Source organism: Drosophila guanche, unplaced genomic scaffold (assembly GCF_900245975.1).
Source record: "Drosophila guanche unplaced genomic scaffold, DGUA_6, whole genome shotgun sequence".
In the NCBI taxonomy this organism is placed as follows: Eukaryota; Metazoa; Arthropoda; class Insecta; order Diptera; family Drosophilidae; genus Drosophila; species Drosophila guanche.
In genome coordinates, this window is record NW_022995748.1 from 3651127 (window position 1) to 3931729 (window position 280603).

General features: G+C 42.6%; 29 protein-coding genes and 1 long non-coding RNA gene across 64 annotated transcripts in view; 19 read left to right on the forward strand and 11 right to left on the reverse strand.

Annotated features, from left to right (window-relative positions):
* Positions 1-5176: 5176 nt before the first annotated feature.
* LOC117584445 (protein Wnt-4) lies at positions 5177-27299 on the forward strand. Of its 2 annotated transcripts, none has more exons than XM_034273361.1 (4): positions 5177-7105; positions 25855-26353; positions 26426-26653; positions 26724-27299. In XM_034273361.1, the coding sequence occupies exons 1-4, from the start codon at positions 6453-6455 to the stop codon at positions 26988-26990; spliced, it is 1647 nt and encodes a 548-aa protein (XP_034129252.1). In that variant the 5' UTR covers positions 5177-6452; the 3' UTR covers positions 26991-27299. The 2 variants fall into 2 exon arrangements, with proteins under 2 accessions (XP_034129252.1, XP_034129253.1); XM_034273362.1 differs by having other exon boundaries at positions 26748-27299.
* A 3191-nt stretch (positions 27300-30490) lies between these two features.
* LOC117584129 (flocculation protein FLO11) lies at positions 30491-32804 on the forward strand. Its single transcript, XM_034272882.1, has 3 exons — positions 30491-31811; positions 31866-31982; positions 32038-32804. The coding sequence occupies exons 1-3, from the start codon at positions 30491-30493 to the stop codon at positions 32733-32735; spliced, it is 2136 nt and encodes a 711-aa protein (XP_034128773.1). The 3' UTR covers positions 32736-32804.
* A 1136-nt stretch (positions 32805-33940) lies between these two features.
* LOC117583862 (sodium bicarbonate cotransporter 3) lies at positions 33941-58093 on the forward strand. 18 transcript variants are annotated; one of them, XM_034272495.1, is made up of 12 exons: positions 33941-34735; positions 46803-46906; positions 48086-48289; positions 49286-49756; positions 51111-51275; positions 52014-52251; positions 52321-53266; positions 53331-53833; positions 53900-54212; positions 54285-54527; positions 55929-56194; positions 56397-56928. In XM_034272495.1, exons 2-12 carry the CDS (start codon positions 46813-46815, stop codon positions 56575-56577), a joined length of 3624 nt encoding a protein of 1207 aa, XP_034128386.1. In that variant the 5' UTR covers positions 33941-34735; positions 46803-46812; the 3' UTR covers positions 56578-56928. The 18 variants fall into 18 exon arrangements, with proteins under 18 accessions (XP_034128386.1, XP_034128387.1, XP_034128383.1 ...); XM_034272496.1 differs by lacking the exons at positions 33941-34735; positions 56397-56928 and adding exons at positions 38891-38982; positions 57778-58093; XM_034272492.1 differs by lacking the exons at positions 33941-34735; positions 51111-51275 and adding exons at positions 38891-38982; positions 50013-50156.
* A 391-nt stretch (positions 58094-58484) lies between these two features.
* LOC117584362 (elongation factor G, mitochondrial) lies at positions 58485-61128 on the forward strand. The gene is made up of 3 exons (XM_034273200.1): positions 58485-58641; positions 58735-60755; positions 60819-61128. Exons 1-3 carry the CDS (start codon positions 58570-58572, stop codon positions 60961-60963), a joined length of 2238 nt encoding a protein of 745 aa, XP_034129091.1. The 5' UTR covers positions 58485-58569; the 3' UTR covers positions 60964-61128.
* Positions 61129-61468: 340 nt separating this feature from the next.
* LOC117583857 (TBP-related factor) lies at positions 61469-63646 on the forward strand. The gene is made up of 2 exons (XM_034272468.1): positions 61469-61863; positions 61932-63646. The coding sequence occupies exons 1-2, from the start codon at positions 61721-61723 to the stop codon at positions 62449-62451; spliced, it is 663 nt and encodes a 220-aa protein (XP_034128359.1). The 5' UTR covers positions 61469-61720; the 3' UTR covers positions 62452-63646.
* Positions 62896-71439, reverse strand: LOC117583856 (CD109 antigen). The gene is made up of 7 exons (XM_034272467.1): positions 71284-71439; positions 68550-69430; positions 64723-68485; positions 64465-64658; positions 64227-64401; positions 64055-64160; positions 62896-63998 (listed from the first exon to the last, which is right to left on the reverse strand). Exons 2-7 carry the CDS (start codon positions 69410-69412, stop codon positions 63787-63789), a joined length of 5313 nt encoding a protein of 1770 aa, XP_034128358.1. The 5' UTR covers positions 69413-69430; positions 71284-71439; the 3' UTR covers positions 62896-63786.
* Positions 71440-72356: 917 nt separating this feature from the next.
* LOC117584731 lies at positions 72357-77476 on the forward strand. 6 transcript variants are annotated; one of them, XR_004573869.1, is made up of 2 exons: positions 72357-75734; positions 77450-77476. It is a non-coding gene; the product is annotated as an uncharacterized LOC117584731 (long non-coding RNA). The 6 variants fall into 6 exon arrangements; XR_004573864.1 differs by lacking the exon at positions 77450-77476 and adding an exon at positions 77140-77326 and having other exon boundaries at positions 72357-72480; XR_004573865.1 differs by lacking the exon at positions 77450-77476 and adding an exon at positions 77140-77326 and having other exon boundaries at positions 72363-75734.
* A 91-nt stretch (positions 77477-77567) lies between these two features.
* LOC117584729 lies at positions 77568-102453 on the forward strand. 2 transcript variants are annotated; one of them, XM_034273799.1, is made up of 9 exons: positions 77568-77771; positions 93238-93489; positions 93565-94533; positions 97177-97285; positions 98379-98539; positions 98610-98717; positions 98799-98990; positions 99071-99203; positions 101992-102453. In XM_034273799.1, exons 1-9 carry the CDS (start codon positions 77699-77701, stop codon positions 102017-102019), a joined length of 2025 nt encoding a protein of 674 aa, XP_034129690.1. In that variant the 5' UTR covers positions 77568-77698; the 3' UTR covers positions 102020-102453. The 2 variants fall into 2 exon arrangements, with proteins under 2 accessions (XP_034129690.1, XP_034129691.1); XM_034273800.1 differs by lacking the exon at positions 101992-102453 and adding an exon at positions 101335-101510 and having other exon boundaries at positions 77569-77771.
* A 6371-nt stretch (positions 102454-108824) lies between these two features.
* LOC117583913 (protein MON2 homolog) lies at positions 108825-115897 on the reverse strand. 2 transcript variants are annotated; one of them, XM_034272591.1, is made up of 14 exons: positions 115583-115897; positions 115164-115295; positions 114532-115095; positions 113880-114469; positions 113390-113820; positions 112620-113329; positions 112224-112562; positions 111489-112148; positions 111351-111413; positions 111060-111259; positions 110829-110991; positions 109838-110763; positions 109696-109778; positions 108825-109629 (listed from the first exon to the last, which is right to left on the reverse strand). In XM_034272591.1, exons 1-14 carry the CDS (start codon positions 115697-115699, stop codon positions 109439-109441), a joined length of 5169 nt encoding a protein of 1722 aa, XP_034128482.1. In that variant the 5' UTR covers positions 115700-115897; the 3' UTR covers positions 108825-109438. The 2 variants fall into 2 exon arrangements, with proteins under 2 accessions (XP_034128482.1, XP_034128483.1); XM_034272592.1 differs by lacking the exon at positions 111351-111413 and having other exon boundaries at positions 115583-115896.
* A 593-nt stretch (positions 115898-116490) lies between these two features.
* On the forward strand, positions 116491-117902 carry LOC117584499 (centrosome-associated zinc finger protein CP190-like). 2 transcript variants are annotated; one of them, XM_034273430.1, is made up of 2 exons: positions 116491-116875; positions 116974-117902. In XM_034273430.1, the coding sequence occupies exons 1-2, from the start codon at positions 116551-116553 to the stop codon at positions 117873-117875; spliced, it is 1227 nt and encodes a 408-aa protein (XP_034129321.1). In that variant the 5' UTR covers positions 116491-116550; the 3' UTR covers positions 117876-117902. The 2 variants fall into 2 exon arrangements, with proteins under 2 accessions (XP_034129321.1, XP_034129322.1); XM_034273431.1 differs by having other exon boundaries at positions 116493-116875; positions 116980-117902.
* Positions 117881-120251, forward strand: LOC117584498 (beta-1,3-galactosyltransferase 5-like). The gene is made up of 3 exons (XM_034273429.1): positions 117881-118007; positions 118072-118297; positions 118358-120251. The coding sequence occupies exons 2-3, from the start codon at positions 118132-118134 to the stop codon at positions 119437-119439; spliced, it is 1248 nt and encodes a 415-aa protein (XP_034129320.1). The 5' UTR covers positions 117881-118007; positions 118072-118131; the 3' UTR covers positions 119440-120251.
* A 309-nt stretch (positions 120252-120560) lies between these two features.
* LOC117584245 lies at positions 120561-126810 on the forward strand. Its single transcript, XM_034273046.1, has 4 exons — positions 120561-121301; positions 124095-124668; positions 124741-125061; positions 125363-126810. The coding sequence occupies exons 2-4, from the start codon at positions 124209-124211 to the stop codon at positions 126424-126426; spliced, it is 1845 nt and encodes a 614-aa protein (XP_034128937.1). The 5' UTR covers positions 120561-121301; positions 124095-124208; the 3' UTR covers positions 126427-126810.
* Positions 126811-127379: 569 nt separating this feature from the next.
* Positions 127380-128325, forward strand: LOC117584315 (beta-1,3-galactosyltransferase 5-like). The gene has a single exon (XM_034273144.1). It carries the CDS (start codon positions 127401-127403, stop codon positions 128313-128315), a length of 915 nt encoding a protein of 304 aa, XP_034129035.1. The 5' UTR covers positions 127380-127400; the 3' UTR covers positions 128316-128325.
* A 671-nt stretch (positions 128326-128996) lies between these two features.
* LOC117584065 (beta-1,3-galactosyltransferase 5-like) lies at positions 128997-130102 on the forward strand. Its single transcript, XM_034272807.1, has one exon. It carries the CDS (start codon positions 129055-129057, stop codon positions 130051-130053), a length of 999 nt encoding a protein of 332 aa, XP_034128698.1. The 5' UTR covers positions 128997-129054; the 3' UTR covers positions 130054-130102.
* Positions 130103-132936: 2834 nt separating this feature from the next.
* Positions 132937-140476, forward strand: LOC117584353. Of its 2 annotated transcripts, XM_034273190.1 has the most exons (6): positions 132937-133046; positions 135853-137958; positions 138017-138312; positions 138389-139020; positions 139085-139726; positions 139760-140476. In XM_034273190.1, exons 2-6 carry the CDS (start codon positions 135898-135900, stop codon positions 139960-139962), a joined length of 3834 nt encoding a protein of 1277 aa, XP_034129081.1. In that variant the 5' UTR covers positions 132937-133046; positions 135853-135897; the 3' UTR covers positions 139963-140476. The 2 variants fall into 2 exon arrangements, with proteins under 2 accessions (XP_034129081.1, XP_034129080.1); XM_034273189.1 differs by having other exon boundaries at positions 139085-140476.
* A 787-nt stretch (positions 140477-141263) lies between these two features.
* LOC117584361 (radial spoke head 1 homolog) lies at positions 141264-142518 on the reverse strand. Its single transcript, XM_034273199.1, has 2 exons — positions 142380-142518; positions 141264-142320 (listed from the first exon to the last, which is right to left on the reverse strand). Exons 1-2 carry the CDS (start codon positions 142452-142454, stop codon positions 141361-141363), a joined length of 1035 nt encoding a protein of 344 aa, XP_034129090.1. The 5' UTR covers positions 142455-142518; the 3' UTR covers positions 141264-141360.
* Positions 142468-146868, reverse strand: LOC117584359 (UDP-N-acetylglucosamine--dolichyl-phosphate N-acetylglucosaminephosphotransferase). The gene is made up of 5 exons (XM_034273197.1): positions 146723-146868; positions 146522-146663; positions 146242-146455; positions 145944-146178; positions 142468-143126 (listed from the first exon to the last, which is right to left on the reverse strand). The coding sequence occupies exons 1-5, from the start codon at positions 146866-146868 to the stop codon at positions 142634-142636; spliced, it is 1230 nt and encodes a 409-aa protein (XP_034129088.1). The 3' UTR covers positions 142468-142633.
* Positions 143356-145441, forward strand: LOC117584358. The gene has a single exon (XM_034273196.1). The coding sequence runs from the start codon at positions 143485-143487 to the stop codon at positions 144973-144975; it is 1491 nt and encodes a 496-aa protein (XP_034129087.1). The 5' UTR covers positions 143356-143484; the 3' UTR covers positions 144976-145441.
* A 336-nt stretch (positions 146869-147204) lies between the features above and the next one.
* LOC117584357 (sorting nexin-29) lies at positions 147205-149041 on the reverse strand. The gene has a single exon (XM_034273194.1). It carries the CDS (start codon positions 148937-148939, stop codon positions 147374-147376), a length of 1566 nt encoding a protein of 521 aa, XP_034129085.1. The 5' UTR covers positions 148940-149041; the 3' UTR covers positions 147205-147373.
* Positions 149042-149539: 498 nt separating this feature from the next.
* LOC117584352 (polycomb protein Sfmbt) lies at positions 149540-164001 on the forward strand. 4 transcript variants are annotated; one of them, XM_034273185.1, is made up of 8 exons: positions 149540-149681; positions 150511-150773; positions 151154-152051; positions 152268-153626; positions 153683-153932; positions 154004-154536; positions 154607-155016; positions 155314-156495. In XM_034273185.1, exons 2-8 carry the CDS (start codon positions 150627-150629, stop codon positions 155647-155649), a joined length of 3933 nt encoding a protein of 1310 aa, XP_034129076.1. In that variant the 5' UTR covers positions 149540-149681; positions 150511-150626; the 3' UTR covers positions 155650-156495. The 4 variants fall into 4 exon arrangements, with proteins under 4 accessions (XP_034129076.1, XP_034129077.1, XP_034129079.1 ...); XM_034273186.1 differs by lacking the exon at positions 149540-149681 and having other exon boundaries at positions 150627-150773; positions 154607-154944; XM_034273187.1 differs by lacking the exons at positions 149540-149681; positions 151154-152051 and having other exon boundaries at positions 150635-150773.
* LOC117584355 (NAD-dependent histone deacetylase sirtuin-1) lies at positions 157558-161282 on the reverse strand. Its single transcript, XM_034273191.1, has 2 exons — positions 159457-161282; positions 157558-159386 (listed from the first exon to the last, which is right to left on the reverse strand). Exons 1-2 carry the CDS (start codon positions 160721-160723, stop codon positions 158047-158049), a joined length of 2607 nt encoding a protein of 868 aa, XP_034129082.1. The 5' UTR covers positions 160724-161282; the 3' UTR covers positions 157558-158046.
* LOC117584360 (dnaJ homolog subfamily A member 2) lies at positions 161688-163417 on the forward strand. The gene is made up of 3 exons (XM_034273198.1): positions 161688-161848; positions 161913-162356; positions 162419-163417. Exons 1-3 carry the CDS (start codon positions 161780-161782, stop codon positions 163082-163084), a joined length of 1179 nt encoding a protein of 392 aa, XP_034129089.1. The 5' UTR covers positions 161688-161779; the 3' UTR covers positions 163085-163417.
* LOC117584356 (RE1-silencing transcription factor) lies at positions 163435-165805 on the reverse strand. Of its 2 annotated transcripts, none has more exons than XM_034273193.1 (3): positions 165784-165805; positions 164168-165621; positions 163435-164113 (listed from the first exon to the last, which is right to left on the reverse strand). In XM_034273193.1, the coding sequence occupies exons 2-3, from the start codon at positions 165617-165619 to the stop codon at positions 163559-163561; spliced, it is 2007 nt and encodes a 668-aa protein (XP_034129084.1). In that variant the 5' UTR covers positions 165620-165621; positions 165784-165805; the 3' UTR covers positions 163435-163558. The 2 variants fall into 2 exon arrangements, with proteins under 2 accessions (XP_034129084.1, XP_034129083.1); XM_034273192.1 differs by lacking the exon at positions 165784-165805 and adding an exon at positions 165689-165783.
* Positions 165806-166111: 306 nt separating this feature from the next.
* On the reverse strand, positions 166112-167577 carry LOC117584164 (protein kinase shaggy). Its single transcript, XM_034272928.1, has 2 exons — positions 167401-167577; positions 166112-167335 (listed from the first exon to the last, which is right to left on the reverse strand). Exons 1-2 carry the CDS (start codon positions 167402-167404, stop codon positions 166155-166157), a joined length of 1185 nt encoding a protein of 394 aa, XP_034128819.1. The 5' UTR covers positions 167405-167577; the 3' UTR covers positions 166112-166154.
* A 12299-nt stretch (positions 167578-179876) lies between these two features.
* On the forward strand, positions 179877-180507 carry LOC117583950 (beta-1,3-galactosyltransferase 5-like). The gene is made up of 2 exons (XM_034272649.1): positions 179877-180381; positions 180437-180507. The coding sequence occupies exons 1-2, from the start codon at positions 179877-179879 to the stop codon at positions 180505-180507; spliced, it is 576 nt and encodes a 191-aa protein (XP_034128540.1).
* Positions 180508-184023: 3516 nt separating this feature from the next.
* On the forward strand, positions 184024-184952 carry LOC117584190. Its single transcript, XM_034272957.1, has 5 exons — positions 184024-184148; positions 184206-184407; positions 184459-184540; positions 184606-184719; positions 184770-184952. Exons 1-5 carry the CDS (start codon positions 184129-184131, stop codon positions 184916-184918), a joined length of 567 nt encoding a protein of 188 aa, XP_034128848.1. The 5' UTR covers positions 184024-184128; the 3' UTR covers positions 184919-184952.
* A 10117-nt stretch (positions 184953-195069) lies between these two features.
* On the reverse strand, positions 195070-198725 carry LOC117584394 (carnitine O-acetyltransferase). Its single transcript, XM_034273251.1, has 4 exons — positions 198579-198725; positions 196541-198520; positions 196039-196490; positions 195070-195982 (listed from the first exon to the last, which is right to left on the reverse strand). Exons 1-4 carry the CDS (start codon positions 198615-198617, stop codon positions 195136-195138), a joined length of 3318 nt encoding a protein of 1105 aa, XP_034129142.1. The 5' UTR covers positions 198618-198725; the 3' UTR covers positions 195070-195135.
* An 11601-nt stretch (positions 198726-210326) lies between these two features.
* On the reverse strand, positions 210327-211395 carry LOC117584395. Its single transcript, XM_034273252.1, has 5 exons — positions 211278-211395; positions 210981-211218; positions 210838-210925; positions 210687-210779; positions 210327-210632 (listed from the first exon to the last, which is right to left on the reverse strand). Exons 1-5 carry the CDS (start codon positions 211292-211294, stop codon positions 210421-210423), a joined length of 648 nt encoding a protein of 215 aa, XP_034129143.1. The 5' UTR covers positions 211295-211395; the 3' UTR covers positions 210327-210420.
* Positions 211396-222821: 11426 nt separating this feature from the next.
* Positions 222822-225186, reverse strand: LOC117584027 (tetratricopeptide repeat protein 30 homolog). The gene is made up of 5 exons (XM_034272764.1): positions 224989-225186; positions 224755-224933; positions 223699-224697; positions 223419-223629; positions 222822-223346 (listed from the first exon to the last, which is right to left on the reverse strand). The coding sequence occupies exons 1-5, from the start codon at positions 225046-225048 to the stop codon at positions 222831-222833; spliced, it is 1965 nt and encodes a 654-aa protein (XP_034128655.1). The 5' UTR covers positions 225049-225186; the 3' UTR covers positions 222822-222830.
* Positions 225187-279441: 54255 nt separating this feature from the next.
* The window catches only part of LOC117584728, a 44300-nt gene continuing 43138 nt past the window's right edge, over positions 279442-280603 (forward strand). The window contains exon 1 of one of the 4 annotated variants that reach the window (XM_034273794.1): positions 279442-279541. The gene's annotated coding sequence lies outside the window, so the exon portion shown is untranslated. Of the gene's footprint in view, positions 279542-279785 lie in introns of those variants that run through there. The other 3 variants (XM_034273795.1, XM_034273796.1, XM_034273797.1) reach the window with 3 other exon arrangements.

The following is a 280603-nucleotide window of genomic DNA, read 5'->3' on the forward strand; positions in this document are numbered from 1 at the left end:
CGCCTTCTAGTGTAAGATACTCCCAATTCGCCGCACTATGATTACGTCCATTAAACGACAGATGGCGCCATTTATTTGTAGGCATTCCTGGCATTCCTCGAGATTTAGCCTCGTAAATTCTAGTCGTGAATGTTGAACTTCACTAATTCTAAGATTTTATGTCCGGAACTCCAATGGAGCGTTGATCAAGTTGTCCTGGTGAACACTCCAGATGAATATTTCCAATTCAACAGTCAGCACTCAATAGCTTTAAACAACAATTTGAATTTAAGATAAAGCTCCTGGAATAGCTTTGGCTCTATTTCGAATAAAATCTTTATAAATAATGCCCACAATTGAAAATTGTATAGCTGCAACTCAGTGCAACTTTTGCTAAAGGTCTCGAGCTGCATGCCTGGCATTCATTCATTGGCTTGCACTTGATAATTGATTGTGTGTTTGTTCGGAAGTCTATAAAAATACGTGAATAATATAGCACAGCCCCATCACCTCGTTTTCGCAACCCAAATCGGAAACCAGCACGCGCCACGCCACTTCTTGAATGCTTTTGAATTGCCATTGGTTTGGGGCAACATGTTGCTGGGCTCCGTTTCGCTAGATTTTTTGTTTGTTTCGAGCGATTTTTCCCCCCCATTTGCATGCCAGCCACGCCACCCTTTTATCATGGCCCGCAGGCTCTTGACTTGTGCTAATTAACTGTAAGCAAAATACGCTTTAATTGAATTGAATACAAAAAATAAAGCAGCAAGCCGAAACGAAAAGAAACGAAAACTGAACAACATTTAAACCATATTACAAATTCCGTTGGTTTGCCGTGGCTCAGATGAGGCAAATGAGGCAAAAGCATCCAAAGCACTTTTTCTCTTTCCGCTTTTCGGTGTGCGCCACATTAAACACACTCGGGGTCTGCAGACCCCGTTGGAGAGATTGGGGTAAGACTAACCATTTGACAACATCATCGCCGAGTGCCAGTGCCCCTTTCCTTGGGGCGAGCTGATTAAATTGCTACTTACTTCAGACGATGAGGATGACGACGTTGTCGTAGCCATCGTTGTCGTCATCGCCATCGCCATCGTCGTCGCCGCTGCCGCTGCCGCTGCCGCCTTTGTTCCACCTTTTCAATAGCAAGCGGTATTGTACCCTGTGAATCGTTGGGTTTCAAAGGGTATGCTCTTTGAGAGGAAGTAGCTTTGATAAGTATGAAGTTGAGACTTAATGTGATGCAGATTATTGCTGTGTTATTCAATGATTATTAATGGTAAGGTGATGTTCCTTTTATCGTAAATTAAAATCCCCTTAGTCTCATCTTCTTTTAAGACACTTCCCCAGTTGTAGCAGGTATCTTATAGTCGCAATTTCCATCGTTACATTCCCACACACTCTTTATCCCCCTTCTCTTTATTTTTGGCAAATGTGTCTAGCTGCCGCCTTGCCTCTGCTGCTTGGTTACCTTAAGTGGCAGCAGCAGCAGCAGCAGGCTCGCTCTGCGTGTATCCTTAGGCTGAGAGTCCTTTTGCCGAGTACTCGAACCCGTAAGAGCGTAAAACTATTTATGGATATTTGTCGCATAAACATGTTGACCCGAAGGAATGGGAAAGCGGATTCTGTGCGTCCGCCTCTATGCCGGTATGGCTGTGTGTGATGAAAGCTTTAAGAAACAATTTTCTCGGCTCCATGTGGTCCATGGGGGACTACGATTTGTGCCTATAAATTGGGGACTTATCCTGTAAGGAGCTTAAAGAGGCTACCACCAACTTATCGCATGTTTAGCAGACTGAAGAAGTTTGAGAAGTTTTAGTTTCGTCTTGGCCCCTGTGCCCCACGCGAGAGATCGCTTTCAATTTTAATGATGATGGGTTTATTGTATGATTTCTTTTTTGCCTTTGTTTATGCTGCTGCCGCTCATAACTTGTCATAAATTTGACAGGCAGAGCACTCCATGCGGGTCCATTATGTACCATGTGCATATGGAGGAGCACTCGTACTCGTAATCCCAAATGCGGGGAACTCTTCCGACGATTCCCACATAGTTTTCGAATTGCAAATAATAATGACGCACTAATTGCAGCGAGTTAAAGAATTCTCCTCGTTTCCTTCAATTGAAGAACCATAAAAACCAAGCCGAAAAAAGAAGAAACCATCAGCCAGTAGTCAGTAGTCAGTAGCCAGTAGCCAGTAGCCGTGGTGGAAGTCGAAGATGTAAAAGTATATTTTATGACGAAGCAATTGGCTATGAAATTAATTTCAGGAGAGGACACGACTCCAACAGAAGCTGAGTGGCGGTGGGGGCAACAGAGGGGCAGCAGTTAGTCGCAGTTCCCTGACAGGAACTGAAATTAATGTCGCGTGCAGCAGCAAAATGAAAGGAAGCAGCAGCAGCAGCAACGACCCCAACCTGTGTGTGTGGCATGGTAGTGTCGTACCTGTGTGTCGGCTCGGCATTTGGTTCATTCCCTTGGCACAACTCTTTGAAGTGGAATATCTCTTTGAAGTACACTCATAATCATACACTCGCAATAACTGCACAGCCATCGGGTGGCGCCCCGTTCCCAATTAAAAAGTTTGAGAGCCCCCAAAGATCACTGACCAACAGCGGTGCCATCACTTGACTCCACATGATTGAGCGATCCAGGCCAACAACAATCGTTGGCAGACACCAAAAACAAGACGTCATTGGTGGCAGGTGTCTGTAAAAATGTTTAGACTTCTGACCAAAAGCTTGGCAAGTGTTTGATTTACGCCCGAGTGTTCGTTCCCAAGAGAAACACCAAAAGTTTGTTTTCCATAAACAACGAGTTATGTCTGAAGTAGATTCGAGAGAAATGAACATTTCTTTCGTTGCCCAGTTGGGAAAACACAGGAAATCGTCTGCACACAACAACAGTTTTCAAATGCAGTTTTAAAGGGCAGCGCAAACACAAAGTGGAGTTGCCACTTCAAAAGACTTTTTGGTATTTCGGCGACAATTAGCGGACAGCTTAAACGGACCCCAGTCATGCCATTGTCGCATTAGAAGGGGCTCTGGGAGTGGGCATTACCAGGGGGGAGGTCGTGGTCTCATAATGGTGGGGTTCTTGATTTGCACAAAATGTTTTGACATTGCAATTTTACGCTCCATTTAACACGGCCACTGAACTGCTTTGCACAGAAAACGAAAGGGAGAATGCATATTTGCAAGTCTAAAATGCATTTGGTGTATGAGTTTGAAGCGTTTTACAATACAAACTAAGAGGAAATTTCATGGGATATTTCCCATATACAAAATACAAAAATCTAAACGTTCAAGAAATTATTTATAAATCAGTCTGACAGATGCCAACTATCTCCACTTTAAATAAATAAGCAATTGTTTTTAAAAAATACAAATTAATCTGATAAGTAGAAAATCAAAGGACGCAGAGACACAAAGTTCTATATTTAGGTATAAGTTTGATGCAAAACAGAAAGAGCTACTTAAAGAATAATAATTAGAAGAACCACAAAATTCTTAGACAGGAAAATAATCAATCTTAAATCTCAAAAAATTGTTTGTACAACCAATAAACATACTAATGTTTTTCGCAGATAAACTTACACAAACCCTAAGGAGATAATTGTGTGACTCACGGCATAGATAAACCCCAAGGGATAAGAGTATCCAACGCACAGCCAATACATTATAGAATCCCAGATATCGAGTCGTGCATTGACAGCACTTCAACGGAGCAGATTAGCAGATCATGGCCAGAGTCGAATCATCGTCAGTCGTCAATCACTTCCCTATCAGCAGCTTAAGTAGTTCATTAGAAACCATTAGAATGGTGGAATGGGGGATGTTGGATCGAGAGATGCGCCCGAGGCTGAGGCTTCAGCTAGACGCCGTTTTTCCGCTCCACTCCTCCACTTAAAGTACCGCAATCAAAGGGCACTTGAACAACAATTCCTCACCTTCTTGCCCAGAGACACACACACGGGCCCATTGTCAAGCCAATAAAACTGGTCATCAGTCCGAAGAGCGGGGCACAAGTCTGCGTTCGTGTCCGTGTTCGTGTTCGTGTCCGTGTCGTTGTTGGTGTCCCATTCCCATCGGGCAGATACTTATCGGATCACCATGGTACACGGAGGGGGGCGCTTGTATTTCGGAGTGTAAGTGTAAGTAAAAGTAAATTAGATAAACGCCGAGAATGAACAATCATGCTTTATGTCGTTCGTTCGCTTGTTCGTTCCCTCTCTCTTTTGGGGGAGCGTTAAAATGAATCTTAATTGAACCGAAAAAGTCGACAACAACGTCAGAGAGAGAGAGAGAGAGAGAGGGGATGGTGGCATCAAAAGCACTTGCCGCCGCCTTCGATCGCATGAGGAAATATGCCTGGTCAGAGCTCAATGAAATTGACAAATGTTTGGACAAATAGACAAACCAAATGATGATTCTCTGGCCCAACCTCCGACCCCCAACCACCGACCATCAGGAATGTTGTTTTTGTAATTACCTTGTGCAAATATTGGATGCCGGACAGAGTGAGTGCTGTACGAGTATGTAAGGGTTTTGGGTCAAAAGTTGTGGCTGCAATTTTTGACTCAGTTAAGCAGCGTTCGCGAAGTGAGTGCCTTGCCCTTTCGAGAATGTGTTGACGCAGCGACCGCTGCTGCAGAGGGAGAGAGAGAACGGAGGCACAGCCAGAGAAGGTAAAAAGCAAACATCCCAGAGTTGAAGACAAGTGGAAAGGTGAGCACAAGGAGGAGAAAAGTGTGCATGAGATGCGTGAGAGAGAGAGAGAGAGAAAGAAAAACCTCGGCTACCCAAACAGGGTTTATCTGAAAATGTTAGCTAGCGCCCAGATAAACTTCCCAAAGAATGTGCAGCCAGAAATGCTCTGCATCTCTCCATAGTTCGAGACACTTTCATGGCAATTAGTTGCGGGGCAATTACAGCTGACAACTTGTCGTCATAATTAATGAAGTGTTGTCTATATATTGTGACGGCGATCAATTGGTGGCAGCGCCATAACTTGCAAGCAAGGGCTGCAAGCTTCCGCGGGCATATCCACTGGCACCCACTGGCTGTGCACGCATGCGCCAACCACGACCACGACGCTGTGCCTATCAGAACGGCCACAAAAAGCAGGCAACATCAGAACCAGCACCATCGGCAACGGCACCATCGGCAAACAGCAACGAATACTTCGGCACTGACGACGTTCCCCGATGATTCAGTCGAGTTTCGAGCGAGCTGATGGACGCACGTGTGCCGCGGTGGTTGAACAAGAAACTGAAACAGAAACAGAGACAAAAACTGAAAGCGAAATCGAAACTCCAGAAAACGAGTCCAGAATTCCGTGTGTAAAAGTGTGAAAAACTGTTTATATCCGGCAACCAGAAACTCAAACAAAGAGGAGTTTTGAATTGGGAAACACCCAAAGTGATTGAACCATTATCGTTGAGAGACCCAGGCGCGTCCTTGTCCACCAAGATCTTTCTGTGCGTGTATGGCTAGTGGCCGGCCGGCCGGCCCACAAGTGTAGATGCCAGGCGGTGTCTTTTTATGTGCATCGGAAAACCCTTAAGCTACTTAGATGGATGGATCGGTGTGAGGAGGCGGTGGCGACGACTGCGACGGCGTCGGTGGCGGTAACTGCAACCACGACGCTTCTTTTCAAACGGGTTTTCGATACGCCCGATCCGATCACTGGGCAGGGGCCAAATCGAACGCCTGCGTGTGGCGCGGCCTTTTGATGTTCCCTATTTGATCAGCGAATGAAGCAAGCAAGAGCCTCTGGCTAAACGTTTTCCAGAAAGCCAAAAACAAAAAAAACTAAACGAAACCACAAGGAAAACTCAGACACAAACGCACATCACAGCCACATTCACATCGCTTAAATAAATAAAACATCTTTTGCCGTTTGAAGTGCCAATGTGAAAATAATTCCAACGAGAATCAGTACAGAAAGGAGAGCTCCCAGCGTCGGCAAAGGAAACAAAAATGTAGGAGCGAGAAAAAAGAAACAAAACCAAGTGGAAATCAAACGAAAAGTATTACGAAGTCCAAAATAAGTTTATGAACAAAAGCAAAAACGAAAGCAAAATTCATTCAATTATCAAATACATAATCTCAATTATCAAACGCATTTCGGCATAGGGAAATCGAAAATATAAATATAAAAATAGAATTTTAAACAATTTTTATACCACAATTTTATTACCCAGTTTTCTATTACACGAACAACCGAACTAAATCCGAATATTGACTATAAAGGAATACACATTTAATGAGATAGTAATCTAGAATTTAGTAATTTATTAACTACACAACAAGAAAGTACTTACCACATAGCATTCACGACATCAATTAAACAAAATATCAAACGACAAACACGCCAAAAAGTAGACTATAGCAAACGCATTTAGCAAATCAACAATCACCAATAACAAAACAACAATACACACCAATAAAAATAGCAAACAAACCAGTGAAAATGCCATCAACAGCGAATATCTTTGTGGTGCTTATCCTCTGTCGCCTGGGCCTCTGCCAGGTGCGGAGTGAGGATCAGCTGCTCTTGGCCAATGGCAACCTGGACAGCAGCTCTAATCTGGGACAGCACAGCCAGCACCAGCACCAGCATCAGCATCAGCACCACCAGAGCAGTGGCTTGAACATGAACCACAACAGCACATTGCTGAACACCCTGATGGGTGGTGGTGGTGCTGCAGGTGGTGGCGGCCTGGGCGTAGGATCGGGCTCTGGCGGAGGTGCCCTGATCAATCAGTTGGGTGGACTAGCAGGCCTCGGCAGCAGTACATCGAGTGCTCCCTCCGTGGCGACAGGTGGCGGAGGCGGCGGAGGCGGCGGAGGTATTTCTCCCTGGCATGCAGGAGGAGCGCTACCAGGAGGAGTGCCAGCGCATGGAGGTGGTGGACACCCACATGGACATGCCCTGGCTGGACTGGCAAACCTTGGCATCATTGTGCCCGGAAGCAAAGGATTGCCCGCCAATCTGGGATACGGCGGAACAATGCTCAACGCAGGAGTGCCAGGTGGAGTGGGCGGCATTGGAGGCATGCTGGGAGGCGCTGGGATGATTGGAGTTGCCTCCAGCAACGGCATGGACATGCAGAGCCTGTACAAGTGAGTCAGAACACAGTTATTCCGCATCAGCATCTTAATTGAACAGAAACCTTATCAATTGATGAAGATCTTTCACTCAGCCATCAAATTGTTTTGTCCTACGACCATCCATGTGTGCAGAGCGAACATTTTATGGGCGTTCTGTTTTTTATGGCATACTCGTATTCTCCTCCCCAACTCGCAATTTTTCTGTTCAATTTGTAGAGCCTATGGGGCCCAATGGACAGAAATCAACGCACACAATTATTATCTTTGACTGCAATTATTAAAACTTGGCTACATGTTCCATTATTAACCCACGAACTGAACTTTGGTTTGCTTGAATCTCAAATGGCTCGACCTCGCTGAACTTTGATAACATAAAAATTAAGAAATTATTCGGTTCTGACCGTTGGTAATTAGGTGAGTTTAAGGGCGCTCTCTGAGGGCGTTTAGCAATTAAAATTATTACATGTAGATTGAAGCAAAATTTGAGCTTGATTAGAACTTGGAAGATTCTTGGGCAACATCTCATTTTATTTTTAGTAATTATTTAAGTGGCTTTCTCCAGATTTCTCCTCCATGAAATATAATATTTACATTTCAATTTCTATTCACAATCCCTACAAATTGTCCACTTATTGAGCTGTCATCATTCCGAAAACTCTTTTGGTGCTGAGCTTTTCTCTCGAATCTGACGAGATTTGATTTCATTTCCGGATATCTCTGCTCTGTTGCTATGGCTTTGGCTGCCAAGTCAAATAAATAAATATCACTCGAAATATGCAACAGTCGGCAGCAGACAGACAGAAAGACAATCGAATGGGCCACACTGTCCTCTTGCAGGCCTCTTGGACTTTTGCTAAAGTCTGCTGACAAATGCAACCTCCATCCAAACACAGACAATGGTCCGTAGCAGACTGTTGGGGTGGGGGGGTTAAACAATAAAGTAATATTATTTATATTTGTTTTTGTTGCTCAGTTGCTTTATTTTGCGGCTGTCAGCCAAAAAAGGAAGCCCGCTAATGGGAAGGCGGGGAGATGGCTGTAGAGACGGGTTTGGGGTATGACCATGGATTGCCGCTCGTCTGTGGTGCATGCAGCGGATTTGGTGGGGAGGTTGCCTGTTGTCAAAATGCTGCTAGCCGCCTTTTTTATGATTATTAGCAGATGGGAACAGCGTCAGACTGGGGGATAGACCGACAACTGCCTGTGGTGGCAGAGCGTAAATTTTACTTACACCTCACCATTAATTTGCGCACTGACATGGGGAACACCAGCACAGGGAGTTGAGTGCAGGCAGCAGTGACTACCGGTTATTATTTGTCATTACAAAACCACCCAACAGCATGTAACGAGGGGTTTGAATTGCTGTGGTGACGATGCTACCCTGGAATGAATTATTTTCACCAATTTCAGGAAACTTTGAAGCATCAAATTGTTATTAGAATGAACTTTCCACGAGGTTGATGTTGAATTAGAAGATACACTCATCTGGCTAGGGGCTCACACTTGATCTCAGCCATAATACCCCCTCCTAGAGTATCAAACTGGGTAGAACCCATATCCATAATATCCCCGCTGGAGCATTGTGTAGTGCGTTCCCATTTGCATTCTTTTTTTGTTACACAAAACTTCAGGAGTACTTCAGGTAGCAAGTGGGGGTAGAAAGTGTTTTTGCCTTTCCTTCTTTTTACTAGTGTAATTTATTTATTTCTTTGCTCCACGCCGCATGCATTGACCCAACGGGCTAGACAACAGAAATCGATAGACCAGGGGGCAACCATTAAAGAGCGCTACCATCTACCATGAACATCCATGAAGTCTATGTAGTTCCGTGTGATTGAGAGGGGAAAAGTGATTGGGGGACACAGCTGGGTTCAGTCAGTGTCCATTTGAGACCTGCTTGATTACAATTAATCGGCTTATTTGAGGAAGACATCGTCGTTTGCTTGCCATTTGCCTGCCTGCCTGATGGGATGCGTGAGTGTGGGTCTCAACTCGCTGTCTTTACATGCCCGATCCCCTGAAGTGGCTTGCGGCATACGGCACCTGCAGTGGCAGTGCAAAGTGCGATTTTATTGATTCGAAATGTCAGCACACATCGCAAAAGTCAAATCAAACACAACACTCAAATGTTACACAAGATCTGACGAAACATGTGAGGGCTTTGAAGATGGATGGCCATTTGCTGTGCCATATTTTTGGAGTTAATATAATTGCAGATTCGTGAGATCAATTTGTAGCGTTAATAATCCTAATGAATGCTACGGAAAGTGCAACAATTGAATGGTTTTTATGGCATGTGAAAAGCATCCATTATGCCTTTAACTTTGTACAAAGTTATCCCAAATGGCATTAACCAATTAACCCTTCAATCAAAGCTTGAATCAATGGCAGCCCCTTCTCCATTAAGACCACTACTTAGACACTTCAACACCTGTCAAAAAGCAAATCACATCAGTATTCAAATCCGAAAAACCCTTCAACGACATTAACAACTCAAATCTACCCGAACAAATCGCGGAGACTCGATCACTGGCAGGAGGACAGGCCTGACTGACGCCTGTTTATACAATCAATATGCACAAAATGCTGATTAGGGGATGTAATGAACATTTAATAATTGCCGTCAGGGGGCACTCGATAATGAAGTTACTCCAAGTTCCCTTTTTGAAAGGCAAGGCAGGGAGGGGAACTCTTTTCAGTCGCAATTAATCTCCGATGTCGGGGTTGCACTGGCGATTCAGTGAGTAATCTAAGAACCAGAAATCCCAAAATCAAGAGACGAGCCCAAAAATCAAATAGAAACACAAACCGTATAGACGATGATGGCTGTCGATGGAAGGGGGGAGCTGAGATTCACGGGGTTGGTTTCAATTTCAGCATTTTGACAGACCAGACCAGACCAGAGCCCAGACCAAACCCAAAAGCAAAAGCAAAAGCAAAAGGCAAATAATGTAATAATGTTTGACAGTCTCCCGGTAGCTGTCTCTCTATCTCCCCCTGTCCTTCTGTCCGTCTGTCCCACTCTATGACGTCTGTTGTTTTGTTTAACAGACATTTATGACATTATACGGCGCAAAATTATGTTGTTACAGGGTAACAGAAGCCAACCCCAGCAGGAACAGACCAAAAACCAGACCCCGAAACTCCCCTTTGTCCTGCCGTGATTTCATTCGCTTTACAAGCGGCAAATCTGTTTAATTGTGCATAAGACAACGATGTCCCTGGTTCCCCCTTCTCCCTGCCTGCTTCTCACAAAAGTTAAATATTTGTCAAGGAGTAATTAAAACTTACTTACCGTTTCCTTGGCCACCGCTGATTCCCTTCGAGATCCTTCGGCTTTCATGTTCTGCTCATAACTATGAGTGTAAGTTGCTCCATTGCTCCATTGTTGTTTGGATAAAAACTTTCTGGCTCTACGACATTGTCTATATCATCTCTCACTCTCTTGCGGTAGTGTCTGGAGATGGAGTTAAAGTTGATGTTGAAGTTCCTTCTGCAGCCCTGGCGGAAGCATAAAAATGTTAATTTCCACAACAGAAGAAAAGCTTTTGTCGCTGCTTTTGTTGGCCGCAAATTATGGTCGAGGGTCCAGGCCCAGTGGGCTTGCCTCTTGGCTTATTTGGGATCCTGAGAGGGTAGCAGCAGAATTGACGATAACGATTATGTGCAAAGTTTTGTTCTTTATTCTCTCCGCAAAATTAAAAATATCCAGGGAAAATCCTGGATCCCTTTAAACTGCAGTCGGCAACGCCATGTGGCACCAAACGCCCAAAATTTATTTGTCTCAATACGACGACAAGACGACACGAAGACAATGAAAACGTCGACAGTTCTGATGTTGGAATACAAATCAGAATCAGAATCCAAATCAGAGGCTGAGGAACAGCAGCTGGACGACTTCTGAACCTGCCGGCTGCCCCTTTGTGCAAAAATATAATGAAATTACAGGCACAAAGTTGTTCCCTTTCTTGTAATACTCGTACTCAGTGTGCTGGCATTTCCTAGATTTCATTTTTCATTGATGGTAATGTGTTGTAGGGGGTTTTTGAGGAAACTTGCGACTCACGTAATAACACTTAATGAAAGATATTCTCTGCACTCAAACTGATTCAATCTAGAGCTAATATTTCATCCCATTTCAATGGTAGTTGGTTAAAGATGCACACAAATGATTATTTTGGATATTAATTCCAAGATTCTTCCTCCTTGCCACAGCATCTTCCGCTCGAATCTGCCTTTTCGTACATTTCTCTTCTAGTGGCTTTCCTGCCAGCAATTTGCTGCCATTTGCCATTTGAACTTTTTAATTTTGTCGTTTTTGATGGCTGCGTTTTATGAGGCCGTTGTCTCTCAACTTGAATTTTGTTCTACATCTCCAACTCCTGCTGGGATTTCCGTTGCTGTGGTTTTTTGTCTCTTAATGATAAACTGGGGTTCAGTTTTCTTCGTTTTTCTGTATTTTATATTTTTTCCCCGAGTAAGTTTTCCCCCATTTTGGTAAATTCCTTTATGCCGAATGTCCTTTTGTTGAATTTGAATGGAGAGTCCGAGGAGCGGGGGAAAAGCTAAAGCTGCGCCATAAAAGTTTAAACAAAAAGCAGCTGGAAGACGGAAAACGGAGCACAAAGCAGAGGATCAGAGTCATAAATTGGCCCATGATGAAACCCAATAAAAATGCCAGCACAGAAAAGGCTGACGATGATGAACCACTGATGGGACGGAGAAGCGGAAAACTGCAGTACGTCTACAGGAGGGTTGCAGCCCCGAACCGAACAATGGAACTGATAGAGAGCCGCTGGAGGAGCGTTCCCATGACATAAAAATGCATTTTCATGTAATCGACGAAAAGTGCGTAAAAGGAAAACCCAAATGAGTTAAACAAATCGGGCGGCTCTCCGATGTTGAATGCCTCTGGGAAGCAATTCAAGCGTGAAGCCTAAAATCAAACAACAAAACAAATTTTTAAAGGTGTAAAAAGTAAGACAAACTCTGGCAGAGGATCCCAAGATGCAGCCACACAGATGCAGATGCTGAGATGCACAGATACACAGATACAGATGGAGTACGAGATGGCTGCCAAGTGCAAGATGCGGCTGCCACTTCTTCAATCTTTTTCTGCCTTTGCTTTTTTCTTGGAGTTTTGCCGTGTTTTGGTCGTGTGTCTAAAAGCGTGATGGCTTTTCGAGTTCCCTTTGATCTTATATGTATTCCTCTTCTCTATCTGTATCTCTAGCTATCTCTCTCTATCGCTCTCTCTCACTCTATCTCTCTTTGGGTCGTCCAAAGTTTTGTCTGTTTGGCAGCGCATTGAGGAAGTTGCATCAAAGACAAACAACACAAATTTCTCCACACACAACTCCCGCACACACACACCACACACACATCCCACATCTACTCTACGTTGAGACCTTGAAGTTTTGTGGACCTTGAGGCACGCACCACACACATCAAAGCGAGAGGGAGATCAAAGAGGGGCAGGCTAAGCGTTTGCCACACGCAGTTGGCGACTCAACTCGACTCGACTCCAAATTGCAGTCAAAGTCCCCCCATTCAGACAAATACTCGTACATCCTGCTTAAACGGTTTAACCCAGAAAATCTTGACGTTTTTATCTAACCCATTTTGGGATAGCTTCACTTTAAGATGGTGTTTGGCATCAATGCGTTTTATTCATGGATAAATATGTAAGTACAGATTTATGTACCATAAGATTTAATATTTATCTGTAAGGGCAAGGTAAATAATTGATTTCTTAACGATATCGAAGGGGTTCAAAGTATTTAAGTCTGCAGTTCACTTTGTATTCCCCATTTATTTATAGACATTTTTAAGGGTATATAACTCTCTGCCTTCTAGAGCCAGTCTTATCTTTCCGTATCGTATCTTGTCATTGTTCGATTGTCACCGAAAGATGTTGCTGGCAACATGACCATGCCCACCCTTGGCCGCCTTTCTCCCGCGGCAGAATGTTGCCTAGATGGCGGCAGCCCATGCAGTTTTTCCGTGGGGGGTCGGAGTCTGGAGGGGGAAGCCTGGTCTAAGCTTTGATGTTGCGCCTGTTGCGGTTGCTGTTGACATAAATGGAGTTTTGGATGGCTGCTGCGGATAGCTGGATGGCTGGATTGTTGGATTGCTGCCTGGGCCTAGGATCAGTTGGCTTTGACTCCGTTGGGTTGGCTTTGAGGGGAAGGCAGAGGCCGGTGGCTGGTGGCTGGTGGCCCGTTGTCACGGCTCGGCACTCACTTTGCGGTACTTTAAGAGGCCCGGCACATAATTTGCGCAAATTAGCGACAAGAGTCATGGCATGCCGTCAAACATCGTCGACGGGGCCTTTAAACCTAATTGATGCTTAGGCCGTGGCCTAATGGTTTTAAGTCAGTTCTCTTCACTTGGCTTTTATTTGCTTTCATCTCTCTCTCTCTCTCTCTCTATCTGAGCGGGGGCTGGGGACAGGCGGATGGTGGTGGTGCTTCAAAGGTGTGACCAAGATGCTGGCGATAATGCCGCACTTGTTGTCAAGTCCCCTCGTGCTCCTCCTCAAGCGTTACACTCGACTGCATGCAGTGGGGAGTAGGTGTTAATGTGCATTTCTTTTATACTCTACCGCATTGATACTCTGGGGCGTGGCACTATTCAGTGGCTCAGATCGATATAAATTGGCAATTTGACCCTGAAAAGGCAGACCGACAGCAAATGCGACAACACTGGCGGCGACACCAAAGTAGCTCTAAATATCTCAACAGCATCCCACAATCCATTCCCCCAACCAGTGTCAACCCAATCAGACGATGGAAAACAGTTATGGAAATGAGCAACTAAAGCTGTGTAAGAGCAGGAGTCCAAAGAAGCCGCCAATAATGACGACAACGACTGAGACATCGGCCAAAAAAAAACAACATGTTTGTTTGGTATTTTAATTCAATTTGTGCGTCGCGTCGAGTTGAGGGATAAAATGAATGGAAATGGATATGAGCGTGGCTTCTGTGGGAAAAGCAAAGGAAGTGTGCAATAGATGGGGTAGCAAAGGTTAATCTTGGAGCAGGAGATGTTTAGGGAATTAATGAGATTACATAAGAAAAGAAGACCGCGGCTTGAAGCTACTTTTAATTAACATCGATATGGAGACGCTACTGAAAATGTTGAGGATAAATAAGGGAATCCATACTAAACTACATTTTAAACTAATCAAACAATTTCTGCAACTGATATTTTCAGTATTTGTAATAAGAAGCTTCAAATGTTTTTATAAATGAACCCAAAATCCCACCCTCTGCACCCAGTCACCACTCACACCCCACAAGAAGTGCTCTCATTAGATGGTATCACTTTCCCTATCCACAAATCACTAAATCGCGCCACCCACTTGACATCTCAAGATTTTCGAGATCATTTCTAAGAACATAAATATACACTTGACAAAGCGCTGTGTGATCTCCACAGCGATGGGCTGCCTGCCACATACAGATCTTCTACCCCACACACTTGCAGCAGCCTCCCCCCTGAGTTTCACTTTGCACAAGCGAAATTCAAGAGCAAAACTATCTGTGGCAAGGGAGAGCAGAAGAGAGGATGGACCTTGGAGGCAAAGGCAAAGTCAAAGAAAATGCCACAGACCGAGTAGACCGAGTTTTTCCCCATGTTCCCCATTCGCTGATTGACAAATGCAGCGCGCTGTCGGGTGTCGGATAAAGAGAGAGAGGAGTGAGCGAGTGAGCAACAGAGCGATCCGATGGATCGGAGCGTTGATGGATGGACAGGAACACGGACGGGTCGTTTACCGTAAATGTCTGCGCCTACCCCCGCTACCCCATCACCCACCCCTCCCTTTCCATCGCAGGGAAAGCGAATCGTGGCCCAAATTAAATGAAATTAACACGCGTTTAATGTCAAGCAAGGGGAAACTCACCTGCCACCCGCATGGCGTACCATTTCCCTCCTTCTGCTCCCTCGATCCAGCCAATTGTTTGCTTAATGACGTTCATGTGTCTCTTTTGTCTATCTGTGTGTGTATCCACTGTAAGTGTGTGTGTGTGTCTTGTGTCATTTGTCGGCGAGTGGAGCGCGCACGCTCAGCTGTCATAAAACGATTTGATTAAAGCGATTTTGCCGCCGCCTTCGAGGCTCAGAGGAGTCTCGACTGCCAATCGGAGACCACAGCGAGATACAGGGAACAGGGGGGAAGTCGAACAGCTGGAATGGGTTCATGGTGCTGGGAACTTGGAGTTTGCATGCCCTCCCTACCGCTCTGACCGCCTGCGGATTCCCTCTGTTTTCCAATTAAAACGCAGTCGGAGGCAGCGTGCACCGTGCAGAGTCCTGTGTCGCCTCTAGCAATGCGCTAACATTTATTTTCGGAAATCGAAAAAAATACGAAAGGGGCACAAACGGAATCGGAGAAGGAGCATGGAGCATGGAGCCCCAGTAGGGAGCCAGACGTAGAGCACAGGAGCCAGAGTTCAGAGGAGAGGCACAGAAAGTGAGAGTTAGCTGTGGGAGATACAGAATATGGGAGGCCAACGAATTGGGAATGCACTTTTCCGGCAGTCTGTATCGAATAGTAAGCAAAGAATTGTAGCTGGAGGATCTCTTGAACCAATTCAAAGACTTCTAAGAAACTAGCTAAAAGATCTCCGTCTCCAACTAATTAGGTTGTAATTTCAATAGGATTAAGTAACACAGATTCAGATGAATTATTCCTACGAAAACATTCAGTGGCTCCACCCTTGGGGAAAGGGTATCCGTACCCGGTCGAAAAAAAGCAAAAAGTGAAAGTGGCAAAACGGCGGCGGCACAAATTCTTTGTAATTAGTATTAAAATGTTTTCCGCCACATTTTCACTTGATTCTCTGGCAGTGCGAGGCAGTGGCAGTGTATCGGGGCAGGGGCAGGGCACAGTCAGTAGTCAGGCAGGCAGTCAGTCAGGCCTCAGTGCTCATTCAGATGCAGATGCAGTCAAGCAGCCAGCCAGTTAGTCAGTTAGTCAGTCAGTCAATTTGTCTATGTGCCCTGAGGGCGCTTTACCCTGTATGCCAATGTATTCCTGTCTCTGGTATGGGATGTGGCATGGGTATGGGTCTGGTTCTGGTTCTGGTTCTGGGGCGGCCCTGCTGCCACTGCATCGCGCATGATTGAAGGCAACATGTGTTTCGGAAATTATGCAAAATTGCCTTCTGACTGTGTTTCTGGCCAGCAGCAAAAAGCAGCGGCAGATGCCAATGAATCGGACTGCATTGAAGGCTTTGCTTCCCCCTTCCCATCCCCATCCTGTTGCTGCTGTGGCTGCTCTTCCCATCCATTCATCGGCTTGTCAAACTCTGCCGCACTGTTGCATATTTCGCCTCTCATTATCATTTGCTTAGTGGCTGAGGCGCAGTTCATTTCAAAAACGATTAATAATGCTTAAGCGCATCTTGGCGTTGACAGGCCGCTGGCGGAAAATGCGACACAAAATAGCCAGAAAAGCAGGCAAATTGTGTGGTCACGCAGCAACAGTTTGTCCCCCCAAAAGCGCTCGAGGAACATTTTCGGTTTTCATCTGAAATTTTCCGGCTATGTTTGGCCATTTGTTTGGCTTACATTTGTGCCGAGTTCGAGTGGGAATGGGACAGGCCAGGTCAGGAAGTTGTCAACAGATTGGGCATGAAATTAGTTTTGATATTTGTTTAGCCATGTCTTTAGAAAATCTCTCGATGCAGTGCCCCCAAAGTGCGACAGAAGACTAAAAAACAGATGAAAGATGATCAATAATTTATTATTAACCAGATCATAATCGCTCGCTTGACTTCTTTGGCAATAGATCAGAGTCCCATCACTGTTTTCAAATGCATTTTGAATTTGTTTTGGAATCTCTGCATTTCCCTTGATTTGTGGCTGAAGTTTTGTATAATCCCATTGTTTATGCCATTAACTTTTGTGTGTAGTTTGTGTGGAATCAATATTCATTAACTGGAATGCTTCATATCCATGAAGTTCTGAGCTCTCACTCGATTAATTGGCCAATAATTTGATTTGTAAACTCTGCAAGCCAAACAATGCCAGCCACAAGATACATTAAGGGAACGATCTATGCATCTGTTGCCTCTGGCCTTTGGGTCTGCAGCCGTCTCTGTACCAACATGAACTTGTTCTATCACCTCCAGAGCAGCAGCAGCAGCAGCAGCAGCAATATGTATCGCAACGAGTATTACGAGTATTTGTATCTACAGCAAGTGAACTCTACTGATTGAATGCTTTTCTGGCAGCAGTTGATTTGTTTAGAAAATAAAGCACAGCACAGGCCTTTCTATGCCATGAATGTAAATGGCTATACTATATTGTGTGTACTTGTACATATGTATCTGTATCTATGCCTAGTTGCTGCTGGTTTGCTGCTGCTGCTGCTGCTGCTGCTGCTGCTGTTGGTTGTGGTATCTTTTTGTGTATATGGCGCCAACTTGGCCTCGTTTTTGTGGGGCGGGATTTTTCTTAATTAGCACTCAATGAACAACTTGAAGAGCTGAACAAAAAAGAGAGTACGTTTATGAGTTAGAATTGTTTATACGACTAGGATGTTCCCTGCAATTGGGAAGCTGTCTGAAAACCACACTAGAAAAATTGGGAAGTAGCTGGAAGTAGTACTGAAATTATTTATGTATTATAGCTGTAGAACTCATCCCACAGCCCAAAGCTTTTATCAGACAATTACTGGGTATTCAAACAGTCGATTCATAATCCCTCACTCTCTCTCACAAAATATACTCCACCTCCAAGGCCATTTATGAGCTGAGATGACTGTTGGCCATCGCGAGGGTTGCTTGTAAAAATCTTATGAGCTCTACGTGACCGTCCATTAATACATCATTGCGGCAATGTTAGCTACGGTGCTTTAGCTTTTCCGCCCCATACGGCTGCCAGTGTGTGTGTGTGTGTGGGGTTTCCTTCCGCAAATGAGGAAAATGAGTTGATGATGGTGTGTGGAAAGTGAAGTTCTCATCACAGTTCTGCCGCCTGTTCGGGGTGTGATATCAGGATCGCTCTTTTTTCCCTTTTTGGTGTCATAAAAACGCATTTTATGCGAAACGCATTTGAGTGGATCCCACAATTGACGGAGTCTGAGGCACTGGCTGTGGGTTTCTGGCTTTTGGGACAAAGACAACATGGGCTGTGAGTGGTGCGGGGGGTGTGGACTGTGGCCCGCCTCTTATCGGTTTATTCCCGTACGTTTCTCTTTTATGGGAAAGTAAATAAAATGTAAGCCGTAAGTCTCGCTCCCTCGCAAACTTTTAATGTTGATTGCGTTTCGCGTTGATGTTTAATTTTTATGCCAGTCTTTTATACATAGCTCTTCCCCAGTCTCCGTCCCATCCGCACATCTAAGCCAAAACGGAAAATTAATCATTAATAGCCAAGCTTAAACTTTGTTTCCCTGCTCGGTCGCCTTGGAGAAACACCAACAAAAAAAACTTGAAAAGAAAATTGCCAAGAAAATGAATTTAAATCTATTTGCCGCTGCTAAAATTTGATGGGAAAACTCTGCAGAATGAACAATTGCAGCCATTAAAATTAATTGACAAGCAAAAAATAATTAGAGGTAGGAAAGATAAGTCTGAGTTAATGTTATGACAATGCGGAAGCCAAAATCCATTTGAGTCTCTTCATTTTGGTAAGAATTGGAAGTCAATTTAAGTAATCGAATGGAAATGGCGCCCATAAATTAGTCAAAAACTCTTTCGAACAATTCTTTTCACATTCCAACGAAATGCCTGATAAATTTATACGCCCTCCCACCCAAAAGACAGGAAAAGCATGGCATCAATGGGCGTGGCAAAGACAACAGATCGCTGAAAAATACAGATGCTGAGATGCTGGCCGAGAAAATGAAAAGAAATGCAGACAAATTGCTGGAATGCCGTTGAAGCATACGCGGGAGCAAAATGCCAGAAACAGAAGCAACAGAGCCACAACATCATCTAATATTAGCTGGAAAATAGTTTGGCAATGTATTCCATAAGAAGAGGCACGGCCACGGGCACGAGCACGGCCAGCATGCAATGGGATGTTGCACGAACAGCAACAACAACAACAAGAAGCGGAAGCAGCCACAAAACTGAAAACTGAAAATCAGAAGCACTGCAAGATTGAGTGGCAGTGCATGGAGTTGAGTTTGATGGTTAGTGAAGCCAATTCCAGACAATGTGAGGCGGGATCGAAGATGATAAATGTCAAAAGGTACGAAGGTACATGTTGCTTTTGGGTGATTAATCGTGGAAAAAGGGGTTTGCCAATTGCTATATTAGAGTGAAGACTTTAATCGGAAACTATCCAAGAAGCCTTTCCTTTTCCCTTCCCAACATTGTCTAAATCCAAAAGTACCCAACATTAATACGATCCTCGATAAGCGGGTGCAACCAGAATATTTCCCATGACTATTCCTGTATCCAAGAACACACCCATGTTGTTGTGGCAGTGGCATGTGGCATAGTAGGCGTGTAAATTGGCGTGTCAAAAAACCAGTTGACTGCAAGCCTTTACAGCAGCCCAACCCTGAATATTATCAGCAATCTGTAGGCTCCTCTGGAGACATTGCTCTCAGCCTCAGTTTGCAGAATTTCTGTTGCAACAACTGCAAATCTATTAGAAGTTTATGCAAAGCAAATATTTGTATACAAAAATAAGGAAACTAATCAGAGGCTGCTGCTGATGCTGATGTTGCATTACAATTCAATTTTTATGCCACACAATGAAGCTGTCAAGTGCATGGGAAGCTGCATAGAACCTGCGGAAAGAACGGAGCTCAAGGAAATTATTGATGATGACGTAAACAGCGGGTGTCAGTGGCAGCTACAACGATTTCCATTGCAGCAACAACACTGTCCCAGCTGCAACACGCAGGTGGGGGCGTGGCAAAGGTAATGGCGTTAACTGCAGTCGGGCACGAAGCAGCCAGCAAGATGCCTCCGCTGGCGTGGCAAGGTGTGAAGTGTGGCCAGCTTCCGTCTAAATTTATATACATACAGATATGCGTGTCCGTGGCTGTGTGTTGGTGCGTGAGTGTGGCCCTATGTGAGGGTTGCAAGCGAAATGTGTCGTAAAGATTTTTATTGCATTTTTATGGCGCACACGCAGCATCAGCAACAGCAGCATTAGGAGTAGCAGCAGCAGCAGCAGCAACATCCTCCGCTGGAACCAGCAACATGGCATTTTTGGTTGGCTTCTGCTGCTTAATGATAAACTTTAACGTTGCTTTTGCATTTTCCGATTCCCTTGTTTGCCACAGAAATCATTTTTGAGTAAATAAACGGACAGACGGCTGCAACCACAGCAGCAGCAGCAGCAGCACAATGAGTAGGAACCTTCATAGGAGCAGCAGCAGCAGCATCATTTACAGCAATGTGAGCTAAGTAAGCCGTAAAAATGCTTTCAATATGAAAATATCCACAGCTACACAGAGAGAAAAGATAGGGGGTTTCTTGTGGATTTATTGGAGGGGAAATTCACAATCATCAATCAATAATCTCTGAAATCTCTTTCAAAATATGGAAACTTAACTTTATTTTTGCAAGTGCACATTCATAGAGCATTAGAGAATAAAGCAAGTGGCTTAGCGACCCTCGCCACCGCCTGGGTGGTCATAAATTGATTGCTTCTCTGCCTCTGCCTTTGCAGCTGCCTCTGCCACTGCCACTGCCACTGCCGTTGCTACTGCGCAGTTGTTGTTGCTGGCTCCATCTCCATTTCCATCCGATGATGTTGTTGCTTTTAATCATTTGCCACAAACTTTTATTAAAAATCCAAAAAGTAGCGACGTCATTTTATTGTCTACTTACTGCCCAAATCCAAAATCCCATGCACAAATTTTATGAGCCAACCCATAAAAATGCCTTTTACCGTTCTTCGTTTTCGTTTTCGGATTTATACCCTTGCTGGAGAGAGGGTGTTACTAATTTGGAGAGAGGAAGGAGCTACAATCTCATAAATTATAAAGCGAAACATTCTTGATCGGATGAAGAAGGAGATTCGGGTGAAGTGAAGAATTGCAATTCCTTCCGTTGAGATTTAGATTAATGAAAGAATTCCGTTGGAGTACGATAAGCTTTATCCAATCTGCAAGCGTATATACAATTCGGTTTGTTGACTTCTTCCTGCTTGAATTTTGTTTGTTGTTTCTTTTTTTTTGTTTTGGTGTTTCTGCCAAACTCTCATGGGGCACATTTGTTGTTGTTGCTACTGCTGCTGGTTTTGCCACTGCAAAACCCCACAGAGAGGGCAGCCGACAACGGGGGCGACAATGTTTACGGTTACAACTGTTTTTGCTGCTGCCTCCGCCGCTGCCGCTGCCGCTGCCTCTACCGCTGCTGCTTCTGTTGGATGATGCCAAAATTGATGACCATAATCTTCAGGGCGGCCACCAGAAACAGAAACTGCTGCGTGAAGGGGTCTGCTGCTGCCGTTGCCGCTTCTGTTGCCGCTGCTGAAGGGAAGGAGCACGGCAAAGGATGCGCTTTTTATGATGAAGCGACGTTGCAGCAGTGAGAAAACAACCACCGACTGTTGTTGCTGCCACCACCACCCACTTGGATATTGCTCCTCTCTCTATCCCCCCTTGCGCGGAACATTATTCATGAGGGGGCTGGGTGGGTGGCGGTGTTGGCGGAAGCCGGAGCGGAAGCATATTTTATGTTTTAACGCTGTCGAAATTGGGCAGCAACAACAGCATACAGCCCATACATCAGCATTTAGACTCCCCTCTCATCCCACATCCCTCATCCAGCGAGCAATTTATAGGAGGCGGCGGCAGCGGTGGTGTTGGGGGTGCGAGTGACTGGGGGGAGCGGACGTATGTCTTGTGGTTTTAACGCTTGCAATTTTGTTGTCGACTCTTTTTTTCGCCTGTCACAGCAATTGTTGCTGTTTTTACCGCTTTGGCGACGCTTTGGGCTGCTCCCCTCTGCTCTGCAGTTTTTACCGCTTATATTGCCGCTAACGCTGTTCATTCCCATGTTCCTCCCGCCGCTGCTTGTTTTTATCACCTCGCCTACTGCTTTACCGACGCTTGCAATTTAGCGACTTAAGCGCGTATTTACAGCGCATTGCGGAGTGTGTTTCGTGTCCCATAAAACAAATGAATAAATAAGCTGACAGGTGCAGTAAGAGCCGCAGAGAGACGGCGAGACAGACAGATATTCGGACAGACGCTGCAAATGACAAAAGGTGGACAAACTGGAGGGAAAGGAGACGACACTGTTAAGCTCTCTTAAGCCAAACAAATGGGAGCACATGAATTATCGAAGATGAGCGAAAGAGTTATGGAAGCAGCCGCAGGCAGAGTTAAAAATCGTATGCAAAGATTTACAAATGGAAACTGTGGTTCCGTTCCACTAAACATTTTGGCAATCAGATAAATATTACAGACAGATTGTGGAATAGTTTTATCTACTGTTCCTATACGTTTCTTTAGAAACAGCAAAATCTAATCAAAAAACATATTCCGGGAGACAACTGACATTAAAATCAAGAGATTTGAGTATTCTTAGAATATTCATGGGGCAAATCAACACACAAATGATCTCCACTATTAACGATTATTTGTATGTATTTATGTATGCGTATTTCGTATATACATATAGAGAGACTGCTCTGCTGCTTTCATGACAGCAAATTGCCCAAAGAGCAAAACGCCTCATTGCCCCCATTGTTTTCAGACAAGCGAGAAGCCCAGAGCCTTCTATTCCACTGCCTCCGCCTCTGCCTCATTTGGCTGCCATCAATTAAGGCAAATCGAGCGAGTCGCGTTTTGCTTAAGTTCATCAATTTCTCTCCCTCCAAAAGAGCCACAGATTTACACTCTACAAAGCTTGGGATCTTAAGATCCAAAGATTTTCCCTCCCAAGCATCTTGGCAGCCAAATATCCAACGATTTTCCCATTGCCTCTGTGGCCCAAGAGTCCGATTGGGTTTCAATATTCGCAAGGGGCACTTCTCCACGTACTTCTGCAGCGATCGCTTGACCAAATGCACTCGATTGGGGCGTCTTGGGGCTTTTCGTAAATTATGTGACAGCTACGCCAAAAGCAAACAAAACCAAACCAAAATAAACCAACCAACCAACAAACAAATAAACAATTAGTTGTGCCACCAGAGAAGAATGAAGAATGGGAACAGACATCTAGATGATTATGACGATGACGATGGGAGTCGAGTCGAGTCGAGTAGAGGCGAGAACTGGGTAGCCCAGGGCAGCCCAGAGAAATATCTAGAATGGGGAACATAAATGGAGACTGTGGCTGGATAGTAAGAGTTTTCATTTCTTTTATTAATAAGAAATTGTGAAAGTTGCTGCATTTATGTTTTGGCAATAAAATGCAAATGGTAAAAAGTGCCATAAAGAGGCCCAGAGTCGAGGCACTCGATATGCTTATGCTGCTCTCCTCCCGCTCTGCTCGGAACGATTTTATGCGCCGCCCCTGGAATGATTTCAATTTTCGTCTTTTCCTCTTTGTATTTTCGAACTTCTGTTGCACATTTACTATGCTGTTTGCTGCATGCAACAGCAGCAGCAGCTAAAAACTCGAAAGTCCATAAAATGCTTTTGCCGCACATCACAAAGGGATGGGATTTATGCATGTGTGTGTTCATAGGTATACGCTCACGTGTGTGTGTGTGCGTTGAATATTTTACGTTTCTGAAAATTTGATGAGTCTCCACAAATGCACAGGGAAAGCAGAGACCAGAGAGCGGAGCGGAGAGGGAGCAGCACTCAAAGCAACTTTATCGCACGAGGAAAATGTCCATCAACACTTCTTTGTTTTATGGCGCTCTCTTTCTGCTTGCTGTCTCTCTCCCACAAAATAGGACTGTCTCATTCGCTCATGTTTGCTGGCACACATCCGTCCATTCATCTGTCTGTCTGTCTGTCTATCAATTTGTTGTTTGGCCCAACAGCAACTCTTCACAATTTGTTTTGCTTTGTGGCCATTTTAATAGCTTTCCTTTACTTTGTTTCTTCAAGATACAAATCTATATATAGACTGTGTGCAGTATATTTAGCTGGCGGCTAAGATTTGTGAAATTAAAGTGCATACAGGCAAAAGAGACTCATGGAAAGACCCCAACCTGATGTCTGGCTAATTGTTTTAGTCATTTTCCATGCGTTGCCCCTGCTCTTGCCAATTGTCTCTTGTCCATTGCTGCCCTGTAAACGTTTTGTCAAAAGGATTAACTCCACCCCAACTACCTTTGAGAGCTTTGGGGCTGTTACGCAGGTCTCTCTGGGCATGTAATGCCCAATGTTTTCAATGGCTAAGGCGACACACGTTATCCAAACTTGAAATGGGCAAAAGACCAAGAGGTGGGAGGAGGTAGGGCCCTAATGCGCTTTGCACTGCACTTGCCGTAACGACATCGCATGTGATAACAATACAAAGCTTACACGACGACTTACACGAGATTAATGTTTTGCCATCGAAGAACTTGATACTGACCCAAGAGCCACAGAGCAATAGGCATTCGACGGAGCAGATCATTGGAACATTCGACACATGTCAAGTGCAGTCAAAAGACGTTTCTTTTGGAATATATTTAGGGAATTCCAGCCAAAGATATTCCCACACTCCATGCCAATGTCTGATCATCCATTTCCAGGGCCACCCATGTTTAGTCGGAAATCGTAATCCCCTGACTAGTTTTCCGTCAATCGACAAATGATAATTTAATCAAGTCCGAAACTACGTCAAATAACGAAATAAAACAGCGGGAGCTAAATAGATACAACAAACTGGCCTATCCAGCTCCCATCCATTCCGATCGGAGGTGGATCCAAACAAATGTTTGCAAAAGCAAACAACTTGTAAACATTTCAAACATTCAATTAATTAATTAATGGCTAAAATGTGGCAAATCGGAGGCAAATATTATTAGCAGACGTTTGAGTGGCGAAAGTTTAAATCAAAATCGGAGGGAACCAATCGGAGGCGATCCAGAGTGGCGCATGAGGGGAGATACTACTACTAAGAGGTGGATGTGGGGATTTAAGATACGAGACATAGAGCAAGAGATGGGAGGGAGGGGGGCCTCGAGGCGAAGACGGAGACGGAGACGGAAATAGTCGGAGGAGAGAGAAAGAAAGAGGGAGATATGTATGCTGAGCTCGTTACTCATACGCCAATTTACGATGCACTTAAACTTTATGAGAATTTAAGATTTCCTGCAAATCAGCAGAGGAGAGTGTGCGCACCAGAGGGGCAGTGGGGGGGCAGAGTGATAACCGAAGCTGGACAGGAAATGTGAGGTGCAGCCTCGCGTCGGCATTTCAACACATGAAAAGCGCCTCATAACAAGCTCTCAAATAAAATAGAAATAGATGGAAATGAACTGAAAACGAATTATTTCCACTGAAACGAAACCAAACCCAAGCCCAAACCAATTCAAATGAAAAGATTCGGTTATTCCCAGAAGACTGCCTTGCTGATAAGATTGTTGTAACTAAAAAATCAAATAAAAGAGCTTTGAGCGGGTTTTTTTATCTCGGAGTGGAAATTAAAAGCAAAATGAAGTAAAAGGGAAGAGAACTGAAAATGAAAATTAAGAGAAATGAAAAACATTTAATAATCGCGCTTAGAGAAATCGATATCGTTTTATCGAACTACACTCTATCAAGGGCTGGCTGGTATGAAACTGATATGTAGTTCGAATAATGACATAATGGGACGCCACTGAGCGGGACAGAGCACTTTATTTATTTGAAATCTTATTATTCATTATTAATATTATTATCTTTCTTCCAGCGAACACTTTATTTCGGAGCACACGGTAATGGCTGTCTTCACGTCCCAGGGACAAGTGGGTGGACCCTGTCGCTATATGCCTGCCACGAGGCGGCAGAATCATCAGTGCCGCAAGGAGACGGGTCTGCCAGGCACCCTGAGCGAGGCTCGTCGTTTGGCTACCACCCACTGCGAGGATCAGTTCCGCTACGATCGCTGGAACTGTTCCATTGAGACGCGCGGCAAGCGGAACATCTTCAAGAAGTTGTACAAGGAGACGGCGTTCGTGCATGCCCTGACAGCGGCTGCCATGACGCACTCGATAGCCAGGGCTTGTGCCGAAGGCAGGATGACCAAGTGCAGCTGTGGACCGCGCAAGCAGAACCGAGTGGACCAGGACTTTCAGTGGGGCGGCTGCAACGACAATTTGAAGCATGGCAAGCGGGTGACGCGCAGCTTCCTCGATTTGCGTGGCGGCGATGGAGACGAAGTCAGTGAGATATTGCGACATGACTCTGAGGTAAGCAACTGCAATGTCAACTGCAATCAGCTAATTTGGATGCATTTAAATGGATTATTTTAAACTCCAAAGGTTGGCATTGAAGCCGTCTCCTCGCTAATGAAGGACAAATGCAAATGCCATGGCGTCTCCGGCTCCTGTTCGATGAAGACCTGCTGGAAGAAGATGGCCGATTTCAATGCCACGGCCACGCTGCTGCGACAGAAGTACAACCAGGCCATACGCAAGGCTCCCAATCAGCGGACCAAGCGCCAGATGCCCTCAAGTCGCATGAAAAAAACCAAACAGCGACGCAAGAAAGTGAGTTCCGCTCCCCAAGGGGCAGATCGCTGCTCTCTTGTAGCTACAGCTCCAAGTATAACCCATGTAGCCCTCTTATATGTATTCGAAACAGCCACAACAATCACAATATACGACACTGTACTATCTGGAGACCTCGCCCACCTACTGCTCGGTCACCAAGGATCGCCAGTGTCTGCATCCCGAGAACTGTTCGAATCTGTGCTGCGGCAGGGGCTACACCACGCAGGTCTTCAAGCAGGTGGAAAAGTGTCGCTGCCGCTTCAACAATGGACGCTGCTGCCAGCTGATTTGCGACTATTGCCAGCGATATGAGGATAAATACTTTTGTAAATAGGCAACTCCTCTGACTCCTCCTCTTACTCTGTCTGTCTCTTTTGCTACCCTCCTCCCTCCTCTCTTTCTCCCCTCGCTATCTCTTCCCCTTTGTGCTTTTTGAAAATGTAATTTGTAAAGTTGATTTCCATCAATGCTTGTAATTTTTTTCCATTCCTTACTAAGCAAAACTCAACAAAAATATTCACGAAATGATAAGCAAAATGAACGAAAATGATATGTAAAACGCGTGTTAAAGCGCACCAAAAAGTAGGCTCCACACCACACACACACCCACACACACATGCCCATGCAAATACATACTCACATACATGCATACATACATCTATCTCTTATTATATATATGTAAAATCCCCAATATAGTAACAAAAAAAATGTAAAAGTTAGCTCTACCGCCGCAAAAGAAAATCTCAAAAAAATGGCAAAAATTTCATTTTAGCGAAAAGGAAAATCCAAAAAAAAAATAATACACACACACTGACACACAAAGAACAACAACAACAACAAAAAAACAATGGAGATGCTAACAAACAAACACACACACAGACACACACAAACACACACACACTGCAACAAAAACGAGAGATGAATAAACAAAAGGATTTGGTCACCAGATCAGATCATTTTAATAAGTATTTAAACATACAAAACAAACCAAAAAAAAATCACAAAAAATGAAATGAAATAAAAAGTTTCACATAAAAATAAAAACTAGGTCCAGTCTTATCAAAGACATTTTTTAAGTCACTTGCAACCTGGGGGTTAATCCTGATTCTGCTCTTACCACTGGAGGCCAGGGTTTGAACATCGCGCTTACTTTTGAACCGAATCGGTTGAATCGGTTACGGCTATCGAATACTAAGGCGATATCGATATATATCTACAAACTAGATGTTGCGGAAGCATGTTGCTAATTTGATAATTTCATACATGTTGCCAAGACCATGTGGCTAAGAAAGTTTCCAAGCAAAGTAGCGAATTTATAAACTTCGGGTTACATTTTTTGCCGTTTTTTGGTGGCGCAATTTAAATATTAATCATTGGAAATGTTTTCCATTGTTATCTATGTATGGGCATTAAGACGCAAGTATGATATCAACAGCAGGAGGCAATTCTATGAATCCGAACAGTTCTTTGAAATTCTTAAGTAAATATTCAGACATTATCAAAACATTAATTTAAACAAATGTGAGTCAGCAGTTCGATTTCGATTGGACGACGTCGGCCCAGAAACAGAGAAAAGAAAGATATGCACACACATTTCGGCAATTAACGTATTCCTGTCATAAAAAAATGTCGATACATCCATTATTTTTGAGCAGTCGAGTCAATGACAAAATGGCAAACTCTTATCAACTTTCGGAGGGTTACATTGATCGCAGATATCAGTGTCACCAGTGTGTGTACTTCGTCCCACCTGCGGCAGTTTCAACAGCCTCAACCTCGGCAGAACCGAGGGGGACCAAGTCCCATGCCCAAGAAACAACAGCCACAACAGCGGCCCACAGCGATAAGTGTTGTTAGATAACTGGTTTCCATCGATTTGCCAAATTGAATGCTCACGATGTCCACGCGACATTGCCTAACACGAGACGGAAGACCTCAGACCTCAGACGTCAGACCTAGAGCCCTCACCCCGAAGCCCAGGTGTCAGGTTAAATCCTCATCGAGCTCTAACCAGAACAGCATTTTCCCATAAATTAACTTGTATATGTCTCATTTCGTGTTCCATTATTTGCCTGGAAGTCTAGCCATCTGTCCCACAGCCTGCCTGCCGCTAAACCACTGTGACATTGATATGCTTCTGTCAACATGGTTCGTGTTGCGAGCCCAAAAACTGTTGCATGTTCAGCATGACAATAGCAAAAGGACAATCTCTTCAAGACTCATTTCAGGGTCGCTTGTCCTGCGGTTTCTATTTAATAATCATTTCAAAAACAATATTTGCTAAGTTTATTCGTTTTTTTGGTTGCCATTTGATTGGAAAACGTTTCGCCCAGAGGCAAATATTGATTGCCAAAGAGAGAGAGAGAGAGGAAATCGGAAAAGAAAGCGTTTTCCCTTCGCCCCAAGCGCTTACGTCGTTTTACGTAAAGCAGCTGAAAAATCTGTTGGAAACGAAAAATTACACACGAATTCCATTTGGTAATGACAAGTCGAGTCAAGAACTCAACACGCATTTCTCTTCCTCTAAGCTCTGACATGTGGGAATGTGACAGGAAACATCCGCAGACTTTTAACGTGAATATTAAAACAAGTGAAATATTTTGGATGTATCTTAATAAATGCACACATGATATGAAGTAGGAAAATAATATCTAAAAGATTGTCAGGGCATCAAAATGCGAAACTTAAGAACACAATTCAATTCGCGTTATATCATAACCTTTTCCCCTCACATATTTACGAAACAAAACAATCACGAACAATTCAAAATGTAACCTAATATGATTGTTCTAAGTCACAACAATAACCTAGTCACCAGATACTTACTTGGCCATAGTGTTTCTTATCCTCTTTCTTTGGTATTTTATATGCCATCCGAACAGTCACCGACTGCTTTTCAAATTGAACAGATGTTTCTCCTGGAATACCGCAAAAATAAACTGAAGCCTCAACCACAAAAATTCGGAGGGTATTAATTACTTAGTAAGAGACCCCCAAGGGGCCAAAAGATGTGCCCTCCCTCCGTAAACCTCCCCCTAAGTCTACTCCCACTTGGCTCCTCCCAACACGAATGCAATTAACGATAAAAGCAATTAACATAAAACGGAAACAAGTCAGATGAGATGTTGAATCAAATGGTAACATTCAAAAACAAATTAAATAAAAAGCGAACACAATACGAGAACGAGTGCAGAAAATAAAAGAGAGCAGCGACAGTTAAGTACCCTGTTAAGAGAAGCACATTAAAGTCCAACAATCCCAACACAGCCTTGTATCTCTAGCCATATATACCCTCTAAGAGATTATCACCTCTAGGGTAGGTTGCCCCTAGGCGCCAACAAAAAGGTAAAGCAAAACACACAAAAATAATGCCGATCTCAGCAGAAGTCACGTACTGAACGAAAGTGAAAACAGATCAGACAAGACAGAAATCCAGATGGAGAGCGCCAGCCCGGTTAGTTCTAATGAGAAAGCTGATCACAAAATAATGAACTCTTTACAGATGGTAGCGGAAAGGGCGAAGTGTGTTCGGGTGGGTGCTTACAGATGAGCCAGAACGATGTCTCAATTGGCAGAAAGAGAGAGCAAAAGCGTTCTGATACGTGTGCCGACGACCATTTGACTTTCGACACTAGAAAAATGGTCAACAAAAGCCAAATGTCGATCGAGTTGGGGCCACAGTTCCATGGAAACCATCGCGAGAAGCACTCCCACGACAATGATGAAGATGATGCTGCTATTGCTGTTGCTTTCTGGAACTTCGGTGTTAAGGTGAGTTGTCAAACATGAGTCCAATGTTGCAAAAACTAATGCAAATTGGAACCTAGCTCCCCCATGGACCAAGAAGATATGGAACTGCTGGAGATGATGCTCCGGGATGGAGATGGATACCCGAATAGTGGACGCATGCTAAGGGACATCTCCGTGCTACCAGCTTCATCGATTGGCTGCGATGAAAACGATTCCGAGGAAGACTTCAACATGTTCGGCGATGTCGAGGAGAGCGTAGAGTGTGATGACTTTCTGCCACCCTGTGAACCGGCAGTGGTGCAAGATTATTCCATTAATCATCCCTGCTTTCTGCGACTGATCCTGCTGCGGGCTCCACTCCTGAAGCACGATCCATGCGCCAACTTCACACTGGCACAAGAGATCCCAAAAACAACTGTGAAGCCAAAACCCAAGAAGAAATGCGATCCCAAGACAAAGGCTAAGAACGCCAGGACTCAGAGTGAGGTGAAAGCGATGCCCAACACTGACCAAAAAGAAGTGAAAGCAACGCCAAGTACTGAAAATAATGCAACAAAAGTGCTGGCCAACGCTGTCGAAAATACAACCACAAAAACAGATACAACTTCCACAACAATTTCGACTTCAACAACAGAGGCAACATCCACTGAGGCTAGCAGCACCACAAAGAAAAGAGTGACAAATCGAAAGAACAAAAAGCAAACCACTCCGAGAACCACAACTACAGCAGCCACAACTACAGTCGCAGCAACGACCACAGAGGAGGCGGCCACCACAACGGAGGAAACAACAACAGAGATCAGCACCACTACCGAAGCGGAAGAGGAAACGACAAGCACAACAGAGCAGCAGACAACGCCAACAACAACAACAACAACAACCACGACAACAACAACAACGACACCAGCACCCACCCGAAAAACCAGCAAAAAACCGAAAAAGAAAGCAGCCACACCGCGCACCACCAGAGCACTGCCACTAAACGAGGACCCCGGACTCAAGTCCGGAAAATATGGTGGCTATCCTACGGAGAAACCCACAACCACTACTCAAAGAACTAAAACTCAAAACCAAATGAACAAAATGAAAGGCAACCCATCAAAGACTATTAACATATCATTCAAAGCCAATGGCAAAGCGAGTGTTCCAGACACACCCAAAATCAAGATCGATGGCCAACCCAGCGAGGTCATCCACGTCGTTCTACCCAAAGATGTGGGTGAAATGAGGCTGGCGGCGGAAGAGACTTCAACAACCACAACATCCGAGCCGGAAACGACAACTGAAGAGAGTTGCGAAGACGAAATAGACACCACCAACGAAGTTGAAACTGAAACTGAAGCAGAAACAGAAACAGAAACAAAAGAAGAATATTTCCCAGAAACCGAAGAGGAAACAGAAGAAGGTTGTTGGTTCAGAATGTTGCAGTGGTTGGAGCTGAGTCTAAACTGCATTTCAGATCTATTTGTTTCAGCAACTGACATGGATGGCACCTCAACCACGGAGGAGCCCTGTGAAGACACCGATGATCAGGACACAAATCTCTGTCCGCAGTTTATGCCAGCCTACAGCAACTGTAAGTATGATCGAGAGAAAACGTTTCTTATCATAATTTTCCCATTGATTCACAGCAAACTCCAGGCCACCGACAGGCCCCCGTTCTCGGAAACCCGTCAAGAACTATGTGGAACCCATTCTGTACGAAGGTTCCTTTGCCAAACCGCGCCAGAGAATCGGATTAACGCAGCCCCAGCCACAGCGTCGCGACTACTTCGTGAGCAACAAGCAGATTGTGCCACGACCCAGGCCCAAGTACAGGCAGCGTCTGCCCCACTCGATCTACATGAATAACATTATAAGGGGTGTGGACTGCGTGGACGATGTGACTGCGAGTCCACCCTATCCACAGGTGGGCCCTTATCCACCGGCAAGTCCGTATCAGCAGGCACCCACCCAACCAGCTCAGGGGCAACGCAATTGGCCAGCGAGACGTCTGACAGGAGGATATGGCTCTGCCCAGAGGGCACCTAGCTATGGTGCGGGACCAGCGCCAGTTCAACGCAACCGTTCCTCTCCGCCACCAAGATATCAGGGATGCTCAGAGGAGGAGCAGCAGCAACAGCAGCATCAGCAGCAGCACCACAACAATGACAGGGAGAGCAATGAGGATCAGCATTACTTCGAGGAGGAGGCAGCCGCACTGATGCGGGCACCAAATCCCACTCCCAGCATAGATCCCTGCCAGGCGGAGCACGATCACCCACTCTACGGACAGCGTCTCCAGCAGACGGACCACGATTATCCGCAATCCAAGAATTTCTTTACTTAAATCATAGGCCCCAGGGCTGTAGTTTGTAAGCCACAACCAGCACCCAGTAACAAAGTTAACCACATAATAAACAAGTGCACCAAAACACAGACAAGAGACACATCAGTCAAGTTGGAGCGGACGGAGGGCTGTCCCATGGTAATTAGGGAACCTCTTTGATCCGCATGCAAATTGGACAAATGAGCTGGGGACGACGTCAGCAATTGAATTGCTTTATAAGCAGTGTGCCTCAGTTCAGGGCCGGGACGGGGCCAGCTATCAGTCTTCACAGCCGGAGCTCAACTAGGGGACAGAGGCACGCGCCCGTAATGAAAAACCCATGAGCAACCCAGGCAGGCCACCTGATGATGGCCATCGTAAGGGTGTAGCAAATGGGGATCCATGTTTGCCCTTCGCTCGCTCACACATGAGTGGAGTTTGATGAGAAGGCTTTTAATAACAATTCGAGTACAGCATCTGTATGGATGTGTATGGAAAGTGTACTTACAGAAGGTATTTAATCTATTTTTAGGCCATGGTAAATTTGAACAGTACACAGCTCACACATTCCCAATTCCCTGTAGGTGAACCGAACCCCAAAACATATGACTGCGGAATGTCTCTACCAAACCAAAAAAAAAGAAGACAAATAAATGCATTTGTTCCCTCACTTAAAAATCAAAAGAGCGCGTAGTAACCCAAAGGTGTTTCCCACCGGAGTGGGAGCGTGGTGCCAAAAAATAAAGCCGAAAACAAATTAGTTTGCCCCAAAGCCAACCCACTCTCTCACATCACTTACATCTCACTCTCTCTCTTGTTCTCTTGTTCTCTTTCTCTTTGATTTGAGGCTTCTGACATTGTAAATGTCACAGACAGGACAGCGCTGGGCGGCGGCGCCAAGAGAACGAGCGAGGAAGAGGCAGAGTGCAAAAGCGCCAAAATATACGGTAAAAACAGAGAGCCAAATCCATACCGAAAGAGAGCGAAAGCGTGCCTGTATGCGGTTGATGCGGGGGTGCGGGCAAGCCCAAGGCAGAGAATCTTGTAAGGTGTGGACACTCCAGTTAAGTTACTCTCTCGCGTGCTCTTCACGCTAATCTCTAATACGAAAAGAGGCCTGTGACCGACTTTTCCGTACCCCATTAGCCTACACTCGGTTGGGACGCATTCGCCCCGCTGGCTATCGCTGTACGACCGTGTACTGAATTGTAGGTTCTCCTTTCTCGTGTACGGACGTGTTTTCCTATTCTGTTCTTATCGTGCGCTGCGCTGCGCGGTGGCGGAGAGTCGAGGGAAAACTGCAAAAAGGGAAAACCTGCTACCGATGCGAAAAGGGAAAAACCTCAAATACGAAACCCAAGCCAATTAACCAAATCAATTTTTAAACAATCTCTCTCAACGGCGAAATAAGTGAGAATTAAGTTTTGTGTTTTAGCCCAAAAGTGCATTTAACTAGCCCCAAAGTATCCCTAAAACGAAAGAGTTCGCAACTCTGCATAATTTATATTTAGATAAAGTCAGTGTTTATACGATATAGCCCCAGTAGTTAATCAAAAATGTGCTTGTCGGCCGATGCTAATGAGTCGACGGGGGCTCAGGTAAATGAAGTTAACTGATTGAGCAAAGAAAAAGGTGTGAACACAGCCTCAACAAAAACGGACTCCTCACCCGCCACAGCGATACAAATCGATAAAGAATTTAAAAATAAATATTGTATCCCAACGACACCACGCTCTATTGTTGCGGCGTAATCATAGCGCGTAATCCATGCGATTCGGTATCAAAACACTGCCAAAGTAACCCCCGGAACCACCGATTAAGGGGCATCTACGGTCTATAGTCTGGGCAAAGACCAACCTCAAGATAACCGAAAGCGAAACGTTAACGAGCATTTAAGAGGCAGTACAGCCCCCAAGTAAGCAGTAACCAGCGCCAGTAACTGGGTCAGTAGGCAGGACCAGTGCCCCGATTCTCCATCGAGGGCTTCATTCTTGCATCCACCTTCTTTTCGCTTCAAAGCGGTAAGTAACTGAATCCTCCACTAAGTTTCGGGAATAAAACTGTACTAGAAATGCTCAGATACTCGCGGTTGCTGTCTTCATCCGAATTCTGATCAAAACAGGGTATTCGGTTCACGTTTTTTAACTATTATTATGATATGCCTGACCTAACCATCTTTGGCTTGGGGCCAGAATACTTAAATTAAGGCCAGTTGGTTGCTAAAGTGGCCCAGCCTCACAGTTGGCAATTGGCTGCTGTAATGTGGGTAAGGGCGGTGCCAAATATCTCCTGCCTTAATCCTCATGGTAGGGGTTGTAAGTGGAACATATTTATTAAGCGAAAAATAAGAAAAAAGGGTCAAAAGGTTCAATTAAAAAAAGGGGAGGCCACTTTCTTGGTACTAGTTATTAAAGTAGAATCAATGGAACCCACTTAATCAATTCTTGAATAATGTATTGCCCTACATTGGTTATCCTTGAGCTAAAGAAATCACCAACATGTTTTTTTCCCACATAAAAAATCAAAGTATTTGGAATATTTGCCACCACTCTTCTGACTAGCTGAATGTTTATTTAAGGCAATCGGCAGCCATTCGACTCACTTCAGCTTGTCCAAACAGAAACACCTCCGATATCATAATCGTATGGGTTTCCGTTTAAGCACTTTTTGCCTGGCCAACTAAGCAAACAGCTCACATGCAAAGTTTAATCGCTGGCATCGGGGAATGGCAGAAGCTAATGACCATTTGCAGGCCTCTCTACGAAATTCCTCTTCCTCAGCTGCTGACTATTCACACAACTATTTTACATAATAGACATGTGTGTGAGGTGGGGTGTATACCATAACAAAAGCGAACAAAACACAACACACAGTACATGTTCTAAGCGATTACAAACAAAATGTGTCACTGAGAGAAGGTCGGGATTGGGGAAGGCGCACAAAACCGTAAAATAAAAGTCAGCACCAAATGTCGTTACATAATCGATGGATGTTTTCACAGCGGAACCTATATCAAACGCCACCACGCCACATAAAGCCAATCGTGAAGGCAGGAACCGATTGAATCGCACCAAGAGGCTGCCATCTAATCCAATTCATTCCAGATGTAAGCAACCTTAAGCCGACGGATTCCTAGTTGAAGGTCTAAGGAGGTCGTCTTATAATTAGCCTAGATGGTAATGAATACCGAATCCTAACGCAAAGTGGGGCTGAGGGTAATTAAACTCCCGGCCCAGGTACGAGTATGTCAAGTGACAGCGTGTGTTCTTTTAAGTACTTATATCCTGCTGATGGCTAATGGAAATGGCTGCCATGAAATTTGAGTATGATTGTGGTAAAAGAAAAACCGAGCCATTGTCCACTTCGTATCTATCAAAGATGGAAAAATGTGCATCAAAGAACTTTTAGAGATTGTTGTACTACTTCCAAGTTTTAATGAATTTCTGTGTAACAACAACTCGTTAGGAAAGTTAGGGACACTGTGCAGAAAATTTCGTAGTAAAAATCAAGACAACCCTGTTACAACTTTGGGCTTTGACGTGCCACTAATTAGGTGGAAAGAACATTTAGGGGCAAGTTGGCAAATTAAGTAAATGTAATTGAAAAACTTTCACTTATTGGAAATTAAAAATGAACCAAAGTGTTGGTAATCTGGAGTACAAAAGAGTATTAAAGGCCATGGTTCTTTGTGTGTGCAAGGAAATTCTTTGGAAGTGTAATCAAATGTACATTATTTGTGATGTAATCGATATCAATGAAAATGTGGCATTCACTTGTGACAGGTACAACATTTCCCCATTGAAGGTTTTAGTGTGCCTCGTATTCAGCCATCAATCATTCGATAGCAATTTTTATTCCAGATATTTGTCTACATATGTATGTATGTATGTATGCCAGACACAGGTAATTTCAGCTGGCGATTCACATTATTTTTGCATTTGTTTTCCCCCAAATACGCTTTCATTCAATAGAAATTACGTATGGAAATCAGCATATTTCCAAGGAACAACTGGTTTGAAATCTGAGTAGAGAAATTCCATGCTTCAAACTTAGTAGGGAGAGACATGCTTGATTTTCTTCTACCTTTCCAAGCAATTCGATTCGTGTCTCAGGCATAAATCCTTGACTATATATAGACAGGGCCCGTCTTAATATCCTAGTGACGCCTGAGAGCTTCTTGAGAGTTGCGCGTCAATGCATGTGTGTCCCCGTGTGTATCCACATATATGACAAACCCGTCAAGCGACTAGATACTATGGCGCTCTGTTGTCATCCCATTTTGTGACACTTTCAACGCGACCTTACCCACAAAACGCAAAATACACAAGCCAACACGAGTCCCTCTCTAGACCATCTCAGACCCTCTCATATGACACTATTTAACCGCATCGCTGTCGTGGGGGGGGGGGGGGGGGGGCAGTGGCAAGGGGAGACATGCTGGCGTATGAGGGATGACTAGAAAAAAAATCAATACATGCCAACAACAACAACATTTTGCTTTCATTTGCAGCCAAATTGGAAATTTCATTTACACTTGACACAGGCACGGTCCGTCCGGCCTCTTTCGCCACCACCCACTACCCAGCGACACACATTTTCCCATCGCTACACATTTCCTCTTTCATGTCGTTTTGCTCACATACTCGTAAGCTGTATGCACGTGGTTAGTTCGAAAACTGTAACAGTTTTCCCCCCATATGCGTTTTGCGCGAATTTCCACCAAATTGAGGCCCAATTTCAAATGGTAAAAAGCCAAGGGGAAATAAAAGACTTTAATGTTTATAGAAATGGGATCAAGGATTGCAATATTAACTCAGAACTTAAATATTCCTTCTTTTTTTTGGGTATAACTTTAAAAGTTCTTTAAAAACCCGTTTTCCATCCAGGGGATAATCTAATCAAACTAATCTTTAATTTAGTTCCACTCAAGCCTAAGCGAACACATACTGGAATTTTTGTTGTAAGCCTTTTAAATCTATTACCCAAAAAAAAAAACAACTCTGAATTCCTACGTTTAGTCTAGATGTCTTAGAGTTCTTAGATGATATTCTTGCCCATGTGCTGAAGTAATGAAGTAAAGACTAGTAGTTTCTTTTAAATATGTCACATGTGTGTTGGATATGCAACATTTAAAGCTTTATTTTAACTCAAATGCATCCTAGATTATTGTTTGTCAAAGCTTAAGACTCGGACTGTTACCAAACCCCATTCAATGGCCATCTGTTTGCATTTATCTGGCACATTTCATTGAAGCAGACTGCAACCGCATTTAACCATCTGCAACTGGAACTCAATCAAGGTTTTCGCATTAGGGTAATTGAATTCAATATCAGAACTGCCATCTCTGGAAGGACAAGAACCGTTCAGAATTAATTGAATTTGCACTCTCGCAAAAAAACTTAAAATAAAATTTGCAGAGCTGCTGCCCTGCCCTTCCTGCACCGGAAAATCCTCACATATTAAGTTGGTTCTGTGCGACGAAAGCAAAATTTGAGCCGCTCCCCTTTTTTAATGCCGCTTAGCTACAGTTTCAGCAAAGAGTCCCTCCTGCTTCCGCCCCCTTCCGCTCTCATCAAACATGCAACGTGCTCATAATAGAATGATAACATGAAATGCCGCAAATTCCAATCGTGTTAAGCACCCGAGAATTTCAAAGAGAGACCAAAATAGAAGAGAACTTGCTCTTCATTTAGCAGCATGAGTGCAGTAGTTAAGAGAGAACCGAAGAGTGCACTCGAGATGCAGTTCCACACAGAACCACAGCCGAAAGAGAGAGAAACAGAGCTCCAAACTTTGTTGGGGCTTGCCGGCCGGATTAGTCTGCGGCGCGACTCAAACTGTAGAGGATATAAAGTACGGGGCAGCAGCTCAGAGAAAATACGTATACTCAGAAAATATATATCCCTTAAAACACATATCTAAAGAAATTGTATAAAGCCGAAAAGTTAATTGTGATTAATTTCGGGACAAATGGTAGTCGCCTGTAAACCTGCTTCAAACCGCTCTCAAAAGGCTTTCCTGCCTTGCCTTTGGTGTCATTAACCCGCCCGCCGTCAACATTTGTCTTTGTTAAGTCACCCACAACCAACACCCCAAAACAGAAACAAAGAAATTAGAGTGGATTTTTGGCAGCCAATACCATTTGCACAGCCCCGTTTCTTGGTGGAAAAATCTAGGATCCATCCAGAAGGATGCCGCAGCAGGCGCATCTGAAACACATACACGGACATGGCCGATTGCCCAGAGTGATAGCCACAGATAGCACCAGGTAAAGTGCACAACTTCCTGTTTTCAAATTATATTTTATATCAAGGAAATTGAATTGATATTCAAATACCAGGTGGAGGGGGCCAAAAGTGTGGGTACAGAAAACATTGGGGGATGGCAGCCCTTTGTTTGCTGGGGGATGATTGGTTTTTAGTGCCTAACAGTTGCTTCTTTGTCTTCTGAGTAAGAATAAAGGAGAAAGGAGTTTATACTTCTCTCTATTTGATATGGTTTATGGATCTTGTAAGCGGATTTGATGCCTAAAAGTTCTTCCTGTTTCAATATGTACGTGCTGCTGTTTTAACTCTTCTAACTTTTGTATAGCAAATATCCATGCAGTTTTTAGTTTTCCAATATTTATAAATCCCTTTCTCAACTCAAAAACACTTCCTCTTACGACTCAAAAGACCTCGCACAATGCAATGTGAAGACAAACTAATGGAGATGCCAAATTAAATCACAATACAAACCATAATCAAGTTTTATAAAGATGGTAATCTGTTGACGAATCAAGTATTGCTGTCCCCAATTAAGTGACAATGGGGAACGGGAATTCTACATCCAATTTCCAACTTCAATTCAAATTTCAATTCAGTTCCACACGCACATTGGCGAAGGTCCACACAATAACACAGAGTGGAGGAGGAGGGTCTATCTACTGTATCTAAAATGTATAGTCAACAAATTATGATTATGTCTGGTCTGGGTGTTATCTATGATGACTCATGGCAAAGGCTGAAGAACTTTGGGTATCTTTGGTATCATATCTATTCTTTTTGAGATGTGGTTTGCTTACTCTCTATTTTGTTTGCTGAGGTTGTGGCTGGAAATTGTTTCTGTATTGTCTGACTGGGTCAACAACATGTCAAGTGCATGTGGGAGATACATGTATGATGCGTGCTATAGTTCCTCCACGGGCCTGTCTTTGTGTTTATCTCTTCTTTGTCTGTTCGGGTGTTTGTTGTGATAAGCGATGTGTGGGTGGTGTTGGTGGGGGGAAAACGTTCGATATGCAAACAATATACATACAACAAGCAACAGAAAGAGAGGCAAGTTGAGAGGGTTACCAAACGAGAGAAAACCCCGACTCTGAGCAGGGAAAACCCAACTCTCTTAAGCTCCTGCAATTGTTCCGCTTGTTTCGCTCTTTTACCGCTCTTTTACCCTGGCTTCTCTGTTTTGCTTGCCTCATTCTCGCTTCATTGGGGGACATTGATCCCATTTACCCCGCTAGCAACCCCCTACCCCTCTTTGTTATATTTATGTGTCACTTCCGCGTGCAGCGGATGTCTCGAGCGCCACGCGCCATATCGCGCCCGGGGTAACATTTCACACCTGCACTGCCACCCCACGAACCTGCCGCAACCCGCTGTAACCTCTCCTTAGATATACTAAGTACAATTGTTTCTGTATATTCTGTAAATTTCTTTCACAAATATTCATCCATTGACACTCTGGTCCAACCAACTTTTTCCACACTGTAAGAGACTGGCCCTGAGAGACAATAAAAATGGAATCGGATGGCCAGAATGACATCAGCCCCAGCAGCTAGCAAACATTTTCACACGACTGCCGCCTGTCATGGAGGCGAGCACAATTCGGAGGAGCAAAGGAACCTAATGGGAATGGCACTGACAGCATAGAACTGACAGTGGTAGCTGTGATATGGGGCCGTGTGGGGATCCAGCAGGACTGTACGACTGTCTGTCTGTCTGCCCTGAGGAATTCATACACAACTCCTACCAGTGACCTTGATTTGTTGTTGAGGCATTTTTGTAAGGTCTAAGATGAGCTCATGGAAGGTCAGCTATGTGCAAAAAATTGTTTGAAAAATCCATAAAGAAAAAGGAAAGTAGGATGAAAAATGAAAGGAATTTTAGATGGCATTTCATGTGGAAGTTTCTTAATGATTACATAACTTTAAGTAAATAAAGTTTCAAATGATGAAGTGGGTAACTATTCCTTGAGTCCTTTTTTGTATATGCTCTCACAAATGTAAAGCTTTTCCTGAGATCCAAAAATAATCATAAGCCACAAAGCCGCACTCATCATGAACATGAAGAATATTCTGTCAATGGTGCATAGGTAAAAGCTTATCAAAATATACTTAGACCATCATAAACAAACCAGCGATACATGAGCGAACCTACTAGAGTCAATAGACCAACTATAACTAAATACCTATCATCATATCATGATTAATACATATTTAAAATCGCATTAGAGTGCTCATAAAAATCTGAGCGGAAAGGTGTCAAAGAAAATTCGCCAGGCCATAAACCGATCAAGTAAATAATCCCCAACCACAACCACCTGTCATGGGCCAGATATATACCAGCAATATATTTTACTCGTATGTGTAGCAAAGAATCTAGACTGCAAGTCTAAGTCTGATAAGGTTTGGCAATTAAAGAGCGAAGCGAAAGCTTATCGAGTGGCCACTCGAGTGGTTAAAGTGACGCGCTGACTGGCTGCGATCGTTGATAAGGATCGAGGTTTATCGACAAGAGTTACGTTTATTAAACAATTTAGTTGTCAGGGTGTTTCGAGTGGGCGCTAGATAAGCTCCAGACCCTGACAAAATAAGACCAAATCTTATTTGTGACACAATTTCCATGACGTGACTGCTGACAATGATTAATTCGGCGTTTCAAGTGCAACCAAAAGCTAAAGATTAGTTAAGTCTTTTGGTTTTCCGCACGCAGGTTGACGTCTATATAGAATATCGCAGGATCTTTATTGGAATGGCCTTGTCAATGGAACCCCACGTCAACTCCAGTAACCTCCATTCTGGATTCATTCAAATTTTTGTCAATGCGCTAATTGTTGTTAATTATTTAGGGACCACGAAAATAGATTTATTAATAATGAAATCTGATTCGACACAGACTTTTTTTTTAGAGTCTGAATCTGTTACCAACTAATCAAAAAATCCCCCTTCAATTAGAAATAAATCTCTCTCTCTCTCTCTCTCTGCTAATCTCTCGACGCCTCTCTCTCTCTCTGTGTCCCCCTGGTTGCTCCGGATAATTTTCTTGGCTTAAAACTCGAACCGTTTGGCTGTTACCGGTTCAAGCCGGTTGCGTTCGCCTTGCAGTCACAGTTGTCGTTGTTGCCACATCCACTAACAGTTTCAAACACAACAACATAAACATTAGCATTCACAAATTTAAATAAAATAATTTCTAGTTTCCAAGCACGCAAAACTTTTCATATCATTATTATTATTATTATTTCTATATTGTTTTCCAGTTTTGTTTTGATTTCAGTTTGTTGGAACAGCTGTTGACCAATGCAGAGCAACTCTTGTTGGTCATTGTATAAATTTGAATAATTAATTACAATGCTTAGCGAAGCGGCGGGCCCTCCAAGCAAACATTTGGCGACCAACGCAATTAAAAATGAGACCCAATGGCGTTGGCGTAGGTTTTGATGAAAAAAGGGAAAAACAAATTAAGGAAAATCTGTAGAAAAAAAGCTCAACCGAATTAACTGAAAAAGCACTCAAACGAAATGTTTTTTAAATGAAAAAAAAAATGTTTTTATGACATTTTAATTGAATTGAACCATTAAAGAACGTTTCAATAAATATATTTTGTTATTTATTGTAGAAGTGAAAACAAACACACTGCATTTTTGATTATACAATTAAATATAGCAGTTAGATTCATGAAAAAAACTATAAAGTGGAATAAAGAAATAAATACCCAGTCTTGTTTTTATCAGCAAGCGAAAGTTTTTCAGTTGTATTATAAATTATGAAGAATTATTTGCACAAAACGTAAAGATTGTGGAAAATAATAAACAAATCAAAGCTAAGTCCCAAGATACATTTTTAGCGGCAATAATAATAATCTAAGAAATCTATAAGAGAAACTATGGTAAATCTGTTAAAGTCGTTTGACTGGAAATAAAGGGAAATATACAGGGAAATAACAGGTACAAATACAATTTTATTAGTGGTTTTTATACGATACCCACTGCCCTACATTCAATTTTCAATTCAAGGGCTCCAACATTTTGAGAGATTTGATTATTTTCGTCATCGAGAAACAAACAAAACCAAGCGAATATAAACAAAATGATACGAGTCACAGAGAATAATTCCCACTCGCGTATACGAAATATATATACATATAGATATACGCATTTGTAGATAATAAAATGTTTATGGATATTCATTAGTCAACAAAACAAAAGAATAGACAAACCACTGCGAAAAGCTCTCGAAATCTGACAGAATTTATCATACGTAGATCCAAAGAATTTCTGTTGATTTGCCATAATAATAATAATAGTTAAGTACATGACGAAAACATGATGGCATAATTAATATACGACTGTGTGTGGCGGGGGGGCCAGTTGTCAACAGTTTCGTCAATCGACTGCTGCTATCAATGTGGGCATAAAACAACAACTAATCTCCCAATAAACCAGTAAAATGCTCTTTCACAGCACGAGCCCTTGATAGTAAAGGCGATAGGTAGCATAATAAATCCACTTTGAATCAAAAATAAACTAGTGATAAAGATGAGTTGAGATGCGAAATTGGCGTTTAAAAACACATTTCATAAGGAACTCTGTATTACGCATATCGCTCTTTCGATCGCTCTTGTCCAGCGGAGTTCGCACTTCGGCGCCCGGCTTACGCTATCTCGCACCCGTTCGCACACACCCCACTGCTATCACTCGTGCTTGTGTTGGCGCTCGTGCCGAAACGGCCCCCGTTTGCTGTCAACTTTGCTGTTGGCGCTTCAGGGAATATTAAGGTAAGGTGAGGCCGCTCTCACCAGTCAGCAAACAAAATATGCAAAGAGCTGCACGCACCCACCTTTTATAAATATACCTTGGCAGCGGTTAGCGCAGCAGCGCAAATCAGCGACGGGTTAAGTTAAGCGAGCGCAGTTGCTTCAGCTTAAAGATCGCCAAAGTTAGTTAGTCTGCATTCGCCTGGGCTCGTAGTCGGGTCGGAGGCTTCGCAACCGAAATATAATCCAAGTCAATAGAAACTTTACAAGATTAAAATCAACGCACACACAAAACGGAACAGCCCAACAAATTTTTTGTCGTTTATTGTACTACATACAACACATTTATTGCTCCCCAATATTCCGGCTATCGCAGAATTCGCTTGGCCCCCACGCTCTATTGATAATCGCGACGTGTGGTGTGTGAAATAATAGAGAAATATTCGAAGAACATATCGTAGTGAGTCCGTTTCGCGCACATTTCCCGTTGGTTCCGATCGTTGGCACCAGAGTGTGTGTGCTCCAGAAAGAAGGCTTGCCGATAAGACCTGAACTGCCGACAAGTAATGGCCAAGAACAATGAATACATCGAAATGTAAGTAATCGCAGTAATCCCTTGCGCAGAGTGATTCATGGAAATATCCACAAGACGGACACAAGAAAGTCCAAAGTTTGCGTTGAAACCAAGATCTACATCCCGTCTTATCTCTAAAGAATTCAAGTCAGCTGTAAAAATGTCTTTATTGTTCGATTATCATCCCTTTTCACAAGGGCAAGTGAATAAGAAGAAGAAGAGCTGACTTTGGCGCAGTTTTTAGTACCCTACCCCAAAATTAATTTTTTTATGTAATTCATGATTAAGAAGGGATGCTATTGATATCTGAATATGAATAATCACACCGAATAGATACAAGAAATTTCCACTGTGTGGTTATATTATCTGAAAAAGTGCTTTCATTACCCAAGAAACCCAAGACACGAATCCATAGAATAAACCTTTATACCCTCTGCCTCATTAAGGCAATTGAAATCATAAATCTAAAATAGGAAACAACAACTTTCCGAGTACTTCTGCGATAGTATCAGACAGCAGATATGCCATATGTATAATCTTCAAGTACTTCTTTGCCCAGACCGCCTTTAGCGACTTTCTTTGCCTAAACACCAACACCAACACCAAGGGCAACCAACGAGCGTTTAATTAAACAATGCCAAGTGCAAATTGTCTAGAAATTCGTTTCAGTGTGTTGTGTGTGTTTATATTGAAAGCCAAATTACGCTGCTTATTCTGAGTCATTGCTGATAAAGATATCAAAAGTAATGTGGCGACAGGTGGCTTACCACCTCTGGATGGACCCAGTTCTTACCGGCAAACGGCAGACAGTCTGGAGTGTTGAACTTTCTATCTGTCTGTGAATTCTCTCTGTCTGTTTGTCGGCTTATTTTATTTCTATATAATGCAGATTAAACATCTGACTGGCTGATAAGACCGAACGAGATGATAGTCTGTATAGAAATAAACCTTTATGCAATGCAAATTTTTCCATCACTTGTTTCTAATCTTTGAAATAACCAAAATCAGTTGAAAATATAAGTACATTCACGAAAGTGAAATGTGATTTTTTGACACAAAGCAGAGCTCTTAAGCACCCTAAAACCCTACTCCAAAAACCCACAAAGCCTTTCCATCAATGAAATAAATTTAGCCACCAGATAAAATATTATTTTGGAAACACTAAGACCCTAGATAAAGTGCCTGTAACTTACAGAAGCTTCACCTCAATTCCGGTTGCTCAATCGACATTGAAATTGATTCGAAATGTTAACAAGAAAATCCAAAAGAATTAATTTCTTTATAAAAATAGTTGCGGCTGCATATTAATGTATCAACCCAAACCTGGCAACAATGTAATCCCTTCCTAAATATAATTTAAATGAATTCCCCCCTGCCATCGTAAACACGCCCACCATTAGATCATTTATGGAAGATGGCACCTGAAACACATCGCACAAATTAAAGTGCAGCTTGCATTGCGAAAAGCAAAGACCAAATAAAAATTAAGAGTAAGCCCAAGTGAAAAGAGAGAACAACAATAAATGCTAATGAATTCATTAGTAAACTCTGTTGCTGGCCAAATACTCGTAAATATCCATATCCATATGGCAATTAAACAACTGAAGCACGTGTATTTTTGAAAATTATACAATCAAGCAGCCAGCAAGTCCCAATTCCCAATTCCCCATTGAGAGTTTGACGACGCCACCGCCTCAAGAGTAAAACAAAAATGCACTTCCAATAAAAGCGAAATGAGTGCCAATGGCTCGTAAAATATTATTCATCTGTTTGAATTGTGAAATGGATACGATGCGGGGAATTGAAATGCAACCAACGACAGACCGCCCGACAGGCAGAGTGATTCTAAAAAACTGTTTACCCATCGAATCGTTAGGGGGGTGCCACTCGCTGTGACAAGTGATTCCGAAGGGTGTTGGTGGTGTGCCAGAAGCTGTGACAATGACTATGGTAATGACAACACACTCGATGTCACTTGTTCTGCCCATAAATCGGATATGAGGCGTATCCTAAGAAGGTGTAGGTGGGTCACTGACGGAACAAAATTTGGGAATTACCTTGAGTCTGAAGGGATATATATTTTATCGGATAAATGCTTAGCAAGAATATTCATCTACCCACTAGTATAGGGTATCTACAAATCATCTAATGTAAACACCTCTAAGTACTATTTAATTTATGTCGATTTTGCATATTTGTACCAGTCCCACCACTCGTCTCAGTAGCGCTTTATAAAACGCATTTCAATTAGCCGTTTGACAAGCAACTATTTTCCTATGCAGCTCAGGATCCAGGCCTTTGCTAGAGGCTGCAGTAACAATGCCACTAATTAACAGACATTTTTGCCTGATAAGAGTGTCGTGCCATAATTAACAATAATTTGTATTTTCTTTTATACAATTCTGACACTTTTGCCGACCCTTTTCAATAGCCAAACACACAAGAATATATTCCTTAATAAAATGTGTTCTATATTTGTATGGTTTTTTCACTTTGCAGACCCTGGACCATGAACTCCTCGAGTGGTGACGATGAGGCGCCCAAGGACCCGCGTACCGGAGGCGAGGACTTTACGCAACAATTTACAGAGAACGATTTCGAGGGTAAGTTTCTTAAAAGTTTTTGGTTTTTAATTTGCCAAAACCTGACTCCACGTTTGATGGAAAGTCCATACCAAAAATCGATGGCGGACTAGTAAAACCAGCCACAAGTCAAACGTTGGACGTCAATCAAGGTGTTTTGGAACAAGAAATTTGCGTCGTGCTAATTGCAAGTTGACATTTTCGAACACGTCAAGAGTAAAGTGGATATGGACTAAATGATCTCTAAAGGAAATTAGAAATATGGTAGAAAGAGGCGGAACTGGATCTTGGATTCTAATAGGCAATGGAGGTTGTTTAAATGGGATGTTTTTTTTGTCGTGATTGAAGTACTAATTATGGAAGATGTCTGTCTAGACTTTGTTGGAAGATAAAGAATTCAGAAGCACAAGAAATTGGTCCTCTGATGTACATCATATCTCATTTTTAATTTCTGTATTGCTTGGAATTTAATAACCAAAACTCTATTATATTTAAACACATTTCATGTATGTCAATCCCCACTGTAGTCTGTCAGAAATTGCCTTGAAAAAAACTGCATTAAACAAGAAATCTGTTTAGTTTGTCTCTACAAAACGCCCACTAGTGCATCGTACGGGTAAACCTTATATGTAAGACCGCTGGTAGCGTGACTCGAAGATAACTGAAAAAGAATTTAGCTATAGCCGTACGATGTGCTCTGTATAATTAATTTAAATTTATGAAAAAACTACAAAGGCAAGACTACCAGATGATATCACAATTAGTAAACTGAGCAATGTCTATGGGCTAATAAATTGCTGTAAAAAGCCGAGGACAAAAATCAAGGGAAATAGGTAATAAACATAAATTTATTTGTAGTCTTTCTTAGTTTGGGATTCTGTCGATGAATCAACTGAATCCACTCGCACACGTAATGATCGTTGAAAAACACATGCCAGACGGTCCATGTATTTATGTGTATAGTAAATGTCTGGTCTTATCAGTAGATTAAACCCAAAAGTGAACTTTAAGCTTTGATTCTAATTGAGAGCGATGCGAGTCTTAAAATACGTTTCACAGAAATTGAAACAAACAAAAAGGGAAAACCGCAAAAAAAATAAAAGAAAATAAAACACTTTAAGCTAACAGAATTACGAAACTCGATTGCAATTAATAATAACAATTTTGAAAACCCACCTGTCTCCTCTTACTCTCACGCAGGACATCGCGCACACACCGTCTATGTGGGTGTCCATGTGCCAGGAGGCAGACGCCACTCCCAGCGCCGACGCAAGCATCATCACAGCGGCCCCGGAGGAGGTGGAGGCGGAGGCGGCGGTTCCGGCGGTGGCTCCGGCAGCATGGGAGGTGGCATCTCCAGCAAGGACAGCGGCAGCGAGAAGCAACAGGAAGTGGAGCGTCCAGGTAGAGTTTCAGAATTTGCTTTGCAGCCTCGGGTATACTGTGGCCATGGGGGAATGGAGTGGGCTGGTGTCCATGAACGCGTCGGTGAACGTGCCCATGTCCGTGTCCGTATCAGTGTGTGTGCATTGTGTGAATGGCAAATATAATTACGAAATGGTTGCTGAAGAATGACGGAAAGGAATGATGTGAACAACGAAATGGAATGACAACAAATGCCGCCAATCAGTTTTGCAGCAAGCTCTGAGAATTGTTGCAAATTACAGGAAACCCTAGCGAAGGCAGGAGGTACCTCTGTGGTACCTCTGTGAGGGTGGCACAAATTATAGCTCTACGCGCGAACATCTCATCACTGGGATAATGGAAATGACAGATGATTGGCTTTGGGATTGAATGTGTGAAGAAAGATGGGGAGCATAGATTTCCACCGACTGGCGACGAAATTTTAAAGACTTATACAATGTTGTGCAAAATTTCACAGCGAAACAAAGACTCTCGCTGAGTGTTCGCGAATGTTCCTTCATGCCGTGAAAAAATGTCTACCTTTGACTGCAACTCTAGGCCCCACAATTTCACACATTTCAAAACCTTTTGACCTTATAAATATTCACACAAACTTGTCGCAAGTAAACCTTCATGTGAGCATTCCTGTTGCCAAAGACCTCACGCAATCCTGACATGCAGCGCTTACGAGTAAAGGACATGAACCAAGCAGAGATGGAATGTACTAAACAGGACTTATGGACATGGGTCAGTGTGGCAATTCCCTTTACGGATCAGGGCAAAAATTATTACCCCAATTAGTTGCTGCTTCTGCGGCACACGCAGGCGGCAGGCAGACTAAGGTCAAGGATGATGAAGATAAAATTAATGACATACGGGGGAGGGACAATGGGCGGACACATACATAAATGTTTATTACTCGAATGAAGGTCTCTCGCTAATCTTGTACTCTTTTCTTCTGTGTCTCTCGTTGCTTGGTTGCAAATCCCTCAACAGTTACACCGCCCGCACAACGTGTGCAGTTCATACTCGGCGAGGATGTTGATGATGGGTCACATGTATCGCATCCTTTGTTCTCGGAAATGGGCATGCTGGTGAAGGAGGGCGACGAGATCGAGTGGAAGGAGACGGCGCGCTGGATCAAGTTCGAGGAGGATGTGGAGGAGGGCGGCAATCGGTGGTCCAAGCCCCACGTGGCCACGCTCTCCCTGCACTCGCTGTTCGAGTTGCGACGCCTGTTGGTCAATGGCACCGTCATGCTCGACATGGAGGCTCACAATCTTGAGGTAATGGCCGATCTGGTTTGCGACCAGATGGTCAGTGCCGGCACCCTGCCGCCCGGTGTCAAGGACAAGGTCAAGGATGCCCTGCTGCGTCGCCATCGGCATCAGCACGAGTATGCCAAGAAGACACGGCTACCCATCATTCGCTCTCTGGCCGATATGCGCAATCATTCGTCATCGAAAAGTGAGTATGCAGGGGGATAGATAGAGGAGTAGGTGCCCTCAGCAGGAATCATTAGGTTACTCTAAGCTCATCTCGTTCGTTTGGTGTTTACATTCAAATCATTCACACAAATCAACTCAGATATCATCTCGAGTCCATGAGTCTATGAGGTTCATTCTATTAAGTGTGTCCTAGAGCGCTACTAAAAGTTTTCACTCATCCGAACTAATACTAAAAAACCAACAACAATCATTATGTCGAACGGGGTCGAAAGCAGACCTGGGCAAGAGCAATAGCAATCCTCTGCACTCACTGCATGGCTCGTCGACTGGTCTGGATGGATGCCGTACGCCCCTCGTGACGACAGCCGTCTGTGTGTCGAGTAAGGATCAGCGTGGTTGTTATCTCGCTGTTCCCACAGGTATAGCCTTATAACTAGAAAAGAAAACTCCCCAACCCACCATCCAGCAATAACCCACTCAAACACTCAATTACCCGCTCTCTCGCGCTGTCTCTCTCTCTCAGTCTCTGTCTCTTGCCAATAATATTTTTCAGTTGCCTTGCACTAAACACCCAGAACCAAAGCTAAACTTAGGACCGTACTGGGAAGCTCCAACCCTTTTAGAGAGCACTTGGCACTCATTTCAAGCATCATTTCATACAGTAAATCGTTCATTTAGTTACATAAGTGAGTCGTGCGGGGGTTACCACTAGCACTACGAGAACCAGTGTTGTCCAACGTTAACCAAAACCACGCCACGTTCGTCTCCTGTTTAAATTCCAACCCAAAACAAAAAGCTGACGCCTCAACGCATCTGGGTTCCATTGGTGTCACCACCTGGTTCCATGCTGGGGCATCGCCTCAGCATCACCCATCCAAATCCAGGGGCCAAGGCCAGGGCCAGCAAGGACAATCACAAGCAATGCCAAGTAATAGCCGATTCTATAGCCTATCAAATGGTTTTTACTGTACCTACTACTCGTATGTCAAGAGCACGCTGCGTTTATCGATCATAATGTCTTGTCTCTCGAAACTCTATCAACTATTTTACTATGCTCCTTCAACTCCTTCAATCTTTAAACTTGAAACTTCAAACTTTGATCTTCACTTTACCTCCACTAGCAATCTTATATTCCCCACTAATTTTTAAAAGCTCTTCTTTAAGCCCTTATTCTACTCTGATGACTACAACCCATTTTTGTGCTGTCTATCTATACAAATTTGCTCAACCACACCGAATGGCTCCTAAGATTCAAATCGATTATATTTTATGATGATCCAAATTCCCATTCGAGACACTTAGATATCCTAGAGATTCTTCTACTTTGCAAATACTCCTAAAAAACCAAACAACAAAAACCCAACATTTTCCAGTGGAAGAGCAGTCCGGAAACACTTTAGGGGCCACCACGCCGATTTCTCTAGCGGCCAGTGAGCCGGGAGCGCCTGGCACCAATGGCAATGCGAGCCTTACCAACACTGGCGGCGGCTTGGGCCGTTTTCTAACAGTACCCGGAAAGCCCAGCACCAGAACGCTCGGTAAAAAACACAAAAGAAAATCACAAACATCAAAAAAACCAACTCAAGAACTGATGTTAATCGTTCGTGTTTGATTTTACGTGTCTGTTAATTGTTTGAAATGGTTTTGAAAATGGTTCTATAACGAATACAGCAACATAAATAATCCCTTCCTATACTCGTATATCTAATGTTCGTTTGGTATTAGTTTTTGTACATCTATAACCCTACCCACAGCAGCAGTCCCAACAAATAATTTGCATGAAGGTTTACTAGAAGAAGGAAATGGTTCTGTAGAAGATAATAACCGATGTTACATACACTCTGCACGCTTATCACCTAACCAATATATAATATATATATTTTGAATACTTATGCATGCTTTTAGCACCTTATAAATGTATGGATCTTTTTTTGAAATCTATTTGAACTTTCTTACAGCACCTTTTTTATGCGAATTTACTTATTGATCTTTAATCCAAAATATATCTTTTTGCACTTCTTTTTTCGTATGTTTTATTTGTTGTACTGTGCCCGTTTCTTAACGTGTTGAACGACATGTTGTTGTTGTTGTTATTATTATTGTAATACCTATCGACGCACGTACCCTGCACCAAAAAATAAATCAAACCGAACTCAACCACAACCGATTCTTGCACCCGTGTGAACCGTAAACCGTGTAAAATCCCCCGACTAATGCAGAGAAAAAATCTAATTCTAAAAACTTGCGACCCGCACAAAATCTCCCGGTGATCACAGAGGATATGGTGAAGAGTCCGAGCAGCCAGTCGATGGCACGTCCGAGCAGCGGCACGGAACTCAACGAGCAGCAGCACAAGGGCAACACACACTTTATGAGAAAGATCCCTCCGGGTGCGGAGGCCAGTAATATTCTGGTAGGCGAGGTGGACTTTCTGGAGCGAACACTCTCCTGTTTCATCCGCCTGAGCCAGGCAGCGCTCATGGGTGATCTGACAGAGGTGCCAGTGCCCACAAGGTAAGGGCATCATTGCTTTGAAATTGTAATAAAGAAATTCCTACAGCGATTCTTCTTTGCTACCCATAGATTCATCTTCATTTTGCTGGGACCGCCTGGCAGTCAGAGTAATTTCCATGAGATTGGACGTGCCATGGCTACCCTGATGTCGGATGAGATCTTCCACGAGGTTGCCTATCGGGCACGCAAGCGGGAGCATCTGCTGGCCGGCGTTGATGAGTTCCTCGATGCGGTCACCGTTTTGCCCCCTGGCGAGTGGGATCCCACCATTCGCATTGAGCCGCCGGCGGCCATACCCTCGCAGGACCCGCGCAAGCGACCACCAGAGCTGCCAAAGGAGGAGATCGACGAGGAGGAGGAAGAGGCGCGTCTAAGGGAAGAGTCGGGTCTCTCGCGGACAGGTCGTCTCTTTGGCGGTCTGATCAACGATGTGAAGCGGAAGGTTCCTTTTTACTGGAGCGACTTTCGCGATGCCTTCTCCATGCAGTGCGTGGCATCGTGGATTTTCCTGTACTTTGCCTGCCTCTCGCCTATTATTACGTTTGGAGGCCTGTTGTCGGAGGCAACGGGCAAGCATATGGCAGCGATGGAGAGTCTTGTGTCGGGGTTCGTCTGTGGCATGGGCTATGGCTTCTTTTCGGGTCAGCCGTTGACAATATTGGGTTCCACCGGTCCAGTACTGGTCTTTGAGTCAATTATCTATGAGTTTTGCACCAAAATGGATTGGGATTATATGACATTCCGGTTCTGGATCGGCATGTGGGTCGCCGGCATTTGTATCGTCCTGACCGCGATTGATGCCAGTGCCCTCGTCTGCTACATAACCCGCTTCACCGAGGAGAACTTTGCCACCCTGATTGCGTTCATCTTTATCTACAAGGCCATCGAGAATGTGGTTGTCATTGGTAAGAATTTCCCCGTGAATCAAGGCATATACGATTGTGTCTGCATACCGCCGCCGGGAAGCAACGCCAGTGTTGTGGAGTATGCCAAATACAACTGGGATTATTGTGAGGTAAGTTAACTTATATATGTACTCATACCTCACGCGTTCAATCTTTAACTCGCTTCTCCCTCAGCCGAACAATGGCACGCTGGTTGGCGGCGACTGTGGCACTCCACCCACCGAGAATGTCTTCCTCATGTCGGTGGTTCTGTGCACCGGCACCTTCATCATCTCCACCATACTGAAGGACTTTAAGAACGCCCTGTTCTTCCCCTCGGCTGTGCGCCAGTACATCAGTGACTTTTCTGTGCTGATTGCCATCTTTGCCATGACATTCTTTGACTACTCGTTGGGTGTGCCCACCCAGAAGCTGGAGGTGCCTGCAGAGCTGAAGCCCACGCTGGACTCAAGGGGTTGGCTCATACCACCATTTAGCGAGCGGAATCCCTGGTGGTCGACGATCATCGCCGTGTTCCCTGCTCTCCTGGGCACCATTCTGATCTTCATGGATCAGCAGATCACCGCCGTGATTGTCAATCGGAAGGAGAACAAATTGAAGAAGGGCTGCGGCTACCACTTGGATCTGTTTATTTTATCAATTCTTATTGCCATTTGCAGTGTGATGGGTCTGCCATGGTGAGATTTCTCTCTCTATATATTCGATTTATTCAATCAATGATCCCAAAACCTTTCTATCCGCAGGTTCGTGGCTGCCACTGTTTTGAGCATCAACCATGTAAATTCATTGAAACTGGAATCGGAGTGCTCGGCCCCTGGCGAGAAGCCACAGTTCCTGGGTGTTCGCGAGCAGCGTGTGACACACATCATGATCTTCCTGACGATCGGCGTTTCGGTGCTCCTGACACCGCTGCTCGGTAACATTCCCATGCCTGTGCTCTTCGGTGTGTTCCTTTATATGGGCGTGGCCTCGCTCAAGGGTCTGCAGTTCTTCGATCGCATATTGATCATGTTCATGCCAGCCAAATACCAGCCAGACTACATGTTCCTGCGACAGGTAAACCATGAGAATGAGATCGTACAAGCACACCACAAACCTTACTAAATAAATGATTATTTCCCTTGACAGGTGCCCATCAAGCGAGTCCATTTGTTCACCATCATACAGCTGGCCTGTCTGATCATACTCTGGCTGATCAAGTCCTTCTCGCAGACCTCCATACTCTTCCCCCTCATGCTGGTGGTGATGATCGGCATACGCAAGGCCCTCGATCTGGTCTTTACGCGACGAGAGCTGAAGATCCTCGACGATATTATGCCAGAGATGACGAAGCGAGCGGCCGCCGATGATCTGCATCAATTGGACGCTGAGGTGGGCTTTGTTCAGAAATATTTACCCTGTTTCGGCGGTGGTCGCGGCCGGCCCGAGACCAAGGCCGGTCTTGAAGGTGCCGGCGCTGGCAATGCCGTCGGCCTAGGCCTGATCAAGTGCAACAGCTCAAATGCAAATGAAAAGGAGTTCGAGGCACAGAGTAGTCTGCTCAAAAAGTAAAGCTCGCACCTGGCACTGGCACTGGCATTGGCACTTGCACAGTCCACAGTCACCTCCACGATCAGATCTGAGATCCATTTCATTTGCGTTTGCAGTTCAACATCGATCATCGATGGTGCCGATTTCCTTAAACTTAATTATTCTTAGCTATCATTCTTTTAAATTGCATTTTGTCGGTAATGAAACATTTCCACGACTATAACTATATCTCTATATATTACTTGTATATGCATAATACTCTATTCTACTCTGTTTTACACGTTTATTATTTGATCATGTTTTTAACAGTATTTTGTAAATGTTTCTCCTCTGCCCCTTCTATCCATTTCCTAATTTTAAATCTTGGCATGCAGCTACATTTATATTTTTGCATTTTGTTTTTTTTATATATATATTTTTCCTTCCAATTGGCAATCGGAATCGATCGCAACTGTAAATGCTAACCCCAAAACAAACAAAAAACAAGAGAAATTGTAGTATGTTGTCGTCTTTCGTAGTGCAATCAAATGTGTTATCTATCCGAAACTTACTCTAAATACTACTCCTACTCTATAAATATTTACTATACGTACACATAAAGGATAGATATTTATAAATGTAAATGAAATTCTAGCCATAAGCCATTATTAGTCATGTCATGCTGTGCGCAAAACGTTTACACTGTACAACAAGTACCTTAATGTATTAAATGGAAGCTGTTATGTTATTTTATAGTCATCGTCGGATCAAAAGTTCCCAGTAACTAACCGCAAACTGCCCCCAAAAACTAGCCAGGGATAAAAAGCAAAAAAAAAACCACAACCACACATATTTGTAGCGAAATTTATGTAAATTTTAATAGGCAAATAGAAAAAAAAACACACACACGCAAAAAAATAAAACGAAAATTTGGCATACAAGAAAATAGTACACACCCATTGGCTCGTAGATCGAACACGGATACACCCTACCTGTACAACACTCACCAGCAGAATGTTGGCTAACGTATAAAATCCACAGTTCCATTACCAGAACATTCTCATGAGCGGACGACAGTGTGTCCGTTCGCTTATGGGAAATATCTATCGTGGAACACAGACACAATACGTATATCACCCGTTCTCTCTTCACTCTTTCTCTGCCTACACCCAAGCTATTTCACTCTACCTATCTGCATCTCTCTTACTCTGTTTCTGTGAGTTCTTTTTGGACCCAAAAACTATGGAAATTTTATTATTGAAGGATAATCACCATCAGCATCAGCAACCGCCTGGGGCGGGTACTGCCACAGGAGCCAACTATAATGGCAATAATGCGGGTCCAACCACTATACACATTCCTCTCTCTGGCAGCAAGCCGGTATCGGGCAATGGAGCGGGCATGAATATACCCCAGGAGGCGGTGAATCGCACCACAGTCTGGCAGCAGATCAACAAGGACGGGAATGGCATCTCCGAGCAGCTCATCATACCGGTGACCGTCAAAGTTCGTCAGATCAATGGCAATCAGTAAGTGTTCCAGTAGAGAGTGCCTCCGCGCATCAGACACTCAGCCATTCAGACGCACACAATCATGAGCTGCTAGAACTCTTCTGATCGATCTTTTGTACATATAAATCTATCTTTCTGCTTCCCAATATCCCCCGCCTATCGACTATAATATCAATCATGCTCGTCTATACATTCCCCCCACATGCTACCCTCTCTTCAGTGCCTCAACAAATGCCGCCGCCCTGTCGCCACGCCTGTCGCCCATGCACGAGGCGGATGAGAACGAGGTCACCATCAATCCGACGAATCCACAGCAGATGAGCAACTGCAAGGAGGCGGCAGCCAAGCTCGAAGGATCTATGCTCGCCAGCCAGAATCCAGCCAACATAACACCCGTCTAAGATCGTCTAAGGAACACACAAATCCAATTTTTACCGAACAAATGCACAAAACATACACTCAAACACACATCTATTTTAGTAGTTCATCATAGATAAACCAGCATCATAATCTCTATAAAGAGTGGAAATATATTTTTCACTCTCAATTTATCCAACATCCAACAAGTAGTAGTAGTTTTTTCACCGGAAACATTTTGGTAAAGATTTTTAGCTGTACCCAGCAGGAGCAGGTTCGAGTTATACAAGTATTATTTATAAATATAATAGAGATAGAGTAGATAACCCAAAAAACATTCCAAGTATACACTTTTGAGGCGATTTTTTATAGAGACGATTGTCAATTCCAAAGAAGAAACTGATCGAACAGATCCCCAAGTCTTCGGTTCCTCCGAAGCAGAACCATTTTTCCTATATATGCTCTGTGCTCTTCTTTTGGCTGGATTTGTTCTGTGTTACGGAAGGGTTTAGGGGGAGTTTGATAAGCTGTGATTTGATGTGAATTTCGGGGGTAGGGGATTTTAGAAGAAGAAAGCCACTCATTTAACCAGGATGGAGAGAGAGAGAGAGCTGTTAATCATTGTATTATAATTTATGCCTTAACCTAAGATACCCACACACACGCACACACACACACACAAATATATTATGATATATAAAAATAAATATTGAATAAACATTAAAGTGGAAAAATACATCAATTACCAAGAGAAGCGAAAACCGAAACCCAATTTTGTATATTTGATTTTGATTACTTTTGGTATGCATCGTTCGTTTTTCTTTCAGTGTATTTTGTGCATAGTTGTGAGTGTTGCGTGTGGCACATAGTGTTCTATACTCTATCTCTGTGTATTACATACCATCCAGCACCAGACTCGAACTCTGCCTGTCTTCCATTCAATCAAAACGAATCAAGCATCAATCAGCCACATCTCAAGAACTATAAATGGAATCAGAGTTTGTGCAAATATCATTCATAAAAAATATCTTTCTTCTTTGATTCATACTTTCACAAACTCTATTTTCCCACATAAAACTTAAAAAAAAACTCATGGCCTGGCCTCATTTGCATTATGATTGATGTCTGTCTATGTAACTATGTAAATTGTATGTATGAATTCATTATATAGATACGCCAGTCTAGGTTACCCTTTATGTAATTACCGATAAGATCCTATTAACAATGGCATTTCATTATTGCAGAACACAAAATTTGATACGTCGAAGCAATTGTGGCGTGGATATCTTACACCAACAGAAACATCCGTTTGAGTCAATGATTTAATATGATTTTTTAGTGTCTAATTGTGCAATAGAAGTACAACAATTTTTGTGTGTCTAACTACTATCTGTCTATGTCTTATGTGTATGTTCTACCAACCATCCCGTAATGTGAAACTCGCAAGAGCGTTGGTTATTATTCTTGAAATTGCAACATATCAAGAGGCAAAGCAGAAACTGAATCTGATATACCTCCCTAAATCTATGCAATTTATTAAAATAAATGTGTAAAAATTAAGGTTGACTACATTTTATGGGAACAAGATTCGAATTGCAGAAAAAAATTGGATATTGGGATCGTTTGTTTTAGGTGGAAATAGGGTAAACAAATGCCCATACTATGCCTACCAGTTGACAAGCGACAAATTGTCAAATGCGTAACATTCCATCCCACACACGTAACGTTGTGTGCTATTTTTGTGGTTGACCAAGAAGAAAAAGTCGTTAAAACAAGCCAATCTTGTGGAGAATTGAATGATAAATTACATACAATTTTAGTTTTAGAGCAGAGACTCTTAACTAGCTAGTAATATCTAATATAACATAAAAATCGAGAAATATGATTTAAGAGTACGGTATATTTACGGTATATTTTTAAAATGAGCAGGTATATTATGGTATATATTCTGTGGGTCAGACGTCAGCTGTTTGGGGCTCACACTGAGCGCGTGTTTTTTACTTAAATTTGTATTTATCAATTAAAAACTAAGTAAAATGTCTTTGATTACGCGTGTACTGCAGGGTAATCTGCCGCTACGCATAAATGCACTGCAGACATTAAGTCGGGTAAGGCCTAAAGAGGGGAGACCTTCTCCAGCCCAGTCGGCATGTTATATAATTGTTGTAAGAATTCGCTCAAATTAACTTATTTTCCCACAGTGCGGCTACAGCTCGCATGCCAAGTTTTCTGAGCACCGGCCCATCGAGAAGATCCGCAACATAGGAATCTCCGCGCACATTGACAGCGGCAAGACGACGCTGACGGAGCGAATCCTCTTCTACACCGGTCGCATCGCTGAGATGCACGAGGTGCGCGGCAAGGACAATGTGGGCGCCACCATGGACAGCATGGAGCTGGAGCGACAGCGTGGCATCACCATCCAGTCGGCGGCAACCTACACCATGTGGAAGGATACGAATGTCAATATCATCGACACGCCCGGCCATGTGGACTTCACGGTGGAGGTGGAGCGTGCATTGCGAGTGCTTGATGGCGCTGTCCTCGTGCTCTGTGCCGTGGGTGGAGTTCAGAGCCAGACGCTGACCGTCAACAGGCAAATGAAGCGCTACAATGTTCCTTGCTTGGCATTCATCAATAAGCTGGATCGCCTGGGATCCAATCCCTATCGCGTGCTCTCCCAAATGCGGTCCAAAATGAACCACAATGCTGCCTTTATCCAACTGCCCATTGGTGTGGAGAGCCACTGCAAGGGTCTAGTGGATTTGGTACGAGAGCAGGCCATCTACTTTGAGGGAGAGAACGGAATGGACGTGAGGCTGGACGAGATTCCGCAGGATATGCGTGTGGAGAGCCAGGAGCGGCGACAGGAGCTCATTGAGCATCTGTCCAATGCGGACGAGACCTTTGGGGAGTTCTTCCTCGAGGAGAAACCCTTCACGGAGGCAGATCTCAGGGCTGCCTTGAGGAGGACCACCATCAATCGAACATTTACGCCCGTTCTTGTGGGAACAGCACTGAAAAACAAGGGCGTTCAGCCTCTGCTGGATGCCGTCATCGATTACCTGCCCAATCCTGGAGAAGTTGAGAATCTGGGCTTCATCGAGCAGGAGGGCAAGGATCCCGAGAAGATTGTCCTCAATCCAGCACGCGATGGCAAGGATCCATTTGTGGGTCTGGCCTTCAAGCTGGAGGCTGGACGCTTCGGTCAGTTGACGTACCTCCGCTGCTACCAGGGCGTGCTCCGCAAGGGCGACAACATCTTCAATGCCCGCACGAATAAGAAGGTGAGAATCGCCCGACTGGTGCGTCTGCACTCCAGCCAAATGGAGGATGTGAACGAGGTCTACGCTGGGGATATTTTTGCCCTGTTTGGAGTGGATTGCGCATCCGGTGATACCTTCACCACAAATCCGAAGAACAACCTGGCCATGGAGTCAATCTTTGTGCCAGAGCCAGTGGTTTCCATGGCCATCAAGCCAAACAACACAAAAGATCGGGATAACTTCTCGAAAGCCATTGCCAGATTCACCAAAGAGGACCCCACCTTCCACTTCTTCTTCGACAATGATGTCAAGGAAACGCTCGTGTCGGGAATGGGAGAACTTCACCTGGAGATCTATGCCCAGCGCATGGAGCGTGAGTATGGCTGTCCCGTGACGCTTGGCAAGCCGAAGGTGGCCTTCCGCGAAACCCTCGTGGGACCCTGCGAATTCGATTACCTGCACAAGAAGCAATCGGGAGGATCGGGTCAGTATGCCCGCATCATTGGCGTAATGGAGCCACTGCCGCCAAATCAGAACACGCTGCTGGAGTTTGTAGACGAGACGGTGGGCACCAATGTGCCCAAACAGTTTGTGCCTGGCGTGGAGAAGGGCTACCGTGAGATGGCCGAGCGAGGCATGCTCTCCGGACACAGATTGTCGGGCATTAAATTCCGCCTGCAGGACGGTGGCCATCACATTGTGGACTCCAGTGAGCTGGCGTTCATGCTGGCCGCCCACGGAGCCATTAAGGAGGTCTTCCAGAATGGCAATTGGCAAATTCTCGAGCCCATTATGATGGTGGAGGTGACAGCACCCGAGGAATTCCAGGGCGCCGTCATGGGGCAGCTGAGCAAGCGTCATGGCATCATCACGGGCACCGAGGGAACGGAAGGTTGGTTCACTGTCTACGCTGAGGTGCCTCTGAATGATATGTTTGGCTATGCCGGCGAATTGAGGTAAGTGGGAGCACCCTTAAGCCCACTTAAGAGTACACCTTTCTAATACATATCCTTCCACAGATCCAGCACACAAGGAAAAGGAGAGTTCACCATGGAGTACTCCCGATACTCCCCGTGCCTGCCCGATGTACAGGAACAGATTGTGCGACAATATCAAGAGACGCTAGGAGCGTCCCAACCTGACAAAAAGAAAAAGAAGAACTAACTCAGCGCTTAGCACTATTTAATGTCATATTTTTAAGAAGATAACAGTAGCATCTCCCTGATTGAGCCAGCTCCATCCTTAGTTAAATTTCTTTTCAGTTTTTACTGTGATAATCACTTCATGTACAGACTATTTTGTATATTAAAGTTGACTACAAAACTAAAACAAGAATCAGTTGCATCCAAAAAATGTAAAGTTCCACTTGCAAGCAAAATAAACCAGGTGGCGCTGCAGCCAAGAGGGAAACATCTACATCTCTTCTCACCAAAACACGCTCTTTTAGCTCGCCCCCTCCCCAAGAACGACACACTGTAGAGTCACGGCAGAGTGTGAATGAGAGAATGTGCAAAAAATAAAAAATAAAACTGGAACGGGGTGGGTAATTCGGTGAAAATACAGTATATTTTGAAAGTGCAGGGTATATTTTCGAGGGTCTGTCGGTATATTTTGTCGATAATCTCGCGGTCAAAACGTTTGTTAGGTAAACCTTATTTTTCTTAATAATCTAAGAGAAATGAGTACTTAAAACAAGCAAATCTTTTAGGAAACCTTTGAATTTATTCCAGAAAATTGTATGTTCAGTGTTGGGGATACTATTAAGCTGGGAGTCCGCTGCCGAATATCAAAATCGCGCAATATCAACTCAATCCCTACATTCTCATGTCAGACCAATCAGCTGTTCGTTGTGTCTGATTTTATCGTGTGAATTCTGCATTATTTGTTTGTTAAGTTAAATATTCAAGTTAAATTACTTGAAATGCAATTTATTTTTAAAATCGAAGACAAGGACCCTGTGCCGGCGGCTGCCAGCCATGTGATCAACCCGCACAGTTCATTGCAGCCTCAGCAGCCCGCTGTTCTTGTGGAGCCGAAGGATGCACAACATGAAATTAAGTTGCAGTTAGTCCCACGCCCAAACATTCCACTGACAGCGCGCTAACTTTTAGATTTCGTTACCCTAATGACAGAAACATTGTGGCCACGTTCTCCGTGAACTGCGAACTGGACCTCAAGACCATAAATTCCCGGACCCGAAACTCTGAATACTCGCCCAAGCGTTTCCGCGGCGTTATCATGCGCATGCACTCACCACGCTGCACGGCGCTCATCTTTCGCACAGGCAAAATCATATGCACAGGAGCCCGCAACGAGATGGACGCCGACATTGGTTCCCGCAAGTTTGCGCGCATTCTCCAGAAACTGGGCTTTCCGGTCAAGTTTATGGAGTATAAGCTGCAGAATATTGTGGCCACGGTGGACCTGCGCTTCCCCATACGCCTGGAGAACCTCAATCAAGTGCACGGCCAGTTTAGTTCCTACGAGCCCGAAATGTTTCCCGGCCTCATCTACCGCATGGTCAAGCCGCGAATTGTGCTGCTGATATTTGTCAATGGCAAGGTGGTCTTTACGGGTGCCAAGTCACGAAAGGATATCATGGACTGTCTAGACGCCATTTCGCCTATCCTGTTAAGCTTTCGGAAGACGTAAACGAAGCGTTCTGCTGGGGATTGGTTATTATTGCGGGTATTTTTAGATCATTTTTTATACGCCTTTTTATGAACAATGCCATTACTTAGATGTGTAGCTACTATGATTAACTTTCATAAGCAATATATGTACATACATATGTGCATTTTACATACATATATGCATGCATTTTCATTCCACAAAAAAATGTTACACATAAAAATGGTTTGTAAAATAGTTACGCAAGGTTTTAGGATTTTGTTTAAATTCGTTTTATTTAGTCCGATTTTAACGATGGAATCCAGGAGCTCGAACAGCATTTAAATTGTTTTGTACAAAACCAACTCATTTGTACTTTTGCATTTTAATAATTACCATAAAAACCCAACACACATAAAACCACTTGTATTACTTTCGTTTATTTTTCACATTTCTTTCATTACAAAGAAAACACTCAAAATTATGTACTTCATGGAGAGATTCGGTTCGTTTCTTATTGGTAAGGAGGAAGTAGGGACGGACTTTACACACGAACGAGGCTAGATATATTCTCATTCCGTTTACATGGCTATGTTGTCAAGAGAGTTATTACAATACAAACTATTTGTGGAGTGACTTACAGACTATGCAGATTCATAAGTTGCATAAATAAAATTGGACGGTTACGGTTCCTTCAACGTGCGACTCCGATACGCTTTCGTTTTAAAATTAATTCGAAAAATATGACGTAAGGATTATACATTATTATATACTATATAGATAGGTTTCAATTTCAATTCGATATGCATGCAAAAACATTTTTGTCTCATTACATTTTGCTAACACGATTTCTAAAATCTATTAAAGGCATCATTTTGTGAAAAGACACATACAAAATATTCGAACGCTTCTCATTCCGTTCTTCCAGCGGCACTTGAAGCCCGCTCTGTGGTAAGGCATTGATAATGGTTGTTCATTACATGGATGGTTCGAATATAGCTTATAAAATACGTTTTCTTTTGTTAGGTTTTAGGTGGCTACATTTTAGATGTGGGTTTAAGGGAGGTTCTGTGTCTGCTTTTGTAAAAAATCTTCTCTTTGTTCAGCGTTTAAACGTAAAATTACAAAATTAATTCATGAATTAACTGTGTGGCTTGGACTGCTTTTGTACATTCATTCGATTCTACAGCGGTCAGGGTCAAGTAAACAAAAACAAAAAATATCTAAACAAATAAAAACAAAAATGTAGACCAGCATTTTTGGGACGGAATGCAATTTCGTTTGGCAAAAAAATAAAAATAAAAACTAATTCTTTTAGCAATGCATTTTGTGGGGGGAATTGAGTTGTGCAGTGGGGATGGTTCCCTATGGGTTTCTCTATGTGAGCAAATGCATCATGTTCAGTACCAGATGCGTGCGACTTCTCAGCAGATAGATAAAGACGCTGAAGAACAGCAGCGACACAGACATGGAGGCACGCCAGCCCATGTTGTAGATGGAACAGTATGGGCATTGAGAGCTGCCGCATACCTCGCATATATTTAACAAATAGGTGGGCAAAGCATCGAAAATTGATTCATTGAAGCGTTCTAAAAGAGAAATAATTATTTTCTGACATTCTTTGGTTACTTCTAAAAGTACATACCTGGTGCATAATAGTCATAAACGCGAACAGGCAAATAACGCGACATATTGGCCACTGGATACCAGCGTTCTATGGTGAAGTTTACACAAATATCCTCCTGATCCAGCTGTTGGTAAAAGAAGCAATTAAGTTTTACAGTGAATTATTTCTTACAATCATTTATTGTACTTACAAAATCAAAATAGAAGATAATCTTCCGATCTAGATAGCGTGCACGTCTCAGATTTCTCACACGATTACTCAGTACATAGCTGTCCAGTTTCTGTTGCTGTATCCAATAGCCAGTGGGTATGGCCACATCCAATATAGCCATGCCCGATCGCTCCGATTCTTCAGTATTTATCCAGCTATAAAAGCAAAGAAAGGCAAGAATTAGTCATGTAATTATGTTGCTCTTGCGCTGAACATACTTCTGGCATGCAACATATGAAATATGCGACTGATTCCTGCCATGGAAAATGGCCTTGGTGTGCAGCCCAAATGCAGGCACTGGCGGTTTGGTCTGGAACTTTTCTATATCCACATTATATTGGACATGCATCTGCAAGATGGCATAACCAGCGCCCTTGGCTTGCACTTTAATGGTGCCCCAGGCATCAGGTATCTGTCAAGACAAACAAAAATCATTTAGAAATCATTTAACATAAAAAAAATGGTGTAATATTTACCTCGATGCTCTGTAGACGCGCCAGATTGGTGTCATCAATGTGCAGCGTTTGTGTCTTGCCACCCGTCGAGGAGGCTTCGATTTCCACACTAAGCGACGAGACTTCGCGTATCCTCGACCTGACTGTGTACTCCACCAGAGCCTTTAAGGCGGCACTTGTATCCTGTGTGGAATCCCAGCCACCATCATTCAATCGCTGCGAGTTCAACCAACGCACAATGGGATCCACAAAGAACTCGCGACGTGCCACATACACCAACAGAGCATAAGCAGTCGTTTCGATATTCAATGAATCATATTCGTATGGCAGTCGTGGCAGTGAGAACCATTTTTGATTTTCCAGTTTACGCGGCGGTTGTGGTATCTCTCGATTGCCCCAATACATAAACTCTCCTATGGTCCTGGCATGCTTGCGCAATATGCCAAAGACATGCTCCGCAATGGGTGAATTACACAACTGCAGAGCATACGCTGTGATGGCCACATCATACGGTTCGGGTGTCTCCTGCAGGAATTGCATATTTCGCTCAATCCAGGCCACAGCACGCTGAGTGGCCAAGGCCACCCGAGAGCCCAGAGTGCCGGACAGATCTTTGACAGTGGCCAAGGTGATGAGAACATGCGATGTCAGTGTAATGTTACGATTCCTCAAATGCGTATAGCTGGCAAAATTCGTGCGATTGATTTTGCGATCCGGCATCCAGGTGACCTCATAGAAGGCACCCTCTGGCGTCTGATGCTGCAGCAGCCAGCGCATATTCTTCTCAATGATCGTGGCATCGATCCAGATAAAGTTCTCCCACTCGTAGAAGCTGGCCTCCTGGAAGATACGCAGGCAATAGCTGGTCAGCCACACCGACGAGTCCGAGTTGTTCCAGTCCGAACGGAAGAGCGAAAAGCTGCCATCCTGCCGCATGAAACTCAACTGTCGCTGATAGCCAATATTCATGTGATAGAAGGCATTCTTCTCCAGCGTTTTATTCCTCTGATTGATCAGTCGCATGTACATAATCGTGTACAGATTGGCGGCAAAGCTGAAAGCATTTTGTTCGGCCGACTCCATGGGCAGGTACAGCAAGGAGCTGGCATTCACGGGCATTGTGGGAAATATGGGACCCACCACATCACCCACCACAGAGATTCGAGCGCGATTCGAACCGTAGACAAAGTAACGATCCACCTGGTAGGGTATCTCTGGTGTCTGTGTCACATTCACATGCATATACTCCAGCACATAGGCACGATTCGAGAGATCCAGCAGCACCGACTGATGACGATACTGTGGCAGGCCATCGGACTCCACATGCAGCCGCCTCGTGATGGTGTCCGTGCCCAGCAGGGTGGCCACATGCAGTGTGACATCCACATCTCCCAGTCGCTGTGGCACCACTGGCACATACACCACTGTCGTTCCTTGGGCATCCAAGTAAATGAAGAATTGATGCTCGCCGCCGCTGATACGCGGATTATACGACCTCACAATGCCATCCTCTTCGACGTGCACGAACTTATAGTCCGGACTGCCGTGCAGCACTACAGTAGCCTCAATGGGCGTGGTCATATAGTTGAAAACGGTCACGCGCACGCCCACTTGCTCGCCCTGCCTGCAGGTCTCTGGCATTTCCACATTGATGAAGAACGGCTGCACGCCCACATACTCGAGGGCCTTGTTGAGCATCCCAAAGCCCTTGGAGGGGCTCACACTGAACGCACTCACCATCCAGTAGGCCGGACGATCGGGCACTTCCACATTGAAGATGTAGCGACCATGTGGCCCAATGTTGACATCCCGCCACAGCCACACATTCTCATAGTGGCGCAGCACGCGATTGAAACGATATTTGCGATAATTGAGCAACTCCGTGTCATTCCTGGTGTGGCAGCCAATCTCGTCCGTGCCATCGTCACAGTCAAACAGCCCGTCGCATTGCTTCTCCAGCCGGTAGCAGCGTCCACTTAGGCACTCGCCATAGCCCAGGGTACGATTGCAAGTGTCCTGGCGTCGCGGCACATAGCCATCCGTGAAGACAATCAATCCACTGTACTCGAACGTGCGATTGGCATCAATGCCGAAGGAGGAGGCAGGGAAGTAAACCAGCTCATCGGGATTACCCTCATGCGAGTACCAAATGTGTTTGTATGTGCCATTTGTTTGCTCATCAAAGTTGGACATTTTGGTAATAATCTTGGCGTAGGTCAACTCATTGCCCGCCTGCATGGAGTAGAAGGCACTGTCAATGCCCGAGAGGCCCACATAGGAGCCGGGCTCACCAAAAATGGCCACCTCCACCTTCTCTCCAGTTCTGGCTTTGCGGTTATTGATATAAACGGTGAAATTATTCCTGGAAATGCCATTGACGGGGAAGGTAAGCGAATCCGCCACCACCTGTCCCTGCGGTGTGATTTTCCACACGACCATCGTGGCCATGGGCGCCATTTCAGCACTCAGCACCACGGCAATGGTCTTAATGCCCTCCGTGATGGTCTCTCGATCGTTGACAATGATCACACCCTTGGACATGATCAAGTAATTGAACTCTTCCAGATAGAAGTTGGTCCTGATGTGGAATATAATGTACTCGCCCACGACAGGCGCCTCTGTGCTGGTTGTGATCTTTATGTGCTGATTCCTCGGTGAATAGTGGGACACCAGCAGCAGCTCTGTCTGCACACGGTCGCCACGTGGGTCGATAAACACCGCCTGCAGTCGCATGTTCTGTATGCCATTCAGGAAATCCCTGCTCTGCGGACGGTCATCCAGATTCAAATCGTTGCGTATGTCCACTTTGACCTCCCAGACGCCATCGCTTTGCTGTGACATGGCCAGTCGCTGGGCGGGCCAGTCGCGGCGTCCACCGCTGCGACTCTCCACAAAGCCCGTGACCTCCATCAAGCCCTGTCGCAGGAGCAAAGGATCAATGGCCGAACCATCATGATATTCCACAGCCAAATATGTGGTAAACGGCATGGCAGGCTTAAAGACTTGCGGCGACTCGCCCAGGAATGCCACACGCAGACTTGAGTTGTAGACACGCGCCACGGAGTAACCGCTGATGGTCTCATCGTAGAATTTCTCACCCACGGTGGCGGTTATTAGGATCTCCATTTGTGAGAGATTCGGCACAAGCAGCTCCAGCTCTCGCAGAGGCCATTTAAAGTCAAAAGTGCCGTTGAAATAACGCAGAAAAGGCAACACTTTACGATAAGTGCTCGTCCAGGAATCGTACGACTCTTGGTACTCGGGTTTCTTTACCCAAAATGGCCATTCCTCTTCAAACTGATAGTGTCGCTCGACCACATATTGATTTCTGTAGAGTATATCCTGTCCGAGATCTGCGCCATCCTGCGATATCTGTGGCACATTGTACTGCACCTGAGGATTCTGATTGACATTGTTGTAGCGCCAGCGTTCGTTATAGCGATTCGCCTGTTCCAAGGGACTGCGGCCCAGGCGGAACTTTTCGTTCAAGACTTGATTGCTAAAGTAGCCAATCGGTCGTATGGTCGCCTTAAGCGTAAGATTGCCACGCACGGGCAGGCCACTGGTAAAATTGGCCATCACACGGCCATAAATGTATTGATCGGTAGTAAAGAAATACGCGGGCATCGTCACATTCACCTCAAAGCGGGTTTGATAGTACTCCTCGACAGTAAAATGACTTTCCTCCTGTTGGCCCTGTGCAATAACACGAATGGTCCACTCTCCAAATGTGGGCTGATCCGACAGCTTGTACTCCAGCGAAACAGAACCCAAATTCGATTGGCTACAAATAGAACAAAGAAAGAGATTAAGAGCGAACTGTGGGTTACTTGTGTGCTTTGCCTTACCGCGATAGCCAACGCTTTAGTATGTGCCTGTTTGGATCCAGCATATAAACATCCACAGGATTATCAAAGCCCTTCAGTTCGGTTGTAATCGGAATAGTCCTGAAGCGTATTGTTTCTCCCTGCATATAGAGCGGCTTGTCGGTCTGCACAAAGATGGTCATCGAACGCTGGGAAAAGTCCAAGCGTGTGTCATTGAGGAACGCCAATCCACCGAATACATTCTGATAGAAGCCCTCCACTCGCAGTCGATAGTTTCCCGTCACACTGGTTGGGGGTATCCGCATGAGCAGCGTTTCGGGCACACCCTCCTTCACATCCTTGGAATCTCCACTGATCTGTACGCCATCACAGGAGATACTCGCATGCACTGTGATGGGATATTGGGCCTGCAATATCGACACGGACACTTGGTAGATCAGGCCAGGGCGCACCATGCGCGATGCCACTATAAAGTAGGTGGGCTCTCGCGAGTGCAGCGACTCCAGGAAGGTGGCTTTCACATTGTACGAGGATTTGCCACGCGTCAGACTGGGCTCTTCGCTGTCAAGATAGCCGGAGCCACCACCCAGTCGCTTGCTGTATTCATCTTGATTTGTCAGATCATTGTAGCTGCCTCCTGCATCGCTTCGATAGGGAGGATTCGTCAAAGGGGGATTCACATTGTTGCCATACTGATTGGGTGTTAATCCGGGGGATCCAGAATATCCTGGACTATTGAAGTCCCCTGTGTTGCCACCCCACTGTGGCTGATTGCTGGGCAGTTGTGGTTGCTGTGGCTGCTGGTTGTAGTAGGTGTCGCTTTGACCCCCAGCCAGGACGACTGCTGCTGCTGTCAGCAGAACAGCTTGCAGGTGCCACATCATCGAGTATTGCCTGCTTGGCTGCTTGGAGTAAAAGTCAGTGAATGAATTAGTGAACGAACAAACTTGCATCTATCTATAATACACTATAAATAGGCGGAGGAGGCTGTGGCCTGTTTTGAGAGGTTGTCGGTTTACGGTTGGTTTACTCTCTCGGTGGCTGATTTCCGCGTGCTGTGAGCACACAGGGCATTGCATTAATGAGGGCGCCTGTTTGATATTATTAATAGATTCCCCTCACAGCCACACTCAACACTGATACGTGCTCTGGCAGGAGCAATGAACGTGTGGATTGGTGGGAGGGTATGGCGGGCGGGTAGCACTATTAAAACTATGTCAAATTTTAAGTAAAATGTCATTCAAGTTGGTGCTCGCAATTAGTCTTTTGAGGAATCGTCGGGCGGGTATTTGTGTGCCAGCGACAAAAAGATTGCTGACAACTTTTATTTTTTCTCCCCTGACCGAAACCATTCCATGTTCTTTAAATCCTCTCATAATTTATGTTGAGCCAGAAACGATTAGGAAAATTCAAAGTGGGATATCGAGAACATATCCACATACAATCTTAAGAGTTGTTTGTTCACATACAAAATTTAATTTATAATGCCCGCACTTTTGTTGGTTTTATTCGAGCTAGTTTAATTTTCGAAACAAACTCTGAAAATATTGAACGTTAAAATGAATCGGCTTTCACACTATAACTGTTTTAAAAGGTAGTGTCACACGGCCATAATGTATAAATTACTCATCCATAATTACGGTTATTTTTATGGCGTGGAAAATGGCCGCTCTAAATGTGGGCAGCCCGGACCCTATCCTGGCTTTATCACCACGCGATCAAAAATGAAAACGGATACTCGCAAATGCATTATTTCGTGGCAGGACCCTCCCTACAAGCCGCATAGGTAAAAAGTCAACACACACATTAAAGGCAAGGCAACCATACAAAACAAAAGAGACATAATAGTAGTAACAATAAGGCACCGGCTGGCCGCTTTCACACTTGACCCCCAGGCAAAGATAGCGAGAGGGAGAGGAGAAGGAATAAGTAGAAAGGGATCATTTCAAATGCAGTTGCCGGTACGGCAAGCGTAGTGGAACGGGCACCACACGCTACCTGACCAGACACACACACACACCTACCCAAACATACGCTCAATGTCAATGTGTTTGTGGTGCACTGAAGCAGCAGAAGTTACTGGCCTATGGGGGTACCGGGACCCGGAGCAAGTGAAAACAAATATCTAAACGAGAAAACCCAACTCGTAATAATTTCAACGGCCGACTGAGACGCTTGTAATCCACCCTTTGCTGGCCGCTGCAGACGCCTCAGCTAAATGCACACACAAGCAGACAGCATGCTCACATGCATACACGAATGGGTGTGCGTGTGTATGTCGTGTAGAAGTAGATGTGTAAAGTGGCATTAATTAGCGGAGAGAAGACCCATTCAAAACTTAATGTGTAAGAGGGCAAAAGAGCAATTGCAAATGTCAAAGGACCTAAAAGTGGCCAGGACAGGACCCGACAGCGCCAAGGAAATTTGAGTAGGCCTTCAGAAGAGACAGACGCGCGAAATCCAATTGGGCAGCAGGTGGCCGCCGCACTCTGGCGTATTCCCATTTTTTTCACAAATAACAATTGCAGTGCAAGCATTTTCACATCTCTCAAGGATTTGGGTTATTAGGAATTATTGGCTCAGAACAAACAATAGTCAAAAAGTTAAGTGCGTCTCTTGAAGACGTTTCTTCAATTTTTCGGTCAACGCCCATGTGCCAACACCAACAATAACAACGACAGGCGTTTGGATAAACCAAACAAAATGTTGGGCGGGTCACCATTAGAATTTGTTCAAATACAACACGATAACTCACCTCTATACAGAAATCAATTGTTTCACGATAGGCGGCAAACCAAACTCATTATATTTAACAACAAAATGAACTCAAAACTAACTTTTAAACTTAAATTTGAACTAAATTAAACAAAACCACAGAACGAACACACCCCGCAATGACAAACAGTTCCAGTGTGACCACGGATTTATCGATCAAATACACCGAATGACACTCAGGTCGAAATATACCATATAATTTCCAAGATATACCGATGCCTGCCCATGGTCGAAAATCATGTTCCTCGATTTCGATGTTCGCTTTAATGTTACTTGTTGGATAAGACCCTCAGCCCTCAAAATATAATTTTATCCGATTTATGAATTAATTTCCCACAAAATGCGCTAGTTTTAAGAACTTTCGTTTATTGAATTGTTTACAAAATAAGCTTCAAGCTAAAACGGCCAAGAAACAAAATAGCGTACAACTTAACGAAAGGGAAAATGGAATTGTACGTATAACTGCTTGTTGCTGGTCAAACTGAAGTATTAAAATGATTTAAGGAATACAAAATTACTTTATCTTAGAATGACAAGTTGTTAATATTCATTTACTTTCTATGTGTATAAATCCCGAAATAGCGATCTTGTAACTTATGCCAAGTCATTGGTTTTCATTTTTTCGGGAAGAGCACTCTTAACAAGCGTTTTCGGGCTCAAACTAGGTTCCATAGCATAATAGTTATTTTTTTCGTTGTGAATTTTAACACCGAAGACAAAGAACCAACGAAGCCCGTTGCTGGGCCATTGGCATGGCTGGCGGTCTCTCCAGCAGGTCCAACATCAGAGTATACTTTACTCAAGATGTAGTGTGGTTCCGGTAGATCATCTAAAGTCATTAAATTGTCCATAAAGGTCCTTCAAGCAGACGCCAAAAAAACAAATCAAATTTATCCTTCATCAGCTGATTTGTTTTTGATTTTTATCTGAGATGACAGAGATGACAAATAACTTTCGAGACGACAAATGCATGTCGACAAAATATCGCAGCAACATATCGATATGCCATTCTGGTATATTTCGGAAACACTTTTCGGTATTTTCTACCTAACCTAGCGCTGGCTACACCAGCGTATTAGTTGTATGTGTGCGTGTGTATTGTATGCGTGTGATGTAAGGTCATTCGCGTGAAAATATCAGCGAGGAAAAAATCGAATTTTTGTGTTTTGTGTGCTAGGTAATTTCCAAAAAGTGTGCAAAATCAAGAAGTTTAATCAAATGCCAGTGCATCAGCGGTGGATGTGTGTATATTAACAAGCGGTGAAGATGTGAAAAATTGTCAAGAAATCGAAGGTGCTTGGTTGCCCAACGCAAAAATTATGACGAAAAGCACCACAGTACTCCTCTCGTGCACACACACACATGTGCTTATTCGCATACTCTTGCATGGCAAGAGGGAGCTTGGAGAGCTAGAACCGAACCTAGAGTTGTCAACGCTGTGCAAAGAATTTCGTCATTGAGAAGAAGAGTGTGTGTGTGCATGTATGTGTGTGTTTTGTGCGTGCCTCGTTACAGTGTATGTGTGCGTGATTGCGTGCGTGTGTGTTGGTAGTTTGTTCTCTTTGGTAGTAAAACACAAAAGAAAAATCATCTCGACAGAAAAATGTGAAAAATGTACATAATTCCGTATCTCAAGTATGCAGCCAGTGCCCGCCCCCCTGCCCATACCCACCCCAAATCAAATTGAGATGAAACACCGCGCCACCGATTGAAAAACTATTACATAAATAGTGCAAAGTGTAAATGTTATTGAAGGCAAAAAAAAAGCGCCGCCGCGCACGCTGTCGTCATCGCCTAGTAAAAAAAGAGAAATAAAGAAAGAGAAGAAGAAAGGAGAAGAGGAAGAGCCGCCCCCACTAAGTACCGCTAGCCAGCCAGGCAGCGAGCGGCCGAAAGAAAACGCGTTACTTATTTTCGCGAAAAATACCAATTGCTTGTGCCTCCCAGTCTGCATACATATGTACATAAATATATGTATAAGTGATGTTTGATGTAAAAATCGATGAATTATTGACCATATAATGTGGAAAATAAACTAATAATATTTGCCATGCTTGTGCGGTGAATTGGTTGTGGGGAGAGGTAGGGGACAGTGAAAAGGAGCGGTGGAATAGTGCGGGTGGGTGCGCCTGTGTGAGTGACCTCGCGTACATGTGTCGCGTGCCTGCGCTGGTGTTGATGTGTGTGAGTGTGCGGTGGCAAGGAGTGTCATGCGTATATTTTACTGCCCCCCTGTTTCTACTACTTCCCCCCTGCTGACCCACTGGCTAAGCCTATCGACAACCACAGAGAAGCAGCAGAGGCAGTGCTCCATTTGCTCCAGCGAGTTTTATCTTGTTTTCTCCATTTTAATCATATGCGGGCCCAGAGGAGAGACAACGACAATCACGTCATCCAGCCTGCGCCATGACACACCAACATCAACATCCGCACAGTGAATAATAAAAGCTAAAGAAAGGCTTTGAACAGGTTTTGCCTACCATTGAGAAATTCTATTTTCTATCCGCGTAGTACGGAAAATGACATTGCCTATCTTTGGGTCCCAGCAAATATTACAAAATCATGAATTACATGTTTCACAAAAGCCTGGTTTTACTGTACTCAACATCAATGACCAAACAACACACACGCAAACAAACACACACACGTGTGCACTATAAAGTCATTTGAATGAACTTTTATTGGCCCAGTGCCTCAACGGCAGGGAGCCTGGCGGCAATGGGGGATTGGGATTGGGACTGGGAGGCCTTCCTCTTCTGTTGGCATGCGTGAATTTGATTGCTGTTTCGAACGCCATACATATACAGGCTTAGTATATGTAATTAAACCAATTAAATAAGTTTAATTCAGTTAAATTCTCACTTATTAATACTTGCTCAGGCTCCACATCCGACCGAGCTCTCCCTCCCACGTTCTATCTATCTGGCAAGGCAGAGCATCGTTTGCGTGTGTGTGTGTTAGTAGGCTGTGAGTGTGAGAAAGAGAGCAAATAAACTGAGTCATGGCTGACGATGACGTTATGCTGCTTAGCTGTGGTTAAAAGCAATTTGTCTCCAAAGTGTTTATGCTCTAAGTTTGCCAATAAAGAATGGCGAAAAAAGTTTCCTAGAAATGTGTTCAACACATATACCCAAGCACACTTCCATTCGATTGACCTCGAAGCAGCTGGAAAGCAAATCGATAGTATTGTTCGATCGATAACATGTCACGCCGCTTTCTCTTGCCCACTACCTTTGCCTCTGCGCTGTCTGTCTCTCCCTCTCTCTCTCTATCTCTTCTGTATTACGGCACACAGCTGATTACGCTGCCGCACATTTTTTAATTTTTCTCGCTAAAGTTGTAAAAATAAATCTAGTTGAAGACGACTTTATGTGTATTCTGGCTGTTCGTCTTTTGTTCCGATAGCCGTACGAAATTAGCAAAGTTCCCTGCTCAATAGGAAAACATGTATAAACCAAACAGAACTGCTTGAAACTGCTTGCAGGTCGAAGCACTGGTCAGTTGTGGTAGCGTACATAATTATTGTTTGTATAAAGTACTGCATTGAGGCATGCTTTATCTTAATGTGATATGATTCTTGTCACTGCCTTCTGCTGCTGCCCAGCACGTCGCCTTCGGACAAACAAAAACGTTTCAGCTGAGACTCTATCTTCTTCTGATTGTTTGTCCACCCGCTTTGCTGTAGTTTTCAGCCGCAATACGAAACTTAAGGCTAGAGATAACTGTGATCCAGGCTAGGCTGCCTGTCCTTATCAGTATCCGAAGACGTCATGCGGCGGAACAGCAAAATCTAACCGAAATGTTTTTACAACGATCCACACATCAATTTGCTTGCAATTACTGGAAGTATAAAGACAATTGAGTGGATGGTGTACTGTCCAAATGGTATTGCTTTTTGGATAAGGGTTTTCCTCTTTAGATTGCTTGACTATTTCTTAAGCGTAGCACTGAAACTCAGATAATTTCTCTAGAAGTCACTCAAAACAACCCCTTCAATGCTTACAAACTGCTTTTGTACACAAATTGTGGATCACCTGTGTAATGCAGGTTATTACTGTTATTTGCCTGGGTTTCGCCATTTTGTGTAACAATCCCTAATCGGGCCTGGTCAAGATAACGGTCCGCCCCAACTATTAAGATAAGGCTCTCAAGTACAATCCACTCACCAACATACACACTCGAACACAAACACACACATAGACATCGCTGTCGCAGCGGCCGATTTCGGACAGAAGCAGCAACGCGAGGAGGAGGCTACTCTCTCACGCCTGGTCATGTGCGGCATTCATTCCGTTGCTCCAATCCGTTGCGTTCGCTCGCTCGTTCCGTTCCGTTCCGTTCGTTCGCTAGTTCGTTCGTTCATCTCTGTTTCCCTTGTGTGTCCGCTGGCCATAGTTTTGGGCCGATTTTGTAGTGTAACTGTTTTGAAGAGTATGTTATGGTTTTTGGATTAAATACATACCAATCGACAATAAAATAAAGCCTCTAAATACCATAAAGTATAAAGAAATCGCCTTAACAACAACATAAAAGATTTTGAAGATAAATACAGCAAAATTATAAGAATTTCACTCGAAAATTCCAATATAGTTTACATAAAATAAAAAATCGAATTAAAAAACGAAAATCTTTCCTAAATATAAAAAAACTTGTACTTAAAACAGTTTCCTACCCAAAAAAGACCCCCTACCCAATCACTATTAACACAAAAACAAAAATATACAGAAAACCAGACATTTTCTCTAAATACCAAAGATTGCTTCTTAATAAAAAAAAAACAGAAAAAAGTGTTTCTAAAAAAAAACTACAAATTGTTGCGCTTCTTGAGTAAAAATCATAATTTTTGCTCTTTTTGTGTGGTCTCTCTCGCCTCTCTCTTGCACTGTCTCTCACTCTGTCCTGTTACGTTTTTGTGTCTAGCCAGAAAATAGTATTTTCGTCGTCAACGTTTTTCGGTTTTAGGTGCAAAAAAAAAAACAAAAGAAAAAACCAAACCGAACAAAAATCATTTGAAAATTCTTGGACTTGAGACAGATTCGTTCGGGTATACCTCGCCTCGTATTCGTACGTATGTACATATTTATGTGGAGAGGTGTGTGCTCGTGTATGCGTGCGGGGTGTGAGCTTTTCGTGGCCTGTGCGTGGAAATGGTTAATAAAGCTGAGAAGAAAAGTTAACATCAAATTAGCAAGCTGCAACGGCTCTTCCACCCGTTGCCGCCCACCATCACCCAAGTGTGTAGCCAGCACGTGTGCAGCACGACGTTGACAAAAGACAAACTAAATGCGGGGTGGGGCTGGGTAGAAGGAAGGAAAATAAAGAAATTGAAAAAACATACACACACAAAAACGCAAATATTATAAAATTATATACTTTGTTGAATGTTTAATGTTGTTCGTGCGGCTTTCGGTTTTTGGCTTTTCTGATACCCCGTTACACGAAGAGGAAATAGAAAATGGTATTATGTGGATAGATTTGCCAGAAATCATACATAAAATATGTTCATTTGCATAATTCGATAAGTTCCTCTAGAGTAGTGAGGGTATCCTATAGTCGGGAATGTTTCCTTTTTTGTTCGCTTTTCGGTTCTTGTCTCCTCCTTTGGCGCTGCGCCTGTCTTTGGCCGACTTGGCTGTCGTCGCATCCTTGAGTTGCGTTTATATCTGATTGCGCTGCCCCACGCAGTCCCTCCGCCTCTGCCCGCTTTGCGTGCTTTCATTTTCTTCTACTTTCCTTTATTTTTGTGAGAATTTATGTATTTTGAAAATGTTTTCCCTTCTCTTTCGCTCACTAATTTTTGTGTTTTGTTTCTTTTTCTTTTTTTTCTCGCAAAAAGCATAAAATTAAAACCGAACGAAGCACACAACAGAATAGAGGAATACGAAAAGTACAACTTCTTTCTATTTTATTTTGCGAAAATACATAGGCTTAACGAAATTAAGAAGAGCTGGAAGGAATAGCTGATTAAATAATTAAATAGGAAACAAAATTCGAGTTGAATTAGCAAAACACAAAAAGGAGACGAAAAACCAAAAAACAACAACAACAAGCAGCAAATCAATCGCATCAACTAAATATCAAATTAAAAATAATAGTATAAATATAAAAAACTAATTTATAAATTAATATCTACCATAATGATTTAGTAAGTTAAGATTAAAGTACAAAAAAAACCAACAACTACAAATGAATTAATTAATTAAAAAAGAAAATAAGTAATTTCACAAAAAAATAATAATCAATGCAAATGACAAAGAAATAACGAATAAAAAAAAATCCACAACAACAACACCCACACCAACAACTACAACAACAGTAGCAGCAGCAATTACAGCAACAACAAACACCAAGAAAATTCAACAACAAACAACAACCACAACGGATCAATACCAAAGATGGAGGCAAAATTCTTGGCTAGCGCTTTTTCATTCCTCTCGATATTTTTAGCGATTTATGCTCAATCACTTGGTAAGTACGACAACAACAACAATGGAAAACATACATACCCTTCCCCCTACCGTTGTAACCTATAAGTTGACCCTCTCAGAACCCCTACCTTTAGAAAACCCCTTAAAAGAAAAACATGGAAAATGTAGCTGTAATACCCCCCAGAAATTGCAAAACACAACACACAAGAGAACCCAAAACAAAACACAAGAAAAAAAAGAAAGCCAACAAGAGAAATAAATAAAAGCAGATTGTATGCGGTTATACCATATACGTAAACGTATATGTATAAGACACCCCCTTACCAGGCCCTGCCCCAACACCCTTTACGCCCCCTAATTGAGGGAGAGGTTGGCCCTTGCTACAGCCCCTTTCTCTACTCGTTCTCCCCCTTCTGAGTCTTTATTTTTTACCACCTAACCTAACACTCTATACAATAACAGAAAACGTACATTATCGAAATTAGTGATGGACAGGCGCTAGTTGCGTGACACGAATCGATTATTAATCGAAGGAATTTAAATAAAGATAAGGCGGCGATTTGAGAAGGGAGTTTTTACTTATTATTTATTTGTATTTTTAAGGTACTAAAAAACCTGCAAAAAAAAAGAGAGAGAGAGCTTGTGGTAGACTCAATCGAAGTGCGTTATAATTGAAAAAACATACTTGGGTACATCTCTAAGTAGAACCCACTCCATAAAAATATTGATTCATGTCTACCAGGGGCGAATTTTGGAGACTTTGGGCAGGCAGGCCTTACCAAATTGTTTGACTTTAAATAATTAAAACCTTACAATTTTATTTTTTGTCACTAAATTGAGGAAAGACTTGAAGGGAAAAAATGGTGCCTTTTATTCGGAAAATAATTTGTCCTTTGTTACCCCAGGGCCTTTGAACCCCCAGATCCGGCCCTGATGTTCACGATTTGATGATGGGTCCAAAAAGTCATTGAACCGTATTGATTAACTTGAGCAGTGCCTCGCTCTTGCAGTGATATCAATTAAATAATGAATGATAATATAACTTAAAATAAGTTAATAAATCGAATTATTTCTTTGGGAATAGAATCGGATTGTTCATAAATAATTTAAAGTATGGGTATAAATTGAGTTAATGCTCAAATGTTTGAATACTTTTTAAAGACACGGACCCACCTTTAGAAGAGAAGAGAACATAGTAGATGTACACTCACACAATTTTCCTTCAGCTTGGCTTTATGTTTTTCTCTTTTCATATTGTTAGCTCTCCCACCTTCTCTTCCCCACGTTCAACGACTGTTGTCCGAGGTCTCTTCTACCAATCTCTACACTCTTTTTGGCCCTTGGTCAAGCAAAAGGACGGAAGGGGCTGATTGGTGCTTCTTCGATATATTTTCGTTGTTGCCTTTTATAGTTTATATTGTTGGACTTGCAACCATTCCTCCACATTATATAGTTTTTCCATTTTTCTCATTCTCTCTCTTGCCCTTGTTCATTTGATTTTCAATTTTCCACACAATTGGTAAAGGAAAATGAAAGAAAAAGGAAAGAACAGAAGAGCAGTAGCAGCAGAAAAGACTAGTCTAAGGAGGAGAAGAACCCAGTATCAAGTTCATTTTGTTTTAAATTTTTGTTTAGCTTCTAGGCAATTTTACATGAGGTCCAATAATGGCTTTTAGCCCCCGGCCGATTTGTTTATATTAACTTCTCTATACCGAACCGATCGGAACCGAAACGAAACGATTTACCCCGCCGATACGACACGCCCGTCCATCGGGACTGCATTTTGTTTACATTCAGTTTTGGAATGGATCTTCCTCTACCTCGTACCTCGCTCCCAGCTCGGAGTCTATTCTATAATGCCACTGGGGCTCTATTCCCGACCATCTATTTATTATTCTATGCATACTATCCATTTACCTTAGCCATGCTATTTTATTCCATCTACATATATCTATATCTATGTCTATACGTACTGTCTGTCTTTCTGACCAAAAACCTACGTATGTTCATGAATTTTGATTTTCTTTCTTTTTTGTTTCCTTTTTTCGTGTACATTATTTAGCCCGTATGCCCCATGCCCCGTATGCAGCTATTTTCACATTCAAGGTGTATTAATTGAGTTTTTTTTTTGTGTTGCTTGTTTTTTTCTTTCTATCATATTCATGCTTTTATTCACATTTGATTGAGGGTATCCAAGATATGTACATATAGTATCTTCCAAATAAGAAACGTCAGGAATAAATAATTATATAAGTTTCTATGAATATTTATGTATCTTTATTTGGTTTTGTCTGATGAAGATTCATTGAATCAATCAATCATTCATGTAATTTACCCTTGGTGGTGTAGATCGAATATCAGTACTATTGAAAGCACATCAAACGTTTCGGGATTAATGTATCGATGTATTTTTCGCTTAAATAGTATTTATTTAACTGGTACACTGTCCTTTGCCTTCTACCTCATCAATATTATGACTAAACATTCGTTATTTTCGCACAATTATTCTCAATGATTTCTGAAATTCTTTGCGTAAATATACAATTTACAATGGGTTTGAAATAAAAAAGATATCCCACGAAATACATTAAAAAAATCATAGACCAGAGGGAGCTCTAATCTCCAAGCAAGATCGAAGAAGATAGAAGAAACATACGCGTGTGGGAGGGTACATTCATATGTTTGCACCTTATGAATCACTTTTGAAATGTTTGGGTTCGTGTCTGTGCAGGTAATGCCAATATAAAGTTCAGGCCAAAGCTACTTCAAAGCCAATTGTTCGGAAAGAACTGAGAAAAAACCACGTGTTGTCCAGGTGTTTATGTTGCCGAACGCGAAATGGTGCGCAGAGTCCAAAAATAATGTTGCTTCCAATTTCACAGTCCCTCTGGTTCGGTATGGTCTGTTTTTCTCTTGTCACATGTATTGTTTGAGTGTTGTCTCACTGAGCAGGTGAAATTTTTGCGATGGGCAAGTGTTTTTACAACTGGTACTCAAAGATAATAAGCGTGTTGTAGCAGCAGACAGTGAACATTTTGGGAAAGGAAAAAAATAAATATTTAATATATAAAGTATATTAATTAGGTCAAGGATATGATCACCAATTTTATAATTAAAATTAAATAAAAAATTATAATGTGTTTCAATGGAAATATTTCCAGAATGAACAAAAATCAAATTAAAGTCCACACTGTCGATGAGCACTGGAGCAATGCAGATCATGTTTCGATATACATATGTAGATTTTTATGTTAAAATATGTAGATATAGCTAATTACATATGAAGACCAGGCATCTTAGTGTCGCTACACGTTTGCCGCAACTCCAAATGTCACGAATGTTTTTTGTTGTTTCTCTTCTGTTCTCTGCCCTTGTTTGTTACTGTGTGTGGTATGGTGTGTACGTTCGGCTAACCAGTTTCATTTTGGCATGTTTATTTAATGACATTTTCATTACATTAATAAATGTCAAATATTTAAATTTTGGCTCACCCAAAAGAGAGCCAAAAAGAGGACAAGACGACAGGACGCGAAGCCAACGCAAACAAAATGCAAAGTAAAGTAAAGCGAAACCTGTGCTGTCGACACACTGTGGGACAAAGGCAGTTGGAAAAACGTGCTAAAGTAATTGTGTGTGTGTTCGTGTGGTAGCGGGTTCCGTCAAGTTGTATGATATGCGGCTGTATGTTTGTACATATCTTTACACCTGTACTGGGAGTACTCTTCAGGGCTAGCTCAATTCGTAGTAGTTTCATGTTTCTACATCGTGCATCACAAAACTCGAACCTGAGAGTCTCAGAAATAAAGTTCAAGGTAATCCTATAACGCCATTGAGAGGTGTTTTCCTTTCTGTTTGGATATGTTCCGGAGTCTTACACAAATTAAAAAAAATTAAAGAAGGACCCCAAGATTGCAGATGTCTGCTATAGACAGCTACATACAAATGTAGATTTGAACAATCCTTGATCTCAATTCCATATTACAGAGCAGCAGAGGAACCTTCACATAAGTTATTATCTTCAGAATTCCATTCTGTTTAAATGAACAAATACTTCTGACGGACATTTGTCTAGGCATACAATAAATCACCTCAACACACCCACCCACTAACTCAAGGGGATTACGTTTTAACTCCTTGAACTGTGTGCAGCTAAACTATAATTCAAAGTTGTTCTTGGTTGGAGAGATCACAGATTTTCCAATGGTTTGTTGTTGCATTTGGGTACAAAAACACATTATACATTGAAAACACAGAGATGTTCCTCCCCAGTTTGTCTTGGGGTGTCTGTCTGCATTTTGCATTGAATCTGAGAGATGATTTCTGTGTGTGAAATGTGGGGGGGATGGATGTTGTGTGTTTTGTGGTGTCTTTTCTGTGCCCGCCTCTCTCGTTTTGCGAGAAAACATTATTTTTATTAAGACAATAAACATGAAATGTAATTTCCCTTTCAATGTCGTCGTTGCATGGCGTTGGCGCTTGAGTTCTCTGTTTGATATGGGGTTTGGGGTACGGTTCAGGTTGGTTTTTATTCCTGAGAGAGGAGAGAGGAGGATGGACAGAGAGAAAGGCGTCGTCATATTGAATGAAAGAAAGGCTTCTGCTGCTGCTGCTACTGCTACTGCCTCTGCCGCTGCCAGTTTCATTTTTCTATAGTGTGGGGGAGGCGGGGCGTGGCATTGGCTTCCTTCTCCTTCGCGCCCTCCCGTTCTGATTGCACATTGTCTGGGGCCATTGCGATTCCAGCCGCAGCAGCAACAACACAACTCTTTGGTATTTTTTTATCTATCTCGCTCTCTCTCTCTCTCCCTCCCCTTTCAATTCCTGCGGCACATTTTGTTCTACTGTCCTTCTCTCATCTTCTCTTGTTATTCTTGTTGTTCTGCTTCTTCAATATAGAGGTTGCCTTGTGTTTTCGGTACGTACCAGATAATGGTTGGTTTAAACAGGGCCGTACGTACACCTGGGGTCAAAATGTTACAGTTTATGTACACATTTCAAAATGCACTCTGAACATTTGTACTACCACGATATGTACTAAACCAATTAAAATAACACCATCCATGACTGTCTAGAGAAATAAACCTTTCTTAATAACAAAGAAAACTGTGAATTTTAGCGACGTTGAACACGATTCTGAACACGTTTCTCGGTAAAATTGAATTGCCATTGAAATCTTTGGGATTTTCAGTTAAAAATTCGACAAAATCGACAAATCTTTCGCTTTGATTTGTAGATACATTTTGGGTGTATTGGTACATAAATCTTTATAGTTTTTCTATAACCACAACCAGTTTTTCTATTCATTTAGTTCGAGTCACGGAAAATGCATCAAATGTCCATATAAAAACTGCACTAAATTGTGACCCACAAACGGTTTTAGACACTAAATTTGGCACTAAAAGTTGTAGTATTGCACATTACAGCATTAATTTATAAAACATGTTGAGTGTAGACTAAGAGCAATTATTACAGCTACATTTGGTCAAGTTTCTTAGTTAGAGAATCTATCTATGAAGAGAGTCTAGGACTGGGTTTTTTGTTGTAAAATATACCTATGTATATATTTTTATATTTGCTTTGGACCAACATATTGTTTATATGCTCATATAAAACTTTATAAGTGTTTATGGTACTATTCTATTAACCGCCACTGTAAGAAGTCTGTGAATATGCGTTTGTGCACCTTTTACTGCGGTTGCATTGCCATTCCCATTTCATTCCATGCTAATTTACTGTACTCGGAATGAGTGGGAGGCGGGAGTGGGCAGGAAGGAGGCAGCAAGACAGCAAGAGCAAGAAGAACACAAATAAAAATATGGTATAGTACAGAAGGCATTTCAAAGCAAAAACAAAGTTGTATTTTAACGCTTTTATCTAGAATTTATCCGCACTGTTTCCCCTCCATTGCTACTCTGTTATTAGCGGGAACCTGATAAAAACCAACCACAGAGAGAGTTCACACATTCTAAAGACCATACGAGTAGATCTGTACGGTTGGTTGTCTCTTTATAGGTGCTTTTGAATATTTGCTTTGCCTTTGTTATACTGCAAAAGCATTTAATTTAAAAATAAATATAAATAAATATACTGGTGTTGTTGCTGTTTCTCTTAGAACAATAAAAATATACACACTCGTACATTTTACGTACTGTCTACATTTACATACAAACATACATATTTATTTTTATTGCTCTTGATGTCACTCTCTCGCACTCTCTTCTTTGCGGACGCACTCACACTGCGGGCAAAGAAGAGAGTGCTTCTTTCCGGGCGCTTTCTTCTCCTGGCTCCCTCTCTCTGAGGCTTCATCTCTCTTCTAGTTTCGCATCTCTCTTTGAATGTTTAATGTGAGTGTGTGTGTCATCTACGAGCGTGAAATGTCAAGTTGTCTCTTTCTGGTTGTTTATTTTTGTTTTTATTGTACCCTTAGCAGGGGGTATTACTATTTTGAAACATCCAAAATGGGTTCTTGATTCATGGAATACACAGGGGATATATCTCGCTACTAATCTTTAGCTTTTGTCTGTGCTTACAGATATTCTGTTTGCGTTTTGCATTCGGCGACAATCGTCTGGTGCCCACTGTGCAGTCAATGGCATTTATAAGTATCTATCTGTATAGTGTATTTATATTTTTGTTGTTGTATTTTTTTAAATGTCTGCCTGTCTGCCAGAAAGAAGCACTCCCACAGTTTTTGTGTGTGTTTGGCTTTTCATCGACAGCAAATGGCAGCAACAAAAAGCCATGCCAAAAAAGTCGCCAACGTCACCAAGTAAATGCCAGCCTGTTTCTCTGCCTCTGCCACTGTCTCCCCTCGGTATGCCATCGTCTGTTAACCCTTTGCTGGTTGGCCAAATCAATCAGCAGGCCAGCAGACCCCATGCGGCCCGTGGCCCCTGGCCAGACCAGAGACCCGGAGTGTTCTCTCATTTTACATTGCCTTGGTTCGTTTTGCTCAAATATTTTCATTCTGTCTGTCTGGGCAATGTTGTCGCCGTGCAGAAAGACCAGAGGAATTTTTCCATTGTGTCCGGAGGGGACGCAAATGTTAGGAAAATGTACGGATAGGCGAAATGCAGCAGGTACGGTCATGTGAATCTAAGACTTTTGCTACGATACTCGAACTTCGAAATTGTAGCTATCCATGGAACACGAATCCACCATCTGTTTGTTCAACTTATTAAGAAAATATCTGATTTTGGCCTACTCCTCGGCTTGCTATCCGTAGGACCCAGCTTCAACTTTTGCGAGGATACATCAAAAATATCCCAAAAATCAAAAATATTCTAAAGATCGTGAGCTTTTCTTTCTCTTAAACGCCTTTCATTCACTTCTATTTGATATATTGTAATATAATTCTTGGTTTTATTATTATATTACTGGTGTGCGGTGTTGGTGCCTGCCTTTGTTTTATGATTTCATATCGGTATTACGGTTCATACATATAAAAAACATTATTGATAAGTCGAATGCAAAGAGAGCCGAGAGCTGAGTTGTCTTATCGCTTCGTTTTTTTGTTGGAATTCGATACGGTTTGTGGACTCCAAGCAACAATTAAATAATGTCGTTTCAAAGTTCGAAAGTACAGATACAGTATACACACAGTGATGACTCAATATAGAGATCCGTTCGAGGACAAATTCCTAGTGAACTGCGTTAATTTTCGAAAAGAATTGAACACGAATCCATTATCAATCAACAGTAGCTTCCACATGGGCAGCATTCACTGTAGAAGTGTGTATTTTTTACAAGTACAATAAATACATAAATAAATTGGCAACCGCTGCACATACACATAGGCACGAGCTTTCCTTTTTCTTTGCATCAATTTGCGTTACGTTTCCAATTGTGCCAAAGCCAATAATAATTGACATAAATGGCGCAGACAGGGGATCCATCCCATAGAGGGGGAGATGGAATTGAAAGCAGGGCACAACCACATAAATGGAGAAATATTCAACAAAACCGCTGACACAGCCCCACAAATTTATTGATCAATTCTGACGGCTTCTCTCTGACGTACACGAAACACAATGATCGGTCAGGCACACAGTGGCTGATAAACTGTAGCCAAATCTGACAATTCCCTCCATTCTGACAAAGTTTGTAAGTATTCAGATCTGTTCTCATTATGCAATAAATTTCGTTTGTTCGTGCAATTTCTATATTCTATATTCAATCTGAGAGGCAGTTTCATCCTTTCATGTTAATCATTTGTCATTTATGTTTCTTTTAATTGTGTTCACTTGGTTTTTATATTATTTCTTGCTAGAAACTATGTTTTACGTTGCTCGTTTGACTCTCATTTACTTGAAAGCTGTTTTATTGACATTCCACTGACGTTTTATCATTCAAGAAAGCCGCTCGACTGGCTTTTTGCCACGCACTTGAAATGCAACTGCTTAAACTAAATTTTCCTAACACAAATCCCCAATTAGCTCTCTCAACAGTCATAATGGGAAATTTCACATCTAGAACGAGGTTCTATTCAGTTCCATCTATTGTGTTTCAGTGTGTTAACCGTTCCGGGTTTATTTTATTATTTTCTTTTCCATGGCCATTAGAAAACGGCCACTAGAGATTTTGAAATTAAATTTAGACCATGTTTATTTCGTTTAATTAGACACAACAACTGCAAGCAAATAAAATATTTATGTACCGACACAAGGCAAAAGGCAGGCACAGCCATAGACAAGTAGTACTATTCTATACAGCTATTCTATTCTGTTATTTCTACATAGTACTTGAAAACATTAAACAAGTGTTTTGTTAATATTTTTTGTTTGCTTTAAATACTTCAAATATGCATTGGTTTGGTACGAAATAAACGAAACGAAAGAAACAATTAAGAAGGCTAAACGTGAGCATTCAATTGGCTTTGGCACTTTGAAAACTTCATAAGCTCCAAATCGTAAAAACCTTTTAAAAGTCAATTATGAAAAATAGCCTAAATAAATAAAACAAAAAATTAAAATACAAAAGCATAAAGGTACTAAAAAGTAAATTAAGGAAGAATATTATGAAATATTTTCTAGTTTGTCCCACTTGTTTGACTTCTACAGCAATACAAAATGCAGCAGCATTTAAAATAAAATTAAAATAAAACAATCAATTGAATGATTTATCCAAAGTTAGAAAGAATTTCTTCCACGAATAAAAGATACCCTTACATATGTGCTCCACACAGAAAATTCTACAGCAACAAACAAAATAAAGTGATAAATAAATGGAAGCACAAAGAGCAGAAAATGTTAAGTACAAAATCAATTTTTCAAGTTCTGTTGCTACTCGTATGCCAACCATTTAATCCCATGTATCATCCATCTGTCTTGCTGTATCCCATTAAGGGTATTCCAGAATAAGCTGCTGTCACGTTTCGATGAATCATTAACTATCGATAGGTGCTGCGGGGCAGGCGGCATCGGCATCCCTGCCCCCAATTTAGTTGCTGTAAAAGTTTACTGTAACTGTTGTTGCTGCTGCTGCTATTTCCAGCTAGTTTCTTCCTTCCGCTGTCATCGCGTTTTGCCGCTACGCCTTCTTCCTGTGCGGCAACGGTGTCGGCGGACATGTTTATTTGTTTTGAGGTTAAACTGCACAAGTTTGTCAGAGAGATATGGGTATAGTGCTGCAAATGGTATTGGCAGTGTGTAGTGGGGATGCTGCCGAGGACACACACATGTGTGCACTATCATCGCACGGGTAGTTCAGAACAGAGCAACCAGCCCAGACCAGAGCGCGCCTCGTCATTTTCACATTCATTTTGGTTGCCTTTTGCTAATTTTAAAATAGACGAAACAATTTTTTATTTCAATTTACACCAACCCATACAGACACAAAATACAGCCAAACACGCAAGATCAGACGTACCAGACATGACTGAAAAAACAAACGTTTGGTAGCCGAAGATTTGTATACCCTTGCTAAAGTGATCTAGTGATCTGTTTTGACTTATTTTGGTTGTGTTTTACAAATAGTAAAACAATAAACAAAAAACATTAAAATCAATGAAAAGACAGGTAAAAGCAATTTACACTTTAAAAGCCTAGAAGGAGCCATAAATGTCGGTTTTGCCGGAAAGTATTGGTACATCCATATGTATATTTGTATGCATCATTGGCAGTGTCGCTTGGAGGTGCAATCTCTATAAAACAACTATTTAAAATCATAGTACCTTCTCCTGCCAACTGAAAATATATGTACATACATATGTACATATACATATATGTATGCATTAACATTTATGTACATATACCCGTACAAAAGCACAGACACGCGAGACACATGACTCGATGCCATCTCGCTCTGACGTCTCTTCTTCCGCTCTAGCAATCTGCTTTAGCCCCGTTCCTACCCCTGGGTGACCCTGCCTTTGTTCTGTTTGCGTTTCCTCGCGTAACTCAGGCTGCGTATTTAAATATTTATTTATAAATCTCGGGCTTTGATTATGATAAGGATGATAATGATAATCACAATAATGGATAGTTGGCGCATTTTAAAAATGTGACACATTGCCGCCCGCCCAATGAGTACCTATCAACTTGCTGGTGTTTGTTGTTGCTCTTATTTAAATTACTTTGTTTTGTTGGCATTCGGTAAATGTAGGTATGTACGAGTATGTGTTAATGTACCCGTATCTGTGTGTGTGTTTGCTTTCGTTGTTTGTCAAGTTTAGCGCTTCTTTGCATCTAATTGCCATTTCTCATGCAATTTACTTAATGAACTCTCTTTGTTTTTTTTGCTTTTGTTTCGTGCGTTTGGCCCGGCGTTCACTGACCCATCGACTCCGCTCGATACAATTCCATTCGATGCCTTCGATCCGGTCTGTCGATCGTTTGTTGTCTTCCAATTGAATCAATCAGTCAGTCACTTGAGCAAGCACATATTGAACATTTCTCAAAAAGAATTATTTCTACATATTGTGTAATTAGACAATTCCGTATCCGTTCAGTGCGGTGTAGGTAAAACATGAGATATATCATTTTTTAATTGCTTTGTTTATCCTATCTTATAATAAGTCAATTAAAGCTTAGTAAATAATTGTCGAAAGAAAAACAGAAAGGTTTCGAACGTTATTTTTTCAGATTTATATCTGTTTTGGAAAGATTTAATCATTCATATTTTTGCTTTGTCAAATATCCATGGAAGTTTTTGCAATCAGCATGACAAACAATAATTTAATTATTTATTGATTAGATATAATGAAGTACGAGTATCTGTGTATAACTACACTTTCCGTTTATATTTTCCACAAAGCGGTGGCAAAAATATAGTATTATCAGCATAAAAACAAAACAAATAGTAAAGAAATGTCATGGTTAAACAGCGTATTTGTAGCCCACTTTTGAGAGTGTACAAAAATCAAGTATACGGCTCTGAATTAACCACTTCAAATGGGTTGAAAATTTTCTTTCGGACATTTTTTAAATGATCATTGGTTTAATATTAATCGAAAAATAACAAAAATATTAAATATTAATTTCAAATATTAAATATGAAGTATTCGACCCGTTAGGCCCCGCTTTACCCTTTTTCTAATTGTCCATTACGAATCGGGGCAAAACTTTCGGAAGAAACTTTTGAAATCTGATTCCAATAAAGTTTGGAACATGATTTGTGCGGTTTTTCCAAAGAGTTTGCGCAGGCTGTTGCTGCCTCTTCAGTTCCTGTTCAACTGTGCTTTTTCACGTGCGCAGGGGAATACTTAATACAATCATACCAATACACAGATACACACCTACAAAAAACTCACAGTGCACACAGAGGTACACTCAACAATTTTAGCTTGATGTTAATTAAATTTTTTATTTTCGTTTTGAGATATATCCAGACTGTTTTTCACCCTCGCGTTGCCCCCTTTTAACGTTTGTTCATGTGTTGTACAATGTATAGTTCGCGCACTTTGGCGTTCGTTTTCGCGGCTTTTAGCAAATTCTCTGTGTTCATTTTTTTTAAATTGCTTTTGCCCACAGAAGCAACAGCAAAACAGCACTTTAAAGCAGATCAAAACGGCAACCGCAGAAATACTCTTCAAGCTCTAAGTAATTCTCTTTTACAGTATTCGCTTTTGCGTGTCGAGTTTGAATGTGTATACCGTCATGTGAGATGGTAGTAGTTGCGAAGAAAGAAGTGCTTAATTAGTTACAACTTTTTTGGAAATAGAGGAAAGAAGGAAAATGTTTTTCCAAGAACACTTGGCCATGTATAACTGTAGTTCCATCTGCCCGTGCATACCCTTCCACACAACTATATGCATAGTACCAGGTCTATGCACAAAGACACTTTCTAAGACATGCAAGTGCATGTACCTACAATTGTGGGCATGCCAATTTGTACGCACATAACGAAGCGGCTGGCACAGGCACATGCATACCAATACGGACAGAGACAGAGACAAATACCTATAACAATATGTCACAATTTGTGGGGATGGAGAGTGCCGAGCAGCTAGAGGTCTATAGACTACAGCCAGCCCCATAAATTTGATTAAATAAAGTTATAGTTTTTGCGCTTTTTGACGGTGCTTTCTTCCTTTTCTCTCTCTCTCTCTCTCTCTCTCTCTCTCTCTCTCTCTCTATCTCTATCTGTTCTTATGTGCAATCTGAGTGTCTGCAGCCTATGTGTCGTGCTGCTCGGTCTCTTGTGTTCTCTGGCTCGCCCCGCATTCATTCGCTCTGTTCGTTTTCTATTTGGCACAAGGAATGCGACAAAAACTATGTTAGATGAACAAGCAATAAACCATAAATTTCTTGTCAGCCTACAAGAACAAATAAAAAAGCACAACAACAACAACACACACACAAGCGGTTAAACGTTTAGGGCTTGCCTCTTGGACGGAAGAATCTGTAATCTGAGAGAGTAGAAGGGCCGAAAAGGCAAAGCGAAAACGAAAGAAGAGGCAAGGAAATACTAAGGTGTGTTTTATGCTTTGCCTAGGGCTGCCCAAAGTGTATAAATGTTTAGTATGTTCTTCACTTTTGGTAAAGTTTTGCTTAACGTTGCTGTAAACTACTGTGCCCACTGTACTTTTTGGGAAATACATACAAATTACTGCATCTTTTTAGGTAATAGTTGAGCATTTTATCTTTTTGAACGTAAGCTTAAAGAGACAGTTACAATTTGGACCATGTCGGAAGCCTTGGCACCTGTACGTGAGCCTGTCTGTGTGTGTGCGTGACAGTGTTGTATAAATTTGTAATATTTCTCAGCTGTGGCCCCGTTGTCGTCCGTCTACCGGCTTGCAATATGCTTCCCTTGGCTGACATTTCTCCCCTGAAGACTCTCTTCGCCGTCTCGTTTGCTCTGTAATGTTGGTGTGTGTGTGTGTTTGTGTGTGTGTGTGTGAGTGCTGTCCAAAGTGACAAAAGCATTTTCGGCGAGCATTGGGTGGCTAAATGCGAGATGGGTGCTTTCACTTGGCGGGGTAAATGCGGCACCGCGACTAGCGCATGTAACATTTATGGCATACCCTTGCTCAAAGAGTATTATGATTATTGTCTCGACTTTTGCAATCGTTTGAAGTAAACTGAAATCTGGAAAATTTATATCTATAAAACTTAACCAAAATGTATATTTTCTACAAGTGGAATTTTGTAGGGTATCAAAAGTATCAAACCCCTGGAGACCTGCACAATAAATTGTTGCTGTAGTTGCTTTCTGCAGATGTGTCTGGGTGTGTGTTTGTGAGTGCGGAAAAATCTACATTTCTTTGCGCTTAATTTTTCCACAGACAGAACAAAAGGCGTGTAGGCCAGGCAGGCTGGCTGGCAGACAGGCAGGGAGAAAGAAAAAGGCAGGAAAATGTCAGCAGATGGCGAAAAGAGACGTAAACATACTCGTAATTTAAATACAGTTATGTACAGTACGAGTGTATGCAAAGGCTGACTGACTGACTGACTGACGGATGTGTGTGTGGGCCTGAACGAAAGTGGGGAAAACGGAGGAACGGAGAAACGTGCGTTGACATGTTGGCGCGATAAGGATAAAGAAATTGTCCGTTTGGATGACTCGTTTAATCAGCAGATAAGATTGTGTGTTTATACTTTACGCGTTTTGTAATACATCCGCGCTAACACAACATCCGCTCTCTTTATATACTACAATTACAAAAATATTTATGGATATTTTAGTCCCTTTGTTATCAAAACATACAGTCGCACTCGACGATAACAATTCTGATGCCGAGCCGTGTTGCCAACAAAATCCAACAAGTTAATGGCACAAGGTTGCATCATGGCCAGGTCTTGGGGGTGGTAACGGGCGGGTTTATGCAGTTCAAACCGGTGCCATCATTGACGTCATTGTTGAGGGAGGGTTCTTGGCTTGGCTGACGATGCATTTCATACCAGACAGCCATTGACGTCATCGTTACGGTTATCTATGTAGAAAAACTTTTGATCAAAAGAAGAAATTGACATCTGTAGCGTCAGGGTGTAACCTAAACATGTTTTGAAACGTTATTGTTGATTTATTTCCTGCAAATGGTACAGACTGATGGATAAGTCCCTGAAAAAATGATGACTTTTGATGTCTTAGGGGAGAAAAATAATTAGAATCCATCCAACAGCATAAAGTTTATCCAAATTCAATTCGTTTCTATAATATTGCTATTATGTTTTGACAAACAAAGAGCGAACCTTCAGATGTACATTTCTCATATATATTTAAATGTGGAACAGCCATGACTCGACTACTAATCTATCTCTCCAGTTTCCAGACACAAAGCTTTCCCACTCTCTTTCTCTGTTTCAAAAGTTGTCTCTCAACTCTCTAAAACAACTCAAAATTGATTCTCCTCTCTACCACAACACAACAATTAAAATCTCTCTTTCTACCTGTCCCCCTTTCCCACCAAAAATATCGATTAAGTTTCGGTAAATCACTCAGAGTGTAGTCCAACCAATGCCCATTTATCGATACATAAATTAATGTTAATTTCCAGTATTTGAGAAAAAAAATTTTCTCGGTTATAATTCTATTTAAGATTTATTTATTTTTGTTTCGTTAGGTTTTTGTGTGTTTTTTCCTATGAAAATATGTACATGTGTAAGTGTGTGTTTTATTAGCCCCCCCCCCCCACAGCATAAGAATTTCGATCAAATAAATTCCACAACATTGATTGATATATACATTGTACTACATATATATTTTGCAACTTGGCGCTGAAATCAAATAATCGCTTGAAACTACAGGATCAACCAGCAATTAATTCCAACCATAAAAACAAAAGAAACCAATAGAAAGAAAAACCACCTAAATATAAGCCCACCATTAATCGTTAGCATACAGCTACTATCTGATTATATAGATTATATATGTATTCAATTATCTTTTAGATTTATTTTTGGGTTTCCACTTTTTTTTTTTATTTATTCTTATGGTTTTCTAAGTTTGGATCGAGTCAAATACTTGTAACCGATCTTGTCACTGATCTCTGTGTAATATTTCATCCGTGACCCCCCCCTTTAAAAATGCTGCTGCTGATTGTTTTCCCCATATTGGAGTAGCCAATGACCTTCTGGTGGACACCAGCGATGAGGGTGGAGCCTCCGCCAGCTCCGCGGAGTTGTTTGAGGTGACGCCAGCCATCTACTACGGCGATTCGAATGTGAATCTGGGCGAACCCTTCTCGATAACCTGCATCATACCGATCACGGAGAAGATCCATTGGCTCAAGAACGGGGAGCCCATAACGCGTCACAATCTGCGGCATGGACGGGACGAGCATGCCTACACTTTGGCGGAGAGCGCCATCGAGGGTGAGTATCTCCTAGCTCCGGGGGCGGAAATGCGGATACCGGTCTGACCCTGAACTTTCTTCGACCGACTTGAAGGTGAGAAGCACAAGATCGAGGCGCATCTGAGTGTGCGGCATGCACTGAAGGTGCACGAGGGACGGTACCAGTGCAATCATCGACATGGCAGCTACCACATGCTGCATGTACGCGGTGCAGCATCGCCCGGAGGTGGCGAGGCCACAGAGTCTGGCTATCAGACCATTGACGAACTGACGCCAAATTCGGCGGATGATATCTTCACAAGAACGTGGCTGGAGCAGCAGCAAACGGGAGTAGCAGTGACGCCCACTCATCATCAGCAGCAGCCGGAGCAGCATCAGCATCCGTACCAGCACAAGCAGCACAAGACGCATCCGTTCTATGGGAATACCAGCAGCGGCAGCTCACGGGGGGATCTGTACGCCCCAGGCCCGCCGCCCACTAGTCGGTACAACGATCTGACCACACTGCCCTGGCATCCATCCTCGACTGCGACGGGTGTCCATGGTCTGGGCAGTGGCGGCATTCATCGTGTGTATTCGGCCACGCCGCCCGATTTCCCGCCACCACGCCTTAACATGATGGAGCACACTGTGGCACCGCCAGAGCCACCCACCATTCTGTACAATCAGACGCTGCCGCATCATCGACAGCATCAGCCAATCACAGCTATTGCCACTGCCACGGCCACCGATTCGAGTGCCGGCTCCTACGGTTCCCCCTCATCCACGCTCCTGTCCACGGCGCACCATCACTCGCACCACCAGCAGCAGCTGCAGCAGCAGGCGCAGCATACGTTGAATGCCTTCCAGCTCCCGCTGCCGCCGCCAGTGCCGTATCCAGCTCAGAGTCCAGCAGCTCCGGTTCCAGTTCCAGCTCAAAATGAGAGATATCAGACATATGCGCCGCACTTTGTGCCACCAGCGGTGGGGGGCGGTGCAGCAACAGTAGCAACAACAGCAACAATCGCTTCGATGGGTGGTCAAATGAGGCAACAGCCCAAGACGGTCTTGCCTGTTAAATTGGGTGAGCCACACTCGCACACAACACTCACATAAACACACACACACACTAATACTCATTAAAAGTTGAACTTGTAATTTGTCCACATTTGTTGTTGTTGTTCGTTTGTTGTTATTTGGCTTTGCTCTCTCGCAAATCGTAAAAGAGTACGTCATACGCTGCAAAAACAAAAACGCTGCGTCGTCATTACCACAGTCAGTCTCTCACTCTCTTTGTATTTGTCACATTTTAAAAACTGCATTGACATCAGCTTACATGCAAGGTGTATTTATATTTGAGGTAGATCCAGGCACAGCCATAGCAGCGCGCCCACTGACACAGTCTCACCTCACATAAATAAACCTTGAGCTCATCAGCTTACGCATCGCTGCATATCTCCCACTCACCACTGCAATCACTCTCTCGCTCTCTCATTCGTTCGTTCTATCCCTCTTCTGTTACCCTCCCTCCATTGCATTAACCGCTAGTCTAATTTTTCGGTGTTGTTGGTTTTTATTAATCTGTTAATCGCTCGCCTAGCTGCTAGCTCGTTCGCTCTTGTTCTCCCTCTCGCTCTCTTTCTCTGTGGTTCACCCTGTTTGCTCTCCGGCTCCCACACACAAAACAACATCCACACCCACACATATGGTAACACCTTTAAGTTTAAGCTCCAGTTGATGTGTGTGTTTGCTTGAACCTTTTTCAACAATTGTTTTCTTTTTGTTTTTGCCAAATCGTCTTCTTCTTTTTGACTTTATTTCTTATCGCCTGAGTAGCTGTATCTCTCTCTCTCTCTCTCTATCTTTGTGTGTTTATACCCTTTCAGCAGAAATAAGTTTGTAACATAGGAAAGAAACCTTTTTCGCACTCCAACTGTAAAATATATTTTCATGTATTTTTGATACAGCCATGTTTGCCGTTCCGTCTGTCTGTTTTAAATACACTAGACTCTTTCTTATATATTTATGTTATAAATTCGGATCCCCAAAACATAGAAACACTTTTATTAAGAAGCTATGGCTTCATTTGTTTTTACATAACTGACTCAAAGTTGATTAATATCTTATTACCATAAAAGTCATATTATAGTGCAAATTATACAAATATAATTCCTTCAATTATATGTAAATTGTATGTAAATTACATATGTATGTAGCTAGGGTGTCAAAAGCTTCGACCTCCAAAGCCAAATTTATTTTGTCTTTGCTTTCTTCCTTTTTCTTTCATTATTTTCTTCTATATCTTTTTGTCCTTGTGCTTTAGTTGTTTACTTTGGTTGAACACACAGTTGGCAGGTGCACCAGCGTCGATTTCGATTTCGGTTTCAATTTGATTGGCAGCCCCCACTTTACAATGACGCATCATTTTACAATTGGCAACGTTTTGTGATTGGCCTTGGCTAGCTTATTTTTTACCGCCGATAAGAAAACTTAACAACCGATACAAAAAATACGAAATGTCGAAAGCAGTACGAGTAATGACACTTGGTTGAAACTTTTACTTGAAGGACATAGTAAGCTGCTTTCAATGTTGTGCTTATACTTCTATTTTGGTCTACAGCTTCAAAGAATAAGATGCTGCTTGTTTAATTAATCAATCTACTATTTGTAAAAGATAAATCTTTTACCTCTCTGCTGCTTTTCATTCTTGTAAATTGCTTTTCAATACAGCGGTTTCCTATCAGCTATCAGATAATTTTACTGGTTCTCAGACTATTACTCAGCTTTCTCGATAATTTATATTTAATCTACTTCCAGACAGCTTGAAAATATTATAATAAGCTAATTTTCAGTCAACAAACTTGTTAGAATTTCAACTAAATGTCATACACTTTTTTCATGTTGTTTCTATTGCTACTATTGATACCAACTCATTTTGTAGCTTAATCGTATATCGTATATCGATAAAATTATAAATCAATCAACTTTTGCTCTACTATTTTACATTGCAGCTAACTTTACCAATAAAAAAATTAATTAAAACGATACATAAAAAATAACGAAAAAACACCACAAGCAAATCAATCAATCAACATAAACGTAAATAATCGATAAAATAATCTCTCAATTCTCATCTGCAGCGTAAAAGTCAAATTTATTTGATTTCAGACCAAGTTTCAAAATAGTATCAATAAATATATACCTTTTCATATACTCGTACCATATGTTAAACAGAGAACCAAATAAATTCGATTTACACCCAAAAAATGTATGCTCTTTTATTTTATTTGATTACTTAGTTTTAGTTAAATAAATATATAATTTCTACATTTTTTTTGCCATCTCTCCCTAGTCTATTGTTTAGTCTTAGTGAATTGTGAATTAAGTTGCTAATTTTGTATTATTTCCATAAGCAAATATTTAGTAAAAATAAAACAACCAGAAACCTCCAGCTCTCATCTCTCAGAACCAACCTCAGAAATATCTTAACACCCAAAAAAAAAAAAAAAAACAGCCAGCTCCACCTCTCATACTTTAAGCTCGTTCCTCGATTTATTCCTATATATATATTATACATACAACAAAATATTATTAATAATATAAAATTCTTCATGTAATCGTTTTTCTTGTATTAGAATGCATTTAACTTTACGACGACGATGCCTTATAAACATGAAACTAATTTGTTTCTTTTATGTTTGTTCTATTTCTTGACCTTCTACCATAGATACGTTGGTGCCAAATTACGACAATGTCGAGCATCGAATGAAATTTTATGATATTAGAGGACCGCTGGTGCTCTCCTGCAAAACCGAATCAACAGACCCGCTTATATGGTAAGTCATCAAAAAATATAATTTACCACTACCCCCCAAAAAATGCCAGCGAAGGGATGGTACTGGCAGTGGAGGATGGAGAAGAGACTATGTCCCACATAGTTAGTAGTTATAAGAGCAATCATTTTTATACGGCACAGCTAAGCACTTTTGCTTAATTATGTTGGCCTGACTGACTAACTGACTCTTCTGGGCTGACTGCCTCACTGCCTGACTTGACTGACATAACCTGGTAACAACGTTCCGTTCCATTCCGTTCTGTCTGTGTGGTTGAGTGGTGGTTGAGGTTCGCTCTGCAGTGGAGGGAGGGCCCTAGGGGTGTGGTGCCTGTAAAGTGCCTTCCTGTCTGTGACTGTGACTGGTGGTTGGGGCTCTGGCTCTGGTGTAATGGTAATGACACTTTTGTTCATTCCAGAACCCCTTGTCTGGGGGCCAGGGCCAAAAACTTTGCGTGTGCCGCCTCGCTGCGGAATTAGTCTTTGAATAATTGGCAAAAAAACAGCACCAAGTTCCTCCTCAAGAAGGTTATTTCGCGCTCTATCCGATAACTATAGAATTCATTTAAATAAATGAGTTTTTTTGTTCTCAACAAAGAGGATAGTGTAGGAGAACTATTTAACAAACTTTTAAGGGGAAATAAAATAAAAAATCGCATAGTAAAAGCTCTTAGGTTTTTGCACTACAAATGGTTCCTTTGGGAATATCGCTTAAGATAGAAATGGTTGAGATTGTAATTATACACATTTTGGGAGGTCTAGGTAGATTTTCACTCTTGGGAACTTGCTGTCCGTAAAATGTCGACTTCTACGTACATAAAAAAATGTTGAAACCCACTTATGGGCGTGAATTAAATGGATCATCAATGTGAATTTTATTTACACAACAAATGTTTTGTTTCTGGGCATTTTTTGTTGATGCGCAGGGCTGGGGTCGGTTGATGAAAACCCAAACTAGGAAGCACAGGGAACAATTGAATGGACCGACTACAAATGGGAAAGAGCTACCCGTTCACTGTTCCCCAACAGTTCACATTATTCATATTCATATCCATATCTTATTTAAAAATAATTCCTGATTCCATTTCCCTTTATAGGAAAAAGAACCACACCAACGTGATGAACGTAGATGTGCTGAAGGGTCGCTTTAAGTTAATCAATGACGAGAAGAAGTTCATCATCGATAGAGCGGAAGCGCACGATGATGGCCTCTACAGTTGTGAGGTCAATGGGGAGTCCAGGGATATCAATGCTGTTGGTGAGTAGAACGATAGTCCCCCACAAATAAGACCAAACACTAACCAAACAATGAATATTGTAACCTGCAGCTCGCGTTGTTGTACGAGTGCCTTCAAATACAGCCGTTGTGGAGGGTGAAAAAATGTCAGTTACCTGCTCTGTCTTGGGTACTGCACCGCAATTGTCATGGACTTTTGGTAAGAAATTTTTGTTGGTTTTACTTCAATGATCTTTACGGAGAGTTTATTTGTATATTCTTTTTTTTTTTTGTGTGGCAGGCAATGTAACGCTAAAAAACAATACAGATCGCTTTGTACTGAAAGCTGAGAACAATATTGAGAACGCCATTCTGACAATGGACAATGTTACTTTGGATGATAGAGGCGAGTACAAATGCATTGGACGCAATGCGGCCAATGATTATGGAAACAGCACTGTTGCCAGCGACTTTACAACTGTGCGTGTTAAGGGTAAGTCAATATATCGTTTTATAAATAGATTTTGTTACCCAAAATGAATCTTTATTAAATTGTCACTGTTAATTTTGTAGGCAAATTTGCCGCCTTGTGGCCTTTCCTGGGCATCTGCGCTGAGGTGCTTATTCTCTGCTTGATCATTCTCATCTATGAGAAGCGACGCAACAAGAGTGAACTGGAGGAGAGTGATACTGATCCCCAAGAACAGTAAGTTTGCCAAATATCCAATCCGCCAATACAACAGCCACAACAGCCAACACCAACACACAAAAAACAACAACAAACAAAAGCAGACAACATCAACAACAAGAAACAACTGTCAAACCACAACAAAAAAAAGAACACCAAATATTATTAAACACAAACAAAACAAAATGCAGCAGAAAAGGGAAACAGAAAAGTTGAAATTTTTTTAGATATACTATAAATACTGCAAATTAAAGACGTTGAAGCTGCAGTCAATGCAGAACAGACAAAAAACATAACACCTTGAAATTACGGAGACACAGAAGCAACGTACTTATATAAATACATAATGACGGACGGGGACAGAGACAGAGACAGACCAACTGACAAACATATGGCACGGACACGGACACAGCGGCAGCAGCTACAACAATTAGTGAAATTTTCTTAGTTAACAATTTTTTTAATAACTACAAAAAACATTTAAAATGAAAAGTGAATGAAGAATAATTAAAGTTAACAAAAGAAGTTTAGATATGGAACTATGTATATGGATGGCATAATCTTTGCTAATTTTTTGTATTATACGATGGAAAAGTGAAAAGAGAAGAGAATGTGAACACAAAGCCTAAACCTAAACTGGTAGATCTTTATAATTTCTTCAATGTGTGCTAAGCGATAAGGGATATATGCCTGAGCAGCATATATTTTTTTGATGCGCCCTACAAACCTCTCTGACAAACACAAAACGGAAACGGAAACAGATTACACACACACAAACAAACAAACACAACACTCAAAACAAATACACACACCCGAAGAGATGGAAAAACAAATAAAACATATGTAGTTTTCTAGCTCTAAAATAAGATAATTACTCGTATAATTCATCATATAAATCGCCGCCGCCTTAAAGTTTTCTTTTTGCCTTTTTCCAATCGAAAAACAATTAATAATACAAAATAGTTTATATGTATGTTTTTCGCTGTGCTTGTTTCTGTTGCCCGAAAAAACACACACACACACATACCTTTTCTTCTTTTTTATATCAAAGTCCAGTCCATATTATAATGATTATTATATCGTGTAAAAGAATACAAACAAAAATGTTATCAACTTTTGTTTTTAAGTACTTATTGTTTAATTGTATACATTAAAAAAACAAAAACACACCACAAATTTCGAAATTTGGAGAGATACGAAACCAGATTTAATCGTTACTTATGTATATTATTAATGACTATATAAGCTTATTAATATCTCGGCAGTTAAACACACACACACACACTTAGCTTCACACCTTTTTGCATTGATTTTGAATAATAATTAGAATTATTTGTATATTGTACACACACACACACACAAAAGAAAAAATAAGAGTATTTTCCCTAAGCCCGAGTACACCCAGTCTCGCCTGTACCCCTCCTCCCTACCCCCGCACTTTACTAGTATGTTTAATTTCTCCTTTAGTTGTCGCCTCTGATTTTTGTTGATTTCTCGCTGTGTATACATTTTTGAATGACTCTAATTCTATTGTACGAGTATATCTAGTATCTGAACACTTGTGCTATTGTTTACCGACTATTATTACCTTATTCATTATAATTTTGTGCGTTTTGAGATTGATTTCAACTGAAATATAAAACAAACAAACAGACCAGAAAAAAATACAATTGTAAATTAAACAAAAAAAGGATTAAAAAAATAAAATAAAACAAAACAAAAAAAGAACAAAAACCAATCAATCTGCATTTTTAATTTTTTATTTATCAGTGAATAATTTTTATTTTTCCTTAGATCCTGAGTTTTTTGCACTGAAGCTTGCTGTGGGGAATACCCCTAATAATTGGATTTGTGTTACATTTTATCTGTCGGTGTATATATGTATAGTATATATTATTTTCTTAGAGATCCTGAGTTTTTTGCATTGCTTGCTCTGGAGTACATCCAAGGATTGGATTGTACTTACATATTTTTTGTTCTCTTTTGTTTTTTATTGGCTCCCTTTACGCTTGAATTGCTTTTGGTAACCACTGTGCGTGATTCGTCGTAGTCGATAATCATGGAAAGCTAATCAAACGTCTTCTCCATTCTTTTCTTATTTTTCCCATTAATATCCGTATAAATATAAACCGAAATTTCCTTTGGGTAGTTGATCAAATTCATTCTCTACTCGTAGTTTAACGAAAATTGAATTAAAAGAAAAGCTAACATAGGAGACAGCCTGCAGCTTGATTCGATCGATTAATTGGTTGACTGTACTCTGCAAATCATCATCACAACTAACCTTAAAGATCCTCGCTCCCCAATAATCAATCAAAAACCAAATACCAAAACCAAATTGCGATCAAATCACATCTTCAACCCGCCTTGACTAACCAAAATCTGATCCAAAATGTGCCCAGCGTCGTAACTAACATCAAGATCAACTACAACAACAACTCCAACAACAACAACAATCACAACAATAATTTATAATAATAGTTATGATTATAGCAATAGCAACAATAATAACAAAAACAACTGCAAGGCAACTGCAACCAGCAACCAGCAAACCAAGCTAGAAAACAAAACAAAAAGTAGCATAATGTTTGTACTAACTTGTATCAAATTCTGTATTATTTTAAATATTTTATTTTGGTGCATAGAATCTTTTATTGATTGATTGATTGATTGCCACTTTAATTCCCCACTCTCTCCTTTCTAATTTTTAATCTTTAATCCTTTTTTCAATTGAATTTCCAAGCAACCACAAACCAAACACAACGAAAACTAATTCAATCGATTTTGCAATTTGTTTCTATTGCAGGAAAAAGAAAAGGAGAAATTATGATTAAATTTCCTAAACAGAACATCATACAAAATAATAACAGACAAAACAAAAATGAAGATTTAAATATTGAGCATAAACCAATAACAGAGAGGAAAACCCCATGCATTACATAAAATTAAAATACATAAAACTAGCAAAAATGAGATAACAAATTGAAGGTTCAAGAACATACAAACATAAGTGGATAACAGTCAGTCACAAGAGCCTATACCTATGTCCCAACTCAGCCCATCTTTCATCTATCTATCTATTTCCTGTCCCCGTCCTGTAGTGTTCCCAGAAACTGCAAGAAACTTTTGTTTAGTGAAATTGTATTTTATTAAAGTATGAAAAAAATCAAACCATTAATATTAAACAAAACTAAAAAGGAAAAACTGAAATTAATATTAAAAATGGAAAGTGATAGCAGTTAAACGAACACTAAATGGAATATCTTACATAAATACAAATAATAATTTCTGGACTGTAGAAACCTAAAAGAAAACACAGGACCCCCCAACTTCACTCTATTCACTCCACACCACTCCAGACCCACTCAATCTCGCAAGTCATGCAAGAGAACGAAGAAAATAATATTGTACATAATCACAAAACTTGAATGTAAAATGGTAGAAACAAAAGGAAAGCAAAATAAGGGAATTCTACTGTGTCTACGTACCAACGGCCCTCTCTCTGTCTCTATCGCTTGCTCTCTCTCTCAGTATCCCAGCAAGGATCTTTTCTATTACTATGATTTCTTAGGTAGCTATATTTTGAGGTTAGGCTTTACTTGGGCCACGTGGCGATCGATACAGAAACAATAACAGATAAATGGCGGCGAATGGCTAGAGGAAGATCAGCCGCAGCAACAGCAGCAAAAGTAAATGGAAGAAAAATGGAACACTGTTAAATGAGAAGGCGATGTTAAAAAAAGAACTTTGTTTATTAAACTTAGTTAATATACATATATAAATGATGAACAAAATGAAGAATGAACTTTTTAAACAATTAAGTAGCGCGTTATGGGTATATTTTTAAAGGATTAATACCGGAAGTAGTTGACGGATGAAGAAGCGAGAACATTGTATATTGCATAATTTTAGAAGAACAAAAAACAAAAAAACAAATCTAAGATACATAAAGAAAGATGATGAAAAATCTGATGCGTACTGCCAAAACTTGTAAAGTTCAGTACTATTTGCTTAGCCTCATTTTTGGTAAACACTAAAAACTAGAAAAAAACCAAAATCAAAACTCTGTTAATTCATTTATGTTGTTGTTAATTTGGGTTGTTTAAATGTAATGTGAAGCATTGTGTGTAAAAACAAAATACGTGGGAAAACAACTATGTATTACCTAAAGCGGTCTTCAATTCACATCTTCAGCTCGTAATCATAAATAACATACATACATATACATACATATAATATGGAGATATAAACTCTAATATTAGTTTATGTTTCTGTATGTCCTTAATTCGTGTAATTTTTTTTTTTTTTGGGATCATTTTTCGCCGCCACCAAAGCTTTAAATATTTACATAGTAAACTGTGTTCTCAGTAAAAACCAAAAAACCACAAAATTATAAGAAAGATGAAAATTAATTAAATGAAAATTATGTTTAACGACACAAAGACATGAGGTCGGTACAAGATTTGTATAGTAAACTAAATAAAATAAATTGATTAAAACCAAACCGAGAGAAAACCCTGGAAAAAGTTCTTGTTATATGTACATATATAGTATATATAATTGCTATATAAAGCATATAAAGCACGTGTGTGTGTGGCATGTTCGATTTACTAGATTATACTATATACAAATACGATATAATAGCAGCAAAAGAAAGGAAAGAAAATGATGTGGGGTCAATAAATAGCCTAGAAAGAGGAGACTTTTTGGAAAACCGTCGATAGAAAATTCTCGTGCATAAGTTTTTTATTCATGTACAATTGTTGTACAGTTTTTGTGGCTTATTTGTGTATAACAAACTATTAGTGACAAAAGAACTACTACTACTTACTACTAAACTATCATCAAATGTTGATCTATATTTATGTATGTATGTACATTACAAACGGGAGCACTTATGATCTTATTTTCCTGCTATCCTTAAAATATTTTCATTTCAATTGGATTTTGTACTATTTCTTATTTTGACACACACACACACACACCGTATAAAGCGACATCCCTGAACAGAACCTCTTTGAACTGAAAAATGTAAACCCAACAAGAACAAGAACAACAGCTACGATACCTATTTACTGCTATATTGTATGACGTAATGTTACCCACAACACCGACAAAATGAATGAACAACCGACATCAACAACATAAATAATACATACGATACACGTACCACAAAGAGCGTAAAAACCCAACCAAGATCGAACTTCGAAACACTCAACTATTGCCTATATACATACTACTACCAAAAAACAAAAGGGAAACTATACATTACTTATATATACACTTATATACAAACAACTACATACGCAATATTGTATGTCTTTTTTTGTACAGAAAAACAAACGACAACAACATACGATATAACAAGAACTAAGCCTGACAAACAGATAAACATAAATCGTGTATACTTAACGAACCCTCTCTCAGTGTCCTTTCAAAGTGATTTCATTTGTTTTTAAACTATTGAGTTTTACCTAAAAAAGAAGAGAAAGAAACCCCCCCAACTAAATGCAGAATTACTTGGCACACACTTTTCCACTCTCACGCTATAAAATAAATTAAACCTCAGATCAAGTTCTAGTTAAGTTCTAATAACAAAAACAAATTCAAGAACGGTATGACAACATTATATATTATATATATATGAAAAATATGTGCAAAAATAATATTAACAATTGCAAGTAATTTTAATTAGTCGCATAAGCCAAATGTTGGACGGGAAAAAATTCGCCGAAACCGAAACAAAAAATTAAAAACTAAAAGAAAAGCTTGAGCATGGAACACACACATTTGTTTTCTCACCGAAGGCAAGCAAAATTGGTTAGATCCAAAGAAATCTAGTGAAACATATTTTTACATTTTGGGTATTTTATTTAAGCTTAATTTGCTTTTAATATTATTTTTTTAGTATTTTCCAAAGGAGATGCCTTGAGGTTAGAGCGGGATGAGGGAATGAGCTTTCAGGCTTTCGTTGCAACAACTGTCTCGGCCTCTGTCTGACTATGCATACGGTGCGCTTCGAAAATATTAAAACTGATAGTATACAACAATAAAAAATAAAGATATATATAGTGCATGAACAATTCTCAGTTATCCGACACTTGTTAAGGCATTTAAACAACTACATAGTTATGTCGAAGCTTCAACTCACCTACAGTTTCGAAACGCACTGTATGCCTGGCCAGAGAAAAGTCAAAACACACATTTCTCAACGATCCACACTTGGCAAGTCACACATTTTGTAGGAATTCCAATTCTAGGATAAGTTTCAGAAGAATGTTAATGGGGAATCCCCAGCCAGCCAGGCAGAGGGTTCTCTTCCACCCAATGAAAGCCCAAAAACCCGGTTCCAACGTTACCTTTATGTTCCTCAAAGACCCAGACGAATAGTGTAAAAAAATGAGAAACAAACAGTAGGAAAACAAGAAAAATTGCCTTAGGGTTTCAGTAGAAGTATATATAAAGAAAAAATAATAATGAAGTGTGTTAACTTTTATATATCATTTCCCTAATCGGCTGCAAGCAAAACGTGTGACTTTGCCTTATAGGGGGGTGGGAAGGGGGATAGATATGACATCAGCGAAATAATCTAGAAACCAGTAAAAACTACGGGTAACACACATTGAATCATACAAACCAAAAACAACTGAAAGACAGTAAAAAGTATTCTTTAATCCAAAACACACACACACACACGGGGTAGATAGAAATAAATGGAATTTTTTTTGGGGAAACTAATAAATGAAATAAATCAATTAAGTGCCATTCTCAACGACTCAAAATAATGTCTCGAAATTATCCCAAAGAAAATTCCATTTATTTCTGACTGCTTTTTTGTGTAGAAAATGTCTTCAACCGAAAAGCATGACACCAAAAACTGTTTCAAGCTAATCGATGGTATGTCTATGATTTTTAGCAATTTATATATATAAATTATGGTATATACATATGCATAGATAATGAGAATTACGGGAAACTAAAACTAAAACCGAAGAAAACAAACCAATCACAAACAAGTCAACAGGGCACAGCGCTTCTTAACTATATTATTGATTTCGAAATGCCGAAGAACTTTTTCTAAAAACCGAAAACAAACCAAAAAAAACATAACAAAAAACAAAACAAACAAACACAAACCAAGTGAAAAGTGAAAAAACCAACGCTAATCTTAACTATAACTAACTTTTTAAACTAATATTGAAATTGAACCCAACAAAGTGTTCATTAAACTAAAAGAAACCAAACAAAAAAGATGGCATATATGAGTATATATTATGTATGTACTTAAAGGTATACATTTAATAGAAACACAACAATTTTGTATGGCTATGGCAAAAGCAAAAGAAAACCAAAAAAAAAAAAAAACAAACAGAAGATGGTGAAGAAAAAACCCAACAATTTAGTTAAGTAATTAATGATAATGTAAAGAGTTTATTGAATAAATTGGGAGACATACCCCACAAGGGAAAAAAACCAAAAACTTTAAGGAAACTTTCATCAGATTTCTAACGAACTTTACGAATTTCCATGAAAGTAAGAAATTAACAACTCCTGAGCTATCTACTCTAAAGAATCTTCTCTACAACATAAACATGATACATTACTATATACTTAAAATATATAGTACATACATACATACATATATTGTATATGTAATGGATGTGAAGATTGCATAGGCAGACACTTGTTTTTAGCACTAAATGAAAAACTTTTGCGTTACTTTTGTTTGACAAAATACTAATTAAAGAAATTAAATTAATATACATACAAAAACATACTACTATATACATACATACTATATATACATACATTACATATATATACATACATATATATATATATATATAAATACATAAATAGAGTTTTAGATCGAAAAGCGAATGAAAGAAATCCCAAATACCGAAAACACGCAAAATCTCGTCTCATCTCATGGATGTGCTACACTAAATTAGTAACTAAAACTAAACTAAAAAACTAAAACTAAACTATTGTTAAACCATAACACACACACAGACATATAAAAACACATACATTATCTAAATAATTAACAAAAAGAAAAGAAGAGTATAAGCTAAATCAAAGTTGGAGAAGAGGAGCCGATCCGCAGGCAGTTAGAACTCAAGAAGTCCCCGAAAAAATGCAGATAGAAGAGGATGATGATGATGATGTTGATGATGATGATGATGATAAGGCAGCAGAGTCATGCAATCCACACGATCGTTAGTGCAGTATAATAATAAACAACAAATTGTATTATATCTAAGCCAGAAACAAAACAAAAAACAAAAAAAACAAGTTAAACAACCCGAACAACAAATGTTAATTACAAGCGCTAAAACAAATAAATAGAACGATGAAAATGATATGGCGGCTATTTATTAAAGTGATTTATAGGGCAGAGTTGAAAATCGACTTTCAGCTAATATAGATTATAAATAAATAAATGAAAACCGAAAAAAAACACAAACATATTTTAAAAGCAAGCGCTTAAATTGTACATTTTTACAAGGCAACTGTACATTAAGCGCCCACGGCATTAAGGAAAACCCAAAAACAAAAAACGAGTTGAAAAGCACATCAAACAAATAAAAGGTAAAAATTTAAAAAATTAAAAAAAAACCAAGAGAGCAACCCCAAAGTGTGCGGCTGGAGGAAAGAGCCCTTAACCACACACATAGGACGTTGCCCTAGCCAGAACGGAAATGAGTTTATTAAATATATACATTTAAAAATTCATAAACAAAACCAAAAACCACAAAAAAAATAAGAAAAACCAAAACCAAAATTCGTTGCATAATATTTAAAACGAAGGTAGTATTAAACTCGATTGCCTAATTCTAATATTAAAACAGAGAAAAAAAAGAAAACTATAAAAACATTAACATTAACAGTAATAATAATAATGAAAACAAGAACAACAACAAAAATGTTATTATACTTATTATACCGATTAAAATGAAAACAAAAAGCAGAAAACAAACAAAAAAAAATGAAACAAATTAAAATAAAAATTTTATTTAGATTAAATGATTGCTCTCTTTCGCTGATATTTCTCTAAAGATAGGTAGGTTCAAAGGCGGGATTCATTAAGTATTTACGATCGAAGGCCATTGGTCCCAATGCTTCGAGGTTTCGTGATTTTTTAGAGAAGACAACCAAAGATAACCTATTGTGGCACTTATTCTATGGACGACGTTCAGAATCAATCACAGTTTCAACTGTCTTGAATTGAACAAACCCTTGAACTGACTCGTCTCGAAGTTGTCGCTTTCCGTAATAAACTAAATCCAATGGAACTTAGGACCCGTTCCCAACAGTAGTTAGTAAAAAGAAATATTAGATTGGTCTGAGATAATTCGGTTTATGTTGGGCGAATTATCAGTTGAGCCGAAGCGCTACCGAAAAAAATCAAGTTTAAACAAACTCACCAAAGAAACACACGCGCAGACTCTTAATTCTTACCATATTTGACAGACGGCTGGCTAAATTGTTGCCATGTCCCAAAGAATGCGCAAAAGGCCCACAGTCAAGGTAAAAAGTGGAGCCCGTTGCTGATGAGATAAGAATGGTGTGTGTGCACAGGGGCATGAGTGGCAATAGCCGGTTATCTGACGTCATAAATAAACGTAGCCTTATCGGTTGGTAATAATTTTTGCTTTATTTAAAAACGTCACTACAAAGTTTGCCGGTTGCATCATGGTTAAATGGTTAATATTTGATTCAGATAACACGCAAGTCTGTACTTTAAAATGCGTCTACACAAATAGATAGTTGTGTGTGTATATAATATAATATTGTATGTAGATTGCTATAGCTAAAGTATAGTTCTTTGTCTTTGCGTCTCGAAAAAGGTACTAAAGGAATCTGCTGTTTATCTGCCCTTTGCCAAGCCGTGTTTATAGGGTATATTTTTGTATCTTGGTTAATTGGTTCGTCCCATCATCACCAAGTAAGGAGTTTTTCATATATAGTTCATAGCTCAACTACAAAATACTTTTACAAATATATATGCATACTCGTAAGATTTAAAGGTAAAGGTTTGTAAGTATTGAACATAGATGAGTAGAAGACGTACATACATCTATGCGAGGGGGGTTATGGTTAGGTTTAACATTTATAAATTATGCACAAAATAAATATATATATATTCAAACGCTTCGCACTTAAAAAACTAAAACAAAACATCGCAGAGCTGCTCCTAGGTTCCGGTTATCTATGTATCTCTAACTATCTATCTGTGCCTAGGCATACTTTCACTCTTGTCCATTCGATTGTATAGAATTATCGTTGGTGGTGGCACTGAAAAGACGCGGCGCCTGCAACAGATCTGTGTACTGCAGCAGGGCCTCGCGCAAAGATCGTGACACCTCGGGCGATGTGGTTGTGGTGCAGTCCACCAGATACGGATACAAGCCAATCAATTGATCCCAGGCAGGTTTGTTAACTGTGGGGATGAAAAATGGTTAGTTTAAGGCATGACTGATCTAACCGCTATCACTTTTGGACATACCCTTTGAGGCTGGTGCCTTCTTCATGGACACCACCAGCGTGGCAATGGCTTTGAGCACAAACGATATCTCCGACAGGCGGAATCTAAAAAGGAAAAATAAATATGAAATAATATTAAAGACGGGAGTGTGTTCATCTCTTACCTGGGCAAAGGGCACTTGCCGCTTTGGCGCTCATCGTCATTGAACCGTTTGAGCACTTCCTGGAAGCGATGTAGCAAGGCAGTTACCGCCAATCGTCCGGCAAAGTCCTTGCCGCCGGCTCCTGTGGCACCAGCTGGCAAAAGATTGGCATTAATGCGATTGTTATTGGTGGCATGATGATCCTCCAACAGCGAGAACTGCAGCAGGGTTTCGAAGCAGGTCTTGGCAAAGATCTCGCGTAGCTTCCAGTCCGATTCGTAGCAAATATTCGTGTCCGAGGCCGAGTGAATGGAGCCCTTGTTGAGCAGCACCACAATCTGCATAATGAACTGGTGCGGCATCTCGTGGGCATGTGGCAGCACCTCATCCCGCAGCAGCTCAATCACATGACAATCGATGGTCTCGTCTAGGACAATCTCCTCCAGGCCGCGATCCTCGATGGTGCACACGCTGGCGGGGAACAGAAATTTGTCAAGCGTATCGGCCAAATCATCCCAAAGGCTGGCAAAATGCTGCGGCTTGGCCCGGGCCACTTTCAGGCCCGTGTGGAGCACACTGATCAGACTCGAGATGGCCAGCTTCCAAGTGCTAGAGGACAGACACTTGTACTTCATGGCCAGCGGTGTGCGCACAGCGTTGACAATGTCGTGGAGAATCTGCTCTTGCACCACTGACTCCTCTGTGGCCGTCGTCTGGTACAGCTTCACACAAATACTGATGGACTTCTCACCAAAAGGTATGTAGTTCATGCTGACCACCTCCACAGAGGCATTGTTGGCATAGTTTCCCGACGCGGACTTGGCATACTTGTGCTCCACATTCTGTTGGAATGTGGGCGGGGCACAGGCAAACTTGCTGAATATCAACAGCTGGCGAAAAATGGCGGGTATGAGCTGACTTATATTCGACTCCGGCTTTGTTGCCTCCTACAAAACAAAGCAAGAGTGGGGAGTAGTAAAGATCTCTCACACAGTGGAAAATAGTCTATCACCTTTTGTATCAGCTCCATGCAATCGAGTATGCCATCATGCAGTGGCGTAAGCAGCGTATCGGACACAGTGGACATGATGTAGGGCACAGCATCTGTCTGGACGGGAATGCATACCGCATTGGTCAGCACCGTGCAGAATTTATCAAAGTCCGTGGAGCTGAATCTACATAAAGTTTCCAAATAAATTAGCATCAGCGAGCAATGACTTTAATTATAGTTTCTGCTGCTCACTTGGCTTGAATGTGATGAAAGATGGCGGGAAAGATTTGTATGAGGGCCGTCAGAAAAGCCTGACTGGGAATGTAAAAGTCCTCCTGGCTATCCTGGCTGCCATTGCTACCACCATTGCTGCTAGGCTGCTGCGGCTGTGCTTTCGTTGTGGACATTTTGGTGCTCTCCATTCCAATGCTGAGCCAAATGTTCCAGGCAATCTGCTCAGATACAGAAACGAAGGCAGCAAAAAGAGATGAAGTGAATTAATTAGAAGAAACCCAACTCTAAAAATAGAAACAGAAACCTTACAAAAAAGAGCTCCATGTGATTGACACGGAAATTGGAAAACTGCTTCTCGATACTTTTCAAATACTTAAGATAGGAACAAAAATAAAACATAAGAAAGGAAAGAGAATTAGCCGTAGCATCTCCCTACAATCTACTTACAGTCCAGATCTCTTCATCCTGCTCTTGCGCTGATTGTGGATCCTTTAGGGATGATCCTCCTCCTCGATCTGTTGTGGTATTGTGGTACATGATCTCCTGCAGAGATTTAAGTGCGGCCAGCGAGACCTCCCCATTCTTGCTCAACGCTGCATTCTGTATAAACTCGAGGATCAAGGACCAGGCACGCTCAAAGTCTCCTAGCATTTGGAGCAGCTCTCGTTTGGTGTTGAACACCCGACAGACGCCCGACAACGTCAGGACCTGCGTCTCGGCCCATTGCTTCTGAGCGGTGTTCCTCGAATGATGTATGAGAATATTGCCACTGGCATCCACCTTCTCATTGCTGGCCGAGCTGCTCAAGGCCCGGACGTTGTCGAGCAGGGGGAATAACACTTGCCAGACCAGGGCCTGCCAGGTCGGTGGATTCAACAGGCTGCCGTGGGCTGAGATGGTGGAGAAGAGTGTCTGGCCGGCCGATTTACGGACAGCCGGACGCAGATCTACGCACAACTCTCCCAATTTGGCATACAGACACATCCAGAGCTTATCGAATTGTGGCATCTTCACGGTGCCCGGAAATTCTGGCAATATGGCCACATCCTGCAGTTGTGTGGACATCAGTTTGTCCTGATTTTGATTAAAGAAATCCGAAATGTTCCACTGCAAAAAACAAACGAAAATTCCCATCAATTATAAAATCCATTTAAATATTTTATAAATTTTCCAATCAGAGACCATGAGACCAATCGCTGTGAGCGAGATATTCAGCTCCTGTGTTTGGGATCCAAATTTAGCCGCCGTGCTGATGCAGAGGGGCAGACAACGCCAGGGCATGACCGTGAGGAAGTCGGTGATGACCAGCTGTAGGCATTGGAAGGCGGTGCGTATCAATGGTTCGCCATGATGTTCGTTGACAGCGCCAATTATCTCAATGATGGCTGGCCAGCCAAAAGATAGTATCTCCCCGGCTGTGTTTAGTATCTGGAGAACACAATCCAACTGGCGTTGCCTCACATCAGCATGCAGGACAGTGGACAGCTCAGAGAGTGGACTCAGCAGCATCGTTTGTAGCTCCTATGGAAGATGGAAATTAATTGGTTAATTACTAATTTTTAATTTATTTGTCCAAACCATGTTCTCCTTGAGCGGCGTTTTGTGCTTGAATTGTAGAGCAGACTTCACTAGATAAGTGATGGCCTCCACACCCCACTCCCGCATGCGTATATGCCGATGCTGGCACACCTCCAGTAAATGATTGGTTAGCGGACGCCACAGCACATTGATTCGGGGCATATTCACGAGTCCCGTTTCCAGCAGCTTGGCCACCGCGAACAGCGATGGCTCTCGATTGGCATAGGCCAATTCCATGGCCTCGTGCGAGAGCTTGCACAAAGCATCGATCAGATGATGCAGCGCCACATCGTCCAGATACTGGCTGGACTCAAACAGCTGGCTCAGCATTTGTGACAGAACTGGGAGATCCGCCATTACGGCCGTTTGTATGCCAACATTTGCCTCAACGGCTGGCTTTGGCATGGCCTGGAGACTGCCGCCAGTTGAGGGTTTCAAGCCCAGTATCCAAACCAGATGCTGCAGCGTTTGCAGGACCATGTGCCACGATGTGCCCAGTATGCCGCCATTGTTGTGCGCCAAAAAGAGTATGGCACGCATGCACTGCAGATTCTTGTTGGTCAGCATTACGGGCGCCTGCATGACGCTGTGTGGCAGCGAGGCCGATGGCAACGGCGTGCCCACGGCCACAATCTGAGGCCGAAAGTCATCGGGCGTACAGTTGTTGAGGAACTGACTGCTCAGATCCTGGCTACCACTTCGAGTGTGACCTGCGAAAACCGAATAAAGAATTAACTTATGCTATGCCGAAAGGGATTCCGCGCACTTACATCTCACATCGCCGTCTGTTTGCGTGGCATTGGCAAATATGGACATGGCATAGTGGGGCGGAAACGAGGCTCTACACATGGCCATAATGAAGGCATCGCGTGGCTGCAACTGCTCCAGCATGCCACACAAAGCCGCATAGTTCTGCATGGCCTTTAATATATTTTCGGTGGTGGCCTCGTCCATCGATGTCTCCACCAAAGGTATGAAAGCGCTGAGCAGCCCGGACCAGCTGGAATTTACCAACTGCAGGCACAGCGGCTGGTGCTCCTCTTCCGTAATGATCGCCGTGTTGTGTGTGGGATGGAGCTCGGGTGTGCGCTGTATTACTCCACCAATCGAACGGGTCATGTCCAGGAGTATGGCATGTCCCACCGAGATGCCATAGCTGTCGGGTATATTGGGGGCATCCAGCTTATCCAGCATTTCCAAACTGCAAGAGAGAATAATCATAAGAAAATGTAATCTAGGACAGATCTCTTAACCACTTACTATACAGCCTTGGACACACCAGGGGCGTAGGTGGCGACGAGCGGCAGATAGGCTCCCCGAAACGAGAATCCACATTGATTATTGCCAGACAGAGTGGACAACGAGCTGGTGGGCTGCACTCCAAGCACTCCTCCATTCTGTTGGCCATTCAGCATAACAGACGCATTTATCAAAGAATATCGCACAAAGCTGCCCATGGCCGCAATCATATCATGTACAATGTTCGTGGCATGGTTCTTCAGGTCATACGACTTGCAGAAGAAGGCAATCAGCGAGGAGCGTGTGACCAGCTTGTGAATAACCTCCACAGCCAGGGCACGCTGCCAGGCTGGTTTGTCCGGATCCAGAAACTTGATTATCAGCGACAGAAAGATCTCGCATTCGGTCACCAATATGGTGTGGTATTTCTGTATCAGAATCGCCACCAGACGCAACAATCGCATGCTGATGGGAAAATAGGGTTTCTCTGCGGGCACAGGTGGGGTTCCATTGTTGGCTGCCGGCAGCTGGCGATGTTTGACATTTGGAGAGAAGAGTTTTATCACCAAGGCACAGACGCGCTCCTTGAGCAGCAAACGGAAATCGTTGCTCTGTGGGTGAAATTATAATTAATGGCATAAACTTAACAAATAATATTCTATAATGCACCCACCTCATGGAACACTGCACTAAAATTGGTGAGGACTGCCTCTAGCAGTTCTAGACCAAAGGTGCGCGTCATTTCGGTCATGCCGACCAGCCAATAGGGCTGCTCAGCATTCACCAGCTGCACCAGATCCTGAAACAGCAGAAATGCATCCGAGGCAAAGGTTTGCACATCTTGACCGGCTGCTGCGGCGCCGCCTTCCGCCTCCAAAGGGCTGTTGCTCGAACTGTTCGGCTGCTGCTGTTGCTGTTGCAGACTAGTCACTGAATCCTTCTCCAAGTAGACACGCTCAAACACAAGAGACACCAGCTGGCGTATGGTGGCCCCAGCAGTGTTGACTATTGTGGGATTCTTGGTGTAGTGCAGGCGAAAGCACAGCACCAAGGCCTTGGCCAGCGTATCGCCATGGACAACTGTGTTGGTCGTCAGCAGGAGGGTCACTGTCTGCAGCACCTTCACCTCCTCGATGTTGTTCTCCATGAGGGTCCACAGAGCGTTGGTTATGTAGAGCGCACCCTTTTGATCGACCACCTGCTGGGTAATCAGACGTTGCATCATGCCCAAACAGAACTGCAGCAAAAAGAACGATAAGATATGAGTATGGCATGAAGACATGGAGTCTGCTTTGAGTTACTTACCTTGATGATTTTCAAATCCTTGGTCTCGCAACCCTGCACCAGGGGATAGAGTATCTGGTTGACGGTGTAGTAGACAGAGTTTTGCTGACTGCTGCCAGCAGTGCAGAGCTTCGAAATAGCCTCCTCGCATGCCTGGGAGTTGGGAAAATTAATGGCCATGTTAAATTGTCACAAAATCAATTTTATTTGTTTTTGCTATCAATTTCATAATTGCGTAGCCCACACAGGCAGGTGCACGGACCACCCCCAGCCCAACAGCAAGGTATGGGGTGACACACTCAGTCAAAGCACACAAAACACACACACCCACACAGTTACTTAGCTAAATACATATGTGGCACGTTGCCGCAATTAGAAATGCGACCATGAATTGCGGCACACGTCAGCAGAGCAGCAGGACAGGACAGGACACGACTTACCTCTTTTATTTGAGGATACTTCTTCTTGGTTTCAAGTGAGAGCGTCTTGAAATCGGCCTGCAGCGCCTCCACAAACTTGTGCACATCTTGGCCCCCACCCCCGCCCACAAACGACATTGTTATTTGTTAGTTATATTCAGATTCAGCTCTTGCACAAAACAACACTTAATGCACTGCATGCATGCTGCATTTATGTACATTAATTGAAATAAACATCGACTGTAGAAAATACTTTATTCTTAGAAAACTACAAAAAGAAAGGTAACAAACACAATAAGCCGTGAAAATTCGTTTTGACAGCTGACGTACACAGTGGACAGTGTTAGTAAATGAGGTAATATGAAGATAGTATCATGAAGCAATTATATAAGGAGGTCCCATAGCCTGCGCGTCGGCTGCCTTCGTTCGTTTTGATCCCTGAGTTCAGTGCTTTTGCTTGTTGATGCGGAAGGTTGGGCGCGGACGAATATTTTCGAATATATTAACCCTTCCCGACGCAAAGTATGGTTTCTTTTAGAATTAAGAGCCTAAGAAAACAAACAATAATATATATTAAAAAGCAAATTTAACGAATACTTTCCAATAGTATATTATTAAAAATCAAAATGAAAAAAGAAAAGTTCAACTTATTTTCTTGCAATGGGCAATTTTAAACTCCTTGCCACCAAAGGGTTAATCAGCATACTACATTGTCGTTGCACTCACACTTACAACGCAGAGCCCTTTCAGTCGCACTAATTGGCAGCATTGTTAGGGGAGCAATTCTTAAGATGAGACCTCCTTATATAATTGCTTAATGGATGGTATGTGTGGAATAAGATGTGCATATGTATGTATGTTGGCCGATGGTTTTCAATCATCGATAGTATCGATGGCGGTATCCATTTTTTCCCAGCTCTACCGTGTTTGTTGTTATTGTTTATTATTTTTACAACTCTTCTTTACAGTTATACATTTACATTATAAAAATGAACATCATCATGTCCGAAAATACGCCAGCGAACAGACCCGCACAAAAGGGAAACTCAACTGCGAAGCTCGGTTCTCCGGCAATAGCAACAGCGACCACCCGGCAAGTCGCAGAAGCTTCGGGCTCAACAACGCATCAAAAGAAGCTGTATGTTTCATTCAAAACTGACAAATGTACTCCGTTGATAACTACGCAGCAGAAGAAGGGATCCCGACAAAGGTCGTCTGAATTTGTCGTCTCCGAATCCACATCCGCCCAAAAGCGTGGGAGTGACCGCCAGACGCAGGATACTCTTTCTTCGCAGGGAGCTGAGACTACCACTGGTGAGTATGCTAATTCACCTTCAATTTTATAATAAACATTCATTTAAAAGATAATAAATATAATATAATATAATATAATAATATAATTTAAATATAAGCAACAGGTCCCTGGCTGTGTCTGGAATGCAGTGTGAGCCTTCCATCGTATGGTGACTTCAGACTCCATCTAATTGAGAAGCACAAGATAACTACTGACCGCTGGGCGCTCTGCGAGGACTGTGGCTGGCGATCGGAGAGCAATCGCGCGTTGCATTTCCACAAATATACGGATCACCAGATCAACTCACTGCTCTACACTTTCCCTGAGTGCGACCTCTGTGATCGGAAATATTCGAGCATAGACGAGCTACAGGCTCACCTGACTGAGTGCCTTAGTGCTCACATTAGTGCCATTGAGGAGAGTGAACAGGATCCGGAGAACGATGGTAGCATTATCTACGACATCATTCTGGAGACTGACGACTACGAGGATGACGATATGCCACTGAAGCAGCCGCCCACGGCAAGACAAATCCAGCCGACTACCCAGACCCAGCTGGAGCGTGGCACAGCCAGCGATGGTGATGATGAGGCTGCATCCCGAACAGAAGATGGAAACCCAAGATCGTATTCCCCCACATCGACCGAGTACAATGAGGCAAGGGAGTGGATAGAAATAACTGTTAGTGGCATTCTAAAAGAAAGTGGCGACGAAGGCAAGTTTTTGCTATCTCGAGTTCATAAGAAAAACCTCACGCGATCACTGAGAAACAAATTGACCAAAATGATAGTCAACTACTTTCTGTCAAGAAAAATAAATATGACGCTTCAGCAGAGCTACGCCCTGGAGAGAGATGTGGTGCGGCTCTTTCCCGATGAGAAACTGGATCATTGGCGGAGCAACGGAAAAACTGCTGGAACATTATATAATAGTTTTCGATACAAACGACGAGTTAAACATGCAGCGGAGCTTCAAGAAGGGCAGAAGGAAACGCTGCAAGAAGACGAGAAACTCCCTTGAAGGAGTTGGATACGGAACTACAGAGGATGATCAAAGTTTCCTTTGACAGGTGACAGTTGAAGCTTACAAAACCTGGAATAAATTTAAAACATTTATTGTGCAGTGCAAGGCTTTGCCGTGACACTCTAGAAGGTAAGCGACAAATCCGAAAAGCACCGACAAGAATGGCTTTTTTAAATTAAATATTAAATTGCAGTTAATATCCTCGTTTAAACCGAAATACAAGAGAAGATTTTGGCGGTGCAGAACCCGAATCATGGGTAATCCGAACAGCAAAAGGATGACGTTCTTTATGGTCTTGAATGCTGTCATTATCATTAGCTTCATATACCTCTCTTTCTCGACGAAAGATATACTGCCCCAGAAACAGTTGCATTCGGTTGGAACCATTCCGATGAGCCGCAGGATCAAGCATAATAACAGTAAGCCTTAATTACAGCCCACCTTGGACATATTTTAATCGTAAAAATTCAACTTACTAGAACGGAATGGATTGATAAGAAAGGAAGGAAATTATCCTTCCTCAGAAACAAGCAAACAGCTGGAGGTGAAAAGAGCTAGTTTACTGCATAGCAATATTGAAGCCGCTCCATCTTTTTTGGCTTATTCCACTCAACAGCCAAAGTCGTCGAAGTCTCTAATGAAGAGCCAACAGAATACCATGCTAAGCTCCATTAATGGCAGTAGCAGCGTACTCGAAACATCAAGTGAGATCCCCGCATTACCTTTACTTATCCCGGTGCTTACAAGGACAGTTTATGAACCCGGCCATCTAAACGAAGAGCTTGATATTAAGAGGATATGTATGGACAGGGGGCTATTTCTGAGGTTGCTCGTTCTGATAACCTCAGCACAGGGCCACTTTATGGCGAGAATGTCCATCCGACAGACCTGGATGCACTATGCAAGCAGACGAGATGTGGGCATGGCCTTTGTCCTTGGCCGGACTACAAATGCGACCCTAAACGAGTCTATCAATCAGGAGAATTATATGTATGGCGATATGATACGTGGAAACTTCATAGACTCATACTTCAATCTCACTCTAAAGACGTTATCGATGCTTGAATGGGCAGACAAGCACTGTCCATTGGTGAAGTACATCCTCAAGACAGATGACGATATGTTCGTCAATGTTCCTAGACTTCTCGACTTCATAGATGGGCACAAGGATACACGTACGATCTATGGTCGCTTGGCCAGACGGTGGAAACCTGTCCGCAGTAGCAAGTCCAAGTATTTTGTTTCATACAAACTATATAGTGGCCTGCAGTATCCAACGTTTACCACCGGACCCGCCTACCTACTCACTGGAGACATTGTACCTGAGCTATATACGAAATCGCTTAACACGTTTTACATGCAACTGGAGGATGTCTTCATCACGGGCATTGTGTCCAAGAGCTTGGAGATTAAGAGGCTGCATGCCACAGAATTTCGCAACAGTCGCACCTCTTTTCTTCCGTGCAACATACGCAAAGCGATCAGCGTGCACATGATCAAGCCAAGCGAACAATACAATCTTTGGAAGAGCCTTTTGGACTCGAGTATCAAGTGTAAATAATTGTGTGTTGTCAAATGTTGAAAAAACTGAAACTTCAAACACTAACCAAATAGTATATATTTATATATTGTGACGACGCACAATTTTGTAGTATGTAAGTAGTTATAATTGGTAGATATATAAGTTCTATTATAAGGGAGAAATTATGAAGTAATCATTTAAGTTCGCGGCCCACAGTAGCCAACAGCAGCAGATCAGAGCAAAGAGAACGGCGACGCGAACCAACAGCAGCAGAGCCAAAGAGAACGGCGTGTGCCTTCCTCCGAAACGGGTGCTGTCTAGGTACTACCAGGGGCGCTCGCGTCGGAGCAGACAGGGGCGGCTACACTGCCAGAAGGCGCCTCCGCTAACCTCGGTGGTCGCCCACCGTTGGAGGCTCCGCTGGGCTGGTCGCAGGTCACTACCGCGCCACACCGCGGGCTCTCAAATGGCGCGTGCCTGTCTCCGAAACGGGTGTTGCCTAGGTACTACCAGGGGCGCTCGCGTCGGAGCAGACAAGGGCGGCTACACTGCCAGAAGGCGTCTCCACTAACCACTGGATGACCGGTGTCAATCAGGTTCCCTTTCCGCCCCATACGCCCACCTTTCCACACACAAGGCGTCTCTATTTCCGCAATCTCGGGTCCCGGCACTTTACAAATTTCTTTGTAAGGTGGCTCTGGAGAGGCTGAGCTACCTCAGGCTTCGAAAAGACTACCTTACAATATATATTTGGTATACTATTTGGTTAGTGCTTCAACTGAAGGAATTTGGTTTTTACTTACGTACGTCTACATTAAATACACATATATAATACATTCGTTTTAATTTAATTTAGTTGCAACGTTCATATCCAAAACGAAGAGGAACGGTGTGAGACGCGCCTTAAGCAGCGTCACAAATTTTATACAAGGAACTCAGTCAGTTTAGAAAGGGAGCTTATAATTATGTTATAAGTAAAGTATAACATAGAATTGATAGCTCTGAATTTAAAATATTAATTTTTACTACGGGTAGGCCATTGCGAAGAAATGAGGTCACTCTAGCCAAAATGATTCAAGATTTACGGTATATTTTGAAAAGGAGAAGGTATGTTATTGACGGTCGTGAGGTATATTTTAACGATTCATCCGCGGTCACACTGTTTGTGGGAGTAAATAGCGCCCCCTCCCGCGGAATAAGCTGAAAAAATTTGTTCACCCGTTGGTGGGTAGAATTTGTGCAAAGCCTCAAAAGTGTCATAAAACTGCAGTTTACAAGTTCGAAACGTGAATATAAATAAATCAAAGACTGCGGCCAGTCAAACCCATTAAAGAACACACACGGTCTGGGGTTTACCCAATGGTCTGGTCTGGGTAAAACCTTAATTAATGGTTATATATTTTATTTTGAAAACATGTTTCGCATGACTAATGAAACGGGTTGATGCTATAATAAAAGTTAGGGCCTCGAGAAAAAACTCAAAAAATAAGAAAAGTCAGACAAACGCCTCAAGGCTCGGAGATCTGGGCAGCAATGGTCAAGCGCACGCACACACACACACAAAAGGCTTTAGTGGTGGAACCTGCAAAAACAACAAAATGAGTAGCAGCAGCATTGTCGGCCTTAACTACAATTCATCATCGCTAATTGTCAACAAAAGCAAATTTATTAACGTTAAATAAACACTAAAAATAAACACCCAAACGCCAGGCAAGCAAGCAAGTAATTATGCTTGACCCTGGTCCAACAATAGACGCCATAGCCACAGCAACAACCACAACCGCAGTTCCATCTCCGTCTTCGATTTCAACGCCGCTCTTGCTGGCGGGAGTGTAAGCCTAAGTCTAAACCGCCCCCCTGCCTGAGCAGCGTCAGAAGCTGAATAACATAACATTTGGGAGGTAAGTCATATAGCGACGCAATGTGCGATGACGGTGCGTTGCTTGGATTGTTTCATTCATTGTTGTTTTATTAACATTACACATTTGTATGGTTGGGCAACAAAGCGAGCTTCGCTACCACCGATTGAGAGAGATTTCCACATTGGATTGTCCCTCACGCACACACACACATTACGACACGAGGTTTAGAGCAATTTTTCATTAACACATGAGATGTTGCCTGGACTGGATTGGGATACGTATGTTCCTGGTACTGGTACCAGACCGTTTTGATGCCACCTTGATTGATAGCAGGCCTCTCTGAAGATAGTTTTGAGGCCGCACCGAAAAACCCGTTTTGCTGCTGAACCTGCGATTATCTGCGGTTCATTGTACTTATTAGCAGTCGTCGAAGACACGGTACGGGGCCACGAAAATCCCAAATGGAGAGACCGATGGCTGACTGGGAACGGTTTATACCATTATGCCCGAGCAGCACTTCCGTTGCCCCACCGCTTCCTGCTGCTGCTGCTGATGCCCGCGAATTCAAATTAAAAACGAACCCGTCATATTTCACGGTACTTTCGGTAATTTCGAGCACAATTACAAATTGCTTACACATGTGTGAAGCAATTCTGTAGGGGGTCTATAGACTGCATTGCGCCCCGCTCCAAAAAAAAAGGGGAAGTCTGATAAGAGACCAGACCGCCCAGTGGCTGTGGCGATAAGTCTTTAAAGAATTTATGTGCTCAAAGTACTTGTACTCGTAGCAAAGTGCTTAAGCATGGACTAAATGCAAAGCACTTCTTGGTGATTCATCCATAAAATCTGAGATAAGGCTAGGGTACTTTCACTCTCGCCTACTGATGCTGACATGCTAATCACAGAGAGCGCCATCGCCTGCAACAACAATAGAATAATCTCCTACGTCACGTCACGTCACGCTGCGGTTTCCAATATACTAAATTTGTTTATTAGCTTTAACATTGTGTGTGGGTGTTGGTTTGGTGTGTGTCTTTCAAAGCGTCTCCACTGGTCTGTGATAAGCATGGGACTCGAAACGATATGAAGGCTGTAGAGTTAGACCCAAAAAAATTCCATGCGGTTCTTTTCGTTTCCAAGAGAGAGCGCGAGCGCGACCAAATACAGACTTTCCCTTTACCAGCAAACCCAAAAGCTAATCAATCGAGTGTGGCGTAGCTAATTGCTTGCCTCTCTGTTAATTAAATGGCTAAATATTTTCTGAAATGTTTGCAATTAAAACGTTTTATTTAGGATATTATCAAATGTAAGCTTATCTATCAGTTATTTCAGCACATAAAATGTGACATTTTTCGTTGTTTTTTGTTTGCCCACATGTAAACATATTTCTAATTGATTTGCTATCGTTCAAAGGTGTTTCGGGATCTTCCCAACAACAACAGAATCTTAAATATTTTATTGCACACCTTAAGGCTCTAAAAGATCTACAGTTAAAGATTATCTTAATTCATTGAGTATTTTTTTTTAATTTAAACAAATTCTAATAGTATTCCGATATAGTACAGATATGAATGCAAACCTAACCTTTCCCCTTAAATATTTTATAGATTAGATAAGCCATAAAAATCGCTGCTAATTGCTACCGTACCTATAGAGTATAGACTATCAAAAACAAAAACAAAATCTTAAGATAGTAAGCGCGGGCCCCAGCCAAATGACGCATTGGGATTTTCACGTTGCCTCTGCCACTTGAGAACGGTCAGTGGCAACACGAAAGTTCCTTAGAAAAAAAGGATTGAGTAGCCACTTTAGACGGTTTTATTGATTTCCTTAACATTGATAAGAGGAGGAGCCTACCGTTCCCGTCGCAACTGCTTGTAAAATTTTTATGGGTCGGTCTATAATTAGTTCGGAGTCCGTCCGCCGTAACTACTTATTAATATTACAAAAATGTACACGAGTATAAATATGGAAAAGGTCTATAGTGTAGACGGAGGCAATCTTATCACTCCGATGCTAACTGTTTTCATGCCAAGGCACAGAAAATTCAAGTGGTAGGCCAACTCTCTGACTGCTGGTCAAGAGTACACAGACTCTGTCTTCCCGAACCGTTGGCGTTTCTCTTCGGTGCCTGTCCAATGTTCGGCTTGCCCACGTTAAATCGGGTCAAGAATGCTGTTGACTTGTGTGAGCCGCATGCTAAGTGGGAGCCCAGAACCCAAAAACAGACATAGCCCAAGGCGGGCGATGTCGTGACAATTCTGGATGCTGCGTGTTCGAAGCACTTGCGGAATTCATAAGATACAAAATGTGGCCCATTCGTCATGCTGCACTTAAATGTAATGTTTCTTAAGGATACAATAGATGAGAACTAAAACTACTCATGACGCATGAGTTGTAGAGAAATCTCTAGGCAAAAAGGTGCAAGAATGTTTATCAACAATCTACCTAAAACTACTACTACTCCCTCATTCCATATACAAATATTTGCATTATTTCAACAATAATGAAAGATTTCAAATGGCCAAACTCGACTTTCAGATACCCGACACTGCAAAGAGCATGCAACCTAAGAAGGGGGGGGAACGAAAAAGTGTCCGATTCACAAATCAAATTAATTCTAAGAAAAAGCTCAAGTAGCTTCTATTGTAAATAAAGTTAACAAAGAAATGGTGTGTGGTAACACTTCCTTCGCAGAGCCACACGAAAACAAACATACCTTTAGTGCCCAAGAAGAGTGCCGGGTATCCGGCGGCGATGTAGGAACACTTAACGAATCAGCGGAATCAGTTGTTTACTTAAGTTCTTTTTTTTCTCTCAATCTCATTGCAGTCGCACCGCATACGTCGCGACGCTTGGACCCGCCCAAGCGCCAAGCGGATCGTTTTCGTAACCGGAATATACCCACGTAGAAAAATATATAACGAACCATAGGAGGTACGCACCATGGTGGCCGTGGGCAGTCTACACAACACGCGCATGCTGCGCTTCCTCTTAGTCCTAGTGGTTTTCATCCTCACCATTTTTATCTATGCCTCGTATTCGACGACGGCAACGTTGACACCACCGCGTGTCCGACCAGCAGCTTCACCGCCTCAGCAACTGGTGGGCGACAATCCGAACCAAATGTTAACCCCGAACAACACTGGAGAGTTCGGACTGGCCACGGGCGACGCTGTGCCCAAGGTCCAAAGCAGGCAGCAGCAGCAGCACACAGAAATTCATAAAAGGCACCCGCCACAGCATCGTCTGCCCACGATCGATGAGGATGCCCTGCTGGACGGAGGCTCTGCTGGTGCCAGCCCCAGCCAGGTTGGCGTTGGCGGTGCTGACCAGACGCCCAATGCCATTGCCGATGAGATGCTCGAGGAGCAGCAGTATGGCCAAAGTGTTGATGGTATCACTGGTGAGTCTGTTCGGTCTGTTCGGTCTGTTCCACTGCTAATTATGCTAATGATATAATCTTTAATTTCTTCAGGCAACATCAGCAGCAACAACAACATCAGCAATAGCAACGGCACCAGCGAGGCGTTGGTTGTCAAACAACCAGCCACTGGCCCTGGCTCCCCCGCCCAATCGCAACAGTCGCCCAGTCAGCAGCAGCAGCAGAAGCAACAGCAGCAGGCACGATCCGAAGCAGAGGTTCTCATACCCACTTCTAATTTGCAAAAGTTCATTGAGAATGCCGATAAGATATTGAAGAACATCACATCGAACAGCAGCAGCAGCAGCGGAGGCGGTGGCACCGGCAGCGGCAGTGGAGTTGCCGTACCAGCAAACGGAAATGACCAGCACATAGGTAGGGCTCCAGGATAGATAAAGTAGGGTCTAAGCACCAAATTATAATACAGAGGCATTAATGTTGATTTCAAAACGTCTGACGCTTAGTCCACTGAATGTCTGTTTAGTCCTCCTACGCTTATTAAAACGTATCGTGTTTCCTCCTGACAATCCCTAACAATGGCAATGTACACAAACAATGCAAATGTCTGTCGTTCGTTAACTGATACGTCAGTTGTCATTTGCGGGGGGAACTAATTAGAATATAACTCCCTTCCCTTGCTTATGTTAACTTTGCTAAACTTTCCATCTTTCCGTAGATAAGGCCAACCCACAACCGGAGGAGACACAAATCAATTTGTTGGATGGAAAGAACGAAGTCTTTGAGGGATACTCAGCTGATTCGGACAAACAGAAGCTAGTGCCCCCTTCTAATGCCAAGAAAAACCATGTGGAATCAGCGGTTCAGTCTGCCAGACCACCTGTACCAATTATACGCACCACAAAGGGTAGGAGCAGCGTTAAGGAGCAATCTACGCCGGTGGATCCCTCCAAAGGGGTGGCTACAGAGAAGCTCTACGAGTCCGGCCACATCGACGAGGAGATCGATGCCGATCACATTTGTCCGCACGCGGGAGAACCCATAAAGCTGCTTGTGCTCATCAGTTCTGCACAGTCGCACGAAGCGGCGAGAATGTCTATCAGACAGACTTGGATGCACTATGGAAGCAGGCGGGATGTAAGCATGGCCTTTGTTCTGGGCCGCGGCACCAATGAAACGATTAACAAGGCTCTCACCAAGGAGAACTATATCTATGGGGATCTGATACGCGGAAACTTTATAGACTCGTACAATAATCTAACACTGAAGACGATCTCCTCGTTGGAATGGGCGGACAAGCACTGCCACCGTGCCAAATACATTCTCAAGACAGATGACGATATGTTCATCAATGTGCCGAAGCTGCTGGCCTTCCTGGACAAGCACCAGGACAAGCGAACCATCTACGGCCGCCTGGCCAAGAAGTGGAAGCCCATACGTAATAAGAAATCAAAGTATTATGTATCGGTCGATCAGTTTGCGGCTGGTGTGTTTCCCTCCTTCACCACCGGACCCGCCTACGTTCTCACCGGTGACATTGTTCATGAGCTGTATGTCCGTTCGCTGAAGACAGTCTATCTGAAGCTGGAGGATGTCTTCACCACGGGCATTGTGGCCAAGAGCTTAGACATTAAGCGGGTGCAGGTGAACGAGTTCGTCAATCGCCGCATCTCGTTCAACCCGTGCAACATACGCAACGCGATCAGCGTGCACATGATCAAGTCGAACGAACAATTTGATCTGTGGAAGAAGCTGCTGGATCAGACAACCAAGTGTAAATAGTATTTTAAGTTTAGATTGTGAAGGGAGGGAGCAGATAGTTAGCAGAGGGAAAGTGAGTCTATATAAGATGATGATAGAGAATGAATGGATGTAGCAAAACGCAGCTATAGGGTTATTAGCATTACGTCTAGTTTCTAAGTCCTAGGAATATCACAAATATTTGTCATCGATCAATAGTATCTTTATCTGCATATAGTAACGTTACTCTTAAATGCATACCGACTGGAGACTGGGAGACCCGAGAACGAAGTGCGAAGAGATTACATTTTAAAGGTTTAGTAGTTTAATTTTAGCATTATGAATGCCATTATTTAAATGATAATTACTGAGCGATAACTGTGGTTATATCTTAACACTAAATACATGTATGTATATAAAAAAAAACATATTCCGTTTTCCTTCTACTTTTCCCCCTCTATTACCAACTGCTCGTCAGCACTTAATTAAATATTTGTCTTAGGTCGCTCGTGTACCGATTCTGCAACTGATTTGAGACATAGACAACCTATTTGGATCAACCATCAAGGCACCCAGACCTGGCATAATTAAAGAAATAGATAAAGCATCTGTACATATAAAACTGTGCTCAATTACAAATACACTTTGCGGCCTCTGTCTGCAACTGGCAACAGTCTTACTGAATATCAGATTCAGTACTTATCTATCATTTGATGGAACAAGCCGATAAAAAATGGGTGATCTGTGGACTACGCGCGTTTTTCGCTTTTTCATGGCTCTGCTCACAATTATTTTGTTGCTGAAAATATTTGGTTATTACTATCCAATAAGGGCAAGGGAAAAGTTCATTGGACTTCAAGGACAAACAAATTCATTAAATGATACTGATCTTATGGGTAAGTGCATACTCCTATGCAGATGATAGACCAGAGCCTTTGAGTTCCCATTTTTTTCTAGATAAAAAAATACAAATTCACTTGCTGGATTCTGGCAATCCAGCCAAAGGCCAAACGCTAATGGATAAAATAAGAAAGGCTTTAAAGGCAGCCGCAGAGAAATCGAATAGTTCATTCAATCAACAATTCAATAGAAATCACATCTCTAATGTAATACCCACAAAGTTGATGTACGAACCTGGACATATGCTCGACGAAATAGACGAAGATCGGATATGCCCCTACAAGGGGAAGGACATCAAAGTGCTGTTTCTAACCAATTCGGCACTCGGGAATGCTGAGGCGCGCATGGCCATCCGACAGACATGGGGACACTATGCCAGCCGTATCGACATTGGACACGCATTTGTGTTAGGTCAAGGTACAAACGAGACTCTCAACAAGGCCATCGATGAAGAGAATTACCTCTATGGAGATCTGATTCGTGGCAACTTTATCGATTCCTACAAAAACATTACACTTAAGGTAATCTCCTTGTTGGAATGGGCGGCTAGGCATTGCTCGCAGGCCGCCTACATATTCAAGACGGATGACGATGTGTTCATCAATGTGCCCAAGCTTCTGGAATTTCTGAGCACACACTCGGCTAAAAGGACTATGTATGGCCGACTGGCTCGGAACTTTAAACCCATTCGCAACAAGTTGTCAAAGTATTATGTGACCACCGATGAATATGCAGAGGATGTCTATCCAACATTTATACTGGGACCTGCCTACCTCTTCACTGGCGACATCCTGCACGAGCTGTATGAACACTCGCTGAACAGGCCATATCTGTGGCTGGAGGACATTGTCGTGACGGGTGTGGTGCCCGAAAGTTTGGGCATTAAGCGTGAGGACAGTTATTGCTTTGCTAATCTGGTCACCACATACAATCCGTGCGTCGTTAACTATCACGTCAGTCTGCATTCGATTAAGCCTATTCAACAATACGATATTTGGAACACCATGCAAAATAAGACTACCAAATGCTGACGCTGCTTAAAACAACAATAAAATAAGTAAATAAAATCAATATTCTTACTGAGAGTGGACATAATAAAATGTTTAACGTGTTTCCATTTACATTTGAACATTAATATAAAAATATTCGAATCTAAATATATCATTTCATTTTTAACTTTAATATGTTTCCAACAAATTTAATTATAAAATTATAAATACATATTTTATATTTACCGTAAATATTTATGAGCATTAAAAATACTTTTAATTACAACATTTAAATTAAAATCCAGATGAATTATATTTAGTTTCACTACGTTAGGGCGTGCTTCCTTTTCCGGAATGCTAGAGGAGCTATAATAGATCCAATACGTTCAGTGAGAAACCCTAATCTAAACACCAAAAGGATACAGTTTTGTTTGTTTTATAAAGGCAGTGAACCTTTATATTCATGCATACATCGCATACAGATCACTTCTGGTAAGCATGATGGAAATTCCCGAGCAAGTCACACGAAAAATGGAAATATTGCAGGACCAGCATACAAATCGATTTCACGCTTTGCATGAACCGTACGTGGGATGTGAGATTACATGTTAAACCATAAAGCAAAGATTTGCATAGTCTGTGGATATGGCTATGCACATTCTATTGGTAAACATTGCACTAACTGGAATCGAATATATTTCTCGCTAAAGTGAACTCCACTCATCTGTTTAATCTCCTTCCACCGCAAAAGTCGTTTGAGAACGAGGATATCAAGGCTAACATGCGGAACCAATCTAGAACATATCCAAGTAAAACCAAGAAGAAGATAACAACCCGGAAAAAGCTGAACACCACCGCACCCAGCACCATCAATGGCAGGAGCAGCGGCAACAAATCAAGTGCCCATTCAGCACTTATGTTTAAAGTTTATGAACCCGGACACATCAACCAAGAGATTGATAGCAAGAGGATATGCAAGGACGGCGGAGCACTTTTAAAGCTTCTCATTCTGATCACCTCAGCACAGAGCCACTTTATGGCGAGAATGTCCATCCGACAGACCTGGATGCACTATGCAAGCAGACGAGATGTGGGCATTGCCTTTGTCCTTGGCCGGACCACGAATGCGACCCTAAACGAGTCTATCAATCAGGAGAATTATATGTATGGCGATATGATACGTGGAAACTTCATAGACTCGTACTTCAATCTCACTCTAAAGACTTTATCGATGCTTGAATGGGCAGACAAGCACTGTCCACGGGTGAAGTACATCCTCAAGGCAGATGACGATATGTTCATCAATGTTCCTAAACTGCTCGAATTCATAGATGGGAAAAAGGACGCTCGAACCATCTACGGTCGCTTAGCCAGAAAATGGAAACCAATACGCAGTCAGAAATCGAAAAGTTTTGTGTCTCAACAACAATATGGGGGCGCCATTTATCCACCATTTACCACCGGCCCCGCCTACCTACTCACCGGGGACATTGTACATGAGCTATATGCGCACTCGCTCAGAACGTATTATTTTCCCCTGGAAGATGTCTTCATCACGGGCTTTGTGGCCAAGCGATTGATGATTAGGAGGGTGCATTCCGGCTACTTTCGCAATCGCCGCATCCCATTCAACCCGTGCAACATCCGCCACTCCATCAGCGTGCACATGATCAAGGAAAACGAACAATACGATCTTTGGAGGAAACTGATGGACTCGACTGTCAAGTGTAAATCAATTGCAAAATATCAAAATTTCACAAAACCATCTACTCGCATTTAGTCGATATTTAAAGTGTCGATTTGCGTATTGACGGGTACAGAGATCCGATAAATTGTTTGAAAGTTAACACAAATAACCGACTACACTAGGAGGTAACAAGTTTGTCATTCATTTAGATAAACTCAATAAAAGTACATGTGTTGCGTGCTTCTGTTTGTTCCAAGTTAAACAACATTTTCATACTGATAACACAGACCCAATTCTTTCCAGCCTATCAGATAACAGCAATAAAGTTGTTGTCACACAATTCAATTAATGAGCAATGTAGGGATCCACACTTCAGTAAACACAGTACATAGATAGAAATTACGAACCAAAAATAGGGGGTTTCAATTGCAAGAAAACATACCCGATATTCCGTAATAATTGCGAAATCTATGTAAACATCAAATATGTATAATAAGATATAAGCCACTTATGGTGGCTGCAATTTAACTATCAATGCTGGCCATTAAAGCAGACTGCTATCAGTCTGTGAGATGTTTTCTATGACATGCTAAGGTTAACTTAATATTAAGTTACATTTTGTTTATGGGTATTCGTTTGGCTTCAAAGCCCCTGTCGACATTGCATCAGCAGCCTTTAATTTCACGTTATCCAAGTAGCTTTACATAATTATTGGCTGACACGAATCCATTCTCATCTTTCTTCGGGGAGTTTGGGAATGGAAATTTCAGCTTCATATGCAAGTTGAATTCATCAGCAGTCAATTTCACTCTATCCCAGTGGCTTTACGTAATTGTTGGCCACGATAGGATGCATGTTGCTAGAATGCAATAACACGAATCCCTTCTCGTCTTTCTTCGGTGTGATTGGAAATGGATCGGGGGTTGTTGCGGGTCCAATAACTTACCGGCATGTCTAAGGCCATCAAAATCGTGTCGAGTACTATAATATATACATCTCTTAATCTATACTAAAATTTCTAGACACCTTGATGCTCAAACTCAAATACAACAATTCTGTTTATGCGTCCATGGATTTGCGATGAAGATATGAATTTATTTGAAAACAATTATATCATTGTCGTTATACAGTTTTACAATACAAAATGATTAACGCAAGAAAATATGTAGGTGCTCCTTTTTAAACGTTGAAAACACGTGGTTGGGTTTTAGCCTGGTTAAGGAGATGGTAAATGGATGCAGCAAGGCGCGACAATTATCAAGTTCCCAATACTGCATACGATGAAAAACGTTATTTCCATTGGCCAAAAATAAGTCAAATTTTCTTGAATTTAAATAATCTACCAAAGAGGACCACATATCAATAAATATAAAGCCCAAATTGTTAGACCAATCAATGCGTCCCAGATGATTGAGCAAGACAGTTTTCAGCATGTAACTTGATAGATGGAAAAAATCAGCGACATGAGCGTCACGCACTCCCTCCATAAGGGTTACAATTTTTTTGAAATTATTCAAATCTTTTGTTGCTTCACGTTTCGGAAGTTTCACGGAGAACATACTATAAAAGTGCGATCGTCACTGGCCCCGTATCCCTGCTTGCAAACTTGGGTAGACATTGGCGGAAAATTCAACGGCCACTGAGCTCAAGTAAACTCGAATGCTGGGACCAAATCAAACCATATGTTGCGATTCCTCCCGTTAGCTTCAATGGTGTGGGCACATCCGTAGCCCTTGGCAGTATACTTTACTTCATAGACTTCTCCAGTGTTGCCCTATCCAAGTAACTTCCTGAAAGGTTCAAATAATTACCCATTTGATCGGGGTTTTTTGCGGGTCCAATTACTTACCGGCAAGGCTAAGGCCATCAAAAGCAACGCGAAAATTAGAGTCCGCCAACTTTAGTTTCTTAATGACATGATTTTGGATTTCGACAGCATCCTTAGTGTAATTGGAGCGTTCGCCGTCAGAAATAAGCAATTGTTGCAATTTAACATCAAGTAATTGGTTAAAACTCATTATAAATTTCGAAGAAAGCAAGAAAGATTCGAGACAAATCGACTGATCGCACCAAGCTTTTTTAAACCGAAAGAACGATTGTTCCACGCCAACAGACGACATCCATGGTATCGATAAAATGCTGTTTAAAATAATAGGGGTATACAACTGTTCAAATTATTTTAAATAAAAGGAAACGAACTATTTTGTATGGGATATAAACATATCAAATTCGGCAACAAAGTTATAAATGTACCAAAACTTATACTTATAGGACGTTTATGCTGTTTGCGTTTCCCAACGATAACGGAATATATGCACTGACGCAGAACACGCGTTTACACTGGCAGACGCAGATACTGCATCACGAGAAGAGCTGTTTTAAATAAGGAGAAAATCAACTATATTTTGAGATATTATAATATGAACCCTATAATTTTGCCTATCATAGAATTCAGGAAATTTTATAATTCTCTGCTACCAATCAATGCAAAAACAAATCAATCTGTGTTGGTGAGCCATCTCAACAAAATTTGGCAGATTTTAGATACCGAGAATGCATCCAGATCGGTAAACATATAAAAAGGTTAAGAGCATGACAGTCATTGTTAATATTTTAAAGCAGCTGGAAGAATGCTTTTTAATAATAGGTATAGCAAATAGGGTACACAAGTGCCCATACTATTGGTTGGTCAGCAAAAGACGTAACATTCCATTTCCACCCACGAAGCTATAAATGCTATTTTTTGGTTGACCTTTTTAGTCTTTACCTTGTTTTACAAACAATCCAATAAAGATAGGTCATGAAAGTCTGCCGATCTTATGGAATGATGATTCGAGTAAAATTACAGTTTTAAAGCTGAGAGTCCTGACTTGCTGGTAATATTATACAGATTATCAAAGTCGAGGAAAATTATTTAAGATTTATGGTATATTTACAGTATATTTTGAAAATGGAAGGGTATATTTCGGTATATTCCCGAGGGTCTGTCGGTATATTTGATCGATAAGTCCGCGGTCACACTGATTATACAAGCGAACTAGTGGAATTAAAGCCAAATTACGCGAAAAAATGCTATAGGCACAGCGGTGAGTTGGCGAATTGATTATGTTAAGTGTTATGTGTCATTTAGCCAAGTAAAACATTGTGGTCAAATCACTATGTAGACGTGGACAGAAAATGTTTGCCGTGTGCAAGTTTCTGCATATACATATGTACGTATACATATGAATTCGTGCGAGTGTTTGTAAGAGTGTGTAGCATAAACGGCTGCTTTTGCTTTTGAGGGTGAAAGAAACAAAATCAAAGCATATATGTGTGTACGTATGCTCCATCTTCTGTCCGTTTGCCTCTTCTCCTACTTTTACCTACTTATTGGGGATGTCACTATTCCAGAAGTTTGATGGCAAAGTCCCAGCGCCCCCAAACGTTGCCCCTGGCAACATCTTGTTTTCTTGCAAACAGCGCACGCACACACTCGCACAAAAACAACGCACACACACATGAATACCAAGAAAACCACTTGAGATCAAGGTAAAGAAAAGGTAATAAGGTGTTGAATGAATTATGAATGGGGGCGGAAAGCTCGATTTTTGTAAATAATTCGTAATCCTGAAAGTAATCCTCAACAGACTGGGTGCACGCTCTGACCGCGTATACACAATTTGTATTTTTATTTATTTTTACTCGCTGTCTAAGTTCTGTCTCATTAGCGGCTTTTCAGACGTCAGCAGCAGGCGACAGTCGGAATGCAAAGGCAAAGTTATAAAGTGTGTGTGTGTTTGCATGTATGTTAATCTACAGTTAAATGCTTGCCATTTACAGTGCTTTGAGCTGAGCTTCGCGTCTATGATTGAGATTATGCAACTCTCTCTATGTCGCCCTGTGTTTTCTTCAATTCTTTTATGGGAAATTGCCCCGTCCAATAAAGCTTCTTCCAGCTATTCCCCTTTCTGTCGCTATAGCCTGGTATGGGGTTATCATCGATGGATTTACTTAATTGCACTGTCAGCTGATAAGCCCTGTTGCCTGTGTGTGTGTGTGTTGTTTTCCTACCCTTCAATATTTGCCTATTGGTATTTTCGCCCCAACTAATTTAATTATTGTTGTCTTTTATTCGTGGCACCTTTTTTCGCCACATTTTTCGCATGTGTTGGTGCTTATTTTGTTTTTTATTTTGGTGTTAAAGCTATTTTAGTATTATATTTTTTCTTTTGTTTTGGCCAAGCATTTTCAGGCAGTTTTTTCCGTTTTTTCTTCCAAAAAACTATAAGGCGGAAAGGGCGAATAGTTACTTGTGAAATTCACAACCATTTAAGCACCAAAATCTAAATACGTATCATGGAAACTCTCCAGACTTTAGCTCCCCGAATTACAGTTTCAAAAACTTCAATCCATGTAAGCACTGCAATAAAATACAATCAATAATGTTTGTGTTACTTTTCATGCAGTTTTGTTTGCAGTTGGGCACTTTTAACTGCAAGAGTTATCGCAAGCGCTTGCCATTTTATCATTAACTTGATATTGACTGTGAATTAGCCTCGAAAGTCTCCATGGAAAACAGGAACGATACGAAATTTGATTTATTCGAATTTCACATACATCCATCTTGATCACACTTTCGCGTCCAATATTATAAGCCATTGACTGCTGCAATCCACACACATACTGCCCTCTTATCAGCATTTTCCCAACGACTGGCTGGTTGGCTGGCTATTACAAATATATTTATACAATATTTGCACCGCACATTTGAGCGAATATCGTGTGCGGGGGTCAGTCACACGCGAACGACACAGAACGAGAGGAATGTTATTTAATAATTTCCCTTTATGGTTTTTCCGTCGTCTTTCGACCCGCTATTGAATAATCTGGGGAACGCCGCGGTCTTAATTGTTTTGTTGATGCAGGTTGAGGTTTTGGGTTGGCAATTTATAAACAAATCTTTGGCATTAAAAGGCATTTGTAGAGAAATGTTGATACAATAGTATCAAAAATACACTCTGATTCAAAGAGATATGAAAAGAATATTTATAAATATATTCATTTAAAAACATACTTTAAAAAGACTCTTATTGTTGTGATTGGAGATTTATTCTTTGACAATGAAAATATACATTTCATATTACAATTTCTCACAAATAAACGGACATTAATTCCCTTGAATAAAACCATTTGAAAAGAGCGTAATAATTCCACGAATGCGAAAGAGCTGTTGGTTGTAAGCTCGCTTGCTTTTCTGTGCCACCACATTTAAAGTAAGTCAGAGTCAAAGTTATATATTAAAACTCTTGCATTAAATGTGCCTTCTTTCTAGTTCTGGCATTAAATATGCCTGGTTCTGCCGCTATTTATAAAGGTTCATTCAAATACAAGCGTCTCAATTGCGTGTAGACAGAGAAATAAATAAATAAAGAGATGGCGGAGCAGTAGAACTTGGCTCTGCCCTGCTCCCACATTTGTCATGAGCATTATTACAATATATGTATGAACATATGTGCGCTATAATGCATTATTCAGAAAGAAAAGACTTCAAAAGGAGCTCTATATATGCACTAACTTTGTATTTAAATTTTACCTACATATTCCCTTCCTTCGTTTTCCATTTCCAAAAGTTGTGCGTCGCCATTTGGTCACGCAAGTTGCTTGGCCTGTCCTGGCCCTTCACTATTCTTCGTTGTCTATGCCCAAAACCAGAGCTATTCGTTCGTTCTATTTGTAATATTTACCTAACTCTATTGATTTTTGTTTCATTTTGTTTCCCTTAAATGGGCAGTGAGGAGTGAAGCAGCAAAGAAGTGTAGTGTGTAACTTTTTCGGGGATAATGACAAAATCAATTTTAACCAAAAAAGAAACGACAAAACAAGAAATAATTTGTGTTTCCCTCCCCGCAGGTGTACTATGCGACCATATAAATATCTAAGATTACATACGGAAAAATGGAAGCAATATCGAAGATTCCCCTGATATTGTTCGTTGTCGTTGTGGTTGCCGCTGCCTCCCAGCAGGAGTCTGGAACTGGGACTGGCAGCAGCAGTATCAGCAGCAGCAGCTGCCTCACTATCTACAGCAGCAATGCAGACGCGGCTGTAGCCCAGCAGCAACACCATCTGCAGCCACACCATACGCAGAGCAAGGCTAGGACACGGTCCTGGCAGGAGCACGAGTTCTCGCTATTGGGCTATAAATTCCATTTGCCATTCGTGGGGCATGCGGTGGACGCGGATCTAGATGATAGTGACAGTGATGGGGGTTTGTGGCTGGACGAGCTGGATGATGCCAATGAGTCCACAGAGGAGATTGAAGAGCACGTGCTGGGCTCCGGTTCCGACAGCGGCGTAGCTGTAGCCAATCTGTTGGCCGACAATGTGTTCAAGCTGAGGTGCCAGCATGTCGGTCTTGCGAGCGTCAATCGGGAGCTGTTGTCCAGAAGGAATGCCAACATCAACATCAACTATCAGCAGCTAATGCTTGACCATGTGCCTGCGGATGATCGGGTGCAGCTGCAACAGCTGCAGCTGCAGCAGTTCGAGAGCGTCAAAGAGTTGTCCTGGCTGGAGAGCGGACTACGCGATGATCCACTGAGGGAGCTGCTGCTCGTTAAGGGGCAGCCTCAACGTTTCAATCAGATGGAGCGTCTGGATCTCAGCGAGAATCGCTTGCAGTGCCTCCACTGGGCCGTGCCGCAGGCCATGCAACGCCTCAAAGTACTTAAGATGAGCGGAAACCTTCTGGACAACAACTGCAGTCTGATCAATCTGCAGCACATGGGCCATCTGCAGGAGCTGCATTTGGACAGGAATGGCTTCAAGTTGCTGCCGCAGCACTTCCTGGCCCAATTGAACGAGTTGCGGCTGCTCAATCTCAGCCAGAATCGTCTGGCTGAGCTGCCCCGCAACATATTCGAGGGTGGTGTGCAGTTGGAAAGGCTCTATTTGTCCAATAATCAGCTGAGCGTGCTACCGTTTCAGCTCTTCCAGACGGCACGTGACCTCCAAAAACTGGACCTCAGCGATAATCGCCTGCTCTCCTTTCCAGACAACTTCTTTGCACGAAACGGCCAACTGCGACAGCTGCATCTGCAACGTAATCAGCTGAAATCCCTGGGCAAGCACAGCCTATACAATCTAAGGGAGCTGCGCCAGCTAGATCTCTCACAGAACAACCTGGCCAGCATCGATCGCAAGGCGTTCGAGTCACTCGGCCAACTCCTGGCCCTCAACATCTCGGGCAACAACCTCACGACACTGTCCTCCATCATCTTCCAGCCGCTGCATGCCCTCAGGCAAATGGATCTCAGTCGGAACCAGTTCAAGCAGCTGCCCAGCGGTCTCTTCCAGAATCAGCGGGCACTGGCCCTGCTGCGTATCGATGAGACACCAATTGAGCATTTCACCAACTGGATATCCCGCACAGATGAATCCCTTGTGGATCCACAGATACTCCATCGCCTGCGTTATTTGTCGCTGCAGCAGAATCCCCAGCTTACGGATCTGCCCGAGACGCTGTTTGCCAATGCACGTAATCTGCGGGAACTGCTGCTGGCCGAGAACGGTCTGCGCCAGCTGCCAGCGCAGATGTCGGGCCTGTCGCGGCTGCAGCGTCTCAGCCTGCGTGGCAATCGTTTGATCTCCCTGCCAGAGGGCCTCAAGGAGCTCAGCCAGCTGCACTACCTCAATATACTTGGCAACGAGTATCAATGCGACTGCAGCATGTACTGGCTGACCGCCTGGCTAGCCAATTCCAGCACCAGCCTGCGCAGACTGCCCGCCATGCATCCCAGCCAGACGCCGCTAAACTCTTACGAGAGCATTGATGACCAGATCGATGCGCTGAAGTGTCAGTACGGCTATCCCGGGGACATGCTGCGTGTCCTCAGCAATCTAAACTGTACCGTGCCCGTAGCCGTGCAGTCTTCCGAGCCGAAGATGCATCTCCTGCTGACTACCGCCAAGTTGGAGTGCATGATAACGGGCAGCCCAGTGCCAGATATCATTTGGGTAGGCCCCTCTGCAATCCCTCCACTCGTTGCCAGTTACTCATACGTTTTTCTTGCAGCTGACGCCACGCAATAAGATATTGCGCCATCATGCCGATCCCGACAAGCGGCCCATAATCATTGACAGCAATGATGAGGAGGGCCGCCTGCCGCCCAGCGCCCAAGAGCTGGCTGCCCTGATGGACGAAAGCTACGTTCAGTCCATGAACTTTACGCGACAACAGAGCCTCTACGGACGCCATGTCGTGCTGATGGAGAACGGATCGCTGCTGGTGCACAATGTCTCGCGGGTGGACAGCGGCCTCTACACCTGCTATGCCTTCAATGTGATGGGCAAAGCCTCAGCGGGTATACGGTATGACTGTCAAGCCTTTTTGTATACTATTACCATCCATATATGTGCTAAATGACCCTTCTCTACCTTTACACAGCTTGTATATCGATCCGATAGTGTTCTATAGAGTGAAAATTGGCAGCCTGATATCGGGTGCTGCTTCCGCTGCCGCCTTTCTGCTGATCACGCTCATTGTGCAGGGTCTGAGGAGCTGCCTCTCTCGCTGGGGCATCTGTGAACGGTTTGGTTGCTGTGCCAATCGCAACAAGAAATCGCCGAAAGCGCGACAGATCTATGCAATGCTGGACAACATCGAGAGCTACAAGAGCCAGCAGCTGGAAAGACTGAGGGAGAATTATGCCCAGCAGGTGCATCGCATACGCGAGAACTGTGCGCAGCAGGTCGAATGGATATCGAGCAGCTACACCACTCAGGCGAAGCACATCAAGGAGTTTCGGGACATTGGCTCGAATCATTTGACGGCGTTAAAGGATCAGTACTACGATCAGGTGAAGAAGGTGCGCGACTATTCTACGGGACAGTTGAGCTGGGTGCGAGAGAACTATGTCTTCCAGCGTAACAAGATCCGAAAGTTCAGTGCGCACCAAGTGCTGCGTCTGCGTGAGGGCTACAAGTACCAGCAGCAAAGCCTAAACAAGGTGCTGGAGAATTTGCCCAGCTTTTACTTTGAGAATTGTCGCGGACGCTGTGAGGAAGATATAGCCGAGGGTAAGTTCTGATTCATAGCCATTAATTCTCTTGTTAATGCAACTTTCACTCTCTCTCCGTATAGATATAGACTGCTATTTCAAGAGCCAATTGGAGCTGGCTGGTTCTAGGGAGCTGAGTATACAGAAAATCAAATTACGCTTGGCCGCGAACAATGCCGCCAGCAGGGCATCAATTTATTACACACCACCGGACGATGATGATCTGCTGCGCTTGTCGCATTTAAATCTCCAGCACACACCGATTCACATCAACTATATTGATGAGAATCTCGACCAGCAGAAGCAGCTGGAGCATGACTTCAAAATGGATCCCCATCTGTTGTTGTTCGATGCGTCGCGTCTTTACCTGAACCCCGAGGGTGCCAGCAGCAGTGGCCAGGCAGCTGCTCTTGCTTTGGCTCAATGCAGCAGCATTGAGGACAACAATCAGGAACAGGAAGAGGAAATGCAGCCGCTGACACAGATCAACCGACTCGATCTGGCAGAGTCGAATGATGTCAAGAACTCCAAATCGTGTCCGGCCATCTATAAGGTGTCCAAGCAGCGGGATGGCAGCACTTTGCACGAGCTTCTGACCACGGACGGTGTGCCGCATCAGATGCTGCGCCTGAATCCAGTTGAAAGTACCTTGGCCGTGCAACCGAGAAAGGAGAAGCTGAACATTATACTGGACGAATGCGGCAAGGCCTCGCTGTGCACAGCCGAACCGCTGCAGAATCAGGAGGAACATCAGCAGCAGCAGCCGAAGACAAATGAAGGGCCCCACGGTATTGACACACCGCCATCGGTTTCCACTTGCGACTCCAATAGCCTAGCTGGCAGTTGCAGTGATGTTTGCCCATCGCCCAGCAAGCTGGACAATGACACGCGATTGCTTCCACCTTCATCATCAACATCATTAACTGCTTCTCCACTCCATGCAGTAGCTGCCGAAACATAGAGATTCTTTTTTTATAAATATTATTATTTGTATACCTAACAAACAAACAAACAAAACAAAGAAGAAGGAAGTATGAATAGAAACGACGATAAATGGATGCAACACAATATGCAAATGGAAGTTAATGTTAAATGATAAATGATATGATAAATGATTAATGGTAAATACTACTAAATACACGCATGTATGTATGTATGTACATTTGTAAGGCAGCAAACACAATAATTACGTTTAGAATTAATTAGCGAAACTTAATGAATTCAACATGCTGAACATTCAAAGGTCTTTCAAGCACACAGCGAGAACAAAAGTAAAAAGTAATAACAACAAAATCACATTAGCGATTAATATACCCTCAAACCAACCTACTTATATGCCTGAAATGAAAAAAAATGTTTGAAGCTACCTTTCGCAAGGTATTATCCTGAAATCTCATGTCAATAATACTTGAAAAGGAAGCCTCTACCCCCCGCCCCCCTTTTGTGATTTCATTCTACATTTACGAATACAAATACGAAGATGATTATCTATATACAGCATCCAATAAATCTATGAGCAGGAACGCAGGCGTATTTTAAATCTAAACCAACAAATTTTAATCAAATTCTAAACAACAACAAATTGTATCGGAAAAAAACAAATGATTTAAAAGAATAAAATGTTTAATATATAAAAATCAAATTTCCACATATATTGGGAAAACATTGGCCCAGAATTATGAGGAACTACCTGAAACTGAAAGTTTATACTAAGTTTAGGCAAAGACTAGGCCATTAATGAAATGTTGTTACTGGCTTGAATTCTCTTCTCACATTTGCAACGGCCTGGGGCATGTTTGTTCCATGTTTCGATCCGAGAAATCAATAACAATGTACTGTCTTAAGGCTTACAAAGCTTAGGTATGGCATATCTTGGTTTTTTCCTAGTCTTTGGTCTAATATTATCCTTAGCCCAGGAAGTAGTAGTAGTTGTAGTTGTAGGCTTTGAAAATAACATTAGTATTGTGTTGACTGTCAAGTTTTCATGCGTAAACATATGTTTGACGATAGAAATGAATACACAATTTTATTTACCCTAAAACAAAATCAAAGTTCTTGTTTATTTCGCAAACATGACAAGAGTTTCCAGATGCGCTCCTGTCACACTACTGGCAACGAATTTCGATAAATTCTCTAAGGAAAATCTTTCTCTACGTGTCAAGCTCCTGTACCCTGTGACTTTTAGAAAGCTTGCCGTCGAATTCCTTGGTTATTTTAACATTTTCAGCTTTTTGTACGTATTTATATTGAAAATAAACCAAATCACAGCCAAACCGAACTTTATATCTCTTGGCTCGAATTGAGAAGATTTATTACATTAAAACGAAAATATAAACAAAAACAGGAACGTTCGGCCCATTTAAGGGTCGAGGCACTCGGGCTGCTTGAGAATCTCGATGCAGCAGGGATTGGCATCGATTTTGCATGGCTCGCTTTCGGTTTCCACTTCGCTGACATCGTAGTCGCACTCGCAAGGGAAGCCCTCCATTTCGCACTCCTCGCCCTCAGCCTCCTCGCCCTCGCAATAGTAGCTACGCTCCTCCTCGCTGCGGATGCTCACAATGGTGGAAACCGAACAGACCGAAAGCTCAGAGTCAGAAATTGGCAATGGCACTGGTTCCTGGGGCAAGATGGAGTAATCGTATATGGCTATCTCTTGGGCAAACCACATAGACGGTTCCATAGGCAGGGCATGGCCCTCCTCATCTTCCTCCACGCCCTGCAGCTCGTCTTCGGCCAGATTCTCGTTGGAGCGATCGTTCTTAAAGTTGTAATGTGCGGGCAGAAAGAAGCCCAGCAGCATGTAGCGATTGTCGAAGCTGAACACAGCCGGCCCAATGGGATAAAGATTATCCCAAAGTCCGTGCAGAACTGTGCACTTGTCGTCGTTGCCAATGTGCAGCTCGAAGGGCCCCATGCGGATGTTTCCACTCCAGGTGGACTTCAAGCGCACCGACATGCAGCAGCTGTTCTTGTTGCCGTTGAAGCTATAAACGCCCACACCATGGCGCTGCCCCTTGTACCAGTCCCCCGAGTAGGTGTCCCCATTCACATAGTTGTAACGTCCCTTGCCATGCTTCAAATGCTTGCGCCAGTTGCCCTCGTAGACAGAGCCATCGGGATAGATGAAAATGCCACGGCCACAGCGTTTGCCGCAACGATACTGTCCGTAGTACCGAGATCCGTTCTTGAAGACATAGAGACCAATGCCGTGGCGGCGTCCATTGCGATAATTTCCATCATACTGATCGCCATTGGGCAAGATGGCCCAGCCACGTCCGTGACGTTGTCCAGCAGAATTCCGACCGCCTATATATAACTGGAATATAGTATAAATATATATATTCTGATAATTATATTGAAATTTCTTTAACTCACGCCTATGTTAGGTCCCTCATCCTCTTCTTCTGGAAAGGAGACATCCGATTCCTCTGACATGTCCGATACGCTCATGGTGTAGATTTGATTTCGTTGCTTCTTGTTTTATTTTACGAGAGATATACAGATTTACTTAACTTACTTTTTGGAAATATAATATAGTGTGTGGACAATAAATCAAATCTGTATCAGATCTGTTTTTGGTTGACTTGGGAAAGTCAAGGCTTACTACAAAAAATATCAATGTCGGAGAGCTACGTATTCTCATAGAAGTAATTGGCCAGTGGGTAGCGTATGACTAAGGCTATAAGCGTGCACAGCACCTGTAGGCCCATCAGCATTTGGGTGACCACTCGCTCGTGGACAGGTCCAAAAATGACGAGAACAAAATTGATCAGCGTCAAGTTGTTCGTTCGCACGACACCATCCGCTAGCTTGTGCCAGCTAATCAGACCCAACTTCCTTAGCACTGTCATCATTAGACGCCCCAGACTGTTCAGCTCCTCCAGTCGAAATTCAGTGGTGCTGATGTGGAGCAGATCCGTTTTGGCGTCGTACTTGGGCAGGCGGTGACGCGGGCAGGGCACAAAGTGAAACAGCTGCGGCGTCGAGTACAGAAAGTTGAGTATCTGCGGCAGAAAGAACAGCAAGAGCGTCTTGCTAAAGTGTCCCAAAATGCCAACAACGGCAAAAGTCATGCCGGCAAAGTAGCAATAAGTGTCACCAACGAACACTTGCGAGGGATATCTGCAAGAAGAGATATTTTCGAATTTAAATAACTGAATTTGCAGTTCATTTTTGGTCATTTAGAAATAAATTAAAGCTTATATTTAAATAGCCTTAAAATATCATGGAAAGCGTCTTGATAAATTGAATTTTTCACCGTTAAATGGCATGGCTTAGTCTTTGGAAAATATAGCCAGATTTAGTGTTAAAAGGCTAAGCTGACAGCACTTTCGAACAGCTGTGAGGGAGAGAACTTTTTCGACAGCTGTGCGGGGTAGTACAATTTTTTGGGTGTGTTTGGCCGAAAAAAAAACGCAAAGAAAGAACGCAATATTAGTGAATAAAATGAGCAGGAAAATCTATTAAAAACTCAACCGCTATGGTGAGGAGCACAATTTCGGTGTCGCAGACGCTAACATCTGCAACCGGCGGTATCGGCATTGGCCGTTTGGCCATAACCAAAAAACTGGTGCTCTGGTCCGTGCTGATACTGCAGATTGGCTTCATAGGCTGCATATGGCTGTTGCAGATGAACTACAGCAGCCAGGAACAGCAGCAAGGCCTGGAACAGAGCCACAACCGAGTGAATTTTGTCAAGAGCGGAGGGCAGACAGGTTCAGACAGGAGTCAAAGTCAAACTCTGGGCACCCACTGTCCACGACTGCACCAGAACGTAAACCGCTATGACAGGGACTTTTATCAAATGAAACCAGACAGACTGAATGATACACAAGTACAGGCGGACGACTACAATGTCCCTGCCTATGTGGAGATGGAAATGGAAACTGCGACCGCTCTGTGGTGCTATCGCGAGGGCACCATCAACGAGAGCAGCCAGCACATCAACGATGTGGACTATCTGATGGCACCGCCGCAGTGCAAGTGCGCCAGCGGCTGGCATGGTCGAGACTGTGGCCAGCCGGAGATCATTTGGCGTGCCCTGATGACGCACAGTCGGGCCAGCAAGCGGGGAGGCGGCACTGCGCCACTCCAGCTGACCGAAGCCAGTTCCAGTTCCCTGCATCGACTCTTCTACATGGTAGAGCTGGGTGCCTGGGAACACATCAGTCTGGAGCTCTTGGAACTGCAACTGAGGGCCCTTCTCGAGGTGGTGGACTACTTCCTCATCTACTATGTGAGCAACAGCAGCAAGGAGCGCAGCCTGGACAGCCTTCTGGGTGGCAAGGCGAGCTACGTTTTGTTCCGCTGCACAACGGCCGGCAACTGCAGCAGTTCTGTGGCCTATGCCCACTTTCGGCGGCAACTCTGGTCGCTCTGCAGTGTGCAGATGGAGGCAAAGGATTTGCTGCTCCATGGCGACAGTCAGACAGTGTATGCTCCGGCGGCTTTAAAGTTTCTCAAGTACTATGCAAAGGATGTGCTGCCGCTGAGATTTCGTTTAAAGTACAACGTGTACGGCTTCTATTGGCAGCATCCTAAGAGGACGCTGCTGAACGGTGTAATAAGTTCCTTGGGGCATCTGCGTGGCGCCCAACTAGATCCCCATCTGCTGCAGCGTCACGCCAGCAATACGCTGGGCGACCTCAATCATTATGGTGGCTGGAGCTGTGAGCTCTGCCTGCCACCTGAGCAGATTGTAATCCTGCTACAGCAGCAGCCGTCCCATAAGCTACCTGTGAAGCTGCCCAACGATACGCGAAATGCCCACATTGATGCCACCTACATTCAGAAACTGATGGCGAATGGCTACCACATAGATGGTGGCACACAGCTGCTGCGTTTGCGTCAGCAAAGCGAAAAGTATTATGCACCCGATGAGGCTCTCCTACACAGCAGCCAGTTCGGGCAGCTGCTAGTCAATCTATACGATGTGGATGTCTTCGAAGATCTCCAGGAGGAGGCAGACTAAATGGCGAAACGCTCGAGTCTGACTTGAACTAGATTTCTAAATATATATTTATATATGTGCCTGCTTTTGCCCCACATCAATGTCAATATCGATCTCATAATCATCATATCATATCATCAGCATTGCCCGCCCTTCTGTGTTTTTTGGCCAATCGCATTCAAAATTGATTCTCTTTCAGCAGACAGGACAGACAGACCCGCAAAATCTGTGATAACGAAACCAACAACTAAACCAAATGAATTTATCGAAAAAATGAAACTAAAACGAAGAACATTTTGCTGGATTTACAAATACTGAGTTGAACGGAATTTAGCATTATTTTTAAGAGATAGATAAAAACATGAATTGTAAAGCCAAGTGTTAAATTATCATGAATTTAACATATTTTTTAGGTTTCATTAAAATCTTAATTGAAGTTTGCGTTTAATTTTTAATAATAGTTAAACTTCTTTTTTAATTGGGTCCTTATTGGGTATCAAGAGGTATTCAATGTATTCATGTACATATACATATAATATATCTTTTCGATAGACACCTCCCGGTTTAAAAATGTTTAATTCATTTTTAGCAATAACAAAAATTTCATTTTTTGTGGTGTAAACTTTATAATCAGAACTAGGATATATTTTTAGTTTTCATAATAAACATTTTAAAATGTTTTGTATTTTTATAATACAAAATTAATTTTTTATTATGAAAATTACAAAAATAATTATGAAAATTAGAAAAATAATTTTTTTTTTTTAATTTCCAAAATAATTTTTATTCTAAAATTAAAAAAAAAATTTTTATGTTTTAAAAATTGACTCAAAATACATTTTATTGTACCCAAATTTGTTTAAATGCGAAATTTTCATTCAGAGCTCTACCATAATTATGTATGTACAATTTGTTAACTTGCCAGATCCATTCTCAGTATTTATAAAAAAATATATATAAATATAAAAAAATCAATTAAATAAACTTACTTGTTAAATTTCCATAGAGCCAGAGTGGTGGCCAGAAAGGGCAACATAAAGTAAATGGAGAAAATATGCGATTCTACCTGATGACCCAGCGCAAATTCAATCAAATTGAACACCAGTATGGAGGCGGCAATGATCAGGGACTGGCCCACCTCGAGTCCATTGATGCCTGCCAGAATATTGATGGCATTCGTACAGAATACAGCCAGCATGCCCATGAAAACATAGTAGAGTACACCTAAGTACAGAGAACAGAGATTAAGCAGACGGCAAACAGTTGGCTGGAGACAAATGCTACTACCTATATTCAATGATGTACCCACGAGGCCACGTGCAAAGTTGGGCATTATGACGGTGGTCGAATTGTAGTTGACATAGTAGACCATCAGCAGGGGCAATGTGGCAATGGTGGGCAGGAGCAGCTTGTGACGCCAGCGCAGATCCAAAACATCGTCGGCAAAGCCCAGAAAGATCATGCAGCAAATGGATAGCAGGGCGGCAATCAGTTCCACGAACTGTTTGGTTAGATAAGCACAGCTACAGAAAATAGGCACAACACAATTAATGAAAAAAATACGCACTTTATCGTGTGGAAAGGTGGCGGGTTTTCCGCCAGTCACAACATCTGTGGCCGCCGCCTCATCGAAAGCGAATGGTATGGGAATAAATAGAAATAGAGAGACCAGGAAAACGCATCCAATCAGCACGCCAAAGGACTCGGGTCTGCAAAGGGAAAACCATTAGATTCGATTCCAAGGCGATTCTCCTGCTGAGAGACTTACACCTGTGGCTTGTCCTTTTTACAGAGATCATTGCCGAAGAGATTGGCCTTGATGAACATCTCTCGGAATCGTGGTATCATTCGCACTGCCATGCAGTAGGCTGCCACGGATATGCCCGCATTTATAGCTATTGCTGTGCCCGACATGGTGATTGCCCTTGAATATTTGTAGATGGAACCTCCTCTCCGGCCACTAATTTAATTAGCGCGCGTGCAATTATTGCAGCTATGCAGTCACGAGATCAGCACGTTGACTAAGGTTGGAAAAAATCGAAAAACCGGGAATACTTCCTTTAAACACTATATCATTTTGCCGAAAAATTCAATTAGATGACGAAAGTACACGCAATTAGCCCAGGCGCGGGCTGATAACAACAAGCACAGCTGTTTCGACCAGTGATGGACAGACCATCATTCCCCATCGATAGTCGATTACTTAACAGCATTTGATGCGCCATCTGTTGTCGGTTACATGCATTTGAATTCCGTTATAAATATGTCTTTAATATCATTTGTTTACAGCACTTTGAACCAAAACTGCATTATTACACATATAAGTAAAGATCTCCTGCATAACAAAACAGCAATTATATAAGTGAATACTTGTTCTTTACGAGCTTCCTTGGTTGGTTGAGCCTTCTTCCTTCATCTGCTATCTATCCCTGAAGAAGGGAAAAGCTTTCTGCAGTTCCGCCTTTGATTTGCAAGCCTCCACCTGTGGCAATGTCTCCACCAGATTCAGCAAATAGATTTGCAACTGCTGCCGCCGTTCCTCCACAAACACCAGATTCATATTGCCAAAGTGCTTCTTGGGCGGAAATTCCACAGAGCTGACCACTGGATGGGTGCGCATCAGGGACTTGTGCAGCTTATTGAAATCGCTGTAGCGTCGAAACAGCGTCCAGTGCTCCAGCCGCTGACGCATCGTTATGTGGATCTCGTAGGTGTAGTGGGAGCCCGAGCGCTGGGTCTTGGTCAGCTTCACATGTGGAATGGTAATCAGGAAGTTGGAGCTAAACGATGAGGACGGATCAATGCCAGTCTCTTCAAACTGCCTGGTGAGGCGTCGCACCAGCTGTCGGTTCTGCAGTTTGAGCTCCTGCACTCGGGTCTCCAGCAGGGCACAGCGCTCGGTGAGGAGATTCATCTGCTCCTCCAGCGCCACTTGCTGCTGTGTGTTGGCTATGCAGGTGGCCGATGACGAGGACTTGCTCCACTGCGACGAAGTATCGCTGCGATCCTCAAACTCCGTATCGATGGCATTTTGATGGTTTGTGGGCTGGACGTCTGGCAAGGGTGTCTTGAGGAATTCCAGCTCTGGTTCTATCGGGTCATACGGTGCATCGGATCCCTCGTCGGCTGTCAGTTTGGACAACTCTTCCTCCACAGCATCTTTGGACATAAGCTGTTGCACCTCCAGTGATTCTCTGGGCGTGAGGGCACCCAAAAGATCTTCGGTGGAGCTGGCCCCCTCGATGGGACGCTCCACAGCATTGGCAGTACGTCTCTGTTTACGCGCAGCCACAGGTACAGGATTTGGGGCATATATTATGGGTTCCTCCTTGCCCGGAACGGCTGCCGTCAACCGTTTGGGCGCATTCAGCTCCGTTGTGTCCACTTGCAGGGCAAACAACACATCCTTGAGGGTTTCTAGAATCTCGGGCAGCTTCTTGGCAGCCTCTTCGTTGAGCAGCAGCGACCACGGTGTGTAGTAGCGGTGCAGCTGCTCCTCGTCGCTCAACCAGGTAAGTACGTGACTCTGCAGACGCTTCTCGTTGAGTGTAGAGCGGATGAAGGCCCGCCCACGTCCCGTTTTGGTCCATATCTGCTTCAGTTCCATGTAGCGTTGTCTCTCATGCTGCGTTAGGTGCGCTTGGCAAAAGTCCCAGAAAGTGGGGTCGTTGTTGTTAGTGCTGTTGCCGCCGCTACTCCCAATCACAATCTCCTGCATGTTCTGGATAAAGCTGGCAGCACTGAAGGTCACGCTGATGGACTGCCGAAGGCCATAGCTGAGGAGCTCCTCCAGGGCCTCACAGAACTCCTGCACCGATTCATCCCGTTCGGTGGCCAGTTCTTTGCCTCCATAATGCTGGGAGATTTGTTGCGCACTTTCTTGCAGTCGTCGGAAGATGTCCTCGCGTCGTTGTCCAAATGTGCTCCCGCTCAGATTGGTGCGCATGCTCGTCAGCGACTGATCCAAAGAAGCATTTTCAGGCATTGTTTTTCCAATATTTATTATTTAATTACTCATCGAATATATTTTTTCTTTTCATTGTTTTTGACAACAAACTAACTGCGCAGTGCTGGTGAATACTCCAGTCAAATGGTGTTTGCGCGCAGCCCTGGTAGTTTTGCGCGAAAAACATTACTAAAAATGCTATCGACTAGTGATTCAGTGCAGCCCTGGCAACTAATTGCTAGCTCTGCCTTGGCGTACAAAAACTAGGGCTGTCAAGTATTTGAAATATATCGTATTGGTGATATATTTTGCTTGAAAAATATATAAAATATATCACTGCAAAAATATTGATATATTTGATCTATTTTAAAGAAAACAGAAACCTTACATATGTTTTTAACATCTCTGATCCTTATTCCACTTTTCTGTTTTTTTTTTTTACTTTCCCTCTGTGCGTTACACTAATTCACTTTTGTGCACAAATACAATATACCCTATATGTTTATTTAGATCCTGTAGTTGGTATCCATACTTAAAATATCTAAAAAAATATCGCAAAAATATATGAATATATTGATATTTTGTTAAAAAATATCACGATATAAATATATTTTCATTTAACAAAAATATCGATATATTGATATTTTGATATATATTTGACAGCCCTAACAAAAACTCGCATAAATTCGTAATAAAACAATTTAAAATGCTTAAAACTGTCTTGCAACAAGTGGATACTGTATATAGACCCTAAAGCCAACGCGTTAATTGTGCTACAAATGTAAGTTTAACCATCGCACGGCTATTTTCGAGCTTTTTCTTTTGTGTTCTGTGTTCGTTGGTTGTCTGCGCGCACCGTGCGCTTCATTGACTTTTCGAGCGAGTGTGGGCCAATGTAAAAAGAATCTCACGAAATTCGTACATATTCTATACAAATTTGTGTTGTTTTTGGGGCTAGTAACAATTGCATTTGTTAAAAACTAATTTTAGTATGTCTGGCCAGGCAGCAGCGGAAGTCATTAATCACATTTCCATGCCGCCGCTCTGCCTGTTGTAGCGCCCTTTGCGCAGCAGCTGCGTGCGAAAAAAAAACGCAAGTAGAGAGAGAGAACAGGAAAAAGGCAAACAAACGGGGCTCAACGAGGAACAGGCGCCGCCGGATAAACTCCATATGGCTTTTGGGGCCTTGCAAAAGGAAGCTTTACTGTATATGTGTGTGTTTTTTGTGTTCGTGTACGATTGTTTTGTGCGTGTTTGTTTGGGGAGCTCCAACTAAAAAAAAAAAACAAAATATCTGCTGAGAATGTGTATCTTGGTACATATAATCTCAGACATGTGCTCTAAAGTCCTGCACTGTCATTGCAAATTAAAATTTTGTAGAACTGTGTGGCATCTATAAGATTCGTTAATCTACCGATCTGTCAACTTTCAATCCCATTGGGATAATTGCTTTGGCTTGATTATGCACAACTCCCAGAGAAAAAGGTTTATAATTAATTCCTGTGTACATACATACATACATAAAGGAAACCACTACTCCTTATTGAGTTTATTTAACTTTAAATAGTTCTGTTAATAATAATATATGTTTATAATCTCTCTCTTTTTAGCTGCTGTTCAGTAGAACACATTAAAAGATTTACACTCAAAACTAATTGAGAATCGTTAAATATAAATGTTTTGGCCTTATTGAATCCCTGGAAGAAAGAACTGAACAGCATCGTCTATGAATCCGACCGAGCTGCATATGATGTGGATGAGTAGTCAGTATAATGCCGCTAATATGACATTGGAGGATGCGACAGCACTATTGAATCATCCCACTGTTGGACTGCTGGAGGAGATGTCTGGCCATCATCATCAGCCAACTTTGGTGAGTAATAAAAGGTTAAATATTTAGAACCCATTCAGAGCCAATCTCTCAGTTCAAAGATTAGTAAATATAAAACAAAAACTATCTGTTGAGTATAAGATGAAGATTGGCTTATATTTGTTAGTCTTTGAAAACTGAAGACAAACCCAAATTCCGTAGGTTTTTAAATGGGGATTGGCCACAGAAACTCTCTTGTTTGCGTCTCAGTTTTTTGAAAGAATTGGAATTCGTTTACTTATTTCTTCTACTTTCTTTTCTATGATTTATGTATTCGGTTAACAATTTAACAAACAAAATCAACACAAAACACAAACCAAACGAATCAAACCCACCAACCAATGATCGATCCCCCTCCACACATGATATTAAAATAAATAAAGGAAATGAATCCCATGATGGGCCTGGTTGGGGGTGATTTCAATGGTCATACAGCCACACTGAGTGGCACCCTACCGCCTGGCACTCTGATAGCCACCAATACCAACAATCTGTATAGCTTCGCCCACTTGGGTGGCCTGCAGCATCAGTTGCTTCAACAGTCGGCGGCAGTGGCCGCCTTTCAGAATTATACCGAAGTGATGGACGCTGATGGTGCGACAGTTGGCATGACCACAGATCCACATGGCGAGCTCATGGCTGGAGTTGGTGTTGGCGGTGGTGGTGTGGGCGGCGATGCGTGCGATGATGAGGATCAGGTGTATGGCCACCAGATAGATGATGGCTATGATGATGGTGGCGCTGGCCTGGAGCCCAAGCAAGAGATAATCAACATCGATGACTTTGTGATGATGAATGAGGACAATAACTCGTACGATGGCACCGATTTTATGACCTCCTCGGACAAGGATATCTCCCAGTCCTCCTCCTCATGCATGACACATATGCAAGGCGGCGGCGGCGGTGGTGGCCTGGGTGTGGCTGGACCAGAGCACGACCTCCTAGTGCCTCTCGGTGATGGCCTGATGCATCATAAGCTGCTTGGAGCCACACTGGCCCCAGCCATGCCGCTCAGTGTAGGTCCTGGCAATGTTTTTGGCAACATAACGGTCAGCGCTGCCGAGCCACCCAGCAGCAAACAGATGAAGGGCTACAGAGGTGGCAACAGCACAAGCAGCGCCACTGTCACCACTGTGGCTTCGTCGGCCGCCGTGATGCGGGCCCAGCGAAAGACGCGCAAAATCGAGCCTGTGAACAGGCCAGGTCTTGTCCTGAAGACACCAATTGCCTACAAGGGCAACATAGACCCATCGGTGATACCAATACAGAAAGATGGCATGGGTAAGGTTTCTCTATCTGACATACATTTTGAACCTTAGTTTTTGTGTTCGCTTTCCGTTTTATCATTTCGTTTTTGTGTTTGCAAGAATTTGGGTTTGTATGCATACATATGGCAAAGGGTTAGAAATAATAAACAAATTCAACATATAAACATAAACGTTTGCCTGAAACAATTGTGAACAATGCATACTTACTTATTATCTTTTTTCTCCTCAGCTGTCTGCGAACGTTGCGGTGCCATTGGTGTAAAGCACACATTCTATACAAAATCTCGACGCTTCTGCAGCATGGCCTGTGCCCGTGGCGAGCTCTATTCATTGGTACTCAACAATAAAATGGAGACAACAGGAACGGGAGCCAACGCGGCACACAACAGCAACCAGTCGTCGAGCAGTTCCCCTTTGCCAGCAGTATCTGGCACTAGTCTGGATGTCGCCGAAGATGTCCTACTGTCCGCGGATCAGCAGCAGTCGGACATTGAGCTGGACCTGCAGGCGGCACACATAAAGAATGCAAATTATCGCTTCCGCATAACCGATCAATCAAAGATCACACAATTGAATAGTTTTGGCGAACCCATGGCATTGGGCGGCGATGCTGCTGCTCATAATGTACAGATGGCCGCCGATGAGACCATTGCGGCCTTGAATGGCGCCGCTGTGGGCGACGCAGCGGCCCCGGGTGGCGAGGCAAACGGCAGCAGCAACGACACAAACACAGCCAGCAATGCATATTTGAGTGCAGCGCCCACGCCGAAAGCTTTGCGTTTGTTCAAGGATGTCTATCCGCAGGATGACCTGCCACAGATACCCAAATATGAACGTCTGCCGGCGCCGTGTCCACAAATGGAGAAGATCCTCAGCATCAGGCGGCGAATGTACGATCCGACACACTCGTACGACTGGCTGCCTCGCCTCAACAAGGAGAACTTCAATGCGGCGCCTGTGACCTGCTTCCCGCATGCACCCGGCTGTGAGGTGTGGGATAATCTCGGTGTGGGCATGAAGGTGGAGGTGGAGAACACAGATTGCGATAACATAGAGATAATCCAGCCAGGACAGACGCCCACATCCTTTTGGGTGGCCACCATTCTGGAGATCAAGGGCTACAAAGCCCTGATGAGCTACGAGGGCTTCGATACGGACTCCCATGACTTTTGGGTGAATCTCTGCAATGCCGAGGTCCATTCGGTGGGCTGGTGTGCCACACGTGGCAAGCCCCTAATTCCCCCACGCACCATTGAGCACAAATACAAGGATTGGAAGGATTTCCTAGTGGGTCGTCTGTCTGGGGCCCGTACGCTGCCTTCGAATTTCTACAACAAAATCAACGACAGCCTTCAGTCGCGCTTTCGCCTAGGCCTGAATCTCGAATGCGTTGATAAGGATCGCATTTCCCAGGTGCGCCTGGCCACCGTCACCAAGATAGTGGGTAAACGTTTGTTCCTGCGCTATTTCGATACGGATGATGGCTTCTGGTGTCACGAGGACTCACCCATTATACACCCAGTGGGCTGGGCCACCACGGTGGGTCATAATTTGGCCGCACCACAGGACTATCTGGAGAGGATGTTGGGTATGAGAGAGATGTTTTTCAATTGTAATTTTCACTTAATGCCCCTCCCTTTATAGCCGGTCGTGAGGCCATGATTGAGGTGCACGAAGACGATGCAACTATCGAGTTATTCAAAATGAATTTCACCTTCGATGAGTACTTCTTGGATGGCAAAACCAATGGTTTTATCGAGGGCATGAAGCTGGAGGCAGTGGATCCCCTCAATCTCTCCTCCATTTGCCCGGCCACAGTGATGGCCGTGCTGAAATTTGGCTACATGATGATACGAATTGACTCGTATCAGCCGGATGAATCAGGGTCGGATTGGTGAGCCTTTCGTTAAACCAATAATGTGGAAAATTAAAGCAACTTTTCTTTGTTTATTTTGTCTGCTGCAGGTTCTGTTACCATGAGAAATCTCCATGCATTTTTCCTGCTGGTTTCTGCAGTGCAAACAACATTCAAGTGACCCCGCCAAACGGCTACGATTCGCGAACCTTTACCTGGGAGACTTATCTGCGAAATACTGGGGCCGTGGCCGCCAATCAGCATTTGTTCCATCGTGTGGTGCCCGAGCACGGCTTTGAGACGGGCATGAGCTTGGAGTGTGCCGATCTGATGGATCCTCGGCTCGTCTGCGTTGCCACAGTGGCTAGGGTCGTGGGTCGCCTATTGAAGGTTCATTTCGATGGCTGGACAGATGAGTATGATCAGTGGCTAGACTGTGAGTCGGCTGATATCTATCCAGTGGGTTGGTGTATTCTCGTGGGCCATAAGCTGGAGGGACCGCCACGAGTGTCCTATCAGCAGGTGGCTAAAACTGCGCCCAAGCCCAAGGTGCCAAGGAAAAAGAAGACCAAGAAAGGCGCTGCACCATCCGGCGAAGGAAGAGGGACAACCAAGCAACATAATGACAACAATACGCAGACGGGTGAGGAATCTAAGCTGCTCCAGCTACTGCTCTGTATTTATATGCTTCCTTTTTGCTCTCAATCTTTTAGTTAAACCGCGAACCATTGCCTTGAAGACCACACCGCATTTGCCCAAGCTGAGCATTAAGCTGGAACTAAAGCCAGAGCATCATAATGCCGCCTTCTACGAGAACAATCAGCCCGAGGATGGGGATGCAGATGAAGAGGAACCAGATCCAGATGCCGATGCCGAACTAGATGGAGATGGTGATGGCGATTTCGATGGTAGCACCAGTCACATATCTGAGCAATCAACCACACACTCCTCCAGTGATCAGATACCTGGAAGTGGGAGTGGCGGCGGTGGTTCCATCTCAACATCGGTTGTAACTACTGTTACGGGCGGAGTCGGCAACAGTAACAAAATGGTAAAGAAATCTTCCACTACTAAATCACCGGCGCCACCAACTGTGGGCCGCAAAGCCACTAGCTACATTGCGGTAAGTATTGGTGTGTAATAATAGTGCGTAGAAAATCATCAGCCAGCCTAGACCCAGACCCAGAACGCTACTCCGCCTAATCAATCGCCTGCCTATCGTTCAGCATAACATTCTAACTCCATTGGGGGCTCAACAAAAAAGCGCCAAATATGTATATAATTTATTTTCACGCACTGTTTACCACCAACCGCAACCCACCATATCCATCCAAGCATTCAACCAAAGAACCTATTCATGCAGCTATAACCCAACAAACTGTTTGTTTACGTTTTCTCATTAATTTGCTTTCATTTCTAGAACTCGTCGGCGACTAACAGCAAGTACATTCCACGTCTGGCCGACATTGATGCGAGTGAGGCGGCCCATTTGGAGCTACAGCCGGACTCTTGGAACGTGTACGATGTGTCGCAATTTCTGCGTGTCAACGATTGCACCGCCCACTGTGACACGTTTAGTCGCAGCAAGATCGATGGCAAGCGTTTATTGCAATTGACAAAGGATGATATAATGCCACTGTTGGGCATGAAGGTGGGACCAGCGTTGAAAATCTCCGATCTGATTACACAGCTCAAGTGTAAGGTGAATCCGGGTAGGGCCAGATCCCACAAGGCCAATAAATCCTCATACTTATAGTGCGGGGTTGATGTTTGGATTTGGACTTTCATAGATTTTTCATATTTTTTTAAAAATCGATACGAAATTTATCACCGATACACACACACACACTTATATTTATAGAAATATATATAAAACACACTGAAGTATTTGTTAGCCCTTGAAAAACGTTGCCTACACCACACACAATTGTATAACTTCATGCCAGTCTCATACCCATTAGCTCGCGTTATTTTATATATCGATTTAAATCGTGTCATAGTCCGTACGTAGTAGCGCTACAGATAGACGTACGCTCTTGTTACAACACTCAGAGTTTCTTTATCACAAACAAATTGTACAGGAGATCATCAAATTTTTGGGGGAGTGGGGAACACAAAACATTTTTCTAAAACTCATAGTATTTTTGTTATACATAATCAAAGGTTAAGCAATATACAATATAATGTATATTGTTATATTTGTAAATAGGTTACATTGTTGACCAAGCAAAAAGTCCTGTCCTCCATGGTTCCCCCCCAACCCCCACCACCCACCCTATATACTATCCACACAATTTCTTATTTGAAACCATGAAATCCATGCAGCATCTCGTCATGTTAGTCGGGATCCGCGGTCTGCTGCTCCTAGTCCGTAAGAATCAAAGAGAGTTATCACCAGCGCCTACAGCCAGCGCGCGCTCTCTTGCTCCAATTTGTTTGCTCTTTTCCGTAGAGAGTATTAAATGGTATACATATACTTTTAAAGAAAGGCAACCCAAACCCCTTAAATATTAGTTCATCTAAGGTATCTAGATAGCATTAAGGTACCAGCTAATGTCGAAAATACTTAATAAAACCGAATTCGAAATTGCAAGTATTGAAAGAATACTTTTATATTCTTTTTATTATATTTGGGAATGGGATTTGATGCTTAATGCTTTCAGGTGCTACCTTGTATTCTGCTCTAATGGAGAGATCTTCTTCGTAGCTTGAAGAATTAATGGGTAATAGTGCTCAGTGCTATTAAAATATTTTATTTACTTCCAGAGTTGAGATTAAAAGACGAAAAACTATAAGAATGCTTTAATGCAGATGCTTTAATGCAGATCGCTTTATGGCTTTATGTTTTAACGGAACTGCAAGAAATACTCTTCTACCTGCTTAAATCGTATCTGTAAAGAACTGATAAAGAAATTAACTTCAAGTGGTGGTAGTGGATGGCCCTCATATTTGAACTAAGGCTCCAAATATTGTCGTGGAAATTAGAGACTATAGGAAACAGTGGAATTACAATTGGGCTTAGATTATGAACTGAAAAATAGGTTGTATGTGGTTGATTATTTTTATATTCGGAATAAACCGCATATTATACAGCTCCCTGCTGCAGAAATCTTGAAACGATCGCTTCCATATTCGTCATGAACAGTGCTTTTTAAATGTTGTACTTTTCCCACTTCTATTTTTCCGTTCATTTTATTTTTTATTCCAAGATTTCAATGGAACGAATCTACTTGGATCTATTTTCCTCAAAATAAAACACCAATACATATTCCTTTTTACATATTTTTGTAAGTTTCTTGTTTATATTCTGTGGATATTAATACAATTGTTGACATATAAACTAAGACTTAATGGCTAGGGGTCTACAGTTATGTTTGGTGGCTCAATATTTTAAGCTAAAATTTTGATTAAACATTTTTCAACACACCAAACTATGAACTCGGATTCAGATTCACAGTTATACCATATAGCTATAGTTATATGTATGTGTGTGGGGTGTCTGTTGATGTATTTTTTCGATGCAGGATGAATTGAAAAATAGTTGCCATAACCGATAGAATTTTGGGTGGATGGGAAATAAAATAAAAGGGTAGGGTTGGGGGTTTCCATTTACAGTAAAAAGTAATAGGCGTGTGCTTATGTACAGAGTGTTTTGTTTTTGTTTTTTCTTCGTGTCTAGTTCTTAAATACATCTAGAAATGTTTATAGTAGTTTAATATGTCTAATACCTTAAGCCTAGCTTTAAAGTTGAGGCGATTGTTTTCATCTCCATCTTCCATCTTCTTTTTTGTTTTGTTTCCATCTCTCATCTTTATTTGCTTTATCTAAAAAGGCCTCAATAACAAACTTATAATAATAAAATACTAACATTTACAGCTTTTCGTTCCGTTTTGAAAGGAAAAAAATAATAAATAAAGTAAGAGCTTGTGCAGAAAATATTAGAAGGGGCGGACAGCGAAGGACGAGGGGTAAAGCCTCTCGTGTGTTCTCGATACGCTTCAATCCTTAATTTACGTTCAAGGCGAGCTTCTCTGGACATACATACATATATTCATATTCTGTGGTTCTGTGAATCTTTAAGCATCAATTGATTTAACTTGAATTTAAAATAAATATTCTACTACCAAGCATACAAATATATAATTACTTTACTTTACACGATGCTTGTGTATGAAGCCGGAGCTGGATGAGGAGGTGGGCTCTCCTCCTCCTCGCTGGGTCGTCGCTTCTTCGATGGCGGCGTTTCACCATTAATCGCTGGTCCTGCTGGCTGCTGTTGCTCAAGGCTGGAGCTTGCTCTCTTCTTGCTGGGACTGCTACTGCTGTCCAAGGGATGTTCAGTGTCATCCAGCACGCTAACGCCTCCAGTTATCTCGGTGACAATGTGTGCCTCTAGCGATGGGGGCAGTAGAGGTGACAATGGTACTGAATTCAGATCACAGGCTTCCTCAGCATCGTCATTATCATCGTTGGCCCCTCCCATATTGCCAAAGAGATCTACAGCATGTCCATCCCTACGCATCACCTCGTCATCCTCATCATCATCATCACTGTACTCGTTATCCCAAAATACCTGGGCACCTGGGAACACATACGAACAGTTGTTCGTGTGACAATAGAAGGTGCCTGGCACCAGACGCTCGGCGGCTGTCTGTCGCTTGCCGCCTCGCTGTGCCGGCATGGGTGTTAAACCTCGACCCACAACTCTCTTGGTCTCTTGGACCAGATTACTGGGACGAACATAGCAGCTGGCAGGGTTGGTGGAGGAGGCTTCGTTGTCGCACTGCTCAATGCCGCTATCCTTTGAGGAGTCGATCGACAAGTGGCGATAGCTCTCAACTGGCGGCGCAGTACCAGGTGAAACGGCAGGTACTGCTACTATTTCAGCTGCCGCTTCAGCTAGACGCTCGCAGCTCGCAATGTCTGTCTTGATGCGCTCAATGGCAGCCCGATCCTGGGCATCTTCGGCACTGGGCGGGCGCTTGTTGCCTGTGGATGTGAATGTGGAGGACTCAAAGCCAGAGTCGGAGCAAGTACCAGCCGAACCCAAAATGTAATCGGTCGAGCTGTTCGACTTGAGGGACTGTGTATCTGTGTCCAATTGTGACTGCTGCTCGCTTTCCGAGATGCAGTGTCGATGGTGCAGATATTGATGGTGATGGAGGCTGAGGTGATGGTGATGCTCTGGCGGTAACAGATCCTTGCATTCGGTGAGTATTGCCTCATCGGAGCACATCTGCTTCCAGCAGCCATCGTCACCGGATAACCGATGACAAATCTGATTGATAATAACATCCGAGTCACCCAGCAACTCCACGTCAAACTTCAGATGATGCAACTGCTCACGATTGATGAGAATCTGCGGCACCGTTGCCGGTATGCTGCTGGGAATGTGGGCCACTGGTCGCACTTTCAGCGAGGAGCCAATCACAATCAATAGATCGCAAGAATCCTTGTCTGTGGCCATCACTGTATGGTACTCATCGGGTAAGCCTAAAGACAGAGAAAAGAAAATCAAGTCAAATGGAGGCCACTCTATAGGCAGAGCGATTCCAACACTTACCTTCGCCAAAGAAAACAATATCGGGCTTCATTATGCCATTCTCGACCAGCTGCCGGAGCTCATCTTCGGTGACAGCCACCGAGGCATCCACACTCAGCTCCTTATTGGGCTGGCACTTCGGGCAGACGGGTATCCGTTGTGCAAAGATATCGGCCCGCAGGGCGTCTGCATTGCACTTGAACTTGCACTTGGTGCACGAGGCCGTCGAGAAGGAGCCATGGCATTCAATGACCCGCTGAATGCCCGCCACCCTCTCCAGTGTATCAATATTCTGCGTATAATTACGCAGCAGTTTGCCTTTGGTCTCCAGCATCTTGATAAAGCGATGGCAAGGCGAGGGCCTAAACTCCCCCGGATAGATCTCGCGGGCAAATTTGTAGAAGGGCCGCGGGTCACGCTTGAAGTAGTTGATATCAAACATGGCCTGTGGATCTGGTAAATCGGGGAAATCGTGGGCCAGCCGGGCATAGATGCCATTGGTGGAGCGAAAGTCTGGTATGCCACAGGAGACAGAGACCCCAGCGCCAGTTAGGACAATAATTCTGTGAGATTTCTGCACCAGATCGATGACATCGTCAAAGGTATTAACATTCGACAACTTGTTACGCCGCTTCGGCTCGTTCAACAGATGGGCCAGATAGTCCCACAGCACAGAGTCATCGGTGTCGGCTGTCAGACCTGTGGCAAAGTGCGGCATTATGCTGGCAATCACCTTGCGGGGCACACGGCCCGTGTAGAATTCGCGTTGCAGCCAGCGGAGTTTCCAGTCGGTGGCACCACCACCGCCAACCGACGAGCAGTCCGAGCTGGTGTCGTCCTCATCCTCGTTAGTTTCCTCACCAGTCGCTTCCTCGTCATCATCATCATCATCGTCGTCGTCTTCTTCGTCATCCTCCTCTTCCTCTTCTTCATCGTCACACTCGGAGTTGGATTTATCCAGAAGTTTTGACGGCTGCAGCGATGGAGGCACATTCAATATTTCAGCTCCCATATTGGCGCCAATTTCTTGTTCTTCAAATATTTTTGTTTTGATTTCAACATTTGCTTTGGCTGCCGGTCCGCCGTCGCCTGTTGCTGTCGATGTTGATGTCTCTGTCGCAGTCGCGCTCGACGTTGTTGCCATTATTTCGGCGCCAAAATCAAAATTTGTTGAAGTGTTCTCAAAGCTGAGAAACTCTTTGGCATTCGGCAATTTCACTTCGGCCATGTCGGCCAAATCCTTGGCTATAATATGACCCAAGTGAATTTCCTCGTAGTTTTCCATCATTTTTCCCCCAACAGGCGCACCACCGAGTTATTCGAGTGTTGCCTTCTGCTGCTGCTTCTTCTCAGCGCTCTCTTCTTCTTGCCACTCACTGATTCGCTCTCTCTATGCGCTCACTCTCTTTGCGCTCTTGCGCCGTCCGTTTTCACCGCTCTTTCGTTGGTACACACAAAATTTTACGTCGTCAGCTTCGCACCCATTTGGCTTGATTGAAAAAATTCTCCAGCTAACAATTATGGGCCAATTTTTGCAATTGTTCGAATTTATTTCACTTAATTTTACTTAGATTTAGTTTGGAAAAAATTTGCACTTAATTTAATTGAGTTTTTTTCGTAATTTTTAGACGTAATTTCTGGAAAATTTTCCGATGAAAAAGCAAGATGGCACACGTAGCTGCGCGTGTGTGAGTGCATTTAAAATGTATCAGTGGCCTCCAGTGATACCTTGCCACGCTGCCAAAAATACGCTAGCGCGTGAAAATACTGCAGTGTTGGTTATTTTTAGGGTATTTCAGCCATAAAAATACAATGTTTAAAGAGAAAAATGGGGCGTTTTCGCTGTGGTACAGTAGAAGCTCGATGCCACAGATGGCCCAATCAATGAATGGTTAGTAATTGATAATATTTCACCTATAACTTTATTCCACTAATTACATTTTGATATTGTTACATTTGGATTTGAATCTCAAAGGTTACTATTAAATAATTCAATATAATCCTTAAGTTTTTCGAATTTCAGGTGTTAAATTGATAATGAAATTCATATTAATATCATGAAAGATAGACGAAAAACATTGAAAACATGTTTCAATTATATAAACGCAAGATGTTCTATTGTGCCAGTGTCTACTGTTCTTGCTGGCATTTGCATTAATGGTATTTTCGTAATTTATTTATTGAAGGCGATTTCCCTGCTCTCGCACTTGGTAACACTAATTAACTACGAACTGAAATTACTGTCATTGTCGAAATTTTTTTATGAAACAAAAAATATAATTGTTTGTTCAACAGAAACAATGTACTGTAGCTTTAGTTTATAGGGGGCTTCAGTTGCATAAACATGGACAATTTGAACCTATACGAATTGCTGGGAGTGGCTCCGGATGCAACCGATGACGAGATTAAAAAGGTAAAGCGCAATTCTCCTTTTCTGGAAATGCATTTTGTAATGTTTATTGGGATGCACTACTTAGAACTATCGCAGATTGGCTAAAGAATTCCATCCAGATAAAAATCCCGATGCTGGTGACAAGTTCAAGGAGATAGCTTTTGCCTATGAGGTGCTGTCAGATCCGGAAAAACGTCGCGTATACGACCGCCATGGTTTGAAGGGGCTGCAGGAGGGTGCCGAAGGTTTCGCAGATGCCTCCGACCTCTTGAGCCAATGGTTTCCATTCGGCGGGGCCACCGGCGGTCGTCCCAAGCGTGAGGGAAAAGTGGTGATTAAGCTGGAGCTGACGCTGGAAGAGATTTATGTGGGTGGCATGGAGAAAACGTTGGAATACAGTCGACAGAAGCTGTGCGAAAACTGCAACGGCGATGGTGGGCCCCAGGACGCACATGAGAGCTGCGAGGCTTGTGGCGGTGTCGGCCGAGCTGCTGCCTTTACCTTCATGGGCCTAAGCCCTTTCGATGCTGTAACTTTATTTCTTGTTGTTTGTTTTGTTGGCAGTCGTTGACATTTTTTTCGCTTTTGCAGACCTGCCCGGCATGCGATGGACGTGGTTTTACCATCAAAGACAATAGGAAATGCAGCCCATGTCGTGGCAGTGGCTTTGTGGAGGAGAAAATGAAACGGGATCTGATCGTGGAGCGTGGTGCTCCACACATGCTGAAAGTGCCCTTTGCCAAGGAGGGACATCAAATGCGTGGAGGTGAATTTGGCGATCTGATTATTGTGCTCGCCCAGCAAGACCATTCAACCTTTCAGCGACGTCACGCTAATCTCTATATGAGAGACCTGGAGATCAGCCTAACCGAGGCTCTCTGCGGCTATACGCATTGCTTTAATCACTTGGATGGCCGAAGCGTGTGTTTGCGCACGCAGCCTGGCGAGGTGTTGCAACACAATCACATCAAGATGCTGCGTGGCGGTGGCATGCCCGTTTTCAATTCGCCCGCGGACACGGGTGATCTTTATATGAAGTTTAAGGTGAAGTTCCCTGAGAATGGGTTTGCCACAGCAGAGCAGATGGCTCTGTTGGAGGAAGTTCTGCCGCCCAGGGAACACATCGTCATTCCAGAGGGGGCCGAGGAGGTTGAGATGACCGACTACAAGCCACAAGCGCGTCCAAATCCACACGGGGATGATGAGGAGCACGGAAATTCGCCACACTTTGAAAGCGTCCAGTGCCAGACGGCTTAGTTGTTGTGGTTATGGCTACTGCAGGCTCTATACTTTTGCTTGGATCTTTGGCAGCTTCTGTTCACGCTCAGCGTGGACGAGATCTGCTTCTTGTTGCCGCTAGTCGTCTTAATATGCATAGTATTATTTATCATACAGGAATGTTTGCTGTGAAAAGCTGCGTGATCAAAATTTTGTAGTAATCGAGACTAAGCTTAGCTGGATATGGATCGCGTTCATTAATCCCACTAAATTATTGTACGGCTTACACACACTCTCTAAACCTAAACCTTAACTATTTATTTTTCTTAACTAAATACACATTTATCTCACTGTAGAAAAGATAACAACCAACTCGTGCATCGTCTTCCGTGTCAGTGTTTAAATGTTTTATTTGGAATTATTTACAAGTAGTGTAAGCTTAATAATTATAGGACTTGTTTTTCTTTGTTCATTTCAGTGTTAAATTGTTTTGTGGATGGATTGGAGCCTTCCCTACTGTTCTTCGTCGTTTGTGGCAGACTCATTCACGTCTGTGGGTGTTGGTGGCTGCTGCAGCGTCAAATCCGTGTCCCAGAGATTGCGAAGGAATGACTGACCAGCACCAGCATCATCCATGTCTGCAACGTTCTTTAAAGGCGGCTTCTTCTTGGGCGGCCCTTCCTCAATCATCTCTGTCATTGGATCGCATTGTTCAGTCGTGCGTGCGGCCTTGGAATCCTCCGTGCTTGGATTGACCTTCATTAGAGTCAAATACTGATTGTACTTTGTGTAGTTGCGGCGTCCAGTCTCATCGTTCATCAGCACACGGGCTTGGTTGTGGGACTTGTCACGATTGGTCTTCAAGCGGATGTGCTTGGTGATGTCCCAGCGCCAGTTGGAGCGGTAAGAGCACAGCGAGCACTCAAAGGGCTTCCGATTGAGATGGCCCACAATGTGAACATGGAAGCGCGAGGCAGTGGCTGCCCAAAAAGTGCAGTGTGGACATTTGAAGACCTTCTTCATGGGCGTCGAGTCATTGGCATCATTGCCGAAGTACGGTTCCGTGACCTGTAAACCAGAGAAGGATTTAGTGGAGCGTTCAATGAGCTTGTTCCTTTTCACCTCTCCATAGCCAGGAGCTGTTTCTACGCCGCAGTAATTGACATCACTTGCTGGTGCTGGGTAATCCTCCTCTGTTGAGGCCGCCATGTCTTGGCTGGGCAGGCAAGTAGCCAAAAGCTGCTTAGTGTTGGCCAAAGCAGGCGGACACAACTGCAGATGCTTGACCAGTTCCATGGCACTGGGCACGAGTTGTTTGCAGTGAGAGCAGGTGATCCCGGTCAACTCCAACGACGCGTCGATGGATGGCGAATGCGTTTTGGAACTGCTCGGCTTCAAATCCAATTGGCCCTCCTGTTTCTTGGCGGCACGACGACGAGTGGGATGGCCCACGGCGGGCACATGATGGTTCAGCTCGTGTATGGTTAGTGATTGCTTGATGTCCGTGCTGAAGTCACAGAGGCTGCACTTAAAGTGCCCATCGGCGCCATGGTTCTTGGTGTGTCTGTCCAGATTCCACTTGTAGGGCGAGTGGAAGTCGCACAAGTCACACTTGATCAGGGGCATCGAATGGTATTTGACGTGCTTCTTGAATCGGGCACGAATCGGCGTGCTATACGAGCATTTCTGGCACTGATACTTCTTTGGGTCGTTGGACATGGCAGTCTCCTCGTTGGTCGGACTGCTGCCCTCTGAATCGGAGCTGCTGTTGTTGTTCTGAAAGTCCATTTGGACGGAATCGTTTGTGTCAGGCGTGGGTGGCATCATCTTGCTCTGGAGCTCAAAGGCCATCGAAAATATATTGTCGCCGTTGGCCACGATCTTCTGTAGCTCCTGCATCTCCTGCTGGCGATTGTAGGCCTGCACATTGGCCAGCAAATCCTGCTCCTGCTGCTTCAGCTCAATCTTAAGCTGCTCCAGCGAGGGTCCGTTCTGCATTACGTGCACCAGTCCGGGAGAAATGCCTTTGCTGTCGTCTGCCTCAACCACAGCCACAGCTGCAGCCGGACGTGGCATTTCGATGCTCTCCTCCAGGCGACGCTTGAGTGCCTCGCGACTTATATTGCGCTTGCCGCGCCCCTGTCCCTCTTCTCCGGGCAGGCGCTTTGACGTATCGGTGCAGCCATGCACCATCTTCATGTGACGCACCAGCTTCTGGAAATGGCGCGAGGCATAGAGGCAGAGCTTGCACTCGTTTATGCTGATCCGTTCGCCGTGCACATCGCGCAGGTGTGACAGATGACTGCGCGGATTCTGGGTGAAGAATGCGCAATGGCCACAGCTGTAGTTTCTGCGTATCTTGCACTGTGGCAGTTGTGGCAGCTCGCCCTCAGCGTTCGGTTTGTCCTGGTACCATTCAGCTCCTTGTGCGAGTAATGGTAAATTGGACTCCGGTCCCCCAGTGTCATCGTCAGCATTGTTTCCAACAGGCATTTGATACATGGCCGTATTATTGAACAGATTGCGCACCACCAGACGGTCGCCCGTGCGTTCCACCATTGATGGGAACTCCATTGCTTAAAATAAAAACAAAAATAAAAACAATTTTGTATTTTCTTTGAGTTTTAAATATTTTTCACCAACTTTTTGTTCACTTTTTCTTTTTTGTCAACACAATTTATCACCAAAAATTATTTTTTTTTAGAGCTAGATTTATGTTTTGTTTCCAAGATGTTTACGCTACGAGTGCTGTAGTTCAACTGGCAATCTCTGGCTCAAATTTTGTGGTCGGCGTAGCGTTTCTTTCCTGGAAAAGCCTACTTGATTTCCAATACATTTCCACCAAGAGACGACCGAACAACCGCGTGGTGCCGGTCTGTGCTAACACGCAGGCCGAGCGAATGCTGTCAAAATTAAAAAAAAAAAGCAAAAAAAAAGCCTTCCATGGCTTCTATTTAGTTTATGCAACGCAATTGCTTAGTATTTATTTGTCATAAGTCATCTTTTGTTCAGGTTTTATTTCAGTGTTGTAAAACATTATTAATTAACAGTAATTGTTGAGTGTGTGAGTGTGTATGTACATATGTGTCAGGGGTGCAGGGAAGTGGGCTTAGACCGTGGTCTCATCTTTTGGTTTAACGGGAACATATTTTGTAGTTGTTTCTATAAAGGTGTTGGGTTCGACAGGATTGCTCTTGCTGTACAGGCACAGGGGCAGCAGTTGCACCAACAGCTCTGGTTGGATATTCAGCTCGTATTCGCTAAAGTTGAAAAGAGACGGCAACTCGTAGCCGTTGGGCATTTTGATGCTTTGGAACTCCATGCTGCGCAGCTCGTCGTAGCTTGCGTGGGCACAGGCTGACATGGGGTAGATCCTTTTCTTGGGATCGTACACTAGACAGCGGTTGAGCAATTGGGCGAGATCGGGGGGCACCTCTCGGCCTAGAATATTCACCCAGATGTTACGTTTATACATGGAACCTCTATGATACCCGCACACGGCATTGATGTTTGGGGCATGCTGCAGACCGCGGGGGCCCAGGGTGTGAACCATCCAGCGCAGCTGCTCCTCGTTGTGAAGGATGCTGTGGAAGAGTGCTTGTCCCGTGAACATTTCGGCGAGCACACATCCGGCACTCCAGATGTCCACAGCGCAGCTGTAATACTGGCAGTCCGCAAATAGCTCCGGGGCTCGATAGAAACGCGAACAGATGTAGGTGGTGCTGGGCTCCTTGTGGTGCATAATCTTGGCGCTGCCAAAGTCGGAAATTTGCAGCAGCATCGTGGAGTCGTTGATCATCAGATTATCGGGCTTGATGTCGCGATGACAGATCTGCATTGAGTGCAGATAGGCCAGTCCACGGAAGAGTTGATATGAGATAATGCGAATGTAGAGCATGTCCATGCTTCGGCCATTTTGTAGCGACCTGTGTATGAACTGCGTCAGTGTCATGGGTATGTAGTCCATGATCAGTAGCATGTAATCTGCCAGCGGATTCCCCAGCTTCACAATCGAGTGCATGTACAGGCGCCGTATGTTGCAGTGGCATTGCAGCAGCATCATTATCTCCGGCTCGCGATAGCAAAGGTTCGTATCCAAGTAGGTTTGCTTGATGGCCATCGTCTTGAAGGAACTGTCAATCGTACCGACGTATACACGCCCAAAAGCACCGCGACCAATCGACCTTCTGAAATGCAAAAGGAAAGGCTTCCTCTCGACACCCGGTTGATTTTCAGGAATTATCCGCAATGCCGAATCGTTGGGTATCATAACTGGATGCTGATGGCCTTCTATAAAGTTAAGAAATAATAAATAAAGAATGATATACTACATAGATTCTTAACGCAGCTCTCACCCATTGTAATTTTTCTTTTTTCCTTTTCAGCAGCTCTCGACTATTGTTCTCAGTGCCAGAAATGTTAACACTTTGAGAATTGTGGCATAGATTTGCCAAACAACTAGACTGACACAACACACTATACATTCGAGCAAAGTGTATTTTTTGAGCAGACACTCAAATGCTTCTTTGATGAAATATAGAGAATTGAGTGGGTACTCCATTTTATCGATATTTTTTTGACACCTCAATTTTGATCATTTTAAGCCACGGATCCCCCACAGAGGACACTCTGAAAAAAAATTCGCAGAAGCCGCTGTTCTGTAACGGGATAGCAATAAGATTAGTCCAGTATTAGACGCCTTCAGGTAGTCGTACCCTAGAGGAGCGATATCGGGATTTGTCCAACATAGATCTGCATTTTGAAGCCATCATAAGCCTCATAATTGCAAATTTAAAGTTTATTTTTAGTGTGACCGACCCTGAGTACTTCAAGTGTTGAGTAATTGTAAATATTTATGATTTCATTGAAGATCAATCAGCTGATTGCAAAGAAAGTTTTAAATTTAAATACAAAAAATCCACCTCTGAAGCCAAGGCAAAATAAATGATATAAATATCATGAGAACTCTGCACTTTCAATTTCCAACAGGAAACACCAAGTGCTGGGCTCTAGACTCAGGTCTCTGTATCAATATGTATTAAATTCTTAATTTTACATTTTATAATTGATATTATTAAATTATTAAGTTTTGATTCTTTAACCAACTCTTGCGGGGGTCCGGCAAAGTAGTCTCATTTGTCTGCCACCAAATCCAACTTTTGGAAGTTTGATCTTACCTTGAGATGGAACTCTAGGCGCCATGTTGGCTTGTAGGTTTTATCTCTTGAGACATTGGCAGAAGGCCAGAAAGGTGCTGTAAAGTATGCTTTGGGGAGCGTGGATTCTGTTCTCTAACTAAAAAAAACAAACAGCTAAGTTGTTGCTTTTGCACTGGCACTGAGCCAAGCAAAGCAGCAAATGGAAAGTGAAAGTTCCAAGGAGACGGAATAAACGCTGCTTGACATATGTATGTAGGATACGATGTGCCACTCTTGCACCCCAGCTCCTTAAAGGAAATGTGGGAATGGAGCTTGTTGAAATTGCATTAAAATAAAATGGAATGGAAAATGGAATGGAAACTCAAATATATTCGACATACATTTGTTTTGCTTTTGTTTCGATTTGGGTTGTGCCACGGAAATCCGAAAGTGGATTATGTTTATGGTTCATTCGACTTTAATGCGATAAGTCGGTCGTCGGTTCGAGCCATTATCATTTTCCGTCTCTCTCACTCTCACTGGCTCAGTCTCTAACTTGAACAAAAAACTTTCACCCGCTTTAGCCACAATCCGTAACACCGCCCTACTCCACGCAAAGTTTATGGGCCATGCATTTACGGAAATGTCGCCTGCCAGGGTATTCTCTCTTTTACTCTGCGGTTCAGAGTTGAAATTCATGTAATTCCATTAACACAGACAACTTCCGTTAGACGAGAAAATGGCAGCATAGCACAGCACACTCTCTTGCCTAATGGCCGACCCCGACGCGTGTGTTCACGGTGGGTCCGGGTCCGGGCCCGGGCCCGGGTTCGGGACTGGGTCTGTGGCCTGGCTTGAATGTCGCTGGCTGGTCTGGTTGGCATGACTGGATTCTTCGGTGTGTGTAAGAGATGAGAGCGTGATACGATGTGAAGGAACATAACTAGAAGGAGTTAATCCATCTAAAATGTATCTAAAATTTACAAAAATAAACCTCACTCACCACTTTGGTAACTACTTTGCTCTGCAGGGAGTGAGAATAACCAAATTAAGTCACAAAATTCATTTAGTTTTAACTTAATCAATTAGAAGTAGTTGCTACCCCTAGAGACCCTTTCTCACGAGTTCATCTCGAGCTGTTTCGATGAGGTTTCGGTGTCTATAGCTGGCCTAAACCAACACCAACCAACCACCCATCCTACCCACCCATCCATATCCTTTTGCTAGAGCTTTTGCGACATTAAAATTAAATTCCCAGATTCAAATGGCATATTTTTTACGATGGCATAAATCTGTCTCTGAGCAACAGGTTTTCATCAGGACTCCGGGTCGCACTCTCTATGGGAAGCAATGAAAAACTTCCAAACGGAAATGACTGTCAGGCCAAAAGTGTGGAGTCTCGTCCCATCCGGAGACCCGGACAGACACTTAGGATATCCGTTTAAACAGTATTTTCTCCCTCGTGGCTTTTTTTTCTACGTCTGCTTTTAGGGATTCCATATATTTCTTTTTTATATTGGGTGTGCTTCCGCTGCATCACGGCTGGGGTTTTCTGGGCTTGCTCTGGCATTATAATTACAAAGTGGCTGGGCTCAGACGGAGAACCCGATTCGATTCCGTTGGATGCCGGAACACATTTGAGTGCTATCCTGGCCGCACGCTCCATGCAAATTAGACATCCATCGCATTTGTCAGAAAGGTTCATAATGAACTTTAACTCCTTGCTGGGGCGTTCATAAATCACTACGGTTATCCGTAGTGCAGCTGGATCGGGTCATTTATCAATATTTGAACTCACTTTTCACCCATCCTTCTCCGTGTCATTTCTCTTGTTTGCACTCGGAACCGATTTGGTTGGCTTTTAATGCGATTTGTGTGCAACTCGTTGGGAGATTCGAATTGGCAGCATATGCGGATTAGATTTGGATTATTCTATGAGCAAAATTTGCCAAATTATGTCTGATTGATTTTCACGAATCATATGGAATGTGCCTAGAATTATGGAAGGTGAATAGAGTTAAGGATTGTACGAGCATATATTTATCTGGAAAAATTCCATGGATTGATTGATATTTAAATATTTACATTTATGGGCAGTAAATATGTGAAGTGAAGTATGCTGGAATATCATTATTGATTATCATTTAAATGTCTTCTTTCGTCTCTCACTTTGCCAGTCTACCAAATTACCTATTACAATAAATTATTTATACGAGTAGTATTGTTGAGTACCCTTCAAGCTGGAGAGCATTCTTAGAGGCTGTTCATTTGGAAAACGTGCCGCCCCTTCGCTGCGGTGCGGCAAGGTGCAGGTTCGTTTCGGTTTGGTTCTCGTGGCCAAGCACTTGACGTTTCAAAGCCAATGGGTTAATGAAAATTCGCAATTCGTGGGAAAAATCTTTCAATTGCATTGGCGAAACATACAAAATAAAACAGCAAAAGTGTTTAGTCAGTACACCCGAGACTGTGTAATTAAACACAGATTTGAATGAGTGAGGAATGAGTATTCGCCATGGAGAGTCTGAGTCCCAAGCCCAGGTGGGGGTACAGAGCTTCGTTGTTGGGTTAGGTAGTGGCACAGGTAGTCACACCTTTGTGATGCACCGGCTCTGTGTTGGTCTCGGTCTCTGTCTTGACTTGACCTTGAACTTGGTATTAGATGTGAGGCTCTCCAAAACCGGTTGCTCTGTAGACTCTTTGCACCGCAAATTAATGGACAAACGCGAAGAAAAGAAAGACGGTGACAAGCACGAGGCGATGCCAATAGAAGCAACAACAACAGCAGCAGCCACAGCTAAAGGGAGGTTTGGATACCCTCTGCTGATGGTACATAATTTCTGGTAACTTTATGAAATAATAATACAATGTAGAAGCTACTTATAGTAAAGCTGAATGAAATTATCTTGAGAGAAAAGGTTCCAGAAAGGAAACTGCTTTTCGACTGTATTTTTTTTGTTATTTTATTATATTTTAACTGGTGAACATAATGATATTAATATTAAACTAAATAATTGATTTCTCGCTTGCACATTCTCCACAAATTGTTCCATAACATTCCACATGCACAAACACTTATAGTTTTGGAAGCAAAAAATATGCTAAATTCCATATTACACCTTTGAAGGGTATTAAAACAAAAGATCAACTGGGAGACTTGGCTTAAACTGGAAAATCAATTGCAAGTTGCGGCTGCGGCTCTTGCAAAGTACTTGTGTACGATACAAGTATTTTCAAAAGAATTTCCATTTCAAATGAGCAGTAATAATAATCATTTAAGAGTAAAAAGGGCGCATAATAAAAATTTAATTTACATTTTGCTGGGAAAAATTATCCAGCGATAAGCAAAACAAGACCAAGGGGGGAGGCCTCGTTTAAGCCACACTTGCTGTGCAGTTACATATCTAATTGAAGGACCCTTTCATTGGGCGGCTGGAGACCCACCCCCGCAGGGGACGACCATTAAAAGCGTAAAAAGGGAAAATTCAAACCCCAAAAGCTTTTTCAAAGCGGCCGCAGGCACCATATAAAAAACAACCCTACAACACCCCGACACCAACATGTTGCGCCACCAAAGTAGTATATCGCAGGAGGGGGGCATGTCGGTTGCAAGTAGAAAGGTGGTTAGCTGGAAGCCACCACAGCAGCAGCCGGCAGTTAGCAGTAAAGCTTAGGCAGTTAATTAAGCACAGGGAATTCCAGCGAAAAATAAAAAACTGAGCTCAGCAAACCACAAGCAATGTAAGGTAGTGTCTGCAGAGGCATCTAGAAAGTGTACATTCTCGATCAGCATCAGCAAAGACTGGAGCTGCAGAAATGATAACAAACAAATCGAAGAAGGATGACGCTTAAGATTGGCAAACGAAGCACTTAAATTACCAAGAAAATAGAATCATCATCTTACTTCTGCGAATAACAAAATGCTACACAGAAATGCACCACATTGATATCCTTCACACGTGTTCATTCGTGTTGCCTCTGCCCATTAACCCACTATCGGCGATTTCCTTTCAACAATTACTACTACTTACATGGGGGACCGGTGGACTTGTTTGATTTTTTTACTTGCAGCCACGCCCACACACACAGCAGACACGCATCAACCTGTTGACCGCCAAAAGCAGAGCAGACTAGAGGGGAAAAAACGAAGAGGGAGCTCGAGAGGGAGCTGGTAGGAGAAAAAAAACCTATATAAGTCAACGTGCAAATCCACGCCCACAAACTGCTGTTGCGTATTGCGTGAGCGCCCCAGGCGGCACCCGAGTTAAGCGACTGCCGCCACAAAAGCCAAAACAAGGACCGAAGCTAGACGGTCAAGAACTGCCGCATTTGATACCCTTACATATGCAGTGTACAGTGTCTTTAATCTGGTACCTGCCTGGCCGCTGCCTCACCTACAGTCATGAGTGATCCATGATCCATGATGACTTCTTAGTGCTGTAAGATGTGCCATCTTCTCGCTGTTGCAAGCATCTGATTAAAAGCATAAGACACTTTGCCAAGGGTATACATAAAAGCACATAATTGAGCAATGGGAAAAACTGGTAAACCGGTTCGGTGTTATGGTGCTGCCCCTGTTGCCCGTGGCTTTGTGTTGCATGCAGCCTATGGCCAAAGACGTCTCTGCAATTTGCGGCAGTTGTTGCTTTTATTGTCGCCCCTCGCCAAGAACCAGGTCAAGGCTGCAGCTACATTGAAGATCATGATTGAGTTACGATCGAGGTGGAGCGAAAACTTTGAGAGAAGAAATTAAGTTTCTTTTTTAGGCTACGAGATCAATTGATGTCAAGAAAGCTACGTAAGGATGGCATGTCTCAGCGTGTTTCGAAGGGGATCGCGACAGTACATCCACAAGGGGAGCTTCTCCCAGAAATCCATTGCTAGATTCCACAACTTAAGGATGCTGAAAATCCTTTACTTCCCGATGGTCAATTTATTTTAACTCATTTTTTCCCAAGCCCACTTGTAAGATTTTTATTTTTGAAATATGTAATTTACGGTGACAGGTAATTTTCGTGTTATTGTTTTGGGGGGCTCCTTGTACTTGCGCCTTATCTGAGAACTTCAAACGAATTGCCAGCGTTTGCTCTGTTTTTTATCGTACAAATCGCAGACAGTTCAAGCCTCTGTTGTTTTCATGTATTTTAAGACGTTTTTTTTAATTGTTTGGACGTATATATATTGACTTGTTTATGGGTTCTGTGGTGTACGAAATCCGACGGGTAGAGATGTGTCCGTTGGGTGGAGTGCTGTGTCCGGTGTACTGCGGTGGGTTCAAGTGCAGAGTCCATCTGGCTTACAAATGCCACAAAAAAACAACTTCGTAATTAGTCAGATGAGCTGTGAACCCTATAATTAGTGCTACCTGTTAAGGCATCAAATTTCCATAATTTTTGGCAATTTATATGCAACGCTTGGCTGCATGCGTATGATATGATGATGAAGCCACTCCTGCAATTGCCTTTGTCCCAGTGTCCCCTATCCGACATATCCAGAGTTCAATAAACGCGCACGGAATGCCCCCGCACGAGATGCCCCCTGGTACCGGGTCAGTACATCATCAAGAACAGTAGTAGCCCCGGTATCGGCACTTCCTGCTTGAACTTAATGGCATTTTAACATGCATTTTAAATTAAGTGCGGGCAACACTTAAGTTTTAATGTCATAGCCCTGTTCACTAAGTGCATTAGTCGCTTGTGCTTGCTGATTAATCATCCGCCATGTGGAACGCTTAAAGCCGAGGAAGGCACAGGAGAGACGAGAGGCGAGTGGCAATGTTTACTCTACAAAATGTATTTGCTTTGCATCTATTCCAAATTTCCACTTTGACATTTAACCGCCACCAAAACACATAATTTATTTAAGCAAAAAAACAAATTCAATCGGTCATTGAACCCGCATAAAAAATTCACATTATTAAATACCACAAAATGCAATATATAAAACCTATTTGGTTTAAGAGATGCCAAACAACATTTTCCCCAAAATAAAACGTACAATAGATTTTTGCATATTTATGCAAAGCAGTTAACAAAAAAAATAAACTCGTATTTGCATAGAGAAATAAACAAATTTGGAATGGTAGATGCATCCGATTGAAAGTGATAATTTCTGAAACCAAAAGCTCAAAATGTACGCAAATAATCGGTTTAAAAGTTGTGTATTTATTGGTAGCAATTTAAATTCATAGAAAAGTAATTGCATTTATTGGAAAATTGCAACAATTTGCAGAAAAGTAAACTATTTTTGATTAAAATTGTGGGATAGAAAATGCATGTAATAAATTGATATTAATTCTAGTGACAGCTTTGCCCTGTTTATTTGAAATTACCAACTTTGACCCTAGGAAATTGGTCTAAATATATTATATTTCACTTATAAATGACATATTTATATATATTTCCATTATACTGAACAGAATCTTAAACCGGCTAACATGATTTACATTCCAAATGACCGACACAAAATAATATAAAGCAATCTTTGGATTGAACTTTATTCTCATTTGAGTTAAATTTGAGAGTTTTCAATTTAAATTCAAACTTTTCGTTTCTGTAATTACCTTTCCAACCGTAGAATTCATGATTAAATTCACTTCTCAGGGAAGCCTGAGATGCTGACTAACTTTTTAATTAAGCTGCCGTAATTTGCATTTGCCAAATAAATGGTGGGACATATTTTACTTGATTTACTTGACTTCCAGGCGTAAGATGGCCAGCTCTCAATCACACAGTTGCCAGTTGGTCGAGCAGATAAATCACGTTGAGAAAGGAAGAGAGACACAGCCTGCCAGTAGCTGGTCTAAATTGATGCGACTTTCGGCCCAGCTGGCGCCTGTTTCTCTGTCTGTGTATATCTATGCTTGTGTCCGTGTCTATTAGTTGGCTTTAAGCTTTTGGCTTAGACTAATTTGATTGCCTAAATGCTTTTGCCCAGAAGGAATTAACTCTACGACGACAAACAACAGTCTGCTGTATGTGCTGTCATTAGTAGACAAGCAAACATCTTAGTTGGTTATGTCACACAGCTGCAGTGTCAGCATTTGGCTCATCGAAAGGAGCTTAGGAGGAGTTTCTCCTGGCTCAAACCACACACACACGCACACACACGCACACAGAGAGACACTCTTGAAGCACTTTGAACACCTCTGCCAAGTGGCGGCATGTTTTCCACTTTTGTTGTTCAACAACTGGCGACAGCTTCAGTTCACCATCCACTCCAAACTATCTATCCCTGTTAATTAGGTATGGCTTCGTGAGTCGAGAAACTTTGACAGGTTCTCCTTGAGTTTGATTTGTTTCGAAAGTAACAAATAAAGTTTAAAGAGTGGTTTCCGAAATAGAAGTAATATCTGTAGAGAATTCCATTTACTCACCGATGTTCCAATCACGTTCCATCTCTAAAACCCAATCTCACTTAGGGCGCAGTGAACTTTTCCCTTAATAAGCGCAATTGACATTTCAAGCAGCAGCCCAGAGAGAAATAGAGGAAAGTGTCCTGTGCTCTACCCAGTGGAAATCCCTACAGGAAAAGAGACAGCGAGGAGACACTATTGCCAAACAAAGTTGCCAATCGTGGTACTAGTAGGCAACGGATACTCATGTGCCAGCCATCCTCCTCATGAACACAGACTGAGGGAGGGAGAGACACCAAGAGCCATGTAGGAGAGAGACACACCATCCAGTGAGGCATAAACATGGACATCCCATGGGGGGAATCTACATCTACAGGAACATTCAATGGAGCATTAAACTGTCCAAAATCAAACGAAAAAAGCTGCACAAAAAACAAATAAAAATAAAAAAGCCAGCGCAAAATCAATAACGTAAGAGTTTTTCAACTTTAAACAGGATACGAGACTCGTTGTGTGCGACACTGTAGTTACCCAGAGCGTGAGTATTTAAGGACATTTATGTATCAGTCAGACACAAATTTATTTACCTAACTAATATGGAACTCTTCAAGGGTACACAAAGTTGCGATCCTCTTCCTTGCGGTTTCAACTTTAATGCGAGATGTCGATGCGAGAATCGTGGCGTCCGATTCTGTATTTTTTTATTGTATCTCTTTAATGTGTTGGGGGCGTGGCCGCAACCTGTCTGGGTAACATTAAAATTTCATTGGGTGTTTACGACTTTAAAACTGCTGTAAAGTTTGTTTTAATGGTGCGCCTGCCCAATTTCCTTGTGGCCAAAAAATAAAAGTTTAACTTTAAGTAGTCCATCGCAGCGCCGTGGAATGCCGGTGGAATGTGCTCTGCTCTTGGTAGCTATTGAAGCACATTAGCCACGGCACATTGTGCCTACTAATGAGCTCGTTTATGGTAGACATCCGCATCCGTATCCGCATCCGTTTCCGAGCGTTGTAAAAAAAAAAATAGAAGAAGAAAAACAAACAAATGTCAGTCCTTTTGGGCTGTGTAGGCCGCAGCACACACACCTGGGGCTGAGCCCGTGCGGAGGAGTCCCAAACTCGTTGCCAGACACTGGGCCGTCGGCCATTTCATTTGCTCTTCCCTTTTTTTATAGCCTCGTGCAGGGATACTATGGGTTTCGTCATGAGATTTAGTCCGGCCATATAATCTGCGCCACGGTTTTAAAGCTTTCCACTTTGTTGTGGTGCGGGCGAGTGGAATCAAGACACGGATATTGGGATGTATTGCTTCCTTATGCCCACCCAGTGTGTAAACTAATAAAAAGAAGGGAAACATAAAATGCATACGTGTGTATGAATGTAGTTTAAGGTAAATTCAATTTAGGCATAACGCACATACGTAATAAAACAAATATTATTTATTGGTAAAAATGCAAATGGAAAGAAATTTCATTCCGTAATATAACTCCCGTCAATCCGAGCATGGCATGTCCAAAGTAAGAACAAACTGTACCTTTTGCAGAGCATTTGAATGTCTGAAGGACCCCAGGAAACAATGTTCCATTAAGTTCCACTTCTATGTGTGTTTTTCGGTTTGGTATGTCGGTTAGATTTCCGCTTTGCTGCACACGTCAGTGCACATATGTTCCGTTTCATTCCTCTCCTCTCCTCTCCTCTTCCTTTTCTTTTTATTTTATTCATTCTTTTTGTGTTTTTTTCTGTTTGTCAGTGTTTCAGGGGTTTTCCACCGTTATTGTACCTTGGCATTTGCGAACCGCCATTAACATGAAAATTATGTGTAATCGTAGAGAGATACCAGAAAGGGTTTTACCGCTCACAGAAAAATCAGCATAATAGAGAATTTAAGGAGTGGCCATGCACAGAGCGAAGATAAGAACCCCAACGAAATGGCTTTAAGTTTGTCGAGGAAAATGTTAGATATTTAGTTATAGATTGGACATGAATGGGTGTGCTGGCTGGCTGGCTCGCCAGAGATGTCTCTGCTCAGAGATGTTACAAAACTTTGCAATTAAATGCGCCTTAAGACATTTCGGACATGTCATGTCAAGACCGAAATCCATTAAAAATTGTCTTAGGTATGGATTGGCTGGCCTGGTCTGGGCCTGGGCCTGGCCTGGCCCTTGTGACCATGCCCCAAACATAGTTCAAGATTTCACATTAAGATAATTCCAAGGAAATACCAAAAGCCGCCTCGTCCGGCGCCGAAGACATCAATTGACAGTTTCGTTTCGTGTTATTCAAAAAATACAAAAACCAAAACAAAAAAAAAGAAACCGAAACACCAAAAAAAGAGACATCAATTTGCTTGGGGATTTTATTTGCGTTAGGCCTCTCTGAAGGTCTGCAAAATAAAAAGTATATACGAGTAAAGGTAAATAAAAATTTTGTGGCCAGGTAGAAATTGCCAGCGTGACCAATACACAAATTTCGATGACCATTCTTTGGGTAACCAAAAAAGGAGCCCAAAAAACCACACCTACAAATAAGTATGAATTCCACAAGGGAGTAAATGGACTATGGAATACCCTAGTGAGGGCCTTTTGAGGCTGCGGCCGATCACGTTTTGTTTGCGCCCCAGCCAGCGCCTGTTGAAGTGAAAATCCAGCCCGTCAATGTTTAAGATCTCATTAACTAAATGCAGCAGACAATACGTTTGTTGTTGTTGTTGGTTGGTTTGCAATATCGCTCATAAAAATACAGCAAGAAAATCTTTAGCTGCAAAACGTTTTTGAGGTCACTAATTGTCTTTGTACACTCAATCCTGAAATCGGACGGACGCGTCTCCATTTCAGATTTTTGGTTATGGTTTATATTGGGTGCGGCACTGGGTCTGTGTGGCTGCTGTGGCTGTATCTGTGCTGATGATGATATTGTATGGATGAAATTCTTGTTGTTGGATTGTTTTACGAGTACCGTAAGCCACTTTTACTTTTTGATTTTGCTTTACCGCTAAACTGCAGACGTTTTTATAGGCTCAAAGTGGAGGCTGATTGACAGCTGCTTCGGCTACTTGAAGCTCAGTCGGTAAATCACTTCCCAAAATTCCCCCAATCCAATCCATCCCATACCTTCCTGCTTGTACTCGTACTCGTACTCCTCCTTCTGTTTGTTGCGGCTCATAAATATTTGGAGAACGCGTGCTTGCCCCGCGGGCCTCTGGCGAAACTAAGGCCTGCTCTCTGATGTCTGTCCGATAAACAGCCTCCCCATGTACATGCTCCTACGTACAGACATGTATTCTCCATCGCATTTTGATGTCAGTCAGTCTGTCAGTCAGTCATTGAGCCAGTGATTCCGTGAAGTTTGGCCTGAAAACCAAAATATTGTTACTGCGGCAATATGTTTTGTCAGATATTCATCTTTAGTGGCCAAGCCGGGCCAGAATGTGTTACGATTGTGCCACTTGCCTTTGTCCGTGTGTACTTGGGTATAAAATCGATAATAATATATGAAATATTGACTACAAAAACTGCCCCAAAATGCTCTATAATTTGATTGCTTGTAGATACTCGCACTCGTATGTGTTTAAGTATGTAGATTTTTTGCTGTTGAGGGGATTTTATTATGGAATTGATTTCTGGGAAAAAGGGATCTCTGGCATTTCAATCACTTAAAAGTTGAATAATAGAAACGAATGTGCCACATGAACACGAATCAATGCTGCAACAATCAGTGAAGCAATAATAAAAGAAAGAGGAATATTTAATAATCAAATAGTCGGATATATTTAAAATACATTTTGTATAACATTAGCTAGAATTAGCTAGACAATATCTAGAAATTAGCCAGAGAAAAACCTATCCTATTTTATAAATTTGATTGAAAATATGCAGAGCCAAGTGTGCCCAGAAAAAAACGTTTCCACTGCCGAAACTTCCTGAGAAACTGTCATGAGAAATCTAAGCACCAACAGATGGAAGTTTTATATGATTTTAAGTTCTGTCATTCTCACTACCATATATATCATCATTTACACCTCGTTCTCGGCATCAGCGATGTCTACCGTTGGAGGTTTTTCGATGGCTCACATATCATTTTCAGGCAACAGCAGAAGCAATCATGAGAGTAAATCGCACAGAGCTGTGGCTGTGCCTTGTGGAAGTACATTTAATGACATTAGCAGCTTACAAGAACCAAATGCTGCAGCCGAAATACTTGTGCATCCTGTGCTTACAATTACCCTCTACGAGCCTGGCCATCTCAAGAAAGGGATTGATAGCCAGAGGATATGCAAGGACGGGGGAATATTTGTAAAGCTGCTCATTCTGATCACCTCAGCCCAGTTCCACTTTATGGAGAGAATGTCCATCCGACAGACCTGGATGCACTATGCAAGCAGGCGAGATGTGGGCATGGCCTTTGTCCTTGGCCGCTCAGAGGATTGGAAACTAAACAAGGCTCTTAATAAGGAGAATTATATGTATGGCGATATGATACGTGGACACTTCATAGACTCGTACTTCAATCTCACTCTAAAGACGATATCGTCGCTGGAATGGGTAGATGCGCACTGTCCTCATGCGAAGTACATCCTAAAGACCGACGACGATATGTTCATTAATGTTCCTAGACTGCTTGAATTCATAGACGGGCACAAGGATAAGCGAACCATATATGGTCGCGTGGTGGATGGGCAGCAGTCTGATCGAAGTAGCGAGCCCAAGTTCCCAAAGTATGCCACCGGAGTAGCTTACCTCCTCACCGGAGACGTTGTACATGAGCTTTACATGCAATCGCTCAGTTCTTCTTACTTTCCACAGGAGGATATCTTTATCACGGGCATAATGGCCGAGAGATTGAATATTAGTAGAGTGCACGCTGCAAAATTTCGCAATGTTCACATCCCATTATTACCGTGCAGCGTCCGCAACGCGATTAGCATCCACGAAATCAAGCCACACGAACAGTACGAACTTTGGCGGATACTTCTGACCCCTGCTATCAAGTGTAAGAGAGTTTGGGAAGACGCAGACGCAGAGAAAGCTTAAAATGTTCATGTTATTCAATTAAATTATTTATTTGAATACATAAATGTCTCCCTTCGTTTGCTACCTAGAATTCCACTTTTTAAACACCACACCCGCCAGCCAAAACTAATATAATGCTCTAAATAAATTATGTTGGACACTTTGGCGGAACATATACATTTACATATACTTTTGCACATATCGCTGACAACATTTTAGGCTTGTTTGTCAGTCAGTTCTTCCACTGGCACTGCGCCTAACGATGCTCCCAGAGCTTGGCCATAAATTCAAAAGAGAATCCGGCAAATAAACACCAATTCCCGGACAGAAAGACCCAACACAGAATGGAACTGCCATCAATATTGCACCGCGACACGAGACGCTGCGATCCAACTGTCCAGATATGTCAGCAATGTCGCTGTTAAGCGCCAGAGTCCAGGCGGTTGTCCGTGGAACGACACCAGCTTCCGCTCTCAAAATAAAAGAAACATTTTTTCAATGCATGACACATACGTATGAAAAAGAGAAGTACCTGAAAAGTTAACGCAAAAGGGGAGACAACATACAAAAAATTGGTTCAGCAGTTGATGAATGTCAAAATTTCAACATAAAATCTGATTGTACAACACACACGAGTAAATACGAAACATGCGGGGATTAATCACTCAAACAAAATGGTTGAAATAAAACGATATTTAAACACAAAAGCCAATTTAAACAGTTGAATCTGTTTGAAAACATTTAACCCAACTGTAGTTGAATTGGCAAGAGAATGGAACGAGTAAACGTTGATAGGAAACTTTTTTTATTTTTTATTTGCTGTCTAACCAAACTGATATACTTTCAAAAATATAGAACAGATAGTTAAAAGAAAGGTAAATATGTAAAATTTCACACTGACGCTTGTTCCCAAAACCCAAAACTTTGGCATGGAAGTATAAATCAATTCAGGGACTTGGCCTGACAGTTAACACGTGACTCATCCGGCTGAAGGGAATGAATGCATTGTCCAGTGTTTGAGCTGATGCAAATGTTTTTGGATTCATATTTTTGCAACTTTATTTTAGTTTTAATTGCGCGCACGCAATAATTTTCCTTGATGGGGCATCAACGTCAAGGCGAATCACTTGCCAACGCTCCATCCATCATAAAGTGCCAGTGCCAGTGCTCAGAGAGCAGGGGGCACGGGGCAGGGGGCAGACTCTTTGATTATGAGCGCGTGCGCACAATCATCCAGTACCAGGGAGCAGTACCAGCAACAGAACCACTCAGAGTCAGACAGAGTCACCCAAAGCCCGTTGATTATCATGCACAGAGCGCATCGACCATAAAAACGATTCTGCGATTCTCGGCTGAGTGTCTCTCTCTGTTGGCCAAATGGCGTCTTGGGCCTTGTTTTGCATGCTGCGCTCGTTAAGAACGCCATGGAGAACAATGCAGCCGGCAGTAGCATCGGCCGGGGGACAGCCTGGCTACCCAACCTGGTGTCCAGTAATGGGCTTAGCCCAAGTTAAATCCCCTCCACCCCAAAACTTCTGCGGTTTTTAATGACGTCTCGCACAAAATAAGAATTGAGTCAAAGCCGCGGCCTGCATATTGATTTGGCTTGGATTGACTACGACAAACCCTCCTCGTTTCTGCCTCTCCTCTGGCAGACCATGCCACATGCCATAAAGCCAAGAATGCGCCAGACGTTTGATTCTCCTCATCACAATGCAATCCAATCACAGTTCCAGTCCCAGTCCCATGGTAGCCAACAACTCTTATATAAATATTCATTTGAATTCTCATTTCAATGAGCAACAGGTGCCTGCCGCCTGCTTATAAGTCAAGCCAAGACCAGTAGCTGGAGATCAAAGCAATCTCAACTGAACCTTGATGGTCAAAAGAGTTAATCTTTTAGTCAATTTAGTAATCATTGTGGTTACGTTTGGTTAAAGAAAATGCAAGTGGAATGGAGCAAACTTCAAGCTGTTGGATTTTCTTTTGGTTTTCTTTAACTTTGAAAAGAAATTTGTTTTTTATTTGTCAATTTTGTAGTTCCCAGAACATAAGTTGTTTTCGGATTTGGTTTGAAATCTCTAAACCTGTTGAATAAAGATATAATTGCCAATTTTCAAGGCTGTTTCTTTGTGGAGACAAATATTTGAGGAACCTAATTTAAATTGTTTAAAACTCTTGTCGTCGCTCTTCCTAATCGAAGTTTGCCGCTCCTATTTTATAAGTTAAAAAGAAAAGAAAGAAAGAATATAATTGTATTGTATGCAAATAATTAAATATTTTCACATGTGTTCTATGAACGGTTTTCACCTCCAAAACTAGTCAAAGAAACCGAACAAAAGGGCGACCAAATACGAGCATGTACGTAAAACTTGAATTTCTCTTTGTTGAGCTCTGTCATAGTTCTCTTTGAACTCTTTACACATCTCTTTCGTAGCCGTGCCTCTCTTTTGCCTAGCTCTTAGCCACAAGCTCTACAGAAGAGCGACGGACCGAGAGACGTAACCCGAAGAGATCCAGCAAAAACAGAAACCAATTTAATTTGTTTGTTTTACTAATCAGCGTCACGTACTCGCACGTTTTTTTTTTGTTTGCCTCAAAGTCTTTAGTGTGGTCTTTAGTCGAATTCTGTTCGCAATATTGTTGGTCTGTTGGTCGGTTGGTGGTCGGTCGGTGTCTGGTCTGGGCTGCCGTTTGGTTAAACAGCCCACGTTTAAACATGGCTCAGAGCGTGCTAATCAAGTAGCTCCAAAAGCAAAATTACGCGACCGACTGAGCAAAAGGCAGGCAGCGAGCAGGCCAGCATTGGATCTGCTCTGGCTTTGTCTGGTTATTTGGATTGGCTTTACTTTATATTTTTTGGTCGTCAAGTTGAAGTTGGTTTTGGCTTTGGCTTTGGTTTTGGTTTGGTTTTGGTTTCCGACCGAGCCCGGGCTGGGCCGCCGCTTGGGTACGATTTGATGGCTTCTAGGTGAAGGTCATTGTGTGACTGAAATGTTAATTTTGACAGGCAGTCATATACATATATGGCCAGAGTGCTTGGGCAATTTCAGTTTTTATGACACTCGCTAAGGTTCTATACAGAAAATAAGCGAACATACGTAAGCCAGTATTTATGTGGGCTTAGGCGGCTGGCCAACGCATGTAGACTCGAAATCCAGTTTGGTTTCGATGAGATTCTCAAAATGCAGACTCGCACATTCCATCAAAAATTATGTATTTCGAGTAGAAGTCGTTAGCAAGTTTAGTTTAAATGCCCGTGGAGATTAACAAATTGGTTAAACATAAAGCTAATTGAGCGTTTAAATAATGGAAAACCTGAAGAATTAAAGTGAAGCGAGGATTATTACTGGTAACTAAGAAATGGCTGGATATCGTAGGATTGAAATGATGGAATTGTATTCAAATGTAATGCAAGAATTCGTTGTAGTTCACCCCATAAATTCAATTGGATACAATTGAATGCAGATCCCCAGAAAATAGTGTGTCTAATGCTAAACATAATCATACCAGTTAAAGATCAAAAGCCATAACAAATCCCAATTCGATATGAGCTCATAACCGAGACAGCCCTTCAGTAAAGAACATGCTAATGTATCCGGAAATGTAAGTTGAAATATACCCAACCACATCAGCAGATACTCAAGAAACGTTTTTTTTTAGCACATTATTGGTTCTGGCTTGCCTGGGATTTTGTTCATTTCATGTGGTGAACGGCAAAAAACATGGCTCACCGAATTCCGCCTATATAAGAAAGTACAATCAGATGAAGGACATGATAAACAATGAAATATTACCAATGCTAAAGGTTGTCGAGTGTCCAAAATTGTTGCGCAGAGATGTGGCATTGATCGACTCGAATAAGGTAAGAAAATGATCATCTAAAAATTGCAGCTTTACTTTATCCTAATTTAAGCTAAATGGCAACTGGTTTTTGACTGCCCTTACACCGCCCCTTGGACAGATTCGGCGCAAAGACAGGGACAAGTGTGTCCAAGGTACTCTTCGTTGAAATATTCCCTGATTCAATTGGACATAGACTGACTTCCATTATGTTTAATAGAAACTTTGCCCCGAATCGTTGCCCGATCCGCCATGGAAGAGCATGTAATTTCTACGGATAACGACAAGTTTTTTGTTCTGTACAGATGCGAGAAAGATGGCGATTCATTTTTGAGTGAGTATTAACGCTGGAAAATGCCATCTTATATCCTGAATCTGTTGCAGTGGTCTTTCGGATCCATACACGAAATAAGAAACCCACTTTTGTCACCTTTAAAAGGGCTTTGGAGATCCTGAGGGTCAACAACATATCCGAAAATGCGGTGGTGCGTGTTAAAGAAGATCGGGCAACCTGTACCAACTTCTCTGAATAAACAATTCAAATGTAATAAAGATAACCTAAAAGCAGAGAAAATGTTTAGTAAAACCAATGACACTGATTTGGTACAACACTTGGCGTTGATTTCTGTGGTGCATCAGCCCCAGGCAACAGACAGACTCCCACGATGAGGATGATGACGATGATGATGATGATGCAAATGTGAAACATATTTAGAGACAAGTCTCTGTGCTTGCTTTCAACGCTCAGGGGATGGTGTACTCGTATAATGAGCTGCAGCCTCACGAATCAGAGTCGAGGATGAAGCTGTGTGCCGCATCTAATGGTCTTGTTCGTACGATGGTTAGGAGCTGGCTTGGCTGCTGCTGCAACTTTGCTTTTGCTGATGCGGCACACTCCAAAGCCATAAAAGGGCATTAGCCTCGTGAGCACACTGTAGGTGGATGGGTTGATGGAATGGGGATGTGCGCTCGCTTTGGAAAATTGAATAAAGTGGCAGAGGAGCAGAGAGAGAGAGAGAGAGCTGAGGGAGCAGAGGAGCAGAGAGAGAGAATGGAAGAAGCGAAGCTGTGGAAGAGGGATTGAAGCAACGAAGCGAAGTGAAGTGGTCGATGGTGGGTAGTCAAGTCATTTAGGGGTTGCCAGCAGCATCGACACGTTGGGTCTATGCCCAGCTTTTTTATGGCCTGCCAACTGTGGGGAGACAGTCTCTGCAGCAAGTATGTTAACAGCTAAGTATAGCTTCAAAGTAGAGCCTTAAAAGTTCGATCTTTACCTTGGCGCTGCACTAACTTTTATTCTGCGGCAGAGTTCATTCAGCTGTAGCCCAAGCGTAGACTTATTTGAATAACTGTACCACCGCAGGCGACAACACGTCGTTGATGCCATGCATGTTTAGGCTGACTCATCAATAAGAAACCCGCTTTTGGTGGGGGTTGGGGGGTATTCCCCCAAGTACTGCAAATCCCAGAAAGAGAAAGAACTCTCGCCGAACGCGTTGAGCTATAAAAACGAGGAACATCTAATTGAAAACTGCAGTTTCCCGCAGCTTATTGAACATCATGGAGAGTTACTTTCTTATAATTCTGCTGTGCGGTTTGGTGTCTGCCGTGTTGACAGTGCCTCATCCAACAGAGGTGCTGGAGCCCGTTAACCAGCAACTGGAGGAGGACGTCAACAGTGCGGAGCAGTACATGAATGCCATGGAGGAACGTGCCAAGGTCTGGTGGGAGTCCATTGCTGGATTTGATTATTCTAGCGAAGTGTATGATGGGACGACTTCTCTAGAAGATTACTTGTTGCCTGATGATACGGATGTGACTCAACACTTGACAACAAGATGATGAAATAATTATAATATAATTTGATTACAATTTCTGAAATACTCAACGCCTATGTAAATTATTTCCCATGTATTAGGTAAACATTCTTGCCACAGTCAGTTTGGAGTATTGGCAGCTAGTCCAAGCGCTTAAGTCCGACACTTACTTCAGTTATCAATTAACTGCGTGTCTATACACGTATATGGTCGGAGCTTTCCGTGGATTTTCCCAGACCAAAGATTCCAGATAACTACGTACATATATGTACATGTAATGTCAATCATTGAGCTTTGCTGATAGCCCAGAGACAAGGCTATAAAAGCCCAGCTCTGTGGCTGACCACTGACATTCAGTCAAGTGTTGCCTGAGCTAAGAGCGGAAAATGCAATCGATTCTGGGACTGCTGATGCTCTGTGTGGCAATCTATTCGGTGATCGCTGCACCGGACACATATCAGCACATCGGAGAACGACGAGGCCTAGGTGACAGCGATGAGAACTTGAAATGGAGCGAAAGTGTGCACAGTGCCGACACCGATGCGATCCTGCAGCGCCTTGCAGCATTTGAAAACATTGGCAATGGCAGAGGCATCGACTTTAATGGCAGGGACTCCAGTAGTGGTTCTGACTCCGATTCGGACTCTCCCCCCACGAGCTTCCAGCTCATGCAATTCTGATTTTATTTCCCCAAAAACATGGTTTTTGAAATATAATTATATTCATGATGCGGAAACCGAAACTGTTTTCATTTTTGTCAAGTTATGTAGAACGGGTTTCGTCTTAAGATTCGTTTTCAGCAATTAACACAGAACTCTGAATTCTGGGCCTGAATATCGGAGAAATAAATGCTAATTTATGTCTCAAACCTTGGACTTGTTCCTCCTTTTTTATTGTACAACGTTTAAGCATAAATTGTTGTGAATTGAATTCAGTGAAAGTAATAGTGTTTCCGGGAGTTTCTCTCTCTCCCTTCTCTCTCTCTGTCTCTCAAACTAAATGATGACGTCAGCTCAGATCAAACAGGAAATGGGTCAAGGTTGTCGGGGAATTGATTCGCTTTGGGATGGGTAAACGTCTAAAAATATATTTATAAACTTGGATGATGTGTTATTGATTTAGATATTAATTATAAAAATTACGGCTATACTCGTTTATCGTGTAAAAAATGCTGTTTACTTTTATAAAGCCTATTAAATTTATAAAGCTAATTAATAAGACTGAAAACGGGTTTTGCAGAGGGTTGAAATTTATTTCCAACAAACTTAAATCATCTGCATACACGTGTAAAACCAAAGAAAATATATTAGAATATTTTATTCCTTCCTTTACCCTCAAAACAGAACATTACAGAATTTGTAAACAAATTTAATTGAATTTCCCACACCTGAACCATTCTACTCATTCCCTCAAATAAGAAAATTGAATACATTAAATTTATATTTGCATATATGTTTTTACATAAATAAGCACTGCGTTTTGATTTTAATATAAGAATGTTTGATTTAAGTATAGTAAATAAAATATATTTAAATTGAATATATTTCATATTAAAATTTAAAAACCGAATATTAAATTCAATTATCTGCGCATTTTTTCCCTGACTGGAAGCGACAATCTCAATCTCCGACAAATCAATCAAAAAACAAACAAAATGTTGCCTCATTTCCAGCAAACGGAACAATTACTTACGTGTATTTCAGTGGCAATTACTATGCAAATTCACCTGCCACACACATACGCACACATGCAGAGCATATAATTACACAATTTCAAGTTTATATTCTGACTTAAATTTAAATGGTTTTGCCGTTTGCTAATTATTTGCCCACAGACAACATATGGTAAACCAACGTGGAGTTGTAAATAATTAAAGCCGCACAGTTGTGCAATTGCTGACAGGTTCAGGAGGCGGCAGCAAAGGGATATTCCACGGGCATTTAAATTTCAATTAAATACATTTCCCCATTAAATTTCACTTTTCTCTTGCGGGGGATGTGCGAGCGCTTATGTTGGGCCTTTAAATATTATCATGCTTTTAATTAAGGATTAAACCCCTCCCACCAACAAACAGAAAAGCAAACAATCAACACAGAGGAAGCTACATTTTACAAAGGGGAAAGATCATGGAAAACCCCAGCGACAACGCGTTTGCCAGCCATCAAATGAAATGTGTTAATAAAAACGTCGGCAAAGTCGTGGGGAATATGTGTGAGAGTGCGTCAAATAATTGGAAAAGTATGTTAGCTGCTGGCTATGAACACTCTGCTCGGTGTCACACCACAATTGCCCTTTGAACCCCATACCCAGACCCAGACACAGTCATAGTCTTCTTCCTCGATTACGCATACGCAATGTGAACCGCCGTCAGAGCTTCAATAGACACAATAAGCAGAAGCACAGATATGGGGAGTCTGGCTGAGATAACCCCACAGAGAATGTGGAGGTACGGTGGGTCGTAAAACAGGAGGAATTGAAAGAAATAAACGCTACTAAACACTCAAAATATGAACTGATGACAGCGGCAGCTCTTGCAGATGCAGCAACAATCATCTGTAAGAAGCACAAACAGTCAGAGACGATGGAATCTCAAAGTAAACCAACAGTCAGAATCGAAAGCACAAGTCACCAAGATAACTCCGAGCTGGAGCAGGGGCATTCCCCTGGAGGGACCACGCGCTGAAGGCGGGCCAGAACTTAAAGCTGATTTAGAATCCGATTCGGTTTCCTCCTCAGCAGTGGAGAGACAACAACGGAAGCGTTTTACGCAGCCAACTGATTAAATTTATTTATTATGTCACTGAATCTCTTTCGGTCTCTGTCCATCCTCTCGTACTCTTGGCTGGCGGATGGCTGATGGCTGATGGCACCACTGCCCCACTCAGCAATGAACCAAAGGGAGAGCACACTTTATGGTCTGTTCTTACTCTTAAGTCATAATGACAGAGCAATCGTTGGCATTAAGTCCCCTGTTCTGGTAGTTCTCTCCCCTCTTCTGAGTTCTTATCGCTGCCCATCAATGGATGGCAAATTGAATTTGGTGCCCTGCTTATCAGCTGAGCCCCAGATTCCATCCTCAGCCATTTCATTCTTTTGTTTAGCAATCGGAGGAAGAGTCGCTGAATGTCGCTTATCTGTCGTATCCCAAATCCGTGCAAACGATATCATATATCGCAGCTCTTGTGCCAAATATTTCACAGATAACAAAAGTGGAACTGTGACCAAGGAGGAGCAGACACGACACCCAACCCAATTCAATCCCAATCCCATCCCAGAGAGAACTCAAGTACGTGCTTCTTTCCAAGCTTAATGCTTAGAGGGAACTTTCCCCTGTACAGGGCCAAACTGCAGTCCATTTAGAGTCGAACAACGCTTCAAGTCTCTTCGGGTTACGTGTGTTGTTTGGGCTGTTCTTCATTGTACTTCGTGTGTCACAGAGCGATAAAAATTAGCTCGTCTTGGGTCATCGCAAGTGTTGGAGTTTGCGGAAGCGAAAGCTTTTTGGATAGCCAGAAATAGAAGGCTTAAAGAGAGAGTGTGCTACGACTTGTTTAAGTATTTTTCAGGGGGTTATGTGTGGGGTTACATAAGCTGCCGATGTCTGAGGAGGGGTTGAGTTCTTTGTCACGTGCCCATGGCATTAACCCTGCAGGGCCTCTACCACTGCTTTCTGGCCACAATTAATGACCACATTTGGTTAAAAATTAACGTTTTTGTTGTTGTTAAATTCTGCATTTACCTGTTTTCCTCTTTTGCATTTGCGCCCCAGACAATTAACAGTGTTGCTGTTGTTGCTGCTTCTCTGCGCTTAACAAATGCAAAAATAATTATAATTAATGCAGAGTTTTTGGCCTTGAACTTGCATAACCTGCTGTCGATTCTCCGCTCTTTCTCGCGTACCTCTCCGCCAGTCTCTCTCCCCCCCCCCCCCTTCGATTCACGTAATTACTTTGCCGTATTTCTGCTTTTTGGTCAGGCCAACAAAAATCGTCATCGCTTCTGGCTGTGGGTGAGGTGGTCCCACCAAACGAATTCGCATTCATATTTGTTTAGCCAAATGGCAGAAATATTTTTCAGCATTTAAATATGTTCAGCTTCGCTGAGCTGAGCAGCGCCAAAATGCAACTGCAAAAACGAAACAAACTGAAAGATAGATGGAAAATTCAAACAATTTAAATCCATCTAACTCATTACCTTTTTGTCGCTGTCGCTTTCGCTGTCTCTGTCCCACTGTTTTGGTCAAGTTCAAGGTGAACATTCAACTAAAACTTGGCAATTTCTGTGGAAACATCCACAGAGGCAAGCCGTATACGATCTCTCACTTATTACTCACCTTTGGCCGGGTCCCTCCCCTCAAACGAACCGAACAGAACTTGGTCGGCGATCGAGTGAATATTAGCCTGACTCAGGGAAAGAAAGATATGAGCAGCGAGTGAGAGAGAGAGAGAAAGATCATTCAAGTGCAGCCGAACGCCCACGGGGCTGCAGGGGAGATCAGTCACATCAGTCGTTGTCTTAGTCGCTAATTAAAAAGTCAGTCAAGTCAGACTGACAGGGGGAATGGGCAGAGGTAGTTGTTGAGGTGACGAGTCGAGTGGTCGAGCCCCAGCATAAGACTTCTCCCAAATCAGATCATCATTCCATCATCAGAGCTCTGCTTCTCCCACTGCCACCCATCCGCTGGACGACTGACCCACTTGCCTCATGAATGCGGCGCCTTCTTCTTCAGCCGCGGGGGCAAAGAGTCAACCGTCCGCACTGTCCCTTCCTCCTCCATTAGCTGCTCGGTTCTTATGCAACATTTGCAGATGCAGTTCGTTATTCTCTCGATTCTCGCTTCTTGATTCTCAGTTGTGTGCTCTTTTGCCGTTTGCAATTTTATTGCTAAATTAAGTAATTGGTCCAAGAAGCAGCAACTGCAGAGCTCCTCTCTGGATGCCCTGCAATCGCTGTGGATTCTTGCAATCTAAATGTTGCTCCGCTTGTGTTTGCATTTGTATCTGTATTTGTGTATCTATTAGAACGTTGTCGGCTTCGGGGTATCTGCATCTGTGCATCGCGAGGCGGCGCGCACAATGGGAGAGGCATGAGAGGCGTGCTCTGTGTTGTTTTCTTTCCTCCGCCTTCCATTTCGCATGTATCTTGCCGATGCAGTTTGGACTCGAGGGCAGGGGCATGTCGAATGCATGCCGCGAATAGCCGAAAGCAACAAAGTCAAAGAGGCAACAGATGGATTCGCAAATGCAACTGAATTTGGATGTGCTGCAGCTTGCGTAATGCGGCAGCTAGCAGAACGAATCGTTCCAGGAACTTGTGACTTATTCCTCTGGCATCATTAGCCATAATTTGGATGCCTTCTAATTGGGATACTGGACGCTCTGCTTCACTCTGTTCACATCAGTCGAAAAGTGTGATTCACACGGAGTTGGGGATCTGTGTCCGAGGCGTGGTTCCACGTGCTGCTCGTCATCGTTGCTGGCCATAATCTGATCTCATTTTAATCGCAGCTAATGAATGTCAACACTAATTGCCCACTTGAGTGGCGGCTGACTCCGCAGAGTGCGCAGCCCAAGGGGAGAAGGGACTGCCACTGCCCCCACATGATTTCAAACAAAAGAAAATCAACTGACAACCAATGGAAAAAGAGCCAAACAAAAGGCTAACAAAAGTGCCGAAACCTAATTACTGGTTGCCATACCACATACGAAAGAGATATCTCTTGAAGGGGGCAGGGACTGCGTTACTTGCATGCCATTTAAATGACTTAATATTTACACAAATTTATACAAATTAATTAACCAATTAAGCCAACGTAGAGGAGCAAACCCTGGGCCAGAGAGCAGCTCCCTCCCTCACACGCTCATTAATCATAGAGCAGTCATCTCTTTCGGTATTCATAAAGTGGTGATCCACACTTTGCCAGCACTTTGAATGCTAATGATCAGAGATAAAGATACACCGAGCCACCTTTAATTATATCAAATGTTGGTGTGTGTGCTTCAACAATTTGTTTGTGGATGAAGTAATCGATCTTGGCAGTTGTCAACTCCAGAAGAGCCTCTTAATAGATGACCCAGTAACTTCTCCCGCTCTTTACTAAACTGCAGACATGTAGAATTAAATGGAAACTGCAGCCACATGGCGTATGAGTAAGCGCGAGGCAAAGCAAAGCCTTAAAGCCATTTATGGTGCCCCTGCAGCATCGATCGATTCGCGGCCACTTGGACAACGAATTCGATTCAACGACTCTCTCAGATATTCTCCGTTTGACTGGCTTTCCGTTTGTCTGTTCCTCTGTTTATCTGTTTGTTTGTTTGTTGGCTTTCGATTTCGATTTGGAACCATTTGGTGCCTTGTCATGCTCCATGCTCCATGCTGCTGCAGTTTGAGCCTCGCAGATCTTTACTCGTGTTTGTATTCCAAGTAATTGTCGATGCTGCTGCTGCTGGGGATGGCTGATGATGTCACCTGTAGGTGGCTGGCTGGCTGGCAGGCAGGCAGATAAATGGAGGTACGAGGTGCCAGAGGTGAACTTTTGCAGCAGTCATCGTCGCCAGTTGTTGTCGTTGATGGATTTGCTGGCATTTTGTCTCGTCTTGTCTCGTCTCGGCTCGGATTGGATTGGCTTGCTTTGATTCTGTTGGGTCTGGCACTGGCTCTGTGGAGTGGATGCTCTTGTCTTGTGCCCCTGTGCCTCTTGTTTGTAGTTGCGTTCTGTTCTGGTGGTGGTTCTGCTGCTGCTGCGCATTTTGACCAATTTTAGCCAAACTCAATTAGTCTTAACTGATGTTTCGTTTGTTTGCTTTTTATAGAAACCCAAGGAGCGGGTGTTCGTTCTGTCTTTATTGGCTTCTGATATCATTGGGGTCAAGGTCAGCGGTGGAATCGCCACAGTGCCAATCCCAATCCCAGTCCCAATTTCAAAACCCAAAAGCAACGCAAATCTTTTGCCGCTGCGCAATTCAAAGAAAGCCGTGCACATCAATTCAGATTCAGATAAATATATTATATACAGAGAGACATAAACTTAAACTTGAGCCCAAGTTGGAGCCTGAGGCTGGAATCGAATTCAATTCTCCGTCTGGGCAACTCTTTAATTAGCATTGAAATTAAACTGGCGGTGCGGTGCCTTTTTCTTTCATTTGTCGCATTACCTGAGCGAGAGACGACTGACTACACCTCCATTCAGTCAAATCTTCCGAGCACCCTCCCCGCCCCATCTCGTTCATTCCAGTTCCACTCCATTCCATTCCATTCCATTCAGTTCCCACCTCCCCGATCGACCGACTAATTCTTCGTTAAACAAACTGAGGAGCAGCCCCGAATCTTCTTCTTTGATGCGAGTCAAAAATCTTCATAAACACGCTAACAGAAAAGAAGAAAAAGACAACAAAAAATGTTCTTTTGCCGACGACCTTGGAATTTCATTTCATCTGCTTTTGCCTGCTGCTTCACTTTATGGCCTCTCCTCCTCGGATTTCTTTATTTATTAATTCGTAATGCCATTTTATGTCTGGCCATTCGGAATCCATAAAAAGTTTCAGTTTTCTTTGACTTTTGTTCGGCAAATATGCTTTTTTCGTTGTTTTTTTTCTGGTGGAGTGGAATGAGAGAGCGTTGCCCCAGAAGAATCTTCAGAATGCAAGTACCCAGAAGCCCAGACAATTTCCTCTCTAGTATCTGCAAAATTGCGCAAGCAAACAGATACTCACACACAGACACACACACACACACACACACACACACTCAGATACACAAAGATACTTCTACTCTGGCTATGCCGTGGCCTCTTTGACTTCATTTTCGTTTTCATTTTTTGCATTATTTTGGTTTTCTGCGGCCTGCATTCGGCGCCGCCCATCCATTTCCCCCGTTTTCAGTGTCCAAACTGCATCTGCACGATACATTCGAAATGAAATGTAAACGTAGGGACAGAAGGGAGAGCGGAGGATAGAAAACAACACAGAGCACGCCTCTCATGCCTCTCCCATTGTGCGCGCCGCCTCGCGATGCACAGATGCAGATACCCCGAAGCCGACAACGTTCTAATAGATACACAAATACAGATACAAATGCAAACACAAGCGGAGCAACATTTAGATTGCAAGAATCCACAGCGAATGCAGGGCATCCAGAGAGGAGCTCTGCAGTTGCTGCTTCTTGGACCAATTACTTAATTTAGCAATAAAATTGCAAACGGCAAAAGAGCACACAACTGAGAATCAAGAAGCGAGAATCGAGAGAATAACGAACTGCATCTGCAAATGTTGCATAAGAACCGAGCAGCTAATGGAGGAGGAAGGGACAGTGCGGATGGTTGACTCTTTGCCCCCGCGGCTGAAGAAGAAGGCGCCGCATTCATGAGGCAAGTGGGTCAGTCGTCCAGCGGATGGGTGGCAGTGGGAGAAGCAGAGCTCTGATGATGGAATGATGATCTGATTTTGGTGTATTCTTCAGCACCGATTGAGTTTGTCTCTCTTTCTAAATCCCTCTTTCCTTATATGTCGTATGATAAATTAATGCATCTGACTCGACTGACTTATTAATTAGCAAGTGACTGATCTCTCTCAACGATCCCCTGTGGGCGTTCAGCTGATCTGGCTGTACTTGAGTGATCTCTTTCACTGTCTCTTGCTCTCTCCATCTCTTACTGTCCGTGAGTCAGGCTAATATTGTCTCGATCGGCCAGCAAAGTTCTTGCCGTGTCGTGTCGGCCCGGGCCTTTGCCAGAGGTGAGCGTGTCTCGTGCATGAGTAATACGTTTTGTTTTAGCTTTTAAGCCCGGCCCTGACCCTGAACCCGAGCCCGCTTAAATTGGCTCTCGGCTAATGCATACACCGAATACTCATTCTCGTCTGTGCCAGAAATAAAGTGAAAGATTACGAAAGTGTATTTTCCTTGAGGGGGATGTGGGAACATTCAGTTTGTTGGCTCTACTTGGTTGGTGTTTCGTCAGCGCATTTGCAGACATTTTCGCCCACTCGATCACCGCCAGTCTGCAGGATTAGTCTGCGCATCGTATTCAAGGCCTTCTCTATCGCATTGCCGTATTGCACTGGATCAGTTTCCTTGTTGGAGCCCCATGCCGAAATGGAGAATATCATGTCCTTGTTGCGTGGATTGTAGCAGCAGCCATAGCCATTGGCAATCAGTGGCCCGTACGCCATGAAGGCTTCATATCTGCTGGGCACCTGGGAGCTGAACACCTGGAAGCTGACCGACTTGACGAACCCCTTCGACTGAAAGAACTTGGGCATCGGGAGACCATTCTCCTTGGCCATTTGCTGCAGCCCCAGCAGATGACGATCAATGCCTTGTCCCTGCAGTGCGAGTTTGGTCAGCTCCTGGTGGGAGTCCACAGCGGTGCGGAGAGCCAACAAACGGCTGTTATTGGTGCCCGGCCGGCAGGTCATGGATTTGACAAAGGCACTGGACTCCCTCGAGGTGGAGCGTACGGTCTCCGTGCGTCCCTCCTCGAACATGAGCAGGTGGGCCGACTCGTACTGGGCCGGCATCTCCCCGTGCAAATAGTAGTAGGCCAACTGCAGGGCCATCTGTATGTAGCTGTCCGCATTCAAACCCTGCGCCTTGATGAACTCCTTTCCATGACACTCGTACTTGAAGACGTGCAACTGCAGCCTGCTGCAGATTTTGTCAATATTTCGCTTTGCCTCGCACAGAAACAGATCCGTGCATTGGTTGAGTGGATCAAAGCAGAGTACGGTTGCTGCCTGCAGCTTGGAATTGCTGCAGCACTGACAGCCATAATTTGGTTGAGTTCTGAAAGGAGGGAATGCCAAAGATTAGCCCTGTAGCTTGGTGCTTCTAAGACTTACATTTTCCCCTGCACATAGTCCATGAGCATGGCCAGTGGCTGACAGTCGGCGGGTGCATGCTCGTAGCAGAAGCCAGCCATGCCATTCGGATTGACAATCAGCTGGATCGTCTTGTCCATCCAGCGATTGGCGCTGTTCTGGTGCCAGCCGCCGCCATGGAGGAGCTGAGCGGCATGCACGGCACTGGCGCCGTTCTCGGGCACCTCCACGCGGTCATCCAGGCAGACGATGAAGAGCGACTGCTCGATGGAGTGGACAATCGACTCGTTGTTGCCCTCAGAGCCACAGAGATAAGTGTACGCCTCGCCCCAGTTGTCGCGATTGTCGTGGGTGAGCAGGCCAATGGGCTCGCCCCTCTCCATGGGACAGTGCAGAATGCTGCCCAGTTGGTCGGCCAAATTGTGGACATGAGCAATCTTGCAGTCCGCACCATAAACGGGAAGCTTGAAGAACTGAAAGTGGAGATTTAGTATTTAAATAAAAGGCTAAGACATTTGCTTACATTATTTCTATGGATGACCACAACATACTGAGACTCTGAATACTGTTCGATGGTGTCGCAGAAGCGTCCCGGCTTGCGTACCGTGCCAAAGATCTTCCTGAACTGACTGTTGTCCAGATCGTGGCAGCACATCTTCACCACGGGTATGCCATTGTTGTCCACCAGCTCCTTGAACTCGCACATCCCATAGATCACCTTGGCCGTGTACAGCATGTAGTCCCGATTAGTTTCAAACTTCTGCATGGGCAGGGTCAGACAGGGACTCGAGAAGATGGTAACCGGCGCTCTGTAGCCCAGGTAGGCGGCATTTGTCCAGCGTGGAGTCAGCCAGTTGGTGCTGCACTTGGCCACATCCTCCAGCAGCTTCTGCAGCTGCGCACCCTCGCCGTCTTGGAACTCGATGGTTAGCTTATATTCCTCCAGGAATTCATCGGGCTTCAGGTGCGGCTGTAAGCTGCACAGATATCGCTGAATGGTGTCCTTCAGCGGCACCACCTGCTGGCAGAGTAGCTGTGATGTATTTGCCTCGCAGTGGCTCTGATCGCCTCCGGCTTGGGTGGACTGGCTGGGCGAGGGTTTCACGGATGGTGCAGGTGGTGGTGGTGGCTGCGTTGTAGTAGTTTTTGCCTTGGGTTGTGGTGGAGGAGACGGTGGAGCCGTGACTTTCGGCTGGACACTGGCTGCTGTGGCCATTTTTTTGCTGACTGTGGGTGAAGAGGCTGTCTTTCTTGCTGGACTGACTGATCCTGTGCCTGAGGACTTTCCCGATGGACTAGCTGGCCCTTTGGCTGACGGTTTGCCTCCCGAACTCGCTCCTTCTTTGGCAGCGGGCTTGCCTCCAGCTGTGGGTCTTGCTTTGGGTGAGGATTTGCTTTGTCCCTCTTTGGAAGAGGGTTTACCTTGTCCCTCTTTGGCAGAGGGTTTGCCTCCAGAGCTGGGTCCCTTTTTGGGTGCTGCCTTGCCTCCAGAACGGGTTCCTTCTTTGGGTGAGGACGTACCCGCATAGCAGCCTCCTCTTGGTGGCTTTTTACCACCGAGACGATTCCTTTCCATAAATGCCAGCATGCAGGGGTTTGGTACTTCCTTTGGCTTCTCTTTCTTTACTTTCGGGGACGATTCTTTCTTGGGGGGAACCTCTGGTTTCTTCTCTCCATCTTTTGGTTTTGGAGGCTTTTCACAGGGACTGGGTGAAGTGGGCATTGCGGATTTGTACTGTGTGATTGCTGGCTGTGTAGCTGCAGGGGGAGGCATTGCTGGTGGTATTTTTCTGGCTGGCGGAGGTGGTGGTGGTGGTGGAGGGGGCTTGGATGATGATGGTTCAGCTCTAACTGGAGGTGCCTGAGACGTTGGTTTATTTACAGGTACTCCAGCAGGCGGTGGCGGTGGCGGTGGAGGAATTGCAGATGTTTTGTGTGATGCATCGTTGGGATGAGCAGTTTTGCTTGGAGCTACTGCAGTGGCTTTTGGTGCAGAATCCTTGGGAGCAGTCGGTTTGGATGCTGCATCTTTAGGGACAGTGGCTTTTGGGGCCAAATCTTCTGTTGCTGCATCTTTGGGCTTTTTCTTTTCCTTCCGGGGTTCCTTTTTGGGACACGGCAGCTTCTCCTCAGTATTTTTACATTCCTTGTTAATTGGTGGAGGCTTGGATTGTCGAAACGGTGCTGCCTTCTCGCCTGGCGTGGGATCCTTCGAACATGGTGGCTCGCTTTGAGTTGGTTTGCAAAACGAGGGAGGTCTCTCCTTGGGCGGATCGTTTGGGGGATCCTTGCACTTGCCAGACGCTCCTCTCACGCTGCAGATTCTTGATATTAGGTCTGGGTTTTGGACAGGTAGCGCCTTCCAGCTGAACGGTCTGTGGGATGCTGTTATTTTGAAACTCTGCTCCGATTCGGACTGAATTGCCTTTCTGGCCGGCTCGTAGAGGCATTTGTGTGGCAGCATAATCTTGTTTCGGCTATAGAAACGTTGGTAATTCCTGAACTACTTATAAGGGTTCCTGTATTAGCTACCTTCGGCGAAGGGTTCTTTTGGGTCTTACCAAATTTAGATATCTTTCACCTTTCAACAAGGCTCGCATGCTGCTGAATGTCCAACACTGAAATTTTGATTCGTCGGCGGGCCAAAAGAAATTCGAATTTTGAATTTGAAATTTTAACTCAAAGCATTTTATACAAAAAACATTTAGACATTATTTGAAAAGGTGCGCTATAGAGAGAAAGGTTCTTTGGTAGGCTCTTTGCTTATTTTATGGATTTCAAAATTGATTGAATTAATTTAAAGTCCATTCATGCTGCCACATTCATTCTTGTAAAAAGAACTATTATCAGGGTCCCCATCAGGGTTCACGCCTTCGATTATCTCTGTTTACAGTTAACAGAACTCCCCTGCGAGCAATTGCTTGGTCAAGCTTTCCATTGCACAACTGTTTTGAGTGCATCGTGAACCATCCGTTCAGACTCTCATTGTCTGCAATTCTCTTTCGATCTCTATCTCTCTCTCTCTCTCTCTCTCTCCACCAAAGCAGTTTGCTTCAGAGCAACACGCTCGCATGATGTTCTCTCCGTCTCCCTTTTGATCTGTTCTTAAACATCATCGCTCTCCCTACGCTCGCTCTCTCAAACAGTTATTAGACAAAAAGTGGACAAGACGGTTCGTGCATGGCGATGGTATAAGCAGTGGACAATAACAAACGGTAAAGTGCAAAGAAAACAACGAAAGGGAACACTGCAAGCAATTTCGTTTGGCATAACCGAATACACTGCTAGCAATATTAAGTTGGAAGTCAAAGCGGCTCCATACTTAACCTTATCTAATATAATTTAAGGAATTAAATATAAAGTTTCGGTCCTAGTGCATTAAATTTCCACATCTCTAGCGAAGAAGAATCTTGTTCCACAGCCAAAATTGGAGCAAATCGAACAGATTTGCATCGCTCCTCAAGTCTGGAGTCGCTTCATTACGAGTACCTTTTACAGAACCTGTGCCGGGGGCCAAGCATTGATTATGGGTTTGTATTGCATGTTGTGGCGGACTTTACAAAATGTGAGTAGGGGACAACAGTGGGTGTGGAGGAATCTGGCGGGGTAGGCCATTGGGCAAATATTAACAAAATCAACAGCTCTGGGGGCCTCGGCTTGATTGCTTTGGCAAGTGAAGTAGCCATATTATGATTATTGCGAACTCCATGTGTGACGCAAGTGACGGCGAAGCTGGGCCTCTCACAGAGCGAAAAATGCAATAATTGCATATTGACCCATTTTCTCAACAATGCGTCGCGAAGGGCGATATGAAGGAGGAGGAGGAGGGGCCCACCAGTTCGTGCTGCGGTTGCCTCTGACTCTGCCACTGCTGCTGGAACTGCTGCTTCCACTGTTTGTCGATTGGGTTACGCATGCGTGAGCGTTGCCTTCATTTAATTAGGCGGCGACACCTGCGCGGACACGCAGACAGACGGACGGAGACGGAGCCCCAGAGTCCGAGACGGAACTGAAGGCGAAGCTGCAGTCGCCATCAATCAGCGAACGAGGCAAACAAGGCGGCAACTGAGGCGTGAAAACGGCGAACAAAACAGCGCCAAAAGTGAAGTGCAGAAAATCATACAAAATCAGCAAATACCCTTTCTAATTTATTTAATTAGGTGTATCTAATTTGTATTAGGAATAATCCTCGTTTTGTCTTTGCTGCCATTATCTGTCACGCACTTAGCTGTCATTGCAGGGAGGCTTGAAAGATTTTGTTACACGATTAGAAAATTGATTAAAAAATGCTATGGTCTGTGTTGGCAACTACAAATTAATATACCCTCACACAAGAAAGAGAAGATTGCAGCGCAGAAACAAAATGAAAATGAAAACGCAGCAAAGAGAGCTGGAGCCGCTGCATAAATGAAAAATGAGAATCGAGAGGTATACGGAGATGCAGCCCGAACCAGAGGCAGAGGCAGGGACATGGAGCTGTGGTAGTTGCAGAGGCAGCGGCAGGGGCACTCCAGGGGCGTGTTTAAGCTCATTTGACAATGAAGTACTTTGAGCCTGACGGCGACTGCGTTTCGGCGCGTTTTTATTATTTGCCTGCCCCACTTTGCGTACAGCGGCGATAATTGACGCCACGGTGGCTGCAACTGCAACAGAGCCACCACCAACAACCACAGGCACAAAAGCAACATAAAGGGAAAGCTAGCCTTGTGGTGCGAAGCTTTTGGATACTCTTTAATATATGCATAGATACATATATAGATATGTTCATATGTATGTGGATAGAAAATTCACTTTGTTTTAGATCAAATAAAATATTTATTTCACAAAAAATAGACGAGAAGGTCGAGTTTTCTAGCATCAAAGGTTCGAACTGTTACCTTCTTTGCTCTGAAACATTTATTCAGCATCATTATACCCTCTAAAAGTGTATACACTCCAAACCTCCTGATGGCCCACAATTTGGACTGCACTTTATTAAAGTAAAGTACCCATCCGAAGGAACCCCCAGCCCAGTCGCAGTCGCTGCCACAGGCCTGGCCCATACCCCAAGTGCGTCGCGTGCTTGCGTGAGTGTTTTTCACTTGAGGCCATCATCATCATCGACATCAGCAGCAGTGGCAGTGGCAGCAACAGCAGCAGCGGCTTGGGTGATGCATTTTGCATTTTTCAGGTGTTATGCAATATTGGTTGGAGCTATGTCAATGGGGTGGTTCTCAGACAAACTGAGTTGGCAATGATCCAAATGAGTGAAGCCATTTCTGGGGAGTGTCAGAAAAGGCAGAATTAATGAGGGTTTTATTCCAAAAACTCACAATGGATGTTCCAATTGGGAGAGGATTATTCACTGACAAAATAACCATTAGTCGTAGGATATATGGAATTAACGAATTGAAGCAAGTCAGGTTTAATGTTACGTTAATTGTAGTGTCCAAAAATAGTCACAATTTTCGGGAATATTTTACTTTATCGTAGGAGAATTTTTGTCTCAGACTAATAGCATGTTCTTGGAAAATATTATTTACTGCTCTAAGGTTTGTTTGCTAGTGAAAAATGAAAATATATTCTTCTCCCACAATCCCCACTCGACCAAGCTACACGTTTTTCCCATTCAGATGTCTAGGGGAAAGAATGAAATTGGTTGATGAGAGATTTTCAATCCGAGACCTCCCACGTCCATCCATTTGGCATCATTACTCAATCCAGAGCTTTGTGGAAATTCCTCAGTACAATAGAAAGGAAAATGTTTGTGCTGCATGGCAATTTTTGTTGTTTTTATTTTGGCTTATTGTTGGCTTTTCTCTGGCATTGAGTAAATGCGAATTTCCTGTGCATTGTGTTGGATTTGTCTGTTGGCCAAGCAAATGATCTGCTGCTAGCATTCCCCCCCAGGAAAAAAACCTGCTGACCTCAGAGAGCAGTGCCAGAGTTGCAATTAGTAGAAAAGTAATTTTCGTTTTTGTTTCTTTAGTATTGTTTCAGTTGCGGTTTCTGTATTTCCATTTTTCGAATCTCTGCTCAGCGATGCTGAAATAAAAAGTATTCTAACACCCTTTGTTCTGTTAAACATTCATAGGTACATCTGAATATACATATTTTCACATATATAATATATATATATTGCGCATGATTAATGCCCTGCATTGAGTCATGTCTGAGGAGCGAGCGGAGCTATTCCTCATTCCCAAAATCAGTTGAACTTGTGAGCGCTTTAAACCAATAAATACCATTTCAAAGCTCTGGTCAGGTTTCGTTGATAACATGCCGAGCGGCGTCAACAACCCAACCAGCCAATAAATACACAACCACATTCATCGCGGAATGGGCAGCGAATTGGTCACACGTGTAAACATGAGACGTGGATTAGAACAAGACCAAGAGCTGTCCAAAGTCTGTCCCAGTCCAATGAGCTAATTTTTATCGCTCTGTGACACACGAAGTACTTACAATGAAGAACAGCCCAAACAACACACGTAACCCGAAGAGACTTGAAGCGTTGTTCGACTCTAAATGGACTGCAGTTTGGCCCTGTACAGGGGAAAGTTCCCTCTAAGCATTAAGCTTGGAAAGAAGCACGTACTTGGGTTGGGTTGGGTTGGGTTGGGTGTCGTGTCTGCTCCTCCTTGGTCACAGTTCCACTTTTGTTATCTGTGAAATATTTGGCACAAGAGCCGCGATATCTGATACCGTTTGCACGGATTTCGGATACGACAGATAAGCGACATTCAGCGACTCTTCCTCCGATTGCTAAACAAAAGAATGAAATGGCTGAGGATGGAATCTGGGGCTCAGCTGATAAGCAGGGCACCAAATTCAATTTGCCATCCATTGATGGGCAGCGATAAGAACTCAGAAGAGGGGAGAGAACTACCAGAACAGGGGACTTAATACCAACGATTGCTCTGTCATTATGACTTAAGAGTAAGAACAGACCATAAAGTGTGCTCTCCCTTTGGTTCATTGCTGAGTGGGGCAGTGGTGCCATCAGCCATCAGCCATCCGCCAGCCAAGAGTACGAGAGGATGGACAGAGACCGAAAGAGATTCAGTGACATAATAAATAAATTTAATCAGTTGGCTGCTTAAAACGCTTCCGTTGTTGTCTCTCCACTGCTGAGGAGGAAACCGAATCGGATTCTAAATCAGCTTTAAGTTCTGCCTCCAGTCCCTCCAGGGGAATGCCCCTGCTCCAGCTCGGAGTTATCTTGGTGTCTTGTGTCCCGTTGGCTCCTCTGACTCTTGGTTTACTTTGAGATTCCACTGTCCCTGACTGTCTCTGCTTCTTATAGATGATTGTTGCTGCTGCTCCAAGAGCTGCCTCTGTCATAAGTTCATATTTGGAGTGCTTGGTGTTCATTTCTTTCAATTTCTCCCTTTTTACGACCATCACCACAGTGGGGTTATCTTACCCCGACTCTGCTTCACTCTCTCTCTCTCGCTGTCATTGTCTGCCTATGTTCTCTGTTCCATTTGGAGTCCATACAATAAAGCCTTGTCTGCAGGCTCTATTGCGTATGCGTAATCAGGGACTTAGACTCAAAGGTTAACTGTGGGTAACAAGAGGCATTTTTCAATTATTCTCAGCTTCTCGTGTTACTTTCTCGGGTTTCTCTGCATGAGCTGGCGCTTTCTTATGTATGGTTTGTTTTGCTTCTGTGGGTTGTGCGTATTTTTGAAAGCAATTTCATTTTCATTCATCGATTCCATTGACCCAATTCTAGACGGGACTGGGGGTACCCAATTGACGATTCTAGTCTTGAGCGATAATTAACTTTTACTTTCAGCCGTCGCGCTCGCTTCATTTCATTTCGTTTCGTTTCGCTTTTTTATTTTAATTCGTTTCGTTTCGTTTGATTTTGTTTGGATTGGGTTTGGGTTTGTGTTTGTGTCGGTGGCTGGCAGACAAGTCCATTAAGCATTCACACAATTTATGCAAATCAGTAGAAGTTGAAATTAATTCTAAATAAATTCAACGCGAAATGCTGTAGAGGCTGCGTTGTCTATGACTGTGTGTGTGTGTGTGTGTGTGTTGTCGTGAGGCACTTGACTAATTAGCATATTTATGCGATTTATGCGAGGCGCCTCTTCATTTCAATATCAAATTCACGTCGAACCGGAGAGTCTTTTGCCTGCTCCTCCTCTGGATAGTTCGTCCCTCTCAATGTAATGTGCTAATTGGTAATCACCTGTCTTCACAACGCCATTGCAGCTGTGGTCTCTAGCTTGGAGACGAGACCCCACTTCAAGGACTGTTTGTAAATGAAATTCGTGGCGAGCTCGCTTCCGCTTTGGCTTTTTATTGTAATTTTTATTAGCCAAGATCTTATTGTATAAACAAAACCAGTTGGCAACCTGTTGGCCACACAGTTCTTGGAATTTATAAATTACATTTTACAATCATTCGAGCTGAGCGATGGGAGTTCTACGAGTATAGCTATGGAAAATGCCGTCTCTAATTCAAAGCCAAGGTTAAATATGTTAGCATTTTGTCGAAGAAATTCATTGAATCAGAACATTTTCATGACAAGAATGATTCAAGCTAGAATATAAATCTATTTTCGTACCAAAAAATATGAAAATAAATAATTCCGACAGAAAACTTTAAGGAAAACGTTTCTTTATTGATAAAGCCAAGTTTTTGTATTGTTTCGGCTTTCATTTGTCGCTATTAATGGCACCAACGAAGCCCAGCGTCATCGGCCGTCAAATGGGGATATTGTGGAAAAATGTATCTGCATTTTCCACCAATGAATTTTCGCCACGTATGGCGCAGAGTTCTGTTTGCATTGCAAATTATATGGCAGACTTCAGGGCGGACAAGGGGAAGGCTGAAGCCTTTATCCTGTTGCCTTCCGACGTCCATTCAAAGTAAAAAGGCAAATTGATTTAAGCTGCAGTTCCGCCATTGATGGATGAAGAGTGGAAATGTTGAAAGACTGGCGGAAAATGTGAATAAAAATGAAAAATTAAAAGTATCAGAATGGATGCCCTAGCAGAGGAAAAAGTGGTGATGGATATTTTAAATGGGAAGGAAAATTAAGAAGAGTTTTATAAAGATGGCAAACTTTTGAGGAATTAACAAAAAAAGAAAGTCCAACTAAAGGATCCTAATAAAACATAAACACACCTATCCAGAACATATGCTCAACCTGCTCCCAAAGAGCAGCGACCACCGCACTTAAGCAGAAGCATCCACTGAATGCTGAATGCATTCAACAGCCCAACCAACCATCTGGGGAAAAGCGTCGCCCCCATGGAAAATAATGATACAGAAGGAGAAAAAGAAATAAAGCAAATGCAGGGAAATATATCCCAAAGAACAATACGCAAATTAATCACCACCCACACACGCGCGGGACTTCTGCCATTCGTTATCCGTTTTTCTCCACAAAAATGCGACAGTCAAAGTATTTTGCATTAACATAAATTTTATTGCATATACGCATCATTGCAGCCGCTCCACCAGATGGCTAAGATTGAGGCCATAGAAGCGAAAAAGAGGAAAAGCGCGTGAAAATGTGCCACTGCCGCAGATGATTTTCCATATTTATTATTTTGGCCCAGAGAGACGATGACGTTGCCCGGTGGTGGACACTTTTTTCTTGCTTGCCAACGATCCGCCAGGGAATCGCGAGACAGCAGGCAGCTGTCTGATGTCGCCTCCTGTTGGCCACTCACGGCGCCTGGCACAATGACAAATTACAAGTTGAAAGTTGACCGAACTTTGGCGCGACAGTGTCCACAGTTTTCGCCCTCTCTTAATTTTTATATCCGGTGGTTGTCATACAGCCGCTTCACGAAGGTATATTCTATTTGTGAAGATGTATGTAATGGATTCAGTAAGCGATCCAAATTATGATTTAAATTTCATGATGTCTAGGCAAAGACAAAATGAATAAAATTTTCTTACATATTTTACACTTCCACTTACACTTTTCTTCCATAAATAAATGTAATCACATGGTAGCCCACAGTCCTCAGATGGCATGGAAAGATTTCGGATATATTTTTGCACTGTTCTTGTTCTCCCCCAACCAGATCAGAACCTCTCCCTAGACAGCTGTCAGTTGTCCAATCTTTGGCTCCGACGGCTCGGTCGCCGAGGCCTTTGAAATTGATGAGGCCTTTGTGTTTGTTGTTTTGGCAAATGAGGCGCAGATAAGCGTCAACTTTGACGCCCTCTTGAGCATATTTTTCTGCCCCTTCCCCTCGCTTCGCCGACTTCTCCACCCCTCCTCCCATTCTCTGTTTCTGTTTCTTTTTCAGTTTCGGTTTCGTTTTCCCTTCAAAGTTCTCGTTTTTCGAGCTGCTTTGCTTATCATCGAAGCTGTTGCGTCTTCTTCCACAAAAAAAAACAATAACAACAACCAGAACAAAAACACATTTCCGAGCTTGGGTTCGGTTCATTCTTTGGCTTATTTGTTTGTGTGTGTGTCTCTAGCGCGCCTCATTTGAACCCGCCGAACCCTGTTCCATTCTTTTTTTTCCATTTTGTCTTTGGTTTGGTTCTTTTTTTAGTTTTTGCATGTTTTTTGTTGTTGTATTGTGCGTGACATATTTGTGTGAGCATTTCATTTGACTCTTCACTTGTCCCCTTTTGGGGGCTAACCATTTGTCTGGCTGAATGCTTGACTCGGATTTGTCTCTGCCCCTCTACTGGGGCTTCCAAATGGCAATGGGGTATGGCAGATTGATGGTGAAGGATTGGAGTTGGCCTGGAGTGCCTTAAGAGGGTGCTATGGTTTATCATTTAGGGGAATCAATGAGGTGCGGATAGGGGAAGGACAGTTAGAACACTTATAAAATGTGGGGGTGGGACTATAGAAGAAGATAATGATTTTGGGATAAGAGCTTGGACAGTAAGTGTAAAAATTAAGCTATTTCTGCGCAGAGTATTTGCCATTCGGTTGCACAGGCAGGTTCAGCACGCGAAAGTGCTGGCAAGTCAGAAAGGGAGAGAGAGAGAGAGAGCGAGAGCTTTAGAGACAATGACTGAGAGAAAGAATCATCATGGAATCATCTTTCAACGTTCTCATCGCTGCCTGCACTGATTCTCGTGCAAATCCCCCAATGAATAGCAAGCTGCAAACTGCATTTGAATTGCAAACCCCAAAGCCAGCCACCAGCCACATCCCCACTCTAAAGCAGCCACATCCTCCGCATGCTCTTCACCACGAGAAACCCACATTAGTTTAGCATATGTTTTACATAACTGGAGAGTCGGAAACAGAAGCAGAGACTCGCACTGGGACTGGGACAGAGTCTATTCCCCAAAGCTGAACTGAATCCTCCGGCTTTTGCTCCACTTTGTCTGACTGAAACTTTCGTTTTTCGTAGATTTCTTCTTTTGTATTTTTTGCTTCTTATAGATAGATGTTTTTGTTTATAGCTGACAGCACACTTCCTGTCCGTCCTATCACTAATCCATGCCGCCGTGAGACATCTTTAATGCCGGCAAAGAATTCTAGTTTCGTTTTTGTTTTCTATGAAATCAAAGATTGAAGCAAAAGTAAGAAATGTACGCAGCACAAAAATACAATTTATTGAAATGGCAAAAGGAAGACCTTGATCTTTAGATTATCACATCAATAAATGGTATTTTGTTGTATTCCATTTTATATTTCTTTCTTTGTCGCTGCTGCTTTTTCAGTTTCAGCGGCATCTTCAGCATCGTCGTTGAGCTGAGGTCTTCTTGTTGTTCTTGTTCTTTGAAAATTGAAACCGAAAATGAAACGGAAACTGGTGGAACCAGTCGAACGGCCACAGCAAAAACAAAAAAATCAACCGACCAAACCGAACCAAAAAGAACTTCTTCTTTGGCTAATTAAGAGTTTTTGGTTAGCGCCAGCTTCCAGTTATAAACAAAAACACATCTCCATACACGAGTATAGGAACAGATACGCGACACGAGTATCTTAAATCACAGATCTTGGACCATTAATTTAAATGCAACTCTATTAGGCGGGAGAGTCATTCTGCATGAAGTCACTCGCTGTGATACGATGCGAGGGGCTCGCATGTGCGACTATTCCACAAATGACGCTTACGTGATTACATAAATGGCCACAAAAAGTGATTTGAACTTGAAATTGCCAAATGCGTCATGCAATTGAAACAACTACAACAGCTCGTACCAACTCGGCCCCAGGTCTGCTGGGAGCAGCGCAAAGAAACTACGAAAAAACAAAACAAACTAGAGAAAAACGCTGAAAATCGGTGGAAATAAAAACGTACCAGCCATAAAATTGTTACAATGACAACAAAAAAACGGCAACAAAATCGGCTCAAAGCTGAGCGCATTTAGCCAGTAGATCAAATTGAATAACAGCCTTAGCCACAGCAGCAGCAGCAGCAGCAGCAGTACAACAAAATTGTATGTACAACAAGCGAATGCAAAACTGGCTAAAAAGAAGATCAGCAGAAGCAGGAAAACACTCGCCTCTATATATATATATATATATATGCATATTTCATGTACATTTTTATGTATAGATTGGTATATATATTCGAACATCTCTGTTCTGTCACTGTTGGTAGACTCTTAAATAATGAGAATTACAGTTGATATTCTGGTAAGAGTATCCGAGTGGTTTCTGCATTCCATTTACTTCTCTGAATATTTTGCAATACGTGCTTCTAGTTTCCTTTATAATACGAAGATATTGTAATATTTTGTATACAGCGTTAGGCGAGCTCACCGATTTATGTAATTTGCAGCTGATTTATGTAAAATAAGTAAAAATAATGTAAATGCATTTGTTGGCCTGAAAAATGGGTCTGTGGGAGGAGCTTCTTATGGAGTTGTTGCAGCTGTGGTTTTTGCTGTAACTCGTGGTGTTGATGTTGCTTCAGTTCATGTTTGATGTCATTTTTATGTACACAGCTGCTACTCTGGCTTGATGCCCTTCTGCTATTCCAAAGATGTTGATTATTGTGATCAGCCATTAGTCACAGAGTTGCTGCTGCAGATACTCCTACTGTTATCAGATATAGCTTGAATAAATATCTAAAGGCATATTTTATGTATGAGGATTGAACGTATCAGTGGTTCCTGTGCAGAATGGCAAAGCAAGCATTAAAGTAATCTCACGTGTGATTTATCCCAGAATAAAACTATTGTAAACTCAGGCAAATGGGAAATGGGAAACATATTTTGGAATAAATTAAATTACTCACCTGCTTCAAGCAAATGGAAGACAAGACTTGTTCCTGCTGGCGATCTGATAACAAGCTTATGTCAGCTTCCAATCTGACTAATACAAAGAGCGGTGGAGGCTGCAGCCAAGACAAATCCGACAACATTGTCAAACCAGATGCATATCTCGAGAACGTGCAACTGAGATTTACACCCCGGCGAAACCTCTTTACCCCATGAACATACCCACACCCGTACTCGTACTCGTACTTGGATGCAACTAAGCTGATTTTGTCATGGCTGCCAAGGCGAATAGAAATACTCGATATGAAAATATTCAATGATTTTGGCCACAATGTTTTCAGGACTAGCATTAACAGGCTGGAGGTTAAGTGGGAGCGAAGGAAGGCGCCGTCTGCCTTCGAGTGACAAACACATTAGCATTAGCAGCAAAATATGTGTGACCAGTCCAGCAGAATGCAAATTTCGATTCGAAAATTGGATTGTGGAGTTGTGAGGAGGAATTGGTTTTATTTCGGGCCCCAGATGCTGTCGGAAGCGGAATCCTGACCCGAAATTCGCATGACAATGACAATTATCTCAGGGCCAGCTAGTATTATCCTCAATTTCCCTTCCTATACGAAACACGCCCACACAATGAGGGATAATTGTGAGTTACGCATAGCCCAAGTGTGTCCGGGTACGGGTTTGATTTTATTGCCTACCCGCACAGACCCCACAGACAAAGCCAATTTGTGCGTGGCCGAAGCCATTTGGCCAACGGGAAGCCGCACAACAACACAGCCAAAAAATTGCTAGAATTGGGGGAAAATGTGAAAATGAAAATACCCAAAAAGACAGACACCAGTCTTTTGGAGTGGACTGGGGTCGAGTCGGTCCCACAGCAAATTGAATTGAAGCATCGCCACAGCCAGCAAAAGCATCAATTCAATGCAAGGAGTCTCTGTCTCTCTCTCTGCCTGCCTCCATATGTGTCCCTTCTTATGCTCTCCTTTCGGAACCCAAGTGGTACTCAGAAGTGGAAGTGGAAGTGGAAGTGGATGGGGCAGTGGGTCGTCGGCAGGCATATGCAATCAGTCGAGTGAGACTGTCGCTGGTAATTGATTTCAGTGGGTCCGCCCAAAATCTAATTAAGTTATACGATTTCCCCCACATCATTTCCCGATACATTCCACCCATTTATTATGCTGTAACAATTAGCGACAGTTATGCAATTAATTCATGCTGTCATCGACATCGTTATCGTAATTATCAATGATCATTCCATCGATTGTATGGTGCCAAATATCGGTAGTGCCTTCTTCTATCGTGGTTTGACCTTATGAACCACTCAAAACAGTACGCTTTGTGCTTTAGCCACACTACGGTTTTTGTATCGATCTGGAAGCTCTTCAGCACCTGCCTTAAAGTCCGTAACGTTAACTTCATTGGTGATGTATTGCGTGTGAGAATTCGTATGGTAACTGTAAAGCAACAAGGGCATTAAGTGGAAATGGTCTTACTGCAACAATACTTACTATCAAATCTCCTTGTTTGTGCATTGTAAATGCAGTAATACAAAATGGCATAACTAATATAGTCCGTACTCACGATGCTATTGGTGAAATTGTCTAAAAATTGTAGAAGGTGCGAGTAATAGTAATACAAAAAGTGTTCCAGGGCACTCACAATCAGAGGCATCGTAGGCGCTGCATTCCAGCCGATACAACGGATGTTCCATTGGTGTCGTGGCATAGGCATACCAAAAACCCAAAATCTGTTTCCAAATTTCGAACTATGTATGTCTATTTCCATTATTTTGAGGGGCATACCTTTTGAACATCAATTGGATTAATGTATGTCACTTTGTGGCATGTTTTCCTATGTCGTAGATATGCGAATTCGTACTGCTGAGGCTCGACTAAGAATGAACTCCGCATCTCGATTTTAGCTACTGCACTTCTGAGGGTTACATTTCCTGATTTTGTGGTCAAGCCTCCTTTCGTTCCCGATTGTGTGGTGTTAATTTCTGCATTAATGAGTGGACAAACCACCACCATTACCAGAAGTCTGTTGGGGCAGTCCTACTTTAGAAAACATTTTGGCAAACGCTTATAAATAAATCTTACATTCCGTGCCCAGTCATTACGAATTGTTTCCAGCTTTAGTTTGAGATTCTTTTTGTTTCTCGATCATTTGTGGTGTTACCAAATGGATTCGTGCCGGCTTTCAAGCCGTCAACTTCTCGGATATTCAATAATTGTCAGAGCTTTACGTGCCGCATTCTACCAAAGTACACTTTTTTATAATATATTTTTTAATTGCATAACCGGTGACGCTTCTACGCTGCTGTTACTGTTTATTTTTGTGTTACTGCTGTTGACTTTTGTGTTCACATATTTTCGAACAGGGAAACGTGCAACGGAATCGGAAATGGGGCACGGACATTTGCAATTACAATCGACAGGGTCTCTGTGTCTGGTGTCTGCCATTGTTAATGCCATTTGTGTACGAGTGATTCACAGCTGCTGATCTGATTACGGGTATGTCATCTCCATTTGATTCACCGATCCGACAAGCTTCCGACATGCGTTTACTCAAAGTATAACCAAAGAGCTTCAGCAAAATTCAGACACTGTTTATAGTTTAAAGAATAATGTAATGGCAGAAAGTCGCCTCGTAGATGTTTATACATTTTGTGTATTTTTGTTCTGCCCTGCTAAAATCAAATTAGTTTTCATTCGGGCTAAGTGTTTGCTCTCAAACATGGTTCGTGCGCTTAAAAGCATTAAACTATATAATTTATTTATTTTCAATTAAATTCTAAGCAGATTTGCAGCTCCATATACCGCCGCCGCCCCTTCGTTGGGACTTTCTCTTGATTTTGGGTTTGGGAAATGCCTTTATTTTTGGTCAATTTTGCGCAACAATTATGTGAACCCACGAACTTTGTCCGGGGACTCCTCGGAATACCCGCTGAGAGCCATGGCTCAGTGCCGGCTCGGGCCCTTCCTTCACTCGATGGCAGCTCCCGACAACGTCAAATGATTTATTCAATTTGTGCCATGAAGCGTAAACTTTTTGTTTGCCTGTTGGCCTCGTTGTCTGGCGCTTGTTGCTCCTCTCCTCCGCCGCTTGCTGGGGCTGCGGAAGTTGCCTGTGTGAATCAATCCGCCATCACAGGACACAGAACGGCCACCGCCACCATTCCAGCAGTTCCAATTTAAATAGTTTTTCCACATGACAATGGCCCAGGCTGTATTTTGCTGCTGCATATCTCACTCTTTTTGCCCCAGCTGGACAAAAGGTCAAACTAGATTTGAATATTTTACTTGATTTTATGTGTGTGCAACTGTGCGACATGTTGCGGTTAATAAAGATGAGACAGATAGGATTGAAAGCACAGACAGAACAAATGCTGGATAAACAGGAGTTAACTATGGGTAAGTAACTTCAGGAAAATAGACCGTTTAGTTATACAAAATGTAAATGTTTCCATTATTTTCAGTTCTGATTATAGTGTAGAATGTGACACATAATTAGATGCTTGCCAAGTTTAACTTTTGCAGTGTAGAAAAGCGTTAAGTGTTCTCCGTCTCCGTCAACTTTTCTCTGCTTTTTGTTCTGTGAGTTGTGTGATATAATTTGCTTTTCGCTTGCTACCAATTTATTGCCAATTATAATTACAACTGTTTGGGTTGTTCTGCCAGATAAAATGCTCAAAATTATTGCATTTTTCAGCTTCATTTGTTTACGACTGCTTTTCACTTTCTTTCATGCTGTGCTCCTCTCTCCATTCGCCAATATTTAACGACTGTTGGTGGAAAAAGTTTTCTTTTTACAACGATATTAAGTTAATTACTTTTGCTGGTGCCCACATCTGGATGGTTGGAGCAGAGTAGAGCGGAGCGGAGTGTGTCTTGAGATATTTTGAGCTTGGTCGGGTGTTTATGGAATGCCTGTGGACTCATAATTAATAAGCATTTAGTTGGACACACCTCGAGCACAGGTCGCACAGTTGGGGTCTTCAATGATGTTGTCAAGAAGCGTGAGCTGTAAAAAGTGTATTTCATATTTGATTTTTATGATGCATTTCGCACGCCTTCCCATTGAAGGGCGAACGTGCCTGCCAGCCAGCCACTCGCTGATGATTTCACCAACCTTCCAACCTTACTCCAGCCCAGACCAAAGCTGAGCGACACTGAAGAAGAGAAAACACTTGGATTGGAGTTGACTCAACCGATGAGGAAGTCTCTTGAGGAAGGTGCCAAAGTGAAACTGCCATAGCTAATCAAAAGTCTGTAATTAGCCGAAATTCAAGTGCAGGAATACCGCTATGGATGGCTTATGGGCAGTTATTGTGGGCATTGGGAGTAAATGAGTTAATTTGATGATAAGATATTATCGGCTAAGATGGCTCGTGAAATGGGATCATCAAAGAGTACCAATAATGGTTATATGGGGTGTGATATGAATGAGATCAGAGGGAGAAATCTGTGTGGAAAGTGTAAGTCAGGTAAAAGAGACATCTTACCGAAGAGAGTGCAAGAATATTCAAGGGATCAATCCATGGACTTGTTTAAGTATTTATAATATTTTCTATTATATTTATTTCATATTTTTACACAATTTCTCATCCTTTCACAGTCCCAAAAATAATGCAATTCTCCCCTCAAACACACAAATTTTTACAACACAGACCCCCCATTGAAGCAGACAACTTGTGTCCACTTCTGGAGAGTAGCGCCTGTCAAAGTATCGCAAAATGTGTTGCTCATATAAATTTCATTTATGCCAGTTAAATTAATTACTGTCAACACATGCGAGGCGGCGGCAGCAGCAGCAACAATAACAACCGGAGAGGCAGCCACAGCAAAAACAATTGCCAATCAGCCACAAAAACTAAAGCAGGCCAAGCCAAAAGTCCAACAGCGAAGACGCAACTCGGTGGAGAGTAGCAGTGGTGGCAGTGGCAGCGCCAGTGCGAGGGTCTCGAGCCTCGAGAGTCCGAGCGTGTTGCGAACATAAACACAAAGTCATAAAGTTTTTACACAAAAACATTTAATTTTATTGCATTTTTGGGCAGCAGCCAGACCCGACAAGAGCAGTGCAGAGCAGACCAGTGACCAGAGGCAGTCCGCGCCCGAGCCCCGGCCAGACGACGGCACTGAAACAATGCACCAAAAAGGATGGGTAAAGGGGGAATCGGCAGGCGGACAGTGTGGGTAGAGTAGGGGGTGTGCCGATGGTTGAGCATGGTCTGCTGGCCAGGCCAACTTAATTTGCCGCAAATCGAGCAAAACTGCAGCCAAACAGAAGCAAACGAACAGGAGCATACACACACACACACAATTTTTGGCTGACCGGGAACATTTTTCAAAAATATAATAAAACACAAAGATATAGTTAGAGCGCCATTGAACATTTTCTGAATACCTTGTATTCAATTACTTTATTGAACGAAATGTTGTTCGGGATCTGCAGATGACATTCGGCAGTAGATCATTGCAGATCATGTTCTCGAATGGAAGATCATTTTATCTTTACATTTGATGGCCTACAATAGGATAAGTTTATCAAGTTGAAACATTTTCTTCAGCCAATCGACTACGCCACACGAGTACAGGGTATACAGCCAGAATAAAAGCACGCAAATCTAGAGCAAAAGTTTTTGATTATGCTGCTGCTGTCGGCCGCGGCTGGGTGTTGGCTGGTGGCTGCTGGCTGCTGGCTGCCGGCTGACTCAATGGGCAGGACGGATGGATGGCTGACGTTCGTTCTCCTTGTTCCCACACGGCTCGTGTGAATGCGCGGCTGACGTCAGCATCATTTGGAGCAACACTACCACCGAAAACACAATGTCGACATGCATCTGCAATTTGTTTAGACAACTTCTTGTCTTGGGATTCTCACTCTCTCTCTCTCTCTCTCTCTATGTCTGTGCTTTTTGAAATGGGAAACCAAAAATCAACGTAGCGCAGAGCGGACAGAAAAATGTGCCAAGCAAAGTTCTTTTCAGTCTGGAGACAGAGCAGAACCTCCTATTTTGTGGCCCCCACCACACCCATTTTTTTTTGGCATACGCCTAAAGTGCAGCATTAAAACAAGAATTATGCGGTAGACGGCACGAAATGCAGACCGCAATGATGAAAAATGCAAAATCCCAGAATTTTGAATGCTGATTTATAGGAGAAAAGCGAGAAATAAAAGCGTCCAGCGTGCGTATACGTAATGTGCATTAACATCAACAAGTGTGGGAATAATTTTCGTGGATCTGCTGTCGGTCTTTTCGGGATTTACATACTCGTACATCCATACGACTATGCATGGTCCAAGGGTGCCTACAAATTGTGCTCGCTGCAAATGTGGAAGAATGCCAACAACATTTTTGGTTGATGGCATTTTTGAAAATGATTTTCAATGCAGGGCCTTCAAACGCCACAAAATGTTTATATTGATGATGATGATGATGTTCGTAAATGGAAAGTGGTGCAACAGAGTTCGGTGTGGGGTGCATGGCGGTCCCTCCAGTTTGGTTCACACTCACGTATGCCTTGCTAATAGGCTCTATCAGAGTGAGTTCGACTTTATCCCTGCATTAAACGCTGTATGGAATGGAAGTTGGTAAAGATGTTATTGATGTATAATACGATTTGATTGATAGGACTTACCATTAGGTTTATAGATTCATTTTTGGGTACAGCTGAATCTGAACTAAAACTACTTTCCAAACACATTTTCCGCATCAGTTTCCCATTTTATTTGTAAATTATATCGTTGCATATTGTTAAAAGTATATGGCATAGTCCCGGGTTTTTTTCCACCATATGTGACACTTTCCAAGCACCGAAACTCCGCCGTGCTTGTGTCAGTGTCAACGACGAGGGCAATAAAGACATTTACATATGGCGTGGGGTCCGCTTAGACATAAGACCCATCCACCCCGACATACGAGCATCAGTTGGGTGGGGTCACGTCACTTCCTCCCTTTGCCCTCCATTTCCAACCCTATTGCAATTCAAGGACAACCTAAACATACCAATTTACGTAGCAGAGATCTGGCCAGCGATAAAAGCATCCGGGACCAAGTCTCGCGGCCCCCTACTCCTAGGCCCATGCCCCGTGGCCTCTGGTCCTGGCCTCTGGCCCCGTGGCATATGTCTGGGATGCTCATTAAGGGCGCACAGCGTGGCGTGGCTAATGTGACAACAACGTCGGTCGGTTCGTGGTGTAGGTGGTATGGGGTGTAGGCAACCCCCGCGGGGATTTTCATTTGACTTTGCAGTCACTACCTTTTTTTTTCTCGCTGTACTTTGTTTTTTATACCCTCGCAGAGGGTATTACAAATTTGTCTGCAGGAAATATCAACCAAATATCTAATTTTAACTATTTTTAAATCTGATTAAGATCGTATGACTGCATTGTAAATAACCGATTGAAAGTGTATCTAAAGTATCGGCTTTGAAGCACTTTCTGATTATTCTTGTTTCTTTTTTTGTTGGCTCTTCTTCAGACTGACGTCGATGCGGCCAAGTTATTTGTTTTGGGCTGGCTAGGGGTTGGTAGTGAGAACTGCCAGCGGATGGCATCCAAAAGGAGGCTTTCCACTTTTATTCTTTTCTCTTGTCTTTTATTGTTTTGTTTTCACTGCGGTAGTAGCCGTTCTTGTTGTTCTTGTTGCTGTTTTGGGTAATTCAATTTACTGCCACCATTTTCATTTGTGCAAATTTCAAATGACTTGTGGAAAATATACATATACACCCGTACCTATATACACACACGTATACATAAGTAAGTATATCTACAGACTGGTCCAGTTTTGGGTTCTCTCGCCTGGAACCATTTCATGCACAATTTGTTTAGCCGTTTTATTTTTATTTCGCCGCATGGTGAACAATTTTCCTTGGCATTGGCTGTAGCACTTTTTGTTTGGGTTCCTTCCCGAAAGGCAAATTGAATGTGACTTTCGGTTGAGCCAATTTTCCAGTGGTGGTGGGCTATCTAAGGGTTACGGAAGGTCACTTTAGAGACATTTGTTTTGTGTGTTTGTAATAAACTTTTTTAATATTTACAAATATATAAATATACTTCAGTTGGTTCCATCCACTTGATAAATTGACTTGGCTTAGGTCTGTGCTCTAGAGCTAATTGTAATTTTTAAGAGCGACCAACATGCAGACATTGAAAGAGAAACACATTTTGGGCGACTCTCTTGCAGCGTTACTGCTCTCTTGGCTTTTGGCTGGTTAACAGCGCTGTTGCTGATGGTTAGAGGCTGTTAAGTTAACAGATACGGTTTATTCTGTTGGGATGTTGTTAACATACTGTTAAGGAAATTCTATGGGTTGGTTGCCATAAGGAAAGTTAAAGGAGGATTTTCCATATGAGAAAAAGCTGAAATGATTAGGGGTGAGGTATGATGCTGTGTGATATTTCGGAGGTTAGTTTAAAGTCTAATGATTTATGTTTTCGCCCTAATAAATACAAAGATAGTTAGTTAGTTGGACTAAGGCTAGAAAGAGCAAACCAATTCAATTTTATCTATTCTATAAACCATACGAAGTTGTTAAATCACCATCATTTAGTCTTGATTACTTATGCTAATAACAATAATATAAGCCACTTAGTTTTTAAATTCCAAAAGGAGCGACGCCTAATGACATTTTAAGCTTAACAAATTTCAAATTAGTAAGTGGATTCTCTAATATTCTCTTTTGTACAGTGACACCCAACACTGAAATCCGAAAAAGCCGAAAACACTCTTATACCGTCACGAAACTGCGCTGTTAGCCAGCTGTGCTCTTTACTCTTAGGATGGCAGCTCTCTCTGCGAAAGCGAACTGTTAAGGTTATTGCCCGATGTTAGGACCCTCCCGACTGTCTCAACAATGTCCTTTGTGGGGGAGTGGGAGTGTTATGCTGAGCTCGGGCAAATGGTGTAGAAAATTTTAATGCTCCCCTGAGCGACATTTGAAGCTTTGCCTGTCTGGGCAGTTCCGAGCGGAACGTGCTTATGTGCCCTGTGTGTGGGCCAGCACTGCTGGAACCTTTCTCCATGTCCTATAAGGGTCTCTCACCTCCGATTCGGTTGAGTAGACGAGCCGTGAATGACATTGTTGCATCAATCATAGGAGCGGAGTGTAAACGTGTGAGTGCTGGCCGTAAATTGCAAGCGAATATTGTGACAGATGACGACAGCGTTGGCCATGCCAATGGACGGGTCGAGACCCCATCACGAACTCTGCTAAATCAGCGCATGATTAATGCTGCTACTGGAAAATGGGCACAGGCACATGGTCGACCCAAGTGACAAGGGTTGAGTGAAGCGGTTCTTTCTCTCTGTTCAAATTAACTGAAACAAATTGTTCAGATATTGCATTTCAAAGCACACCATTTTTGGCAGCGTTTCATTAATTTGCCTGGCAATTAAAATTATAAATATAAGACTTTTGTACACGATACTCGTAGATTTTCGGTTCTTTCCGAGGCTTGCTATAGTTTTCCAACCAATAAACTAAATAGTCTAATGTGCAGCTAAATCTATGGCCATGTCTGCATGTCTCTAAGGACATTTATTAAATTAGATGAATAAACCTGTATTCTGAATACGGAATACCCTGTGCTTTGAATACTTTGAGTACTGTAATATATGAAGCTGTCATTCTGCCAAAAATCTTAATCATCGGATAAAATTCTAAACTTAGCTCAGTTTATTTCCTGCATTTTAGAATCGCACCTGTAGAGCTATATTTTTGTCACAGTAGCATAGAAACATAGAATTGGGCATCCCTTAGTCGGAATATTCAGCATAGAATTTTGTATTTATCTTTCTTTGTTTTGCTTGTCTGTCAGTGCCTGCCCCAACCCCATGTTGTCTGTGTGTAAACAAATGGCCAGCGCAACTTTTTTGGCAGCCATTCAAAATGGCCAACAATTATTTGATATTTGATTTCGTTGCTGTTCGTCCCCTACAGCCTTCTTTCTGCTCCCGCTGTTATGTGTCGTCTCTGCGCAGTGTGCACGCTGCGTATACGTAATGGATGTAACAACATTGCTAGTTGAAACCCCAAACACGCCTTGACAATTTCCTTTCTCCATTCAAACAGAATTTCCAACAATTTTTCAATGCCAATGCATGTGTCTATGAGTGTCTGTGAGTATTTCTCTGCGTATGGATGGGCGCATATATGTATGGGGGAAAGTACTTTCACCGCTTCAAAGTATTATTTGTTGCTCTTCATACCGTAAAGTGATTTACTAGTTTTGCTCCTTCTTCTGCATTTCTTTGTATGTTGTTGCCCCTGTCGATAAAAGCAATCAAAGCTTGATTTATTGTCCATTCCAGCTACGGACAGCAGCCGCAGGTCCAAAGTTTGCGAATTATTTGTCGACAACAGAAGAAGGATTGAACTTGTGCATCAAACTGCTAAGGGTCAGGTGTAATTTTGGATATTCCCTAGTTGATATTGCAAAATGGAAGCCTCGGGTGTTTTTATCACTCCAAAGTTACTCTTGTTCCTGGCATATCACATTATTGGATGTTCTCGTTTTACCTTTGGCAATTAAAAGTACAGCTAATCAAGAAAGAAGTTTCTAATAATCCTTGTATCCCATCCATGATCCCGATATGGCAAAATATTTGATTTCCTGCTGCTGCCTGCTCAGCATTTTCCTGTTTTTTGTTGGTTTTTGAATTTCCCTTTGGCATTGTTGAGGCTTCCAACGGGTTGCCTGAGCCATTTCCTCGTTTACAGTTAAGCGGCGACCACACAGCAATAGACTCACGTTCCCACATGGATACATGGTGGCATGCAACAATTGCCCTCCCGCCAAATGCCGACGGTCAACAGAGCCCAGCAACAACAAAGCCTTATTGATTTTTGAGTTGAATGCGGTTTATAACATTTTTTTCAGAACCAAACACACACAATGGAGATAATAGCTGGAAACTGGGGGGGGGGGCCGACAAGAGACAGGATCAGACAGAGGAGGCTGACTGCAGTCAGGCCTTCAGGCAGGACATTTCTCCCAAGTACCCATATTTATGTGTGCTACTGTCTGTCTGTTTGCTGCTTTAAATGGCGTGGAAAATCGCTTTGAGTGGCAGACACAATTTAGTTCGAGTTTCTAAAGGAAGCTACTCCCCGAAAAAAGACAAACTTAACTTTTGCAATGCCCTCGAGAGGCAAACTACTTAAGAGGCATATTAACAATCGACACGCAGCACGGAGAATAGATGGGACCCATGTGGAGGACCCATGAAGTGCTAAAGCACAAGTTGAAATGCACAATTTACTGGAAGGAAGGCAGACAGCCTGTAATAAAATTGGCAGGATGAGATGCAGACGAATAAGTAACAAGTACCATAAGAACGGGTACCAGCAAATAGTTCACCGAGAAGGACTGGGATCAGGTAGTAGACTGGGTAGTAGGATGGTCTAGGAGAAGGCCTAGGATGAAGGCAGGGCTAGCAGAAGAATCAAAATGATAAGAACGCTATGATAAGAAGAAGTGTATGATAATTTCTGGAGGAGGATGAATATGAAAGATCCATTCAATTATGAAAATGCAGAACAATATCAGAATACAAATTTAGAGCCAATTCAGGAGGTTCAGAAGAAAAAACATGAACCAACACAAGGAAGAGCATCAGTAAGTAGATTCAGAAGGAAATACCAAATGTAGAACCAGCGCATGGCTGAGTTGCCAAACAAAAGGCAGCTAACAAGCAACGGGGAAATGGAGAGCGAAAAAAGGGAAAAGCGCTCGGTCCAGTTGAACAAAATGATAAAGTAAAACAAAATGAGCAACACTTGACGACGGCGACGCGCCATGAAAATAAGCGAAAGAGACCAACAAAAAAAGTTAAGTTTGCTTTATTTATTCAAGTGAAGCGACAATGTAATACTCTTTAGTTTCATAGATTAACATTCATTGCAGTTTGTTTCAATCTGATTGTCCGGTTAACTGAAAGGGGTTTGTGTTTGGTGGAAAACACTAATCAAAATGGGGGCTCTGGCAAAGTTTTGTGTATAGTCAACTCTCAAATTAATGAGAATCATAATTAGAAATTAATGAGATGATACTTGCAAATAACTTGCAGCTTATGTCAGTTTGTTTTGAGGAATGTACATATGTAAGTGTTGATGCCTTCGTTTAAGGCTCATTAAAATTGCATCACATTTGCCAAAAGGGTACTTTCTATAGAGTTCAAATGTTCAATTATCCTGTGTCTACAGTGTTAAATGCATTCGAAATATCATTGTGTACCTGCAATCATGCTGGATGCTGGATTTTATTTTCTCTGACATCTAAGCCCTAATCATTACTTATTGTTATTAATTCTTTCATAATTTTACAGCTTTCCCCATCTCAATAATTCGTATTCTTATCGTTGATTACGCATTTCATGACAGAATTAGTCTATCTTCCGCCAGGAGGGTATCACTAAATTCCGCGCACAAAAAGGTGTTACAAGCTCTTTTTGAGTCCTGTTGCAGGCGCCATAGTTCAACCCTAAGTTGGTATCTGGATGTGAGTCCATGGTATGATGGGGGTGCACATATTTGGCTTGTGAGTTACTCTCTGTGTATGTTTGTAAGCGAGTGGGGAAGACTGTTTCTGTCTGTTTGCGTTAATGACAAGTGTTTTCATGTTGTGTATGTACATATTTCCCTCCTTTTTTTTTCTTTCGTATGCGTCGTATGCGTAATGACAAGGAGGATGTCGATGAGTATAATGACAACATCAATGCTGATGATGATGGGGCTGAGGATGCTGCTGGCTGTGCATGAGGATGCCTGCCGCTGAATGCGTGGCATGCCACGAGCCAGCTTAAAGTGCTTGTTAGGCGTTTTTGTTGTCGCCATTTTTCTATTTTGCTGCCCCATGGATGACTATGACGATGGTGATGATGATGATGATGATGATGATGATGATGCTGTCAATGGGAAATTGAGCTGCGACATAAACACGTTGTCAAATCGAACGCGTGAGTGCTCACGTGCTCGCCGAGCAGAACCGTGAGGGGCAGACCAGAGGAGAACTCGGTACACTTTTCCATAGGAAAAGCACGTGTCTTACAGGTTCTTTCTTTTCAATAGATTGATAGACAATCCACTTCCTACTTGGCCGGGAACCTGCCCTGCCCTGCCCTGCCCTGCTCTGATGAAAATCTGTCATTAATGTGATTTATGACTGATTTCTCTGCTCTTTCACTGGTAATTTATATTTATCACTTCATGCGCTCTGAATTTTGCTTATAAGTCTTTTGGATTTCCAGCTGTCACAGAGCTAAGACAAGTTGAGCCCTGTGGTGATTTTGGTGGGGGAGCTATTTTTGGCTGTTGTTGTCCTTTTTGAAGGATTTCCGTGAAATGTTCGGTGTGGGAAAATAATAAGGAAATGGAAGGAGAAACGAAGGAGATGGAAATTGAAAGAGAAGGAGCTGGTGTGAGGCTTTCATCGCACAAATTTCATTGATGAAAATATAACCAATGCTTACACTGAGCGAAAAAGTTGCTTCTGGTAAATATAAATTAGAAATTTGTTTATAAATATCAAAATATCAATTTCTGTCCATTAAATTTCTCTTTTATAATGCATTTCAATACCAAAATATGCAAAAATGTTCATTTTCTTTACACAAAACAGAAATTCTCAGTGGGATTTCCAGTGAAAATTCAACAATTTTCATACTCGCTGAGTTTGAGCAACAACAAACGCAATTTCCGGGCCTCCAGTCCAATGGTCAGCGGCTCCTCGGGCACCTGCTCCGTGGCCGTGAAAATATTAGCCGGTGTAAACAGGCCATAAGCCTCACAGGATCTGAGGAAGCTGAGTACTTCCTGCACAGCAGTGTAGGGCAGGATAATGTTCTGCTTGGCCATGCCCGTGAGCAGGCCAAGGATGCAGCGTTTCACATGGAGCCAGGTGTCCGCATAGAGTCTGCCCCCAGCACCACCCTCCAGGGCATGGGCAATCCGTGTCAGGCCGAACTCGTAGTTGGATTTAGCGCAGTAGAGGGTGCCCACAACCAGATTGACAATGCACAGATGATGGTACTGCTTGCCCAGGTTGCCCTTGAGCTCCTCAGCCTTCTCCACTTTGCGCATCAGCTCCTCGGCCTCCTCGTTCTGAAAGGTCATGATGTACGATACACAGAGATTGGCCAGCACAGCAGCTGAGACAGACATGATCTGGAATGGCGGGGAGATAACACATAATTCTTAGAAATTTGAATTTACTGGAGACTTAGGAATCAAACTCACATCATCAGAGTGTTGTCGCACAATTGGTTCGTAGAAGGCTGCCGCCTCGTTGTATTTGTCGCCCTGCATGAAGAGCACATGGCCCGCATTCAGACGCCAGACGGCATTCTCTGAACAGAACTCGGCACTCGAGTGGAACTCACGTTCCGCTCCAACGAAGTCATCGTCGCGCCAGGAGATCCAGGCACGTGCCATGACCACCGGTAGATAACTTTCATCAAATGTATCGTATTAGGCATTGAAGAATGGGTTAAATATCTTTAAAAAATATTTTACTTACAGTTCCAATGCCTGTTCGTAGTCCTTGAGTGCATCCCTCAGGGTCTGCTGCTCATTGGTGGCCCGCACATCCTGCACCTTGGCGGCCAGGCTGCGCAGCTTCCCAGCCAGACTGGAGGCCAGTGTTCCCAGCTTCTTCTCCGCCAGTTCGACGCTGGTCTGGGCTGTGATCAAGGCATCCAGCAGTTCGTACAGATACTGCGACAGATACTTGTAGGTGAGATCGGTGTGCTCTGCCAGAATATCCGCGGCTGTCTCGTAGAGCTCGTGCCGACAGCAGATGAGCAGGATGTTGGCGAAGGTCTCCTTGGGACAGGAGGGAGCTCCCAGCTGGAGGAGGAAGGCCAGCTTCCGGAGACCCGCCACAGGGCCCTGGGCATCGGTGAGGGCCATATTGTGAAGCGTTACTGGATCAAGTTCGCTTTCGGCCCGAGGTGGCAGGTCTAGCAGGGCGTCCCGCGCTGCCTCTTCGTTGCCATCCTGATATTCCAGTGCCGCCTTCAGATTGAGAGCTTGGGTTATGCCAGACAAGGCCATCGTTATGGGATTGCCCACACTGCGCGCACTGCCATCGGTGTCCACCTGGGCGCCAATCCCTAGCTCCGGATGGTTGCGCATTCCCCGCTCCACAATCTCCGAGGTGTAGTCCAGTGCCTGGGCCCGCTGCTTGCGCTGAAAGTGGGCCAACGCCACATTGTAGGCCACCAGCGGATTAAAGCCGCCCACCTGGAGTGCGGCCTGGAATCGCTGAACTGCCGATTCGTGCTGATCCGCCTGATAGAGCAGGCATCCCTCATCGTTGAGGGTATCCGCAGTGCCTCCCGCACGCTGATTGAGCAAACTCTGGGCCCCGGCATAGTCCTCGCTCGAGTACAGAATGGCGCTCTGCAGCTGCAGGCAGTGCTCCCGGAGCTCTTCCTCCTGGTCACTGATTTGCTTGAGGACTCTCAATGCCTCCGCAAAGATGCCAGCCTGGTAGAGTGACTGAGCGTAGTAGAATCTGAAGGGAATATTCTTCTGTTTGAGAGAAGATTCCTCTTTTGAAAGATAATCCTACCTGTACTTGGCTTCCTTGGGCACCAGCTGGCAGAGCTGCTCGTAGCAGCTGGCCGCCTCCTCGTACTTCTGGGCGTGATAGTAACAGTGCCCCAAGGTGGACAGACCCGCTCTTGTATTGGCTGCCTCCCCAATACTAGTTATACACTCAATCACATCCTCATAGCGTTTGTCTTTGATCTGTAGCAGCTCTGACATTATAAGGCATTCGTAATTAATATTTTGAAGGACTTGCCAGATTGTAAATGGTACGGGTGACATGTCCCTCGCGCAGTATAATTCCCTGATGCAGCATTTTTCTTCAAGACTTCGCCAACTAATGTCAATTTTCAGCGGCTAACCTTTTGTTTTGGTCTTTGGACGCGTGTTGCCATGGCTACTTCTGTTTGTTGTCGGTTGAGTGTCATGGCAACCCGCCGCACTTGAGGCAAGCAACAGTTGGCTGAGGTAACTGAGACGAGAAAAGGGTGGTTAAAGGTGGTCTTAGAATAACAAGGCAACTAGGGTGAGTAGAGTCCTCCTGGAAGAAGTTTTTTTGGTGAACATTCTTCCGTATTTATTTTTAATGTCCATCTATTATCTCTTTTATACAAAATACAATTTATAGAGAATAAAAAGGCATAGAAACAGAAGCAAATAAAGAAAGTAAATAGAATTTACTTTAATATAAATTTTAAATGAATATATTAAGAGACCCAAATCTATTTCAAACATATTTTTCACTGGTTGAGCAACAATAATTTTAATTAAAATTGCAATTTTCCATTTATTCCCAGAACATTCCTGCCAAAATCTCCTTTGATTAATTAAATCTTAAACGAAGATTAATAGGAAAATGTAAATACGAGTATATTTACTTTCTGTTAGATATAATATCAAGTATCTCTTGTGTAAGTAACAACAAAAATTCATTCGCTGACCAAAAGTGCGCCCATAAAAACCAATTAAGATACGCACAACTCAGAGGCAAGTGGCGCAACAAATTCATTTGAAATGTAAATGAGAAAATTGTCTAATTGAAAACTTTTGCATCTTGACGTCTTCGTCTTTGGCCCCACCCTCATTTTACCAGGAAGCGGAGCCCTCGAGCAACTTACAGACTTGCTGATGGAGGACTTAAAGTGTTAACTCGGTGCCGGCAACCCGAGGCATTAATCCATGTTGAAGCCTTTCAGGCGGCAAGTTCAAGGAACACTTTTAATTAGGTTTCTCTCGAGCTCAAGCTCAAGGCGCAACTGTTCCTCCTTCCTTGACTCTCCTCCACTTTCTCCCACTTTTGGCTTAAATAGATTGGCCCAGGATAGGGCAATCCTCATTGACAACAGCTAAATGGGCGAACGTGCGGAAATGCTAATTAAAATCTGTGTCTGTCTGAAAGTTGAGCCAATCGTTAAAGGCTAATCAAGCACGAATGGAGGTTAGAAGTCGACTGGTCTCTAAGCCAGGCTAAGGCTAGAAGTAGAACCAGGTCAAGGTTGGGCTGCTGCTGCTGCATCATCATCGTCTGGCCAAATGTTGCACAACGGGTTTTGGCCCCGAAGATATTCGAATGTCAAAGTCTCGCTCTCCCTCTCTGGGCAAAAATGGTTCAAAAACGCGACCATGGGAGAGGCTAGCTCAGAGACCAGCCAGGCAGCTGTGTCCCGTTTCATGGTTAACTGGAAATCTTACACTAAAACGAAAAACACATCATGGAAGAACGTTTAAGTTTGATATTTCGACTAAAGGATACCCCACAATCTGATGTATCCTATGCTAAAGGATGTGGAAATTATATAATAAAGTAAGAGTGTGAGATGAAATGTTGACAGTTATTTCTGTTACATGTATCCCCATGAGCTCAATACACCCAAACCCTCCACTATTGCCGGGTATTCGAAAATCATTTGACTGAAGCTAAACGCTTTCCTCTCATGTCATCTCATCCCATCTCGCATCTTTAGTTGGCAGCATCAAGTGCAACTGCATTTTCTTACAATGTCACGCGATTGAGCATTAGCTTTTCTCGATCTCGTCTTGGCTGTGGCCTAAGGCTAACCACACAGCAGTCACAGTAACAGTCGGAGGAGACGAGCGACAATGCTGCGTATGAGTAATGCATAATGCAATTGATGTCGGCAATTACCAGATATACTTACTCGTATCACACACAGCCAGCCTCAAGGTGCCGACAGGCTGAAGTTCAAGTTTTGTTGTGCCTCTCAGCCTCACACATAAATAATGGCAGGCCTAATTGCCTCAGCTCCGAAAAGAACAAAATAAAAGCAAACAATTATCAGACTTCACTTGTCCGAGCACGAGCACGAGCACGAGTACGGGTATGAGCTTTATAAATTTTGTTTTGCTCTTTATCGTACGGTTACTCGTACTCGTACTCGCACTTATTCCCGACTTGTTTATGGTTGGTATTTTGCATTTACTTGTCTCGTATTAATCTCTTAATGTTTGCTGTTGTTTTTGTTGTTATTTGTACTGGCTTTTGCTTCAGAGTTGCACTTGCTCTGGTACTTGAGGGTTTCTGGGGGGTTTTTTTTTGTTGTGCTTAGGGGTTGACCGGGTTCAAAGAGAGCTCTGGGCTCTGATGTGGCCACAAATTAACACTTGTTCGGTCTTAAAGTCTTGTTTCAGCTGCTGTTGCTGCACTTTGGAAGTGTTTTTATTTTATGACCCAACTTGGAGGTGTCGTGGGTTCAGTGAAGTCATCAAGCTGGGGCAGGGCCATAAGTCTACTTGGAGTTGGCCTGCCCTGGCTGGACTTGTCTTTAGACCTTGTGAATCTGAAGTGATCTTTGTTTGCTCAAGCTGGAACAATTTTTCGAACCTTTTTTGTAGCTTTTGTTTGAAGAAGTTTTCTTATATTTATCGTAAATTGTGGTTAAGTTTCTAAGTCAATCTATCTTCAAAAAACCTTTAAATATAACCCTTCACGTTGTATCTTTCTTTCCGTATTGCCCCTGCTCTTTCATTAAATTCTAGGTTATTTTTTTCTCGCATTTAATTCAATCGAATCTTTCTGCTGCTATTAGCTGCTGTGTGCACAAGCAAAAACCAATGGAAAAAGTACACCCAGACATCATTATCATTAGCCAGCATCTCTGGGGATCATCGCAGTTGTAAATTATTAGCAGCAGCAGCAAAGCAACAAGAAGAATAATGCGGTTGGCTTTTGCTGACCTTGGGGCGCAATCGCTTTTCCTGTTCCACAAAACTACAACAACAAAAACAAAAACGAAAACAACAACAATAAAAAACGCTTCAATGAAAAACCACACAGAGCGAGGCAGAGGAAACACTGGAAAGAATCGAATGGCGCGCACTTCCTGCTTTGTGGAGAGGAATGGGTGCTGAGAGATCAACCTCTAATGGCATCTCCACATGCAGGTCTCGCTTCGATAATCCAAAGAGACTATGACGCAATTTTATTGGAACAATAAATAATATAAGTAGAAGAACATAGCCCGCAGATTAATTGTACGCACTGTGTCTAAGAGCTGTAAGTGCAACACACAAATCAAGAAGAATTGCAACCGCGAAGATCTTTAATGCACCGAAGAGGATGTACCCTTACAGTTTGGAAACACAATTGTTATGTTCGGAGTTAAATTAATTATGTTCGAGTTGTTTAAAGTGTCTTTAAGACACGCAAAAGTAGAGCGTCGGGTCGGTGTTGCTTTCTGATTGAAACTTAGTATAAGACTCTTTGTAAGTGTATTCAAATCTACAGATGTACTCGTCTATATGCATTTCCTTGTGGGCTCAGCCAGATCTAAGCAAGTGCAATAATTCCACTAATCTCAACAACAACAACCGCCACAACGTCGACGATGGCGATGGCGACGGCGACGGCGACAAAAGAAAGAACAACTAAGGCGCAAAACAATTTCAAGGCCATTGACACAGTTCAAGCGAAAAGTCTAACGAAAGGGTGGTGGCAGAGGCTGGCTTGTCATGAAGGGCATTCGAGTGCATAGCGGAGGAGCTGCTCAAGCTCAAGCTGCTGCTGCTGCTGCTGCGATAAACCATGCAGCTGGGCTCCACTCCTCTCTTTCGACGCTCTGCCTCCCTGCTCTTGGTTCCGTGTCTTGTTCGGGTTCTAACAAGTGTGCGAAGTGCAAATGTTTAGATGTTCTACAGCTCGACAAATATACAATAAATTCGCATACGCAAGCACACAATATACTTATTTCATGTACATACATACTTGGTTCTAGTCAGCATCGCAGCAGACGCTGTAAAATGCCGTGAAAGATATCTTTTGTGTGCAACTTTTTCAGCCTCAAGATAACTTAAAGTCGTTGGGTTTTGTATTGTATGTAACAAAATGAACAAAAAGCAAATAAGTCTGCAGTTGTTTGGTTCTTAGAATTCCAATTCCAAAATTCCCTTTTTTTTTGTTGGTGTTTTCTTGTTTTTACAAAAATGTCTACACTAATTCTTGACTAATGCAAAAACGTGAAATGCTAAGACATGATTGGTTGCGGGGAAAAAACACATCTTTGATTACTGCATGTTCAATAAATAATTCATTAATTAATCAATTGTTGTGGTGGCTGCTTTTGGCTGTTTTGGTTGCGGTGCAAAGTTGATTGAACTTAAACTGCTCGTACATGGGCTGGAGGGAACTCATTTAAAATGTGCAAACAAAAGCCGCAGCCACAGCCGCAGGAGAGACATCAGCGGAGAGAACCGACCATACCAGACCAGACCAGACCCGTGCTGGCCTGTGCTGTGCCAACGACACATAAACAATTTATCAGAAATAAATTGGTTAACAGGTAAAATAAACAAATTAAGCGCAGAGTTTAAATGAATGCTGGAAATACTTATATATACTTTTGCGGTTTTTTTTCTGTTGTAGAAAGGTTGAGTTTTTTGGGACTGCAGATATTTTCCCTATTCTTAGCTCTTAATTAGATTCTTTAACAGTTTCCAAAATGCATCATCAAAATCTTGTTTGCACTCTTCTTCTATAAATAGAAACAATACTAACACTTCTTATTGAAAAAGTTTGTGGCCCACTGCAGAACCTTCGAATAATGTTCCTCTTTCTAACAGAGCCATAACCTTTATGTGTCTGCCAGAGTCAGCTCATCTCGGTGTCTGGCAGCATTTGATGTTCCTTTTTAATGGTACGGATCTCTGTTTCGGCAATTTGCTCCTTTTTTATGTGGCCTTTGATTGTGACAAATCCGAAAGGAATATATCTAAGTGTGCATAAACTTTTGTGTTGCGGCTCTTTCGGGCTAAACAAAATAAAATTGCATTTTTTATTATATTATATATCGTTGCGTTGGAGTGGAGTGGACCGCGAGAGAGGGGCAGAGATCCGAGGCATTTATTATACCAGTTGTTCTTCTTTTTCTGTTGTTGCTGTTGTGCTTTATCAAAGCCATTCTTTAAATTTTCGACAGTCTTTATTAACACGCTAAAAATTCGCTTGAAATTTCGTGGCTGGGGATGCGGATTCGGTTTCGGCTTCGGCTTCGGATTCGGATTCGGCCTCCGTGAAGATGAGGAGCTTACGGGAAGATTGTTTCAGTTACAGGTAAGCCGCTGACTCTTCTTTTTTATATCTCCCCTCATTTGCGTCATGCCAGTCTTCTGAGTTCTCCCCCTCTGCCATCTGTATCTGTCTCTGTGGCCGCTCTGCCCACAACATTTTTTTTTCCTTCACCATTCCGTTTGCAATTTATTGAAACGAAGTTGACCTTGAATTTGGTTAAAAGTCTTTTAACTTTATTTCGCTGGCTGCGATGCCTTGTCTTCTCTTTTTTGTAGCTGATGATTCTGGCTGTTACTGCTGATTACTTTAACGATGATGTCCATAAAATGTATATCAAGCCCGAAGCCTCGCATCTCGCATCTCGCACTTTTTTCGGCAACTTCTGCTGCACCGCACTCTCCTGCTGCTCGTGGGTTAAGCAGGTTTCAAAAATTACCAAAAAAAAAGAAGAAAACAGAAACTCCAAGTAAATCGAAATTAATTTTCAGTCTGTAAGTGCACTGGGGATGAAAGGGCGACCAAAGAGAAAATGCGTTTGGCGTGGGTAAAACTAATGACCATCTGATTGTGGGCTATCCATCAGATGTGTGTTCCACAGATACTTGAATGATTTCAGCTTTAATGGGCTAACGTCAATGTTCTTTGAAATTGTTGTGAATCTTGTATTTGTATCACTTTTTGTTTCTATCGATATGGTTGGGATCATTGACCTCTGTAATAAACTAAAAATGTAATTACTATTTTGGTTATATTTATCGGATTTTATTCTATGTAACTTACACTTATTTATCTTAATTTAGTTCCACTCATTCACTTGCATTTATTTATATTTTCCAATATTTCGTTTTGTGAATGTTTTCATCTTAAAATTTCTCATCTTCCAGCATCAATTCTTGTAAGCATTCATTCTTAAGATCTAATCCATCACTCATTGGTTTATGTATGTTCATTTGCTCTCGAAACGCTTAAAGTCTATCTATGCTTTTGCCTGTTTCCTTTTGCGTTTTCGTTTGTTTTCTATCCGTTTCTCTATTCACACTTTTGCCCCAATTGCCTACAAAAATCTTCAATTAATCATTCCTGTCGGCCTACCTTGCCCGTACATTCCCCCAACTGAAACGATGACGTATGGAAAATGTTTTTGTATTATAGTATTTTAATTAGAATTATTCTTTGCTGTTTCTTGTGATATTTCTATTTCGATGTTCGCTGTCTCCGAGCGAGTTCCTCCCCCCACCGCTTGCTAATAGTATTATTTTTTTCCCAACTTCCGTGCAGTGAACTTGTTTTTATTTCATTATCTTTCGTCCAAAATGTTGTAGCTATACAGACATATTTGTTTACTCTTTATTTGTTTGCACATATATATTTTATTTGTTCTAGACTCTCTCTTCTCTCTTTTCTCGCTCTCTGTTTATATGGATTTTGGGTTTGCTGAAAAAAGTGTTTGCGCTCATTTCGTGCAGTGGCTAATGGAGCAGCAATGGGGGAAGAGCAGCTCTATTTATCTGCTTAGGAGGTCATTGTCATGGCATTTTGTTTATTTCGATTCATGCCGTGTGCTCTTGATATTTGAAAACTTTTCTGGAGGCTTTTCCTTCTTAATCAAATGTGTGACAAGTATTTTTGGAATATATTTAACGTATTATTTGAATGTTTGTTGATTGTATTTCAAGCGTTATCAAGAGTTCATGAACTACGCGACGAGTAGTATTCCCAGAAATATTTTCAGTGCCAGCCTCGCAGGTTCAGTCAACCATTCAGAACTTGTCACAAAGAAAATACAATGCGGAAATCAAATCGGAAAAAGGGGAAAATACTTTCTAAGTGTGTATGAATGTGTAGCGAAAATGTGCTGTGAAGTGCATTTTCCATCAAATTTGACATTGAACGGATTTTTACGGTGGCAATGCGCTGTCACTCGTCCCTTCCTCTGCCATCACCGCTGTCGACGCTTTTTTCCCTCGCTCTCTTAATTGTAGCTCTCGCTCAATGTTATATATCAAACAGTAAAGCAGCGTTCAGGTTAATAAACAATGCTGCCCCACACACAAAAATCCCATCTGACAGATACAAGCCATATACTGTACGAGTACAGTTGAGATGAGAGCAATATACATATGTATTGGTTCTTTATGCTACCTCTCGATGTCAACGTCGTCTCGAAGTCATCATCATCATCATCGTGCTCATCCTCAAAGTCTTTAATGATTAATTTTTGTATTGTTCTTTGAAATGCGGGCGCATCTGTTGCGCCAACGACCGCCCAAGGCAAGCGGACAGGCTGTCCGCCAGCTCGTCGGCCAGCTGGAGAACTGGCCAGCGCAGCAGCAACAACAAAAAAAAAACCACCCACCCCAAAGACCGCAATAAGCCTCAATTAAATGAAAATTGCACGCCAACGGCATGAAAACGTAATTTGGATGAAATTTATTGTAGGCCACCCCTCAGTGGCCGTATGCACATACATATACATCATATAGATCATCCATATAAGTATGTTCTCCTATAGCATGCAGTTTTTTATTGAAATTTCTTTGGGTCTACCCTATAAGAAAGAAAAGTTTGAGTGCGATTATGATAAAGAAGAAATAGGGAAAAGTGTGTTGGATATATTATATGAATGAAAACGAGTGGAAGATATAATAATATTCAACGCTCCTTAGCCAATCCAAATGAATCCCCAGAGAATGGCTGTTTTATTTCAGCATTTGAAGCGTATCTTCCCGTTTACTTGAAATTCTAAAAAATATTCAACATCTTTCCCCCGGTATACTTGGGCTGTGCTGGGACTTGGCTGTCTGCTTAATGCATTTTAATGTGCAATTATTTCACTTAAACTTTACGTTGACATGGCAATGCGTGGCCCGTAAAATTATTTTCCATATGACGACGCTCCCCAGAGGCCACATCGAGTGGGATTGAGGTGGGACCAGGGAGGATGTGTGATGTGTGTTGGGTGGTGGGTGGCGGGGCCTCCTTGGTTGTCACACAATTTATATATGTACATATCTTGCCAACCACTTGAGCGAGAGACTGCTCCGCCCTGCCCTCCTGCTTTTTCTCACCCTCAACCACCTCTTGGAGCCCTTGATATTAGAGACGACCCACATTGATTTACATATTTGTGCACCCACACACAAACATAAACATAGAGTGGGCCTGTGGGTGGGGATTAGATGGTTGATTGTTTACTTTGGCTAAACGCACATAACTAGCAAATATTTGACATTCTTTTTCTCTTCTTTCGTGATGTGAGTCAACCCCAAAAAGTGAAGAGGCAACCCAAAAAGATAAGTCAGGCCATATAGACTGCCAAAAGTATCTTTAAATTAAATTTTGATGACTTTGCCAAGGCGAGGGAATGGCGAGAAAGGCCTGCTTGGGGTCGAGGCTGTGTGGACACAAGTATAAATTCTGTGCAAAATATTTTATACAAGTAGAAGTGAAATTCTTATTAGTTTTTGCACCAGTTCTAACTGTTGATATGCAGTCTAAATGCTGTACCTCCTAACAAGTGTACTCGTTAAATGATGAGACGACACGAGGGTCTGAGAGATTTCATTGCCATTGCCATTGCCCTTGCCTGGGCGTGGGCCTGGTCGAAACCGGTTAGGAGAACTTCATAAATATTTCTCTCACACAAGCTCGGAACGTATCTAATATCAAGTTCAAGGTTGCATTTGACACAACCAGAAACGGGTCTAACTTGCCAATGCACTAATAAAAAAGCTAAATAAATCAAACAGTCAGCGACAGAGACAGAGCGACGCATGAGGGAAGCGACCGGGCCAGAGAGAGTCGCAGGGAAAAGGGCGTGTGGCCATCTGTAATTATAAATTATAGAATCCAAGCAGTGCCCAGTCAGGTGCATTTCATTCCGAATGGTTCTCACGACACGCGGTGCAAAATGCATTTCAAATTGTTATGCCAATATTACGTATACGTATCGGAAGCCAGGCCATGCCAAGCCAGGCCCTGCCCTAGGTGACTAATCCAAAAGTTTGTTTTGTTTTCGTTTCTAGTGGTAATTGGAAGCTGCGCAGATTCTATGCCAGGCCAAAAGATGACTCAAGTTTTTTTCCAGTTAAAAAACCACACAAAAGAAATGCATAGCAAGATACAACGAGAACCGTGCACATGCATATGTACATAGGACTCACGTTACTCATCCGCACCCTGGCACCCTATGATTTGCTTATGTTCCAGCTAAAAACAATAGCCACTCCAAATGCATTTCCATTTAAATTGTGGAAACTAAAGTTCTCCATGAGGGAATATTAAATGTCTGGGCATAAAATAAACATTTTTGTCTCTATTCCAAGAGAAACCATTTTCCATTTTCCACATACTGCCACACAAAATTCAGGCCAAAGAATTGTGTAAATTATTGGGCTATTTCCATTGTCTGTTTTTTTTTTTTTGGTTGATAAAAATGATTGCATATGAATTCCTGTATTTCCTATATGATCTACAGTCTGAAAAATGTATCTACTATTTACATATATTCTTACTTTAACCGGAAAGCTGAGAGCAGTAGTAACATTTGTATAATTTATTGTATTCTGTAAGATTACAAAGCCATTTGTCTATAAAAATATATTTCTGCACTTTCTACGAACCATTTCTGACTTTATAGAAACATTTTCCAGCATGGAAACTCTTTAAACTATTTAAACTTTTATTTTTTTTAGTTTTTCGTCATCAGCTCTTTACCTTCTCACATTAAATACGATAATCCAGCCCTGTCTATTTCTCTATTTTGCGCTCTTTACACAATGGCATTGCCAGAGCATCTGTCATTAATATTCGTTACGCTGTCAACAGCTTCAAGGAATTAACTTAAAAAAAAGCTTAAACCAGAGTTGGCTTCAAACAGAAAATCTATAAAATACAAACAGAAGGAAAAAACTTAAATACAAAAATTGCAACAAAAATGCAGCAAAAAGTTGCAGCTCTTGAAGCCCTCATCATGCCGCAACCATAAGCTATGGGTGGAAAATATGGGAGCGGAGAGGCTGCAGACCTGCAGCTAAAAGCCAATTGCATTATTACACTGCAGAATTCTCGCCGTCCCTTCTTACACTATTTTTTAACCCCGCAGCAGTTTCAGCTCCATGTCCCTTCTTGTGGCCCTTTTTTGCTACTATATCACCCCTTTTACCCTTATATCAGCACACTTTTGAGCCTGCACTCTTTCACAACAAAAAGTCGGTCGAATAGTAAGTACGTCCTTGTGGAAAAAAGTATATTTCATGGCTATCGGATGACCATATCTTACAGCTTACAGTTCGCAGTTAAATTAAATCGCAAATGGATGACTTTATCCAAAGATGGATCTGCAAGGGTAGTAAATCTTCGGCACTGCCTCACTCTCGCTCGTCCTTATTTTGTGCTTCCACTGACTCTCATCTATTTTGGGGATATAGTTAATGCCATTGAAACAACTTTCAACTATGCAAACTGTTCGCAGTGCAGTGAAAAAATGTTTGACTCACTTCGTGCGCTGCTCTTCTTTTTCTCTCTCTACTCTCTACTCTCTGCACTGCTCTTCTTCTCTTTCTCTGCTCTGCTCTGCTCTGCTCTTCGCTTCTCATCTCTGCTTTGTTTCTGTTTCACTTTGGTTACAATGCGAATATTTACTTCACACAGATACACACACACGGCGGGCGGGATGTATTGGATGTATGGGTGACCATGAAATGTTCACACAACGCCGCTCTGTTGCTGGTTCTCTGGGTTGTGGCTCTGGGACCTGCGACGCAGATTGACGCTTCATTACGGCGTTATGTAATGGGCTTGTAAAGCTCAAAGTGACAAAGGCTATTCCCTCTCTCTCTCTCTCTCTCTCTCTCTCTCCGCTCCTCTCTCTTTCTCTCTGCCTGTTTGTGTGTGAGAGATAATTTGCTGGCTTGCTTTGGACTCTTTCATGCAATGAGTGCATGTGAGATCATCGAGCAGAGCTGTACACAAAATTCTATATTCTGTATACGCCCCATGGAACAGCAGCAGCTCATCATCATCATCATCATCATCTAAGCCGCATCATCATCATATAGTTGTGTTGCTTCGCTGGCTGCAAATTGCAATTATTTCACATGACATGACTTTGGCAGCAAACGTCAGCAGCAGCCAGAGCAAAGGCAGCAGAGGTAATCGCTTCAGGTGACTGCCTCCCTATTGATAACCCAAAGTTAACGCTAAAAACTGATTATACAAGGTTGGACAAAAAATCCCAACGGAACAATATGTTATATTAAAATCCAGACAAGTATTGCAACGATCCATTTGAGTGGGCAGAAAGAAGTATTTTTTATTATTGTTACAAGTTTTTGAAATGTTTCTGAAAACTCCATCTTGTTAATTTCAACAAAAATTCATCAGCTTACTCGGAATTTTCTTCTAAGGGACAAATAACTTTCCGGAAGCCTTAACTTCCTTGTGTAGATTCATTTCGTATTCCTAAACCACGTTTTTTCATTACAGAATCCCCAGAAAGTGCACAAACGTGGAACCCTGAAATGGGAATCCATTATTTAAGTCGCCAAAAAAAATGCTTCTACCTTTTTATACATACACCACCCAACCGGCAGCTAACATCGCGTATACGCAATCCAATTTCGTGAAACTTGTCCCCGAAAATGCCAGAAACCAGAATTTGCATTGCTCAACGTTGGCCAGCATCATTAACATTAGAGCTTCAGCCACATGTTCTTCATTTGGCAGGCGAGCGAGAAATTTGCATAAATAAATATGTTTTACCTTAGCTCCGACTCTGCACTTGTTATCCGCGCTGTCAGAGAACGTGCCATGGCGAATCGAGAAGCATCGCATCTCGCAAGAGAAACTGAAATTATGGGTGCCTAAATATATTTTCCAGCCCGTGTTGTCATCGCCGTGTTCGTGGTTAGCCTTGATCGTGTTTATTTCGGCAGTTAAACGATACAAAATAAATAAATATATAATACACAGAACAGCACAGCACAGCGCCAAGCAAGCCGCAGCAAAAGAATTCTTTTTTCGGTCGCTTGGCATTGACAGATCCGTAAATGGTTCGACCAGCACCAGAAGATGGCGATGGTTGTGTTGTGCTCGATGGCTGGAGTGTGCTATGCTCGCTTCTCCTATGGTCTGGCCTGGTCTCCTCTGGTGTGGTGTGCTGCGGTCTGGTGTGGTCTTGGTTCTGTTCTGTGGTGCCAGCCCCAAAACGGTGGCTGAGTAATTGAGGTTGTAAATCAAAATGTATGTCTGATGTGTGGTGCGTGTGTGGAAAACTTTTGGCCCGGTATTATGTCAAAATTGTAGACAAATGTTAATGTCACAAGACAGCAAGAACGTGTTGGGGTCTGTGTGTGTACCAAAAAGGTGTAGAGGGGCTACGAAATGTAATGATCAGATTTGTTGGATATTTTTGAGATCTTAAGAAATCTCCAAAATCGTTTGGAATGCTGGAAAATAAATGTTTTAGGCATGCGAAATCTATCTACATTGAGGTTCGGGTCTCCACTCTCTCTCTCTAAAATCTCTTGACACTTTGACTTATATGTACATACCTATAAAAAAAACCTCTTAAAGTCCATGGAATGTTTGCGCAGGTCTTTGAAGCTTTCAGTTGACTTTGAACTTGCCAGATTGTCAACATTTCAGTAATTCATAATGATTGCATCCTACACTTATAAGTGCACAAAGAAAAGGGCCATATTCTTAGTACAAATTACAGAGATTGATCAGGCAATGTACAGCTGATCGATTGCATGATGAATTCTCTAATCATTAGGAAGGCTAAGTAAAGTTCGCTTGAATTATAGAACGCTTAAGCATTGTTTTTATATTTTTGTTTTTGTATAATAGTTATTTTGAAATCAAGAGACTTCATCTTACATTCTAGACGTTTCGTTGTGGATGTAATTCTGTAACCAAAGGAATATCAAAGGGAAAATCCCTAGATTTACTTTAAAATATCTATTTCGAATGAAATTTATAATATTAAAGAATATTATTTAGTTCTGGTAAAGAGTTTTTAAGCAAAATGTTCGATCTGTTAAAGCTGTAACGTTTGCTATGGAATGGTCCTAAATTCTTATTACTGAGATCTTGGATCTTGAAACTTATATATTTTCATTCATTAGATACACATTATGTATATATTATACAAAACTTTAAATATATATAAACAGTCTTTGGTTATCTCTTAAATTACACCGCCTAATATCCACACCGACATCAGCACGAAACACTTTTAAATGCAATGAAGTAGTGTCTATGCAAATTCTGAGAAAAAGAGCAAATGATTGACATAAATTATAGAAAATGACTGGGGGGGGGCCTTGATGATCATTTAACTTTGGCTTTGGCTTTGGCTTCTGCAAAGTCTTTCCTTCGTGGCTGCCATTTTCTGCTGGTTGCAATTGAAATCATAAATTCTAGCAGCTTAATGACCAGAGTCACAGTGAAGTCAAGCCAAGTGGAAAATTGACTAAGAGTAAGTACTACTATCCGAGGCTTTTGTTTGGTTTTGTAATTATATTTTGAACTTTGCCGCCAAGCGGCAAAACGTGCCTAATTGATATTCTTAATGGCCAAAGATACAGATAGACTCGAGACGCTGTGCTTGAGACTGACGCAGAGACAGAGACTGAGAAATTCACACTTCATTTGAAAATTTGCATACATAAATGCCAATACCGATTGCATGTGATTACGGGTACGGTTCCAAGATTAACCAACTTCTAATCGATTCAATCAGACGCTTCAGCCGGGCTCTGTCTGCAAGTTGGACTGGGACATGCCCGTGGTTATACTCGTACCACTCTCACGTTCCCATTATCGTGTCCAATGCTAAGGCTTCGCTTGTGCACTGGCCCGTTAAATGGGTCGAAGACAAAGCTGCTGTTATTGTGGTTTGTCCGTCCCGCAGAAGAAGACCAAATAAAACGGCCAAAAGAAGCAGCTCCCAACACGTTGACAATGACAACAATTGTAAGCACCACCAGCAGCAGCAGCAGCAGCAGAGCAAACATTCATTCATTCATCCAACCATCTATCCATGCAGGCATCCATCCAACCATCAGACATTGCCGCAATTTTAAATGACCAAATTCGTCTTGTGGTTTGTACTTGAAAACCCCAAAACTGGTAAACGAAATGCTATATCAAATGGGCCAAGAAAAAATCAACCAAAACAAGAGAAGAAGTCGCGATTCACGCGACGAAGCTGTAAATACTCTTTCAGGTTTTCGATACCAGGTCTAGGTCTGAGAAAATTCCCCTACTTATCTGCACTTTCTTGTCTGCAATGCCAGATACTGCTCAAAGTCTAAATACCCTCGAAAAGGGTACCAAATCGAAGAGAGAACTCATGGGGCCTGGCCCGAGCCAGCAGCCAGCAGCTGTCAAATCGACCAAAATGAAAATGAAACCGAACTCTGAGCTTCTGCTTCTACTTATGCGTTTATTTTATTTTTTTTTTTTTGTGTTTTTGATTCTGTTTTGCAGCCGTAAAATGTTAAAATATGTAGCCATAAAATTGCTTTGGCTGAACTCAAATTGAATGCAATAAATGAAATGTACAAATGAATTAAATGATTGAATTGATGGCCCCAAAAGCACACACACTCCACTCCGAGATAAAAAGCGGGAGATAGGGACGCAGACAGATATTATGTGAGAGTTGGGGGAGAAAATTCAAGTTGAAGTGGGTTTACTTTTGATGGGGCTTGACTAAATGATAATTTAAACATTTATTCCCCAAGATTTTTGTCGAATCTGAGGCTCCGAGAGCATGAGATGTGTGTGAATGTATAATCAGCAGCACCCAAATGAAATCAACCGAAAACCGTAATAAAGTTATTGAAGGAAAGCTGGAAACGAACGAACAAAAGGGCAAAGCAGAACATTTGACTGGAGCAATCTTAGGAAAACACTTTAAGGCGCTGTCCGCTGGGAAAATGTAAGAATATTAAATGGCTAATGGATGATGGCATACAAATAAGACACACACAAGATGCTTGTCTATGGGAGATATCCTTGATATCCTTGTGTTTGTTTGTTTTATCAATTGGGAAATTAGAATCTTAGTCAAACACTCAATTGAATATATTTCGCTTCTATTCTTTGATATCAAATTTGTATTGTTAAATGTCAGAAATTGCAAACAGTAAAGAATATACACACATAATTACCTATTTTCAAGCCACCTTTTCTAAGATAATGCGCCCACAAACTTAATCCAATATCAGTGACTAATTTCAAATTTAAATTCTACCAAATTAGAATGAATTCTTGGTAATTTTCCTTACCCGAGCATTAATTTAATCGATACACATGGCATTAGAGCATACCAGAGAGTGGCTCATTAAAGTTCTTCCACTGACGGACCGGCCCCACAAAAATACCGACCGACCGACCGACCTCCAATCCAATCTGTTCGAATCAATTATGCAAACGGCAAAAGTGTGAAAAATCCCTTGCCCTTGTCCATCATGGTTAAACACGTTCTGTTGGTGTACCCGTACACTTGTATTTCTATCTGTATCTGAATATCTGTGTACTTGTATCTGGAAAATGACAGACTAGCCCAGCCCGTGATTGAGTATTTTTGTGCCTAAAAGAGCAAATACAATTTGCACGATTTTTTCTGTAATTCGAGCACTGCCAACCAACGAGATACATACGTACTTGTATCTGTATCTGGTTTATCTGTGGCCCGCACATACTCATACTCGCACAGATGTATCCGCTGACCATGATGGCCATGCCATGGGTGACTCAATATGCCTAGTTGAATGCTGCAGGGGGTAGTGGTGCTTGTGTGTTTGCATTGGTAATTTGTGTATGCACTTGAAATTACAACTGCACTGCCAGATTTTCAACACCCAATACTTTGTGGCTTGCAGTGCTAATGCTCTTTTTGGGTAGGTTTGTGCTGCAGTGTGGAAGAGTGCATAGGATCAAAATAGTCATTCATTCCCCTGCATATATAGACAACATCTGAATTTTGACAATATTCTTCAAAATTTGAAATCGTATTATGGTGATATTTTGTATCCAAAATGTCCTACAGCAGCGAAAGAATCCCTCAATTGGGTATCCCCCAGTCGGTATACCGAACTCCACCATTCTCAACTAGTGTTTTTCTCACTTTTTTCACGCGCTGCCTTTCCGATGCTTAAAAGATGCAAATTATGCAGCGGCGTTTTTTGTTCCTATCTTTCCTGAACTTGAAGTGCTCGTCCGTCTGTCCGGATGGAGGGAAGCTACTAATTTGTGTGTCAACTCTGGCTTTGACACGCCCACACCTGTCCACCCACAGATAGTTTTCTTCTATCTTTTTTATCTGTTTTTGTTTTTGTGCTGCTTCTGGCGTGCATTTGTGGAAAATTCCGAATGTGACATGCAATTGTCATCGTGCGGTTGTTGATTTAAATTGAAGCTTTGGCTTGCAACTTTTCAACCGTGTGGAAATGGTTGCTGGCATTCGACCAAATGATTTTCCCATGCCCAGCTGCTCGACATAGAAACTTTTCCGATTAGAATTCCTTGTAGAAGTTTCTCGTTCTTTTGATGTGGTCAAAAAGTTGAAGAGATTTTTGAGAAGCCGCCTGAAAATGAAAGGCAAAAATTGCTGGCCAAACCGCAGGCTGCCTGGTGCTGGTGCTGGTGCTGGTGCTGCCCTGGTGGCTGGCTTCCTGGTTGACCTTCGGCTGCTTATTAAAATTTCCATCGAAGGCGTAGGCATATAAAATTGAAACAAAGTTCCAGTTTTTGGCCAGGCCCGGAATCAGACTGGGGGTCCTCCTTGGCACTTGTTGACCTTCGGCAACGGCTGCAGCGGTGGCTGAGGCGGCTGCCGATGGGGCTTCTTAATCAAGCATCTGCAAAGGCAGCTCCATTCGGCAAAAGTAGCAGCAGCAGGCGGCATAAAATTAAACACTTGCAAAGCAAAGTCAAGCCATGGCGACAATAATGAACAATGATGAACTCGATTAAAAGAAGAAGCTGAAGCTGAAGCTGAAGCTGAAACCAGTTGACCGGGCCGAAAAAGAAGCAACAGATACAACAGATACATGGCGAAAACCAGAGCGATACAAGATACTCGTACTTGATGTGAATGTTGCCACATCGGATGGCTTTGGGTTGCCCAAAAGCCGTTCCCTGCAACATTCTCGTTTTGCCACTTTGGGATTAAGCTTGAAATATGCATTCATAATAAGCCAAAAGCAGCAGAAACAGTCCGGATGGCAGGCAGTCGGCGGCAGGGGCCAGCCAACAGCCAACAGCCAACCTTTTGTCAACTTGATTTCTGTCTTATTTTTATTGCATATTCTGCTTTTAGCATAAACTTGGCCAATCTTGTGCCCCAAGGCCAGATGGTCAGCCAACCAGTCAAGAGCTCTGCTAGCTCTCATAGTTTTGTATTTCATTCAATAAAGATTCTCTCAAGAGGGGGGAGCCCTGAAGGTTACTAATGGCAACGATTATTATGCCATCTTTCATTTGACTACAATATTTTCTTGGCCCCCATGGCAACAGACTACGATACCGACTCCTCCTCCGATTGACTCCTGTTGACTCCTCCTGCCATCAACAATAGAGACGGGCAGCATCGAGTATCTATCTGTGTAGATAAGTTTGTGGAAGCTATTTTGTGTGCAATTAATTAGTCATCATTAGTGGAAAGTGGTCCATTGAATGGGTTATGGCCTGACCTTTGTGTTGGTTGGAAACGGAGAGTAAATCAACCAATTTGGGGAAGTGAAGCATATTTATTGTGATCAAATTAGGTTCGAATTTCATGGATTCAAATGGCATTTATGTGATTGATTGGCGGAGAAATTGAGATAATTTTAAGGTCATTGAGTTTAATAATTATGGGAAATGAACGTGAAGGGAGAGGGAATGTCTCAGAGAAATAATTGAATTTGAAAATGTAATTTGATTACTAGAAGAGCTGGGGAAATGTGCGCAGATAGTGCAGATATATATATATATAGATATGCAGTAATTATTCCCATAAACAATGTTAATTATACACAAACTTACAATTTATTAGCACAAATGCTTCTTATAGCACCATCGAAGTAATTAAAATTATCATTCTTGTTCTTAAGTACAGACTTGTACTTTTTTATTATGAATTCCTAGCAGTAGTACCTTAGCATGTGATGTACTAAATTGCATTTGCATACCGTAGAATTACAGAGTTGAATAACAATTAAATAAAAATAATACAAATTCCGTTCAACAAACCGCCGATGAACATAAAAGTCAGCAAATATAGAATATACATATCTCAGTAATTTCCCTACATATCAGAATTCCTAGAAACTCGTAAGAGGCGAAATCTTGCAATAGATTAGCTCCTCTCCTCTCCAATTTGCTGGGTAATTCCCAGCTCAATTTCCATTTCACGAACCCATCAAAACCAAGTACTCCTACACCCCGTAAACACCGCCGTAAATCCCATCTCAAGAGGCTGTGAAAAAAAAACCCCGTACCGCAAACTGCGACTTAGACCCAAAGCCCATCGTGAACAGTCAACAGAACTGCATTGTTCTCAACTTTGTTTAATAACCAAAAATTCTCGCATAAAAAAAAGCCACTTTAGAAGTCCATTTAGGAAACAAAAACAAAAAACTGTTCTGTTGAGCCGAGCCCGAGGTTTCGGGAGGAGAAAGAAACGAAGGCGTTGGGCAGAGAAAAAGTCACATGATTTAGTTGCCCTTCAGCCTCGCTCTCCCCTAGTCTCTCTCTCTCTCTCTCTCTCTCTCCCTCTCTTTCGGTCGGCGGTGTAAAAAAGTTGAAACCAAATTTCCGCCCAACAACAGAAGCCACAAGTAAGAGTTGCGACTAGCTTTAGATTCCCTATTCACTTGGCTAAAACTGAAACTGAATGATCTTGAAATAATAATACCCTCTCTGCAGCACAGGGTACTAAAAGGCATTGCAAGACAGAAACACAGCTAGTACATGCTCTCTGCCTCTGTCCTAAACAGTATATTGGCAGCAGCGGCGACGTCGGCCACTATGGAAAATAAATCTTTACTGCGCCATAAGACGATGGCGACGACAACGCTGCTGTAATGGAAAGGCAGCAGCAGAAGCAGCAGCGTCTGATTATCTGGTTGCCGCGCTCTTGCTGCTTTGCTCTCTCTCTCTCTCTCTCTCTCTCTCTATTCTCCCTCGCTGCCGCTTCTAATGAAGATGATAATGAAATGTGCGGTGCCATAACCACAAAGCCTTTAACAGCACTGCAGTTTTCTCTCTCTCTCTCTCTCTTGTACTCCTCCCCTGTTTGTTTGCTGCTTGCAGTGCCACAATCTGCTGTTCGCTCATTTCACAAATTGCTTAGCTGCCGCCGCATCGCTGCCTCTGCAGCAGCATCTTTGGACACTAATCGTAATTTTGAGGTTTACATGAAATACTCTAACAAATAATTAAGTAATTTAGACAAGCTACTAAACGATTGCATATTAATAGGAAAATAGCATTAATAGGTGATTAATCATGGATAATATAGTAGAACCTGAAGGGCATTGCCAAGCAATAGCAGCAAAAATATTAGCTTAGAAGCAAATCCTTCCTTTTTGCATAAAAAATAAGTGAATGCAATTTCCTTCCCATATTTAAATCTTCATTAGATATCCATATTCATACTGAGACTTCTTCTTTTACTTGGAACACTTGCAAGTATTTTGTGTGTTTATTTTGTTTATTTTTAACAGTGCCATATTTTTTGATATTGTTGCTTTTGCTTTTGCATTTGATGATGCTGATGCTTATGTACAGCCATTTTCGCTGCTATTGTTGCTGTTTTGTGGCTGTTCCATCCGCTTGTCGATTTGTTTCGCTCGTTTCGGTTCTAAGTTTGCGTGCTGCCAACTCCGCTCATTCCACCCCCCTCTCTCTGTTTCTATATTTCACTGCCTCTCTTTCTCACTGCTTGCTGGTTGTTCCAGGGTGATTTTGCATTTTGTTGTTTTATTTCCAGTCCCAGCAGCAGCAGCAGCAGCAGCAGCAGCAGCAGCAGCATTTCAAGGTCTTTGCACTATTTGTTTTTGCCAAGTTTTGCACTCATCTTGTTTAGTAGAGGTACAGTGGTTGCTCGGGGCACCAAACGACTTCCTCCAGGTATTGTTAAGAGATCGGCTTCAAATGTTGAACCCCTGTATCCTTTTTCTGTGTTTTAAAATATTTAAGACAATTTTTAGATGCACCTTTACCCTTTTTGATGTTGTAGCAATCTCCATGGTTATGTGTGCCAAACATTTCCTTTCATGTTGAGTGCACTTAGTCGAGTTACACTTTAAATGGATTTGCTGCATCTGCTGCAGTTGGGTGTTGAGTTTTCTGAAAGAGAGAGAGAGGGAGAGAGAGAAGTTGGGGTTTGTTGTTTTTGTTGCGAAAATTTCTTCGCCCCGGCGCGCTCGTGTTGATGCAGTTGCAGTTTGCAGCGGGATCTGTTTCCACTTGACTGACAATTTGATTGGCAGTTTGCTTTTGTTAGTGCCAGAGCTATTCTATCGCTAGGCCCCACCCCAATCCCCCTTTGGGCAATTATATTTAATTTTATTATTGAAGATTGCAGCAAGATTTTCGCTACCCCAAGGTCAGACGTGTAAATCTTCACTGCTGTCGGCGCTGATGCTGTTGCCGATTCTGTTTGCTGCTTCTATTGTGGTCACGTAAGAAAAACTTTTCTCCTTCTCTCTCTCTCTCTCTCTATCTCTCTGTCTCTGTCTGTACTTCTCAGTCTACAATTTCATTCCCCGCTGTCTACAGCTTCAAAGTCGCGCCTTTATAATGGGCCTAACTATGGCTATTGCTGTTTTCCGTTTGAGTTGTTGGAACAATTTTTCGTTTTCTGTTTGGCATTTCCCATTAGAAATTCTTGTCATTAATGCAGTCGACCGGTTGCACTTGTTGCTGCTGCTATTGCTGCCTATTTCCAACTAAAACTAACTCAGGTTGTTTTTGTTTGATGTCGATTTCCTTTGTATATATGTATGCCAGGCGGAAGATCAGAGAGTTAGCAAACAACAGCAAGGCCAAATGTTTGTGGATTGCATTGCGTATGCGCAATATGGTATGTTGAAGCAAGCGGAAGAGAGCGGGTTGAGCAATCTTTGTAGATTTAATGTGTATGCTGCGGGGCTAGGAGATAAAGAAAGGCCAGGCCTGGGCGCAGCTCAAAGAAAATGTTGCATAAAATGGCAAAATATTGCAACAAATGATAAGAAATATTATGTAGCATGGGGCAACCTTCTGATTGACCTTAAGAATAAGATTTCCATTAAATATATTCCGATGCAACAGAAAATCAAAAGGTATTTAATGAAAAGCATTTAATTGCAAACGATTCCATCTTCTTATATACCTTTCTTAGGTTCCTCGGTGTTAAGTTCTTTCTTCTACTGTGGCGCACAATTCACAATCATTTCCATCGATTACGAGTTTGCTATGTACTCAGCACTTAAGTAACTAATTGCATTGCATGGCCATAGCTAGAAAGAGATGACACAAGCCAGATGGAGGGAGGAGCAGAAGCACAAGCAGAAGTAGAAGCAAAGGCACGCTAGAATTCTTAACTAGCCATAATTGTTATATTTTTCAAGCATATTGCAGTCATATGCGTGTCGTTAGCTTGCGCTCTCTCTCTCTCTCTCTCTCTCTCTCGCTCTATGTGACTCTGCCATCAACAACATCATCATCATTATACTCTTGCACAGAGTATGATGATTTGGATGGGATTTTTGCAAAGAGGAAGTATTTTTTATATGAAACAATATCACATTTCCGTGCTTATAAGTAGAGACTTGTACTTTATTTGCCTCCACTCAGAAAAGGTATGTTTTAGTTAGGGACACCAACATTATCAGTTAAATACGCGCACAAATGCCATACAAATAATCAAGAGTATCTTATGCTTCGCCTCTCGAAGTTAGTCTTTCTTTCTTGCTAAACTGCTCTTCTCTATCTCTCTGTCTCTCCAGTAGTGCTTGCAATATCATCGCAGAACCAAATAGAGAGAGAGTGCGAGAGAGAGAGGGCGAATTACAAAGCTCAAGGTTACGCATACGCCATGTATGCCGGACCAGGCCATGCGATGCCATGCGATGCGATGCGATGTCTAAGCAAATAGACGACAAACGAGCGAGGCAACGCAAACAGAGACACGGACACGGACACGGACACGGACACGGACACGGACACGGACACTTGTGCAGTCCGCAGATAGAATTTTAAACACATATGTCAGTGTAGAGGGGAGCCCAGCATTTATGGTAGGTTACAGGGGTTTCGGGGGCCTGCTAAGCAGCTGCTTTTTAGTGCACACAAAGTGTCAAAAGTGTCAAGATGCCAGGGCTAAGCCATCGATCGACAGTTCTCGCTCTTTTCTGCTCTGCTCTGCTTTGCTCTCCCCTTTCCTGCCACACACACACACAGATGCGTCGTCTTGTGTCTCAGAGCCCCAGCGCTAATTGCTTCGCTCAAGCGAAAAACATTTTCACAAGAACTAATAAATGCAACTACAGCAGCCAGCCAGAAACGAACTGGGGCGGGAGCAAACGGGCACTGTCATGGAGGCCACCCACTCACATGACGACCATAAAGAAAATTCAGCCAGCCACTGTCCCTGCCAACTGCTGTCTCGAAGCCATCGCATCCTCCGTACCATCATCGTCTTTGGTGGCCCGAAGGCTGCCTTAAATGCCCTCATTTATGCCCTCACTTGGAGCTATTCCAATTGGGTGTTTATTGTGTTAGTTATGGGTAATTTTCAAGAAAGTTCTGGAGCAAAGAGGATTGCTGGTATTCACTTGAAAGAAGGAGGAATGAATCTCTTTGTAGCTACAAGTGTAGATTCTTAGAAAATCATACAAAAACCAGAATGCAAAGGAACCATTAGCTGTACCATTATTAATATATTCTTTGCCTTTATTCATTAGCGTATCCCTCATTCTGATATCTAGTTCGCCCAACTCTTTGCCATATCTATGGCAACTTTGGCAACTTTGTGGCCTGGCTGCTCTTTTCAACTGTCTCCTTCTCCTCCTCCCTTAACCCCTTTTGTGGGCTGTCAAGTTTTTAAACTGCAGCCATATGCAGTGGTGGGCGTGGCAAGTGCTTGGTGGCCATGCCAAAAGAATGAAAAGTAAACCAAAAGGAAAAGAGCCAACAACGTGCTCGCAAAAGATATTAAAAACTTCTCCTTTTTTCCTCCTTTTTTTCTGTGGTTTGCATTGCACTTGAGAACAGAAACGGAAAGATGAGTTATATGGAAGAGAGGAGGGCTCTGCGGAGGGCTTTACCCAACTTAGTTATGGAACGAGGGCGTTTAATTGCTGCCCAAAAAATGGGTATTTTAATTAGCCATATGGCCAAAGCGGGAATTTGTTGACAATCAAAGCGCAACGCGTGCTGCCAATCAATGGAAAGGTGGGGAGAGGTTAGGGGAGCCATCCAGCCATCCTTCTGGTTACTGCACAAGAATTTCAAATTGTTATGCAAATTTTACGGACCCCAACGGAACAGAGGCGCTGAGCAATGAGCAAAGAGCAAAGAGAGAGGCGCTGCTGTTGTTGCTACTGTGTCGGATGTCTTTGGGGTTCGTTTTTGTTGAGGTCCCTGTCCCAATCCCGGTCCCCGTCCCCGTAGCGAGGAAAGTGGCGAGAACAAAAGCGCCAGGCAAACGCCATAATTCAAGTGGCCGCAACGATTTCATGCCTGATTTCAATTATCAATACGCGCCATCGACAGCAGGCGACAGCACAGGCCAGGAACCCAATCCCTGGTAGGTTTCGCAGCCACAGCCAGAGGCAGATGGTGAGGCAGATGGAAGGCAGATGTAGGGGCTTGGTGAAGGAGCAGACACGTCGAACAATTGAACAATGGGCACAAATCATTTCATATGCCAAACGTGTGGTCGATGATTGGATAGCCCCACCAGAGCCAGAGCCACAACCAGAGCCGCAACCACAGCACCAGAGGCAGCGACAGAAGCAGCAGCACCACCACGACCACCACCACCAAAAACGACAACTAAAGAACCCACTTCATCATTCAACGTTCACTTTAAAGTCTTCTGTTCTTTATGGCATATTTATACGCGGTACTTGGCACCGCAATGGGATATGTTTGCTTACTGGAGATGTTCGTGAAAGATGGAACGAATTTGTTACCATAACTATATGGATACTTGTTTTGTCTAAATTATATCCGAAAGGGTTTCCAATTCGCAGAGGATGACAGGGCTAACTAATTAGCTTCTGTTGTTTCTGATATATGTAAAAAGCAAACAAAAGATGGGATAATAATCTTTGTTACAATTTATTAAAGATGTTTGATCTACAAATCTACAATAAATAATTGTATATTTAATAAGTGGGTATTCCATAGTCTTAACAATTATCAAATGCATTCTCTCGTTTATTTTAGATCAGAATTTGTCACAATTCTTTTCTCTTTTTCGGGGTAGCAGTTTGTACTCGTAATTTGTTGCTGTTCGAAGGCGGCGATTTGTTTTGTCAACTGTCAGTGCTGATGAATTTAATAAATTTGAAGCGCAGAAGACAGACAGATAAGTCCACATCCACATCATCATCATGATCATCGATAGCATCATCGGCAGCTGGCAGCGACTTCGACATGTTGTACATGACACAAAAGCTGCAGTTCATCGACGGCTTTTGAATATAAAAATCCATGAAAGTCAAACAAAAACGATTTTGACAAAACCATTTTTGGGGGAAGCCTCAGAGCCGGTGGCGGCAGGCGCTGGCATTCAAGAGTGGGCGTGGCGGATGGATGGCGGATGCAGAATGCATTGAATTTTAAAACGATATGAAAACGATTTCAATCAAATGGCTTCAACAAATTCTGGCCAAACGATACAAAAGCCAAAAATGCAAAAAACAAAACAAAAAGTTCGTCTGCCTGACAAACGAAATAAAGTAAATATTGTGACAATTGAAATTGTTTGGCCATGTCATGTAGATAAATAATGTGCCAGTGATTTTGGACAAATGAAATAATTAAATATTTATCATTCGAGCTTATCGAGACCATTAATCAAAAGCCGCCAGGAGGATGATTCTTTTTTCTTTGGATAGGTATTGCTGGAAATGGGGGAAGTTTTGATTGGTGCTTCTGACGTAAATATGTACGTGGAAGAGTTAAGTTTGGTCAGGGTGATTTATGGCGTTGTTTACTGAGTCAAAAAGTCAAACAAAATATTGTTACATTGTTAATTAATGTCTAGGATAATAATTAAATACCTCACACCAGTGATTAAAATAAAGCAAAACATAGCTTCATTAGTTTTCTTTTAGCATTTGTTCCGCATATTCGACATGAGTCCATATTGTTTTATTAGAATTTCCTTTGTCTAACAACCTTATCTTTGTCAGAAAAACCATCTTGGATTATGTCTCGGGACTACTTCCCTATACAACCCACTCAGTCTTCTTTCTCCAATTTAAAAGCAAACTAAAGCGCTGTCCCTGCCAAATCAAGCGCTAACCCACATACAGCTACGTTAATATATTTTATGCTTCCCACCCGAACCACCTACTGTTGAAAAATCCCATCTTCAGACGTTCCCTTTTCGGACTACTCCATAAATAATTCCATTGGCAGCACAAAAGAGCTTATCGTAAGCTCGATTTGAAAGCTTTAATGCCCATCAAAATGCATTTTCGCTGCTCAAATTATTTGCCGAAGCCAACCAAGGCGACCCTTCTTCGGCACGGCACCCAATGAAACATTCATCAATTTTAAAGCCACCTAAAGGAGGGGCCAACAAATAGCTTGTATATGTATTGGTGTGTATCTGTGTGCGGGTATAAGAATTTTTTCTCTTCGACGAAGCCCAGAATTTAAGCGGAAGCCACAGAAAATGAATCGCAGAATTCTTGAAGGAAAGCACGTAAAGAAATCGTAAAGCATTTTTAGCTCTTTTCAACTGAGTAAAATATGATTGAAATATCTCTCATAAAATATTCACCACAGCTTTGGTTAAAATAATAGTGGCGACAGCCACTTCGGGTTATTTTATTCTATTTAATTTGCATGAAAGTTTATTCGGAACACCAACGACTCTAAATGCCTCACCACTGCTGTAAATGTATTCCCTTTTCGGCAGCTCTTTTTGTCATTTTTATTTGATAACATACCAAAATACGTAGGAGAAGAAGAGGGCTAAGAGGCAAAAGAATTTTCGCTGTTGGAGGAAGGGAGCGACTGTGCCAAGTAATTCTTATGATTATCATAATTTATATGGCCTTGAGGCGAACCGAGTTTTATGTGGATCCACATACCACATACGAGTACCACCACAAATGTGTATCTGAATATCTTGAAATGAAAGCAAAGCCCCAAAAGAAGAGTTCTGTTGTGGCGGCTGGTGACGTCTTCCGTGCCGCTTCGTGACTCCCAAAAGTGCACAAAAGACTCGGGTTGAGGGGTGGGGTTGGGGTACGGCGACTGGAGCTGGAGAGCCCATCATCTAACTAATGCTAAATACTTTGACCTTGGCTGGAGAACTAGCGAACTGGCGCTGTGGGGCTCAGGGTCTTGAAAATTATATGCCAGTCCCCGAACCGAGCGCACCTAACAAAATGCTGGAAAAAATATCTCTCTGTACAAAAACAATTTCCACTCAATGAATAGAAAAATTGCTCACAATTGTTTTTGTGGTACTGTCCCTCTCCCTTTCCCATAATGATGTTAACTAAATAATTAGCTGACATAATTCCGTTTAGAGTTGGAGTTGAAGTTGGAGCTGGTGCTGGTGCTGGTGTTGGCTCGGCTAAGAGCTGTAAAAGACTGGCCCATTAGGCACGAGCGGCAAGTCGAAAAGTCATGTCAAAAGTGTCAAATTAAATGCGCATTAGTCGCGTCATTACAAAAGACACAGCGACGCAAAAACCGCAGAAGCCCCAACAGACAAAAATGTTCCAAAGTATTTTGCTACCTCTCCTCGCACCCCGTCCAAGTGTCTATGTTTTTATATCGCTGTGTGGTATGATGTATATATATATTAAAACAATTAAATGGCCAGCAAAATTTAATTGCATAATTAATAAACATTAAAAGCACTTAGCTATGGCAACAATGTCTCTTAATGCCATACAATTTGCAGATGGCGTTTTCTTATACATACGAATGTGTCTCTCTTTTGCCTCTCTTCATCTTTTCGGTGGTGTGGTGTGGTCTGTTGCTGTGGATCTTCATGAGACACGCACCACGCGACGTATACGCAATGTACGAAAGATTACAAAATACAGTGAAGCGTGGGCCGGGCGCAGCGGAATGCTAAATGTGTGCCACAGGTGAAAGGGGAATTTGAGAAAAGTTCTGTGGTGGAACAATAGCTTTAGTTTTACTTTTATAAATAATAAAGATTCCCACAGCAACACAAAAGAATTTTCCTCGATTGGTCTTTGGAGTTTCCTAAACCCAAGCCAAAGAAAGAAAGAAATTTCCCGAAGGCCAATCCAACTTCTATCAAAGGCAATCAAAGAGTGGGATGCCATGAGGCAGAGAGCGATAAAACAATCCAATAGATAAAGCAACATTAAAGCAAATAATTCATGATTAATGGCTTAGTTTGTTCTAATAAATATATGATGTATCCATGTAATGAATAAATAACCGCAAGCAAAATCGTTGTCTACCATTTTATGCGTCTCAAACATTTTATTCGAAATATTAGTATCTATAAATAAAATATATAATCTATGAAGCAAACATTCCCCTGACAAGCCATGGCTTCCAGCGAGTCTCCACTGTGCTGTAAGAATGCCCAATCGAAAAAAAAAACACACTGAAAAAGAATTAACAAAACAATACGCAAATAGAACAACGACAACAAAAACAGGCCTGCGGCACGACCTTCACCTACAACTCAGCTAGAGACTAGACGTATTCCTACCTACGAGTGTACCTCCAACCTCCCCCTGTCTGTGTGGTCAGCGCCTACGCAATTACCAGACTGCCCTGGAGATATGCTCAACAACAAGAACATTAGAATCAGAACCAGAAGCAGAACCTGTACAAGAACCAGATTGAGACCTATCCGATTCATAGAAAGTGAATGGGGGGACTACACATTGGTCGCCGTTTCGGTGTCTTCACTGAAATTGAAACTAAAAATTAATTCTATGCACATCTGTTCCCCTCTGCCTTACAGCTTGTGCGTTCGTTTGGGAATGTTGATTTGTATATATTTTGATGAATATTTGGAGCACAGAGAGAGAGAGAGAGAAGAAACTCCATCAGTTGTGATACCATTTTATGAGTATCATATTCAAGGGTATTAAAAGTTGTAAACCCAAACGGAGCCTCCCTAGATATAGTTTATTTTCTTATTTTATTTTTGTTTATTTTTTGTTTTTGTGTGTGTTTGTTGTTATTTGCGTTTGTCTTTTTCGCACGTAAAACGTGTGACTTGAACTTTGAATTAATTCGTTCAATAATTTACATATTTGCAGCCGTGCCGTCCCCGGCTCTTGGGCATTTCTTGGGGTATTTCTTGGATTCTTGTTGTTTTTCCTATTTTCTTCAGTTATTTATTTATTTATTTATGAGTGGAGCAGTCGAGTCGCAGGTTCTTTTTTATTTGGCTTTACGTGTGCGACTTTAACTTTATTTAATTTGTTTTTTATCTCATACTCGTTTCCCAGAAGTCGCTGCCAGTTACGGCTTTCGAGAAGGTGACCAAAGAACAGTGCCCAATGGCCTATCCAGAGCCGGTGCCAGTGGTAAACACTTCTCGGAAGTGGCAATGAAACCGATCTATGGCATGGGACTGTTTTTGTTGAGTAGTTCCCGGTTATGTGTCTCGCATTCGCAAGATATTGCTTTTGGCTCAATGGCCCATGGGGCTATGCCGCCCTATGATTCAGTATGGGATTTACTGTATTTTGTCTGCCATCGATGGTAATCGATGTTTGCGCTGCATAAGCAAGGGAAGTAAACAATATACTCATTAATTTGCACTTTTCCATTAGTCATTCAACATTAAACTTCCGCACGAGCGTATTAGGTATTCAAATAGATTCTAGCTAGTGTTCTTCATACAAAGTGATTACTGCACTAATTTCATTACTTGATGTTTAAATACTTTGCATATTCAGAGCACTTACATCAGGCACCAAAAATGTTCTTTGTTTCCCTTAGATAAGTCATAGTTCTTATAGTAAAAACGCTGTTCTTATCACTTGGGCGGTGGAGAGCTTAGTCATGGTCATAGCTGAATCATATGAATCATGTATCCTCCAACCATATGATTTACAAATCTGCGACTATTCATATATACCAGTCATAAGTTTCAGCTAGAAACCAAAATTAACATGAGAATGGTTTCTCATTAAATGCTGGATGTTTCCCCCACACTCGTCTGCTCTTTTACCCTTTCAATTTAATGTGTATCTCTGTATATACTTATGTACTATAAGATATATCTGTCCGTTGTTGTCTTCTTCGTCAGTAGCAGCAGCAACAAGAGAAGAGGCAACAAAAGGCCCGGCTCCTGGCATACATTCCCATATGCTTTGGCGGCTTTGTTTGCACATTGACACAGGTGAAACTAATTAGGCCACAAAACCCAGCTCATTTCTGTATTATTTGTTAGCCAACAAAGCAAAAAGGCAACAGCAAAAACAAGGTACAGGGAATACGTACAACAAAAAGTACAACAATATCTTGCAATTAAAATAAACGAACGAAGGCAAGTGAACTCATTTCTTTCGCTTGCAAAAAACTAGAGAAAAGCTTGTTGCTTCTTCTGCTTTTGTTTAAACATTTTGCAGTCGTTGAACTGTCGCCCAAAAACGGAGAGACTCTCCTTCAAAAAAGAGAGTGAAAAAAGAAACACTTGCGCTTGGAAATTTCGTGTAGCTATGTCTGTATCAAACACAACAGAAATAAACCGAAAGAAGCTTCAAAAAAGCAGCTAAAATTGACCCAAATTTTAGGGGCATCCGTCCGGCCAACACAGCGTATGCGTAATAACATTTTAGTTTCGCTAGTTTTCGCTTTCATGCGAGCAAATCTGCTTAAAATGTTCCCCAACAAAAGCAGCAACGCAGTTTGGGGCAGGAACGTGGAGACGGCACCGGGGCTCGGACTAGGGAACGTGCCTATGCAAAATGAGTTTCATTTGCAAAAGCGCGCGTGAAAAATTCATTAAAAGTCATCACAGTCCGAGGCGCGCCAGCTGCCTGTGGCCCCCTTTTGGGATTGCAGCGGATACTCTATAATTTCTGAACTAGACATGGGAGTGTGCACTGTCAGGGGAGATTAGGAGTCGAATCAATAGATGGATAGAACTCTGTAGAGTGTTTGTAAAGTACTAAATGAAAGTTTAATGTTCAACAGATTTAAATCTGCAATTAAAGCCATCTCTCTCTTTCCATAGAATCAATAACTTGTACAATTTAATAAATATATTTCTTGAGTGAGCTAACAAATTGACATTTCATTTGTTATAGAGTTTAAAGGTACATGGAAATAATTGACCTCACTTGTATCAATTAGTTCCTGTCTCATGTAACAAGCAATCTCATAAATCGACACATTTTGTGATACGAAAATTGGGAAAATGCTAATCAGATTTAAGACAGCTATCAAAAAGCAAGAGGTTATTTTATTTAATTATATCAATAAAGCAAACAGTAAGTCAGCCATCGAGACGATCTATTTATGTACAATTTATGCAAGGGTATTCCAAGTATGCTTTTTATTTCGCACATTTGATTCCTGATTTTTTTTTTACCGACATTTTGCGGGGGAGAAAAACTCATAATTGCAGCATTTTTCACTTTGTTTCTTAGGAATGTGCACACAAAAAACTTGCTTATTAAAATTGAGCGAAATTTAATAAGCAACGTTTTATGCAGGCCGAGTGAGAGGTGTGATGAGAGGCAGAGGCAGAAACGGGAGTTTCCCTAAGAGTTTTCCACTGCCGCTGTTGATGTTTTTGTGTATGGCGGGCTCTTTTCGGCCATTTCCAGCTGGTAGCCACAAAATGGCCGGCACTTGGACGAATACAAGATTGTGTGTGTGTGTGTGTGTTGATTATGAAACTACCAAAGTGGATCTTACACAAGTGTCTACTGGGAGCGTGTCTGGGGGGGAGTGTAGAGTAAGATCCACCAGCGAGTGGCACAAAAATGCAGCCAAAGTCACGTTTTGAGAGAGTGACGCCAGTTACCAAATGTGTAACCAAATGGTGGCTATAAAAATGTACGAAAAGCCACTTCAAATAAACAACAAAATACAAATGTTAGCTGAAAGAATATTTTAAATATGCATTTTGCATATGCTCAAAGGAAATGAGTTGTTGCATTGTGCACCGTTTGTGGTGCTAAAAGGGGAGATGAAGCTATTTATGCAGCAGTAAAAATGCAAGTGGAGTTATGTGTGTGGATAATCAGTTGAAATTTAAGACAGGATGGGGTCAGTATATGGGAAATCTAATATCCACAATTGTTCTGTAGCAATAAAGAAATTCCGTGTCAGATATAAGAAAATGTTATCAAAATTTCAAGAGAGATTCAAGTCACTTCTTACCTAATACATTACTATTCCGAAAAGTTTATTTCACGCCATATCCCAATCAGTGTCTTTCCTAACAAACGTCATATATTTTCTAGCTTTCTATCTTTGAAGAACTTGCCTCAACCAACACCTAACCTCGTGCCAAAGTTAGTCGTTCCCAAATAGGTTTCGCACACCTGGCGCTCTGTCTGTCTTTCCGTCACTTAATTTCTTATGCCATTTCTGGTTTATTTTGTAGAATGGCAAACAAAATATTAATTTCAACTCGGCTGCCACCTCTTGTCTGCATATGAAAACTCTGCTGCGAAATTTACATTTCAATTATGCCAGCGCCGCCCTAGCAAAATGTATACAAACACAACAATGAGAATGGGAAGGCCCCAAGACAGGGAGCAGCCATGAATCATAGGTGAGCTGGAGCTGTGACGGGGAAAGAGACTGTCGTACAAGGAAAGGTACTCCGAGCGACAGATACAGGACTTAAGCTCAGCCAAGCCTAAGGCTGTCGAAAGGAGACGGGAGCCTGGATCCAGGATCCATCCTGTCTGGGCCATCCAGTCGCAGGCCGTGTTAGCATTTTCATAACCTTGTCAGCTTGATATGCGCATAAATTTGAACCAGTGCACATTGTTTATTTAAATGACGGTTCTGCCTCCATGGTCCCAGGCGGTGTTGCTGGCTGTGGCATCCAAAAATAAGTCACAACACAGGCAAATGGCAAGAATGTTTTGTGGAAGCTTTAAATACCCTGGAAGATCTTTCGTTTCAGTGTTTTCCAGACATTCGATTTAATATTTCTATTTTAAACCAGCGTATAAAATATGTATAATTGTTGTGGGTCAAAAGTAATAATGTTCCCTGCAAGACTTCAAATCGAAGTTAAGATTGTTTTTCCACTACTAAATGCTTCAAGTTCAAGCAATGTCGCCTCATGCCTTGGCTATCAAGAGTTCATTATACGGTTTCAATCGACTCTCTGTTGATCTATGGTTTCCACCCTTGGTGCCTCCACTACAACAATGTTGCCTCACATAAGCAGATTACTTAACCCAAGCGCAGACTTTCGCTTTCCGTCCACGTGGTGTGGTTCGTTTTTCCATCGGTTTTGACCCCGCAGAGAACCTCTCGCGGCATAAATTACCTCAAAAGGCAATGGAAAGTGAATGTCAGGCAAAAGAACAGCTTGAAAATTTATGCTAAGCAAATGCAGCAGGCAGCCCACAGTTTTCTCTGTGCATATGGCATTCGGTCAATAGATACATTTTCGAGGAAGTTGGATTGGGGTCTGGCCTGGTTTTTCTCTGCACCCCAACCTCGATGAAAGCAAAAGTCGCTTGAAAAAGTTGTACTCGCTGGCCCCAGGTAATCTTTTTGCCTGTTGTCTCTTCCACTTCGTTTGGATGCCTTCTTTCTACCTTCTGGCGAGGGTATGAGTACGAGTATCTGTCTGAGATCTGTCGTCTGGGCGCAGCACGCGTCCAACGATTTTATCAATGTCAACGGCAGTCACCGCCTGTCCTCCGTTTCATAATTGCCGCAGGCCAACAGCAGCAGTCTCAACTTTAGCTCCAAGTCGGTCACAACTCTGGAATTAAACTCAAGATTGGGGCGTTAACTGCACGTAAATACCGAGATATGCATTCAATAGATACAAAGACGAATTACGGAGAAGAAGAAATGTGAGCGTACGGAACGCAACGAAGTTTTGTTTCTCTTTTAAGGAGATGCTAACAGAAGCTACAATGAATATAAATGTTTCCAAAACAGCAGAAAACTTGAAAGTATCCTCTGCAATTCTGTCTATTTGTATACTTTATCTATCTATTGCATATTTCGCCTTCTTTTCAGCAGTACCCTCCCTCATAGAGCACCGAATATTCCACATTGCCAATTGACTCGATTTTTACTTAGCAAAATGTAAAAACAAATGGAGAGCTGTCCTCAAAAACGTACACAGGATGCGGCATAAATGAAGGTGAAGACTGTGATGATACGACTCGATGGCGATAACGATGATGATGATGATGATGATGATGGTGATAATCAACAGCCCAATGACGATGCTGCTGATGATGTAAAGAAGCGTGACAATTCGACAAATATTTAACTGTAGCTCTGGCAACTCTCCATCTTCGGGCCGTGCCGGGCCGGGGTGGGCCCTGCTCAGCCTCAGGGCCAAAGAATTTGCGCAACTTTCTACGGCATTCGAGGCAGGGGCCTCCTCATGATTTTCACTTTTCATTTATGAGTTATTGTTGTTGCTGTGCTGTGCTACCTCTGTGACATCATCGCATGGCTAAGCAGGAAGGGTCTTGCAGGGGAGGGGTCTTCGGACTGACTTCGGACCCTGGCCAGGCCTGCCACTGGCCCTGAGTCTGCTGCTGGGTCTTGTACAGCGTCTGGCCCTGGCCAACTCAAGTCAAGTGTCAGAAAAGTGAAAACTCTCTCTGTGTATGTGTGTGTGTGTGTGTATGTCTGCCTTTTGGGTGGCAGTGTGCGTGACTCGACTGACTCGGCCTCATGTGGCTTCGTCGTCCGTTGTTGATTTTTCTTTTTTGGCGATCCAATTTCAAGTGGCCTGCTGTTTATTTATTGTTGGAGTGCAGCACCCGGAGCACTGGGAGCACCCAAAGCAGCAGCAGCAACAGCAGCAGCTGTTGCCATAACAAAAAGCCATAACACACAGAAATATATACAAATATCCACAGACACACACGTATAATAATTGTTAACAATTGGACGCGTCAGTGTAGGCAGCAGCAGACAAAACAGAAAGTAAGTCCAGGTTTTTGCAACCACAAGATGAGTAATCGAAATTATTCCAAAATTATCCTAGATTTAATGCAATGATGAAAGTACAAGGCAAGGGACACTTATTAGTTATGGATTAGAATTACTATATATTGTGGCACTAGCCATTTTCAATGCAAATAAACGTTAGCAAATAATATATTATTTGTTATACTTTTATGCGCTCTTCTCTAAGGGTAAGCCACACCTGAATTTAATAAACAAACATGCAGCAATCAGCATAAAATAAATTATATAATTAAATCTATTTGGCAGCCATTAAAATGTAATAAAAACAGGCAAATATTTATTTTTCGCGCAATGTCACAAAGTTTGACAAATGGAAATGGTTGTGGGGGTTTGTGGGTTTTTAAATACATATCAACACAAGGAATTCGAAAGGGATATTCCCTCAATGTTTATTTACACAAATGTTCAAACTCCGTGGTCACCCACACATCCGCTATATCTATATCTGATTGAGCGCCCCCTCTGCACTCATCACATTTCACCGGCATTCCTACCTCACAGACAAAAAGACTGACAGAAACAGGGACACCATCAAACAGAAGTCACTTCAAATTGCATAAATTCCACAAATAGCCAGTGTTCGGGGGGCACTCTATATAATCCCCCCAACCTTCCAATGCACTTCCCCTTGAACAGCTGTCACCACAGAAATCGGAACCGCCGCCACAGAAATTCGAGTGGCAAATACTTTTTGGGGGAGATACAGACAGACTGACGAACATCGAGACCGAGACTTGACACAAATGTCAATAATTCAAACCGAAAACTGACCACACAAGTTGGTCTCCCACCCATGGTTCTTGATCATTTGAGCGCCTCATTGGACTTTGGCTTTATTGGCCCGCCCCCCTACACATTCTTCCCTGCTCTCCCCTCCCCTTGGTCACCAGTTTGTGGGAAAATTCTTTTGAAACTTTTGTGAAAATTGCCTGTCATGCGTTTTACTTTCACTAAGCGCAGAGCTGACACCCAAAAAAAGAGAACATCTCTCTGTCCTCAAGAAAAAAAACCAAAGAAAAATTAAAACATTTAACGCTTTTTTCATCACAGCTCAATTCCTATCTCTTTGGGTCCGTGGGGGCTGCGGCTTTCCCCTAAACTTGCGGTTAGCATGTCCTTTAGGGAAACGGATGAAATAATCTTCGGTCTTATTTTTGAATGGTTCCTGTACCTTTAAATTAAACATGTACATATATTTGTGGGTTTTTTTTCCACAATTTCTCTTGATATTTTCATTTATCAGCCGGGAAAGATCGGTCAATTCGCACAAGAAACTATGTAAGGACTTCTATAAATGAAACTTTCCTTGATATGTAGCTTCTATTAGAAAAATAGTCCCAACAAACATTCTCTATGATTAATCCAGAGTATTTTCTGCTTAGATTTTTCCTACTCTCCATTTCTATTGTTTGGTCAGGGGGAGTGCCTGAGGATTGTAGGACGACACACGATGCGTAATCGTCAGAGGCTTTGTTGTTGGTTTTGTGGACATCTCCTAGAGAGAGCCTTCTCACCCTCCTACTTTGACGACACACCCACAGTGCGTGGAGATTTGATAAACTGCTTTTCGACATTATTGCTGTTTTGGCACAAAATGCCTTTTTCTATTTTTGCCAATGACCAACATTTTCATCATCTTCCTCAATCTTGTAGCCACCCTCTACCCTCTTTGTCTTCATCCGATTCTCCTACTTTCTGTTGTCCATTTCCACTTCGTTATACATTTTGTATTATTTTTTTATTTCTGTTGTTTTTTATTGGCGTTTTTATTTACTTTTATGTGTTTATTATTTGGTCTCCTTTTGGTGCTTTGCCGAGCGCAAAATTGAGACATTTTTTAGGGGTCGTGGGCTTGGGGTTGCTTTTTATGGTAGGGCAATGGATGAGGTGGGAGGAGTGCTGTCCACTTGGTGGTCACTGCATTGGAACATTGTTCTTACTGGAAATTGCTTTTTAATTTGGTTTGTTCTTTGATTGTTTTTATTATTCTATTTCTTCGAGTGAATTGTTTTCCAATTGCCGCATTGGGAGTATTAGGGTGTGGTTTAAAAAAATACTGGGACAAGAGAAAAAGGAAGGTATGGCTTTTCTCTGGTAGGTTGTTTATGAATAATTGAAATAAAAAGTCTCAAAAGTACATAACAAGTTTGTACCTATTACCAGGTTTTTTAATGAGCTTATCTTGAGTGCTGATCAATGGCCTGTGCCATCCACAAATCTATTCTATGAAATGCTTATTTAATCTAACGAAAAGGTTCAGCTCTCCGTAAAATGTTCTCCAATTTTAGGTTACAAAACTTTCCAAGTTTTTTCAATTTAATATTAAACGTAAAACTAGAAAAGTTATACCTTTATTGTTAAACTTTACTTCTTTATATGTTACACAATTTTTCCGAAAAATGTATCCAGAAATTATATTGCAATTCTTTTTCCATTATCCCAACAACTTTTCCCCATTAAAATGTGCGAAAAATAACCCATTTTATTTCCAACTGGTAGCCTAGCCTTTTAACCCCTACCATTGCACTCTTACCGAAAACTACACGCTCCGACCCCGAAGCACACTCACCACAAACACAAACTCTGTACTTGCAGCGCCTGCCACCCATACATACACCCACATTACAACAGTCTACTCTCTGTGCTCTTTTCCCCTTGCATAGTGCGTCTGCTGCATCTAATTATGCGAATTCATTTAAGCGCAGAATTTTGTATGATTTCTATACCCTTACTAAGAGTTGCATGTTTTGACGTATATTTGTATATCATCCGTTTAGATATTATGTTTGAAGATTTCTGCCTGAAAGCTATGACTTTCCACTGCACAAATTAATTGAATTACATATCATCAAAATCGATTCCCATATCAAAAACTACATTAGTATGTAAATATTTACTGTCAATCTGCAAGAGTATCAAACTATTCGTCATTTCAAGCTGACACTTCCTTCTTGTTCTTTTATTTTGCTAGAAAATTAGGTCAGATTTAACATATTCATTAGAACTTGAGCAGGAGGGAGAGTGAAGATGCTTACATATATAACCATGTGAGAGAAAGTGAGTGAGTGGGACGGGAGACCAGCTGCAGCGAGAAGAAGCGAGCAGAAACTTTTAAGCGCTTTTAATGGTGATTACAAGTGCACACACACACAGTCACACACGCCCATTTACGATGCAAAAAAAAAACTAAAGCTAAATTATTAGAAAATTGCATTCTCAACCACAGCGACGCGTCGCGACGGCCTCGTTTTGGCTATGCTTTGCCCTCCTCACGATAAGCATTCGTTTAGAAGAGAGCGAAGCAGAAGAACAGCAGTGGAGCAATACAGAAAAGAGGAGTGCAGCGGAGAAGAGAGTTGCGAGCATACCAGGGCACCAGGGCACGGCAGGGGCAGTGCAATGCAATCGCCTTGTGTCGCTTAGGCGCTGGGCGAAAAGCATTGAAAGGAATGAATACCCTACTCCCTGAGAGTTGCGTACATTCATTTAGAGAAGTAATTGGGCAAAACTTTTATTTAAATCCTTATTAGGGTGTAGCAACGCATTGATATGCTCTTATTGTACACAAGTTTGTCAGCCTATTTAATATTTATGTTATTTTTATATCTTTTGTTTGCCAGAAAGGTACTCAAGTTTCGTTGTTGCCTAATCTGTACTGTCTTGCATAAAAGAATTTCAAACAACTGATAAGAGACAGGCCGTCACAGCAACAACTACCCACAACAGCAGCAGGCAGCAAGCAAGACGTCGCCAGCGTCGACGATGGCGTCAAATGTCTCAATGCGATGAGAAGAGCTCAACACTCGAGCACGCATCTGTACATTCAATGAGGCGTGGCTCAAGCATTGAGCTGATTCCCCCTTCTCCCACTACCCATGAATGCTTCTACTCCTCTCACTATAGTTCTGCTGCGCTGCTGTGTCTGCTGCTCTTATGCTTTGAACCTGCTCTGCTTTTGCAGCTTCTGTCTCTGCTTTGACTGCTGCCTACACTTCTTGTACTGCTGTTTCCGTTTTTAATGCTGCTCTGTTGTTGCTTCTCCCCTTCTTCCGCTTTCCTAAGTACTGATGAAACCAGACAGCATTCGATTTTCTTCTGATTCGATACTTCTACACGATTTTTGATAACTTATTCACAGTTAAAACTAAGATTTCACAAACATAGTTTTGTCGTAATAAATACTTCATTTTCGGATTAGGATTTGCCGACGTGAACTGACATGTTTTGACAGTGCTTAAAGCCATCTCTGCTTCTGCCGCTATCTCTGCCTAGAGTTCTGCTACTGCTTCTCCTCCTGTGCCCACAGTCCGTGCTTCTGCTGCTGCTTCTTTTCCATCTGTATGATGAGCATTTCAATTACAAAAGCACGCAAGTCGCCATCATTTAATGGAATTAGTACAATGGCAATTGTGGCCAAAGACACAAAGAGAAGATGTTAAAGAAGACAACTCAACTCAACCCGGCACGATGCGACACGATATGAGAGCGGGGACAGCGACTCCGGTCAATAGAAATAAATTGAATAAAGCGAAGGCTGTCCCAAAGCAGAAGAGGGCGAAAGAAGAGGCGAGGTCAGTCCAGCAGTACCCCCGTCCCCTTCCCACTGATAATTTTCGAAAGATAGGCAGGGAATAGAGATCATCAGCAGCACAAGCAGAAGCTCTATAGAGCTGTGGCGAACAGCCCATCCCCAATTTCCAGCCATTCATTCGAGTCAGCTGCAGAACAACAAAGACCCGTGTCGATGACAATTAGCGATTGGATGGCTTGGAATGGGTGCCGAGCGGCATGGAATCGAGGGGGTATGGGATCCATCTCTGACCCAAACAGACCCCGGCACACCTTTAACCAACTGGTAGCCGGAATATGTAGAGCATGTAGCGTTTTCTGTTGCGCCATAAATTAAATTTAACACCCATCAACAAACAGAGATCCCCCGGCATCGATAGTTTCGTTCTCTTCCAAGCCCAAACGTAAACCCAAACCCATTTCTAATGGCAAGTGGAAACAATGCAAAAAAATTACACGCCTCAATGGTTCTTTAACCAATTTATCAAGCTCTCGAGTGAGCCAGTAGTTGAACCGCTTTTTGGCAAACCTTAAATTGAATGCTTACATTATATTGCAGCTCGAACTCATCCATCAGCTGCCCCTGTCTGTGCCAAGGAAAGTCCATCAAAAGTGGCCCCCTGAGTGTCGTCTCGTATTGGATCGTTATGCATCGTTTTGCGCTAAGCACTTTAAATTCAACATATAAACAGAAAGAAATGGAGAGCACCACATAAGGTGACCTCAAAGCAGTTGCAGTGCCCTGAGGAACATTTTTATTAGAAAGAAGTTAAACATTTCTTTACTGAATTTCTAACCACAGTTACAGTTCTTAAATTAATATTTGTACCCATTTGTTTCCACTTCCTCAACATTAAATGTTACCATACCCAACCTCTCAAGTTCAACCTCTTTAGGCTTGATCGGTGACCAAATCTGTCTCACATATCATAGAGTGGGAAGTACCCCTATCATAGAGCATAAAAATCCCCCGCAGTGCACGCTCAACACTCTCAACTTCATCCAAACAAATCGTCATATGTAAATAAATATGTATGTACATAAAAATGTATGTATTCCTACCTAGTACATACATACATTTGTACATAGATACATAGATAACATCGTTGTCGTGGTCGCTCGTAACGTATCGCTTCGAGGTTTGAATGACGCGTATCATTGGCAATTAAATTAAAATATACACAACCGTCGAATCATACAAATAAAGCTACAACAAAACTAGAAACAGAAGCAAGTCCAGCCAAACATATATACAGATACACATGCACATATAAAAACACTTTACAATGTCAAGCTCTTCCTCTCCATACGAGTACGAGTATCTGACAGATACAACTACGTGTATAAATGTCTGTGCATACTTATGTACATAGGTATATGCCGATGTGTGTGACGACTCGTGGACTGCAGCTAGTGATTTTTCGCCAGTGACATTTTAATTGCTGTTATGTTTTATTGATATACAAAAACAACTAAAGCTAATTGTTTTATTGTTAAATGCGCTTTATTTGCTCTCTGAGTGGCAGCTTAATAATCAACTTTAAATATCATACAATTGGCGCTATTATGGGAAGTTTATACTTATCTGCCCTCCCTTCCCCTTGCACCCAGTTGGTGTACCCACTATTTCCTAGTTCTTCTGATTCACATTGATTCTCTCGCGTTGATGGATTGCAGCCAAGACTCAATTTGACATTGCTACGCTACGATCGTGTTAATCTCTGACGGGGGAAGTGAATTATTTTAATGCTGTGCTTGGGGATAGAGATTAGCCACAAATGTGTGGGATGTGGGTATATGTTTTTGCATTGCGCTAAAATTTTTGAAGTGCTGGAAACTTTGGTATGCATTTAATTTTAACTTAATATATTCATTCAAATAAATAGGTAAGAATGCACAGTCCATCTTCCAATCTTCACTTTCCCAGAGCAATTTCTTCTGACTTCAATTGTCAATTACGTAATTTCATTGAATTAACTCTTCGCTTCGCACTCGTAACACAAATTTGTTGTTTACATTATACTCCGCCTCTTCTTCGACGTATTCCTCTTTCAGACCCATTGTTCCGCTTTGGGTAAACACTTGAACTCTTAACTGGTGACTGTTCTCCTTCCTCTCATTCGTCTTTTGTCTGCACCGGCTTCAACTATTGGAACTATACCACACCATAAGAACGTGTCTGTGCGGTGTGCCTCATCAACGGTTTGGACTTGGGTCGGGAAGAAACGTGCACAACAGGCCTGGACCGTAGTTCGTCATCAACATCATCATCACATAAACCACATCATCGACTCCAAATGACATTTCCTCTGCAACGCCTTCAACCCTGTCATTCATCAACCAGTGACAGCTTTGAGAAATCTATGTACGTACCTAGTGCCTTGTCTTATCATTTTAATACCCTTGAAATAGGGTATTCTATTATATGTTTGAGAATGCAAACATTCTTTGCAAATTATTCTTTAATTAGCCTGCAGTTTCCTTCTTTCAGTTTGAACAATTTCGAAACTTTTGAACGGATCGTTAGTGGTAGGATCTTGCCAAAGGAACGTTTTAATAAAAGAAAATCGTACTGTGTTAATTGTGTTATAATAGTTATTTAATAAAGCCCCAATAGGTTGGCATTTGCTTCAGATTAGACACAATATTATTTAAATCAATCCCAACGGAATACCATTTCGGTCTTAGAGGGTATTTAAAGCTTCGTACCCTTAAGCTCTGATATCTGTCCAATCTGTCTGTCCCTCCGTCTTCCTTGCTCTCTCTCTCTCTCTCTCTTTTTGCTCGTCTCTTTTGCGTCTGAAGTGCGTGCTTGAGTTTTGCCTTTGCCGCCGCTGCCTCTACCTCTGACGCCTTCTAGTTCTTGGTGTTGCTTTTGCTGTTTTTGCTGGTTCTTCTTCTCTTTCTATTGCTTATTTTTTTTGGTTTCTTGCGTTTGCATTGCGTTCTTTTCATTTGGTTCTTGTGCAATCCCCACACACAGACACACACAATCACAATTCTATGGCACTTGTCCATGCCATGCCGCCACTTGTCTTCCACTTTATGTGGTCGCCGCTGGCGGTAACTAACCAAACCACACCACACCAGAGAGGTGCCACTGCTCCACGAACCACTCTACGACTACCTCCAGAACCCCTCCACAACCAGCCCGCTTCGACGCTCCAAAAAAACAACCCAAGACAGACACTTCAATTGATTATTGGCGCTGGCTCTTATTTTTTTGCACAAAATGATTTACATTTTGCTGTCGTACCCTGTAATTAATGATTGTGTCGGGTATAATTGGGTTTCCGAGTCTCAGTTGCTGGCAGTGTCAGTCTGTCGTTTCACGGAGTCGTTTCTGTTGTTTTTTTTATCTTGGCTCTCCTTTGAAGTTAATTAGAATTTGTACTTGCACTTCTTTGTTTCGAAAGTCACAGAATATCCTTTGACACTCGTAGTTTCCCTCATCTAAAATCTTAGATTTGTCACCCATAATTTCCCACTCCACTGATAGGCAGGTATCAGGGAGTCCGATCTGTAATCAAAGTTTGACGCTTTTGAAGTTCTTCCTCCTCTTCGTCTCTCGCTTTGCTGTGGCTAGCACTCATTAACAGTACAGCTCCCCCTTCTTGAAAATACTCCTCAGACTTTACCTTAAGTCTCCCTCCCACTCTCTGGTCTCCACTCTTTCCCCTCCCTTATAAACCAGAGTCCGATTCCAGTGGTCTTTTGTTGTCATTTGCACTTTTGATTTCATTTGAAGTCCGTCTCGGGGAGAGGAGAAGAGAGTCGTAGTCGAAGACATTCTGCTGTCCGCTGTTCCTTTGTTATGTTCTTCAGCTTTTTGTTTGCTTGACTTGTCGCTTCTTTCGTTTCGTTTCGTCTCGCTTCGTTTTGTCTTGTTTCGTTTTGCTTTGCTTCGCTTTTGGTTTCTTTTATTATAATTTTTGGCATACAAATTAAGTTGCATTCTCTTGTTGTTGGACCATCGTCTCGTCGACGGCTTTTGTTGCTTCGTTTACTTATATTTTACTTGTGCTTGAATATTTGTCTGAATATTTGGGCTGTTTTGTTCCGCCAAAATTCATAAAAAGGTGTCTTCTAATAAGCTGCAGGGGGAGGAACGTTGATGTATGAACCTTTTGTGGTAAATAAGTACAGTAAAAATACTTTTGAGCGGACACTAAGGTTGTACCCATAGCAAACTTCAACTCTTGAGAGTTTTTACCATATCATCTAAGAGACCACACAGACCCAACGATGAGATGTGGATGTTGCTGTTAATGATGATGGTGATGATCAGCGAGCCATAATCGCTGGGACTTGTTACTGGTACTGGCACTAAGACTGAGACTGGGACTATTCAAAGCACGTCAAAACCACAGATAGATTAATTACGGAACGGACTGGGACGACAGCGACGATGGTTTTTGCCATGAAGTGCATTCCATTTATTCTATAAATTATCGCCACGAATTGTTCATGTGAAACGGAGTGGTGGGTGGGGGTACGGCGTGTTTTTCCAGCCATACCGCGTCCCATCCGATTCGATCCAAGTAACCCCGCCCCACGCCCACATTTTGAGCAGAGGTTCGCCATCTTTTCGCTTCCGCTGTTTGCCTCGTGCATCTTAATTACTGAACTTTTTCCCCTACCGTCTCTCATATGCTGAAAATTTCCACAACGAAACGAAATTCAATGAAAAATATTTATTCAAATAGCAGGCAACTATTGAGGCTGTAAATGCTAACAGTAGCCAACAGCAGCACCAGATACTTTCTGCCTCTGTATCTGTGGCTGTATTTGTCTCTGTATCTGTGTTTGGTGTATGTTTGGTTTTGTCGAACGCTTCGTTGGCTGCTTTGCACTTGAGATTCTTATCGCCTGTTGGTTGGGTTGTGGGGTTCGGTTCTCTCCTCTGCGGCTCAACGTTGATTTTCAGATCTTTACAATGCACATTCTATCTGCCATCTCTCTCTCTCTCTCTCTCTCTGGGTGTTATATCTCACAATTTCTGGCGCTCTGCCTGTCTATCCATCTATCTATCAGTACAAACATTGGTTAGTTGCCAGTTTTCTTGTGTAAATTATGTTTAATTTGTTCCTACTCTTATTTTGTGGTGCATAAATTTCCTTTAAAGTGTAAATTTCCCTTTACCCAAAGAACCAAAAACCATTAAAAAGTAGTTTAATAAAAGGAGGGTCGAGGGTGCACATTTTCTTCGAGTCCATTATACCATTTTGATGATGCCGAAAAATGATGAGAATATTTGGTGTATTACTTTTCATAGAAATGATAACAAGGATAACTAAACATAAATCGGTCTAAAACTAGGCCTTTGTTGAAATATATTAACGGACTATGCGCTGAGCAAGAAACATATTATTTATGAGACTGAAAACGGTAACTTCTCCACATTCGAGCCAGTTTATTTACATTAAAAAGTTTATTTAAAAATTATAAAATCGCTTCCATGGAAAGAAGACCAATGGATGGACGAGTATGCCCAGAAATGCTTCCATTTGCTAAATCTGAGAAGCATTATAACACCTCCTCCGCAGGGAAAGTGAGATTCAGGGAGCAGGGTCGCTAATTCTGGTTTCTGCGAATTCTGGTGGAAATTATAGCACCGTTTCTGCAGGGGTATCAAAAAGAGCAGTGAGAGGCGGAGATTCTGTGAGAGAGATGTCCAACTTAGTTGAGCATTGAAGTGCTCTGTGCTTATGTCTCATTAGAGATACTTTACCAGCGAATCATAGTCGTTGTAGTCACTGTCGCTGTTGCTGTTGCTGTTGCTGTTGCTGTGGCTGTGTCGTACTCGTTGTCGTCTGCTGTGGCCTGACCTCGCTGTGGCTTGGCTTTATAAAAAGACACAGATTAGTAATGCTCTCGAGTGTGGTCCCATTCTGTGTGGTGTGTGTGTGTGTGTGTGTTTGCAAGTGGCTGTGTGAGTGTAATGCCTCCAAGTGTGAGTGTAATGTGTGTGTAAGTAGCAGCACAAAGTGTCAGCTTTGGAGGCAGATTTAAGCATAAGAAAGCTCTGAGCGCCAAGCAAAAGAGAGAAAATGAAAGAAAAACCAACGTTAAATTAGTGGCAATTGTGCGCGACATGTGGAGAGTGCCCTGCCCCCACACACAGTAGGAGCCCCGTAACTATTTATTTAGTTGACTTTTACAGATGCAGATAAATATGTACATATGTATGTACTATGTACTCGCTTCTTGAGAAGCTGCAGAGCAAATGGCCAGCGATTTGTAGTAGTCAACTCAGAGAGAACAACTCCCCCAAGCAATTTTTGTGTAGTACTATGTACGTGGCACTATATATGCAACGCTTTAGGCCACCCTGTAAATGGGTTCCATTCCCATTGACGAAGGGACTTTGGGTTAGGCTGAGGTTGGACCATAAATTACTTCAGCTTGAGTGCTCTTTGGCAGGCCTTTGCTTTTGCGTTTGGAGTGGTTTGAACTTAAGAGATCATCAAATAAAGGTACTTATAGTTACTTATAGAAATCCATGCTTGCTGAATCGAATTTATTAGCAGATTATTTATTGGCTTCTTACCTTATTCTATCAGAAAGCTTCACCTTTCACAAAGAAATTTCCATAGTTACTGATCTCTAAACGAAATTAAATAAAACCTGACTTTAAAATAAATTATTTCAAAAAAACTTCTAGCAGCTCTTAACATTATATTTACGGATCTCCACTATACTTAAGTGATCTTGTATATTTGCTTAGGTTGATTGGTTGGCTCTCGCTTATCATTTCACTCCCGTTATACGTGATGGACACACATTTATGGTCCAGGCCCTTTTCTTTTGGGTCGTGGCGGCGTCTTCTGGATGGGTCCAACGACTATCTTTAGGGGATGGCAAGGGATTTGCAGCTAATTTGCTTATCGCTTGACGTGCGCAGATACGAGGTACACAAACGAACTAAATAATCAGCCGGTTGCCACCCGTGTTTATGACTCGTCTAACTTTGTCTTTCCTTTTCTATTCTACAAAAATGATGAATAAATTGTATATATTTTTTTTTGCTTGCCAAAATGACCCAAAAACCAAACCCGAAAACCGAAAAAGAGCAGAAAAACTCGGGGGAAAATCCCAAGGCAGACAAATTAAACAAACAGCAGTCGGACAGCAGTCGGGCTGAGTCAGTCAGCGCCTTGAAGTGGCCCCAAAAAATTCAAATACGCCCAGTATCACCCATTACCTTCAAGCAACCGCTAGACCACCACCCGCTCCTGAATGCTTCTATTTCTGTGGCCAGTGGCAGTGGCTGACTAGCTGACTAGCCGACTGGCTGTGCCTGTCGTCATCGTCATCATCTCCTCGCTATCTGTCAACGTCACCATCACCATCATCACCATCCGCGGAGGAGCTGCATACATTTCTGTAAATCTCGCGGCAAATCGGAATGCTCTGGCTCTCGGTCTGTTCTTTTCTCTGTTTGCAATTTGTGCCAAAGTTCTTGTTTAAAGACCCCACAACTCACACAGATACTGCACACACATACACCCAGAGAGATACTGTCGGACCACGGCAAAAAGGAGGCCAAACTAATAAAGATGAAATGGAAATACAATGATGAAGGGGAATTGAAAGAGAACGAGAACGAGAACTACACACAAATGTACGATCGGATGATCTGAAGGCGCGGGTTCAAGGCTGGAAACCGTATGGAAAATCTGGGAGGAAAGTTCCCTTGTATTGGCAGTGAGCTATGACAGAGATGTTGAGGGGGAATGCAGAGGGATTTATGAAAGGGCATTCCTCAGGAGAATGAACCGTGGGGCTGGTTGACATTTATCAATGTGCTCCTCAATGCAATGACGTTAAAGTCCTCTATTTATGATTAATAATAGTAATCAGCAGGAGCTAAGAGTTTTCCTTAGATTATTCTTTGTGTAGCGAGAGAACATGGAATCGAAACGATACGGCCCAAGGAACTCTTGGAAAGCTGCATTTTTTGGGATTTATTAACGATAGACTCCCGAGTGTTTTAGCTTATTTACTTTTGTGTCTAATCCTGTCAAATTATTCCACATTAGCCGCCTGAAATCAGTTTCAATTGTATATAATATTTCGTTTTCGATTCATAATCCCTTGAATCTCATCTCTGATTCGGGGCATCAATTAAATCCTAAGCTAATTAATCTTCCTGAGTCGTGTAAAACACATTTCCCCCATTAAATTCTAGAAGAAAATCCAGCTTAAAGCATTTGCCACACGACAACATGTTGCACGGACATTTTGTCACGAGTCCTGCCGCAAAGCCCCACTAAAGAGGAGCAGGAACAGGCTGCTGCCTGCCACTTTCAGGTTCTGCCGCCCGCAAATAAAAACATTAAATGCTTTGTTGGTCATGCCCATGCCCCTCTCCCACCCCACTGCCTGGCCCTTGTGGCAACGTGTTGGCCATTCATTCAGTCATTAAGTGGCAGCTGACGCCGCAGCAGCGGGGGGTGGTGGCCACTGGCCTGCGGGTGGCACAGCAGAGAGAGAGGGAGAGAAATGACTCTAAGGGGGCTCTGGACCCACAATTTGTGGCGAGCTAAATAATTTTTATTACAATTCGGTTTCGGCTTAATGTGGTTTTTAGTATATTTATTATTAATTCTGTTGTTTTGTTCTCTGTTCCGTCGCGACGGCAGTAAAGCTAATTTCACGATACACTTTTACTATGTCGCGTGGTTATTGTTATAAGTGTACTTTTTTATTAATTCTTTATTTGAAGTGTATCCCAAAAACAAAACTTCACTAAGGGGAACTTTTCGTTGTGCCATGTCACATACAGAAAACTTTTCCATTTCGTATTTTACAAGCGCTTTGCCTCGATCGACCCTGAACGAACCCTAAGCCATGGATAGATACCGATAATAGATAATAAAATAAATCAAATGTTGCGGAACCAATGAACACTTGAACTTTGCAGTTGGTCTCAGCACATCCATCACACAGTACCCCACACCCCCCACAAGTATCTGTGTACCTGCAGGGCCCCCTTCCAGGGGTCTGCGACAACTAAAGTTTGGCACTTCTTCAAAGAGTTTTAAGGCGGCCTGTCAAATTAACCTTGAAATGTGAATAACATTTTGTCGAAGACTCGCTGCGCATTTTAATTGAATTTAATTAACATTTTACTACGTCCGATACTTTGAATATGGGAAAAGCGACAGCGAGACAAACAAAAAACGAAAACGAAAAACAAAACACACAAAACACAACACAGAAGCAGACGGGACACACGAACGGACAGGGGGGCAGACGACAATTGGCGGACAAGCCAAAACCGAGTTGACAATGAAGCTGGCGACGCATGCGCGCAGACTAATTGCCGGACACGAACGCACGGGGGCCCTGAGGCCAGCCAATAAAACGTAATACTCGTAGAGCTCTCCATAGAGCTGAATGTGACCCAGACAACAACAAATCGTAGAGTGGGAAAAACTTGTACTTAGACGGGGGGTGGTGTTGGTTGTGGGTGGCTCCGTGGACGAGGGTTCCAGGGGAAGCACAGACATTGCACTTGAAATCTAAGACAATGGAAAAGTTGTGTAATGATTGCTGAAATGATTTGTGGGTATGGCTTGGAACGGGGAATGGGAAGTTGGTAAAGAATAATAGAAAAATTAAATAAATTCTGGAGAAATCATCATAAACCATAATTCATTTGAATTCAAGGCTTTAATGCCAGCAGATATTAAGTCGTTACTAAGCTTTGTATATCCGTAAATGCTGCCTCAATCCTATGCCTCGCCCGTCATCTGCTCCTTAAATTACTTCCAAAAACTACCAGTAACACTTGTCATCTGGTTTTTCTTTAATTCAAACACCTCCTACACTTATTTCAACATATTTTTCAGCATCGAATATAGAGTTACCAGCACTCCTCCAGTCTCAAGTTCTGTCGTTCTGTTTCGTTGATCTCCCTCAGACCATCGACAGCTGGAGGGCTGCAATCTGCCGCCCATCATCAGAGTGTTGAATGCAGCGAAAAAATGTTTGTGTAGAGCATTGAATTTCACAAACAAACCAACACACAGATGGAGATAGAGATAGAGATAGAGGAGCCGCTAAAGAAGGTGTCGTTTGTGTCTCGTTTGCGTTCATATTTAATTCTTAGCTGGGTCTCTGTCCATTCCGTCATCTGTCAACAGGCAGCCAGAACACAGACACCAAACAGAGCAGAGTCCAAGTTCAAGTTAGAGTCAAATGTGTGCATTAAATGTCAATAATCATAAGTTAGTTCATACACTTGCAGAAGTTGACAATATGATGTTGAACTGATGATTTGGTATACATTGCAGAAAAGCAATGAAAATGTTTCACAATATTAACTGAATACTCATCATTTAGCTGTTACAGAAACAGTCCAATCTTTATTCCTTCTAGTTGTCCAAATATCTATAACCATTTGTCATTTATTTTACATAGAAACTATCCACCTTAAAGGGTATCTAAAGCTTCCCTCAAGAAAATTGTACTTTCTTGTTTAAATTTTGATTGGGTTGTGGATTTTTGGCTTTGGTGGCTTTGGTTTTTGGTTTGTCTTTCACATGGTTCATTGTCATTGTTTGCATTGCCCCCAAAAGGTCAACTTACTTACTGTCTTTCACTCTCTGTCCGTCCGCCCTCTGCCACCATAACGCCCTCAACAAATGATTTTCGATAGAGGGACCTGGCTGGCCCTGGGCCTGAGGTATTTGAAATTGAATATGGGGCCACTGAAAAATATTTACTCAAGTGCAGTTCTCTGCAATGTGGACAGGGGGGAGTGGACTCTAGACAGTGGTCCCTTGCTGCTGGGTGCACCATAAATCAAAATGATTGTCAGATATGGACAGTGGTTAAATATTGGTTTAGGTCGTAGGGGAAACAGTTTGAGCTAATTGTCAGCTTCCTGAGATCAATGAGGATGTGCCTGGAAGATGGAAAGGGAGGAAGGAAGCTGTTGGTATGAAAGGGATGTTCAGGGATTGGTAATGATAGGAAGGAAGCAGTTTTAAGCACGTTTGGATTTAAGGCAAATTACAAATTTCATGGAGATGTGTGCTAACTGACAGTAGAGTAGATAGAGACTGATTAAGTGGATGAAGAACTCTTGACGTTAAAGTGAAAGAAAAGAAAGAAAAAGCATTTGAATGTATATTAAAGTTGTCAAGATTAAAGTACATTTGTTTCTATATAAAAGAGAATAATTACTTCAAATATAATATGTAGGTTTGCTTCATTTTAAATTCCAATATTGCTGGCAATCTAAGAACCGTACACACTTAACTGTAAATTCAACTTCAACGAAACTTTCGGTCGCTTCAAAAGTCTGAAAGCGCTTTCATACTTTTCGATTTACGTTTTTTTATTGCCATTGGAACCGTAAGATGTATCCATAACTGCAGACCCATCCACAATCCACAGGGTGGCCCTTGAGTACCTGTAATGGAATACGTCTCAAATCGAAATCCCTTGGGGATTTGGTGGCCAGCAGCGAACAGCCAAAAGTCCAAAACTAGCCGAAACGGGTCATGTGGGGAACCAATAAAAACGAGACTATCCAGCAAAAAAAAAAAAGAGATGCCGAAATACCACAGGTGACTGACGCATGCCACACACATACGGTGGCAGAGGGGACACACACACAGATGCTCATAAAGGGGGTGACACTCACACAGAGTTATGAAAAAAAGAGGGACACATACACAAATACAGAGCAATAATTTACATATTTTTTTTGCCAAACGAAAAGTGGAAATGAGAAGGAACCAAAAGAAAAACAAGCAAAAAAAAGAAGAAGTTAAAAGAACGAAAGGATGGGTGGCTGGGTGCTGAATGGGTATACCCTTTTTGATAGCTATAGAAATATAATAATAATATTATAATATTATGTCAGTCGGAAGGAAGGACACATACTCGTTAGATTATTAATTCCTTATTAAGAATAATCGCCATAGAAATATAAAGTACCTTCTTTTCTGCCCTGCAAAACATCCGATCCTTTCCACATAACATACCCTCTAAAAGCACTGTGCAAGATATCCGAAAAAAATGAACAACTTAAAAGCAACGAGAAGTTTTTTCCCCCCTCCTCAGGGTTTAGTGGTTGAGCGGGGAGGATGCAACTTTTTGTGGCAGTAGGGTTTTGTTGAAATTGAAAACGGCGTTGATTATAATGTCAATACTCATAAAACAACAGAAATACCCCACAAAAAAAAACACAGGCACGCAAAAAAATAAAATGTATTCAGCTTTAAAGTTGTGACAAATGCAGAAAGCGAGATATAGATATATGCCCCTACAAAACATGGATAGAGGGGTAAAGCCGAGAGAGGTGTGGGCTGATTGGACCGCTCTACTCATGGGTGCGGTCCAAAACTGGGCTTCACTTTACCCCTTTTTATTTGTATGAGCTTTTATTTATTTTTTGCGGTCAATATTTTTGTCGTTTCCTTTTTCTTTTGGGTGTTTTGGAGCTACAACATCAAAATGTATGTTTCATGTTCTCCATTGGCACCTTCGTGGACATTACTAATGCTCGCTGGAGACGTTTTGCGAGTTGAGGGTATTGTTGTTTTATCAGGAGGTTTGATACCTAAGTAATTTTCAGTTTTGTGGCTAAGAATAATCTACGAATATTTTATAAAACAAGCACAGTTTTCTTTTACAATAACCATTCGTATTCCATCCTACTCATCCCTGTCTTGCCTCTCCAGATATTTATTCTCCTTCAACTATTTATTCTACAAAAATACTTTAAAACTTCAACTCGAACATATTTGTGCAACTCCCTGAAAAATCTCTGCCCTCGAAGGGTATTCCGCACCTCTTGTTTTGTCTAAGACAATTGATATCTTGTCTGCTGGCTTGTCCTTTGGCTACCTGCCTGATCTGGTCACCACTACCACCACCTCCTCCTCCCAGTCCATCCTCCCTCCACTCCACTGTCACCTTCTTCGCGCTGTCACCTCTCGACTTTAATGCGCTTTGGCATGCTTTTAGGCAATAATTCATGGATTAACGCCATTTGGCTTAAGCTCATTTCTTTGGTCGCTTTTTGCTGAGACTCTTTGGATACTTCTGATTCGAACATGGATTTTTTTGGGGAGCCTCGCCTTTTGCTGGCGATGGCCATTCGCATTCCTCGAACGTGACTAATAAACTTCTGTCTCATTCTACCCATCCTCAAATCCCCAATTCCCCAATCCTCCCCCATCCACATCATCTCTAATGATCTTGCTCATTTTTGTGCAAAAATAAAGCTAAGAGAAACTGAAATTTGTGTAGCGATTTGTTGACCACAACAAATTGCATTCGCCCGGTGGTCATAAATAACTTTTTGGGAACTGCGTCCAAGGAATCGCCTGTGCGCTCGTGTCTCCGTATCCGTGTCCATGCCCGTGTCCTTGTACCTGACTGACGGAGTGACTCCCCAATGTCCCCGGACAGACTGAGAGCACGTGCTAAGTGCTGCGCATCTCATTAATCAATCCCCGAGTTCCAGACCGACCTCGAAGATTGGTTGCCTTTGATTTATGCCCAGGAATATCAGTTTTGAACTCTCGCTTTTGAAGGTATTTCAAATTCTTTTCCAACCCAAACAATTCTTAAGGCCACACTCTATGGAATGACAGGCATCAAGTTTTTGGATATTCCTGCTGCAAAAACATAAAGTTCGCCAAGCGGCTTTCAATGGAAACCCAATCAGGCTCCCTCTTTCTTTTCGCTCCTGTTCGCCCACCCATTCCCTGGCTCCCTGGCCTGTACTGCTTCAAGGTTCTCCTCCGTTTCAAGGCGGCCAAACATTTTGCGCTTGCTTTGTTTCTGCCATGGCATGCAAAAATTGTTGGATAGCAAAAAGATGAATGGGTGGACCTACAGTATGGGCTAGGGAATAGTGAGAAGGGTTACAGAAAAGGGGCAGAGTTTAGATTCGCGTGATGAAAATCCAAATACCCTTCGATAGATTTCTACCATAAATAATTCCTCTTATATAATTATACATTCGCAAATGCTTGTCTCAAAGCAGGACAAACTTATTCGTATAATTATAGCCCCCTCTCGCTGTAGGGTATCCATCCCAAAGGAGCTAGAACAGTAGCAAAAGAGTCGAAATGAAGGATGCAGAGAGCCGGCGACCTCATGGAGTAGCAGCTGGCCAAGACTGTATAGCATGATGGGGTGGATGCTGCCGCTCGTGCTGAAATTGGAACTTGGAATAGGATTTGGTGTTGGTGGATGGGGAATGGGGAATGGGTGGGGTGACTCGAGGAAATCTTGTGGGTGACTGACGTTCCCAAGTGGCATTGGCAGCGTCGTCTTGCTGCTGCTCCTTTCCTTTCCCACTCCGCTTCCGTTGCGTGAATTTCCGGCCATGGCATTTTCCATTGTTTTTCCGCGTTGGCAACGTCCCGTCCCGTTCTCTGCCATTTTCCATTTAGCTGAAAGTTGATTCGCATTCGAGGCATTTAATAAGCGCTTATTGTACTTACAGTCCATTGTTGTACCGATAACTTCCCGGTCTTTAATGAGCAGATCCGAAAGGAAAACTTTTTGATAATAGATTGCTTTTGCAGTCCGGTGTTTGGGTTAGCCCACTGGCTTCTTCTCCTTCTGATTATTATTATTATTATTATTATTAGTTTTGCGGCTTCTTTTGGACAATTAGATTGGTCATTTAGCCATGAAATCTGTTGGCATATGGCTTCTTGATAGGAAAAGTGAGCGAAAGCTGAGTTCACAGGCTGTCTACTCTAGCAGTTTGGGGACCAGTAGAATATTGTTAGCCATTAAATACTCCATAGACTGAAAAAATCGATTGCTGATCAGATTTGTTGTAGGCTTGTACAATATTTTTGGTGCTGATCATCAATAAATACACATTTTTGGGGTCGAAAAAGCATGTGCTTTGCAAACATCTGTTCAACATATCTGCCGTCTCCCCACCGCAGGGGTACGAAAAAAGTGTTAACATTGCGCTGTTGGGGCTAACAGCAGTGACTGCAGCCAGCAACCAGCAGCCAGAAATGTGGGGCTTGGCTTGTCGCTCTCGCACTCTGCCGCTCTCTTTGCCCCCCCCTCGTACTCTGCTAGTTAGTCACTGCTTAAGTAATCGTCTTTTTGTGCTGCTGGCTGCTGCTCTTCGCCCGCGCGCACGAAGCTTCGCTCGTGTTACAGAGTGTGGGCTTCGTGCAGCTGCTGGCTGCTGGTCGGCTGCTGGCCAGTTGGGGCTGCGACTGTGCTTCAGTTCTTCAAGAGCCAACACGAACGCAGCACCGCGGATGCTACGCTTCGTTTTTTCTTTAACGGACAGGCAGAAATGCTCTCAATCGTCGCGCTCTCTTAAGAGGTTTGTTTGGAATCGCATATACAACAGTGAAACTCTCTCTTGGACACCCGTACACACATACTGAAACAGACACACACACACTCTCTTGTGCTCCCCAACTCGTTGGCGCTCTGTCTGTCTGCTGGTCGGTCTCTCTTTTGTGGTGTTTGTTCTTGGTCTCTGCTTTCGGTTTCGGTTTCGTTTGTGGGCCTCTGCTGCTGTTGCTTCTGCTGCTGCTGCTGCTGCTGCTGCTGGTGGCACTCTGCTCTGCAGTTGCGTTCGTGCGCTTTTCGAAAATAGTTACAAGATGTTCATCGAAGTGACTAGAACGCCGGAGCGGGTAATTGGACAACAGCACAACACAACAGCAGCCGAAGAAGCTGCCGAAGACCACTTGTAATTGAAAACAGAATTCGGATCGCAAACAGAAGTGAAGTGTGAAACGTAATAAAATTTAGTCAAAAAGAAACCCCAATCGTTATCGCTGTCGCTTCTCCCTCGCTCTTTGTCGCGCCGTTGCTATTGCTGTCTTCATTATCAGCAGGCAGCGCATGCGGTTCTTCGTGAACACCAGCAGCATCCAGCCTACAACTTCTAACATCCCGCGGCGGCAGGCTGCATAAGTGCAACGGCATATCTTCTCTTGCCTTCTCTTTTGTTTATTTTTAAAATGCTGACCGCAGAATATTTTAACCGCTAAAAATAGACTAACCAAATAACAGAAATAAGAGAATATCGAGCAAACACAACAACTACAAAATATATACAGAGAAAATGCCGACGAATTTTCCGAAATAAAAACCAAAAGGGTAAAAACTTCGAAAAGTGCCAAAAACAAAACAAGAAGTGTGAACGAATGAGAAAAAACCCCTAAGGGAAACGTGTGTTGTGCGCTAAAAATGAGTTCTTTAAATAGTTACTAAAATAGCAACTGAATCAAACAAAATTGCTAATACATTTTTATACACAACAACAGCAACAAAACTGCAAAAAAAAAAAATGGAATACATAAATATTCTTAAAGAATGAAGAGCCAAAAAACGTGTCAAAGTGTTGTGGACAAACAACAACATATAAATATTG

What these genes read in the sequence shown, in the direction of transcription:
- LOC117584499 (XM_034273430.1), top strand. Translation starts at nt 116,551, where the DNA reads ATGAACATCATCATGTCCGAAAATACGCCAGCGAACAGACCCGCACAA. An exon ending in GGGAGCTGAGACTACCACTG is followed by an intron (nt 116,876 to 116,973) that starts GTGAGTATGCTA and finishes TTTAAATATAAG; the next exon opens with CAACAGGTCCCTGGCTGTGT.
- LOC117584353 (XM_034273189.1), top strand. Translation starts at nt 135,898, where the DNA reads ATGGAAGCAATATCGAAGATTCCCCTGATATTGTTCGTTGTCGTTGTG. An exon ending in CAGTGCCAGATATCATTTGG is followed by an intron (nt 137,959 to 138,016) that starts GTAGGCCCCTCT and finishes TTTTTCTTGCAG; the next exon opens with CTGACGCCACGCAATAAGAT. An exon ending in TGAGGAAGATATAGCCGAGG is followed by an intron (nt 139,021 to 139,084) that starts GTAAGTTCTGAT and finishes CTCTCCGTATAG; the next exon opens with ATATAGACTGCTATTTCAAG.
- LOC117584065 (XM_034272807.1), top strand. Translation starts at nt 129,055, where the DNA reads ATGCGGAACCAATCTAGAACATATCCAAGTAAAACCAAGAAGAAGATA.
- LOC117584361 (XM_034273199.1), bottom strand. Translation starts at nt 142,454, where the DNA reads ATGAGCGTATCGGACATGTCAGAGGAATCGGATGTCTCCTTTCCAGAA. An exon ending in ATGAGGGACCTAACATAGGC is followed by an intron (nt 142,321 to 142,379) that starts GTGAGTTAAAGA and finishes ACTATATTCCAG; the next exon opens with TTATATATAGGCGGTCGGAA.
- LOC117584357 (XM_034273194.1), bottom strand. Translation starts at nt 148,939, where the DNA reads ATGCCTGAAAATGCTTCTTTGGATCAGTCGCTGACGAGCATGCGCACC.
- LOC117584352 (XM_034273185.1), top strand. Translation starts at nt 150,627, where the DNA reads ATGAATCCGACCGAGCTGCATATGATGTGGATGAGTAGTCAGTATAAT. An exon ending in ATCATCATCAGCCAACTTTG is followed by an intron (nt 150,774 to 151,153) that starts GTGAGTAATAAA and finishes AAATAAATAAAG; the next exon opens with GAAATGAATCCCATGATGGG. An exon ending in GATGAATCAGGGTCGGATTG is followed by an intron (nt 153,933 to 154,003) that starts GTGAGCCTTTCG and finishes TGTCTGCTGCAG; the next exon opens with GTTCTGTTACCATGAGAAAT.
- LOC117583950 (XM_034272649.1), top strand. Translation starts at nt 179,877, where the DNA reads ATGTCCATCCGACAGACCTGGATGCACTATGCAAGCAGGCGAGATGTG. An exon ending in GGCCGAGAGATTGAATATTA is followed by an intron (nt 180,382 to 180,436) that starts GTAGAGTGCACG and finishes ATTACCGTGCAG; the next exon opens with CGTCCGCAACGCGATTAGCA.
- LOC117584394 (XM_034273251.1), bottom strand. Translation starts at nt 198,617, where the DNA reads ATGCGAGCCTTGTTGAAAGGTGAAAGATATCTAAATTTG. An exon ending in TGGTCATCCATAGAAATAAT is followed by an intron (nt 196,491 to 196,540) that starts GTAAGCAAATGT and finishes CTCCACTTTCAG; the next exon opens with TTCTTCAAGCTTCCCGTTTA. An exon ending in GACTATGTGCAGGGGAAAAT is followed by an intron (nt 195,983 to 196,038) that starts GTAAGTCTTAGA and finishes CCCTCCTTTCAG; the next exon opens with AACTCAACCAAATTATGGCT.
- LOC117584129 (XM_034272882.1), top strand. Translation starts at nt 30,491, where the DNA reads ATGGACCAAGAAGATATGGAACTGCTGGAGATGATGCTCCGGGATGGA. An exon ending in CGAAGAGGAAACAGAAGAAG is followed by an intron (nt 31,812 to 31,865) that starts GTTGTTGGTTCA and finishes ACTGCATTTCAG; the next exon opens with ATCTATTTGTTTCAGCAACT. An exon ending in TATGCCAGCCTACAGCAACT is followed by an intron (nt 31,983 to 32,037) that starts GTAAGTATGATC and finishes ATTGATTCACAG; the next exon opens with CAAACTCCAGGCCACCGACA.
- LOC117584355 (XM_034273191.1), bottom strand. Translation starts at nt 160,723, where the DNA reads ATGATGGAAAACTACGAGGAAATTCACTTGGGTCATATTATAGCCAAG. An exon ending in TATTGTTTTCTTTGGCGAAG is followed by an intron (nt 159,387 to 159,456) that starts GTAAGTGTTGGA and finishes CTCTGTCTTTAG; the next exon opens with GCTTACCCGATGAGTACCAT.
- LOC117583862 (XM_034272491.1), top strand. Translation starts at nt 38,906, where the DNA reads ATGCCGCAGCAGGCGCATCTGAAACACATACACGGACATGGCCGATTG. An exon ending in ATAGCCACAGATAGCACCAG is followed by an intron (nt 38,983 to 46,802) that starts GTAAAGTGCACA and finishes TTCACTTTGCAG; the next exon opens with ACCCTGGACCATGAACTCCT. An exon ending in ACAACTGGGATTATTGTGAG is followed by an intron (nt 53,267 to 53,330) that starts GTAAGTTAACTT and finishes CTTCTCCCTCAG; the next exon opens with CCGAACAATGGCACGCTGGT.
- LOC117584498 (XM_034273429.1), top strand. Translation starts at nt 118,132, where the DNA reads ATGGGTAATCCGAACAGCAAAAGGATGACGTTCTTTATGGTCTTGAAT. An exon ending in CAGGATCAAGCATAATAACA is followed by an intron (nt 118,298 to 118,357) that starts GTAAGCCTTAAT and finishes TCAACTTACTAG; the next exon opens with AACGGAATGGATTGATAAGA.
- LOC117584360 (XM_034273198.1), top strand. Translation starts at nt 161,780, where the DNA reads ATGGACAATTTGAACCTATACGAATTGCTGGGAGTGGCTCCGGATGCA. An exon ending in CCGATGACGAGATTAAAAAG is followed by an intron (nt 161,849 to 161,912) that starts GTAAAGCGCAAT and finishes TGCACTACTTAG; the next exon opens with AACTATCGCAGATTGGCTAA. An exon ending in GCCTAAGCCCTTTCGATGCT is followed by an intron (nt 162,357 to 162,418) that starts GTAACTTTATTT and finishes TCGCTTTTGCAG; the next exon opens with ACCTGCCCGGCATGCGATGG.
- LOC117583856 (XM_034272467.1), bottom strand. Translation starts at nt 69,412, where the DNA reads ATGATGTGGCACCTGCAAGCTGTTCTGCTGACAGCAGCAGCAGTCGTC. An exon ending in CTAAAGCGTTGGCTATCGCG is followed by an intron (nt 68,486 to 68,549) that starts GTAAGGCAAAGC and finishes TTCTATTTGTAG; the next exon opens with CCAATCGAATTTGGGTTCTG. An exon ending in TTATGACTATTATGCACCAG is followed by an intron (nt 63,999 to 64,054) that starts GTATGTACTTTT and finishes TTTCTCTTTTAG; the next exon opens with AACGCTTCAATGAATCAATT.
- LOC117584445 (XM_034273361.1), top strand. Translation starts at nt 6,453, where the DNA reads ATGCCATCAACAGCGAATATCTTTGTGGTGCTTATCCTCTGTCGCCTG. An exon ending in TATTGCGACATGACTCTGAG is followed by an intron (nt 26,354 to 26,425) that starts GTAAGCAACTGC and finishes TAAACTCCAAAG; the next exon opens with GTTGGCATTGAAGCCGTCTC. An exon ending in CCAAACAGCGACGCAAGAAA is followed by an intron (nt 26,654 to 26,723) that starts GTGAGTTCCGCT and finishes TAACCCATGTAG; the next exon opens with CCCTCTTATATGTATTCGAA.
- LOC117583857 (XM_034272468.1), top strand. Translation starts at nt 61,721, where the DNA reads ATGCAATTTATTTTTAAAATCGAAGACAAGGACCCTGTGCCGGCGGCT. An exon ending in CAACATGAAATTAAGTTGCA is followed by an intron (nt 61,864 to 61,931) that starts GTTAGTCCCACG and finishes CCCTAATGACAG; the next exon opens with AAACATTGTGGCCACGTTCT.
- LOC117584395 (XM_034273252.1), bottom strand. An exon ending in ATCCAATTGATGTTCAAAAG is followed by an intron (nt 210,926 to 210,980) that starts GTATGCCCCTCA and finishes ATTTGGAAACAG; the next exon opens with ATTTTGGGTTTTTGGTATGC. An exon ending in ACAAACAAGGAGATTTGATA is followed by an intron (nt 210,633 to 210,686) that starts GTAAGTATTGTT and finishes GTTGCTTTACAG; the next exon opens with TTACCATACGAATTCTCACA.
- LOC117584729 (XM_034273799.1), top strand. Translation starts at nt 77,699, where the DNA reads ATGGAGGCAAAATTCTTGGCTAGCGCTTTTTCATTCCTCTCGATATTT. An exon ending in TACAACTGTGCGTGTTAAGG is followed by an intron (nt 98,991 to 99,070) that starts GTAAGTCAATAT and finishes TTAATTTTGTAG; the next exon opens with GCAAATTTGCCGCCTTGTGG. An exon ending in GATACTGATCCCCAAGAACA is followed by an intron (nt 99,204 to 101,991) that starts GTAAGTTTGCCA and finishes TTTCTATTGCAG; the next exon opens with GAAAAAGAAAAGGAGAAATT.
- LOC117584362 (XM_034273200.1), top strand. Translation starts at nt 58,570, where the DNA reads ATGTCTTTGATTACGCGTGTACTGCAGGGTAATCTGCCGCTACGCATA. An exon ending in CACTGCAGACATTAAGTCGG is followed by an intron (nt 58,642 to 58,734) that starts GTAAGGCCTAAA and finishes ATTTTCCCACAG; the next exon opens with TGCGGCTACAGCTCGCATGC. An exon ending in GGCTATGCCGGCGAATTGAG is followed by an intron (nt 60,756 to 60,818) that starts GTAAGTGGGAGC and finishes ATCCTTCCACAG; the next exon opens with ATCCAGCACACAAGGAAAAG.
- LOC117583913 (XM_034272591.1), bottom strand. Translation starts at nt 115,699, where the DNA reads ATGTCGTTTGTGGGCGGGGGTGGGGGCCAAGATGTGCACAAGTTTGTG. An exon ending in AACAGACGGCGATGTGAGAT is followed by an intron (nt 113,330 to 113,389) that starts GTAAGTGCGCGG and finishes CGGTTTTCGCAG; the next exon opens with GTCACACTCGAAGTGGTAGC. An exon ending in CGCCGCTCAAGGAGAACATG is followed by an intron (nt 112,563 to 112,619) that starts GTTTGGACAAAT and finishes CATCTTCCATAG; the next exon opens with GAGCTACAAACGATGCTGCT.
- LOC117584356 (XM_034273193.1), bottom strand. Translation starts at nt 165,619, where the DNA reads ATGGAGTTCCCATCAATGGTGGAACGCACGGGCGACCGTCTGGTGGTG. An exon ending in CAGCTCCTGGCTATGGAGAG is followed by an intron (nt 164,114 to 164,167) that starts GTGAAAAGGAAC and finishes TCTGGTTTACAG; the next exon opens with GTCACGGAACCGTACTTCGG.
- LOC117584245 (XM_034273046.1), top strand. Translation starts at nt 124,209, where the DNA reads ATGGTGGCCGTGGGCAGTCTACACAACACGCGCATGCTGCGCTTCCTC. An exon ending in AAGTGTTGATGGTATCACTG is followed by an intron (nt 124,669 to 124,740) that starts GTGAGTCTGTTC and finishes TAATTTCTTCAG; the next exon opens with GCAACATCAGCAGCAACAAC. An exon ending in CGGAAATGACCAGCACATAG is followed by an intron (nt 125,062 to 125,362) that starts GTAGGGCTCCAG and finishes ATCTTTCCGTAG; the next exon opens with ATAAGGCCAACCCACAACCG.
- LOC117584315 (XM_034273144.1), top strand. Translation starts at nt 127,401, where the DNA reads ATGGATAAAATAAGAAAGGCTTTAAAGGCAGCCGCAGAGAAATCGAAT.
- LOC117584359 (XM_034273197.1), bottom strand. Translation starts at nt 146,868, where the DNA reads ATGTCGGGCACAGCAATAGCTATAAATGCGGGCATATCCGTGGCAGCC. An exon ending in AAAAAGGACAAGCCACAGGT is followed by an intron (nt 146,664 to 146,722) that starts GTAAGTCTCTCA and finishes TTCCCTTTGCAG; the next exon opens with ACCCGAGTCCTTTGGCGTGC. An exon ending in GGGTACATCATTGAATATAG is followed by an intron (nt 146,179 to 146,241) that starts GTAGTAGCATTT and finishes CTCTGTACTTAG; the next exon opens with GTGTACTCTACTATGTTTTC.
- LOC117584027 (XM_034272764.1), bottom strand. Translation starts at nt 225,048, where the DNA reads ATGCTGCATCAGGGAATTATACTGCGCGAGGGACATGTCACCCGTACC. An exon ending in CCCGTACCATTTACAATCTG is followed by an intron (nt 224,934 to 224,988) that starts GCAAGTCCTTCA and finishes GAGCTGCTACAG; the next exon opens with ATCAAAGACAAACGCTATGA. An exon ending in CCCAAGGAAGCCAAGTACAG is followed by an intron (nt 224,698 to 224,754) that starts GTAGGATTATCT and finishes TATTCCCTTCAG; the next exon opens with ATTCTACTACGCTCAGTCAC.
- LOC117584358 (XM_034273196.1), top strand. Translation starts at nt 143,485, where the DNA reads ATGGTGAGGAGCACAATTTCGGTGTCGCAGACGCTAACATCTGCAACC.
- LOC117584190 (XM_034272957.1), top strand. Translation starts at nt 184,129, where the DNA reads ATGCTAATGTATCCGGAAAT. An exon ending in CATTGATCGACTCGAATAAG is followed by an intron (nt 184,408 to 184,458) that starts GTAAGAAAATGA and finishes TCCTAATTTAAG; the next exon opens with CTAAATGGCAACTGGTTTTT. An exon ending in AGATGGCGATTCATTTTTGA is followed by an intron (nt 184,720 to 184,769) that starts GTGAGTATTAAC and finishes AATCTGTTGCAG; the next exon opens with TGGTCTTTCGGATCCATACA.